Source organism: Channa argus, chromosome 22 (genome assembly GCF_033026475.1).
Source record: "Channa argus isolate prfri chromosome 22, Channa argus male v1.0, whole genome shotgun sequence".
Taxonomy (NCBI): domain Eukaryota; kingdom Metazoa; phylum Chordata; class Actinopteri; order Anabantiformes; family Channidae; genus Channa; species Channa argus.
The window spans coordinates 10,752,015-11,035,408 of record NC_090218.1 but is presented as its reverse complement, the minus strand read 5'-3'; the positions used below and the strand labels follow the sequence as shown (position 1 = coordinate 11,035,408).

At 40.9% G+C, this 283,394-nt stretch overlaps 25 protein-coding genes, 2 long non-coding RNA genes, 3 other non-coding genes and 2 pseudogenes across 49 annotated transcripts; 14 read left to right on the top strand and 18 right to left on the bottom strand.

Annotated features, from left to right (window-relative positions):
• Positions 1–15,152: 15,152 nt before the first annotated feature.
• LOC137107810 (tubulin alpha-1B chain-like) lies at positions 15,153–17,736 on the bottom strand. Its single transcript, XM_067491834.1, has 4 exons — positions 17,589–17,736; positions 16,589–16,811; positions 16,283–16,431; positions 15,153–16,181 (listed from the first exon to the last, which is right to left on the bottom strand). Exons 1-4 carry the CDS (start codon positions 17,589–17,591, stop codon positions 15,201–15,203), a joined length of 1,356 nt encoding a protein of 451 aa, XP_067347935.1. The 5' UTR covers positions 17,592–17,736; the 3' UTR covers positions 15,153–15,200.
• A 3,375-nt stretch (positions 17,737–21,111) lies between these two features.
• On the top strand, positions 21,112–29,853 carry LOC137107811 (histone deacetylase complex subunit SAP30L). The gene is made up of 4 exons (XM_067491835.1): positions 21,112–21,867; positions 23,444–23,566; positions 23,901–23,999; positions 26,578–29,853. Exons 1-4 carry the CDS (start codon positions 21,682–21,684, stop codon positions 26,704–26,706), a joined length of 537 nt encoding a protein of 178 aa, XP_067347936.1. The 5' UTR covers positions 21,112–21,681; the 3' UTR covers positions 26,707–29,853.
• A 2,369-nt stretch (positions 29,854–32,222) lies between these two features.
• Positions 32,223–35,166, bottom strand: LOC137108120 (heart- and neural crest derivatives-expressed protein 1-like). The gene is made up of 2 exons (XM_067492433.1): positions 34,326–35,166; positions 32,223–33,615 (listed from the first exon to the last, which is right to left on the bottom strand). The coding sequence occupies exons 1-2, from the start codon at positions 34,803–34,805 to the stop codon at positions 33,520–33,522; spliced, it is 576 nt and encodes a 191-aa protein (XP_067348534.1). The 5' UTR covers positions 34,806–35,166; the 3' UTR covers positions 32,223–33,519.
• Positions 35,167–39,202: 4,036 nt separating this feature from the next.
• On the top strand, positions 39,203–63,447 carry LOC137108121 (uncharacterized). The gene is made up of 3 exons (XR_010912152.1): positions 39,203–39,300; positions 39,415–39,541; positions 63,385–63,447. It is a non-coding gene; the product is annotated as an uncharacterized lncRNA (long non-coding RNA).
• Positions 63,448–83,950: 20,503 nt separating this feature from the next.
• On the bottom strand, positions 83,951–88,576 carry LOC137107770 (cornifelin homolog B-like). 2 transcript variants are annotated; one of them, XM_067491747.1, is made up of 4 exons: positions 88,331–88,576; positions 86,065–86,181; positions 85,537–85,694; positions 83,951–85,450 (listed from the first exon to the last, which is right to left on the bottom strand). In XM_067491747.1, exons 2-4 carry the CDS (start codon positions 86,171–86,173, stop codon positions 85,328–85,330), a joined length of 390 nt encoding a protein of 129 aa, XP_067347848.1. In that variant the 5' UTR covers positions 86,174–86,181; positions 88,331–88,576; the 3' UTR covers positions 83,951–85,327. The 2 variants fall into 2 exon arrangements, with proteins under 2 accessions (XP_067347848.1, XP_067347849.1); XM_067491748.1 differs by lacking the exon at positions 88,331–88,576 and adding an exon at positions 86,339–86,397.
• A 144-nt stretch (positions 88,577–88,720) lies between these two features.
• LOC137107766 (cornifelin homolog B-like) lies at positions 88,721–91,662 on the bottom strand. The gene is made up of 4 exons (XM_067491743.1): positions 91,506–91,662; positions 90,481–90,606; positions 90,123–90,286; positions 88,721–89,673 (listed from the first exon to the last, which is right to left on the bottom strand). The coding sequence occupies exons 1-4, from the start codon at positions 91,600–91,602 to the stop codon at positions 89,551–89,553; spliced, it is 510 nt and encodes a 169-aa protein (XP_067347844.1). The 5' UTR covers positions 91,603–91,662; the 3' UTR covers positions 88,721–89,550.
• Positions 91,663–91,801: 139 nt separating this feature from the next.
• On the bottom strand, positions 91,802–94,919 carry LOC137107771 (cornifelin homolog B-like). The gene is made up of 4 exons (XM_067491749.1): positions 94,806–94,919; positions 93,919–94,032; positions 93,412–93,569; positions 91,802–92,619 (listed from the first exon to the last, which is right to left on the bottom strand). Exons 2-4 carry the CDS (start codon positions 94,022–94,024, stop codon positions 92,497–92,499), a joined length of 387 nt encoding a protein of 128 aa, XP_067347850.1. The 5' UTR covers positions 94,025–94,032; positions 94,806–94,919; the 3' UTR covers positions 91,802–92,496.
• A 544-nt stretch (positions 94,920–95,463) lies between these two features.
• LOC137107767 (histone H3-like) lies at positions 95,464–97,218 on the bottom strand (annotated as a pseudogene).
• Positions 97,219–97,344: 126 nt separating this feature from the next.
• On the top strand, positions 97,345–112,553 carry LOC137107778 (histone H2AX-like). Its single transcript, XM_067491755.1, has 3 exons — positions 97,345–97,855; positions 103,583–103,591; positions 111,832–112,553. The coding sequence occupies exons 1-3, from the start codon at positions 97,476–97,478 to the stop codon at positions 112,226–112,228; spliced, it is 786 nt and encodes a 261-aa protein (XP_067347856.1). The 5' UTR covers positions 97,345–97,475; the 3' UTR covers positions 112,229–112,553.
• LOC137107764 (histone H1-like) lies at positions 99,048–102,009 on the bottom strand. The gene has a single exon (XM_067491742.1). It carries the CDS (start codon positions 101,816–101,818, stop codon positions 101,180–101,182), a length of 639 nt encoding a protein of 212 aa, XP_067347843.1. The 5' UTR covers positions 101,819–102,009; the 3' UTR covers positions 99,048–101,179.
• On the bottom strand, positions 102,859–104,896 carry LOC137107774 (histone H2B 1/2-like). The gene has a single exon (XM_067491752.1). It carries the CDS (start codon positions 104,878–104,880, stop codon positions 104,509–104,511), a length of 372 nt encoding a protein of 123 aa, XP_067347853.1. The 5' UTR covers positions 104,881–104,896; the 3' UTR covers positions 102,859–104,508.
• Positions 105,813–106,222, bottom strand: LOC137107776 (histone H4). The gene has a single exon (XM_067491753.1). The coding sequence runs from the start codon at positions 106,187–106,189 to the stop codon at positions 105,878–105,880; it is 312 nt and encodes a 103-aa protein (XP_067347854.1). The 5' UTR covers positions 106,190–106,222; the 3' UTR covers positions 105,813–105,877.
• On the bottom strand, positions 110,921–111,697 carry LOC137107768 (histone H3). The gene has a single exon (XM_067491744.1). The coding sequence runs from the start codon at positions 111,466–111,468 to the stop codon at positions 111,058–111,060; it is 411 nt and encodes a 136-aa protein (XP_067347845.1). The 5' UTR covers positions 111,469–111,697; the 3' UTR covers positions 110,921–111,057.
• A 2,309-nt stretch (positions 112,554–114,862) lies between the features above and the next one.
• Positions 114,863–116,125, top strand: LOC137107777 (histone H4). Its single transcript, XM_067491754.1, has one exon. The coding sequence runs from the start codon at positions 114,899–114,901 to the stop codon at positions 115,208–115,210; it is 312 nt and encodes a 103-aa protein (XP_067347855.1). The 5' UTR covers positions 114,863–114,898; the 3' UTR covers positions 115,211–116,125.
• A 61-nt stretch (positions 116,126–116,186) lies between these two features.
• On the top strand, positions 116,187–118,224 carry LOC137107773 (histone H2B 1/2-like). The gene has a single exon (XM_067491751.1). It carries the CDS (start codon positions 116,203–116,205, stop codon positions 116,572–116,574), a length of 372 nt encoding a protein of 123 aa, XP_067347852.1. The 5' UTR covers positions 116,187–116,202; the 3' UTR covers positions 116,575–118,224.
• Positions 118,225–119,073: 849 nt separating this feature from the next.
• LOC137107763 (histone H1-like) lies at positions 119,074–121,818 on the top strand. The gene has a single exon (XM_067491741.1). The coding sequence runs from the start codon at positions 119,265–119,267 to the stop codon at positions 119,901–119,903; it is 639 nt and encodes a 212-aa protein (XP_067347842.1). The 5' UTR covers positions 119,074–119,264; the 3' UTR covers positions 119,904–121,818.
• A 212-nt stretch (positions 121,819–122,030) lies between these two features.
• Positions 122,031–123,707, bottom strand: LOC137107772 (histone H2A-like). The gene has a single exon (XM_067491750.1). The coding sequence runs from the start codon at positions 123,607–123,609 to the stop codon at positions 123,226–123,228; it is 384 nt and encodes a 127-aa protein (XP_067347851.1). The 5' UTR covers positions 123,610–123,707; the 3' UTR covers positions 122,031–123,225.
• A 256-nt stretch (positions 123,708–123,963) lies between these two features.
• Positions 123,964–124,971, top strand: LOC137107769 (histone H3). Its single transcript, XM_067491746.1, has one exon. It carries the CDS (start codon positions 123,986–123,988, stop codon positions 124,394–124,396), a length of 411 nt encoding a protein of 136 aa, XP_067347847.1. The 5' UTR covers positions 123,964–123,985; the 3' UTR covers positions 124,397–124,971.
• Positions 124,972–127,077: 2,106 nt separating this feature from the next.
• Positions 127,078–127,718, top strand: LOC137107741 (histone H4). Its single transcript, XM_067491675.1, has one exon. It carries the CDS (start codon positions 127,117–127,119, stop codon positions 127,426–127,428), a length of 312 nt encoding a protein of 103 aa, XP_067347776.1. The 5' UTR covers positions 127,078–127,116; the 3' UTR covers positions 127,429–127,718.
• Positions 127,719–128,265: 547 nt separating this feature from the next.
• LOC137107740 (histone H2B 1/2-like) lies at positions 128,266–129,317 on the top strand. Its single transcript, XM_067491673.1, has one exon. The coding sequence runs from the start codon at positions 128,434–128,436 to the stop codon at positions 128,803–128,805; it is 372 nt and encodes a 123-aa protein (XP_067347774.1). The 5' UTR covers positions 128,266–128,433; the 3' UTR covers positions 128,806–129,317.
• A 1,085-nt stretch (positions 129,318–130,402) lies between these two features.
• On the top strand, positions 130,403–133,841 carry LOC137107739 (histone H1-like). Its single transcript, XM_067491672.1, has one exon. The coding sequence runs from the start codon at positions 131,147–131,149 to the stop codon at positions 131,783–131,785; it is 639 nt and encodes a 212-aa protein (XP_067347773.1). The 5' UTR covers positions 130,403–131,146; the 3' UTR covers positions 131,786–133,841.
• Positions 133,842–134,185: 344 nt separating this feature from the next.
• On the bottom strand, positions 134,186–161,246 carry st6gal1 (ST6 beta-galactosamide alpha-2,6-sialyltranferase 1). Of its 2 annotated transcripts, none has more exons than XM_067491671.1 (9): positions 160,779–161,246; positions 158,196–158,321; positions 151,262–151,468; positions 150,396–150,740; positions 148,323–148,581; positions 147,106–147,203; positions 142,943–143,044; positions 141,367–141,541; positions 134,186–140,783 (listed from the first exon to the last, which is right to left on the bottom strand). In XM_067491671.1, exons 2-9 carry the CDS (start codon positions 158,205–158,207, stop codon positions 140,533–140,535), a joined length of 1,449 nt encoding a protein of 482 aa, XP_067347772.1. In that variant the 5' UTR covers positions 158,208–158,321; positions 160,779–161,246; the 3' UTR covers positions 134,186–140,532. The 2 variants fall into 2 exon arrangements, with proteins under 2 accessions (XP_067347772.1, XP_067347770.1); XM_067491669.1 differs by having other exon boundaries at positions 158,196–158,282; positions 160,779–161,245.
• Positions 161,247–164,024: 2,778 nt separating this feature from the next.
• Positions 164,025–164,096, bottom strand: trnae-cuc (transfer RNA glutamic acid (anticodon CUC)). The gene has a single exon. It is a non-coding gene; the product is annotated as a tRNA-Glu (tRNA).
• A 654-nt stretch (positions 164,097–164,750) lies between these two features.
• On the top strand, positions 164,751–164,822 carry trnaw-cca (transfer RNA tryptophan (anticodon CCA)). The gene has a single exon. It is a non-coding gene; the product is annotated as a tRNA-Trp (tRNA).
• Positions 164,823–165,074: 252 nt separating this feature from the next.
• Positions 165,075–171,763, bottom strand: ncf1 (neutrophil cytosolic factor 1). The gene is made up of 11 exons (XM_067492286.1): positions 171,606–171,763; positions 171,403–171,483; positions 171,198–171,273; positions 169,743–169,908; positions 169,575–169,633; positions 169,176–169,298; positions 168,465–168,572; positions 168,253–168,370; positions 167,375–167,488; positions 166,351–166,529; positions 165,075–166,219 (listed from the first exon to the last, which is right to left on the bottom strand). Exons 1-11 carry the CDS (start codon positions 171,675–171,677, stop codon positions 166,056–166,058), a joined length of 1,260 nt encoding a protein of 419 aa, XP_067348387.1. The 5' UTR covers positions 171,678–171,763; the 3' UTR covers positions 165,075–166,055.
• A 1,877-nt stretch (positions 171,764–173,640) lies between these two features.
• trnad-guc (transfer RNA aspartic acid (anticodon GUC)) lies at positions 173,641–173,712 on the bottom strand. The gene has a single exon. It is a non-coding gene; the product is annotated as a tRNA-Asp (tRNA).
• Positions 173,713–178,564: 4,852 nt separating this feature from the next.
• Positions 178,565–182,293, bottom strand: LOC137107993 (15-hydroxyprostaglandin dehydrogenase [NAD(+)]-like; annotated as a pseudogene).
• Positions 182,254–185,902, top strand: LOC137107995 (uncharacterized). 2 transcript variants are annotated; one of them, XR_010912120.1, is made up of 3 exons: positions 182,254–182,393; positions 183,286–183,424; positions 185,816–185,902. It is a non-coding gene; the product is annotated as an uncharacterized lncRNA (long non-coding RNA). The 2 variants fall into 2 exon arrangements; XR_010912119.1 differs by lacking the exon at positions 182,254–182,393 and adding an exon at positions 182,882–183,008.
• Positions 183,103–188,165, bottom strand: zgc:56585 (uncharacterized protein LOC393297 homolog). The gene is made up of 8 exons (XM_067492227.1): positions 188,093–188,165; positions 187,807–187,945; positions 186,519–186,642; positions 186,213–186,319; positions 185,828–185,924; positions 185,295–185,371; positions 184,368–184,525; positions 183,103–184,209 (listed from the first exon to the last, which is right to left on the bottom strand). The coding sequence occupies exons 2-8, from the start codon at positions 187,897–187,899 to the stop codon at positions 184,095–184,097; spliced, it is 771 nt and encodes a 256-aa protein (XP_067348328.1). The 5' UTR covers positions 187,900–187,945; positions 188,093–188,165; the 3' UTR covers positions 183,103–184,094.
• An 8,917-nt stretch (positions 188,166–197,082) lies between these two features.
• Positions 197,083–237,694, top strand: larp1 (La ribonucleoprotein 1, translational regulator). Of its 6 annotated transcripts, none has more exons than XM_067492439.1 (21): positions 197,083–197,776; positions 214,645–214,709; positions 215,411–215,476; positions 219,666–219,737; positions 222,671–222,797; positions 224,265–224,399; positions 224,747–224,899; positions 225,757–225,919; positions 227,140–227,284; positions 227,854–228,028; positions 228,293–228,459; positions 229,214–229,312; positions 229,691–230,017; positions 231,232–231,355; positions 232,170–232,375; positions 232,515–232,621; positions 233,114–233,271; positions 233,400–233,544; positions 233,702–233,811; positions 233,979–234,106; positions 234,340–237,694. In XM_067492439.1, the coding sequence occupies exons 1-21, from the start codon at positions 197,359–197,361 to the stop codon at positions 234,565–234,567; spliced, it is 3,318 nt and encodes a 1,105-aa protein (XP_067348540.1). In that variant the 5' UTR covers positions 197,083–197,358; the 3' UTR covers positions 234,568–237,694. The 6 variants fall into 6 exon arrangements, with proteins under 6 accessions (XP_067348540.1, XP_067348539.1, XP_067348541.1 ...); XM_067492438.1 differs by having other exon boundaries at positions 224,262–224,399; XM_067492443.1 differs by lacking the exon at positions 197,083–197,776 and adding an exon at positions 207,547–207,911 and having other exon boundaries at positions 224,262–224,399.
• A 329-nt stretch (positions 237,695–238,023) lies between these two features.
• faxdc2 (fatty acid hydroxylase domain containing 2) lies at positions 238,024–250,347 on the bottom strand. Of its 2 annotated transcripts, none has more exons than XM_067492455.1 (9): positions 250,232–250,347; positions 249,219–249,262; positions 246,538–246,635; positions 245,083–245,186; positions 244,412–244,533; positions 241,322–241,527; positions 240,620–240,725; positions 240,168–240,334; positions 238,024–239,482 (listed from the first exon to the last, which is right to left on the bottom strand). In XM_067492455.1, exons 1-9 carry the CDS (start codon positions 250,254–250,256, stop codon positions 239,326–239,328), a joined length of 1,029 nt encoding a protein of 342 aa, XP_067348556.1. In that variant the 5' UTR covers positions 250,257–250,347; the 3' UTR covers positions 238,024–239,325. The 2 variants fall into 2 exon arrangements, with proteins under 2 accessions (XP_067348556.1, XP_067348555.1); XM_067492454.1 differs by having other exon boundaries at positions 250,154–250,271.
• Positions 250,348–250,399: 52 nt separating this feature from the next.
• Positions 250,400–276,676, top strand: macroh2a1 (macroH2A.1 histone). 11 transcript variants are annotated; one of them, XM_067492447.1, is made up of 10 exons: positions 250,400–250,536; positions 254,809–254,956; positions 257,908–258,108; positions 258,849–258,955; positions 259,093–259,284; positions 260,534–260,641; positions 265,277–265,376; positions 269,427–269,516; positions 273,368–273,542; positions 275,081–276,676. In XM_067492447.1, exons 3-10 carry the CDS (start codon positions 257,937–257,939, stop codon positions 275,244–275,246), a joined length of 1,110 nt encoding a protein of 369 aa, XP_067348548.1. In that variant the 5' UTR covers positions 250,400–250,536; positions 254,809–254,956; positions 257,908–257,936; the 3' UTR covers positions 275,247–276,676. The 11 variants fall into 11 exon arrangements, 9 of the variants coding, with proteins under 9 accessions (XP_067348548.1, XP_067348546.1, XP_067348551.1 ...); XM_067492445.1 differs by lacking the exons at positions 250,400–250,536; positions 254,809–254,956 and adding an exon at positions 255,395–255,413; XM_067492448.1 differs by lacking the exons at positions 250,400–250,536; positions 254,809–254,956; positions 265,277–265,376 and adding exons at positions 255,920–256,213; positions 267,107–267,197.
• Positions 276,677–283,394: the final 6,718 nt, after the last annotated feature.

Below are 283,394 nucleotides of genomic sequence, written 5' to 3'. Positions count from 1 at the left end.
ATACTCTGAAGAGACATTTTTGAATCTTGGATATAGATGTACTGCTTGTTTAATTTTGTCGAGTCATTAAAGACCAAACAGTATTGAGGATGCATATGGATGCAGCAAGTTTTCAAGGTAGAAGTTTCTGAATCTGTGTAGAAATCTTGTTTACAACACTTGGCCTCATTCATCAAATGTAAACATTCCCATAAGTGATATTTGTATAGTGGAATTTAGTAGCTAATGTAGCATAATCTGTGGCATTTTTTTCTCCTTTTGCTTGTTTGATAGCACATGGTGGCCACAGCAGATTGCTTTGTCCACATGTTTACGCCAGATGCCCTTCTTGACACAACCCTCTGCAGTTTTACTGGGTTTGGGAACGTCACAGGTGTTCATGTTCAAATCTGTGGGAATTTTTCTTTTTTCTCTAGCGCAGCACCACCAGTCAAATACCTTGATTGCAAATGGTTGCAGGAAAAATAAAACTAGCGTGACGAGGCTTGAGCAACGACGACATTTTAACAGGAAAATCCATTCTTTAGTGAAAATGTAAACTGCGCCACCATCTGAAGTCAGACTTTTCACATAAGCCTCTTTTACATATGAATTCTGGACAGTATTGGGTTTCACCCATGTAACACACAGTGGGAGATCATCCGAGTCAAAAGCGTCGTCATGGTAGTAAATCTAGCCTAATGTTGTTTTTGTTCATAGCACATCAGAGCTGTGCATTTAATAACAGTCAACACACCCATATCCAACAATAACTTGGCCCTGTGGGATCAGTAGGATAAATCAGTCCGAGAATTTTTGGGTTTGAGCGCATGTATGCTTTGCAAAGTTACAAGAACCTCACCTTGATCAAAATCTAAGAAAAACCTGTCATATCTGTCTCTGTGGTTTGCACTGTCCAACAGCTTTCTGTGGACATGGTCTAAACACAGTGTGCTGCATTAGTATAAATAGTTTTTTGCTAACAATGGAAGCCGATCGACTTGGGTCAACGTCATTTCGAGCTATAAATTCTTGGTAAATGGAGCAACAATACGGTATCATATTTGAATACAAAATTCAAGCGTGAATAAACACAAGTTGAAAAATTTAAAGCTGCAGGTTTCACACACCTAAATTTCCCAATCACGAGCGCGATGTGAAGCGAGCCACTATGAGCCTGTACGTGCGAACAAATCCAAACGAGCAAGATTAAACATGAAAATCTATGTTCTGAAGCACATGGCAGCTACATGTTAAGGCTAACTTATATAATACTGGCAAAGGCAGATTGGTGGGGAAAGACCAGCTGGGCACGGCAGTCTTGACTCTGACCAGTTTGGTAGATTTCGTCAGCATTGTGCAGAGGATTTATTCTGAATTCAAAGTAATAGTCTATCGTATAGACTTTAACTAGGTGCATCCTTCCAGTTTCCTGCCAATGGTTCTGCTGCTAACAGCAAAACTCTGAGCTAAATGAGCCAAACGGTTTCTCCTCCTGTTTGATTTGAATCAAACTTAGTCGTGGTGAATAAAATGTGTAGTATATCAATGTCAAATGAACTCCCTGCCTTTTATTGTAAAGCTCATTTTGGAATAAACAGCCATTGAACTTTGCTCATTCCATGTTGGTGTTTTTATGATGCATCATTCCAGTTACGAGGCAAATAAAACTTAATATGGACTAATGTGTTAACACTTAATTAAGTGTCTGTGATTAAATATTGAATGTCAGATTTTAGTATTTAATTCACCTTGCCACACTGATCCTAATCTGGTAGACGGAGGCTTCGTGCAATGAACAGTTTAGTCAATTTAATTACTGTAATTGTTTTATAAGTATATGGACATTGTTAAAATGGCACTTTACCATACTCATATTAAGCTTATACAGAAGCACTACATTATACATAAAAGGGTATTAAATTAAAGCAATAGTTATATTAACCCATTAAGTAACTTTACATATACGTTTATCACTCCATATAGCAACAGTACACATATGAAACCAGTGTAATTTTATTCCTTTTATTTTTTCCACCCCATTGATGTCAATAAAACTTAATAACAGAAATCCAAAAAAATCACTTAATCAACAACTCATCACCTTCATAAAGGAGGATTTATTGTAGTTGTGTTAGATAAAGTTACTGTAGCCGATACATTGACAACTGAGTATCTAAGAAATGTAGTGCAGTATTTCCCTCTGACGTCTACTGAAGTAGTACGAGCACAAGTATTCTAACATTTTACTCTTACCTATCATTAACAATTACTCAGTGAACACCTACTCTACAACACCATCATCACAACACTGAACTGGGGAAATGTTTTCTGTAATGTTCGTTTTAGTTCTTCAGAAGTGTAAAATCTGATGAGGACCACTGAGGTTGTCCTGGAGGGTACCGGTGGAACATCATCTCAAAATGACACAATGATTTGCCACTCGTGTGGATTTCAAGTATGTGAAAAGGAAATCATGTGAACAGACGAAAACAAAAGTAAGTAGACTTTAAATCTACATTTTTATATCATTTCTTGGTGAGTCTCCTGAGTCCTTAGAACCTGATGACTGCACTTAAAGCTGAACCTTGATTATTTTAAAAGCCCGTGGTTCATTAAGCATAGTAGAACAGGAGACTGGGAGACCCCAAGGCCCCAGCTGATCTTTCCCCACCAATCTGCCTTTGACAGCATTATATAAGTTAGCATTAGCATCAAGCAAATGAAACACTTTAAATTTAGGCATGAGAAATGTTAAAACCTGCAGGTTTATATTTTCCACGCTCGGGTTTTTGAATAAAATACGACGCCACAAGTAGTAAGGCTTAGGAAAGGATCATGGTTTGAGTCGGCATAACTTTTAAAGTTTGGAAATGTGCAAGTGGGGTGTGTCAGTAAGACATTGTAAACCAAGCAGTTAATTTTTTTGACCTATCTATCCATCTGAAAGCCTTCTGTCTGAAATGCTTTGTAACAACATGAGACTTCTTTTGACTTTACTCCCAGCCTCTAGCAGAGGTCTTTGTCTTGGTACTTGAATATAAATGTGGTTTTGGGGCATTTGCTGACTTGATGGATGCTGTCATTTTACTTGAGAGGACAGTTTCCTTGGAAAGAAGGGCTTTTCAAACCCATCTAACATCACATTTAAAAAGTTATTAAAATGTGAGGTTCAAGGCACAGAAATATGGCATTTAAGCTGAAGGTCGTCGCAAATATCAGCCCTGGGTTGACCTTTTTTTGCTGCTTTAGTCCAAGTAAAGCAGAAATTGAATAAATGTTTGTGGTCTATTTTTCAAATGTGGTACTTGTGCTTTAGTTTGAACATCAGCAATCATCATAATTCAATATACCATTGATGCATCAGCATTTAGAGTCAAAGAGAGTTTTTTTTTTTTTTTGCTGTATATTCAACCACATTACACTCTCCACACTTTCTAATCCGCAAACAAATCTTCACAGTGCTCTATGCTGTGGTGAACACATTCTACTGGCAGCACAAACAGCCTGATGTGATGCGGGGTTATTACATTTAGCCCAACAGACACTAACTGACAAGGCTTAACATGTCTCAAAGGTTGATGGGTTGTGGTGGATATTGGCCGTTAAAAATAAAACCAAAGTTCTGGACTTCAGATGTATTTGCCGGCAAATATCACAGCTGCAAACTGCTGAAAAGACGCAGCCAGAAGATGTCAAATCATCTTAAAAGTGTTTTTAGAATGTTTTCATGGGATTATCATACTGATCAGTGGCTTTTCCTAACCAATGCAAAAACTTAAGTACATTTGATTGGAGTTGAATTCCGTGACACTATTTTCATTACTTTGGCTTCATGCATCACAGTGAATTTGAACTGAAACAAAGTGTACTTAAAGTGTAGGGCTGCCAGCTTAAAATTAATGGTTTGGTTGAAAAAATTTGAATGGTGCTGAAATTGCAGCCATTTTAATTCATAGACCCCCAATTTTGGTACCTAATACATATTTGGACAGTTGGCTGCTCAGTTGTTCTGTGACAGATTTAGTTTTTATCCCTCCTTAGTTTATCTGGAGGTGAAGAAATAAAAGGCTTAGAGCTGATTTCAAATGATTTCAAAATTTGTTTTTAGAATCTGCTGTTGTTAACTATTAATATAAGTCGAAACATCTGTCACTGCCGGTGAAGTGAGTGACCGTTAGGCAGAAAACAAAATCTACCAATTAGAACATTAAATGTGTCCAAATCAACCATTTGTTAAATTCAAAATAAAGACCAGCAGGAGGCTACTGAGCAGAGTGAGGTTGCTTGTTCCACCATTGTGGACTAAGGAGCTTTAATTGGTATGTTTTGGTGTGTGGTGTAGAAACAGAGTGCACTTCAGGTAGGAAGGTGCTGTTCAGTTGACCACTCTGTCAGAGTAAGTCAGAGCACTAGACCTGACGTGGGCAGCTTAGCGCTGAAGGGAAAACATGCCTAAAGCAAACAGGAAGTGACAGAAGCTGTAGCACAGGCCTAGCAGAGCATCACCAGGCAAAAGCGCCAACATCTGGCGACGTCTGTGAGGCAGTCACTGACTGTAACGTATTAGCAACCAAACTGTAAGTCATTGCTTTAGCGGTTTGTCCAAATAGTTTTGAGCCTCCAAGTTTGTGGATGAATAAAAATGTAATTTATTTTACAGTTAATCCAGTATTTTTGAACTGTTAAAGCCACCGGTTTACCTTTAAGCAATTTGACTGTTTCAGTTCAAAGCCAACGTAAGAGAGAGTAGATTTTTCTCTATTAAGCAAAACCAAAGTATTTCTGTAACACTGAATGTTGTTCTGTATCATGAGAACAACATTAGCAATTTAAGAACATATTCTCATTATGTTAATGAAAAATGTATCCGGTTGCTTACTGTGTGTTTCCCATAAAAATGTGTTTGGGGTTGCAGTCGGAAACAGCCGTCGGTGAAACAGTTGAAAGCTCAATGCAAATCGTCACATTTGAGAAGCTGATGGAATCGGGTTCAAAAGTTGGTATCTCCTTATTTTGAACTGAGTAAAACAATGACATGATATTTAATGCAGATTGGGCTACAAATGTTCCTTCATCACAAATTAAAGTTAACAAATGAATTTATAAAGCGGGATGTAAACTTTTGCACTAATTCAATTTTCATTATTTGACTATAACTTTTTAGATACGCGTTCACCATTTTTGTTACTTCTGATGACGACGGAACATTTGTACAAGTTGAATGCGCATTGTCGGCATCAAAGGCTCAGGATTAAGTTTGCATCCACTTACAGTGAAATTGCATGTAGGGGGATGCAAACTATTGTGAGTGAGTCACATTAAGTTACTGTTACAGAAAACCATGTGCTGTATCGTAACTTAGTGATACACTTTCTTGGTAATGAGTTTTTATTTAAAAAATACTTTTTAAAACTTGATTGAGCTTAAAAGTTAAAAGTTTGTATTTGCCATTACAATTCATTGTTCTCTCACTTCAGTACAATTTACTGAATATCACACTTGGAAACACTTTTATCAAAAGTCTGTGTGTATAAAAAAAAGAGAATAACCTTGCTCACTAGTTGCTTAATAATCTAATTTTCTTCAAAGGTGAAGGTAAAATTATGCAAGTTATTCCACAACTATGTAAGTTTTTGAGAAACATGCACTTTTATACACGTTACCCATTTTGTTAAATTTGGAAACAACTGATCCATGGCTATAAATCGAGTCAAAGTGTTTGTACAATCCGTTAAAAGAGTCCAAACCGATGACGCAAACAGATCCAAAAAAGAAAAGAAAAACTGTTCTCCAATCTCTGTCCAACATTTCACCACAGCAGATCCCTGCTGGATCCACTTCTGCACACATTCAGTCCGAGCTGCAGCCGGTGTTAGGAACCCAAACAAAGTCTGAATGTTTCCTCTTTCCTCTCTCGTGAGGAGTTTTATCCCTGCATCGCCTTCTCTCCAGTGATGAAATGCAGTATTTGGCCTTTTTATAAATGACAGACTGAGCTTCTCATTGTAACTGACTTTCACACTTTCCTCACTAAACCTCCACAAACCTAATCTAATTTAGCATTCTGCAGCCATACACACCCACGGCCTTCTTTTGAATTTCTATTTATCAAGGTGCTCGACTAAGCGCGAAAAAGCACGAGCCTATCAGAAGTGTCCTCTGTTGAGTGTTTTTTGTTGCAAATTGGTATCATTTAGGACATTTGTTCTGTAGCTGTGAGGTACCGAACATCTGGGGGAAAATTGCTTTCTTGCTTTCTGTTGAGAAACACATTCTGAACTCCATTGATGTAACCACTGATTGTGTTGTGTGGTTTTGTGTGTTTATTGATTTGTTTTGTTTATGTGCAGCCTTAACTTCAACTATTGCTCCAATTTTCACTATATTGTGAGCACATTGGCAGTTATGCACAACACAAATAGTTCACGGTGTGATTATTATGAGTGAAATGGAACATTGTTCAATGCTGTGAGCCCCACAAATGAACTCCTGTTCACCTCCTTTAAAATGGGGTGAACACAGACATCTTTTAGAGTTGTTAAGCCTGTAGTTTGTTAGCAAACCTAGAAAGCTCGAGTTCATGAGGCGGACAATTTCAAGACTACTAGTTTCCTTTATGAAAAGGGTTATGGTTAGAGCTGGCTCAGGTGACTCTGAACCTTGCCTTGGTATTTTGCTATACTGTGGGATGACGTCCCCTGATGGACGGAGCTCCTCTTCCCTCCACTTCTCTTGATCATTTATAGGCCACCATTGCATGTCATTAACTTTTTGTCTTCTTTCTCCTGCTTCAGAGCTGTTCTGTTCCATGGAGCAGTTACTGGTTCCACCAACCCGCCAAGTGTTTCTGTCGTTTTGTTTCTTGTTGTTCTTAATTTCTCTACCCTCTACATTCACACCATGTATACCCCTTATACTGGGACTAAACCATGCGTAAAAGATCGAAGTGTAAAAAAGCATCTACACAAGTAAACTTATATCAGACAGTTGTCTTCTTTTGCCTCTTACGCTGATGACAACCACCTATTCGTCAAAGGCAGCTTCACTACCCAAAGATCTCCCAGTGGAAATCAAGCCGCTACTTTAAAGTGTGAACATGGCTGAGCTGGCCTCAGGAGAGAGGTTGCCCATGTCAAAACCTGTTAATTGATGATGGCAGGAGCTCGACTTTTTCTGAACTATTAGGCGTGTAATGATATGCAGTTTGGGTGCACCACGCCTGCACAGTAATCTCCAAATTACCTGTTCTAGATGGAACTTGAACCTCTTTTCCACAATGTTTATTGGAACTGCAGTGTTTGAATATCTGATAATTGTAAAGGACATTTAGAATGTCTTCTGTTTGGGACTAGACTGGTATCCATTAAATGGAGCCATTGTGTTTCCCCTTCTTCTTCTCAAAGGGTTTAGTTGCATCTGCCCTGAAAATTAGCACCACCAGCACTTTAACTCCATGCAGTGAACTTCTTACATATTTCCAGTTTCCTTCTCCCGTTTCTTGAAAATTCTAATTAATGTAATTCACAAGTGTTTGTGAATGTTGTTGTTTTAATTGTTTGTGCATGTTGTTTTCTACACGTTCAAACCCCAACTTGATATTGTCTACATCCTAAAGAAAAGTCAGAGAAGAAAAATTTAAGCAGGGACTGACTTGACTGGTCCATCAGTCTGAGTTTTCTCAATATTTACCCCCCAACTTACTGACATGACTTTACTATTTCTCCTCTTTCACATAAATGTCAGCCGGGCAAAATGAGATTTTCTCAGACCAGAGGATGAACTCCTATTCAACCTTCCTGTTCATTTAAATATCGAGACAGAGAAAGCAGAGAGAAGAAACGGGGGCTGATGTTTATAGGAAATGTTGGCGATGAAAACTGTTGACTGGTCAAATGTCTGTTATTATTTGTTACCATTAAGAAATGATGACACCTGAAATGGAAGTGTTGGTTATGCGTGAACGGATTTTAAGGACAGACAGTTGTAAGGCAAAATGTGTAATCTAGTATTGACTTCTGTAGTCCTGCTTCGGTTTTTGGTCACTTTTCAACAGTTTGTAGTCATGTGACTATTTAAATCATTCTTATCAACTGTTTTTCTTTTCATTTGTTTTTTGATTTTTCATCATTCTTGACTATTTTTGTCTCTTTACAGTTTGCATTCATTTTGTTATATTTTGGTCAATGTTCAGCTGTTTCTTCGATTTTGCATATTTGACCTAAGCTCTGTGATCTTCAAACGAGAATATAACCTTTAAGTGTTCTTGTACAATTAAAATACGTGGAGGTCAGAGGTCAGATAGGGTAAAACCAGCATTCCTTTGGCGTTTTAGTTCAGTAATTTATCATCTGATATTAGCTGCAGAACCAACTCAAATGACAATAAGTTCAGAATTCAACTGTTTTTTTTATATGTCTTTGGCTTTTTATTTATTTAATGATGTTTTACTTCAATTCTGCTTCAATTTGAGACACTTGTACAGTGAATCAAGCAAAACAGTGAAGTCTATATTGTTGTGACACCATAAAAATTATGCCATAACTCAAATATCAGTGCTACTTCTGGCATTTTATAGGTGCTGACTGAGTTATTAGAATAACTGATACAGCCCACTGCTGTATCACATAACATTATCAATTTGCATATGTGTATGCACCATCTGTCTGCAGAGTTGCCCTTTGCAAATGCCACGAAAGGTCAGAAAGCAATAAGTCAAAGTGCCGTTGTGCTTGGTGAGGGTAGCTGCTTTCTGCACACTTTCTTATGCATCATTGGTGCATGTAGCATAAATCAGTAAAAAGCAGAACAATAACTGATTAAACATTAAATTATTTGAAAAAAAAGTTTGGAATTTTTTTGTTTTGATTGAAACACATATGCAAATCAATAGAGGGGCAGTGTTCCTGTTAGGGTATGTCCACGTCCTCAACTCAAGCTACTAATGGCTGCTGGAAAGCAACAGGCGTTAAGATGCCGAAATCCAGTATGTTTTTGCCTCCGAATAACTTGAAGTTGCAAAATTAACTTTTATCTATGTTATGTTGCCTGTGAATTGCATCATTTTAATGAGTTTGAGTGGACCCGTCCTATTTAGGCATATTGGACCACATATCTTACACAGATGTAATCTTTGATGTTTGCTTTTGTATTTACTGCTAAAGCTCAACATCTCAGGCGTGGAATAAAGTTTTATTAGTGATGTTGAGGTTTCAGTAATGATGCAGACGTGATGATCAACATCACCAACGTGGTTGCAGTGATATCATGAAGAATTCCTTTCTGATGCGTCTTTAACTCCAAATGCTATAGTTTAAATAGGTTTCAATAGATTTTAGTAATTGCCGATATCAAGTACTGATGTCAACGTTAGCTGTGATTAACTTGTTCGTCTGTCTTTGTCCAAAACAAAGTCAAAACACAGACAGACACGCTGTTCCACTCAACATTTTTCTTTATCCCATTGTCCAAATTGCTCTAACACTGATCGGACTACACGCACTGTTTTTAAACAACAATGGACGTCCAAAGCACAGAGGAACGAGCTAACTCAACAAAAAGCTGACTGGCAATTTATTGTTGCTTGTTGTATGGAATATATACAAAAATCTAATAATTATAGTAAAATGACATAACCTACAGCTCTTTTCTGCTCCTCACTTGTACACTTTGGATCCTACATACCGCATTATGACACGCTAATTACTACTGCAAAATATATAACCACTGTACAACTCACATAGCTGGGCTTTGTTCAGAAATGTCAAGTTTTTGATACAAAATTATTATATTTTTATTGATTTCTCTGCAGTTTTCCCCCCCAACTCTATTTGAATTATGGGAATTTCCTGTAGAAAAGTAAAACCTTTTCTAATAAATATTTAGTAGGAAAAAAGCCTGTATCTACTGACAACAGTGAACGCACCTTTAAACATGACAGTGGGTTGTTGACAGACTTTTGCTTCAGGTGATTGTTCCATTGTTTCATATTTATTAATGTGGCTCTTCAGGACTGACGCTGTCGGATGCAGCAGACCTGCGGTCACAACTACAGCACACTCAGCTTGTGTTCCAGTCTTTTTATGAAGACCGTGTCATGGTGTTGAGACAGTTTATCAGATCCCCACCTAGAATTAATCTCCACACAGAGCAGACCTGTTTGTCCTTTCACGTTCCGCAGACTGTCAGAAAATGAGACAGTGGTGGAAATTTTCCATTCCTTTCTGTGACAGGCGCTATAATTGGCTTTCAGTCACAATCGCTCCAGTGGAGAAGCAGGTGCTTTTTAAGGGGCCGTGGTTTTCATAAAGTGCTGTGTCACATCTGCTGAAGAGAGCACAAAATTACAGGAACAAAATTGCGTGTGTGTGTAAGACAGTGCGACCGGATGGATTTTTGTGCTTTTAAGTCAGAGCGTTTCTTTTTTTTTCTTAAGTTCATAATAGATTTCGTGGTGGTTCTGTGTGTTTAACAGTTAGGTCGAGCAAGTTCCGGGTTCACAGTTTCTCTGCACTATTGCTGGACACAAGCTGGGGCTTGATCAACCCCGGCTGGGTCGCCTGAGGGAGGGTGTCTGATGTTGTGAGACCTAAAACACCTGAGGATACATGGAAGTATCTTTGCGCGTATATGCACTCCACATGATCCAAAGTATATTGTTGCTAATGCTAAGCTAACGATTTCTGATTCATGATTCTAGTTTTCTGAAACATTAGACTGAAGCAAATGTGCGGCTGCAGGTTTTGCCTTTATATTCAGGATCAAACTTCTGTCCACTCAGCGATATACTGTTACCACAGTGTTTACCCTATAGGTCTCCAGCTGCAGACATCTATACAGGTAAAGATGCAGCAAGGTGGTCAAGTCATGGCAAGCGGAGGCCACTGGACGGCGTAGTCCCCGTGTGTCCATCTGATCTATGCCAAATGAGATTTCCATGACCACTGGAAGTGTGAGTAATGTTTCACACAGCTCTGTTCTGTAGGCTGCACTCAGTGATGATAACAAACTCAGAAATTGTATTTAAGTAAACGTACAAATACACAAACAAAAATATACTCTAACTAATAAAGAAGTAGCACACTAATGTTTCTATTTAAGTAAAAGTGTGTAACTTTTTCTTCTTCCTGTACCTTTCTGTGGATCAACATTGCTACATATGAATTATTATTTTTATAATTATTTCACATCATTCTACTAAAATCTTATCTCATATAATCAAATGCCATTGCAGTATATGCCCTGCATACTTTTTGAGCCTAATTTTTAAAAAAATTATTATCTCTGTCCTCTCCCGTTAGGTATTTTTTATTTTAAAAACTCATCAAATCATTGTGCTTAATGGCAGAAAAATAAAAAAGTTTAAGTCATTAAACATGTCACCGCATGTTGGGACAGAAAAGTTGAAGGGTTTGTTTCTAAACTGGAAGCATTTTTTTTACCTTGAAAACCAGGTACTTCCAACCACTGGCTCTGCTGCTTGTTAGTGGTGGACTGTGTTTTCTCCTGTACATTCTGGCCATAAAAAATTCGAAGTTAATAAGTTTGTGATTTTCAAATCTTCTGAGGAGTTGAAGGGATAAAATATGATGTTCACAAAGGGCCATAATACCAGCTCTACGAAGAACTGCTAAGACGGCCTGGCAGCTCAATGGGTAGAGCGGTAGGATGGGATGCGGCAGTTGTCAGGGGCCAGATGTGACCCTGATCGAGATATTCAGTGCAAGCTTCAGTTTTTATTGAATGATAACTGAAGCTCTTCAGTTATTAGTGAATGATAACTGAAGCTCTTCAGTTATTAGTGAATGATAACTGAAGAGCTGTGCAGAGTGCCTGCTTAAATTGCACATTGTAGCTTTAATTGTATGAAATATTTGTTCCAATTCGGTAAATTCTGGACCATCCTAATTATCTTCCCTTTAACTGAACATTTCTGCTTTGGCCACTTAGTATACGTAGACCAGCACATAGCGTAAACTGTCCAAGTTCTGCAGACAGCCGCAGCCACCTCCTTTCTGCTCTGCATCTGAAAACTCTACCCACCACCTGAACAGACTGGTCGATCACTTTTTAAAATAATGCACAGTTTGTCTTTCTTTATGTCGCCACTCAAGAAGCTGCTCATCCAAACTATAATTATCTCTTCTCTAAATGAATTCCTTGGAAATAGTCCCTGCTAAGACCACTCAGGTTTGCCTCTCCTGTCAACTCCTGTTGTTTTTTTTCTTTTCTTTTCTTTTTTTTTTTTTAGTCTTCAATCATCTCTGTGACTGATGGCGCTAAAACACACTTTTAGTAAATGTTAATCTCATAATCATTTCATCTGACAACACACAAGCTTGGATAGCTTTTAGCCAGCAGTGATTTATTCATTGCTGAAGTAATATTGCTCTTGAGCATGGCCCATTTCCACGAGCCTCGTGGGATATCACACAGTAAAATGCTCAACTTGTCACACTGTGTCTGTGAGAGAAAGACCGAGAGAGACAGAGGGACTAGGACAACTTTGAATACCTTGAGAAATCACTTTCCATGTTATTACCTCTTGGAGGCTTTTCTCTGATGATACTAACCTCTAAATTGCAAAGTGAAAACCCAGTTAATGTCTCTGCGCTCCATCATCGGCCACTTTTAAAGTCAATCAGTCAGCACACAATTAATATTCTCTTCTACCCATGAGCTGCAGGTGGGTGAGGAGACATCAGGCTATTACACTCCCTAAGTGTCCTTTCTCCCTTTAAAGCTCTTTCCTGGACTGCGTTGTCTTAACTTATTTAAATTTTTTTTAAATATCTCCTCTCTTCATCTCCTCCTTCCTTCTGTGTAGGCTACACAATGCTGTGAACATCTAACACAAGTCAAGCACGGGCAAACTCCACGCAACAAAGCCACGGCTGCTGATTGAAACCCATGACCTGCCAGCTATGAACATGAGGACCAACCTTGGCAGGACATCAGAGGACATCAGTCAGATGTTGATAAGGGTGAGGCCACTGGTCAGAGCCACCGACACATTAAAAAGGCTTCTGATTGAGTCATCCATCTTGTCACCAGTTTGATCTTTGTAGCCAGATTGCGCTGGTTGTGAAGCAAAAGACACAAAATGACATGAAAGTTTTATACTAAAACCCGATGTTGGCTGGGACTCTTTTGGTGATGATGGAGCGTGTGTCCGAATGAAGCAAAGTTGACCCGGCAGCTTAGTGAGCTTCCAATTATGTTCAATCACGGAGGGCCCTTAAGGAAACGAGATCCCTGACTTGAAACCCGTCCAAACACCTTTGGCATGAACTTCGCTGCCTTATCAGCCCACATCAGTGTTGGGCTTCACTAAAGCTCTTGTGGCTGAGCGGAAGCAAATGCAGACAGACTCCAAATCTTGAGCTAAGCCTGAAACCAGAAAGCTGTAAGAGCAGACCGGACTGACCTCGTTATGAGCTGTTCTAGTTAGTTGGCGACGCAGCTAGTGTGCAGATCCAGAGACCAAAGACGTAAGCACCACTTATGTGGGTTTATTAATGATGCTTCATTCGTCGCCATTTATCTAATGTGTTATTTTTAACACAATAACAATGGATGATGAGGATGTACAGCGCTGTGAAAAGCTACATCTGAACTGTTTCCATTGCCCGAGGCCAGATCAGCCTGATATAATTCACAGCCTATTTAGAAAAGAAGAAAATGCATTTGAGGAGGTTCACACAAAAAAAGGCCAGTTTACTTGTTGTGGAGCCTCCTATCTGTGAACACAGTTATGTGTTCTGTGGCATCTTGAGTTGAGGCCAGAGGCTGGAGACTTGAGGTGACTGCGACACAGGAAGGCAGAGCGGTTGCCCACCACTCCCACAGTTGTTGGTTTGATCCCAGATCCTCTGGTCACATGTTGAAGCGACCTCGAGCAAGACACTGAACCCCAATTTGGTCGCTCCAGTGGGTGTTGGCCAGCTGCATAGCGGCTCCTCATCGCGTCAGTGCAAATAAGTGAATAATAATTTGTGTAAAGCACTTTGAGTGGCAATAGGTAGAATTAGCTATAGAAGTGCAGAGCATTTATTTGAAGCAAATCTGCATTTAAAAGGGGGTGTGTGTTGTTTTAAACATGGTCTTTTATAATGAAATACTGTTGTAAAGCATTGTTTAGAGTCCACAGATTTTGATCCTTCCTGTGTCCTTGGAAAAACCTTCAGCTTCGAGTTTAGTACTAAATATTTGGAAAAGTCCTTTAAAGCTACAATGATGTAATATATTAAACAGAGCATTTTAATGGTACAGTAGATCACAAAGCACAGCATCCTCCCGTTTCACATTCATTAGTGAGCATTTGTCGCCCCCATGTGGTTTAAGGTGGAATTGCACAGTGATGACATCCTACTGTCCATTAATATTTAATGTTGACAGGACAAATAATGCATTAGTGACATTGGGAGGTTAAATGGTAGGTTTAACCTCAAATAGGGACAATTTTTCCAGATGATTTAAGAATATAAAACTCTATGCACAGACGAGCCTGATTATGTAAACCATGTGAACATGCATTTACTGGTTAAACACCTTTTGAAGAACCAATTTAGTCTAATTTTAAATGGTTTTAAGTTTCAGAGTTAAGACGTTTGTTGCAGATGTAGTTAGAATACAACTAACATTTTATTTTCAGAGCTACAGCATTACATTTGACTTTTAATATTTTTTTGAAAAGCAATTATATAAAAGAGCCAAACATCTCAGTTAAAATAGTTTGTGATTACTGTCAAACAGGGCCGTGCTCAGGCACAGACCAAACGCAGCCATCTTGACCAGTGCTGTGAGATCACAACTACATCTGAATGTGAAAGTAATCTGTGCTGGAAGAAGCAATGTATTCTAGCACCGTGAAATACTGTTAGGTCCAAGCCCTTTAGTTTACTACATTAGCTCAAATTATAACCAAAAAAATTTAAATATAACAATCCCCGCACAAAATACAGTTAGACTAAAATAGAAATTCTGAACTGGCTTTCTGTATAAGTGATGATCACTTGAATGTCGCACCCAATTTTAGCGTCCATAACCACAGCTGTTAGGGCTACACCGAGTAATCTACATATTCAGTTTACTCTACAAAGTAAAAACACTATGAACCAAACACCTGTTTGATTCAAAATGTTTGAGCTCATTAAAAAAAAAAAAGCCAACAATGCAGTTGAACACTTTATTTTATCATCAATAGAAGGGAAACATGCCATTTAATACTCCTCTCCTTCATCCTCTCCCTCACCTTCAGCAGAGTCAATTCCAACCTCCTCATAATCCTTCTCCAGAGCTGCCATATCCTCTCTGGCCTCTGAGAACTCCCCCTCCTCCATCCCCTCCCCAACATACCAGTGAACAAACGCACGCTTCGCGTACATCAGATCAAACTTGTGGTCGAGCCGAGCCCAGGCTTCAGCGATAGCAGTGGTGTTGCTAAGCATACACACAGCCCTCTGCACCTTGGCCAGGTCCCCACCAGGAACGACTGTGGGTGGCTGGTAGTTTATGCCGACCTTGAAGCCAGTGGGGCACCAGTCCACAAACTGGATGGTACGTTTGGTTTTAATAGTGGCAATGGCAGCATTGACATCTTTGGGAACTACGTCGCCACGATACAAGAGGCAGCAGGCCATGTACTTGCCATGGCGAGGGTCACATTTGACCATCTGATTTGCTGGCTCAAAGCAGGCATTTGTGATTTCTGCCACTGTCAGCTGTTCGTGGTAAGCCTTCTCAGCAGAGATGACGGGGGCATAGGTAGCCAGAGGGAAGTGGATACGAGGATATGGCACCAAGTTTGTCTGAAACTCTGTCAAATCAACATTAAGGGCACCATCAAAACGAAGGGAGGCGGTGATTGAGGACACAATCTGACTGATCAACCGGTTCAGGTTAGTGTATGTTGGACGCTCGATGTCGAGGTTCCTGCGGCAGATATCGTAGATGGCCTCATTGTCCACCATAAAGGCGCAGTCGGAGTGCTCTAGGGTGGTGTGCGTGGTCAGGATGGAGTTGTAGGGCTCAACCACAGCAGTGGACACCTGAGGAGCTGGGTAGATGGAGAACTCCAGCTTGGACTTCTTTCCATAGTCGACAGACAGACGTTCCATTAGCAGGGATGTGAAGCCAGAGCCAGTACCACCGCCAAAGCTGTGGAAAACCAAGAAGCCTTGAAGACCAGTGCACTGGTCAGCCTGATGACAGGGGGACAGATACAGTGAGAAAATAAAACAGCTTTTTAGTGTGACGTTCAGTCAAAGTTAGGGCTTTATGCCTCCTGACACAATTCACCCACCAGTTTCCGCAACCTGTCCAGTACCAGATCAATGATCTCTTTGCCTATGGTGTAGTGTCCCCGAGCGTAGTTGTTGGCTGCATCTTCCTTGCCGGTGATCAGCTGCTCAGGGTGGAAAAGCTGGCGGTAAGTTCCACTGCGAACCTCATCTGAGCAAAATAAGCATAAATGACAAGATGTTTCAGATGGGCAAAAAATATAAAAACTAACTACAAATTTAGGTTTGTTTAAAGCATGTTGATGGCTGAGTTGTTTAGGTGTCGGCAGAAATGCCCCACCAAAACACTAAGTTTGTGTAAAGTTTACCAATGACAGAGGGCTCTAGGTCCACAAAAACAGCTCTGGGAACGTGCTTCCCAGCTCCAGTTTCACTGAAGAATGTGTTAAAGGAATCGTCGCCGCCTCCAATAGTCTTGTCACTGGGCATCTGTCCATCAGGCTGGATTCCATGTTCAAGGCAGTACAGTTCCCAGCAGGCATTGCCAATCTGGACACCAGCCTGACCTACGTGCACTGAAATACACTCGCGCTGTGGAAGAGAAGGAAGTACCCATTTTGTTACACGGTAGGGATGTAGAAAAACGCACGGCAGGCTGTAAACCTGTTGCATGTGTAACTTCTATATAGATGTTAAATGGTGCTCATTAAGAAGAGGCTGGAGGAAGAGTGATGTGGGAAATACAGCTAATGGGATCAGACAGTACATATTAGTAATGAAACTTTGGAGTTTACACTGTTGGACAAATGTTAGTTCAGTTTATAACAGCAACTGACTTTAGCAACATAAACAGCAACTTAAAGTGACATTCAGTGCGAGTGAAGTCACATAGAATTTGATGATGTCAATAAAAAACCCAGTGAGAGAATGAGTTTATTTTACCATGTGAAGCTTTTGTTCCCCTTGTTACAAACGTGAAAGCCTCATAAAGCTTTTAGTAAAAAAGGTTTCTGTTTAAAAATAAATAAAAAAAAAAAAAAACCCTGTGTTTGCAGACACGCTCCAATACTGAATGACTCAGCCTGGATGAGCGAACCGGTTCATGCGCAGACTACCGTGACTAAACTCGAGTCATGTGCAGTTTTCTGTTGAGTCACACTACATTTGGAAAAACTGCCCTAAAAAGTAAACTACTGGCTGAAAATGGAGATTGGTAATGTGTCCGACATTTGATATTTGCTATTGATACATTTTATTTGAATAGATTAAACTTCATTGAAGCTGCTATGCGAGGAATTCATTCGTGAGATTTCAACACATTAGAAAAAAAACGAAGCATTTTTTTTAAATTTATTTTTTATTACTCACCATGTTTCTTAAGACAAGCTGAGTGGGGAAACACAGCAAGCAAATAAATGTCTTCTCACAAAAAAGGACTAAGGCTCCTGTCGAAAAGTAACCGAACCTTTGCTGGGTGTGGCTTTTTATACTCTCTGGCACGGCGGAAGCGAGCTTCTGGATCCAATTGGTTGTGTGGATCACGTGAGCCGTCTTCCTATTGGTTAAAAAAATGAAACGTTCACATTCATCGAAACGCTAACCGCCAAAATGTAAAGTTAGGTTGAATATAGTTGTATATGGTGGCCCAAGAGGGACACACAAATTCACAACATAATTTCTTTATGTGGCATTAAAAAAAAAATGGGAAAATGTATAGATATGTATGACTGCTTCCCCCAGGGGGATGGGTTAATCCAGAGAAAGAATATAATTGTAACACGTATGTGCATTATGTATATGTGCTCAATGACAATAAGATTCAAGATTCAAACAACTTTATTGATCCCATAGGAATTTGTGCTGTCATGTTGCAGCTGCTTTTCACTTGAAAAGTAGAAAAGGAAGGAAAAAAACTGCTACCAAACCAAGACAATTGACAAGTACAAACTCCTGATCAATTAAAAAAAAAAAAAAAAACAGATATAGGAGTTATAGTACTATTTGTCCATTTTGACCATTTAGTCCCCCTCCTTTTTACAGAAGGGGGATGAGTTGAACAGTTTATTGGCCACTGGGAGAAAGAATCTCCTGTGTTGTTCTGTGGATCATTTGACTGTGATCAGTCTTTGGCTCAAAGTCCTCCTCTGTGCAGCCAGCACACAGTGGAGTGGGTGGTAGGGATTGTCCAGGATGGAGAGGAGTTTGGACGACATTCTCCTCTCAGCCACAACATGCAGAGGGTCCAGCTTCTCCCCCAGAACAGAACTAGCCCCCCTTATTAGTTTGTCCAGTCTGTTACTGTCTGCCACCTTCATATTGCTGCTCCAGCAAACCACAGACTCATAAAACAACTGCAGCACTTTAGTCTCCTTAGAAAATACAACCTGTATATTGATGCTGCATTAACTGACCAGTGCAGTTTATTGTCCAGGTATTTCTACTCTGAACATACTTCCACCCCCTGTCCCCATATGGAGAGAGAACTGACAGGAGTCCCGGACTTCCTGAAGTCCCCCACCAGTTCCTTTGTTTTACTGATGTTGAGCTGGAGATGATTGTGCTCACACCAGTTAACAAAACTGTCCACCACTGATCGATACTCTGTGATATCTCCAACCTGGATACATCCAACAACTGCAGAGTTGTTAAAAAAGGTTGTTCTTTTTAAAATCAACATATTTACAAATATATAGTTATGGGACAAAATGCAGAAATAAGTGTGAATACAAATACATGTAATATATTTATTTTTAAAAAGTGAAATGTTTTTGACCATTTTTTTGTTATTGAATTCATTTTTCTGTGTCCCCTTTAAACACTGTCATTTTGCTGTTGTGTTACGTGTTGATATACAGTACTGCAACTTGTACCAACATTTGGTCAAGATGTGGTCATTCTGCTTTTATTCAGGCAGAAAAACTGCCTTTTACCACATGGGGATGCGGTTAGAGCCTTTGTGGCTTAGCCTATATTTATTTTTTATTTACTAGGTTATTTATGGATGTTGTGAGGCAGGACATGAAGTTAGCTGGTGTGAGAGAAGAGGATGCAGAGGACAGGGTTAGACAGAGGCACATGATTCACTGTGGCGACCCCTGAAAGCGAACGGCTGAAAGGAAAAGAAGAAGGTTATATTGTTTGTGCCACCACAGATCCTTAATGTGAAATATTTGGTCTTTAGAGAGAAAATGGTTCTATTGTCACATCATGTCCCCATGACTCAGCTGTGTTAATCACTTCAGTGCCCCCTGGAAACACAGTTGCCGTCTCTGCTATTTGCAGAATTCCCCTAACAGGCTGTGTTTTCTATATTTGGTTGTCTCACTTTGCACCATGCTAGGAGAAGATGTCCTCTTTAATTAACTGCACTTTTGTTTGATCTCAAATGAACTCACACCACAGGACAGACTGATACACTGTACATCAATCTGTGCAGAAACTTTGTAAGTGGGAACAGTTACACTCAGATTACTCTATAAATTTGTTAAATGTTTTACACAATATTTCTCATTTCACACATCACAATATGCTTTGACCATGGAGGATTTCCTGCTGCTTCTCTCTGTTTAGTCACTTGTTGACAGTCAATAGATATTTTGACACCTCACAGTTCTGAGAAAGCAAACTTGTTAAAGGTAAACTTTTGTTGTAACAATTTAAATAGCGTTAGTACATAAATTGGAGAGCTCACATCTATAAAATTAAAGTAGAAGTTCTGCATTCTGTAAAGTCCCTGCCTGGGACCAAGGCCTGTGAGTTACACACTGTGGTATTCAAAGGATAGTCTCATGCTAAAAGGTCCACAAAATACTTCTCCTGTTCCCAGACTGGTTTACCTTTATGTCCTACCTTTATGACATAACCACTAACAACACTGAACATTACGCCTTAAATTTCCAGCTTTAGACTCATCATCCTGTCTGATTCTCTTTTCACCTCCAGAACATTCCTCACCAACTCCTCTTTCAGGATGACTCCTAGTCCATTTCTCTTCTTATCTGACCCATGGTAAAACAACTTGAACCCTGCTCCTAAGCTTCTAGCCTTGCTACCTTTCCACCTGGTCTCCTGGACACACAGTATATCAGCATTCCTTCTCTGCATCATGTCAATCAACTCTCTAGCCTTCCCTGTCATAGTCACAACATTCAAAGTCCCTACTGTCAGTCCTACGCTCTTGGATTTCCTCCTCTCTCCCGCGACCAATCCAGTATGCAAGTCAGATTTGGTGTGAAGGTCATGGTTCACGTTTAATTTGGCATGTGTTTTATGTCGGAGACCCTGCCTGACACAACCCTCTGCATTTATCCAGACTTTGGACTTACATGACCTGGTGGAACATGTATAAAGAAATGATAAGAACAGTGTTAACCAGGATCTCCATATGGATCATTAGGGTGCCTGGGCATTTCAAAATGAAAGCACCTACATGGTGGAAGCACAGTTAATGAGCAATGTTTGAATTAAAATAAACTTAAATGGATTTCGATGAATTACTGGACAATCATCTGTGTTTCTCTTGATTTTTAATGCCTGTCCAAAGCCCAAAGAGCCATAGCTCACAGTTCACTGTAATCAATGTAGATTACCGGCTCGTAAATGCAGATTAATAAATTGAACGTGTATTTAAAATTTTGTAATCCATTATAATTTAAAGAGGCAGGTGCAAGCCACGACTTTATAATCACCAAGAGTCTGCTGTGTGGTCAAAACCCCTTCATCGCGCGACCTTTAACTCCTTACTCATGGTAGAAAACATATGACACTGAGCAATAGAGGAAAAAGCCGCTATGAGATTGGCGTTTGTCGTGGCCAATTGGAGTGCAAGGTTTGCACGTTAGGTCCGCCTTCATTCAAAATTGACCAATCGCAGTGGAGGATGGGAACTTCCGCCACAGAAACGGAGCACGTCTCTTTGTACAAGCTTTCCTCACCGAGTGCCGCGATCGTTGAGGTGCAGTCTGGTAAATAAGTGACTTCTTCAGAGTTGTTCGATCTGTCGTAGCCGGTTGAAACATTCTAGCTCGGGATCCAGTTAGACAGTTGTCCCACGTGAGTCTTACCGATAACTAGTGGGGTGTTACAGAGGCTAACAGTGGCGGTGTCTCTATAGGAATTTGTACGTTAGCGGCAGCTCAGTCACCGTGCGGTCCTGCTAGTACCACAACTAGCTAACGCTAAGCAGCAACAGTAGCAGTTTTGCAGATAAATCTGACAGAGACCTGTAAGAATATGTGTTTAACCAACAACTGTTGCATTTCGAAATAAGTTGCCGGATTAAGGCTAAAATACCAAGGACTGTTAGTTCGATAAAGAGGCACTTAGCCGAGCTAGCTTGCTAACGCTACCGGATTGTCTTTCACAAAAGGACAACAGTAACATTTAGTTTGGTAACGTTAGTAAACCTGACGCAGACATTAACTGGTTTAGTTGGGCATAAAGGCCGTCACAGCCGTACAGAATGAATGGATTCAGCACAGAGGAAGACAGCCACGACGGACCGCCTGCTCCACCGTTTTACGGACAGAGCTGCTGTCTGATCGAGGACGGGGAACGCTGCGGTCGGTCAGCTGGAAACGCCTCCTTCAGCAAGAGGATCCAGAAGAGCATATCCCAGAAGAAGCTGAAACTGGACATCGACAAAAGTGTAAGTGAAACGGTAGCAATCGTTTCTTCTGTTGTGACGTCTCAATCAGTGCTTGTGGGTTTAAGATGTTAGCTCAAAGTTAGCTAGCTGTTAGGAAGGGGAGGGGGCTGTTTAGTCTAGCTGTCAGCTAACGCTAGGTAGCTAGCGTGAGTCCACATGAAAAGCTCGGATTCAGAGCTTTCCCTGCTGCTGGTGTTAGTGTAGCAATGTTCCCTCTAACTCGGCTTTAATGTCGGGGTAATGACCGTGCGAGCTACCGGGACGATATGCAGGCGACCCGAGTCCTGCCCACATCAACTTCCAGCTTTCTGTCTTTCATTGCAACAGTTTCCCCTAACACGCCTCCGCCTCGTCATAAAATGGCTGTTGCCAAGGAACGTTGTTGCTTAACTTCAGTCCTGCTACAGAAACCGGACTCATTTACAAAGTGGTTGCACTTCTTGTGGCCTTACGCTTTGTTGTGTCTTTAGTTAAGCAGCAGTGTCTTTACGTCAGGCACTTTGAAACACATTATTCGTATTGTACAGCAGCTAGATATAACAGTATAACCAAAGCTGGCTCAAACCCAACGAGTGCATAGCACTGAAGCTTAAGAATATATGCATGACCAATGCTTATCTTGCTGATAATTGTCTGGATAAATTATGTTGTCAGTAACTGTCAGTTAGTGTCCACAGTGGTGCAAGACCCGGCAGATCAATGAGTCGTGGCATCAAACATGAGCGGCAGCACATTTTTTACAAATGTGGCAAGAATATGTAATCGCTTAAAGAGGCTTTTTACTACATACCAGAAATTTCAAGGCGTGGTGGTCGATCTGGTCAAAAGATGAAGTCTTTTGCAATACTGCTTCCTATTTTGAACTGTTGAGTACAACAAAAGCTGAATGTATGTGGTAGGTACAGGTTAAATGCTGTATAAACAGAAACCATGTGTATGCGTTGTAAATAGAGGCATCTCATTCTGATTGGTGGACACAGTGCAGATTAATGTTATTAAGGGTCTTCCCTTAATAAAGTCTTCCAAGTGGACATGTGACATCGTATACAGTTTAATACAAAACAGTGAACAGTGATCCCAGTCACGTGTGAAATCCAAGTTTGAGGCTTTATGTCCATAATATAGACTTAGTATGTTTATTTATCCTCACATTTTGCATTTTGCATCTCAAACACACAGAAATCTTGTGGTACCTTGTAGTGTGTGAATGGACACATTTGTTGTTGGTGCACTAAGGCAATCCGTCCTATTTTCATGGAAAAATCAGCATTTAAATCTTCTCCATTTTGAGTGGGCGAAGCTGTGCAGCCTGAGGGATGGCGTATTCCTTAATGTGAGTTCTGCCTTGTGTCTGCAAGTGTTTCCAGGCCTATTTGGCCTCATAATGAGTCATATGTTGTGAGTGCGGCCCCCAGTCATTACTCAAGTTCATCCGAGGACAGAGTGGATGTTGTATTGCAGCTGAGGCAGTGAACCCAAAGCAACAACAAGCTTCAGTCGCTCAAATATTGAAATGATAAAGAAGCATTCAATCATGTGTGTTCAAGTAGTTTAATACTTGTTAACCTGTGTCTAGGTGCGACACCTCTACATCTGTGACTTTCATAAGAACTTCATCCAGAGTGTTCGCAACAAGAGAAAGAGGAAGACCAGTGATGATGGAGGGGAATCCCCTGATCATGATGTCGAGGTGCCCGAGGTAATGTGGACTTGAATGTTGCCCACAATGTTGAACACAGTTGGCTCATGTAAGGAAGAGCAGGACTTTTTCGCTGAGTAAAAATACGATTTTTAAATCCTAAAAACATCCATTTGTTTAACGAATCCATACTTTTTTACCAAATGATTTAACAATCATCCTGTATCCAGTTTCCTTCGTGATTTCTGTGTTCACTGTTATAAAGTCTCAATTCAAATCATTCAAATTCCATCCTCTTTAAAAGTTGATAAAGAGGCAGACATCCTGAGGAGATTTTGAGTAAATCTGTAAAATGTGTGACACAGTTGCCTCCTTTCTCGTGTTGTGTCTTCAGGTCGACCTTTTCCAGCTGCAGGTGAACACGCTGAGACGCTACAAGCGACACTATAAGCTGCAGACCAGACCAGGCCTCAACAAGGCCCAGCTGGCAGAGGTAAGAGCTCACTGATGGCTGTCTGTCTGTCTGGCTGCATTTGAAGGACTCACATCCATTATGAACACTATTAACGGCTTTTCCGAAAGTCACTGATTGGTAAAAGACAGCAAAAAAACAGTTTGAGAGGAGATTTGTGTAGAACAAAGCAGAGGAAGTTAGTACGGAATCAAATAGAAATTGAAGTTGTTTGTTTCTAACTCTGAAATAAACATCTATAAATCAGTGAGATGATTGTTCCATCTCTGCATGTTTCCCACACTTGCAGTACACTTGGGTGGAGCCGCCCAAGTATATTTGTCCACCTTTTCATTATTATTTTGTTTTCATCTGTTTACATCTGTAATCAACTAGAGAACAGTTTCTCTTATCTCTGCTGCACCTGTAAACTGCTTATTAGAGGCTTAAATTTTCAAACAGTACCTGTCTTTAAGGTTAATTCCATGATCTACATTGATGACAGGACAAAGGTGTTGTCCGTGTGGACGCTGTCTGCACTGTTCTCCATCTGTCTGCACCTTTTAACTACAAGTACAACGGCCAAAACGTTGTTTATTAGAAGACATGTTGAACAGTTGACAGCAGCTCAGTCTGCTAAACTCACGCCTCCCTCTCCCAGGAGCAGGCCAGTCCATGTTGTTGTTGCTGCATGCTGCAGAAATGAATGAACCGTCACTCATTTGTCAGTTGGTTTGGGTGACCGGAGGAGCCGGGTATTGAACCAACAACTGCGAGATTGGTGGACAACCGCTGCACCTACAGTCGCAGAAATTGTTCGGTGTATATTATGAATAATTTAACAATTGTTAAAGCCCTTTGTCAGGCAAATATTGTAGCTTTTTGCAGTTTCTTTTTAAGACACATTGCTTTTTATTTATATATTTTTTTAAACTTTGACTTTGGGATGTTTGGTGAATTGGACAAAACAACTTGTTTGTTCACACAGTTTTTAAAAACGGTGAAAGAATTATTTTTTTCTCACCTTTTATACGATAAAATACACTTAATTGTCTGCCCTCATTGGTGACAGAAATTCCTCTTTGACAAGGCTCCACACGTCACATGTACTACACACAATACAAATACAATTAGCACAGTTAAAACAACAACCAGATAAAATGTCTATTGTTTGCTATTCAGAATAGCAAACAATAGACAAGTTATTATTCCTATTTTCTTTTTGTAGATGTTTTTGTGGGCTAGTGGGACCGGGAGGGGTCCTCAGTAATCCGGGGTCTTAGATATATATGCATTGAAAGTTCTTTTCAGTTATTTTTTAACAATAATGAGATGTAAGGTTTTTATTTGACTCAAGTGTGTATGAATGTATGAAAACAGTGCAACTTGATTGTTTTTTACAAACATATTACTTTAGATATTATCTGTTAGCTCTCTTGGCTTCAGTTCGTCTACTCTACACCTCAACAACTGTTCTTTAGTTATAGAAATATAGCTTTTAAACAGCTTCGTTGGAGGAATCTTGTGCTTCATTGTGTGTAACTCTGAAGGCCTCATTATGTGTCACAGCCTCTTTCTTCTCAGCCCCTCTGTGATATACATAGTGTGATGTTCTCCTCTACAGTAACCGGTTTTGGGGCCGTAGTTGGGCCTAATTTGCCAAATCAACAGGTGGACTTGAGGCGGCTGGCTCGGCCCTCCTCCTTATAAAAACCTCCTGTACACGCTCGGATGTGACGGGGTCACTGAACAAACAGGCAGAACGACTAATACAAAACCGGGCTGTTAGTTGAATGTTTCCCCAGGCTTTCAGTCAAGTTCAGCCTCTCCCATTAATGAGCCTCCCACATCATTAATAAAGCCCCAGTCAGCAGCCCCACAACCAGTTACAGCTGTTCCCGTGTTCAGGAGAAGCAGCGGCTGCTGAGGCAGAGCAGCGACGCGGCTCCAACTGGAAAGTCTTTAGTTGTTTTTTGAGGAATTGTAAGTTGTTTGGTTGTGTTTTTTGAAAAATGATTCTTTGGGTTAAAGGAGAATTCCACCATAAAACTACTGGAAACTTGTGGCGTTTTATATGGAGGCTGCTGTTGTGTAGATTTTACGATAAGATCAGCTGGACATAATGTTGAGAGACAGGTGGAGCTGTTCAGAACAAAAGTTTCGTGAGTTGTGAGTCAGAGGAAAGTTTGTTTTGTAGAGACTCATTGGGCAGAAAAATAGAAACCCGCAGTTTACTTTGCTCGAACAGAGCACAAACCAAATGTTAGTATTATTTTGGTTTTTATGTCACGATCGTGGTTATCATAATACATTTAGGTGTTAAGATGTTGCAGGGCTTCACAGTTTGACATTTTCAAATGACTGTGCATCTTTGAATCACTGTTTTACTGTGTTTTTAATTTCACCTGCGGCTTCATTAGTTTCCGTTTAGATTCCGTTTAGATGTTTTTTTTTTGTCTGCATCTCTGTGCTTCCTTCAGCGGAAACTTTGAAAAGGAACGTTCCCACATAAAAAGCCCCATATTTTTAACCAGGACATATTGATCGTTGTAAGTGAGCTACGGAGTTAAACATGGAAGGTGTTTGTACGCTGATTTGTAACCTGCTGTTGTCCCTGCAGACGGTGAGTCGTCACTTCAGGAACATCCCGGTGAACGAGAAGGAGACGCTGACCTACTTCATTTACATGGTGAAGAGCAGCAAGAGCCGCTTGGACCAGAAAGGGGACGGTGGCAAACCGCTGGACTAAACCTCCCAAATAACCAGCGACACAGCAGCAGTAGCTACAACAAAAATCCACAGTTACTTCATAATCTCAGTGACAAATATCGACAGGCATCATAGCAGGCAGCAGCCACTGTTCAATAAGGATGGACGCCACTAACAACAGGACCCACATCCAGCTCCTCCTGCAGTCCTGGTCTCAGTCCTCTGTAAGACCAGAACATGAACTTTAGTAGTCCTCAGTGGACAGAAATTGAGAATTCAAAGTGGGACGAATCCAGATTTCTTGACATGAATATAGTCTCTGCACATGATCTTTCTTTTGCAAAAAGCCAAGTCCCTAAAGACTGTTTGGGATCAGGACTCATGCTGCGATGTAACTGGTTCATACTTACAGAACAGCAGAGTCCAATCTCAAGTACCTTGGTCAAATGCAAATGTACAATATAGCTGCCTTAAGAGTAAGGAACACAACACATTTTGGGTATCTGTTTTTTTCCTTTGCTGATTTGACTGTTAGCACGCTAACCGTGTTGGACACTTGTGCCAAACAGGAAGGAGTGTTACAACTGAATGATGCGTTTTGTTTGTTTGCTTTAATTGTGGATGAGCGAACTGTTGGAAAGTAGCTCGGATCAGTTCAATTCTCTCATAGGAAAAACAAAATTATTATTATTATTATTTTTTAAGTCTTTAAGTCGCCTTTTCCCATCTGGACGTGATGCGTTTAAAGACAGATAGTGATGAATGACATGCAGCTGAGACCCCCTCTTGTACTTGTTGCTAGTTGTAAACACATTTCTATGTGCTTAGCAGGTGTTTGTAGCTACTTAATGTTGTTTTTTTTTTTTTTACTTTTCCCCCTTTTTCTCTTTAGTTATGTAAAGTTGTCTTTGCATATGTTTAGATTTTTTTTTTGTTTAAAGTGTGACTGAGTGATAGAGGTGTAAGAGTAATTATTAGTATCTTTTTTTAATATTTAAGAGTTTATCGTAGACGGTATCTCAACTGATCTGATTGATACTGATCATATGTGGATGTATTTCAAGAAGCTGGGTTCAGAAGTTGGCCAGATGACTGTAAAGCAGATTTATTCCCCTCACCTGAATAATTTAAAATGTATATGGCTTATGGCTCCGTCAGCAGAAATGTTAATGAAGTCTTTGAAGTTTTCAGTTAATATTGGCAGTTCAAAAATCCCCAGAATGTGACTGCTACATTCACCTTTAAGGCCTTAAAATATACATTTGATATATATATATATCATATTTTTAACAATCCCCATACAGATACTAAAAACAACAATGAATTGTCTTTACTCACTTTTTGTGTCAATCAGTTTACAACCAATTAGTTTATTCATCTGTGTCATGTTGTTGTCCACAAAGTATCAAAAGCACACAGCTCTGCATTATTATTATCATTAAAAGAGCTATAACTGATCAAATTTGGGTGTGAATGTTCGTGTAAAAATTTTTTGTTTAGGGCTTGTTTAGTTCCTGTGTCTGCACAGTGGACTGGTTCACTTCTGAGCACTACACAAAGTTAGGGCGATTTAAGAATTTGTTATTCGAATTGTACAGTGAAGAAACATGCCACCCAGTGGACTGACGTCTGGCTTGGGTCTGAGGGCTGATGCAGATTTTATTGGTTTTTGTAGGACGTCCAGCACAGATGAATGAACTAAGCCAGCTTGCAGACTGCATGACATTAAACGTGAGTAGAGACAAAACACTGATGTAAGGGGATTGTTGAAAATAACCTTCCATTTCATTTTCGATTTAGAAAATGACAAATTATTTTATGCACAATTCTAATCCTAATCAAATCGGACATTTTTTTTTTTTTTTTTTAATGTCGATTTGTTCACATTGTGTTAGGGACTTGTATCCAGCTCCAGTGTGGAAGTCGTTGTGGTTCCAAACTGCCACACGTGCACATTTCACTGACAGGTGACAGACAATAGCTGTGTCTCACTTCAGGGGCTATGTCCTTCAAGACTGCTGAGGCGGAACTGAAATAAGACGATCCGGTCTACAGAGGATTCCCTCCTCCTGTCACTAGCTGTTCCCAGTAGAATTTTTTTTAGAAAAACACGGGCTTTTAAGGCCTATGAGTTTACTTTTATCACTGGCACGCAAAGAATCATGGGATTGTCAAGGATCCACCTCGTTGGAGCCTTCGTACTTTGGGGAAAGTCAGCCACAATTCTCAGCTGCATTTGGAGCCTTGTAAATGGGACACTGTTGTTGTGATGCTGCGATGTCTTTGACAGATTTGGTCCCTGAATTGAGACACAGATCACATGCACACAGAAGTTTGATATTTAAAATGAATAACCCCATAAATTCTGATTGGAGCGTTCATAGTAGACATAGGTCTGATATAAGACGGAGGGGAAGTCAATTTTTTTTCCCCGAACAGATCCGCGAAGTGACTCAAATCTGAATCTTAAAGATGGGATTGGGGTCCACTTCAGGTGTAATGTGAACGAAGCCTTAAAGATCCAACATGAATCGAAGTATCACCGACGAGTCTGGACACTAGCGTGGAAACACTGAAGCACGGTGACTCTGCATTTCGACCCCAAATTTTCTTTATCATTATCTGCCAGTTAGTGAAGTAAGTGTTTAGTTTGTGGATGTATGAACAATCTGCAGAGACCAAACGCAGCACGTTTCAGTTTGAAAGTGATTTGTTGGATTGTGTCTTTATATTTCACTAAGCTGTGGTGACTAAGTGCAGAAGCCACCAGTCATCTGTTAACATCTAAAACATACGATGGATCCAACACTGGCTATTTAAATTCTTAATGCACTGCTGAAGCCTCCTCCAACTTTCTGCTTCTCAAAATCCCGATCTTCAACTCCGACAGTTTTTTTTGTTTGGTTTGGTTTAAACAGTGGTGACTAACTTTGTGCACACAGTTTTATTCTCTGGTTTATTTGGCATCTTCTCTCCCACGTGCTATTTAAAGTTTGTCTTCTTTTGACAGGGTTATTTGTTTTTAGTGTCTTGTTATATTTTCAGTTTTGCTCGTAGGTTTGTTAGTGTCATGACTTTAACATATAGGCCTCATTAACCTAACTGTTGTAATAGAAGAAAACATATTTAAATATGATTGCTTATTGCTCTAATAAATAATATTAATAAACACATTGTACAGATACAGGCAACAGTCTTGTCTTTGTTCAGTCACAGATCCATTACACTGTATCTAACCACATATACTGTACGTCACAAATGCAAAGTACTCGAGTGCTATTTGCTAGTTACTTGTACTTGAATATTTCCAATATGTTACTACTATTTAATATATCTGAAGCTTTAGTTACTTTGCAGATGCAGCGTCTTAAAACTAAATCTTGTCTGATGTGTTCTCCTGAAGCAGCTGTCAGTAACTTGAGATCAAGGCTTTCGGCTTGTAAGTGAATCGCATCTCTAATGAACAGAAGGGGAAGAAAAAGATTCACAGTAAATCAGTGTTTTTAAGTGAATCGGACTTTGAATCTATACATGAATCAAACTGAACAAGACCTGAACACTTTTTGTACAGAAACAAGGCACACGTGGAACGAATATGGACAAGAGTTCATGTTCCACAACATCAAGTTTAATAGTGTTTGAATACTGTGTTTTATCAGTAACTAAATAAAATCGCTTTCTTACTGCAGTACTGCTACTTTTAGACTGAAGTACATGCTCTAAACTACCTTATTACTTCAACTTTTAGAGGTGTGTGTGTGTGTGTGTGTGTGTGTTTTCAGTACCTGCACTTTTACTTAAGTAATAATACTTTTTTATCACCTTACATCACCATTGCCCCCAGTGGTGGAAAGTAACAATATACAAGTACTTTGTTACTGTGCTAAAGTACTTTTTTCATGTATCTGTACTTAAGTAGATGTAATGATGGCTTTGACTTTTACTCCACTTCATCTAAGAGCAAATATCTATACTTTTACTCAACTACATTTCTAATCAAAGTTGCTTTACAATCACAACACTTTAAACATTTCATAAAAAAAATAATTTTTCATCCATATTCTTATAAAAAGAAAATCACTAGAGAAACAGGCATAGTGTCGGTTTCTCCTTCCATGGCCTTATTCAAAAGACTTATAGTATATTTGCTCTACTAAAAGTGAGCTGGTATGCGATAATTTTACTCTTTGGCTTCCTGAACTTTAACTTGGCATCGCCTACCTTTTCTTCTCATTCGACATAAGTAGTTTAGAAATAAAACTGAAAAAAGCATCAGCTCATATAGTTAATGAGCTTCAACCCATTATGCAAGTCTATTACCATTAATGAGTTCATGTCCCCCCAAACATGAAGCAGCACTGGCCCACAGAAAAGGACAGAGAAAAACGTAGTCAAGTACTTTTATATTTTACTTAAGCATATTAAAAGTCAATCATGTACTTACTTTCTTCTACTTAAGTAGAAATTTCAGCTGGTACTTATACTTTTACTAGAGTACATTATTGTTTTTCTTTGTACTTTTAGTTAAGTACAGTCTTTGAGTATACTTCATCTACCGTCTTGCCTCTGTGGCCACGATCAAACGTTTACCATTAAATAACCTTTTATTTTGTTTCACTAACAGCCACCGGCCGCTTGGTGTCACTGTTCATCCTCCATCCAGCTTCTTTACAGAGTGTGGGACTGCGATCCACCCGGAGACTGAAAAGGAAACAGAGTAATCCTACACTTATTCTGGTTTAAGAAAAAAAAAAGATATATATATATATATATATATATATATATATATATATATATATATATATATATATATATATATATATATATTTTTTTTTTAAACTTGGAGCCAAATATATTTTAATGATTTCTTCCCAACTTAAGAAATGTAGAGTTAAAACAGAGTTTTACCGCAGTCTCAAAGTTCTTCATTTTTTTAATGAAAAGTTTGTGAAAAGGTTAAATTTTTTTTTTTACTTTTTCAAATACTTGCAAAGACTATTTTTAATTATGTATTATTACTTATTTTTACTTCTGCCAGTTATGGATAGGCTATTCTTATAAGTAATGAGGATTTGTAATACAAAATAGTAGCGTTTTCTAATCTAACATTAAAATCTATTTTGTGCGAGCAAATTATCTTAGAAATTGTTATCAAATAAAATATAGTACTTAGAAATTTTTAATTATTTTTAGAAAATGTAGTGAAAATCCAAAAGTGAGAAGCCTGAGATTAAATTCATAAAAACAATAAAAAAAATGGAAACTGTTAAACTAAACTGAAGTTACATCATTGCATAATTCGTTTTTAAGTTGCTTCTGAAACGCGCAGAAAAACAAACAATAAAATCAAGAACAATGAAGTAATAACGAACAAAAATGTCCTGATGTGTTAATAATAATAATAATTAATGCTAATAACAACAACAATTATAATTATAATAATAGTTATTATTATAGTAGTAGTAGTTGTAGTAGCAGTAGTATTACGGTTGAACAGTTCGTCGTTAAATCTCCGCTGAGAGCAAACCAAAAATAAAACAAAAAAAACACATTGGCTTAAAATAATTCATTTATTTACGGAACTATATATAACTTCACATCTAATATACATTTCCATCAACACTTCGCACAGTAATAAACGTATTATTCCTTTTTTGTTTGTTTGCTGAACATCCGGTGTCTCAGTCTAAATGTCTCCCTCTTCTCAAAACGGACAGTGACATTAAATTTTGAGGTAGTTTCAGTTCAGTATATTCTACAATTTTCTACAACAAACATCAACAACAGCCTGAAGACTTTCCCCGTCAGGGTTTTGAATATTGTGACTGCGCCAAATTCAGTGACAAAAAAGAAACCGTTCCCCCTCAAAATGTGTCGCCTCTGGACTCTGAGTCTTTTTTACTTTTATTGGTTTAATTAAGTTTTTAGTTATTAGACCAAAAGCGTGACGTCAGCGAGAAAACATCAAAATATCGTCACGGAAATTAAGTTGTCTTCAGCTAATTATTAACTACATGTTTTGGAAATTTTAAAGATACGTTTTTTTGTATTATACAGCGATGGAGTTGGATGTTGTGTAAAGTGGATAAAAATTAATTAAAAAAATAAAACGGTTTTTCCTTCACGTCTTTACCAAATGTACAAGCTACGGGTCAGTGGCAACACTTGGATTTAAATTTAGACCCAAACTGTTTCCATGGTAACGTTTATGAAACACAATTAAGACTTAATAGAATTTAGCGCCGTAACAGAGTTTCTGATGTGACACACACTTACACACACAGACCCACAAAATGCATTTCTATACATGCGGAGACGGGTTGAGTTTGACATTACTTCGGACACAAGTTGAGTTAAAAAGCTAAAAAATAATAATAACGATAATAATTTAATTTGCACACCTTACTCTACATTTACTCCACTGTTGTTGGTCATCGTCTATTAATTCTCCGTTTCAGCGCCAGGTCGACACATTTTTCTCTCTTTCAGGGGAGCCAGATGTTTTTTGACACTATGGCCACATCTGGTCTACAGTACTGCAGGGGTGGAGACATCAAAAAGCAGAAATACCACAAATATCAAAGACCTAAAGTCGGATTTGTGTGTCCACTCCGAAACCACTCCAGGAGAAGAGATGAGGAACAAGAAGGCCGCAGGGGAGCCGCTTTCTGCGCCACCTTTACGCGTCCTCCTTTAGGTCTGTTTGCGCATCATTGCACGTGCACAGCGGTGTATTCAGCTTCAGTCAAGTCAGTGGTTTTCTTTTAATTTTTTTCTTTGCCTGATCTGAGTCCAGAGTCTTTGATGAGGTTTTTAGGGGAACTGATAATGATGCTGAGGAGGAGAGGGAGGGTCACGGATTGAGCTCCAAAGCCCAGACTTGCTGCGGCCACCCGGTCCGGCCTTTAACCTTCTTCTCGGCTCCTAATGAGTCCTGCAGGCCGTCGGTCTGCGGGAGAAGGGGGACCACAACAGCACTACGTCACTATCACCACTTTACGCATTTTATGTTAGTTACTGACAATGAAGTATAATATAGGGATCTTGCTACATTTCCTGTGAAGCCACGATGTCGCAGGCAAACGTTAAACTGGACCAACATAACGTACAAATATGTGGCAGGATGCAGCTTCTGATATCATATAATGCAGTATTTGCTTTACGCGCGTTAAAATTACTTGGAGCAACACAAATATACGACGCGCTGTGAAATATTTTAGGTAGAAATGTATCCTGAACCAGACTATTGAAAACTCGGCATAGGCTAATATAATATTAAGGGGTTTCCTGCTACTTTACAGTAAAATGTGACTGATCTCAGTGTGATTAAAAATCTAAAGCTCTAAATAACAACACGAGCATAAAGCCCAAAAAGTTTGTGTGGCGGTTCAGTGTGGATTTAATAAAAAAAAAACCCGTGAAACTGTCCTGTTTTAGTTCCGCTGCTTAAACCAATAGAGAAACGTATAATACAACTTGGCTCTGTTTAAATTCAACAAATATGATTTCTAATTATTTGAAATACAAAACGAACCCAAACGGATTAAACACATTTTTCACGTCTTTTCCAAAAGCTGCCAGTATTTTTTGGCATCGAGCTACAAATGTAAAACCCTGAAATATTTGCGTTTGCACTTAGTTTGTCTCCTACAAACTCACCAGCTCCCGTTTCCTTTTCAGATCCCGGTTTTCGTATTTCTTAATCTCGGCCTTAAAACCCTCCGTCTCTCCGGAGTCTTTGGCCAGGACGTCCATCAGGTAGGCGATGTAACTGGTCGCCAGGCGTAACGTTTTAATTTTAGAAAGTTTAGTGTCCGCTGGGACGTTGGGGATACACTCCCTCAGCTCGGCGAAAGCCGTGTTGATGCTCTCCGTCCGCCTTCGTTCCTTCTTCGGCCCCGATGCTCTCCTCTTCCCCATCCCGCCCTGGAGCCCCTCCAGCCTCGCGTCGTGCGTCGCTCCGGGTACCCCGAGCTCCGCGGCCGGATACGGCGCCTGGATCTGGAAGTCTGAGGGCACCTCGCCGTGGTTCACCACCCAGCTCTGGAAATACGGCGCCTCCTGGTGACACCGCTGGACGAACGGGAAGGGTTCGTGCATCAGGTGGTGGTGATGCTGGTAGCCGCCGATGAGGTTCATGTTGAGCGGGTTTGCAAATACGGTCGTTTCCGTGTTGTCGGTCGGCCCCGGTTTCTCTCCGCTGCTGCCCCAAAACGGTGTCTGCTCGGGGATCTACAGCCAACAGGATTCATTCAAGACCTGACATGTATTCCCTGGAATTCGTTAACGAGCCAGCCCAAACGCAGCCACCGACTTCGGCACCGTCGTCATTCTGAAAGCGACAAGAGCCGAGGTGAAACAGGCCGCAAAAAGTTTATAAATCCCGAGACCAAATGTCGACGATGTGCGGGGCTGCACTTCTTGAGGTGGTTTTCCGAAGAGGCTGCTATGATTTGCCCACGAAATTTGACCTGGGTTAAGGTGTGAGGCCCTCGGGTTTATATGATTTGGATGTCAGCGTGGAAAGGAGGCAGCCAATGGAGGAAAGCGCCCAGGGTGGGAGGAGAATCTGGAGAGGCTGCAGTAACATGCGCCATGGTGCCATATTCTTGAGGAGAAACACAAGCAGCAAATATCTGCGTGTTGCACTCAGTTTGCGGCGGCACAGACGCGCACATATGACAGAATAAAGTTTGGTTTAAGTGTCTTGCAACTGTGCAAAAGTTCAGGTTGTTGTCGGTGCGAATGTTCTACAGTTCTCAACAGGTTTTACGCAAGGAATGAACCCAGTATCTGTTAGGATGTGAGAGTTTAATTGAAGGCTGCTGTAATTCACAAATGGAAATCATTTCTTTACTTGTTAGGTTATAATCGACTGAGAGGGATTTGCACCTGAACGCAACCTGCCTTTAAATGTATTCACGTGGGAACAGGATTTTGAAAGTCCGCCTAAATTTCAAAGAGTGAAATGTTTGATCACTCGAGCATCCCTGACATTGACAAACGCAGCTTGAAGGCTCGTACTGCTTGTAGACTTAAAAACGGACCTGTTTTTTTTTTCTGATCAGCTCTGATTCTTAAAAAAAAAAAAAAAAAAAAGAAAAGAAAAGAAATTCCACCAAAACTGAGACTTTAATCCAGTTCGCCTCGCCTCGGCGTGTTGTTGATCGCCATTAACGTGCTCAGGAAAATGTAAATCATTTTTCAGTTCTCAAACTATTATCCACAGATCTTTCGACCTAATGCTTGTTTAAAGAGTTTCCATATTTCACTGAACGCGTAATGGTCGCGCGCCGCACGGCTCAATTTAGACAATATAATCAGAACGAATACAGCAGATATCCACCTTCCCCTCTCCAGTAATAACAGTCCGGCGCGCTCTGATACGTGTCAATGAAAAGTTTGATGGATTATTTGGTGCTTTTGGGACAGACACAGTCCGCGGCCTCTTGACATCAGACCTCAGCGGTCTAAGGAAAAAGGCCTGCAAGCGCCTTTATCTCCACATTATTTCCCCACAGCTCCTCGCACACCAAACACATCATCTTATCTCCATCGCCTAAAAACATTATCCCATTACATCGCATGACCTTGACGCTATTTAGAAACCATTTACAGCCGCGTCTTATCTAAATACAGCCATAAATCAGGAGGTGTCACCTTCCAGCAGGGTTCCATGTATTCCATAAAAGCTCTCCTGGCCTGCACACTGTTTACAGGACGGCAGGCCTCGGCATATTTCACTGTCCACCCGCCTCACAATAAATAACCATAAGTCTCAACCTTTATGTCCCTTATTTCGCACGGATGCGCGCGGGTTTGCGCGGAAACATTCCAGAGATGTCCCTGCACATCCAGCGCGTCATAACTAATAACTCTAAAATCAGTTTAATCATAAACCTACATGTTTTCCTTCCTACAATATTTGCAATAAGTCGACGCAGTTCTAATAATGATCCGATAAGTAAAACAATAATAACAATACGTGTTTGTTTCAGCAAAACCCGCCGCAGGCCTCACTTTGTTCACTGCCTGTGGAAATGACTACAATCTAAACACGAAGTGCACGTTCATACCCAGTGTTTGCACTTTTGCCAACTGCACTACAACTGATAAAAACACACACGATGGGCTGAAAAAAGCGTGTTTGCACGTTATTGCTTCGTTAATTTGAACACTGACGTGGTTTAATGAATGATCCTTCAGCACGCTGCGGGTTTGATTAACGCACGCGCACACATACAATAAAGACAAACGAGCCCACGCTCACCAAAAGCTCACATTTATGTAAACACAGAACACACAGAACAGTTGTGAGAATCTTCCACGTTTATTAGTTTCAGAACACTGTACTCTTTAGTTTTACTTCTTACATGTAGTACTTATGTGTATTTTCTCCTCCGTAATGCATGTAGATGTATTTTGGCGTGACCGCGTGATCCAAAACGGTGCCATCAAGTTAAAAAAAACAAAATGTAACAATATTATTTCGCAAATTTGGTCCTCAGCCTGAATTTAATTTTGTTAGGGACCAAATTCATCCGCAGCACAAAGTGATGGGAATCCCGCTGCTCCTCCTCAGAATCAAAGTGCTGCACAATGTGACTGACATGGTCCTAAAAAACATACGAGAGCTTTTTCGTTTAGTTTTTTTTTTTTTACACATCCGTGCGTGAGCTGGCGCAGCCTGTGACCGGAATATGGACACATGCTCGTCTCCGTCCTGCTCGCCACTCACTCCTTCCCTCTGCTGTCAGCATGAAAAACACCATGCAGCCTCCAGAAAGAAACCCTGACACTGTTGATTAAGACGTCCACTACACAGAGATGAAATGCAATACTAGTCATGCTCCCCCCCCCCCCCCCCCCCCACCACCACCATCTGACTCTTACTCTCAATCAATTTCTCCTCCTCCTCCTCTTCCTCTTCTTCTTCCTCTCTCTGGGTGCATCGCTTTCCCTTAAACCTCTAACCAGAACCTTCCCTCTTTTTGATCTTTTTTCCCCCCTTTCTTCTCTTTGCTATCGCTCGAGGTGCTGAAAGACCTCAGCAGAGGTAATAGTCTCTTCATATTTTGCTTTCAACCCGCTCCAGTCTTCCCTTTCTCCCCTCCCCACCACCCCACCCCCTGCTTTGCCAGAGGAAACATCCAAAATAGGTCATGAGGAGCCATCTTGGCCATGTTATGAATTCTCCTCATAACCGTTTGTGTCATCATGTAGATTTTTCAATAGACACTGCTTCCCTCCTCTTCAGAGTGCTTACCCTCAACTCTACTTTTCCAAACAAATAGTCCCCCTTGATTCAAAGCCGGGGGCACGCTCCACATGGAAAACGCTGCAGAGCTCGCTCAGCCTCAAGTGTTTATCATACAAAAGCTCTTACAGTATATATCCACCTCTGGCGAGTATCAACGTCGTCACGCAAAGCTAATTAAACACACTGGGTACAATTAGACATGGCAGCTCGTCCTCGTTCTGGGAAATGTAGGCAAGCTGGTCGACGCCAAGGTGCTCGACGAGTCCCTCAGAGGCCTGGACAGAGTTGGACTTCAGGTCAAATACAGTAGAGTTTCTCTGCAAGTAATAATGTGGAGTATTAAATGCATTAACAACATGCACTGTGTGATGTGTTTACGCCTTTGTTTACACTTTTTCTGGGCTCCAAAAGTTGTGTATGTGTAAAAAAAGTCGCATTACTCTGTGTCCTCGTGTGTAATTTAAAACAGCAAAGTACAAAACTGCAGGAATATGAACACAAACAAGTGAGCTCCTGTAACTTCTATTACACTGTTTGCAGTCATTCCAGCAAATGACGTGAAATTATTTTAATTAGTTTATATAAAACCTTTGTTTGTTTAGTTGAAATCTTTTCTAACTTCCGCTGTATTTTAGTGAGCTACCAAACAAAATTTCATCGAAGTGCAATGACAGTGAAAAAAAATCTAAAAACAAAGTCAGATAACACGATCACTTCCACGGAAAATCACCCACTGCTCATTTTAATGAGCTTCTCAGGTCAAAACCTTTAAATCACAAATTTCACAACTGTTACTTCGTTGTTAGTACAATAGAAATTCTCATCATTAAAGTCTGGTAACATCTACAGTGTTTAACGATTGCAGCTTTTCAGCCTTCTGCCGTTGTGTGTGTGTGTGTGTGTGTGTGTGTGTGTGTGTGTGTGTGTGAGAGTGAAAGCATCTAAAAACGATTAACGTAAAATTAACTTGTATCTGGATTGATAATCCACTGAAGCACGTGTCACAGTTTCCCTGTTGACAGACTGAAGTATTTAGAGGACCAGGAAATAGATGTTACTGCAGAATCCTGTCCGTCGCTGGTCATGTGTCCCCCTGTAAATACAAGTTCCTGGATCCTCCTGCAGAATCCTTCTCATCCTAGACTCTGAGATGCAGCCGCTGAAACTGCTGTTCATGTTACGGGAAATGGGCACCAGCTTTTTGGTGCTTTGCACTTTGGGTTGCAGTGGTTTTCCATTGTTTAGCAGAATTAGATCCACAGGTGTAACACGACCTTCTCTGTGACATTTTTTGCTTAGGTAGCTCAGTGTGCGTCACTTTGACTTTGGTTTAATGATGGCGCCCAGACAGGACGACCCTGTAGCCTCCCACAGGTGAGTTGGCTTTAAAGAACAGAGGCTCTTGCTGTGGCTCTGCAGACAGCTAGTTTGTCACCAACGTCGAGGCTTCGATTATTGTGCGCCTCCCTGGTTTTTGTGGTTTCTCAGGAATGGTTGGCACTAGTTCAACCCCCATCAATGGCTTTGGGACCAGAGACTGCAGAGACCGAAGCCCGGCCAGAGAGGGTACTCACCACTAGAAGAGACCACGGAATCAACCACAGCAGCACAATCTGTGAGTTCTTCTTCACAGCCTTGACTAGGAGTAGTTACAGTTCGGAGCAAAAGATTACGTTTTGAAATGGCAAAAAAAAAAAAAAAGACGTCATTTTTAATGCACATCTAATGGACTTCATCAGAAATTAATTAAAGCTTATTTGAAATTAAATACAGCTTTCGCACTGAGATAATTTTCATTAATTTACCATAGCGTTTTCTTTTTTTTTTTCACCACTTAACCCTTTTTGTTACTTCTGATGATAAAGGAACATTTGCACTGGCTGAATCTTCATTAAATACAAATTGTTTTTGCCACTTCAAAATAAAGGGATGTAAATTTTTGCACCCAAAGGTATAAACCAGCTGTGGTGAGTGACAATGGTGTAAAAAGACTAACTCCAGCTAACTTGTTAGAGGTGTATGCTACCAACCAGGCTGAGCACATTTCTCACAAGATGGCGTTAATGCAGTGTGACCTATAGCCACATTCTCTATAAAAACATTTAATCAAGGACATATCAGACAAGCTGCATGTTTGTAAATTGGTAAAAATGAGGATTCCCAGGTGAGATTTCATGGTTCTTATTGCACCGTGACTCTAGTTTAGGTTGTTGTCAGTTATTTAGCTTTAAGCTTTAGCAAAGTTTAGTGTTTTCTCGTGCATGTATGTTTCATGCATAACAAAAGCTTCTTTTTTATGAATGACTCTTCTCCTGTTACAACTCGAGCTGTATCAGACCGTTTACTACGGCAAACATCCACATGAACACTTTCCAGCTTTGTGTCATTTTCTAGTTTCCTTTATTATCTGGGCCCAGGAAACTGTCCACCACATCAGAAGCTTCTGTTATATATACTGTCCTTTCTTCTGCCATCCATCCATTGATAAGTGACTGTCGTCTCCGTGGACGTCTGCTCTCCGCTCATCTGAATCTCAGAGCTCCACAAACTGTCTCCTGGCTGCTGTAATTCTGCCCGTCCTCAGCCCATAAAGATAAGAGCGGGATGGCTGGAATGTGCAGTGGAGAGGTGACGGTGACGAGCTGAAGGGACGTAAACTGACATCAGGCCCAACACCTCTCACCTTTTTGTTTAACACTTGCTGCTCAGCTTTTGTCCTTGAAAGAAAATTAGCTTTGCTGTGCAAGAAAGTCTTTGTCCAGCAGCAGGAGACGTTTCAGAATCAAAAGTTTATCCGTCATCAGCAGGAATAATCGGGACGACCACTGTTGGACAGTCAGTAGCAAAAAAAGTAGCAAAATAATTACATTCAGACAGTGTATTTTACAAGTATAAAATTGTGTATAATGTCTAAAGTTCAGTAATATAACACTTTATGCATTTCATCATATCTATGATTATTAATAGTTTATGTTTCCACATCTGTGAGCTGATTTGCATCAGTACGTCGTCCAACCTTTACACCCATAGACTGTCTTTTTTTGTTGGTGGTGTGAAGGCAGTCGTCCACGATCCACAGGGTTAGTGGTTCGATTCTCGGGTCCCTTCTTGCTACGCGTTGAAGTGTCTGCGTCTGTTAAAACGGCATTTTGGTGCCAGGCAGGCAACATGGGGGATACTGTCTTGTACAAGGGCCCTGAAGAGCAGCTGGTTTCGCCCTGTTTGTGGTTACGAACACTGGATTACAACTTTGCAAACAGGGAGAACGGCGTCAGGGTGAGGAACTAAATAAACACAAAAGTTGTTGAGCTTCAGTTCAATGAATCATCACGTCACTTGACTTGTTACGATAACTTAACAGTTGTTTCATAATGGACTCAAATTCCAGTTCTCTGCCTTGTTGAGCCATTCGTCCACTCCAACCACCTCCGGACAAATGTTTCTGTGTCTGCATCCTCGATGACTGTGTTATGTTTGCATCAGCAATGACCGATCGTATTTTAAAGGACAGGTGTTCGTACACTAGCTAATGTGTAGCCAATAAGATGCAACATACTTATTACTTATGATACACAACGTGCAGTTCATCTTTATATTGTGACTAAGGAAGAAGCGACTACAAAGACGCACAGCAGAAAAGTTGCGATGAAAAATAGGATCAGTGAAATGATCAGTTGGTGCCAATGATTTTTCTCACCAACTAATAATTGTTTAAGTGCCACAATAGCGACATTGGTAATCTGTGAGTGCGATACACTGTCACTAAACATTTTGTTAGTCAACTAATCATTAAAATCTTAAAAGTGAAAGTCTTCTTGATAGTTTGACATTTTCTCAGCACCTCTAGGCTCATTTGGAAGAAAATAAGCCATTAAGATGGAGACGTGCTCCACCAGAACATGCAGCTCAGTGTCAAATGTGGTTAAAAAGTTCCACTTATTCGTGTTGATCCTCACTTTATACCCAACACTGGTCAGAAGCAGCAATCCAAACCTCCCACCTCCACACACACACACACACACACACTTGGGGCCTGTGCTCTAGGCTGCTGGACCACCGGCAGGTCGAGCTCTAATGATTTCACAGCAGCAGATTTAACACAGGGTGGCTGCTCAGTGTCAGACGACCCCAGAGGCTGTGGAGGGGCTGACAGTCAAAACACGGGCGTAAAGGTTTGACCCTGAGAAATCTGGAGGTGGAGACAGTTCAGAGTGGACGTCTCTAAAAGTGTTTTAACACTGAAGAGGCTGCAACACATTGAGACGGCATCCATTCATACGTCAGACCTTTTAGAGCCTCGTTGTAGCAGTTTCCCCTTCGAGTGTAATTTTAATGTTATTATTTTTTCGACTTTATTCCGTTCTTCAGTAAATCGTGAGCATCTTAGCGCTCAGATTTTTCACAGTTGCAGGAGACTGTGGTTAAAGTTGTCCATCAGATGACCTCTATGTAATAAACTGCCAAAGGCTTATTTTTAATATTTTAACACAATGGGACGTTTCATTTGTTTAACTAACCAACGGGAGCAGTGAATGTTACAGTCCCATTAAATGGCCCTTATCAGATGTTATGTGTCCATGTTTATGCTTTAGAAAGGATCCAGGATCAGCGCTGAGCTGTCTAAACCACTTTCCAATTGTATTTTTTTTTTATTTTTTTTCGGAACTAGATGCACCATTCATGCCGTGATTGGATGTTTATTTTAACATCCTTAACCCTCGTTAGGCCAAAAACCTAAAGTTCTTCTCGTCACTCGCTTTCCAAGTTCACCTGTTTTCCAGTTCACATGTATAGAACAATTCTACTTGAGGTCAAGCAGAAACCATGATGTGAGCTAAAGTTGAAGTAGGGAGTGTTTTTAACCAATAGTCTGTGCTGCTACTTTATGAAGATCTCATTATAGCCCAAATCCTGCTCTTTCCATAAAACTAACTATAGTTTGGTCCATGAAAGTGGCCTACTGAGCTAATTAGGAGGAGGAGTAGGGCCCTACTGACCCATATCTATGCTGATAACAACTGATAAGATCCATTAAACAGGGTCATAACATTTACTGTTACACAAAAAACAAACTTTGCTTGTAGCAATGACCTCACACAGAATTTGAGGCTAATTTGTTTAAAAATGACAAATGTAGCTGGAGCCATGAAAACATTTTAGCTAATCTCCCATCGTATAAATATGACATAGTTTCATAGGAATCGAAGGTAAAGAACTACAAGTCTTTCTCTTCTGCTGTAATAAAAGCAGCGGGTCTAAAATAAGACAAATGAAAATAAACTTACATTTGCCTCCAGGTTTATTTATGTCTTTGTAAAGAAAGCCATCAGATGGAGCCGTGTGGAGGCTGTGTGTGGATAGGAACAGTGTGTAGTGCTGCTGAGGTCATTGTGCTTTCTAACATAATTGCCCCTCGGGCTCTTAATGACAGAGGCAGCTAGTTAAAGTCCCTGCTTGTCCATTCATACTCTGCTCTCTCCAACTAGCTCTAGCACTCATTAAAACAGCGAATGGACCACAGATGTGGAGTCGCCCATTAGTTTTACCTGCATGGAGCTTTGGGTGAGGTGAATTTAGGAAGCGATGTTAAACACCAGGGTAAGGGCTTCATTTCCCCATTGGGGCCACCCAGACTAGAAACGTCGTGGGGCTGTAAGGAGACGTGTTTGTCCACTCGCAGGGTGCAGCCTCTCCAGTCCTAATCTTGTGCAGAGTTCATGTTTTGTTTTGACAGATTTGTTGAGATAAAAATCACAAATCCTTAAAAAAAAACTCAGTTGTTAGAATTTGGGAAGGGGGAAATGCATTATACAGTCAGAGGTAGGTGACCCCCCCCTTGTATTCATATCTCATTTGGTTCTGGGGTTTTCATGGTCTAACATGAGGGGACAGAATACAAAATGTTCCCTTCAAATCTGTGGCGGCAGTTTGGGGAAGGCCTTTTGCCGCTTCAACTCGACCAAGACATCATTTTCCCAGTTTGGTCTGCACAAAGCCCTGACCTCAACCCTATCCAACAACTTTGGAATGAACTGGAAAGCAGACCGTGAGCCAGACCTTATCACCTGCTAAATGACCTGACATCAGTACTAGACCTTGCTAATGCGCTTGCGATGTTGTGGGAGCAAATCCCAGCAGCCAGGGTTTCAAAGACTGTTGCAATGACATCACCTATTGGTTTCATAATCTGCTGTCTGCATAATTTTGGCCATGTGGATACTAAAGTTGCTTTCTGTATGAGATGAAGTGGAAGGTTTAGCTGAAAGTCCACGTATTGTATTTTTTGAAACATGTCATTCCAACTTATCAAAAGCCCCCTTTCAGACACGAATCCTGACATTGTCTGGACTTCATACCATCGAGGTCAAGTCTTTTCTCTGCGATGAGAAATCCTTTATGCTGATCAGATATTTGGTTCAGAAGATGGTGGGGAACAAACCTGAGCTAAAACACCAACTGGACTTATGTTCCTCAGGTGGACAAGAGCATGTTTTTTTTTTTGTTGGGTGCACGTGTAGCTGATTGTTAACTCGTTAACTTTGGTTCACAATCCTACCAGTTTTCACACCTGAAACTCTGAACCACAGTTTTTGGTAAGTTGTGTTGTTCTGGTCAGTTTTAGGTTCACATTGCAATTTTGCAGGCACACAAAAAACAGCCCCAGGGGCCTGTGTGAAAGACCTACGTCCTGTTGTCATCGCCTATGTGGGGTTTTTGTGTTTTCTCACACTTTGATGTTCTACTGCTGTAGTTCTTAAGGTGGCATTGGTCTTTTCTCCTCACGTTGTTTCAAGGTTTTCTACCTTGAACCAAATAGAAATGAAATATCTAGTCTCATCCTCTCCTGATGTGCTCCAGCAGCTCAATTCTGTTCCACTTCTGTTTCTTCTTTTGTTTGCGTATAACCTGCCTCAACTCTAAATGTTCTGAAGGGCTGAACTGCCCAGACAGTCCTTTCACACCAAATACGAGCTGAACCAGGGTTCAGTGTGATATGGGAGGAGACCGCGTCTTTTGGTTGGGACAAACTCTGGGTCTTTGGTCTGGAGTGTGGTCTGAGGCACCTTTCACAGCTGCTAGTTTGATCCAAACCAAGTTGAAAAGTTTAGGGGTCCAGACCAAACACGGTAGATGGGAAGATTTGCACATTAGCTGCACAGGTTGGAACTTAAATTAACGCCGAAATATGGTGTGAAAGGGTAAAAGAACGAAATAGACAACGTCTGCACTTTTGCTGGAGTTTTTGTTTGCTCTGGAAGTTTTCTAAAAAAAAAAAACAATTAAACGCTTAAACGACGCATTAGTGAACGTTCAACACTGTTAAATCTGTCCATTTATTTATGGCGCATAAATCCTTGGTGTCTCCCGTTGAAGAATAAAACAGGTCGGATACAAAAGGGTTAATGTAACATATCCTCGTTTCGAGTGGAGCTCGGGTGAATTTCTTTCCGTTTGTCTCAGTCGTGTTGAAACGCTTTCCTATCTGCGCAGACCCTAAAATAGCCTCAGACAGCTCAGTGTCCCGGCCAGCATCAGCCCTCATGACGGTGTCAGATCAGCCTGTGGAATGCAGAGACAAGCTCTCAGCCTCTGATTGGATGCTTATCATAACCATATCCTGTTGTCGGCTGATGGATTGACCTTTACAGTGGCAGTCACAGGATGCCATCGCAGGGCGAGGCGACTGCGACCAGGCTGTGGCTGATATTTTTATTCACACCTTGATGTCCGTCCTTCTTTTATCTGAGACATGTTAGTCTCATTCTGAGGTTTGACTCGGTATCTTGACACTGCACGTGGTCATCACGGCTACAGGTGTTCTTTTGTGGGAAAGGCGACACTGTTCACGTCCTGCTACCGTTTTGTTCATATTGGGACTTCACTGCAAAGCCGACTCAAAAGAGTTTGCTCAAATATTTGTATATTTTCGCCCTAAAACTGTGGAAATAATTGCAAATTGCAATGCAAAGGTACTTTTTTATTAATAGTAATGAACCATGTTGAACAGATAAATCAGTGAGATCTTTTGGCTGAGAGGGGAAATGTACTAATTACTAGTTGGTGATCCCACACATGCTGCGGACTTTGGCATTAACTTGCAAATTATTTACTTAATGTCCATTTGTTTCACGTCCTCGTCATATTTTTATCTGTTAATATTGAATTTACAGGGGTAAAGGGCTGCTCACAGACACAGGTCCAACGTTTCAGCATGAATCAAAGAGACAAAGAGGAACAACAAACCGGGTACAAGTACACAAAGGCAATAGTCACAAAGTACTCAGCAGTATATAGAGCTTGATTATTTGTGTGTGACATTAACACAATTTTTAAAGTACTGCAAAAATGATGACTGCTTAATATTACAACACAGTCGTAGTTTGCTGCACAATTGTACAGAGTACTTCTGCGGCTGGGACATAAATCTGACCATGAGTGTTTAGTGGCTGCTCAGGTCAGTCCTCCTGTGGGAAAAGGGAGATGAGAGACTCGGGGTCAATCTGGGCTAAGCCCTGCTGGTGCCAGTGGACCCCCTGGTTCCCCCGACAGACCCTGAAACAGCGCTGACATCAAGACCCAGGTCAAACGCTGTGGAGGTAAATGAGTGTTTGTCTGTGTGTGTCGGCCTGCTCAGGGGTAACAGAAGTGGTAATGACATCAGGTACATTTTCAAACCATGCAGCCACTTATCAGATTGACTTTCAAATAGTTTTTTTTTGTAAACATCATTTGGTGCGGGGTAAGCTAAACCCATGCAGATCCCCACACAAGACTGGAACAATTTTACCGTCATGAGTAGAAAAAATGTGCAGCAAATCTTCTCAGAACCCGAGAAGAATAATGCAGCATTAACACATAATGCATCATGATATGATTAAAGTAAAACCCACCACAACACTAGTAAACAGAACATGTAACGTGTATTTCTCCGGTGCCTTTACTTCAGATGGTGGTTTATGTGTTTTGTACATGTAACATAAAGATATGTTACTGTCTTGTTACCTCACATGCCTGCATGCATGAAAAGTCCCGTTTTTAAAAGCAAACTTTCTGCTCACAACCATGTTTGTGCAGAGTTTGAATATGTGTAAGCGTGAGCACAGTTTGTGGAAGCTGATCCCTGTGTAATAAACGTGTTATAAAGTGTGATGTGCAGGTTTCAAATGTCCAGATCACAAACATCACTGTGAAGTAGAGACATCTGGTTGTGAGCAGCAAAAAAAAACCATCAACATCACGTTTTATTGAGTTGTTGCTGAAAGGCCGTATGTGACTTGACTATTGATTTGGAAAATGTCAATGTTTGAATGTATGGGAAGTTTAAAGTTGTGGTATCAGTCTTTGGTTAACAATAGTGGGGGTGTAATTTCTGAGCGGCCATTTTATACGAGTCGTCAAAACAGACGAAACACAGAACCAGTAAACTGGAATAAATACGTAAGCAATTAACACAGAAACATGTGTTAATTGAGACATTTCTTCTCTTTAAACTAGAACCAGTGTCTCAGCAGGGAGATTTTTTTGTGATGTGATGTACTGAATTTTTGAAGTAAAAATACAGCTTTAAAACTATTTTAAAAAATGTCTCCTTTTTAAAATGTCAAAATTTAGATCAATTCATTAACCGCTTGTTCAGTTTGGATAATTAACAAACATTAGTGCTGGGCTCTTGTACGGTGGCCCGTAGGTGCAAAGCACAGCATTTTACAACATTTAGTCGCTGGACAGATGTTTTATTGAAGAACACGCACAAAGGAGCAATGTGTGATTCTGCTGCTCCAACAAAGTGCAACATGTTATAAAACACGCTTTCATTGTCTTTTGCCGACAGACTTCCGACAGGCTCTTTGATTCTAATCAGCTGCACGTTAAACTCCCATTTGTGATTTGCTACGTTTTCCAGATTTACTGATGCTTTACCTCAGTAGACCAAGATCCATGCAGGAACTTATGAACTTACAATCTGTGACTGTGCCCGCTCAGGCGTTTTACATTATTAATATTTACATTTTCAAGGTGATGAAAGAAGAAGACCCCTAAAAACGGAGCGGTGAGCGCGTCACACTGTGCCCACAGGTTGTAGAGTTTATGACGGAGCAGAGGAAGTCGACATGAACACAACCTAACGGAGCTGAGACGCGATCCCGCCGCTCTCGGCACCATTTTCCCATTCCCCGGCTTTTCCATGTCGACTTCGCTCTGCAGCCTCACTCCTGAGGAAAAACAGACGCCTCCTCTTCCACCGCCCTCCCCCTCCTCGGCCAGCTTTCTCTCCCCCCCCCCTCTTGCCCCTTGGGCTTTTTTTATGGCAGGGCTTCTAACACATGACCTCTGCCATGCATTAGACTACGTGTACAGGTCCACACAACAGTAAGAAACAAGAACAACATGTGATAAAGTATGAGCTGAGTTTTCCACTGTGCCTATTGTTATTCAGGTCCACATCCTCCAAACTCCAGCAGCGATAACAGCTTTTTGATTTATCCTCTGCAAAGCACATTTGTACTGTAATCCAATCAAACAGCAGCCTCAGAGAGCAAGAAATCATCGTTGCCTAGTGGAGGTTTTTTCATTCGGCTGCTCTCTTATTCCACTCGTGCTGCCTCGACTGGACGGTCACCCCTGCGGATCATCCGGTTCGCCGCCGCCTTATGCAGAGTGACAAGCTGTAATTTGGTGTACACATTTACCTCATTTGCATGAGAAGCGTTTGTGCTGCCTGCCACCGAGCTGAACGAATTATATCGGCGGTTCTTCTGAATCTAAATAATGGAGGCAAAATTATGAGCGATGCTGGGAAGTGAGGGCGTAGCTCGTTACAGGACAGCAGCTTTTTGTTAACGTTGACCATCTCTCTGTGAACAACTTGCACGTGAGTGACGTCAGTGTTTTACTGGTGCTGCCATTTTGACTCATGAAGATCAAAACCACCGACCACGAGACGGGAATAAACGTACTGGGAGAGAAGGAAAGAAACTTCCTGGTTTGTCATTTCATGGGAAACATCTTAAAATGCACTTCACCCAAAACTCCAATCGAGATCGTCTTTTATAATTATCTCCATTTGATTCAGACGTGAAGATGAGCTCTTTCATTTGCTCCAGTCTTCTACTTTCTATTTACCTAAAACTCGTCTGAACGTTTGAGTAACAAGTTACTGACGCAATATGATGTTTCAGATCACTGAAAGTCAAGTTCTGCATTCAGTGTTTTTCAAGAGTACAAACGTCTTACCTCACAAAATACACGATGTACCAAAATAAAAGTACTCCTTATGCAAAAATGTCTAAATCACGTCAGTGAATATGATATTACTAAACTATAATTATTGAGAAATTAATCTGTACATCATTTTAATGTAATTAACGACCTCGTGCACAGTTTCGATGATCATACGTTTGAACCTAATTATTAGAAACTGAGCTACTTTGCATACTGCTCCGTAGCTGCTGAATTTCACAATAAAAGTCAATAAATATAGAGCATTTTGTGCTTTTTCTCAAAAAAAAAAAAATTACTACTGTAGTAATTATATAAATATAGTGGAGTAAAAGTAACGTCTTTACTCCTGAAATGCAGTGAAGTTGAAGTTGCCTGCATAACTGCACAGCACGTTCCACCACCGGTCAAAAGAACTCAAATCAACTTTATTGGCACAAAATTACCTCAACGAATTTCAGAATCTGTCCAACATATGAGACTCTGTCGTCAAATCCGATGCAGAAACACTCAAAATAACCTTCAGTGATGAAAAAACGGAAACACTAACAGATGTAATGAGCTGTGACAATTAAATGCTTTGCACACAAGTGTAATTAAAACTAGACTTACATTCATCAGTGAACTCTGTGGATGCTGAAGAAACGTTTGATCACGTCGAATTGATTGGTTTGTTTTTTTCTGCAGGGAATTATTTCTGAGAAGGATACAAATTATTCCTCGAATCCTCTTTGCAACAGAAACACTTAGCCAGGTCCAAAAGTCACATGTGTGATTATAACTGCGTATCAGTAGCAATATGTTTGCAAATAATCTTATATTATAATAATTCTTCTTCTTCTAAACCACCAACCTTGAATTATACCATATTCAGCATGAAAGAAGATCAACAGATGACAGATCCTTCAGTTCGAGCATGAGCCAGCACCAAGTAAGTGTAACTGTGAGTATTCAGAGTATATGAAATTTGCAGTAATAAGACTAAAGCTAAAAAATCTACACATGAAACTAAAAGAACGATAAAACAAGCGTATATATTTTTACCAGCATAGTCCAGCTCTCTTAATTGTGTTTTATTGTGTTGCAGCCAATCCCGAAAATCTTTCCTGCAGGAGAGTTTCATTGTTTTATTTAACGGTCTGCCGGCGTGTCTGGACCATTTCTAACCAAAAGTTTGCACTTGAATTTTTCCAGACCTCCATACTCGCAACACGAAAGACAACTGGACATGCAAGACTAGAAATCCTTCCTCCATCCTGACATGATTATTAAAACCAGCCACACAACATTTGACAGGTAGTTTATTTGGCGATCACAGACTATAGCAACAGGATGCCACCCTGGCCGCCTCTGCACCGCTTTTATTGTCCTTAATGACCAGGAAAGTTGGAACAATGACCACACAACATGAATCCTGAAGTCTGCTTGGACCGAGAAAACACACGTTTGTAGGTTCGAGCTTGGGACCTCCCATGGCGTTGTGAAGACCTGGACATCTACACACACACACAAAGCAGCAATCTGATCAACTCTGGAATCTTGACATGTATAAGCCTGAAACGTGCACGTGCCTGGTACAGTTTCAAATCTAAGCTAAACTTTCCCCCCGTTAGTTTGTCCACTTCTACCCATTTGTCAAGCAGGCAGCAAAATAAAGCCAACTGCAGGACACTGATGCGACCACGATGATGTTGTTACGTTTTGCACTGAAATTCCAAGAGTAGAGGAAAATCGCATAAATCAACATTGTCTCGTTTGAATATTTACCATAAAAGCAAGTAAATAACACATAGATATTTTTGACCACACGCAGCCTGTATCCACCTGCAGAATATTGAAGAGTTAGGAGCATCGTTTTTCACAGTGATGCTGAAAAACCTATAAACATCTATTATGCTATAAATGACTATAACTGTCTCTTAGGACGTCCTAGATGTCCCTGTCTCCGATGACTCTGAAGCCTCTCTTAGTGCACTGAGCCCTACCTATCCTGCTCACTTAATACATTTATAAATCACCACAGCATTATACGTTTCCTCTTTCTCTGTATCTTTCTGCAAGATCATGTGCTTCCAGTTTTCAACCAATCTGCCCAGTGTCTGTTCAATGCGTCTCGTTGGTCTTCAGACTCTTGAGGTCGAGGCAGATAGAATTGTCAAAGTAGAATGAAATTGAATAGAATCTACAGATAGGATGGAACAGCTTGTGTCTCCAGGTGTGAGAGTGGCAGCACAAAAGTCTCACTGACAGTCACTGAATTACATTCGTGTTTCATGACACAGAGCTGTTGCTTTCTTATCAGAGAATTGCCTGACACGGTCTTTAGCAGTAAAGCTTGTAGCCATCCAGACTTTCCTGGAAGTTCTTCGACTGTGACTCCCCGCTGTCCATAAATTACACACGCTACGATATCCTGGATATCAGATCTTTCTTTTCTTCTCATTGTCGATGGACCTGTCATTTGCCTTTGTGCGAAACTTTAAGAAGGTGAAATCCCGCAGTGTTGGCAAGCTCTGATCTGCAGCTCTGGTTTGAGGCATTCAGGGACAGTCCAGCCTGTGACTGCTAATAATTACAAGGCTGTTCATGGATATTTGTCCAATTTGCATTAAATGTTGTGATCATTAATTTATAATAGGATTATTAAATAGGTGGGATGTTAAAAGATCGTATCGTCTCTGTACAGTAGTTTCCTAAAACTGCAGCCACACAGCTACAACAGCAATTTTTATTCCTAAATGAGTCAGAGACTTTATCTGAACCCACTCAAAATGATCCTACAAATAACCACTGTCAGACCATAAATGGACTTTCCTTTTTGGCTCCTTGTGCCCACCATTCACCCCCTGTGCCCGGCCTAGCAAGAGAATTTCACAAGCTGGTAAATGAGGAGTTTGTTAATCTCCATTGTAAAAGAAATAAAAGAAAAAGGTGTTTTTGGAAATGTCCAAACATCCTCAGCAATAAAATTATAAAGGGACCTGGGATTATGTGTAATGTGGCCTCTTCCAAAATTGTTGGTGTGGTAGAAAAAAACAAAAACTACATGATCTCAACCAGAATTCCATACGTCACAGTGTGGCAAAGATTTTATATCATAATAAAGAGCGACTTTCACTATTTCCAACTTGCCCTCTATGGCTTTAGTTTACGGTGTAAATGGACATTAATGCTTTTAAACTTCCCTCTGACTTCACTATATTAAAACATGTCTGTGCTTCTAAACTCCTCCAGATGACACCACCCGGGGGAGTTTTTCATCTATAGGAGTTCCGATGATTTCATCTGGGGGCTCAGGTTCACCGCGATTAAAAATTCCATAGTGTGAGAAACAAGATGACATCATCCGAACTAAAGGTTCCTCCAAGTGATGTCACCGGGAGGCACTTCTCAGCTGGACGGAGAGAAATATTTGGATGTAGGGAAGTCAGAGGGAACTTTAGTGGTATTTATGTACATGTGCCACCCAAACTAGAACCAAAGAAGCAAGTTCAGAATCGGTGAAGGCTTCTTTTAGCCCAGGGAGATGTTTGCGTAAAGTTCAACAGTTAAATTAATGAGACATCAAACCGGGACATTTGAATAGCATGTCCTAGTTTGACTGATTAGTCAACGAATGTCTTCAGTGGGTGGGTTTTGATTTAAACTCATGCCCTCAGTATTTCTAAACAAATCACACATAAGGTGTAAAAAATAATCAAACGTGTGCACATGAACCAAACTCTTAAACTCATCGCACTTTGTTGCATCAAATATTCACACACAGGCCGTTTACCAGAGGCAGGTTTAGGTGCAACTGAACAGGAGGATCATTTTATATCTGTGTGTGTGTGTGTGGCTCAAAATCTGCATCCATGTCTCCGTCTGCTCCTAAACAAACCCCAACATCATTTTTTGGTTTGTTTTTCAAACTTAGCAGCAGACTTCTGCACCAGCTCTGACGTTTAATCAGTTAACATGTTGAGGAACACTATTAGAAACCGAAGACGCCCGGCTTGTTTGGTTTAGGATTAAGGTTAATTCATTGTTTCTTAAACATCCTTGCACAGACATAACTGTGGACCGTGCACAGTGTCTGCTCGTGTATCCCTCTGTCACCGATCAGCTGGCTCGTATTTTGAAATATTTCTCAGATCTGTGAGTTGAAATTCGTTAATTTCCACCTTGTTTCCGTGGTGGCTGACGATGGGAAAATGAAACCGGGACGGATCATCAGCCAAGTCTCTGTTCCTCTGCAGTAATGGACCAGATCCACACGCACGACTTTCCCAGGTCTCGTGTGCTTTTAAACGCGATTAAGTGTGATCTCACAAAGCTGATGGATGTGCGCGTGGTAAGCCGCGCTGCTACATCGCATCACGCTGTCAATATTTCTCCTCTCCCCGAAATTTGATTTGGTCTTTACTGGCCCAGGCTTTAGTGCAGGGAGCTCATCTCCCTATCAGCCGCCTCCCGAGAGTCATACGTTATGTATCGTTTATTTGTGAGGAGGATTACAGTGTTCTGGAGCCTATAATCCATTCTCAGGTTTAAATACGCCCCCCTTTCCTCCTCCTCTCCTCCTCCTCTTCACATCTAAACTCCCGTGCTTGGGAGCACAAACCGACGAGCCACCATCCCCCCTCACAGCAGCTCGACCGCCCCCGCCAGGCTGCAGTGGAGATGGGGAGCTTTGTTTTACAGCGTGATCTGTCTTGTATGTCTCAGGCCGATTCCTGCTTTTACGGCTTGCTTATACATTCCTGCTGCAAATGGTTTACATACCGGGGCAGGGAGCCCTCCTAAATCAGCTGGCAGCTCCGTGCAGCTGGGACAAGGTGGAAACCTTGTCATCGAGCCGCTCTACCGGCGATTAATGAAGCCCAAATTAAGATAATAACATTTTGGCTCTGACCCGAGCCAGCAGATTACATCACTTCCGTGGAAATTCAATTTCTGCTCTTGTCGCCCTGGGATCAGCAGTATTTTACCACCTAGGTTTTTAGGCCTCGTGTGTTTTGAGAGAGGGGGGGGGGGGGGGGGGGGGGCAGTTATGAAACCGCTGCTTTCTCATTCTCGTCTGAGCGAAGGTGGAGAGGTGGACTATAATGAGCAGAGGAGTTAGAGGGTGATGACTCTGCCATTCAGGGTCCGAGCACAAGCTGCCCCAGTGTTTCAGGCTGAGACCCTCGAGTACAGCCACACAAATCCTCCTGTTACCTGTTACTCTGTTTTAAAACCTTGTTTCATTCATGTTAGCAGCTCATAAATGGCCGCCCACCGCCTCGGCAAAAACAAGCTGAGGCCCGGTCAGGTTTATACCCAGCAATCTGCAGCACTGCCCCCCCCCCCCCCCCCCCCCCCCACCCTTTGCCCCTCTTGATTGATTTTAATTAGTGAGGTTTGGATTTGATAAGAAGTGATACTGAGGCCAGAGATTTGTCTGGGGAAAAGCTGGATGCTCAATTTTAAAGTTTTTACGAATTGTATGTTTTTGTTTTTGAAGCATGTGGTAAAACCAACCTCTTTTTTTCGGGGGGGGGGGGGGGGGGTTATACAAAATAAGTTCGCACGAATCAGCACTTAAATGGGGTCTAGTGATGCAGGCCCAGAGGTCCATGGGGGAAAGTTCATAACCACAATGTGAATTTGGCTGATTGAAAATTCTTGTCTAAAAAGACATCAAGAATTCTTTTTGAAGGCTCATTACAATTTACTTCTTAATTTTTGAGTTTTTAGATATTTTTGGATAAGAACTACTGAAAAATGATTTAATTAATTAATTAATTAAATAGTAATTTGTCCAGAAAACCTACTGTAAAGTATTCATTTATATTCAGTATGAAAAAAAATCAGTGTTTTTATTAATTGTAAAGCGTAAACAAATTGTGGCCCCAGAGAATCTGTTGAATGTTATGGTAGTTTTAAATTCATACATTTTTTTTAGGCATAATCAAGATAACCATTGTTTGTTTTCCCCACACCTGCAAACCGAGATTGAAACTGGTGGAACTCCTGAACAACAATTCTGACGTTTCAGAAACGTCTGGAAGAAATATTAGAGGTGGCACAATGACAGAATCTACCTAATTTAGTCTGACTTGCAAAGGACAATAATGGGCTTAAAGCAAAATACCATGAATAACTGCTCCATATTTGATGAAGAGCTAACAATGCTGCAGTGCTTTTTTAATGAAGTCGTCCAAACAACTGTCCAAACGTGAGACAAAGATGACTTTTGTCCTTGACCGGACGTTGTCAGCGCTGAGCCTTTTTTAGTCTCACTGCCTTGACCAAAGCCTTTCATTCACCCGACCGGACATCGTCAAGGTCCATGTTAAATGTCACTTCCTGCTGAGTTTAGTAGTCCACCCTGTAATGCTCCTGCCAAAAAGGACATTTGGTTTGTCCAGATGGACACATGGTAACCATATGACATTCGGAGGCTATAAAATGGTTAAATGGACTTTTGACATGGCCGATTTAAGCGTCTCTTGGTCAAACTGTATTTGAAACGTCTTAAAAAGGGGCTGAGTCCTGGGATGTGCGTGACTCCCCGTGTGTTCTGATACCAAATGTCCCTGTATTGTTTGAAGAACCGTGTCGCAGGTGAGGCGAGAAACGGACAGAGAGCCAATAAGAGCAGGAAGTCATGCGAAGGGTAAATAGAAAAAACATGCACTGAAACATAAACTAAAGCCTTGTTTGTGTCCACAGCTTTCTCTGCTTCTAGTTCATTCTGAGTCTGGTGTAAATGAGAAATTCTTGGTCACATTTTGACCGAGCTGTGCAATTAGCAGTTCACTTTAAATCGAAACGATCATGTGATCATGACCCAGACGTTTAAGCCTTGATGGGGGCAGGTAGCACTTTGCCAAGATTTTTGTCCTTTTCCCACGAAGGGCAAAGATAAAAAAACTGCAAATCACTTCAGAATACGAGGAATTGTAGATCACGTTGCAGTGTTTATGTTGCTGCTGCAGTATTATCTGTCTTTACATCCTCCCTCTCACTCTCAAAACTCCCCTGTGCACAGGCTGGATCCCTGACGTCAGAAGGGGAAAAGCATTTTATATCACATTTACGTCTTTTTTTTGTGAACCCTCTTCCTTTCTGCATCCTCGCCTCACTTCCCAAAGAATCACTTTTTCTTGTATGTGGGAGGAAAAAAAAAAAAAAGTTCTTAAAAGTCTTATGAGTGAAAAGGATGTTACCTCATTAAAGAAGAGGCCATAAATCTGTCTCTGTCTTCAGCAGCACTGCTCCACATCTGGCTGCTCGCTCTGACCACTCACTGTTGCTCATTCTCACTGGGCCCCGGATGGGATTTATGCTTCGTTCTGCTCATGTCACATGTTGTTTGGTCCAGCATCCCCAAACTGGTGCCATCCCTACAGATGCTGGGGAGGTGAAACGCTACTGGCTGTATCCAGACGGTGGATTATGAAATGTAGCTGAGGTTTATTGCTGCTGTTCTTAATGATTTCCCCCTGAAATATCCAACGGGGATGAGCACTGCAAACATAAGACTCCACTATTTATACTTTCCATCAAACTGCTTTTGTTGTCACATTTCTAGTTTGGGCATAGGGAAATAAATATATTAAAAAAAAACTATTATTATATTTGCAGAACAGAAATAAAAAAAAAATATGTTTGAATTTAGCCAGTTTTCAACTTGCTTTCTATGGCTTTAGTTTAGAGTGTAAATGGACATTATTGCATTTAAACTTCCCTTTGACTTCTCAATATTAAAATTGTTCTCTGCTTCTAGCTGGAAAACTCTTCCATGTTAAGTCACCTGGAGGAGTTTTTTATCATTAGGACTTCACATGACGTCATCCGGGGGAGCTGTGGAAAAGCAGCTTGACCAGGATTACAAACTCCATACTAAGAGTAACAAGATAACGTGATCTGAACTGAAGGTTTCACCAATTGATGCCATCTGGAGTCAATTTTCAGCTAGAAATACAGAGATATTTTCATGTAGGGAAGTCAAAGGGAAGAGTAGCGGCATTTGTGCACATGTGCTACTCAAACTAAAAGCAAAAGAAGCAGAATCTAAATCAGTAAAGACGTCTTTTAGCTCGAGTACCAAAACGTGCTCCAGCCTAATCACCTGCAGAAGTCTCTACGCTCTGAAACGACCCGTAGGAGCATCTCATCATGGCGACTGGTGGCATCTTCTCATCAAGGACACAACAAAAACACCAGTTTACGATCGTGAAGCGATGACACTTTGGTGATGAGGCACAACAACAACTTTGTCTGTATACAACGTGTTTAATGTGGATTAAAGCTTGGGCGTCTGTCTCTGCTACAAAGTCCAGTATTCTGTGAACTGTGTTGCCAACTGTTTTCAATGGCAGGTAGCTGGAATCTGCAGGAAAAGCTTGTTGACGCTGCTGGATGAGGCCACATGCTAATTCGCATTTTACTGATGTCATGACAAGAATTACATAAACATTTATCCATTTCACCTGCTGTCAGCTGAATAGAGTGGACGCAAATTACTACTTTACTACTACTAATACTACTAAACTGTGTTAGTTTTGAGAAAATAACACAGATCAAAATGGTCAAAAAGCATTTTGCTGTGACAAACAATGGGGATGGATGATTGGCTATTATCTCATTCACGCTTCTCTGTGACAATTTTTTTTTTAATTGCAAAAAAAAAAAATGTAAAAAAAGTGGTTAAAGTTCATTTGTTGCCAGTTGGTTTAAAAAAGTCTTGAAACAGAATTGTTCCTTTGTTGCTGTATGAACTTCATATGTACATAATGTAACTGATGGTGGTGATGAGAACGTATGGACTCGTCCGTGTGCTACATTTGCACCAGCACATACACACAGTCATCAGTTATAACCAGTTATAGGTTTTTTTCTCTAAGCTCTGAGACCTGCAAGTTGTGGCTCACATGCGTTGCAAAAACAAAGTTTGTCGAATCCAAACTGACTCCGGCTCCAGTTACTTCCACCACGTTTTGTTTGGCTTCAGTATTTGTGTTTGTCTTTTCTCCCTCTCTGTTTTACTGCTTCATATCCCAACTGTGGATGAGCCCTCTGGACAGACGGGCATCCACTCCCCTCTCCCACGGTCTCTCACAGCCAATACATCAGTGTAAAAGCACACCTGTGACGTCGGCTCGTGATATACTGTGACTGGACCTTAAGTGTGTGTACGGGTCGGAATCTCTCAGTACGTGTAGACAGAAGCACTGAGGCCGGGGGCTGACACGCAACGCCAGACGCTTCCAATTACATCTGTGTATCTGTCAGGGGGCCCTCCCAGCTCTGCCCTTTATGAAAAAAAAGAGGGTGACATGAGAGGACACAAAGGGCCGCTCTGGTCTGGATGGCACCGATCCACTTCGGCGTCTTCAGCGTCCCGCTGGTCTCAGTCACGCCTTCACTCCTTCACATGCAGTACTACTACGAGGGCATGCTGCAAATGTCAAGGGGGTGATTTTCATCTTCCATTAACTTTCATGCCCGTAGTTTGTGTGTGTTTTTAAAAGCTCCAATCGCACACTGCTCAGATAGTTAATTCACACCCCCGTCGTTTTGGTGCTGTGGGTTAAAAATGCCACTGAGGACACGGAGGTCGAACTCTCCGAAATGACTCTGGGCCTGTGGGAGTTTAATGGCCTGGGGAGGAATTTCTCTCTCTTCTCTCTTTCAGGGCAGAAGCTACTTCATTAATTGACCACAGTTACATTCTGACGTAATATGAAACAGCCTTTATGTGATGAGAGTAATTTACTCTAGTACTGTGTTATAATCTAATTGTTATGGATTAACCACCTCTCAGTAGATAACTTGGTTCAAATCTGCCTAAACTTAACCTGTGCTCCTGTTTTTACATTTGTTCCTCACCAAGTTACTCTACAACTTATCCCACATTTTCTACTAATTACTGTTTCATTTGCTGGGCATAATTCTCACCTTTTGAGGGTTTCCGGCATTAATCTAGACACTTTTCAATACGATACGATATTCAATGCAATTCATAACACATTGTTTTCTTACTGGAGTACTTGAACTGTTTAAAGCATGTACTTTTGTTCCTTTAATTTGAAGAAAGAATCTGAAGTGGTACTTGTGTAGTGTATTTCAGAGTGCTTACACTTAGACTTAAGTATTGAGCTTGTGTACTTCTACCACCTTCTGTGCAGTGGTGGGAAGTAATTAAGTACGGTTTTGACGTACTTCAGTTAAATATTTCCATTTTCTGCTGCTCAAACCTTCTGCTCAACAATAGTTCTGAAGCCAGTATTTGTTTTAAAAAAGTTCAAAATGTGCTTCTACTGCTATTTATAGAATGAACATTTTCTTCAAACTAGTCGCCGTTGTGTTAAATAGCAGAGCATTAATATAGTTTAAGGGTAAACAAAGTATTTGACTGTAGGCTATAAGATAAAGTAAATGTTTAGAAAAGGATTTTGGAAAATTGTCCGGAGGACATTAAACATGGATAATGTCTTTGTCTGTGCTGTGGACCTCAACAAGAACAAAGTAATAAGAACAGTGTTTGTTTACTGGTGTCGGTTTGTATTGAGATTGAGATTACATGGAAATACACATGAGGAGGCTGTGGCCCCGTGGCCGACGTCCCATTTCACTGGACGGCGCACAAAAATAGATTTAAATTACAAGTAAAATTATTTTGTACGTTTGTGAAACTGTTCTCCAGAATCAGAATTGAGCTGATGGTTCCGGGGTTTTCAGATGCTGCAAAATCAGTTTGTTTGTTTTTTTTTTCACCTGTGATGTGTGTGTTGCAGAATTCTATCGTTTTCATCCAAGAAAGAACCTGCCAGTGTTCTAACATTGTTTTAATCCTGATTCGGAGCATCATGCCAACTGTTTCCCACGCTGCCCAGAGATGTAAATCACTGATAACTCTGCAGAATTTACAGGCAGCTATAGTTTCTATAGTTTAATTAAGAAGTTGAATTTCCTGCCTCTACCAAGCAGTTACGTTGCAGTTGACATGCATGTTTTTCCAAACGCATATCAGACTCACTTCTAATCAGTTGATCCTCTGGTCCAAGTTTGCTCATTTTTAAGTCCTGCAAAGGTTTCCTGGGATTTGAACTTCATGAGGATGGAACTTATGAATATATGAACAACACGAATACATAACGCCCCTAACCACAGCCGTCACTGGCTTGATATAACAACTTTACAATGAATTCAGAAAAATGTCCTGTCTGCATGACATTATCATGAAACAGAACAAACATTTATTTATTTTAATCAGTAACATTTGTAACTCATTTGAATGTACCAACCTCACGCAATCCATGAAGACATCATCCAAGTTTTTCCTAGTGGGAAATGATTGGATCCAGTGGTTTCACTGAACAATGTGCTCTTTTTTTTTTAGTTTGATATAGAATTTATCAAAATCACCGTGGTTTAGTTGGTAGAGTAGTCATCTATAACCCCAGGTTCGGTGGTTCGATTCCTGGTTCCTCCTGGCCACCAAACATGTGCAGCTGTTTAGCAACAATTTCCAAAAGTGAGAAATAAAGCATGTTTGTGAAATAAAAAAATACCCTAACCCAGAAAAACCTTTCACAGAAATCTCACAGAAAAAAAATATACGATAGCCGGAATTCATTAATACATTGATTCTAAAGTATAATGTTTACATGATTTTAAATTGACATTAACAATTTGAGCAGTGATCACTGGTCAGAAAATACAACTGAAGTAAACATAAGTCCACTGTGAAACAAAAGATGATTCAAATGTTATCTGCTAAAGTACGTGTGCTGACTGACCTGAGGACCCAGCTGACATGACACAGTCTAATCAGCCGGTTTCCTCATGCTTGGCCACGACTGAGTCTCTTCACAGTAAACCTAACACCCATAAATGACCTGTGGCTGAGCCTCTGTGCTTGTCGTTAGCATGTAGCGAGGACGCAGCTTTGATGACATCACGCAGCGAGCAGCACCTCCAGTCCGACGGGCCCACGCTAAGACCTGTCAGCTGCGCCGCTCTGCGACATCAGCTGAGCCCCGGCCGCTGTGACGCTCTGCAGCTTCAAAGCTGCTGCTTGTCTGGCTCACGCCAAAACCAGTTACAGTGGTGCATAGCAGACCACCGCCACACAAAGGAAGCTTTGCTTTAATGTTATCAGAGACTGATCCACGTCTGTACAGCGCTGTAATTATGCTGTGTTAGCCTGCCTGCCTGACACTGGCCTTATGGCTTTTATAAACGGGCACTAATACAACTATACACCATTAGAGAGCCACTTTTATTACGTTTCCAGCCCTGGAGAAGCCCATTCATCTCCAATGAGATGGATTACTCTTGGTTTTTTTTTTGTGATCATCAAGATGGATGACTTTATGTTTCCTTCAGGCGCTGGTGAGAGGGTAGATGGTGCCTGCATGGCAGTATCTCTGTGCACAATCAGGAGGAAACGCTGATTATATTTTAGTTATTAGTTAAAAAATAATGCTGAAATTCACTTAAACCCAGCCAGGGAGCTTTTTGTGTTTGTGTGCTTTCAGATGCTGGGGTCACTTTGCAGGTTTTAAAGCTGCAGTTGTACAATTGAGGGGCTTATTTAAGTTCCTGTGCTGTGTTGTTGTTGGATGAATCTTTAATATAAAGCAACAAAAATCAAAACAGTTGTGACAAACCTGTTCTGTACGTGACTTTACTGGTAGTGAGACTATTATGCTCTAATTCAACATGTCATATAAGCTCGACTTAATAAAATACAATTATGTTATGTCACTGTAAAAACAGGGTGAGTTATAAAAAACAATATTTTGACTTTTCAGTAAAGACGATTCAAACTTATAAAAAGAAAACTTTGTACCAACAGTGACGTTTGCTTGTACAGTAAAATTTTATATTTTAAAATACACAAATACTACTCGAGCCTCAGGGGCCATTTTGGGTCAAGTTAAACTAAAACTGTCTATTCGCACACATAAACGATTACAATAATGTTAGATCCATACATTAATTATTTTACCAGACGCTACTTCAAATGCAACATTAGGTAAAAACTATGTAAGAATTTAATGTTCTTACTCAGTCACTTCACAGTGGTAAAGTTTGGGTCAATGAAGTAGTTCAAACTGCTTGATACATACAAACATGATGGTTAATATATTTAAGATTTTGCAAATTTAGATTTAAAACATTTAGAAAATATTTTTCCCAGGAGAGCTGACCTGAAGTAGGAAAACGTTTCTATTGTATTTTATAGTTTTTAAATGCACAAAAAGTAAATTTTTATTTAGTTTAATTTTTAGTTAATTACTGCAAAATGAAGCTTTTGTTATTCTGTATCTCTTATTTACACCATTTAACTTTGCAATATTAATTTTTAATTTAGAATTATTTTATGATCCTGTCCAGCTTCTGTTTTACACTCTATTCAAATTCATTTTTTTCTTATTCACATTTATTCCTGCATTTTAACACATATATTCACACATATCCAATATAACCCTGTTATGTTTATGTCTGTGCTCTTTTTTGTTTTTGTTGTTTTTTGGTTCATTAATGTTTATGCTGTGATTTCTCTTGACTTTGAATTCACTTTTAGAATAAATCTGCTTCTGATTTCAAGGGAATGGATCCAAATTGTGCCTGGCGTGTATTTGTTTAACACATTTTGGATTATTACTGTGCTCTGTTTTCACTGGGATGAGTATTAAACCCACATCTTCCTGCCTGAGCTTTGATAGTGAAAGCGTTTCCAGTCTGTTTAACGCTGCCTCAGACATCTGAGGACACGCTGACAGTTATGGCGTTTTGCTCTTTATCCACAGCACCGTCAACTCTGACTGTAAACTCTTTATCAGCAGTGAAGCAGCCGGTTTGGACATTCCTGCTCTTTAGTTTTGTTTATTTGAAGCGCGGCCGTAAAAGATGTTCCAAACTGTCCTGGTGCAGGGTCAGACTGCTACCGAGGCTTTGATGAGCGACTGTAACTGCAGAGCACCACCACCATTCCCATCCATACACCCCCTCAACCAGCCAGAATCTAAAAGGGGGCTTTGATGTGGCTGGATGTTGTTATTGTTTGTATCAGGGCTTATCACTGCCCAACCCCCATCCTGCACCACTATACCCCTACACACACTTGTTCATGGTGCATCTGGACATCATGGCATGTTTTGCACCTTTGTGTCACTTGATTTAACAAAACTACAGGTTTCTCCTTTAATTCTGCAGCCGATCTTCACCTTTTCTTCTTCTCCTCTCTCCTCGCTGCAGCCAGACTCTCCCCGATAAGGATGATGGATGGGGCAGAACTCTGGCTCCAGCCAAGCCCGGCAGCTTCCTGGGAGCTGAGAGATACCAAGAGGGGGGGTTGGGTTGGGGAGGGTGAGGTGGTGGTGGAGGAGGAGGAGGAGGAGGAGGAGGAGGCGGAGAAGGTTGCTTATGCTACTCATACAGTAGAACTGCCAAATAAAATAATACCAGGAAGGCTGTGTCACTCCACTTGTTTCCACATCATCACTGTGGGAGTAAAAGACTTAAGTAGAAGTAGCAATAGTACAGTGAAACAGTACTTTATTACAAGTACAAGTGCTTCAGTTAAATCTGACTTGTGTAAAAGTACAAAAAAGTATCATGAGGACAAGAGCACAAGTATTTGTTCTCCAGTAGTATGTCTCCCGTGACTTCATTTAGTGCAACATAATGTAGTAGTTCCCAACTCTGCGGTCAGGCCCCACAAAGGGTCCTAAAACAAGATGTGGTGAAGATGGAAGAAGAAGAAATAAAGGTTTGATTCACACGTTTCTATTCACTGTCTGCATTTTTCTCTCATTTGTGCAAATAATTGAATATACAGACAATTGAAAGATGACAGCGAGTCTCAGCTGCTTTGTGTGTGTGTTTTGTGAGTAGAATTACAAGTAGGTGAAGCTGTCAGATACATGTAGTGCTGTACAGTAGCTGGTATTTAGTGAAGTAGAAGTATGAAGTAGCATTAACTACCAGTGAAGTACAGGTGTTCTCCACCTCCGACTTTTCACATTTCTCCAGGTGAGTTTTAACACACCTCGTCTAAAGCAGGAGGTGAACTCAGAGAGTAATGGACACACTTCAACATTCAGTCCGATGACAAAATCTGTCCAAATCGCCTGTAAAACCTATAAAACCACCTGCAGTGGACGGTCATTGGAATCCATTGACTTCACAGAACAATTCATTGGATTAAAGTTTTGGTTGTAAGATTTACAAAGGCCACTCACAAGCTTTATTAATATGATTAGTAATAATTGGATTTGTTAGCATATTTTCCTCCTTCAGGAACATCGAGTAGAGTAAGTCCTCAAAGTTTGAAAAGGAAAAATCAAAGATCAAAACTTGTCAACACACTAGAATTTACATTATTAACTTAACACACTGCTGTTGCTCAGAAAAAAGTTCATGTAAATATGAACATAATCAGATAAAATCTTAGGTCAAGGGTTATTCATGGATGGATTACTGGACTGAATTTCATTGTAACGTGAATGTGAAATTATATATGTGCTCAATGATGACAATACAATAATACAATACAAATTCAAATTCAAATGACCAGAAAAAGATGAAACACAACCACAGACACATGGGTCTTTTCCTGGCTGTGTCTCAGGGCCCATTTTCTTATAATCTGTTAGCAAACAATATAGATTTCCAGCGATGTGAATTGATTGATTTGGTTTGAATATTCTGGAATCTGTTAAATGAAGCTGCGTGTTGGTGAAGTCGTTACCTTCAGCTCGTCCATACTTCTTTTTTTTTCCTTAAAACAACTAAAACAATCCAAAGGAGTCTGTAATATAGTGGAGTGTTGCTGTCGCTGTTTTCATGGTTATGTGATGTAATGTAGGAGCTTTTTAATACAGTTTGCTGAATTGTTACCAAAGAAAATGTGAGGTTATTGTCGCCATCTGTTCCGAATGTGTTGACCCTGTCTAATGAAAATCCCATTTCCTTAAAACAAAACACAAATGCAAATACGTTTAAAATAAAAAAACAACAGTTTGTTTTCTGTTAACATCATGAGGATTTGTTGACAAATAAGAAATTTCAAATAAAGTATGTGGATACATATTAAAACGTCTTTTTTTTCTGCCAAAGTTTCTGATGTCACATCAGTGTATGGGTGCAGCTATGGCTCAGGGTTGGTGGTTTGATTCCTGGCAAGACACAGAAGCTGTCCTCAATGTTGGATTAATGAATTACATTTTGAAAAAGTCGAGTTCTGTGACCACCGTGTTTCTTAAATTCTTTTATGGTTTTTGTCAGATAAAGACTTTGGTCTGGATTAGTAGAGAGAAACGTAGCCTGCTTTTTAGTCTCTAAACAAAAGTCTACGATGGCGCCTGTTGGGTGGCAGCCAGCTCCAGCAGCTTCTCTTGTTGTGTGTCGTTTTTGATGACTATTTTTCACCAACAGTTCGTGGGATTTCTTTTTTTTGAGGTGACGGGAAGACGTGGCATCTTTAAATTTGCTGCATTTGCGTTACCATGGAGACAGCATTATTTACACACGGCAACAGCGAGCCGTGCAAAGCCCTGCACAAAGCACGGCCGCTCCCAGGAGAGACCTGGACCCCTCAGGGAAACCTGAAATCCACCAGGAGGCAGTGGTTCCGATTCTCTGTGACTGGATGGTTTCCAGCTGGCGAGGATGGACAGGCTAACGAGGCTGCTCCACCCTCAGCGTGGAGGGATGCTGCCCCTGTTTCTGCTGCCACTGGACTTTGAACTCAAGCGTCCTGGGTTTGATTGCTCCGGCTTAAGGCATTACTGTGTAGCTGCTGCCTTTCAAGGACTTACACACATCTTACCTCTGTTTTTACCCATTAGCCTAGTGTTATATTCTCCACTTTGTTCTGGTGATTTAAAATTTTGATATAACTCTGCTCCGCTGCTGTGGTACCTGAGTTTCCCCCTCGAGGATCAATAAAGTTTAACCTTTGACCTTTCCTTATTGAACCTTGACCTACATCCACCATCTTTCTCTGACCTTAACCAAAGAGCTTTTGTTGCCTTAACTTGCATCCTGCTCATCGTGTAGCTTCATTCATTCCAAAATGTTGCATCCGAGCATAATTTATATAGCGATCACGTTCTGCACAAACAATTAATCGTGACTGCAGTTTAGTTTGGACGGGTTCGCCTCCATTAAAGCCTTTCTGATCCAGACGTTGTGAGGAATAAAAAGGATTTTGAAGTTTTTCTTCCAAGACAATAAACAGCAAAGGTTGTAGCTCTGTCTGTCTTTGTTCAAAGCACTGCTCCTCATTAAAGCAACATTTTAATACTTTAGATTTGCAACAGCTGCACAGTTATCGGAACACACACACACACACACTTGCTTAAACGTGAATGTAAAATGCACAATAGTTTAATGTAATGGTGTCAACAAAGAAGACGTCTGTTGGGCTCTGCTGTAATTGTAACCTCGTGGCCGCACAGTGCCGTCCTGACTGAAAAACTGTGATTAAATTAATGATTTGTTTGGTTTCAGGAAGACAGAGGGGGCAAAGTCAAGCAAATATATTGTTAAATAAAACCACTAATCTGTGTTTACAGTGGGAGTAAAGACAGGAATTTGTTTTCATTATGCATCAGACAAGATAACGTTTCCCAGAGACGTGTTTTTAAAAATAAATTGCCACCAATTTTCCACAGCTCTGTCTCTGCCACTAGTATTTAGGGTGCGCAGTCTGACCTGCCGTCCTATCTTGGCACCATCAGAAACATGGACCAGGATGCTGGTAACCTTAAAGACAATCTGTTTTTACAGAGTGTGTCTTCACATCTTTGTCCGTTTGTGGCTTAAATTATGTGCACGCTCCCTTCACCTCTGTCATGCTTCTGAGACACCTAAAGACACAGCCAAAGGACAACTTCTGTTTCCCAGAATTCCTTTGTTTCTCCATAAGGTGAGCGCGCACGGCCGACGGCGATGATTTAAGGCTGTTTATCGCAGCTCGCTTAAACATTTACTTTTCAGCACAAGGTGGAGCTGGGAAGAAAAATGTCTTTCTTTGGGGTTCAACCTCTGGAGGATTTAACGCTATCTCTGCACTGCTGACGTTTACAAGACGAGCGACCGGCCAAGGCTTGCAAAGAACCATGGGATACATATTTAGAGTTTGGCTGACTGTGGGAGCGTGTGTATTTAGTAAGGCCGCTCGCGGAAGTACACTGTGCTTCGATTTGATTGCTGCATCGCGTCTGTGAGGCTTCCACATTTTTCATCGCGGCACTTTGTTTTGATCCGGTTCCTCTTTTTAATGACCCATAATCCTTTACTGTAAAACGGCTGGACGGAGATCCAAAGACCCCTGCTGGGTGACTTATTTCAGTTTATGCGCCAGGACTGAGAGTAAACAAGCAGCATTTCTCCACAGGCCCCAAACCTCCACCTTTAAATGCACGTCGTCTGAGAACCTTCACTTCTTCATGCCCATTTTATTTTATTTACTCCAGCAGCCAGGGTGAAGTTCTTACTGCAACAAAGGTGCATTGGGTGGTTATGGGCACACAAAACTTTTTGCTCCTTTTTTTCTGATGATGAACACAGTAATATATCACAGTAATGTCTCTGTCTGCAGCCTGAGAGGAGAGAGGAGGAGCAGCTAATGTCTGACAAGGTCAGTGCCATGGGAGCAGTGCATTTGTTCATAAACATGGGAAATATTTGAAAGTACATGGATTATTTTACTCGTAAACTATTAAAAGTTTCGTTCTAAGTAGCACATAGTTTGTGTAAAATGAATCAACTAAACTGAAAGGTCCAAGCATCAATCACAGATCCAAATGTCTAACTTCAGAGTCAGCATGTAACGCAGAAGATCTTGACAAAGCGACGCTTATTAATGCCTCTGGAATGAGGACAGGCTGAAAAATACACTGAACCTATAGTCTTGCAGAAGTTAGTTACAAAATGCCAACGGGGAAAGACATGACCAAGGATCCTAGAGAGGCAATTGTTGCTGCACATCGATCTGGAGAGAGTTTTAAAACATCTACAGTGAGAGAGATTATTCACAAGTGGAAAACATTCCTGGCAAGACAAGTCCATGACAGTGCAATTAAAAGATGACTGAACACGTATGGTTTGTCTAGAAAGGTTTCCAAGAGATGACGCTTCTCTCTAAAAAGAACAGGAAAGCATGATTGAGGTGCATCTGAACAAACCAAAAGACTTCTGGAACAATGTTCTCTGCACAGAAGAGTCCAAAGTGGACTTTTTTGGCCTTAATGCCCAGAGCTGTGCTTAATGCACCGCATTTCAGGAGAAACCCCTCACACCCACTCTCAGGCCTGGTGGTTGAGGGCTGCGGATTTGCCTCAGGACCTGAGACCTTGCATTCATTGAGTCGACCATGAACTCCTCTCTTTACCAGAGGATTCTAGAAGCAACTGTGACGCCATCTGTCCAGCAGCTAAAGCTTGGTCCAAATTGGGTAATGGACAATGGACAATGATCCAAAGCAGACCAGTAAATCTACGTTACAACGGGTGAAAAATAAAGGAATCCAAGATTTGAGAAAACCTAATGAATATCCAAATATTAAGAACTGCTACAACTGGATGATTTTATTAGGCTTTTACACCATAAAACTCTAAGATTAAAAGTGGGGGAGGGACCAACACTTGAATTTGACTGTACGTAAAACCTCCACTGACAGCACAAACTCTTATGGTTATGTTTTAGCACTCAGGTCTTCAGTTTAAAGAGTGAAATGTTGCATATGCAGCTTAAACATTACATGACCATGAGTTTTGGAATGAAGAAACATGTCGCCGATAGAGTTTAGATTTTATTTAGAAAATTACAATTAGTCATTTAGCAGACAACTTTTATCCAAAGCAACTTAAGGCCGGCACACACTTAACAACTATGTGGTGGATTGTGATTATGTTTCAGTCGTGACGACTGGTCAGGCCTACATGGTCCTGGTCAGTGCCAGTTCATTAAGTGCGCTCTGTGAATATTCTTGTCTTTAGTCTTTAGTCCCAGTTTCTGCCAGTCGTTCTCACAACGATTATTTTAAACATGTTTAATATTTACAACTGCTGCTTTTGGGGGTTTTTCCTGTCTCCAGAATGCCCTGTCATTCCCAGCCAGTTGTTAAAGTTGTTGCCCACAGCATATTTAGTCGTCAGTTGTGTGCTACTTCCAGAATGTTAGGGACTAGATAGCTGTGATAGCTGGCGGAAGCAGTCTTTATGTGTGAACTGCCCAGTCTTTGACAGTCCTTAGGTGTGTCTACAGCTTTACAAGTGAGTAGCAGACAGCAGGGATAACTTAGGTAGGTTCGACTTGTGGACAAACCACTGACCCTGTGCTTCTCTAAAAGCGGAGCTACAGCCTCCCCAGAAAAATGTCAGGTCAAGTTTAGGTCAGAAAATGACCACAAGCTTCCACCTGTAGAGTAATGGAGGCAACATTTCGTTTGCAAACACAAACTGCTAGTGCAGTGTAGGACACATAAATGTGCAGAAAATGGACAGAGAAGATGTCTTTTTAAGGCCTTTCCAGCCGCAGTGGTTGGAGTTATCTCATGGTCCCATCCAGACTGACTCATAATAATCTGACTGTTGTTCTTCGCCTGACATAGACGTGGCGTCCACTGACAGCCCAGCTCGGTCTTATCTTCACTGCCGGAGTGACGTTAGAGAATCAGAAGGGTGGAGAACGAGACAGAGAGGAGTTGGTGTGTTTTTCTCTTTTCAACACACACTCTTCACGAGGCTTTTCACTTTTATTTCTCGTCTTCAGCTGCCCGGCCACTTTCTGACTTCATGAGGTTTCTAACCTCAAACTGTGCAATGTCGGTGATGTCAAAGCTGAAAAATGCTCATGTTATAACCCCCGAAACTGGTCTGCTTCACAGTAAGTCAGAAAACAACACGAAAGTGCCGTTGATGACGGGGAACAACAGTTGGTAAGGCAAGAAGTATCTAGGCCGTATCACCGACAAGAATCACCTGACGTCAGGTTTAAAAAAACATGTCTCCTGTCGTGTTCCCGGTCCAAATCTCCCCCCCCCCAGTTACCGTAGCTACCATGCAGTGCATGTAACATGCATCTGAGTCAGTCTGCTCAGCGTTTTCTCAGTGAAACAAACATGAGCAGACTCATGTGCAGTTGAACCCAATGTGAAAAACATCACTGGACGGCAGAGTCCTTGTGTTTTCCTCCTAATCTAGATGTGTTTGCACTGGACTTGGACTTGTGATTAACCCATAATTCCCTCTAATTTTGGTTAGTTTTTAGAAAAAGTAAAATAATCTTGGTACATAGTCTGACATTGTCCACCTATGTGACTAATTATTATTAATATTATTTCTCAGCAATCAGATGGAGCTCACATCCAGGTCAGTCCAGTCTCTTATCAACTCCACCCACAGAAATATTATCACACTGACAAATGAGTCCTGAAAATAAATTATAGACGCCGTAGCAACAGCTGCAACCTAAATTGTTAGTTTTTTTATATTTTTATAAATATATTTTTTATTTGATCTTCAAGCTTCTGTTTGACTGAAAACACTTGATGCAGCTATTCAGCAGTGAGTAGTTGAAAACAAGGACAGCATCAGGATTGAGAACCACTGCTCTCCCAGTCCGCCAGTGGTTCTTGGGTTGACAGAAGGGAATCTGAAAATATAATAATCTTCGATACAATGCTGCTATTTGCTGATGTACTCCAACTCTAAACTGCCTACTAATCCTGCCAGTGTACTGGTCATTATGGTTTTAGTTTTATTGATTGTTTTTATTATTATTATTCTATTGTGTGAGGTACTCGATCTGCATGGACTGTAGGTCTACAGAAAATACTATGGGAGTGATTTTTTAATGTTGTGCACACATTTTTCGTCAGCCCAACCCTGTCTCCTGAGAATGCTGCTATAAAACTAAACTGCAAATGCCATTATGTTTTGGAGGGAACGTAATTATCACGTTCTGAATCAACGTCTTTTTTGATTGAATGAAACAGGAAGTGGTAGGAAGTGGCAGGAAGTGGCAGGAGAGGGTGGGGCGTGTTCAATGCGCAGGATGGTTATAGGCTTAGGCAAGAAAACTGCTGAATTCAGGGTTAGAGCAAGATCGTACATGTGTTTAAAAGTGAAAAAACATGTGATGTGTAAAACGACCAGCCCTCGATCTTCCTCAGACCCTAATCCTGTACCTGCCTTATCACAACCATAAAATGCTTTAACAACGCTGCAGTCAAACAAACTGGACATTGTACTGCAGGATCATGTATTACAACAGAAAATGAAACGGGACAGAAATACGTTGTCTGGTAAAATATAATTCTTATGTTCACTATCAACTGACACATTTACGCTACAGGACAATGTATTGTCAGTACATTCAGAGGTGATTACGTTTTCCTGTGAACCTGGTTGAAATGATGTTTTCCAGGAAAGTGTAATCGCGTGTGCAGTTTAGTTGTAGCAAAACTGAATTTTTAGGAGACAGGATGTTCAGCACCACTATGTAAAACTAAAACCTCATCCTCACACATGCACTGTGAGCTGGGAGCATGATCTGACAATTAACAATCAGCATTTGGACGAATGTTTGTGTGATCGACCTGTGACAAATGCTAAAGGCTAAGCTAATCACCAACCGACCAAACGCTTAAAGTCTCATCAGCTCAAATGTTTTTCACATGAACACATTTTTTTTTAAAGAAGTTTGAGTCAACAGACTTATTTTAATATTGCTCTAAAAAGCACCTTACTTTCATTTTTATAAAAGACTATCACCTTTAAAAAAAGAACAGTTTCCCCCTGGTTGTGTTGAAAAAGGCAGAGAAGAGAGTGTGGTAGAGATGAATGGGAAGAGGGTTAGAGGAGGTGATGTGAGATGCAGAGATGACAGGAGGAGATGGGCACGGGGTGGGGGGGGGGGTAAAGAGAGTCGTGGGAAAGAGACAGTGAAGACGAGAAAGACGGTGAGAGGAACTCTGTGAGCCTCTACAGGTAACCGATGAAATAACATTAACAGTTCTTCAACCAGTGGCCGAGTTTAACTTAGGTTGCCATTATTTGATCTGTTGCAAAATAGTTTGAAATTTGCACCAGTCAAGATGGATTAAATTCAAGTCCAGTTTTGTCAAATTGTTTCAATCACCTTAAAATACCTTGTTGCCAACAAGGGACCTGGCAACAAACTCAAGCCCTGGGCCCTGTTGGTAAGCAGTCCGGCCATGTTTGTTGTTTGCGGGTTATTATTTGGTATCAGGTCTTCTCATCCAGTGTTTGAACCTAAACATCTAGTGCCAAATAACACTATTTCTGTTATATAGAGAAATAAACATCAGCGGGCAAAACTTTGATTAGCCAGTAAAGTAACTAGTAACTGGGCCAATACTTTGTACAGATATTTACATACAGATATTTCCTCCCCTGATTCGTCTCATAAGTCAGCCACGAGGGGGACATCTGTGGATTTATTAAAGTATCTCAGCAGCCTTCTGATGGCAATTAAATGTGGGACAAACATTCATACTTCCCAGAGAATGAACTGCAACGCATTATTATTATTATTATTATTATCATTATTATTATTATTATTATTGCTCCATTATCAGGTCAAAAACTGAACATCTACTGTTAATTAGCACAAGTTAGCATGCTAGAGGTCTAAACTATGACGGTAAACATGAATGCAGCTTTAGCACCACTTCGTAACCGAAAAACGTAGTCTTGTCCTATTCGTTTTTCCCACTACTGATATATTTTGCTGCTCCTAATTTCCCCACAATACGTCATTGTCATGGAGCGGAGCCATGACGATACCACGTACTTGTTTATAGGAAGCGATTAGAAATAAAGGAGTGAGATGTCAGAGAAGGGAAAGTTGTGAAAGAACAAGAAAAAAGACAAGACGGGGAAAAATTTGAGGGAGATTAGTCAGCAGTAAAACGCTGTTCTCACAGCTCCATTTCCACCCATAGTTGTATTAATCTTTCTGAGAAGGAGAGATGTCAGTTGGGCAATCGCAGATTATAAAAACTACAAACTTCCTTTAAAAGATTGTGAAATAAAGCACCACATGAACCACAGTAGCCAAATTAAGTCTGATTTACGTTTCAGTGCAGAGCAAAGCTTCTTGGAGCGAGTTGAGGAAGAGTTGAACTCAAGTGCAAACTGCTGCCACTTGTTTCTGTTTATTTCAGCTTCATAATGTTTGTCTGATGGGACAGACATCAAAGGCGAGACGGACATCTGAGACAGATTCCTGTTGCTTTTTGGTCCATTCTTTCATTTTTTTTTCTCCTCGCTTTCTATCTCCATATTTCAGGGGAACATGGAAGCCATGTGACCCTGGATGATTTATCAGGACCTTTTTTTTCTCTCTCTCTCTCTCCAGTTTAAGTAAATGACTGGTATGTGGTCCACAGCCCCCTTGTGAGCTATTAGGCCTCCCTCCGCCTCCCCCTGTGGAGAGAGGAAGATAAGGGAAAATTGAAAATGAAGAGGGAAGAGAGGGGGAGAGAGAGACATCACCATATCCACCAGCAGACCTCTTGTTCTCCTCCACTATCTCCCCTTCTTTCCCTCCTTTGAGCTTGATTAGCCGCCAAGCTTAAGAGGCTTGTTATCAACCTTGGAGACGATGGAAGTTCATTGGCCGCAGGACTTGACTGATGGAGACGGGGATGGAGGCTTTTTCTGAGTGTGTGTGTGTGTGTGTGTGTGTGAGTAGGAAGTGGCGTATATCTTTTTGACTGATGTGGAGTCACGGTAGAATGCGGTCAGCTCGTTCATATCCGGGGCCGTGGGGACTCCAACATGTCTGCTGGATGGTTCTCATTCAGTCAGTCCCATGAATCGTCCAAGTGCTGCACAGAAAACCCGTTGTTTAGCCAGGGTCAGCTCAACCCTGAAATCTTTATTTAAGGCAGATAAATGGGAAACCTTGGTGCCAGTTTCATGCGTGGTCCTGGCTCAGAACAAGGAAAGAAACGTTCCTCTCTAGTTTCGGATGGCCAAGAGCCCACTTACTGGGATTTCCCTTGGGGATCAAGTATTATTTTATGTTATCCAAATGATGGCCGTAGATTTATCCATTATGAAGCATGAAGTCTGTCCACCATGGTTCATTCTTGATGCTCTGAACTTGTCAAAATATTCTTGATTCAAATTCTACTGACTTTATCCAGGTTTTCGACATTGCATAGTCAGGACGCAGCAACAGTGTTTTTCTTCGAATGTCCCGGGACGTTCAAACAGCGAGACCGAGCCAGGTGTTAGGACGCCAAAACAGATTGTCAGCCAAAAGCTCACTGAACTGAGAAAAGGTTAAAAATCCTCAGTCAGGAGAAGAATAAAAAGATCCATGTCCAGAGATCATCTTTCATTTCTCATTGAAGCTGTTATTGTGAAGCATTTTCTGATGTAATTCCACTGTATGTTGTGTTGATTGGCTAAAAACTAGGACAGAAATCAACGACTGAGATTAGGACATTGCAAACAATTGACTGAGGTGGTAATACAACACTCTGATATGTCCCTACATGAGCCTGAATATCAAATAGTTATACAATACAATATTGTATGAACATGTAAAAACTTTTTTAAAAATACCAAAACACGTTACTGACGTGTTGCTATTAAACCTCATTAGTTGTGACATGATCCACATTTTTGTGGATTTGTTTTTTGTTATAGCACTATACAACATTTCCAATCGTTTGTTTAGAAATGTAGTTTATGTTGAGGCAAAGTTTCTGAGACTTGTTGCTGCTATCAAATTCAAAATGGGCAAATATTTGTTTTTGCAAAAATCAATTATTTTCTGTTTCAACGTACGAGTTGCAAATAGAACTAGAAAATAATTACATTCAACCTTTGTTTACACTTTTACACAGTGTCCCAACACAAATCTGCAGCAAAACTAATGGTTTTAAACATATATAATATTTATGTAGTCATTTATTTATTTTTAAATTGTAATATTTGAGTATTCATTATATAAAATAACCATATATTCCACATAAAACATGTTTTGGTGTCCTGCATAATGTTTGTTATTAAAATATGGCCATAGTGTTCATTCCTTTCTACGCAATTTAAAACATAACTTTGTACCAAGCAAGTTCATTTAAATACATTAGAATATCTTTAAAACCTTTTGAACACATAAATATATCTATATATATTTGTAACAGTGCTTCTAAAAACTATCTGGAAGTACCTCATGTACAACTTTACATTTTTGTAAAAGTTCTGCCTCCAGACATTTGGTTTGTGCATGAATTTGAATAAAACACCACAACTCACTGACATCGAGACTTTTTGCAGTGAATTCATTTTAATGTTTAAAAAAAAAAAAAAAAAAGACACACAAAATTCACAAGGTAGTTGGAAAGTGGACTTATGTAGCAGTTCTTCATATTAGTAGTTTTTGTCCAGGCTCGAGGCCTCTGACGGTGACAGGACCGTGTAAACATTCTCAGCCCTCCGATTCTGTTCGCCTGCTGAGGGGTGATGCATCTGTTCAGCCCGTTTGTTTACTGGTCGAAGAATGCTGAGAATATAGGCGTCTGTGTATGTGAATGTGTGTAATTGCATGCTTAAAATAGAGAGTGTGAGGAAGCTGGGGGGTGGTGGGGAGGGGGTCACCCATTTTCTTGTCTTGTTTTCTTGTAGAGTCTTAATGTTGCTAAAGCTCCAGTGAGCTGTGGATCTGGTGAGCATTGCTCGCTGTTTAGTCTACCAATCACCACGGTGACAATGAGTCTAGCTTTTCGGGGGGCTGGAGGTGGAGGTGGAGGTGAGGGTGTGGGTGGGGGCTGGTGGGGTTAGTGAGGGTAGTTAGTGGCTGTTGTGGGTCAGGGAGACCTGCACAGCAAAAAAAAAAAAAAAAAACTAAAAATACACCAGAAAGTGAGATGTCTCAATGTGACGTTGTAGGTTTTGGCCTGAATGTAATTTTAGAAGAGGACGACTTCTCTGTCCACAGGAAGTGAGAAATTTTCACATTAGGACGGAATTTTAGTATCTTAGTAGTACTTTAGTGCTGTACTCAAGTTAGGAGTATTTACCTTCTCATTTTCGTTATTCGAAGAAAGAGCTATTGTACTTTTTACGAGTGACAGCTGTAGTGAATTTGCAGTTATTCGTGATACAAAACATAACAGAACTATAATAATGTATTATTATAGATTAACTCCACCTTAAATCAGCTCCACCATTTCCAGCTGCAACATTACTCAAGTTTATACACTAATGCATCAATCACTATCATCCAATAACAAAATGTATATCCTTCTGAAAATATAATAATATAATGTAATAACAGGGACTTTCTGTTAGTATTTCACTGTGACAATGATACTTTTATTTAGAAGGTGTAAGTAGTTGTTCTTCTACTGGGGCTGGGGCTGCACAAGAAAACAGATTGTGGACATTATGCAGGAGTTTGTCATAATTACAACAGCAGATTAATACTTTCTAAAAATCATTTCTGGAAACAACAGCTCTGAGGTCTCTCTGTGTTTTAATTTAACAATGTGGGTTAAACTCCAACACTCCGTGAAAGTGGGATAAATACATATTTATACAGCAGTTTCAGGCAAAGATGTGGAGTCTGGTCACTTTACAGCTCACTGCCCCAAAGCAGGAGGAACGGTGTGTTTTTGAGCTGACGGATGATAAATGAGCCCAGATTATCACAAAGTGCAGCACTCAGCAACAGGCAGCAGCCTGCCAATTATTCAGCTCAGGAATCAAAACTTCGTGTAATCACGTCAAAGGAAAAACAGGCCCAGGCACAAATTGCACTAAATGTGGAGATGGTCACACAACACACAGTAAGTTTGTGAAATTAAGTGTAGATTTTTTTTTTTTTTCAAATCTGAAGACGTTTGTGGCACAATCTGCTCATGGCCATGTACAAAAAGAATGTTCCAGAGCTTCACGTGGCGACAAGTGAGGTCCAAATGAGACAAGTTTAGGAAACGTTCCTAAAATATTGTGTTCAAAGTTGTTTTTTTTTGTTTGTTTTATAGTTTTTGTTGTTGTGAGTGTTGCTAACACTGATGGCGCTGACCTCCCCCCCCCCCCCACCCACCCACCCACCCCCCGGTTGCTCTGGACAGTTTAAACTCCTGCAGACTGTGAAAGGTAATTCCAGCAAGGCCGCACTCTCTGCGTAACACACATTCGGGCTGTCTGCAGATGTTGGAGCAGCCGGGGGCTGCTCCTCCTGGGACGCCGAAAAAGCTCGCAGCCATCGGATTCCTTTGATTTGCATCACCTGAATTTGCAGCGAAAATGCAAAAGGTGCAGAGTAAAGATGAGAAGTCACTACATGCTTTTTACATTTTCTAAAACCGATTATACTTTCATATGAACAATATCAAAAAAACGGATTATTTCTGTACATATTCATTTGAGTTGATGATGTTTATTAGTCCTGAAAATTTGCAGCATTTACTTCATTCCATCTTCATAATAGTACAAAAATATAGATGATAAATTTGACCATTTATTCTGACTGACAGAAAAACAGTTTAGATCAAGGATCACAAGACTAAAGCATTATTGCTCTCAAATGGTCCACATTCCCAAACATCCCATTTTTGGACGTTCAGCAAGGACATTTTTATTGATCTAATCAACAAACATCAAAAACACAAAATACAGACATGCGTAAGAAACAGCTGCTGCTCCAACATCACTTGCAGCCAAATGGAAGACGTGTTTCTGCTGGTTGTAAGGCCTGAACACAGTCACTGATTTCTCTCCGGCGATGCAGCACAAGAGACGACAGCCACGTCAAAGAGTTATAGATCCTATTCACCCCTTCAATGAACCTTGAGATGCACTTAGAGGTTGTTTCAGCAGCCGTATATCAACACTAACAACAGTGGAGATCCACTGCACAAGACCCCTGTCTGAGCCTCAGTGCTGCCCCCCGATGGAAGGAAACAGAAAACCCTCCACCAACACTCCTGTGAATGCCACTGTTGTTCTCCTGTATAAATGCGACATGATTTCTTGTTTAGATTAGAACACACGTGCTGCAGTTTGTTGTAATAAAAATTAAACAAAATACATACATTTTTTATAGTGTCTATATAATATATCTATATAATGTCTGAATGTTACAGACAGTGCTTTCACTTATATTCCTTTATTATATTCTGTTACTATTGAGATGCATAAAATATCATTATTTGGTATTTTACTATGTGGTAAAACTACTATAAAAGAGTTCATATATACTGTAAATACCCATATACGTCATTCTGTATATGCACTGTACTCTGCACACACTTAATGACAATCACAACTTTACTTGGAAGTGGAATCTAATCTTAAAACTGTTAAAACTACCAAATTAATCCACAATGATATTTCAAGCTAAAACAGACCATTTGTGAAAGAAAGAATTAAATAAATTCACCACATAATAGTGAAGCAGCACACACATTTCTGCCATATCTACCAGTCTCACAAAATCACAAACGTCATTAAGATGAAACATTGCAAGCAAAATTAAAATATGAGCGATTCAAGGTGAAAAAAAACAAAAACAAAAATAGTTAATGTAGCAAAAGCTGGTAAATTATTCCAGGTTTAAACAAAACCTTTTATTCCAGTTTACAAAATGCCACAGCCCAAAGTCTGTTACTGGTTTTATGCGACAAACCAGTATCCAGTTCCATAAATGATTATCAACATCTCCAAACACAATAAGAATAATAAAAGAACACACAGAGCTTCTAACAAGACTGCAGTTAAGATGATTTATATAGAATCAAGGGTGGGTGGTGGGGGGGGCAACAGTGAGATAAGTAAGTGATTAAAAGTTGTGATTAGATCTCACTCCACCGTGGAAATGTGTCTGTGTTGCCCTTCGATGTGTTGGGGTTCTTCACTATCTGAATGACAAGCTTCAGTAATCAAAGAATTTGTTGACCCGCCCTCCCCCTCACTGAACTCTCCTCTGCTGCCCCCCCCACCCCACCACACACACACACACACACACACCTCCTCACTTTCCTCATTTGTCTCTGTGTCACAGGCAAATGCACTTACATAGACACACACACACACAAACACACAAACACACAAACACACAGGCCTCATCCATAAAGTTTGAAGGCAAATCAAATCCCGTCCACAGCTCATCAACAATAAATATTCCTGTGCTTTCAGCAAACATAAAATACTTTAAAAATTACATGTTCATGCAAGTTTAAACACAGGTCAAAGGTCAAATAAAGAACCAGAACCCTGAGTTTCTAGAGGCCAAGTGCCGTTTGCTGCAACACCTGAGGATCTAAAGCTTGATTAAAACAGCTACAGATGTGCGTGTGCAGCTCGGATATTTGCATCTGCAAAGTGGCCGAAAACTACATCCAACAAACTGACAGGTATTGGTGCTGTTCATTTGAAGCAGTTGGTTGCACACATTTTCCTTTTTCTGTATTAGATGGTCGTTCAAATACAAATGTGTGTGAGGCTGTAGCGTGAGTACGGGGGGGCGGGGGGTTAAACATAAAGTAGGACGGACATGGATGACATGAATTGTTCGATCTAAACCACAGGCCACGTGTGTCCCTTGATTGTCGCCTAAAATTCACCAAACTACCACTCGCACATGCACCCACAGCCTGACTGCCTCCTGATTTTAACAGACATGGGGGGGGGATCAGATAATTGCTGCCCTGCAAGCCCCTTTGCCCCCCCTGCTCTCTTCCTCCCCTGCACACACAAACACACACACACACACACTCGCTGCACCATCGCCAATCTCCACCTATCCGTCTCCCCCTATCAGCTGCTCCCTGCTGCCATTGCTTTCAGAGGTCAGAACTGTTTGTTTGCTTGGAGGCCCGGCGTCTGATAGCGTGTGTCGGACTACGCCTCCCCCTCCCGCCTCATCTTAACCTGAGCTGTTATCAACCGACTCCCCCCCCCCCAACCCACCCCTCCTGGCAACTCCAACCTTGTCTTTAAAAGGGAACACTTCCCCAGGAAATTATAGAGAGATTCTGTGTCTATCTGTCATGGTGGAAACCTTTGGACAGACAGGGACAATCAGGAAGATCCCCTGTTTAGTCCAGGTTCAAATCCATCTCCTGACCCCTGATTTCCACCTCAAGCCTCGTTCAGACTTTATTCATTTTAACCGGAAATAAATATTTATTTTGAACCTTTTTTTTTTACTATTTTTGATTATTTTGTGGCTCTTTGGGATAAATTCAGGTCATTTTTGAGTCGTTTTGTGGTCGTTTGATCTGATCCCTTTAAAAAAGGAAAGAACAGTAACTTAAAAGGCCCTGACTTCTAGGATCCTAGGTCCAGGTGGCATGTTCCGTAATCCATCTATGTTTCAGACATGTCTGTAATAACATTGTTGAGTTTTATAGACAGGGACCAAAACCACATTGTAATGACATAAGTACTGACTTTAACAGATTTCAGCTTCTTGGCAGATTGGTTTTAAAAAAAATGTAAAATCCTGAGGAATGAAGATAAAGTGAAAAAAAAATGAAATAACAGAGGAAGAGAGAGAGACAACTGCATATCCATCTGGAAAAAGAGCCAAGCAGGAGCAGGAAACGAGCCTGGAACGATGGATGTGCGAAGGCCCCGTCAGCGACGCTGGCAGCTGATTCTGTGTGAGTGTCGTCGGCCACTTCAACGCTCGGGCACAGATTGAATCATCCAGACAGTTGCATGACTGTACAACTGTGCCTAAATATTTAGGCTCCCCACAGGCTGGATCGTCATGACGTTCAGAGGTCAGAATACTGATTGGTGAAAGTGGTTTTGACCAAATACCTACAAATGCATAAACATGAACTGGTTTTACAGTTTTTTTAGATGAGAGAATGAATAAAACAGTGTGTTTTTTTTTTTTACTTTGTGGTCAGTTTGACTGGTTTTACAGGATTTTTACTCTTAAACATCAACCAGGGGCAACAGATATGCTAAACAATATGCTAAAGAATATTTTCTCTTTTGGGATTAAGACATTAACAAAGGCAATAACTGACTGAACTTAATTGGTCTTCATCCTCTTACAGTGTGTTTCCCGCTAATTAGCATATATTAGCATGCTAAAATTCGAAGCTGTGAACATGATAAAGGTATCTGCTTATTAAAGGACGCTTTCACTAATATTAAGTTTGCTTGTTTTGGTTCTAATTTGTCAGATGTCTCTCTAAGTCTAGCTAAAAAGTGACTCCAGATCACATCATTTGATCAGCTTGTAATCCTGGTTTTCCAGAGCTCCTCCAGATGAAATCACCTGAATTCCTAATGATGAAAAACTCCTCCGGGTGATGTCATCCCGAGGGTTTTTTTTTTTTTAGCTAGAAGCAGAGCAATATTTAACATAGTGAAGTCAGAGGGAAGTTTCAAAGCATGAATGTACATTTACACCCTAAACTAAAGCAACAGAGAGCAAACTCAAAATGGGTGAAGTCGCCCTTTAACATTGAGCATGTTTGCAGCATATTTGTTCTGCAAAATTAGCAGAAATTGCAGTTCATGTATTGAAATAAGAAAAAGCCACGGTAGATTCAAGTTAGACAGGACAATAAGATGTTAATCGATTTCACATTTAAAAACACCATTTAATCGTGTTATTATTGTTCTGAAACCTCCGTCAGTCTTCTGCCTGGACGTGCAGTCGTCTGTGTGGTCACAGGAAAAAAACTGTGACAAAATTACTCCCCCCAACACTGGATCAAACCCGGTGGGGGTGGCGAGTGCTGGCGAGGGGGGGGAGGGTACCAACCACCTGATTAAGCAACATGGAGGAAATGAGAGGAGGAAAAGAAAAAGCCAGAAGAAAAGAAAGGGTGTGGAGGGGATGGTGTGTGTGTGTGTGTGTGTGGGAGGGTTAAGTCACAGATTTTAAATGAGTTCTTTGGCCTTTAACGGGCACAACAGAAGCCCAGTATGAGCGAGCAGAACAAAGAGGGCAGCAGTGGCCTCGACCAATTAACATTCCTGCAGTCTTTATGAGCCGCCTGGACCCGCCCCTTCAATCACACCTCGTAAAAGTCACAAACATCAATTCTTGCAAACCATAACTGTCATTATAATCCCATTAAAAACAGCCCACTGAGCAGCTTACAGTGAATAGCAGGGCCAAGTTTGCCAGCAGACAGGAGGGATCGCCTCTGCTGGAACGAACGCTAATGGGAGTAATGTTCACTGGGAGTAATTTGACAAAATATGACATGATAGTGACTCCTTCAGTTCGCCGCCCAAACCGAGCGACACAAAACGAGGTCAAATGGCTTCCATCTCAGTCCTCGGCTATGTGTCTTGGCAAACATTAGGCTGCCCACACAGAAAAGATGTTATTAATCATGTGTTGGCCATAGGAGGAAAAACACAAAACCAGGGTCCACGTGATGAACACAGGTGTAATATCCAGTTCTGAGAAAAAAAAAATAAAAACAGATTTTGAAGAACTGGGCCCCTGGGACACACAGGCAAAAGACTACAGGTGAGGCATTATTGAAGGTCATGTTGTGTCTGATTACTCTTTTGAGTAATTGTGTGTTTATTTGTTGCTGCCATTTGTCTTTTCTGGCCTTTTTTTTTTTGTCTTTTTTTAGGTGTTTTGAGTGATTTGGATCATTTAACTGAGCTTGGTGACTTTCTAAAAGGAAGCAGGGTATAGTGTAAAGTAGGTTTTTACAACTTCTACAGCTAGAGGGAGCCGTGCACGAGGTGGTCAAACCCTCATCTTTTTGTCCTTTCGGTTTATACCGTGAGTTCAGGGTCGCCACAGCGGATCATTGTCCGCATGTTTATTTGGCAGTTTTTACAGCGGATGTCCTTCCTGACGCAACCCTCCCCAGTTCTACAGGGCTTGGACCGGCACTGCACAGCTGGGGAGGGGAATGGGCTGTTGGGGGTTCAGTGTCTTGCCCAGAGACACATCAAACCCTCATGCAGACGTTAAAAACAGACCAGGAAAATCAGGGCAGAGTGGTTTGGTTTGGTTTGGTTTGGCGTTTGCTTTTGCATTTACAGCTGCAGGGAGAAGTTTGAAAATAGTGAAACAAAGATTTATTTATTTTTTGAATCAACAAAATATTTTATGCACAATTTATAAACAAATTACACGTTTGCTTTCTTTAATTAATGTTTTTGCAATTTCAAAATAAGTGGACGCAAACTTTTGCATACATCTGTAAAGAAACACATTTTTGTATCACAGATGTGTAACAGAAATTAGACCATAAAACAACAATAAAACATGAAATTGTACTGAGTGAACTGGTTCATACGCTGAAATTTAAGAAATAAACTGAAGATTACATTCGTTAATTGTTTGTTCCTCGTCTTCACATTTTATGTTTTTTTTTTCTTCATCCTCCTCTTCTCATGTTCTCATCTTTTTCATTGCCCTGCAGAACTATGTACATCACTTTGCCTTATCGGCAGACAACCAGCACATTACAAAAAGAATAAGACACCTGCCTCAAATATTATATGATGTAGAGCAAACTCGGTTATTTGCAGTTGGTTGGTTTTAATAATCGTCCTCCAGATAAATCCATGCTCCTCATCCTGTGACCCTACATCAGCTCATTGTAAAGAGTGTGGCTCCCTCTAGTGGATTATTTTAGTCCAACTCCCGTCAATGTTGGACTTCACTGTGTCGTGGGTTTTCTCCTCAGAGAGACGTTGCGTGCATCATGGCAGGTGGAGGCATAAAAAAAATGATACATTTAAAATGTTCATTTAAAGATTCAGAATTTTCCAACGAGGAGAAAAAAAGTTTTAATTTAACGTTTAAAGAACGACACCATCAACACATTTGATTAACTTTTATTTGCAGCATCATTACAAATATTAAAGATGACATCACCAAGTACAATCAGACTAATAAGTTAAAAGGTAAATGCAGCTCTGTAATGACAGGGAGGTGGAGGTTAAAAAAAATAAATAAAAAGATTTGCTCCTTGAGAGGAGCTGAACCGCTGCACCTCACGGACTTTCACAGATTTAGTCTCTTATATCAAATGTTTAATACGTTTGTTCAAAACTGTCTCGTAAAAAATGTTACAGTACAACATGAGACGGTCATCAGAAAGTAGCCTACACTGATCTTTAGCCTCTAAATATTGATGCGCGCTACTTTATGGTCGTTTTCTAAACGAAAGTCTGATGGTTTTCGACACTATGATTTTTTTGGGATATTTACGATCCAGCACGACTGTGGACTCATGGCAGCTCATCTCTACAGCAACAACGATTATATTTGAGTTCATTTGGTTTTAATAAGATAAAAAAAAAAGATAAATCATGTACGAAGCAGGGTTTCTGGCTCAATGGACGGTTTTACATTAAATTTCGACGCTGAAACATTTAAAACTTGACTGAAATTGTTTCTCTGGTCCAAACTGGCGGGATGATTCTTCATGAATCACGTATTTTTCATACAGTATAATTTGGGCAGAGGTGGAAAGTAATTGATTACATTTATGCAAGTGCTGCATTTTAGAGCTACGTTCTATGTTACATAATCACACTGGTCTTTATGATATTTTAGATATTTATTATTCTACAGCACTTCATTTATTTGACAATTTTGAGAGATTTTTTTCAAATCACTTCTCTTACATGTTATTTTAGAGCATTTACTTCAGCGGGCACCTCTGGGTGAGGGATGCAGCGTAACGTGGAAACTAACACGACCAGCTTCACCTTTCTGACCCTGATGGAGGAAGCCTCACACTGGAATAATTGTTAATTTAAAAAAAAAAGGACTCTGGGAGAAGGTTGCAGCTTCTGTTTGAACACGGGAAACAATTACAAGAGTGTGAGAGTTTTGTTTTAAGGAAGTTGTCTATAAAAAAAAAAAACAGATTTATTATTATTAAAAGCAGTTAATACATGTTTCAGGATTAGAAAGTTGTTTTCTGAAAGTAAGTAAGTGTTTTTTTTTTAAAGAAACATGCAGAGTTTTGTCATAATATACATCAAATCTCGTTTTCATGCATTTCCTGTACGCTTTCATAATGCTGGACATTTTCATAGGCTACTGGTCTTAGCTAAGCTCAGTGGAGTTCATGGAGTTTGGGGAGTTTTTTCAGTCGGCTCTTCAGGCTTTACATCACTATGATTGTTCTCGGGGCTTCAGTCTACAGTGTTTAATGTTGGTGGAACGTTTCCCGGGGTGTGATAGGTCATGTGTATTTGGCTCCGACCAGAACGATCGGGATGTTCCTTCTCTTCATCTCCCTGGACATCTGACACCAGACGCAGGACGTGCAGAAGGTCGAGCACACGCAGTCGTTGCACATGGTGCCCTGCAGAGACAAACCAGCGGTGTTAGGTCCACAATCATTGTTCTATGGTGCTGTTGAAACAGCAAACAAACACATCTCGTCCTTACTTTGATGCCGTAACGCTGGCGCATGGAGACCCTCATGGACATGGTGATGGGGGAGATGAGGCCACCAAAGATGTCCAGCAGGGGGAGACAGAGACACTCCCCGTATTTCTTGGAGATCGTGCAGGCGAAGCAGGGACAGCACCAGAAGGCAAAACAGCCTGAAGCAAAATAAGTGTTACAGAGAAGGACACAGTTAATGACACCCAGAGACAAAGAGACACTGTTGTTTCACCGACACAAATATGAGGAAGAAACTGGATCAATTTTCCTTCTTTTCCAAATTATCATCATTTTCTCAGAAATGAAACAGCTTCACACCCACGTAGCTGGGATTATACCTTTTCCATTTTTTTGATGCATTTACAGCAAAAGAGAAGCACATTTTGATGTCACACTGAGGAAATTGTGTCTTTGTTTGAGGAAAGAGGTGCAGTCTAACAAAAAATAAAAACCCTAATATGAAAATAGTGTTGAAGCTGTAGGATAATTACATAAATGGTCAGAATAAAATGAAGCTCAGATGCTTACACTCAGGCACATCTTGACAGCAGTCACAAATCTTGGACCCCCACTCTTCTGAGTCCTGGGCCACCATCACTGGCTGAGGCTGCGTCACTATCATTGTTGAGGAGTTCATGATGGCGTCTGAAGGATGAACCATGAAGTTTATTAATGCAAAGTGCTTAAAACATAAAGTGCCTACAAGTAAAAGTCTTGAGCTCCAACATTAGGACAACAATAAAAAGGAAACTTCGATGTGACACAGTTTTCTGTTTCTGCCTGTGAAGTAGTGACACATCACCTCAGGGATTTCACTTTAACTTGTTGCGTTTCCTGCTGCTTCAATGGTTGTGAATCTCACAATAGTTGTTGCTTTGCCACTTTCCTTATGATGAGAAAAGAAAATGTCCGCAGTCGATCAGGTGAATTTTTAAAAACGTTTAAATAAAGACAGTTTTTTATCTAAATGATTATTTACTAATGAAAGGTCAGATCTTGTACAGGACCTGGATGTATTATTAACCGTGTGGAAAATTGAGTTTTGTTATTTAAAGTTACTGATTCTAAATGTTACTTAGTTTATTATTTCAGTTGTACTCTAACAAGCTTTTTTTTGAGAATTAGTTTGTGTTGTTGTGTCTCCGATGTGCCTATGAAGACATCAGATGTGTTATCGATAAATTATGCTCTTTGGTCCTGGGTGTCGTGCTGTATAAGTCAGTCGCACTTCCTGTGTCGTCTCCTTGAATTCAGTTTATTTCCATAACAAACAAGAGCTCTAATCCCTGCTAGAGGATGGAAGATCTGAAGGTCATGGACCTGGAGGTTTCAAACACGACATGATATGGTCTCATCCTCATTTATGTAACGGAGATGATTTATGTTAACATGAGTAAAAATGTTAAGCTAGTGTTGAAATTGGTGTGTGTGTGTGTGTGTGTGTGTGTGTGTGTGTGTGTGTGTGTGTGTGTGTGTGTGTGTGTACAGCCAGTACACAAGTTCACTGGCTGTTGTCAGTCTTGTTGAGCAACCACTTGAATAATAATACGTGAACATTGCTTATATTAGGTTAAGCAAACACAGCGGTGCCTTTGGCAAACATCAAGTGTCCTTTCAAGAAAAATGGTTATTTCAGCTCTTGTGCAATCATGAAAAAAAGCTTCTAGAGCAGGGGTGGGCAGCCCATGCACTTGGAGGGCTGCAGCCCTTCTTGTTGGACCAACTAGCGCTGCCCTAACCACAGATCCCCCAGTTTTTGATTGACTGAACACACCTGATCCCGGCAATGAGCAGTGGGAAAATCAGGGATAGTTGGAAAGCAAGCAGGCCTGTGGCCTTTGAGGAGCATGGGTTGCCCACCCCTGTTCTAGAGAATTCCTAGAAATCGGGACTCCACTTGTAGAAAAAGGGAAAATGCTGTCATGTTGTCATATAATTTGTCAGAGTGGCAAAGTCAGCAAAACCCCAGACTTTTATACATGAATGTGCTGTTTGCTTCGTCTTCTCCTACCAAAGATCACTTATTGAAATTATAGAAATAATGATTTTATAGCCTAAACTGTACTGGGAGCATACTGAAGGAAGGTGCCCTGACAATGCCACGGTAGAAATTATGACTCAAACCTTTTACCATCAGCCATGATCAGAAAACAACAATTTCACGAGCGGAGTTAAAAATATAATTTGAAAAACTTGAAGTAAAGAAATGTTCTTAGCCCAACGTCCTTGTTAGCCAACCCCTCACTTCTATTCAGAGAACATTCTTAGTTTGCTAAGCAAAACCAAAGGCTGTTTGACAGAACAATGATTATTTCCACAGATACGCAGGAGTTGGCTTCCTTTCAGTATCCAGCCTCACGAATTCAACGTAAGCTGATAGACATGATAGAATATTTGTCTTTAACCCTTTGTGCACACACTCCCTAAATCTTCTATTACGTAACATAAATAAAGAGAAAGCTCCAATTTTTCAAAAATTCTAAACTAAAGTCAGTTGATTCAACAAGTTGCTGTTATCTAATTTGAGTGACTATAATTTAATTTGTAACTTTTATCAAAAAAATCCCCGTTCTATACAGTACAAACCACTGGTAAAATATCTCTTAGAAATACACATTAGAAACTTTATGCGAGATACTGTAAAACTAGAAGTATAAATTCTTGTAAGTTGTTTTCCATTGCAGCAAAGTATTTCATAGAAAAAACATCACATCATTAGATGGAATGAATATGTACATAGTCCAATATACAATCTAAATCTAAGTTGTAAATCTAAAGAAAACAGTCGTCTCACCTGTGATTGAGTGATGAGCGAGCTCAGAGTCTGTCGGTGTGTCCCAGCTGACGTCTTCTCTAAGATGGTTTCATACTCAGTGACTTCACAAATACCTGCAGTCAACACACCTGTGGGAATCAACTGGACAAACCGGTTTGTCCTGCGCGCTTCGACCATCACCCAGCAGAGCATTGCAATGAAGGTTGGGCCAATGCATAATCACTGCCAAACCCACACGGTGCCCTGATCTATTCCAGCTTTTCTTAAAGTCGGAGTTAAATTTACATCAATCGCCTGCTGTGGCTCAGTTAGTAAGTGTTTCCTGTTGCTCCCCAGTGTCTGACCTCGGGGCAGTGGGTTTTCTAAGACATTGTCAAGAGCTGTCATACAGTAGAGATGACATGAAGCCTTGAATTACCAAACTTTATTGTATTTTAATACAGTTGAAAACAGTGATTCGCCAATGGAAATAGTCTTTGGATGCAGATTCCAATTGTAAGAACTTCAGTCACAGAAGTCTGTCTCATAGACCTGTTTTAGACCTTTAGCAACATTATTCAGGTAATAACATCCAATCAGTTAACTGTACACCTGGCACGGATGAGTGCTCGTAAACATGCTTGACATTTTTAAATTAGTTTTTTCTTTAAGGAAGGAAGCCTGGGTGCCCAACCTGACCTACTTTTACAAGTAAAGGCATGTTTATTTATTTAGCTTAGCACAGAGGCTATTCAACAGGCTTTACATGGGCAGAATTATTAAAGGGCAACTTCACCAATTTTCAACTTGCTCTCGTTGGCTTTAGTTTAGGATGTAAATCTACATTCGTGCTGTTAAACTTCCCTCTGGCTTCCCTGTAATAAAATATTAATTTGCTTCTAGCCGGAAACCTCCTTCAGATGACATCACCCGGAGGATTTATTTGACGGCGTCTTTCAGCAGTATATAGATATTTGGATGTGAGGAAGTCACGGGGACGTTTAATGGCATTCGTTTCCATGTATTACTCAAACTAGAACCAAAAAAACGCAAGTGGAATATCAGTGAAAGCATTCTTTAAGAAATGCTTAAAACAAGTACTAACCCCCTTAATACAAAAGAAAATGACGTCAAAAAGAAATAAAACGATGACAGTGATGTGAACTTTCCCAATGATGGTGGCTAATTCGAGCACTTTACAATTTTGCATCGTTTCCCCAAGAGCATCAGTGTCTAGAATGTTCGACATTAGTAACAAGTTATCTGTATTTGGCCCCGACCATAACGATCTGGATGTTTCGTCTCTTCATCTCTCTGGACATTTGACACCAGACGCAGCCTGTACAGAAGGTCGAACATACGCAGTCGTTACACATGGAGCCCTGCAGACAAAAAACAGTGATGTTACGTTAACAGGGGAATCATTTTCCTTCAACTCCCAGCCTATGTGTCCAAGTGTCCTGCCAAAGGACACTGGTCCTTGCATGGTAGCCACCATCATCAGTGTGTGAATGAGAAGCAACATGGTAAAGCGGTTTGCTAAACAGACCATTTACGGCTGCTTGATCTCCGGTCTTATGCTACGGCTTAGGGTCCAATAGTCCCCCACAAAATCTCTACTGTAACTGTAAATTTGTATTTGAACTCTTTGTCGCTACTGGCAGATGTCGTTTTCCCACCTTAATCTGAGCCTGACCTGTGTTTTATGATGTCCAGTATGTCCTCCGCTTGACCTTTAGCCCCTACCCCGACTAGTTAACTATACCTGCTGCCAAATCTTGGAAATTAATGTTAGCCATGAAAAAAGCAAAATAGAAAACTGTGTCCTTACTCTGATGCCATAACGCTGACGCATGGACACCCTCATGGACATGGTGATGGTCGGGATGCAGCCGCCAATGAAAATGTAGTCCAATAGGGGGAGACAGAGACATTCCCCATGTTTTTTGGCGGTTACACAAGTGAAGCACGGTAAGCACCAGAAGGCAAAACAGCCTAAAAACCCAGAACGTAAAAATAACAGCATTATCACAAAAGACACAAGATCTAATGAAACTCACATTAAAGTCGTTTTATGGTATTATTTGAGAAATAAAAGGAAACGAACGGCTCATTATTTCCAGGCCTCATCTCTCAAATTTGGATTTGATCTGAAAGTTTCACGTAACATGGTTTTCACAGACACTTACATTCGGGCACATCATCGCAGCAGTCACATATATCCGATCCCCACTCCTGAGAGTTCTGGGCCACCATTGTGGGCTGAGGCTGCCTGACGACCATTGTGGAAGACATGATGGCATCTAAAGAAGGAACTAGAAGAGAGACAGACTTGATTTGTGACAAAAAACAAAAAAAACTTATCGCCATGACATATTTTGAAAGAGCCAATGTGCAAGTTCATCTGTTGTCAGTTTCACAAACCACCCCCATGTTCACTTCGAGTACTTTTCCTATACTATATGCAGTCCTACTAATAAACAGAAGAAGACATTTCACAGACTGTGCAATAATGACATTTAGTCACGTTTATGGAAATGTACAAATTTTTATTTTTGTCTGATAATAAAGTGCAATACTGTTACATTTTCACGTCATTTTGGTGCCAAACCAAACTGCAGCTTTACCATAATCGTGACCGATCACAATATGGATTTGTTTTATTCTAATGAAAATGAATCTTTTCAGTTTTTTCAAACTGTTTGTGTGGACATAGTGCATTTTATAGAAGACAAATACAGTCCTGGTTCACTCAGAAAGCCTGCCCTTAAAGATTCTTTGTATGCTGATAAAAGCCCCAAGCACTTGATGGCTATCTGACTGCTCACATTCTCTAAAAGGTCAATTGATTGTTACTACTTGCAATCCAGAGGACATATTTGATGCATGCGACATCTAAAACACGACATTCTGGACATTGATCTGCAGCAGCAAGAATTACATGGCTTGTTCCATCAATCATGAGTCATAAAGTTGTTGTGACTCACTGCAATAAATGTTACAATTTTTATTTTACTTAAGATTTGCCTTGATAAAAACACATGTCCTACTAATCTCGCCTTTTAAAAATGTTCACACTAATTTATTTCCACTTTGCTAAAATTTCCCAATGTTTTAGAAAGAAAACATACAAGTAAATGTTTACTGTATGTATGTAGCTCATCATACAGGTATTTGAATTGAATGCTGATCCTAAACAAAACCGTTGTCTCACCTGTGTTTGAGTGATGAGGGAACTCAGCGCAGACATCAGCTGGGACAGGACAACTGACTGAGGAGCTTTTATTTCCCCAGTCAGTTCCCGAATACATGCAGAAAACACTTATTAAAACCGAAGTGGACAGACAGGTCTATCCCGTCCTCCTTGAACCTTACTCAACGATAATTTTTTGAAAGCAGCAGAGCATCACAAAGGTGGTGCCATGATACGATCGCTGCCAAACCCGTGTCACGGCCTGGAGAAAGACAACTATGACGTTATCCTGTTTTACTGAACCACAGGAAAACTGCTTCAGGCACAGAGCTTCCTAAAACAATTCTAAAACTCAACCTCAAAGGCCTTATCTAGTCAGACATTCGATTTATCAGACATTTGATTTATTTACACCTGGTGATAATTGGAATTTTTGTTGCTTCAGTTCTTTCTGCATCAGGGACCTGCAGAGAGCATCTCTGGTAGACGGACTAACATTGTTAAAAAGGGGCGTTTAGCAGTAACGAGCTAATTGGTAAATGCCCACTTATATAGCGCTCAGCAACCCCAAGGTGGTCACCTGACCCATCGTGAGCAACTTGGGGTTCAGTGTCTTGCCCAAAGACACAATTATAGACATAATAAGCTGACTTTATTTTGCAGCCAATTTAAAGTGAGAATTACTACATATACAATTTTCATCATGCAATTTTGTTGCATCGATGCAGGACTGGCATGTTTGCTTTCAAGTTTGTCTGTGAAAAAAAGTCATATTTATGTGGATAACTGCCTATTAAAAAACAAACAAACAAAAAAAAAATGCAAAATTTAATTTCTTGTGAGCTTCCAGTCATGGGGTTTATTACGTTAAGGAACAGGTGCAACTGGGGTTTGACAAGAAACTTATGTCACCAGTCCTTTTTCAAAAGGGCTTCAGTCTAAAGGGTAAAGTGTTACCGATGTCCTTCGCAGGTCACACTGCATTACGTTGGGGATTAAACGTGTGGAGAAGTCATGTTCGATTGGCACTGATGAGAACAATTGGGACGCTTCTTCTCCTTATTTCTCGGGACATTTGACACCACACGCAGCCTGTACAGAAGGTCGAACATACGCAGTCGTTACACATGGAGCCCTGCAGACAAAAAAATAAAATAAAACAGACTATTAATTTTTAACTTCAAGCCATAACTGGGTTAAAAACAGGCAGGAAGTAAAAGCAGTGGTATTTCCCCTCCAGGTTGTTTCTTGGTTTCTTTAAGTCATTACTTAAAACTGATAAAATCTGAGAGATACATAGGCAGGTGAAGTAGTGCAAGAGTTCTGGCTACTTAGAGCTAGAGACTGGGCAATGGATTCTGTGGCAAGCGATGTTTTTTTTTCCCTGTAGATGAAAGTTTCCCCTATTTTAATCCAAACCCACGCTTCACATCAAACGGTCTGCACATTTTTTCTACTTCGTCAGTACTCAAAGCACTTTACACTGCTTCTCATTCACAGACACCACCGGCAATTAAGTTGGAATCCAGTGTCTTGCTCACATGTTGGACGGCTTGGAGACAAAGTGAGAGAACGTGCAGAGGATGGAGGCAGAGAATTTCAGTAAAGCAATGTTGAGGATGGAGTTGTTGGACAGGAGGAGTAGACTTAGACCACGGAGGAGGTTCATAGACATGGTGAAAGTGGACACGTGAGGGGTTGGTGTGACAGAGGAAGACACAGAGGACACAGGGAGATAGAGGTTCCCACAGCATATCATCAGTTTCTGAGAGGAGCAATCAAAAGAAAAAGTGGAAGAAGATGACGTCATGTTTCAAGATGCCTAACCCCAGTCAGGTGACCTTATTCCTGCTTCCAAGCTTTGGGAACAAACAACAATTTAAATAATAAAATACAATAAATAACTAAATAAAAATATGGTCCTTACTCTGATGCCATAACGTTGCCGCATGGACACCCTCATGGACATAGTGATGGCCGGGACACAGACACCGAATAAGTACAAGAGGGGGAGACAGAGATGCTCCCCGTATTTCTTGGAGGTTTTGCAGGCGAAGCAGGGACAACACCAGAACGCAAAGCAGCCTGAACCCGTAACAGAAACACAAAAATGACACGATGAAGTGCACGAACCAGCTTTCCTTCACTGGTTTTAAGTTTTTCAATGTCTTTTTGAATCATATTACAATTTAGTTTAAAGCTGAATAAATGATTGTTGATTCCGTATATTTCACCATATATTTGAGCGTCACCTTATAACAAATAATGTGCAAACTACTCCTTCAATGTCAACTAGACATTTCCTGCTTATCTGGAGAGAAAAAAAAAAAAAACACAAATACATTTTTCACAATTCACATTACTGGTAAATGTGCAACTGCAAGCAACAGTGCAACTCTTGCAACGGCAAAAATACAAATGCACGAAGACTTACACTCAGGCACATCATCCCAGCAGTCACATATTCCAGATGTCCAGTGCTGCGTGTTTTGGGCCTCCGTCATCGGCTGAGGCTGAGAGATTATCACAGTGGAAGGCATGGTGTTGCCTAAAGGAGGAACCGCGATGTACAAGCTGTGTCAGACATGTTTGTGTAGCATTATTAAAGTGCTTACTATGCAGTGTGGCAGTTGATGGTACCGGGGTCTCAATGAAAAGACAAAATCTTTGCACAGAAACGCACTTGTAAAAATTAATCACTGCCTTTGGACAAGAGACGGTTTTTAACATTTGGTCAGAGCGCTGTAATGCTAAGGTACTGGACAAACTGGAGTTTTTGATGCCTCGGGATGAGAAGTAGAACAGGCTGAATGAATGAAACAACAAACAAACCACCCAAACAAACAAAAACACACAGAAGGACGGAATGTTTCTTCCCCAAACCACAAGGTTTCAGTATAAAAACAAACAAACAAAAAGGATTCAGCTGACCTAACATATGGCTTTACAAGCCAAAGGTCCCTGTCTGGCCTCTTATCTGGGCGCGGATCATGAATCAATAAACCTCTCCCATCCTTTCCTTTTTTTAAATTTGAAATAAAGCCACAAACCACAGTAAAGGGTGCAGACATACTGTGATCTCTGGCTGAACAATGCTGTGTTCTTGTCTTACCAGCCTGTAAATATGCAGGACTCCACATTTTGAGGAACACAAAACGTATACAATAAACAGAAACTCATCTGCTGGCTTGCTGAGCTGCCCTACCCTGAATTCCTGTTTAGCCAACAAAGAAGGCTGAATGCCTCAGTGACAGGCTGCTTTACATCATCATAAACACAGTGACACTTTAAGTCACCCACTGGAAAGTCTGATACAAATACCTGAACCCGACGGTGTGTTTGGTTAAGTCGAGCTTCCACGGATCAGCCATCGGATTTGTGGATCAGCGAGCAGCTCCGACCATAAAGACCCGGCTGCTGTCTCCTGATTGGACTCCATGAGTCCCAGCTGCAGCTTGTTGGGACAGACCACGCCTCAGGTTTCAGGCTGAGCTCGACTTGTCTTTGACCCTTATGGCTTTAGGTCTATATGTATGTTTTCACCGTGCATTTGGACAATTCAGTACTGTGTGTTGTGGTTTATATTTCCAACACATTTTCTCTGGTGCAGACATGGAAAACAGTGTCTGCTTTGAGTTGTGTGTCCTTCAACAAGGTCTCTGACTCCCCCTAGTGAAGACATGAGGTGTGTCTCAGCTGCTACTGTGCAGTTTTTAGCTCAGGCAGCAGCAAACAGTTCAGATAAACCCAGTCTTCACTACCAGCATGGTAAAAACATCAGACACACAAAGTTTCAACTCATGGACAATGAACACAAACACATGCACATTAATGCCTGCTGGACGTCCACTGTAAACTGTAATAATGTGTCAGTGTATTTGCATCTAATGCACGTGTTCATATTTTATTCATCCAGTTTTAACAATCTGCCATTTAATATTTAATTACAAATTATGAAAAATATTTGTTTAGAAAGTCCTGAGTCACAACTTTTGGCGCAGAATAACTTATTTCATATAATGTGAAGCTTTAAATTACAGTTCTTGGTGTGACACCTCAAACCTCTTGTCCGTGTTACAGAATAGGGGACATCAAGTTGATGGAGGGAGTAAACGGACAGCAAGAAGCCGTCCCTCCTGGTCTGGGTAAAGTGTCCGTCCTGTCTGAGCCTGTATTCTCGGTCCCCCTGGAGAAGCAGCACAGTCAGACGGACTCATTCCTCACCGCAGCTCGGCTCGTCCGCAGAGGATGGACGGAGGACGGGAAGAAGACAGGAAGGCAATTTCCCCCTTTCAACTCTTCAGGAGGTTCAGTCTCCAGGTCGGAGAAAACCGGGGTCCGAACAATGATGAGATTTGGAGCAAGCAGGTCTCTGTTGTGACCTGCAGGAAGACCACTGAGGACAGAGAGGGGACAAACGAAGACAAACAGGCAGCTGAGGATGTCTTCTCAGCGTTCAGACAGACGGGTGGGAGTGTGTGGACATCCGGCTGTCGCAGCACCAGCAGACAGTTGAGGAGATTTAAGGCCCCGTGTTTGCCGGTCATCACCGAAATGTAGCTTAGAAAAGTAAAACACACGATTGTGTTTAACACTGTTTTATGCTCAGTTAGTTGTTACGATGAGGACACTGGAAAGACAGGATGGACACTGATTAGGGTTCAGAATGAAGCATAAATGGTTTGTATTCAAAAATGTACAAAAACAAAAAAAAAAACTAAGTGAACTCAAATGTATTTACACTGATAACGCTGAGGTTTAAGTGATGTTAGTTTATGAATATTATGTGTTAGATTTATACACAACAGATTTTTTAGAAATGACTTCACTGTAAAGTTCATGGTCTGTGTGTTTGATTTCCATTATGTACTAAAATGAATTTAGTAATAAGCAAATACTTTGTACATTTAAATACATGTCAGTGAACAAACGCACATTTTCTTTAATGTAAACATTAAATTTAACTCTGTAAACAAGTAATGTGATTTATAAAGGTTTATGGGTGAAATAAGTAAAGAGTTATGATTTAATTTCATAGATATTAAATTTCAGTGTCATGATGTATTGTAATATTACAAACGTTACATTTTCCATGTTGAGCCTATGTAAAACAAAACTATCAAGGTCCAACAAAGAAACAGAGTCTTCAGTTTGTGTAGTGGCTCTGAAAAGAGCCGTTGTGGTGGGTTTTGGGTTGGACCCTCTTAAGCCCTCTCTCCGCGGATGCGGCGGGCCAGCTGGATGTCCTTGGGCATGATGGTGACCCTCTTGGCGTGGATGGCGCACAGGTTGGTGTCCTCGAACAGACCCACCAGATAAGCCTCGCTGGCCTCCTGCAGAGCCATGACGGCGGAGCTCTGGAAGCGCAGGTCTGTCTTGAAGTCCTGAGCGATTTCTCGGACCAGGCGCTGGAAGGGCAGCTTGCGGATCAGCAGCTCGGTGGACTTCTGGTAGCGACGGATCTCTCGGAGAGCCACGGTACCGGGCCTGTAACGGTGGGGCTTCTTGACTCCGCCGGTGGCCGGGGCGCTCTTCCGGGCGGCTTTGGTGGCCAACTGCTTCCTGGGAGCTTTGCCTCCGGTGGATTTACGGGCGGTTTGTTTAGTTCTTGCCATTTCTTTAGCTACTTCCTGTAGACTGGAGAAAAATGTGGAACAGATCTGCGAGCCGCTGCTCTTAAACCGTGGGACGCAGCAGTGAACCGGTGACGCAGCGTTCGAGCTCCGGCTCCTGATTGGTGAGAGGCTCCTCCTGGAGCTCAGCTCCGCCTGGAAGAAAGAGTCTCCGCCTCGGTCTCCGCTGCTTATTGGACACAAGCTTGTTCAAACTGTGCGCCCAAATCCACAGCGGGCCGCCCTCTGCTGCGCTGCTGGAAGCCTCTTTTCTGGTTGGTCTGGCAGGAAACGTCGCGCTCCGCGCGGATATAAAACAAGCTCTGCGCCGTAGAAGTGTCATTATTTTCTGAGTCTTAACTACAGAGATAAACTAACGATGTCTGGACGTGGAAAAACCGGTGGCAAAGCCCGAGCAAAGGCAAAGACCCGCTCCTCCCGTGCTGGGCTCCAGTTCCCAGTCGGTCGTGTCCACAGGCTGCTGCGTAAAGGCAACTATGCTGAGCGTGTTGGAGCCGGAGCTCCCGTCTACCTGGCGGCTGTTCTCGAGTACCTGACCGCCGAGATCCTGGAGCTGGCTGGAAACGCCGCCCGCGACAACAAGAAGACCAGGATCATCCCCCGTCACCTGCAGTTGGCTGTGCGCAACGACGAGGAGCTCAACAAGCTGCTGGGAGGAGTCACCATCGCTCAGGGCGGCGTGCTGCCCAACATCCAGGCGGTGCTGCTGCCCAAGAAGACCGAGAAACCCGCCAAGAAGTAAACGGGGACCCGCTTCAACCACCACAACGGCTCTTTTCAGAGCCACACACTTGAACACTGACGACAAATTTCCTTCATGTTACAATTGAGACAAAAGTCACTGAACATCCACATGAGCTGAAAAACACTGTTAGTTGGAGGTTTGTGTAGGACTGTGTTTAAGTCTAAATCTAACAAACCTTCACATCTGTATTAAACTGCACTAAACTCAGTCAACAATTACTAACTCACTGATCCGTTTCCTGAATTTGCCCTGAGACCTGAACTTGCTCCAGTTCTATAAAACAACAATGTTCATTATTTTACTACGAGTAAAATGGAGAAGAGTTTTCTCCCCAGTTCTTTGTACAGCAGTGTGTCACATTTACCAAAGGACAAACATGAAAATGTTCTGGTATTTGGATGTGATATGGATCTTAGAATTATGGCCTACGATCTGTATTTGTGGATCAAATAAAAACAAAACTCTTCCATTTCTCAATGGTGGAAGAAAACTGTGATTGAAAGAATATTTGGATTTTCACAATTTTCATGTGAATGTAATTTGTGATTTGTTTTTTCTGTTTCCAAAGCAATGTTTATTATTAACATGAGGACTTGTATTTCATTTTTAACCTGAGAGTCTGAGCTTATCCACTTGTTCTGTTTTGTCCTGCTGTAGTTCAGCTCCAAGGATTAGATTTAGTGTTTGTAAATAATTGACAGCATTCAAATCTAAATCTTAAGTGACAATGATAATGTTTCATAGTTACTTTATATTGTTGGTAATGGTCACATTAACATGGACATATGTTAATATGCTTATTTGTAAGTCATTAAAGCGTTTGTGTAATTTGTGCTTCACAACACAAATAGTTTTCACAATGTCACAGATCTTATGTCCAATAGAAGAAAATTTCATCCATCACCTGCACTGTTATAACAGAAATGATTACCTTTTTATTTAAAATGGCAAAATCCATCTTCTCCATGAATCCAATGGTATTAAAGTATTGAACAGAGTTAAACTGAGTTTTACAGTTAAATTACAAACAATGGATGAAAACAAATAATATTGTGAATATAATCACTTATTTGTATTTGTCAGGTGGAAACTGTGTAATTACTGTATTATTAATTATGTATTTTTTTCACAATCTATCAATGACAAATACAGATATTTTCCATTTCTAATTTGTTGAGTAAACTTAATTGTTTTTAAATACATGTTAAAATGCATTAATCCATAAATCACTTCTGATCACTTTCCTTAAAACCTCAACTCTTCCTCAGAACAAACGCTTCATTTCATTTTATACACAGTTGCATTAAGACTCATGAAACATCTGTAAGTTTGTTTTCGGCCTCTGTGACTTTACACTGTGTCTGACACGTAACGTCTCTATGAGAAAGTGAAGCTGAACACGTCCTAATATGAGAACAATGATTATTGAACTGCAAATAAAAAGGTCGTCGGTTCAGTCTCTTCATTGTGGCTTTAGTGTTTCTTATTCCATTTGAGCTGCTCTTTAGATGGTGTTGGTACTGGACCCACATAAGAAGAAGTGGATGATGACAATAAAAGCCCCCAGCTGTTTCGCTCGGGTAAAGCTTTTATTGTGAAGCAGCTACAGTTTGTATTAGCAGTAAGTTAACACAGCTCTTACTCTGCTGAAAGAAATCTAAAATATGACTGACGCCTCAACATACAAGCAGGCACACAGGAAGAAAATAGGATTAAGATAAAGATAGAGGCTACAAAAGTTAGACAATTAACTCTCAACTAAGAAATGCAAAAACTTAACATGACCCCTCTTGTTTTGTTTTTTAAATTCATTTACAGCTTGGAAGGCTTTTCCTTCAGAGACTACTGTTTAAGCCATACTGCACAATATGGTAAGTCTGCAAATGCACAAATATGGACATTTTTAATAAGAAATAGTATAACCAAAATTAATATACATTAATTTAGAGGACTGAACCTGATCATAAGCATATACTAATTAAGGTCAAATATTATTGTTGTTTATTTGACTTGATTGGATGGTGAACAAAACATCAGTTTTATTTAAAGTAAGAAATTAACAATATAATCCTTCAAAAGATGAATTGCTGAATTAAAATCATTTTTAGAAATGTCAGTAGTTGAAGAGCTGATAACATCAGAGGTTTGTGGGGTTCTGCTCCCAAAAACCAAATTACTGTTGTGTTGGTAACAATCTGTGGATGCAGGTATTACAATACAGAATTATCCTGAAAATAATGTGGCCGTTATTTTACTGGGGAAAATAATAATTTGTTGTAGCTTTATGTTTCACGCTCCTGGAACTGACTCGTGATAGAGGTCAACAGGGAAGTTTGGATTTTTGCTTCAATAAAAGTTCATGAAACCATGTTACTGCACATTGTTTGCAATCTCAAGGACATTCTGATGTCAATATATTGTGATATGGATCTTTTTATGGCCTATGATCTGTATTTGTGGCCCAAATAAGAACAAAACTGTTCAATTTCTCAATGTTTTTGGTGGAAGAGGAAAACTGTGATAAAAAGAATAATTTGGTTTTTCACCATTTTCATTCTAGTTTAGTAGTTTTGGTTTTTATGATTCCGTTCTCTAGTTTTTCTGTGATTCTAATTTCTGGATTTTCCAGTTTTATCAACGACTTACTCTCATTAACATGAGGACTTGTATTTCATCCTTAACCCCAGAGTCTGGTTCTGGTCTGAGCTGATCCACTTGTTCTGTTTTCTCCTGGTGTAGTTCAGCTCCAAAGAAGCAGATTTAGTGTTTGTAGATAATTAACAACATTCAAATATAAAATCCAAGAATGAAATCATCACTTAATGAATCTCTGCTGACAAAGTGTTAATCCTCAGTGTTTAACTTCCTCAACCTCCTTCCTGAGCCAATATTTTTACTGTGAAAGTTAAAATTTGAATGTTGAGATTCCTGATTGTGATTTTCCATGTTTTCACTTTTTGAATGTTGAAACTTCTGCACTGACACCTTCAGGTGTTTTAAGTGTGACACTGATGTTCGTTGTTCCAAATGCTGAGGAGGAAAAATAAACACTGGAACCTGTTGTCAATTTCAGGCCAGTAGGTCTTTTTACTTTACTTTATAATTGCAGTACATGAAGTATAGTTCTTGTATGTTGTCTTTGCTGGTGAGAATAATGTGATTATTCAGCAACACATCATGTTTCACTGTGACTTTGTATTGTTGTATATATTTCACAGAGATATTAAAGATGCTAATGAAATAAGGAAGAAGCTCTTTGTTGAACATGTGTTGGCTCTTAAAAGAGCCTTTGTTGAGAGAGTGAGGCCGAGCTCCGCTCACTTCTTCTTGGGAGCGGCTTTCTTGGCTTTGGGCTTGGCCGCCTTCTTAGCGGGGGCCTTCTTGGCGGCCGGGGCCTTCTTGGCCGCCGGGGCCTTCTTCAGCACCTTCTTGGGGCTCTTGGCGACCTTCTTGGGGCTCTTTGTTGCCTTCTTGGGGGCCGCTGCGGGCTTCTTGACCTTCTTGGGGGATTTCTTAGCGGCTGCTGCCGGCTTCTTAGCTGCCGCTGCTTTGGGCTTTTTAGCGGCGGCGGCGGCGGGTTTCTTGGCGGCGGCGGGCTTCTTGGCTTTAGGAGCCGCTTTCTTGACTGGCTTCTTGGCCTTGGCTTCGGAATTCTTGTTGATCTTGAAGGATCCGGAGGCTCCGGTGCCCTTGGTCTGGAGCAGGGTTCCCTTGGTGACCAGGTTCTTGATGGCGGTCTTGACGCGGGCCTTGTTCTTGTCCACATCGTAGCCTCCGGCAGCCAGAGACTTCTTGAGGGCGGCAGCGGACACACCGCTCCGCTCCTTGGACGCGGCCACGGCTTGAACGATGAGCTCGCCCACGCTGGGGCCGCTCTTCTTGGGCTTGGTGGCCTTCTTTTTGACGGCTTTGGCCGGAGCAGGGGCCGGAGCTGCAGCTGGAGCGACTTCTGCCATGTTGTCGTGTGACTAGTTTCCTCTGACGAGTTTAGGAAAACTCGGGGCGGGAGCTGCACTTAAACACAGCATGAGAACCGTGGAGACTCAAGCAGTCCGGGCTCCTCTGGGTGCTGTGAACACCGGGACACTTGTGTTTTCTCTGCACCGACAAAAGCGTTAAAAATCCCCGGAGGAGAAGCACTGAAGGCTGCAGGTGAAGGGAACCGAGAGCGGACATGTGTCTCTTCAGATCCGGATCATGTGGGGTTCGGATGCTCGCTGGCTTTTGTCTGTGGAGCCTCCAAACGTCACTTTTCCGTCGTTTTCAGCAGCGCTTCTCTGCTCATTTGTCTCGTAAACGGGTTAAAAATCCGTGTAAACGCCAGCAGCAGAGGTTTTCCCGGTGGCCCACATGTTTGTTCAGGGAGTCAAAGTAAAAGCTACAGTCTGCTGCTGATCAGTTTGTAAAAACTGGAGCTTCTCTGCTCGCAGCAAACACACTGATGGAGGCCTCACTTTATGGTGCAGTTCAGCTTCCACTGACATGAACATGAGTGAAACCTCCAGAAAAAATATGTCCCACATACAAACACTGTGTTTCCATTTATGGACACGGTCACACACATTTACATTTAGTCATTTGTCAGACGCTTTTATCCAAAGCGACTTACAAGTGAAGTACAAGGCAGCAAACATGAAGTCGAGGAGAAAACATCAAAGCAAAGTCCTGTCAGAACAGTGTTTACACTTTATGAGATGCAAGTGCAAGAAAGAGCAAAATATATTTATATTTATTTTAATAGATTCAAAAGGTCCGTTTTCAGCCGTGTTTTCTCATTTTGGTGAATGAGGTTGCTGTGCAGAGTTTAATGTGGAGACCAGCTGTAACCGCTTGTGTTGCTGGTCTCTGCTCATCCCACACACATCAACAGTGCTGAACAAAACCAGTTCCCATTGACTGCTGCCCTAAAAACCTACAGGCAACAAACAAACAGTGTCTTTATTGGACCTGGGGTGAGACAGAATTAATTCATTCAAGAATTGGGGTCAATTTCAAGTCCAGAAAGAAAAGAAAAGCTCTTTATTGTCATAGAGCAGATGTGAAATGTATCATTTTTAGCACCAGTTGATCTTAAACATGTAAGATTTAAAATATCTATTCTGAAAAAACACATTTCAACAGAAACATTAGTTCACTCTGTTGTAGACAAACTGGGTCAAATGGTCAACAAATGTCTCTTTAATGTGGACATGAGGACAAATCTTAATCTGTGTTGCTTCACAACACAAATGCAGTTTTCAAAATGTCCAGAGTCACAGATCTTATGTCCAATAGGAGAGAATTTCCTCCATCACCTTCACTGTTATAACAGAAATGATCAACTTTTTATATGTTGTTTGTTTGTTACACAATTAAATGGCAAAATCCATCTTCTCCATGAATCCGATGGTATTGAAGTGTTGAACAGAGTTTCACAGTTAAACTATAGAAACAATGGATGAAAACAAGTAATATTGTGAATATGATCAGTTATTTGTAGTTGTGAGGTGGAAACTGTCAATGATGTATAAACACATTTTGTATTTCTAATTTATTGAGTTACTTAATTGTTTTTAAACAAATGTAAAAATACTTTGATCTATAAAGCACTTTATGGAGAAAAGAAAAAACTGAAATATCAAGACAATATGTGTTTAAAGGTTTCACAAGTTCTTCTGACAAATAATCTCAGTGTATGAAGGTTTTATTTGTGGGAGTTAATTCATGAACCTTTATGTTAGAAGAGTGAAGTGGCTTTTTAAAAAAGCAGCTGTGGTGGACGATGGAGCAGACAGGTGAAATCTTCTCTCAGTGTCCAGTTGGACGGTGGTTTTCTACCACAAATATTTGTCAGATTCATCTACTTAAATTCATGCGGTTTTCTGTTCTGATAAATAGAAACAAATGATGAACAGAATGACTGAATATTACAATTAAAAATCTTATAGTATAAAATATTTTTGTCTTTAGATTCCATTTTCTGTCCTTGAAGTCAAGTCATCATGGAACACCAACTAATTTATATTTGAATACTTGTAATTGATGGTCGGCAGCTTATCAAGAGCTAAGTTGCCTCTATCTTTGACCATCTTCAACCCTTTTTTGATAACAAATTTATAAAACCATATGAAAAGAAGAGGATAAAATAATCTCCCACCCTCTGTCCCTGACAGACCCACACTGATGAAATATATATCTTTAAACTTTGCCCCCCAAAACATAACTATAAAGTCATGGAAATGAGCAATTCTGTAATTCACCAGTTTTGATATCAGCAATACTGACCCTGTATTTACTTGGTGTTGGATCAGTCTCAAATCATGATGTATTGTACAGATTTACTGTTTAGTACATGTGTTTTCTTTTTTACATCAACTAAAATATTTTTATAAATAAACTGTAGCAAACTGAAGACGTGTTTATCTTTAATGAGGCACTAGTCTGTAATCTGGACACATTCTAATGTTTCTGTACATTATCAGAGATACAAGCAGACGCTGATGTGAGTGAAGCTGAATGACCCTCAGCTTTTCACGAGCTACAAGTGACAGTTGCTCCATAGTTGCTAATAAACGCAGCATCAGAAACATGAAGGCTGTGCTCTCTGTCCGAGTGGGCGGCTCTGAAAAGAGCCTTTGGGTTTGAATGGAAGCAGCAGCGGAGCTGGTTACTTGGAGCTGGTGTACTTGGTGACGGCCTTGGTGCCCTCGGACACGGCGTGCTTGGCCAGCTCACCGGGCAGCAGCAGCCTGACGGCGGTCTGGATCTCCCTGGAGGTGATGGTGGAGCGCTTGTTGTAGTGAGCCAGACGGGAGGACTCGCCGGCGATGCGCTCGAAGATGTCGCTGACGAACGAGTTCATGATGCTCATGGCCTTGGAGGAGATGCCGGTGTCGGGGTGGACCTGCTTCAGGACCTTGTACACGTAGATGGCGTAGCTCTCCCTCCTGGTCTTCCTCTTCTTCTTGCCGGTTTTGGTGGCGCTCTTGGAGACGGCTTTCTTGGAGCCTTTCTTCGGGGCTTTCACTGGATCAGGCATGTTGTCGTTCCGTGAGAGTCTCTAACAGATGTGTGACAACTCAGTCGGCTGCTCTATTTATATCCGCTTATGCAAAGTCACACTGTGCTGTTGCTCCTACAAGATTGGCTGAGCTTTAAACGTGACCGAGCATGCGCAAAAGGAAAACGTCTTTTCCCTCCAAAATGGATTTTTTCTGCTGGTCCACATTTCTGAATGTACACAAGTCACTTGTATTTTTTATTTAATGATATCAGCTATTTAATAAGATAACATCCAAATCTCTCAGTGTCTCCATTTTCTGTCAGGTTCTGCTACCAGCCACTGACCTTGTGCTACCATTCACACATGTAATGAATATTATTTATTAGTGATGGTGCATTTGAAGCTGGAGCTGTGACTCATGTCAAACAAAAGAGAGAAAGATCTTTTTCCTAATTAAAAAGCAAATACAATAACTTAAAAAGGCTTTTCTATGTGTTATTACACAGTTCATCAGCAAAAGGAGTCAGGAAGCTCACAGCATAAACATACAAGTTATAAGATGCTGTTGTAGAAAATGTAAATTCCACTGTTCTGTGGCCTTTATACTCTGCAGCTTAAACACATGACATGAACTTCTATTATAACTGAGGAGCTGCACTTTTTAAACTTGTTTGGGAAAATGAATTGTTTAAAATTGACTAACAAATGGATGTGTGTTTGTCAACATCACTAAAGTGAATTGGAAAACAAAACTCCGGACCTAGTTCGTTGGTGCTTGTTGTTGTGGATTTGTATCAACTGAGGATGACAAATATATCAATTCATTTTGTCTTAATATGATTAACTCCTCTAATTTATCATGTAGTATTGTGATGAGACGTATCCACTAAACTGTTATTGATAATATCATTGACTCTACGTATTTAATCATGAGATCAGTTTAAAGTCACCACTGACAAACAGGACTCGCTCTTCAGAGTATGTGTGCGGCTCTTAAAAGAGCCTTTGGGTTTTAGTGGTTAGAGGATCAGGTTTAGCTGCCGAAGCCGTACAGGGTGCGACCCTGTCTCTTGAGGGCGTAGACCACGTCCATGGCGGTCACGGTCTTCCTCTTAGCGTGCTCGGTGTAGGTGACGGCATCACGGATCACGTTCTCCAGGAAAACCTTCAACACACCGCGAGTCTCCTCGTAGATCAGACCGGAGATTCGCTTGACTCCGCCACGACGAGCCAGACGGCGGATGGCGGGTTTGGTGATTCCCTGGATGTTGTCACGGAGAACTTTGCGGTGACGCTTGGCGCCTCCTTTTCCGAGTCCTTTGCCTCCTTTTCCTCTTCCGCTCATCTTGAGTCTGTTTGCTTCGTTTCAACAAAGACAAATGTGAAGCTGCAGCGGAGACAGTCGGTATTTCCATGTTCTCTGCGGACGTATTAGAGCACAGGGGCGGGAACATCAGCGGGTGGAGCCAAAGTCAGCAGCAGTCAGCACAAAGAGCAAATTCTTCACTTGGAAAAAAGGGTTGAAAACTTTGCTTCCAGGAATAATTCCCACGTACAACCAACAGAATCCTTGTTGTTAGAGGAAGTAGTGGCTCTGCTCTTTATTCTGGACTCTACAGCGTTTACACGGGTTATGGACCTGAGCTATACAATCAAAACATGCAGTACTACTGAAAGTAGGACACAAAGAAGTTACAATACTAAACACGTCACACACACAAAGTACAAGTACAGGAAGAAAAAGACAAAACACTTTAGATCAAACTGACTCAGTGTGACACATTAAAGCCAAATGAAACAACAACAGTTTACATTCAGTTCAGCTTTTGTTGATCAATTTCTTTGTTTATTGATCAAATATTTCTTTGTTAGAGGTGAGAACGTTTCCTCCAGTGCAGCAGCAGCAGCCTCTGCTGTTTGTGAAAAGAAGCACAATGATTCGTTTTGTCTGAAAGTGTTTTAGTAAAATCAAGAATTAAACACAAGAAATACTTCTGACCTCAGCTGAAGACGAGCAGGGTCACACTTGGTTCATACTTGGATTAGAGACCTGAGAACTGAGCTTTTTCATCCAGACCAGATCCATCATGGTCAAAAACAAAAAGCTCAGGCTCATCTTACATTCATGTGTCATGAATCAGGTGAAAGGGGAAATTGATCACAACTACAGTTATTAGTTATTAGTTAAAATATTAGTTATTAGTTAAAATAAAACTTTTTGTCTTTGGTTTTCCTGACTTAAAATCTGTTCTATCTCAATCTATATCCATGCAGAAGTTTGCATCCCTTTCTCTAAAATATTCTCAAATCCTTTGTAAGTCCTCTGTTTGCCTTTATAACCTCCTCTACCCTCTCTGTGTTCCCTCTGAGCAGCATTTATTTCATTTCAGGTGTACTTTTGTCCACTTTTCATAGCACATTTGGTCCAGGTCCAGATTGTTGGTTGTCTGCCACATACAGTATTGTTCAAAAAAAATAGCAGTACAATGTGAGTGACCAGAATAATCCAGGTTTTTAGTATATTTTTTATTGCTACATGGTAAACAAGTTACCAGTAGGTGCAGTAAATTCTCAGAAAACAAACAAGACCCAGCAATTATGATATTCACGCTCACAAGACTGTGCAATTGGGCAATTAGTTGAAAGGAGTGTTTTCAAAAAAATAACAATTCCTATGTTTGGAGGCTTTGCTTTGAAAACTTCTGACACTGATTTTTTTTTTACAAAGCTTCTTCTTCTTGTCCTTTGGGCTGTTCCCTTTCAGAGGTCACCATAGTGAATCATATGCCTCCATCTAACCCTGTCTGTAACTGCTGTTAGAAGCAGGTATAATGTTAGGATAGTTAGGATTACATATAATTTGTACGGAAAAAGAGGAATTTATATGATTAAGAATATATTGGTTTTTGTTCTTAAGTCATTTGTATAGTGTTTCCCAAGCGGAACCAATGTTCGCCGGTCCAGGTAAAGACAGGTTATTATTGAGTGCGACATCATCATGCTACACGTGTGATGCCGAGTTCTCGTGTTCAGCCGAAGATAATGTTTTAAGTTACGTTGCGGTAAAATGTTTCCAAGGTCTGAGACAGAGCAAGACTTGTAAAGCTGAAGTTATATTCTCCCCGTATGTTAATGCGGCCAATGAGGTACGTGAATTTTGTGATTGTTTATATTGTACCGACTGTTAACAACTTGGTTTAATTAGCGATATGACATGTAAATGAACGTAACAACTGTTATTCACCTATATTTTATTTAAGAATAATCCTTATAAAGTGATATTGTACAGTTTGAAATAAGTTTATTAAGCTATTTGTGTTGTATTTAATTTTCTGTTTGTGTCAAAGAAAAGATTGTAATTTATATTTGTGTTTTATTTATATTTGAACTTTATTTAGTTCTCACGGCATAATGAACATCTTTGGAAATAAATGCCTGTGACAAGAGATCACCCTGTGTCCGTGATTAACTGGATGGGACTAACACTGTGCTCTGCATCCTCTTCACTCACACCAACTAACTTCATGTCCAAACCACCTCAATCTGTCCTCTCTGACTTTATCTCCAACACATCTAACATGAGCTGTCCCTCTGATGTCCTCATTCCTGATCCTGTCCATCCTCGTACCTCCAGCTCTGCCTCCTGTCTTTTCTTCAGTGCCACTGTCTCTAAGCCGAACAACATCTCTGGTCTCACCACCGTCTTGAACATCTTTCCTTTCATTCTCGCTGATACTCTTTTATCACACAACACACCTGACACTTTTCTCCACCCGTTCCAACCTGCCTGCACTCGCCTCTTCACCTCTTTTCCACACTCACCGTTGCTCTGAACCGTTGACCCTAAGTAATTAAAGTCCTGCACCTTCTTCACCTCTGCTCCCTGTAACCTCACCATTCCACCTGGGTCCCTCTCATTGACACACATGTATTCTGTCTTGCTGCGGCTAAGCTTCATTCCTCTGTTTTCCAGAGCAGACCTCAACCTCTCTAGATTTTCCTCCACCTGCTCCCTGTTCTCTCTACAAATAACAATGTCATCTGCAAACATCATAGTCTGTAGTCTAAATCTACAAAGACAATGCAACTCCCTATGACCTTCTCTGTACTTCTCCATCAACATCCTCAAAGCAAATACTGCATCTGTTGTTCTCTTTCTAGGCATGAAACCATATTTCTGCTCACAAGTAATTTTTTTTACAAAGCATTATTATTATTAATTCTCCCCAAGTTTTCAGCTGAATTGAAGGAAAACAACTGGTTTGAAGTAGCATTTTAAAACTACGTCTACAAGTGTAGGTGTAAAAATTATTTTAAACTCAACTAAACTTGATCCTCCAGACCCACCAGATAAGCCTCGCTGGCCTCCTGCAGAGCCATGACGGCGGAGCTCTGGAAGCGCAGGTCGGTCTTGAAGTCCTGAGCGATTTCTCGGACCAGGCGCTGGAAGGGCAGTTTGCGAATCAGCAGCTCGGTGGACTTCTGGTAGCGACGGATCTCTCGGAGAGCCACGGTACCGGGCCTGTAACGGTGGGGCTTCTTGACTCCACCTGCTCCCTGCTCTCTCTACAAATAACAATGTCATCTGCAAACATCATAGTCCAGGGAGATTCTTGTCTAACCTCATCTGTCAGTCTGTCCATCACCAGAGCAAACAAGAAGGGGCTCAAAGCCGATCCTTGATGCAGACCCACCTCCACCTTGAACTCCTCTGTCACACCTACAGCACACCTCACCACGGTCTTACAGCTCTCATACATGTCCTGCACCACTAACATACTTCTCTGCCACTCCAGACGTCCTCATACAATACCACAGCTCCTCTCTCTGCACCCTGTCATACGCTTTCTCTAAATCTACAAAGACACAATGCAACTCCCTATGACCTTCTCTGTACTTCTCCATCAACATCCTCAAAGCAAATACTGCATCTGTTGTTCTCTTTCTAGGCATGAAACCATATTTCTGCTCACAAATAATTTTTTTTACAAAGCATTATTATTATTAATTCCCCCCAAGTTTTCAGCTGAATTGAAGGAAAACAACTGGTTTGAAGTAGCATTTTAAAACTACGTCTACAAGTGTAGGTGTAAAAATTATTTTAAACTCAACTAAACTTGATCCTGCTGATTACACAAAGGTACAAGTCCAGCCAATTCCCTAGGTACCTGATACAAATCTAAAATGTTCTTATTAAACTTAATATAAAAATTATAAACGAATACATTTATTTTATTATATTTATTCCAAATGAACTAAGTCAGATAAATGTAGTTGAGTAAAAACAATCAAATTAATCTGACATGTTGAGTAAAAGTGACCAGGAAGAACTTTCAGTACTAACCCTAACCCCACTTTATCGAAAAGAGTGTGATGGAATATTATCAGCGTAATATTTAATGTGCTAGTACAAATGTTCCAAAACAAAAATCATCAAGGTGTGAAAATTATATTTTATATAAATTTTTCAAATGTTTGCATCCCCCTTGATAAACCTTCTAGTTGACTTTAACATGTAAGATCAGGTGATTATTTATGCTAATGTTGCTAGTAGTTAAGTAGTTAAGAGCTGTTTATGGATAAGTAATGACTGCATCAGGCATAAAGTGGAAGAAGGAATTAATGAAAATAACATTTTTTCCATCAATCAACTAATCAGTTAACCATTGCAGCTCTGAAACAGTCATTAAAATATTTACTTTATTATCCTGTTGATTGGTATTTATTCACAAAAACAACCAAGAAGATTCCTGATTGAAGGAGAAGAAGCACAGACACTTTAACAGCAAATACTTTTTCATAAGCTGATGTTTCAGCTACGTTCCTGCGCCACTGTGGCCCATGTATTGCAATATATATTGCATTTACAATTCTCTATCAAATGTTGCCAAGGTGATGATTCAAATGTCTCAAACTTCTGACTCCAGAAACCTCAATTCTCTCATCACTACTGAAAACACCTGAGCTGAGTGAGACTCCTGCTGCCCACGTGTAGAACAGTGAAGGTCTCATCAACTGAGGAGAAAGTCAAACGTTACAAATTATTTGCGGAATGTGGAGAAAGATTCTCTGAAAACCATTTTGTTCTGGAATTATGATTTTGTGAGACGTTTATGCAAGATTTAGAAAAACGTGTAAAGTCAGGAAGTGTGTCTTTAGTAAAGGAAGTGGCTCTGAAAAGAGCCGTTGTGGTGGGTTTTGGGTTGGACCCTCTTAAGCCCTCTCTCCGCGGATGCGGCGGGCCAGCTGGATGTCCTTGGGCATGATGGTGACCCTCTTGGCGTGGATGGCGCACAGGTTGGTGTCCTCGAACAGACCCACCAGATAAGCCTCGCTGGCCTCCTGCAGAGCCATGACGGCGGAGCTCTGGAAGCGCAGGTCTGTCTTGAAGTCCTGAGCGATTTCTCGGACCAGGCGCTGGAAGGGCAGTTTGCGGATCAGCAGCTCGGTGGACTTCTGGTAGCGACGGATCTCTCGGAGAGCCACGGTACCGGGCCTGTAACGGTGGGGCTTCTTGACTCCGCCGGTGGCCGGGGCGCTCTTCCGGGCGGCTTTGGTGGCCAACTGCTTCCTGGGAGCTTTGCCTCCGGTGGATTTACGGGCGGTTTGCTTAGTTCTTGCCATTTCTTTAGCTACTTTTTCTAAACTGAAGAAAAATGTACAACAGATCTGCGAGCCGCTGCTCTTAAACCGTGGGACGCGGCTGTGAACCGGTGACGCAGCGTTCGAGCTCCGGCTCCTGATTGGTGAGAGGCTCCTCCTGGAGCTCAGCTCCGCCTGGAGGAGAGAGTCTCCGCCTCGGTCTCCGCTGCTTATTGGACACAAGCTTGTTCAAACTGTGCGCCCAAATCCACAGCGGGCCGCCCTCTGCTGCGCTGCTGGAAGCCTCTTTTCTGGTTGGTCTGGCAGGAACCGTCGCGCTCCCCGCGGATATAAAACAAGCTCTGCGCCGTAGAAGCGTCATTATTTTCTGAGTCTTAACTACAGAGATAAACTAACGATGTCTGGACGTGGAAAAACCGGTGGCAAAGCCCGAGCAAAGGCAAAGACCCGCTCCTCCCGTGCTGGGCTCCAGTTCCCAGTCGGTCGTGTCCACAGGCTGCTGCGTAAAGGCAACTATGCTGAGCGTGTTGGAGCCGGAGCTCCCGTCTACCTGGCGGCTGTTCTCGAGTACCTGACCGCCGAGATCCTGGAGCTGGCTGGAAACGCCGCCCGCGACAACAAGAAGACCAGGATCATCCCCCGTCACCTGCAGCTGGCTGTGCGCAACGACGAGGAGCTCAACAAGCTGCTGGGAGGAGTCACCATCGCTCAGGGCGGCGTGCTGCCCAACATCCAGGCGGTGCTGCTGCCCAAGAAGACCGAGAAACCCGCCAAGAAGTAAACGGGGACCCGCTTCAACCACCACAACGGCTCTTTTCAGAGCCACACACTTGAACACTGACGACAAATTTCCTTCATGTTACAATTGAGACAAAAGTCACTGAACATCCACATGAGCTGAAAAACACAATGTTAGTTGGAGGTTTGTGTAGGACTGTGTTTAAGTCTTGGTTTGTAAGATTTTCCCCAAAGACTATAACTAAACTCGGCTAACAAGTACTAACTCACTGATCAGTTTTCTGAATTTGCTCTGAGACCTGAACTTGCTCCACTTATATAAAACCAAAATGTTCATTATTTCACCACAAATAAAACGGAGAAAAATCTTCAACCTTGTCACCAACTTCACCACTGACTTCAAATCAAACACCAGTGAATTTTCTCCCCAGTTCTCTTTGTACAGCAGTGTCACATTCACCAAAGGACAAACGTGAAGATGTTCTAATAATTTGGATGTGATATGGATCTTAGAATTATGGCCTAAGATCTGTATTTGTGGCTCAAATAAGAATAAAACTCTTCCATTTCTCAATGGTGGAAGAAGAAAACTGTGATAAAAAGAAAAATTTGGATTTTCACAATTTTCATGTGAATTTAATTTGTGTTTTTGTTTTTCTGTTTCCATAATCTTTCTCATTAACATGAGGACTTGTATTTCATCCTTAATCTGAGAGTCTGGTTCTGGTCTGAGCTGATCCACTTGTTCTGTTTTGTCCTGGTGTAGTTCAGCTCCAAGAAGGTGATTTAGTGTTTGTAGATAATTGACAACATTCATATTTAAATCTTGAAAGTGACAATGATAATGTTTCATAGTCACTTTTTAATGTTGGTAATGGTGACATAAACATGAACATATGTTAATATGCTTATTTGTAAGTAATTTAAGCGTTTGTGTAATTTGTGCATCACAACACAAACACAGTTTTCAGAACGTCCAGAGTCACAGATCTTATGTCCAAGCTGTGTGTCTTCCAGCGTGAAGCTACTGGTCCTACCAACCTGCCTGATGTTTTGTTGTTGCTTTTTGTTGCTCTGTTCTTTTCTCTCTTCACTTTCCACTCACCCCAACCGGTTGAGGCAGATGGCCGTCCACCCTGAGCCTGGTTCTGCTGGAGGTTTCTTCCGTTAAAGGGAGTTTTTCCTCTCCACTGTTGCCTATGGCTTGCTCCAGGGGGAATTGTTGGGTTCTCTTTATATATCTTTACAATCTTGACTTTATTCTGTAAAGTGCCCTGAGATGACTTTGTTGTGAATTGGCGCTATATAAATAAAGTTGAATTGAATAACTCTCATTTTACTGGATTTGAGTTTTGTAGCCTGGCCGTGTTTGCGCCGAGCAGAGCTGTGAACCTCGGTCAGTCGAACGCAGCCGGAATGGTGCAATGCACAGCTCGGAAAAGCAGTTCGCCTGAATAGCTGACTTTGGGAAAATCAAACAAACCATCACACGTGTGTTAAGCTATACTGAACTCAGTAAAATATACTAACTCACTGATCCGTTTCATGAATTTCCCCTGAGACCTGAACCTGCTCCACTTCCACAACCATAGTTATGTGATATGGATCTTAATAATTATGGCCTATGATCTGTATTTGTGGCTCAAGTAAAATGACAGCTGCAATTTATTTTTATAGGATAGTGGATGAACATTAGTCCTTAATCTGAACTTCACCCTTTTTGTACAGTTTCAGTGATACTTGGTCGTTCTGCTTATGCTGAACCACATACTGACCTGAGTCTAAACCAGAATTTCCCAGCAACACTTCTGAATTACTGGGAACAATTACTTTTTAAAAGAGCAGCTGTGGTCTTCAGTGTCCAGTTGGATGGTGGTTTTCTACATCAGATTCATCTATTTAAATCAGGGGTCTCAAACTCACATTACCTGGGGGCCGCATCGGGTATTCCACAAAAAAAGCTTTGTTAAAAAAATTTAATTTTCTCAAACGTCATTACTAACAGTTCTTTAACTTCAATGGGTTCTTCTGGACTTGAACATGAACGGTTCTTCTGAACATGGTTTCTCTTGCCTACATCTTGTTGGCAGAGCTTCCTCTCACATAGCTGAGCCACATTTGGCTTGAGGGAGGAAGCAGTTGAGACCCTCAGTATGAGTTAAAGATGATAGTAAGTCTGGACCTTTAGTTGGAGGTCAGAAGTATTTCTATAACGAAGAAATTGATCAAAAAAAGCTGAACTGAATGTAAACTGTTGTTGTTTCATTTGGCTTTAATGTGTCACACTGAGTCAGTTTGATCTAAAGTGTTTTGTCTTTTTCTTCCTGTACTTGTACTTTGTGTGTGTGACGTGTTTAGTATTGTAACTTCTTTGTGTCCTACTTTCAGTAGTACTGCATGTTTTGATTGTATAGCTCAGGTCCATAACCCGTGTAAACGCTGTAGAGTCCAGAATAAAGAGCAGAGCCACTACTTCCTCTAACAACAAGGATTCTGTTGGTTGTACGTGGGAATTATTCCTGGAAGCAAAGTTTTCAACCCTTTTTTCCAAGTGAAGAATTTGCTCTTTGTGCTGACTGCTGCTGACTTTGGCTCCACACGCTGATGTTCCCGCCCCTGTGCTCTAATACGTCCGCAGAGAACATGCAAATACCGACTGTCTCCGCTGCAGCTTCACATTTGTCTTTGTTGAAACGAAGCAAACAGACTCAAGATGAGCGGAAGAGGAAAAGGAGGCAAAGGACTCGGAAAAGGAGGCGCCAAGCGTCACCGCAAAGTTCTCCGTGACAACATCCAGGGAATCACCAAACCCGCCATCCGCCGTCTGGCTCGTCGTGGCGGAGTCAAGCGAATCTCCGGTCTGATCTACGAGGAGACTCGCGGTGTGTTGAAGGTTTTCCTGGAGAACGTGATCCGTGATGCCGTCACCTACACCGAGCACGCTAAGAGGAAGACCGTGACCGCCATGGACGTGGTCTACGCTCTCAAGAGACAGGGTCGCACCCTGTACGGCTTCGGCAGCTAAACCTGATCCATAACCACTAAAACCCAAAGGCTCTTTTAAGAGCCGCACACATTCTCTGAAGAGCGAGTCCTGTTTGTCAGTCGGACTTTAAACTGATCTCATGAATAAATACGTAGAGTCAATGATATTATCAATAACAGTTTAGTGGATACGTCTCATCACAATACTACATGATAAATTAGAGGAGTTAATCATATTAAGACAAAATGAATTGATATATTTGTCATCCTCAGTTGATACAAATCCACAACAAGCACCAACGAACTAGGTCCGGAGTTTTGTTTTCCAATCCACTTCAGTGATGTTGACAAACACGCATCCATTTGTTAGTCAATTTTAAACAATTCATTTTCCCAAACAAGTTTAAAAAGTGCAGCTCCTCAGTTATAATATAAGTTCATGTCATGTGTTTAAGCTGCAGTGTATAAAGGCCACAGAACAGTGGAATTTACATTTTCTACAACAGCATCTTATAACTTGTATGTTTATGCTGTGAGCTTCCTGACTCCTTTTGCTGATGAACTGTGTAATAACACATAGAAAAGCCTTTTTAAGTTATTGTATTTGCTTTTTAATTAGGAAAAAGATCTTTCTCTCTTTTGTTTGACATGAGTCACAGCTCCAGCTTCAAATGCACCATCACTAATAAATAATATTCATTACATGTGTGAATGGTAGCACAAGGTCAGTGGCTGGTAGCAGAACCTGACAGAAAATGGAGACACTGAGAGATTTGGATGTTATCTTATTAAATAGCTGATATCATTAAATAAAAAATACAAGTGACTTGTGTACATTCAGAAATGTGGACCAGCAGAAAAAATCCATTTTGGAGGGAAAAGACGTTTTCCTTTTGCGCATGCTCGGTCACGTTTAAAGCTCAGCCAATCTTGTAGGAGCAACAGCACAGTGTGACTTTGCATAAGCGGATATAAATAGAGCAGCCGACTGAGTTGTCACACATCTGTTAGAGACTCTCACGGAACGACAACATGCCTGATCCAGTGAAAGCCCCGAAGAAAGGCTCCAAGAAAGCCGTCTCCAAGAGCGCCACCAAAACCGGCAAGAAGAAGAGGAAGACCAGGAGGGAGAGCTACGCCATCTACGTGTACAAGGTCCTGAAGCAGGTCCACCCCGACACCGGCATCTCCTCCAAGGCCATGAGCATCATGAACTCGTTCGTCAGCGACATCTTCGAGCGCATCGCCGGCGAGTCCTCCCGTCTGGCTCACTACAACAAGCGCTCCACCATCACCTCCAGGGAGATCCAGACCGCCGTCAGGCTGCTGCTGCCCGGTGAGCTGGCCAAGCACGCCGTGTCCGAGGGCACCAAGGCCGTCACCAAGTACACCAGCTCCAAGTAACCAGCTCCGCTGCTGCTTCCATTCAAACCCAAAGGCTCTTTTCAGAGCCGCCCACTCGGACAGAGAGCACAGCCTTCATGTTTCTGATGCTGCGTTTATTAGCAACTATGGAGCAACTGTCACTTGTAGCTCGTGAAAAGCTGAGGGTCATTCAGCTTCACTCACATCAGCGTCTGCTTGTATCTCTGATAATGTACAGAAACATTAGAATGTGTCCAGATTACAGACTAGTGCCTCATTAAAGATAAACACGTCTTCAGTTTGCTACAGTTTATTTATAAAAATATTTTAGTTGATGTAAAAAAGAAAACACATGTACTAAACAGTAAATCTGTACAATACATCATGATTTGAGACTGATCCAACACCAAGTAAATACAGGGTCAGTATTGCTGATATCAAAACTGGTGAATTACAGAATTGCTCATTTCCATGACTTTATAGTTATGTTTTGGGGGGCAAAGTTTAAAGATATATATTTCATCAGTGTGGGTCTGTCAGGGACAGAGGGTGGGAGATTATTTTATCCTCTTCTTTTCATATGGTTTTATAAATTTGTTATCAAAAAAGGGTTGAAGATGGTCAAAGATAGAGGCAACTTAGCTCTTGATAAGCTGCCGACCATCAATTACAAGTATTCAAATATAAATTAGTTGGTGTTCCATGATGACTTGACTTCAAGGACAGAAAATGGAATCTAAAGACAAAAATATTTTATACTATAAGATTTTTAATTGTAATATTCAGTCATTCTGTTCATCATTTGTTTCTATTTATCAGAACAGAAAACCGCATGAATTTAAGTAGATGAATCTGACAAATATTTGTGGTAGAAAACCACCGTCCAACTGGACACTGAGAGAAGATTTCACCTGTCTGCTCCATCGTCCACCACAGCTGCTTTTTTAAAAAGCCACTTCACTCTTCTAACATAAAGGTTCATGAATTAACTCCCACAAATAAAACCTTCATACACTGAGATTATTTGTCAGAAGAACTTGTGAAACCTTTAAACACATATTGTCTTGATATTTCAGTTTTTTCTTTTCTCCATAAAGTGCTTTATAGATCAAAGTATTTTTACATTTGTTTAAAAACAATTAAGTAACTCAATAAATTAGAAATACAAAATGTGTTTATACATCATTGACAGTTTCCACCTCACAACTACAAATAACTGATCATATTCACAATATTACTTGTTTTCATCCATTGTTTCTATAGTTTAACTGTGAAACTCTGTTCAACACTTCAATACCATCGGATTCATGGAGAAGATGGATTTTGCCATTTAATTGTGTAACAAACAAACAACATATAAAAAGTTGATCATTTCTGTTATAACAGTGAAGGTGATGGAGGAAATTCTCTCCTATTGGACATAAGATCTGTGACTCTGGACATTTTGAAAACTGCATTTGTGTTGTGAAGCAACACAGATTAAGATTTGTCCTCATGTCCACATTAAAGAGACATTTGTTGACCATTTGACCCAGTTTGTCTACAACAGAGTGAACTAATGTTTCTGTTGAAATGTGTTTTTTCAGAATAGATATTTTAAATCTTACATGTTTAAGATCAACTGGTGCTAAAAATGATACATTTCACATCTGCTCTATGACAATAAAGAGCTTTTCTTTTCTTTCTGGACTTGAAATTGACCCCAATTCTTGAATGAATTAATTCTGTCTCACCCCAGGTCCAATAAAGACACTGTTTGTTTGTTGCCTGTAGGTTTTTAGGGCAGCAGTCAATGGGAACTGGTTTTGTTCAGCACTGTTGATGTGTGTGGGATGAGCAGAGACCAGCAACACAAGCGGTTACAGCTGGTCTCCACATTAAACTCTGCACAGCAACCTCATTCACCAAAATGAGAAAACACGGCTGAAAACGGACCTTTTGAATCTATTAAAATAAATATAAATATATTTTGCTCTTTCTTGCACTTGCATCTCATAAAGTGTAAACACTGTTCTGACAGGACTTTGCTTTGATGTTTTCTCCTCGACTTCATGTTTGCTGCCTTGTACTTCACTTGTAAGTCGCTTTGGATAAAAGCGTCTGACAAATGACTAAATGTAAATGTGTGTGACCGTGTCCATAAATGGAAACACAGTGTTTGTATGTGGGACATATTTTTTCTGGAGGTTTCACTCATGTTCATGTCAGTGGAAGCTGAACTGCACCATAAAGTGAGGCCTCCATCAGTGTGTTTGCTGCGAGCAGAGAAGCTCCAGTTTTTACAAACTGATCAGCAGCAGACTGTAGCTTTTACTTTGACTCCCTGAACAAACATGTGGGCCACCGGGAAAACCTCTGCTGCTGGCGTTTACACGGATTTTTAACCCGTTTACGAGACAAATGAGCAGAGAAGCGCTGCTGAAAACGACGGAAAAGTGACGTTTGGAGGCTCCACAGACAAAAGCCAGCGAGCATCCGAACCCCACATGATCCGGATCTGAAGAGACACATGTCCGCTCTCGGTTCCCTTCACCTGCAGCCTTCAGTGCTTCTCCTCCGGGGATTTTTAACGCTTTTGTCGGTGCAGAGAAAACACAAGTGTCCCGGTGTTCACAGCACCCAGAGGAGCCCGGACTGCTTGAGTCTCCACGGTTCTCATGCTGTGTTTAAGTGCAGCTCCCGCCCCGAGTTTTCCTAAACTCGTCAGAGGAAACTAGTCACACGACAACATGGCAGAAGTCGCTCCAGCTGCAGCTCCGGCCCCTGCTCCGGCCAAAGCCGTCAAAAAGAAGGCCACCAAGCCCAAGAAGAGCGGCCCCAGCGTGGGCGAGCTCATCGTTCAAGCCGTGGCCGCGTCCAAGGAGCGGAGCGGTGTGTCCGCTGCCGCCCTCAAGAAGTCTCTGGCTGCCGGAGGCTACGATGTGGACAAGAACAAGGCCCGCGTCAAGACCGCCATCAAGAACCTGGTCACCAAGGGAACCCTGCTCCAGACCAAGGGCACCGGAGCCTCCGGATCCTTCAAGATCAACAAGAATTCCGAAGCCAAGGCCAAGAAGCCAGTCAAGAAAGCGGCTCCTAAAGCCAAGAAGCCCGCCGCCGCCAAGAAACCCGCCGCCGCCGCCGCTAAAAAGCCCAAAGCAGCGGCAGCTAAGAAGCCGGCAGCAGCCGCTAAGAAATCCCCCAAGAAGGTCAAGAAGCCCGCAGCGGCCCCCAAGAAGGCAACAAAGAGCCCCAAGAAGGTCGCCAAGAGCCCCAAGAAGGTGCTGAAGAAGGCCCCGGCGGCCAAGAAGGCCCCGGCCGCCAAGAAGGCCCCCGCTAAGAAGGCGGCCAAGCCCAAAGCCAAGAAAGCCGCTCCCAAGAAGAAGTGAGCGGAGCTCGGCCTCACTCTCTCAACAAAGGCTCTTTTAAGAGCCAACACATGTTCAACAAAGAGCTTCTTCCTTATTTCATTAGCATCTTTAATATCTCTGTGAAATATATACAACAATACAAAGTCACAGTGAAACATGATGTGTTGCTGAATAATCACATTATTCTCACCAGCAAAGACAACATACAAGAACTATACTTCATGTACTGCAATTATAAAGTAAAGTAAAAAGACCTACTGGCCTGAAATTGACAACAGGTTCCAGTGTTTATTTTTCCTCCTCAGCATTTGGAACAACGAACATCAGTGTCACACTTAAAACACCTGAAGGTGTCAGTGCAGAAGTTTCAACATTCAAAAAGTGAAAACATGGAAAATCACAATCAGGAATCTCAACATTCAAATTTTAACTTTCACAGTAAAAATATTGGCTCAGGAAGGAGGTTGAGGAAGTTAAACACTGAGGATTAACACTTTGTCAGCAGAGATTCATTAAGTGATGATTTCATTCTTGGATTTTATATTTGAATGTTGTTAATTATCTACAAACACTAAATCTGCTTCTTTGGAGCTGAACTACACCAGGAGAAAACAGAACAAGTGGATCAGCTCAGACCAGAACCAGACTCTGGGGTTAAGGATGAAATACAAGTCCTCATGTTAATGAGAGTAAGTCGTTGATAAAACTGGAAAATCCAGAAATTAGAATCACAGAAAAACTAGAGAACGGAATCATAAAAACCAAAACTACTAAACTAGAATGAAAATGGTGAAAAACCAAATTATTCTTTTTATCACAGTTTTCCTCTTCCACCAAAAACATTGAGAAATTGAACAGTTTTGTTCTTATTTGGGCCACAAATACAGATCATAGGCCATAAAAAGATCCATATCACAATATATTGACATCAGAATGTCCTTGAGATTGCAAACAATGTGCAGTAACATGGTTTCATGAACTTTTATTGAAGCAAAAATCCAAACTTCCCTGTTGACCTCTATCACGAGTCAGTTCCAGGAGCGTGAAACATAAAGCTACAACAAATTATTATTTTCCCCAGTAAAATAACGGCCACATTATTTTCAGGATAATTCTGTATTGTAATACCTGCATCCACAGATTGTTACCAACACAACAGTAATTTGGTTTTTGGGAGCAGAACCCCACAAACCTCTGATGTTATCAGCTCTTCAACTACTGACATTTCTAAAAATGATTTTAATTCAGCAATTCATCTTTTGAAGGATTATATTGTTAATTTCTTACTTTAAATAAAACTGATGTTTTGTTCACCATCCAATCAAGTCAAATAAACAACAATAATATTTGACCTTAATTAGTATATGCTTATGATCAGGTTCAGTCCTCTAAATTAATGTATATTAATTTTGGTTATACTATTTCTTATTAAAAATGTCCATATTTGTGCATTTGCAGACTTACCATATTGTGCAGTATGGCTTAAACAGTAGTCTCTGAAGGAAAAGCCTTCCAAGCTGTAAATGAATTTAAAAAACAAAACAAGAGGGGTCATGTTAAGTTTTTGCATTTCTTAGTTGAGAGTTAATTGTCTAACTTTTGTAGCCTCTATCTTTATCTTAATCCTATTTTCTTCCTGTGTGCCTGCTTGTATGTTGAGGCGTCAGTCATATTTTAGATTTCTTTCAGCAGAGTAAGAGCTGTGTTAACTTACTGCTAATACAAACTGTAGCTGCTTCACAATAAAAGCTTTACCCGAGCGAAACAGCTGGGGGCTTTTATTGTCATCATCCACTTCTTCTTATGTGGGTCCAGTACCAACACCATCTAAAGAGCAGCTCAAATGGAATAAGAAACACTAAAGCCACAATGAAGAGACTGAACCGACGACCTTTTTATTTGCAGTTCAATAATCATTGTTCTCATATTAGGACGTGTTCAGCTTCACTTTCTCATAGAGACGTTACGTGTCAGACACAGTGTAAAGTCACAGAGGCCGAAAACAAACTTACAGATGTTTCATGAGTCTTAATGCAACTGTGTATAAAATGAAATGAAGCGTTTGTTCTGAGGAAGAGTTGAGGTTTTAAGGAAAGTGATCAGAAGTGATTTATGGATTAATGCATTTTAACATGTATTTAAAAACAATTAAGTTTACTCAACAAATTAGAAATGGAAAATATCTGTATTTGTCATTGATAGATTGTGAAAAAAATACATAATTAATAATACAGTAATTACACAGTTTCCACCTGACAAATACAAATAAGTGATTATATTCACAATATTATTTGTTTTCATCCATTGTTTGTAATTTAACTGTAAAACTCAGTTTAACTCTGTTCAATACTTTAATACCATTGGATTCATGGAGAAGATGGATTTTGCCATTTTAAATAAAAAGGTAATCATTTCTGTTATAACAGTGCAGGTGATGGATGAAATTTTCTTCTATTGGACATAAGATCTGTGACATTGTGAAAACTATTTGTGTTGTGAAGCACAAATTACACAAACGCTTTAATGACTTACAAATAAGCATATTAACATATGTCCATGTTAATGTGACCATTACCAACAATATAAAGTAACTATGAAACATTATCATTGTCACTTAAGATTTAGATTTGAATGCTGTCAATTATTTACAAACACTAAATCTAATCCTTGGAGCTGAACTACAGCAGGACAAAACAGAACAAGTGGATAAGCTCAGACTCTCAGGTTAAAAATGAAATACAAGTCCTCATGTTAATAATAAACATTGCTTTGGAAACAGAAAAAACAAATCACAAATTACATTCACATGAAAATTGTGAAAATCCAAATATTCTTTCAATCACAGTTTTCTTCCACCATTGAGAAATGGAAGAGTTTTGTTTTTATTTGATCCACAAATACAGATCGTAGGCCATAATTCTAAGATCCATATCACATCCAAATACCAGAACATTTTCATGTTTGTCCTTTGGTGAATGTGACACACTGCTGTACAAAGAACTGGGGAGAAAACTCTTCTCCATTTTACTCGTAGTAAAATAATGAACATTGTTGTTTTATAGAACTGGAGCAAGTTCAGGTCTCAGGGCAAATTCAGGAAACGGATCAGTGAGTTAGTAATTGTTGACTGAGTTTAGTGCAGTTTAATACAGATGTGAAGGTTTGTTAGATTTAGACTTAAACACAGTCCTACACAAACCTCCAACTAACATTGTGTTTTTCAGCTCATGTGGATGTTCAGTGACTTTTGTCTCATTTGAACCATGAAGGAAATTTGTCGTCAGTGTTCAAGTGTGTGGCTCTGAAAAGAGCCGTTGTGGTGGTTGAAGCGGGTCCCCGTTTACTTCTTGGCGGGTTTCTCGGTCTTCTTGGGCAGCAGCACCGCCTGGATGTTGGGCAGCACGCCGCCCTGAGCGATGGTGACTCCTCCCAGCAGCTTGTTGAGCTCCTCGTCGTTGCGCACAGCCAGCTGCAGGTGACGGGGGATGATCCTGGTCTTCTTGTTGTCGCGGGCGGCGTTTCCAGCCAGCTCCAGGATCTCGGCGGTCAGGTACTCGAGAACAGCCGCCAGGTAGACGGGAGCTCCGGCTCCAACACGCTCAGCATAGTTGCCTTTACGCAGCAGCCTGTGGACACGACCGACTGGGAACTGGAGCCCAGCACGGGAGGAGCGGGTCTTTGCCTTTGCTCGGGCTTTGCCACCGGTTTTTCCACGTCCAGACATCGTTAGTTTATCTCTGTAGTTAAGACTCAGAAAATAATGACGCTTCTACGGCGCAGAGCTTGTTTTATATCCGCGGGGAGCGCGACGGTTCCTGCCAGACCAACCAGAAAAGAGGCTTCCAGCAGCGCAGCAGAGGGCGGCCCGCTGTGGATTTGGGCGCACAGTTTGAACAAGCTTGTGTCCAATAAGCAGCGGAGACCGAGGCGGAGACTCTTTCTTCCAGGCGGAGCTGAGCTCCAGGAGGAGCCTCTCACCAATCAGGAACAGGAGCTCGAACGCTGCGTCACCGGTTCACTGCCGCGTCCCACGGTTTAAGAGCAGCGGCTCGCAGATCTGTTCCACATTTTTCTCCAGTCTACAGAAAGTAGCCAAAGAAATGGCAAGAACTAAACAAACCGCCCGTAAATCCACCGGAGGCAAAGCTCCCAGGAAGCAGTTGGCCACCAAAGCCGCCCGGAAGAGCGCCCCGGCCACCGGCGGAGTCAAGAAGCCCCACCGTTACAGGCCCGGTACCGTGGCTCTCCGAGAGATCCGTCGCTACCAGAAGTCCACCGAGCTGCTGATCCGCAAGCTGCCCTTCCAGCGCCTGGTCCGAGAAATCGCTCAGGACTTCAAGACCGACCTGCGCTTCCAGAGCTCCGCCGTCATGGCTCTGCAGGAGGCCAGCGAGGCTTATCTGGTGGGTCTGTTCGAGGACACCAACCTGTGCGCCATCCACGCCAAGAGGGTCACCATCATGCCCAAGGACATCCAGCTGGCCCGCCGCATCCGCGGAGAGAGGGCTTAAAAGGGTCCAACCCACCACAACGGCTCTTTTCAGAGCCACTTCCTTTACTAAAGAAACTTCCTGACTTTACATGTTTTGTAAAATATTGCATGAACAATGTTTCCCAAAATCATAATTCATCATAATAGTACAAAGTGGTTTTCAGAGAATCTTTGTCCTTGTTGCTGAAAGTGATTTGTAGCGTTAGACTTTCAGGAGTCTTGCTCAGCTTGGGTGTTTTCAGTAGTGATGGGAGATACGCGGTTTCTGAGTCAGAAGTTTGAGACATTTGGATCATCGCTTTAGCAACATTTGATGGACAATAATAAAGGTTTTCTACATTATTTGTATTGCAGTACATGTTATTTTGATGCACATGCTATACCATGATTTGGAAATGAACTGAATTAACAAAGTAAAACTTACCATAGTGAGAAAGGAAACAAATAAAACAAAGAAGCTTTGTGAAGGCCCCAACATCAGTCTGACATCTGGTTTTCACCATCAATTGGATTTAGATCTTGCTAAGAAACAGCAGCGTTTGAAGAGCAGCTCTGCTTCACACACGTATCTGGACCAAAAACATCTCTGTTAAAATAAAATGAACTTTGATTCAGACATTGAATGTAACTGACGTAAATTTTGATTTTACTTAGAACTGTTGAATTGTGGAACAGAAGATTTAAATCATGGATGTAAAGTCCACAAGTCTTTCAATATGGACCAAAATCTGTGAACAAATGTTCCAAGCACCTTGTTGAAACTGCAATGAAGAATTTTAGCTGAAGGCAAACATGACTTTAGAGAAGCAACAGATCCAGGATCCTGTGTAATGACTGCAATCAATCCCATTCTCCCACTGCCCCTTTGAGGACTTTACACCAGAGTCACATGAATGTGTTTCCTTTATTTTCACTGCACTGGGAAAAGCTCTGACATTCAGTGACATAACGCTTCATGAATTTACCTAAAAATCCAACAAATAAACTAAAAAAAAAAGTGGAAAAGAAAATGGACACAGGCACAAAAGTGTCTTTAAAAGAGGAAGTGATAAAGACAAATATAAAAATAGTGAATGAATCCAGTGATTGAAATCACAGACACTGTAGGTAATGGTCGGAAACTTAAATTAATATTTTTTTTCTGATTAAATACCTCCAATAATTAAAGAGTAGTTTTAAAAACACATGTTCCTGAAGTTAAATTAAAAATTTATAAATATATATTTACATAAATTTATAAAACTATTATAGCAAAGACACTATACTGTGACATTTTACCAGGAGGGTCTCGGCTCGTCTCATAGTCAGTTTCTTGTAGCTGATATTTAGAGAAAATATCAGATGACAGGAATAATTACATAAATAATTCAATATAAGTGGCCGATGTTTCTTCCATTAATTCGAGCACAAAGGCCCAGAAAGAAGCATTTTTCCTCCTCTCTGGCTTTTTTCTCTCTCATAACTCCGTCCTCAGAAGACAGAGCTTCTATAGAATCCACAGATGTGCAGAGCTGTGGCAACTACAGAGGAATAAAGCTGATGAGCCACACAATGAAAATGTGGGAAACAGTAGTGGAAGCTCGGCTAAGAGCAGCAGTAAGATCTAACAGAACAACTATAGAGACTAGTCCAGTATCTGAGGCCAAGAGAAGATCGTTGGTGACTTTTACCAGTGCTGTTTCTGTACTATGATGAACTCTAAGTCCTGACTTCATACTAATTATTCCTGTACAGGTGGTCGCATTGTTGTTTTGCAACTACTTTTTCAAGGATTTTAGAAATAAAGGGGAGATTAGATGTTGTTCTGTAATTGGCTAAAACACCTGGTCCAAGACGTTTTTTCAAGTGGTGGTTTAATTACAGCTACTTTATAGGCCTGTGGTACATAGTCTGTTTCTAAAGAGAGATTGATGATATCTAATATGAATGTGTCTATTAAGGGCAAAGCTTCCTTGAGCAGTTTAGTTTGAATATGGTCTAGCAGACACTTGTTGGTTTCTATGAGATAATAATTTAAGTTAGTTCAGCGAGTCTGATCTTTAATCCAAGTATGAACCAAGTGTGACCCTGCTCGTCTTCAGCTGAGGTCATTAGTGTTTCTTGTGTTTAATTCTTGATTTTACTAAACACTTTCAGACAAAATGAATCATTGTGCTTCTCTTCACAAACAGCAGAGGCTGCTGCTGCTGCACTGGAGGAAACGTTCTCACCTCTAACAAAGAAATATTTGATCAATAAATGAAGAAATTGATCAACAAAAGCTGAACTGAATGTAAACTGTTGTTGTTTCATTTGGCTTTAATGTGTCACACTGAGTCAGTTTGATCTAAAGTGTTTTGTCTTTTTCTTCCTGTACTTGTACTTTGTGTGTGTGACGTGTTTAGTATTGTAACTTCTTTGTGTCCTACTTTCAGTAGTACTGCATGTTTTGATTGTATAGCTCAGGTCCATAACCCGTGTAAACGCTGTAGAGTCCAGAATAAAGAGCAGAGCCACTACTTCCTCTAACAACCAGGATTCTGTTGGTTGTACGTGGGAATTATTCCTGGAAGCAAAGTTTTCAACCCTTTTTTCCAAGTGAAGAATTTGCTCTTTGTGCTGACTGCTGCTGACTTTGGCTCCACCCGCTGATGTTCCCGCCCCTGTGCTCTAATACGTCCGCAGAGAACATGGAAATACCGACTGTCTCCGCTGCAGCTTCACATTTGTCTTTGTTGAAACGAAGCAAACAGACTCAAGATGAGCGGAAGAGGAAAAGGAGGCAAAGGACTCGGGAAAGGAGGCGCCAAGCGTCACCGCAAAGTTCTCCGTGACAACATCCAGGGAATCACCAAACCCGCCATCCGCCGTCTGGCTCGTCGTGGCGGAGTCAAGCGAATCTCCGGTCTGATCTACGAGGAGACTCGCGGTGTGTTGAAGGTTTTCCTGGAGAACGTGATCCGTGATGCCGTCACCTACACCGAGCACGCTAAGAGGAAGACCGTGACCGCCATGGACGTGGTCTACGCCCTCAAGAGACAGGGTCGCACCCTGTACGGCTTCGGCAGCTAAACCTGATCCTCTAACCACTAAAACCCAAAGGCTCTTTTAAGAGCCGCACACATCCTCTGAAGAGCGAGTCCTGTTTGTCAGTGTTAATAACATGGAATTGATCTTGTGACTAAATAGACAGGAAATAACGTTGATTAACAATTGCAGGCGTTATCAACCTGATAAGTTAAACTATTTAAGTGTTATTCAATATGTAAAGCGACAAACCAACAACTTGTGTTTACTACAGTGTAATAGCAGTTGAAAGTGTATTTGAATAATTTATTTTGATTAAACTTTCCTTGTTTAAACATGTCCCCATGTTCTTGACGTAAACACAATAGATACAAAAACAATATACAAATAATTTTAATAGCTAGAAAAATAACTTGGCAGCATGTTTGTGTTGTGAGGTCCCTGCCTCTATGTGCTTATGTAATTATTCAGCCACTGGACAGATACGTTTATATATAATATCATATTGTAACTTATATGTATGATGGTGTTTCTAATCTACTTCTTTGAGCCATGGCTAAAAGTGCTTATGAACTATTACATTAAACACAAAACGCATGTAAGGTTATTTTATTTCTCTCATTTAGGAAGAGGGTCTTTCTCATATTTTGAGCCATGCATCAGCTCCTGTGTAATTGTAATCCAACAAAACAGAACCTGACAGAACGAAGAGGCAGTGAAACATTTAGAGAAAATTATGATTCTAAAATAGTTATCATCAAATAAATTAACATCTCACATACAGTTTGAAAGAAACGTTGAAATCAAAATTTTAGAAAAAAAATGTGTATTAATACAAAATAAAATCTGCAGATTGTGAAATAAAAAACAGCAGAGTAGATGTGTATTGGAGGGAAAAGACGTTTTTCTTTCGCGCATGCTCAGTCACGTTTAAAGCTCAGCCAATCCTGTGCGAGCAACAGCACAGTATGAATTTCCATAACTCGATATAAATACACCATCGCAACACCTCTGAACTCATCTGTTAGATCGTTTCCAGAGAACGACAACATGCCTGATCCAGTGAAAGCCCCGAAGAAAGGCTCCAAGAAAGCCGTCTCCAAGAGCGCCACCAAAACCGGCAAGAAGAAGAGGAAGACCAGGAGGGAGAGCTACGCCATCTACGTGTACAAGGTCCTGAAGCAGGTCCACCCCGACACCGGCATCTCCTCCAAGGCCATGAGCATCATGAACTCGTTCGTCAGCGACATCTTCGAGCGCATCGCCGGCGAGTCCTCCCGTCTGGCTCACTACAACAAGCGCTCCACCATCACCTCCAGGGAGATCCAGACCGCCGTCAGGCTGCTGCTGCCCGGTGAGCTGGCCAAGCACGCCGTGTCCGAGGGCACCAAGGCCGTCACCAAGTACACCAGCTCCAAGTAACCAGCTCCGCTGCTGCTGCTTCCATCCAAACCCAAAGGCTCTTTTCAGAGCCGCCCACTCGGACAGAGAGCACAGCCTTCATGTTTCTGTTGCTGCGTTTATTAGCAGCTATGGAGCAACTAATGTGTCCGTTGAAACGTCTTTTTTTCAGAATAGATATTTTAAATCTTACATGTTTAAGATCAACTGGTGCTAAAAATGATACCTTTCACATCTGCTCTATGACAATAAAGAGCTTTTCTTTTCTTTCTGGACTTGAAATTGACCCCAATTCTTGAATGAATTTATTTCTGTCTCACCCCAGGTCCAATAAAGACACTGTTTGTTTGTTGCCTGTAGGTTTTTAGGGCAGCAGTCAATGGGAACTGGTTTTGTTCAGCACTGTTGATGTGTGTGGGATGAGCAGAGACCAGCAACACAAGCGGTTACAGCTGGTCTCCACATTAAACTCTGCACAGCAACCTCATTCACCAAAATGAAAAAACATGGCTGAAAACTGACCTTTTGAATCTATTAAAATACATCTAAATATATTCTGCTCTTTCTTGCATGTGTGAACAATGTTCTGACAGGACTTTGCTTTGGTGTTTTCTCCTCCTTGTTATGTTACAAAACCATGTGCACGAACAGTTGAATGTTGTTAATTAGATACAAACACTAAACACAGTGGATCTGCTCCTTTTTTGCTCCAGGTCTTTGTAGCTGAACTGATCCAGGAGTGAGGATCAGCACCAGAGACCAGAACCAGACATATTAAAATTCAGTCCACTAGCTATATTATCAAACTGGAATAAAAAAAGGAATTACAATCATAGATGAGGTAGAAAATGTAATCATAAAAAAAATAAAAAGCCAGAATGAATATAGTGAAAACCCAAATTGTTCCTAAATTCAAATGTTTGACCACTTTCACTTATCAACAAATGAGCTTTCAGAAAGGAAGCAGGTTTGTGCTATGTGGGGCACAAACACAAATCATAGATCATAATGACAATTATATATATGATATGATGAGAGCGCCAGTCATAATTATGACAAGGGCATCAGTTTGGTTTCTTTTTGTCTAATGGACTATCATAGATGATAAAACTGAGGAAACTTGTCCATTTTCCTAAATCAGTGCTGGAATTGGTTAAATGGTCTAAAAAAGGTGCAAATTCAATATACTTTTTATTAATTTTTCTATACTATTTCATGAGCAGTCAAATAATAAATGTCCCTGTGAAAAGCCCAAAGGAGATGTTTACCTGGGACCAGATCAGGTCTCAGGTCTGATGCAGGAAGTTGGATCCTCAGTTTAACAGTGAACATTATTTGACTTTAGTTGTTTGTTTTGAATCTTGACGAATAAAACAACATTTCCAATGAATATTAAATTGATTACTGATATTTCTAACAAATAACTGTGTCTTCCTGAACAAATCGGACATTCACGATGATTTGTTTCAGTTTATGGTCTGTGAACAACTAAAAACTTGTTAAGTATAAACTCAACTGTGGCTCGTTGTTCAGGCACATTTTTGTTAAATTATCTATTTGATATTTTGATCATTTGAACTAAATATATGAATAACTTTTTCCTCAGTTCCTTTAGTAACAAACTACTTTTGGTTCTTCCAGTTCGAAGTAGTTAGCAGCTTCCCAAACACTGCTGTTTATCTAATGTCTCTATTAGTCAACTATATATTGATCAATGTGACACTTGTTTGTTACATTTAGAACAATTCTCCTGTAAATATGATAAATATTTAAAAAAATATTTACTATTTACTGAAAAGCTGTTTATTCCAACTTGTCCACAGTCCTGAGGGGAATTGTGGCTCCACTGAGCCACAAGCCTGATCAGTGTGTTAGCTGAGTCCACAATAAGTTCACTTTGGTACAAAAGTCTCATCAACAGATGTTTGATTTTAATTGCAGTCCCACAATAAACATGTGGCCCAGTGGGAAAACGGCTTTTGGTGAAGTTTGAACCCATTTTAAATCATTTTTGGAGCGAAAAGAGTGAGAAAACCCTGTGACCAGCGCTGGTTTCAGCGGGGAAGCGGTGACGTTTGGAGGCTCCACAGACAAAAGCCAGCGAGCATCCGAACTCCACATGATCCGGATCTGAAGAGACACATGTCCGCTCTCGGTTCCCTTCACCTGCAGCCTTCAGCGCTTCTCCTCCGGGGATTTTTAACGCTTTTGTCGGTGCAGAGAAAACACAAGTGTCCCGGTGTTCACAGCACCCAGAGGAGCCCGGACTGCTTGAGTCTCCACGGTTCTCATGCTGTGTTTAAGTGCAGCTCCCGCCCCGAGTTTTCCTAAACTCGTCAGAGGAAACTAGTCACACGACAACATGGCAGAAGTCGCTCCAGCTGCAGCTCCGGCCCCTGCTCCGGCCAAAGCCGTCAAAAAGAAGGCCACCAAGCCCAAGAAAAGCGGCCCCACCGTGGGCGAGCTCATCGTTCAAGCCGTGGCCGCGTCCAAGGAGCGGAGCGGCGTGTCCGCTGCCGCCCTCAAGAAGTCTCTGGCTGCCGGAGGCTACGATGTGGACAAGAACAAGGCCCGCGTCAAGACCGCCATCAAGAACCTGGTCACCAAGGGAACCCTGCTCCAGACCAAGGGCACCGGAGCCTCCGGATCCTTCAAGATCAACAAGAATTCCGAAGACAAGGCCAAGAAGCCAGTCAAGAAAGCCGCTCCTAAAGCCAAGAAGCCCGCCGCCGCCAAGAAACCCGCCGCCGCCGCCGCTAAAAAGCCCAAAGCAGCGGCAGCTAAGAAGCCGGCAGCAGCCGCTAAGAAATCCCCCAAGAAGGTCAAGAAGCCCGCAGCGGCCCCCAAGAAGGCAACAAAGAGCCCCAAGAAGGCCGCCAAGAGCCCCAAGAAGGTGCTGAAGAAGGCCCCGGCGGCCAAGAAGGCCCCGGCCGCCAAGAAGGCCCCCGCTAAGAAGGCGGCCAAGCCCAAAGCCAAGAAAGCCGCTCCCAAGAAGAAGTGAGCGGAGCTCGGCCTCACTCTCTCAACAAAGGCTCTTTTAAGAGCCAACACATGTTCAACAAAGAGCTTCTTCCTTATTTCATTAGCATCTTTAATATCTCTGTGAAATATATACAACAATACAAAGTCACAGTGAAACATGATGTGTTGCTGAATAATCACATTATTCTCACCAGCAAAGACAACATACAAGAACTATACTTCATGTACTGCAATTATAAAGTAAAGTAAAAAGACCTACTGGCCTGAAATTGACAACAGGTTCCAGTTGTCCTATAATCTGTGAAACACTAATTGAGCCTCTTTTTATCTCTGGGGACAGACAGGAGCTCGGTCTGATAGTTCTGGAGGAGCACCATTAATCCCTGATCCTCCAGGACCGCGTTTTTAAACTACCACTGCCCCAAACACGCTGGATTAACCGACGTTTAATGAATCAGAGGTTGGAAGATAACAATTCACGTTGTCTCTCCCTATTTCACCCTCAACTACAAAGTATTGTCGCAGCTTGTGACTGACCAGAAACTTCGGATGCAGGTAATCAGCAGCGGGTGGTTGGAGAACAAGTACATCCGGTTTCCTTCAGGAGCAGGACTGGCCTGCACTCCCCAACCAGTCCAGACAAACTGCACTGAGTCTGGTCCTTTCTGTTACTTGGTAAAGTGTGTTGTTTATCCGTAAAGGCCAAGTACCTCAAAACTGATATTACTGACTTTATCCACGGTGTGAGATTAGATAATCAGGCCAATGGCTGCTCATCGGTCACTTTTCAACTTTATTGTTTCTTCTCCGTCAGACAGAAACATGCTCAGTACATTTCTCTTCACAGACACCAGAGGACGCTGCTGCTTCACCGGAGACAGGTGGGTAATGTGATCCCAACGTAACTGAAGATCATAGAAAGAACTAATAAGAAATGAAAGGAAAACGTGAATTGACGCTTAATGGGGCTCAAACGTGTAGTTCAACATGTCGTCTTTTACTTTCTGTGGGATGGAGATGGTGCCACAGCAAGTATCAACACAGATTAACGCAGATGTCTGGGTGAGAAAGGACAGAACGTTGCCTATCAGTTCTTTGTACTGCAGTATTTCACATTTTGCATAAACTATTCCCAGATGTTTTTGTGCCGTAAAAAGATTTCTGTGTTTATTTACACAGAAATGATCCACCTGAACCCTCTCTGATGGTTCCACTGTTGTTAGGCATGAACCCACTGGACACACTAGGAGGTCGGTTACATACTGCACCATTAATTATGGGCTAACTGAAGCTGATAACTACTCACTGAATGATTCCAAAAATATCATCATCACCATTTTGATTCAACAAAAAAAAAAAAAAATGTGATTGAAAGTGTCTTTTTGTCAAAAGAACCAGCAAGTCTGTGGGATTTTGCCATTGGCATTTGGATTACTGCAGAAAAAAAAGCATAGTGATGAAGTGAGGTTTATGATACTTAAACGTCTTTGTTCGGAGAGATTATCTTCCCAGATGAACACTGGTTCTATTTCTCGAAGCGAAACGCAATCGCCAGGAGTAAAAAAGCTACTGGGCTCATTCAAGATGAGCAAATTCTAAAAGGATCAGACCCGTTTATTTCAGATTAGATCATCGTGACTGCAGGTTTCTGCAGCCCAAAATTAAAGAAGGAAATGGAATTGGAGGTTCTGCCTGAGCACAAAATGCAGATTAACAATGGATAGAAGTACAACAGAAAAAAATCAAAATCCAGTGACAGTATGATTCGGGTTCCGTTCACTTCTATAATATAATCCAATTGCAAACTGATCCACTGCATTGATTTCTTGATTTGCTAAATGGCCACTTGTATAGTGCTTTTATCCAAAGCGCTTTACAATGTTGATTCCCATTCACACACACTCACAAAATAGGTAGGACAAAATCACAAACATTGTTCTGTGAATGAGACATCAGTCCCACCTTTTCTCTCAGACCAGCGGGACATTTGAACTCTTCGGTGTCTGTTTGTGACTCGCTGTAATTCCCGTGAACACGAGTGGGGAAACTCACTTTGATGCGACTGCTGCTTTTTAAAGGAGGGTAAACATTGTCAGACGGAAACAACTGATTCCGAGGCACCAATATTATGTCCATTTCTCTTATAATAATAATAATAATAATAATAATAATAAGAGAAATACGAGGAATAATTTCCTGAGCCTTTTCTGTTGTCAGTCCTTTATTGTTTTAAAATCGACGTTAAAGTTTTTAATCTTCTTCCTCCTAACATTCAGGCGTTTCACCTGAATGCCTCAAAAAATGCCTGAAACAAAGTCGCTAACCAAACCATGTAAGCAGTTCACTGACAGAAAACAATAGCTTATAGTAACAGTTAGAATTCATGCTGGTTTGATGCTGTTAGATCCTTAGTTTGGACATTTACAGCCTTAGTCTTGAAGTCATGCAGGTGAAAAATGTCTAAAACCAAACAAGCAGGTCGTGACCCACAGTTGAAGCGAACGTAGGCTCCTCTTCATTTAGACGTTCTGTATATTTGGCATCCAGACCTGTTCCCTGTCACATTTAATTAAATGAAAGTCAAGCATCACAAGAAGTCAGTGCTGGGAATTTATATTCTCCAGCTTCAACAGAAAGACACATCGAAATGAAAAGGCCAATCAAGAAGCATCGGCATGTGTCTCAGCTGGATTAAAAGATCAGTTTGCATTTTTGTTTTCACATCAAATGTCAAAAATCTAGAACCACAAACAAAAACAGAAAGAATGCCTGGCACAGATTAGAAATCAAGAGGGAAAACATGCATTTTTAAGCTAAACACTCAAGTCAACGCTAAACACAATTTACAGTGAAGGCTTAAAACACAGGAGGAGGACTTGTCAGGGTGAAGGAGAATTCCTTAGCAAAAAAACACGTCCTTCCAATGACATCAACGTGTTTTTCCCCAGAAAAAAAAAAACAAAACAATAAAATTCCAGTAAATGCAACAAAATAAAAAATATAAAACATATTAATCAATTATTAAGAACCCAAAAACAAACTAACTGTAGACATGAGATAATCTGGTGGATTTCACATGTGAGCTGTCCCCATCTCTGCTCTCAGAAGATCCAACTGGCTAATACTAGAATGGTGTTTGACATTTTATCTTTAAGAAAAGTCTCCTGTTGTCTCTCTGTCTCACAAGGGAAAGAACATTCACCTGATTGTATGCAATTTGTTTCCATTTAGCCCTATGAAAACAAAATATAGGCAAATTTTATTTATAAACCTTTTATTTCCAAATAAAGGTTGGAAATGGGAGCTTGTATTTTGATAATAACAAAACGTGAACCTCCCTCACATGAAGCAAGATCTTGTATCTTCTGTAAAGTTGAGCCCTCGTTGAAGTTATTTCAGAGCAGTCGCACAACTGCATTTCTACTTTTTGTCACAAATACTTGTATTTACATTCAGACTGACATTAATACAGCGTCTGCACAGCTTCAAACAACACAGGACCCACCTCAGTAAATGCTGCAAATTCCTTAACAAATCTGCAATTAATCGAACTTATTAAGAACAGAAGTTGTCCTTCAAGCAGCATCACACTCCCACTGCATTAGTTTACATGCATATAACTTGTCTCACATGTGACAATAGCAGTAACGCTGTGCATGAATACGAGTAGAACCGAAAAGCTGCACACGTGTGATGCAGAACATTTGTTTCTGCCGTTGCTACATTACTGCGGAGTCGTGTTCCAGCTGGTACACATGCGTCAGCAGCAAGAAGTAGAAGTAATAAAGACCTTGAGGCCGTTATCTACTTTGATAATAATGAAGATGGAATGAAACAGTGATGCACGTTTGTGGGCCGACTGGGGTTTCCGTTCCTAAAGAAGAAGAAAACACTAACTTCTTTAAATACTACAAAATTATTAACGAGTTTATGGCCGAAAGCTACGCTTTTATATACCTACGTCAGCTAGAAAAAAAAAAAACAAAGGTTTAATTAAAAAGGTTTAAATCGGCCAAAGAAATGTGCTTCATCAATGCTACTTAGCCTGATGCTAACAAATATAAAAGTTCAGTTTCTAAATATGTATTTTGACAACATGACAATCTTGTCCACCATTCGAAACCTTTCTAAGACATTTGTCATCGGCAGTCATTTAAATTAAGCTACGCTAACAAAGTTTCAAAATGCGACAACATAATCTTTAATGTTCTGATATATTGGTATGACATCAAATTCAGATTTTCACTCTACTTTGTTATTTCACAAAATTCTCTTATCAAGATTATTATTATTATTATTATTATATCTCATTATTTAGTGAATATCTCTGTACTTGGTTACTACTGCTAGTGCTGTTCACAGAGTCAGGATCACTGCATCAGCATCAACAAGCACCTGTCTACAGTAAAATTTCTGAAGCATTAAATGTAAAATTTTTATCTTGTTGAAACCAGTTTGTCGGTTGAACATCAATGGATTGTGCAGATCTGTTAGTGAGCACCTGCAGTACGTAACCATGACACAACACGGGGTGAGTGAAAACATGTTAAACTACACAAGCAGCAGATATTTGTCGGAGAGAACATTCACACAGTCTCTGCTGGGAGCAGCGGAGCCACAGAATCACCCTAAACACCGTCCCTCTGCGTATTACTGCTATAATAAACACACGATATAAGAATTATAGATACATTACTGGGGGTTAGTTGTTACAGGGTTGACAATGTTAGTACAACACTCTTTTTGTTCTCCACAGTCCGATGAGATGAGGAATATCAGTTTCCTCTCTGTGTGTCCTGCACAGAGACCGATCCAGGCTGCACTTGGCCTACATTTGCACAAATAGTGAAAAGAGGCAGAAAGTGCTGGTTTAACTTCACCACATGTTTATTCAAAAGCTTCCTGATGCTGTTATCTTACTATCTTCTGCAGCATCTAAATCTTAAGGTTCTCTCGCACTGCAAAAACTTTCCAACACGTAACCTTCACTTTCCCATGACCTGAGCCTTCAGGAACCTGTGCGGCTTTGGTTTTCTATTCTGCTTTGTGTTTCCAAAATTCCTCATTTAGTTTCGAAGGCAACGCAGCTTCAGAATACAAACAGAAGGCTTCTGTCTATTGAAGGAGATTTTTACACTTAAGGTCAATGACAAAAAAAAAATAAGAAAACCGTCTTTATGTCCTTCCTGTGTCCCGATTGCCCTTTGTGTGCGACCTGATCAGTTTTCTCTGTGGAAGCTCCAAATGCAGGCACAACCCTCTTCACATCAAACTTGTACTGGTCTCCCTTTACTGGTTACAAGTCAAATGTAGATTTGAATCTAAGATTCCCTTAATGGTTTTGAAAGGACTGCATGGTTTGGCTCCAGCCTACACCGACCATATTCCTACTGGCTTAACTGTTGTAGAGGGATTTTCGTCTTTTGTGGGAAGCTAAAATAAGTTCTGCTATTTAAAGAAAATGGCTTATTAACGTGAAATCTCGCCTGACTTTTTTAAAACTCCCATCCTAAATAGATAGATACCACCTCGCAGAGCTTCTGTAAGAACGAGCTGCACAATCAATCACAGGTTTTCTCCAGTGAGCAGGTCTCTGAACTGGGAACTGGGAATTGCATATTTTTGCATATTTTAGTTTGCATAACAAGTTTTTAATGTGCTAGTGCATAAGAAAACACTGCACACAGGGCAAGTGGCAGAGTGTTGAGATGAAAACCGAGATCATTGTGTAGAGCCATGCATAAGTGGGTTTCCCCCATGTTTTCAGCTCTGTTCTTTCAGTGTGCTCCCACACACAGAGTTAAATATACCGAATGCTGCGTCGCCTCTCTGCACAAGCTACGCAATGTCAGTGGACTATAGTGGAAACAAAAGCAGAACCTGTGAAAACACAAACACTGATTCCTTTTCCACAAAGGGAACTTCCACTCTTGTTTATAGCATCCATATCCAACACCCACTTTGAAGACAAGTTCAGAGCCCCCCCCCCCCAAGGAGAGAGTCACGTCAGGTTCCAGGTACTCGCACGTAAGACGCACGTAAAAAGCTGGTGGTTGCTCTCAGGGTTTGTGACTGATCAACCACAACAACAGATCAGACAATTTCCATATCTATTTATTTCCAAGTCACTTGCGGGGCAAAGGACTTTTTTTTTCTTTTCTTTTTTTTTTTTTTTTTTTTTACAACGAAAACAAGTGAGCAGTCTGTCTTGCTGCCACATAGTTAATAATGTACCGTGGCTCTTTCACAATGACGTGTATCCGATCATTCCCAGTGTGTAAGAAAGCAGCGGAAAAGCCAAGAAGAGCCAACCATTGATCAGGTAGGAGGAAGGTCACAGAGGCTGGTAGGACATTTCAAGTTGGGAAGTGATATTGAGGATGTGCTTCTCAGGCCAATCTGCTAATTTATTCATTAATGTTTTTCCATATAATAGGGTGTTAACTTCCATTCTGAAAATATTTAGTTTCTTTTTGGCTACTTTGTGTGGTGTGGATGCTACTTAATAAAACCGGTCACAGTAAGTAAACTGGTATTTTCGCATAATTTGATAACATGCAAAAGTCAAACTCTACTTTCAACACACAACGTTATGCTGAAGGGAAGAAGGGTTCATCAGGCCCCTAAATGAAGTAAAAAAAAAAAAAAAGTCCCAAAACTAAAAATCAGACTGTGCTTATTTAACTGGTGCTGTAACTCTGTCTACACGAACGTCCAAGTCGAAGTTCAAACTGAATCCCAGTGGTCCATGGGATGTTACCCAAGCAGCAGTGAGACCCACTTTGTACCTGCTGCGTTACTTGCAATGTCCTGCTTGTTGCTACCATGAAAAAAAGACAAAGAATAACAATAAAATACTCCACCGATGCCTTGGAGACAGCTGGACATTGTGGAATAGAAGTGTACAGTGAGACAGTTTTGATTAAAACAAAAAGAAAAAAGTCAAAAACTAATGTGAACAGTGGACTAATGTTACAGCATATGCACAGATTTAACAGCATTTAAGGCCTTTTATTAAAGGTCTTATTGGTTTAAATGTGACGATTATTGAGGTCCATTCGGCTGATTCTCAATTCTCCAGGGTTCAGACTACGACTGAGGATAAGGATTAGCATAAGGTCCACACTGTTGACTTTGAATGTTTTAATCCTAAACCACAAATTCAAATGTGCAGTAAGTCAGTTCATCGGGGGTGTAATGGTTTGGAAACGGAGACAGAAACTGCAAAACGCATGTTCACTGTTTCGAGACGAAAGACTCCGCCCCTCAAACTGCTGCAGATGCACCACCACCTCTCCTGCGAGCTCTGTGAATTTGATATTTCCTTCGTTTTTTGAGTTTGCATTGTTGTCCTCCTAAGGCTCTGCCATCTTTTGCCTACAGGATGATCACCGCAACAGCTCCCGCCTACCTCAACTCCCTCATTCAGGTCTGCAATCCCTCCCATCCGCTTGCGCTCTGCCTACGAAAGATGGGTGGTCCCAGCACCGCACAGAAGACGCCGAGCAAAAGTCTTCAGCTCAATGATCCCACGATGGTGGAACGAGCTACCAAACTCTACACGCTCAGCAAACTTACTCCTAATATTCAAGAAGCTGCTGAAAACAGAACTCTTCTGCACCTTCCTCCGCACTTACGTCTACCAAAAATCATGAAACCATCTCATGAAACGTAAACACTTCCTCTGATCGCACGTTACGTCAATGTTTTCACCTTGACTTAGATTTTTGCTCATTTAGCGTCTGCTAAATGACTATCACAGCGTTTATGGTTTCAAATGATTGGTGCTTTCAAAACGAAAACTATGGACTGAACTTTGCCTAAACATTCAAGATCTGAACCAGCCGTTCAATGATGCTGAGATACACTGTGTTGCCAAAAGTATTGGCTCACCTGCCTTTAGACCCATATGAACTTTAGTGATATCACATTCTTAATCCATAGGGTTTAATATGACGTCGGCCCAAACTTTGCAGCTCTGACAGCTTCAACTCTTCTGGGAAGGCTTTCCACGAGGTGTAGGAGTGTGTTTATGAAATACAGAATACACAGTGCTCGGATTCTTCGCTCTAATTCATCCCAAAGGTTTTCTATCGCGTTCAAGTCAGGACTCTGTGCAGGCCAGTCAAGTCCATGTCTTTATGGACCTGGCTTCGTGCACCTGAATTCATTCATTCGGATTGGTGAGCGAATACTTTTGGCAATATAGTGTATGTGAGATTACTACAAAAAAGATAAATCGAGATGAATCTACTGCTGAAAATAGTCCCTAACAATCGCACTACTTCCTTTTGTCTCTTAAGGTAACCAGCTGTTTTATGATGGTATTGACCTTTTTTATATGTCTACGTGTGAGTTGTCTGGTCGTAACTGAGACACAGACATATCCAACCCGCTTTAGGAAAATGTCTGTCAGAGATTATACATGATTTTTCTTCAGTTGGTGAAAACTTTCAAAGACAATGGTGTGGTCCTTTTTATGGGACGAGCTTGTGGTTGGTTTGGAGTTAAAGGATGAATGTTATCACTGAATGTACCCACAAGGATTAGTGTGTGTACACCAGGCCGCTCTATGAGCTGACTGGACTTTGTGTGCGTTAAACAACATGTAATATTTATAGTGAGTGGGACAGAGATCCTTTTGGTTTGGCAGTGGGTATGAAGTTTTCATGCAGTCCCTCCTCACCATTACTCGTACTTCATGCAGGGCTCAGCTTTGCAATTTCGCTTCACTGCTTTTCTCAGTCAGTGGTCGTGTAAACTTCCCTAACCATGCGTGCAGTTCAGCTGGCTGAAACCAGGCAGCGTTACTCGTCCGTGGGTGTAGATGTCCTGGTTGGAGCCCTGGTTCATCCGCTTGACCAGGTTCTTCTCGTACAGGAGGGGGTGGTAGGCGCCGAGCGTGCAGGCGGCATCGTGGAAACGCTGGTAGTAATGGCAGAGCTCGGTCTTCCTCTGGGATGGCAGGAACTCGTAAACGTGCACCACGTCACACAGTGACATCATCAGGACGGTGCCTGGGCAAGATATGAGAACAGGTGTTTAAAGATATAATCAGAATAACTCTTGACAGTACAGCTATACTTTATCTTCTTCTTTTCCTTTGGGCTGTTCCCTTTCACGTGTTGCCACAGCCAATCATGTGCCTCCATCTAACCCTGTCCTCTACATCCTCTTCTCTCACACCGACTAACTTCATGTCCTCTCTCACTACATCCATAAATCTCCTCTTTGCTCTTCCTCTAGACCTCCTGCCTGGCAGCTCCAACTTCAGCATCCTTCTACCGATATATTCACAGTTTCTCCTCTGAACATGTCCAAACCACCTCAATCTGTCCTCTCTGACTTTATCTCCAAAACATCTAACATGACCTGTCCCTCTGATGTCCTCATTCCTGATCCTGTCAGGATAAAACTTTAACATGAAAACATAAAACTTTATGTTCATATGTAAATTATGTGAATCCTGAGCTTGTTTCTTGCCCTTTCTTTAAGGGCTTCGTGGTTTTCCTTTAGCCTCATGAAGCACATGCTTCACCACCATCATCCTGTGCACCTGAGGCAGAGTAGACATGATAAACAGGAGCACTGTTCGCATACCGAGAAAGCCAGAGGAGGGTGGGTTCTTCTGAATGGCTTCAGCCATGTTTTCTTGTATTCGCAGCCAGACCTGCCACTCAAAGCGAGGATGGAGGATGTAAAACGGCTGCAGAGGGTGAAGCCTCCTGTATCTCTGGTACTGGGTGAAGATTGGATAGTCTGTCTTGTTGTACCACTGTAGATAAGACACATTACGGTTAAACATGTTACTGTACTGTAGGTTTCCGCTCTGGTGTGTGTGCACATCTGAAAGAGTGACTGACGATCATACTGTGGGAAGGTTGTAGGACAGAGAGGCAAAGCTGCTGCGCTAACTCGGTCAAATCTCAACAAAATTCCAATATCAAACTACAAAAACCTATTTAGAAATTACAGGGAAAAAAAAAAAACCTTCCTGAAAAGTTTTATGTTTTTAAGTTTTCATCAGTATCAGAGCAACCGTGTGATAGCTGTATACAAAACCGATGAATCAGCAGACTTTAAACGGTGCCAAAGATCAACAGCTTTCGGTCCCTTCGCCGGTTCCCACAGCAGAACGTGTCCCCTATGTTGATTTGGCGTGAGTTTCTTCCCGATGCCCTTCCCCTTACATCAACCCTTGCATCAGTTTTATCTGGGCTCGGGACCAGCACCATTGTTGTCCTTGCCAACTTGCCAAAATATAACTAAGAACAGGGGGCTCAAGTTGTAGCAGTGAATTTATGGCAAGTGCAAAAGTTTGCATCCCCCATGAAAGATCAATTTATTTTTGTGAGCTTCCTATAAAAGGTAAAAGTTTGTTTTACACATTGTGGCCATTTCAAAATAAGAGGATGCAAACTGTATATTTAGTGTAATTATCATAGTTTATATAATTCCAGCATCCACTGAGCTGGAATGAAACAAAAATCAAGACTATGGATGAATATTATTAGAAGACAATGGGAATTAGCTTTTGTGTGTGTGTGTGTGTGTGTGTGTCTGTGTGTGTGTATTTTCACTCTATGATAAACTCAGCATTTTTTTTTACTCATCAACAAGCCAACTGAATATGTTTACTGGGGCTGCAGGAAATAATGACAAACATTTCTAAATATTTTCTGATGATTTAGCGTTTTAAGGAGTCAGTCCAGACCCCAAATCAACTCCTATTTAGTCACTAGAATCACTGAACTCCTTCCATACACAGAGCAACACAGGAAAATTAGCAGCATGGCAAAGCAGTAATGGAAACACAAAACTTGTGAACTGTGAGACGCAGGATGTAAATGCAGCCATGTGTCGCATGTTTTGCATTCAGCTAACACTAATGTAGCCATGACGCAGGCTCTTATAGGGTTTAAAGTTAGTTATCATTGATCAATACACAGCTCCAAAAGCTTGGAAAGCACTCGTGTTAAACAATCATTGACCTTTGGCTGGGTCCTGCAGTGGGTCCCATAGCAGACAACATCATTTTTATTTCACCTGATCTGCCTTTATTAACACTGCCTGTGTTAAGTTTGTACTGTTAGTGATGAGTAACATGGTTCAGTGATGATCACTAACAGGTACAAAAAGTTCCAGCTTGTTTTCAGGAAGCACAGAATGTAATCACCTGAAGGAGGTCAGCAGAGAAGGGGGCGGGGTCCCAGGCCACCAGAACACCTGAGCTGTACAGAGAGCTGGACAGGAAACGATGTTCTTCAGATGCCATCACCTGTAAGACAGGTAACCATTAACTTAGAAACAAAAGCACCATTTGTATGATCTCTCCCAGACATTTAGTCTGCAGAAAAATGCCATGAAACACAACTGACTGAAGAAAATGAAAGCATGTAAATCAAATATAAAGAAGGAAATGGGTGAGATTAATTTGGAAATAAGAGTGAGTTGAAATGCTTTCACCAAACGTTGATCTTCTGCTGTTAAAGCCTGGGTGATAGAGAAGAGAAGTCATTATCTCACTTGTTCCAAGTTTGTCAGTGTCCTCAAATCCCTAATATTGTAACGAGAACAAAGTGACAAAGCTGAGTGTGGGGTAAACCAAAGCCGACACATGCTGCTACCTATAGAGATAAATTCCCAAACTAGTGCCTGACTTTTGTTGTTCAGTAATGGAGATGGTGGTTCAAACTGTCATGGAACGTTTTAGGTCAGAGCTCTTGTAATGAGCTGCTCTCACTGCCAAGTTTTACAACTGAGATAAAACGGGAAACTAACGCCCACAATTAGCTCTTCTCTGCTGCCGCAGCTGAAGTGTTCGACTCCTGCAGCCCTGAAGCACAGTTCAAAGATCAGCCTCTTCAGCTCCACTGCACTTTTACGAACTCGCGCTGTGTAGCCAATGTTTTTCAAATCCACTGATTATTACTTCAGAATGTGGCTGAGAACACACAGTTTCCAAAGGTGTTAATGTGTCAGGGAGCGGAGCAGACAATTCTGCAAACACTGGTGATGTTGTGTAAATTTGTGCGCTGCAAACTAGGGATGTATTGATACCACTTTGTTCTCGATTGTTACATTAGAGTATTTGCCAACGTCGAGCAGAGAAACAAGTACTTTGCCCTTTAAAGTCTGGCTTTGTTTTGGTTAATTTTAAACTTTTCTCTGCATTAATCTTCGTCTAATCGTTCTTCCTCCACCTGGAGGGTTTTATGAATAAAAACAAACACCTCTAATGTGATAATCACTGGTTTATTACAATATTTTACAGAACAGCTCAAAGTTATAAAAACAACATGTTGTTTCCCATGTGATTCAATAAAAATGTATAACATATAGTTTTATTTATAATTATATATAAATATATTTTCAATCCAATTGTTTTTTTTGTTTTCAGGTTTGTATGTTACTGGAAATTGAAATCACTTTTAATAACAATTAAAAACATTGTTTCATGTTGTCTGCAGACAATGAAGATATTGTTTAAAAACTTCTACATCAGCATTTTCAGCAGGTTTTCTCCTTATTGTCTGTAAATGATTTATGAATAAAGTTATGGTAACATACAGTACACGCATGATGTGTCACAATCTGGCCCCCAGTTACACATCCTCCCTTTGGACTTTTATTTTTGTAGCCCCTTTTCCCCACTTCCTGTTCCTAGTCCTGTTCTTTAGCTTGACCCTTCGTTATCCCTCTTTATTGTTTGCACCTGTTCCTCTCAGTATTTAGGTCCAGCCGAGCCCCCCCAGTTTCCTGCCACATCCTCATCGTCTTTCCCCTTGTCAACACACTGGACTCTTGGTTTACCTGAGCCGAGTAATCCTGGCTCTCCTGAATCGGACTCTAGTCTCAAGCAGCTTTTGGTGTGAGGTTTGCTGTGTTCCTGCTGGTTAGTTTCCTTGGTAGTTTCCAGTGTGTGCCTTTTGGTTTAGCAGTTTATGTTTCACATCCGTGTTTTATTTTATTTCTCAGCCGTGTTATTTAGGTTAACTATTTTTCTGTCTGGTTTTCTTTAAGTTAGTTTCCATAGTGTTTTTTGATATTTTGAGTTTAGCCTTTTGTTCACGTTCACTACCTGCCATTTGCCTTTTTCTTGTTCCCTCCTGTTAGCAGCAATTTCTGATAATCACTGAATTTTTACCAATAAATTAGTTTGGTTTAGTCAATCCCTCACTTGGGTTTGCCTTTGCCATAATTGTGATGTGATATTCTGTGATAACTGAGCAGATGGCTAATAAAGTCATAAAAAGTTTAAAGACCATTAAAATGCAATGACTGTGGAGATGTTTTTTTCATTTTTAATTTCCTGCTTAGAACAGACTGTGCTGGACAACTTTTTTTTTTTTTTTCTGAATAACCATTAACTTAGAAACAAAAGCACCATTTGTATGATCTCTCCCAGACATTTAGTCTGCAGAAAAATGCCATGAAACACAACTGACTGAAGAAAATGAAAGCATGTAAATCAAATATAAAGAAGGAAATGGGTGAGATTAATTTGGAAATAAGAGTGAGTTGAAATGCTTTCACCAAACGTTGATCTTCTGCTGTTAAAGCCTGGGTGATACAGAAGAGAAGTCATTATCTCACTTGTTCCAAGTTTGTCAGTGTCCTCAAATCCCTAATATTGTAACGGGAACAAAGTGACAAAGCTGAGTGTGGGGTAAACCAAAGCCGACACGGCTTTTCTGAAATTTTAACAGTTGTCCTCAATGTCTCATGTCTCCAAAATCTGCTATTTCTCCTTGTAGTTTTCGCATGTGGGCAGAAGATAACATAATGTTGCTGTAAAGAGGAATCGACGCATTTGCATCAGATACCTTTCAGTATCGTTACTCACTGCAGTGCTTGATGTAATACTGGTATCGATACTGCATGAGAATGTAGTAATTACCGTATCTTCATTTGTTAAACAAAAGTGCAAAAGTGTTGCTATTAACTTATCCTCACTCCATGTAATGTTGTGTTGCCTTGCTGTGCGCATATGTGAGAATAAAAATAGCTCCAAACCAGCATGAGCATTGAACTGTTACTACAGCAATGAGCCTGGTTTCAGAATTGTGAAGAAAATTACCCTCTAGTTTCAGACTTCCTGTGGTGTGTGGTAACAGACATTTTCATACAGAAACACATAACCAACACAACACCACTGCCTCGCTGGTCTTATCCAATGTGTGTCATGAAAACTGTAAAATCTCACTAGCAGGGGACAGATGTCACAGTATCAAGTCGTCATGTCAAAACTGCTAGAATCCAATATCTCAATATTTAGTGGTTCTTCACTTTGTGGCAGTGCACATCAGCAAATCCAGTGGGTTTTCAAAATTTGTTTTCACAGCTTAAATAGCTCATTTTTATGAGTCTGATTTATCATTTGGCCAAAGGAAAACAATCCCGTCCTTCTCCCACTACGTTCCCTTGTTATTACCGCGAAAAGAAGCAAAAAGGAAATGTGCCATACTAAAGTGTTAGGAGCCCTGGAAAGCAAAACAAGAAACAGTGAAGAGCTTAGTTAACAGCATCGAGCCTGATGCTGCTTTAAGGACCAAGAGCTTTTCTATAAAGGTGTCAATTAAGGGGTGTGTTTATAATGAAAATGACCAAATGTTGGCTGCTTATTTAGCAAGAAAGGTCCAAAACTGACTTTCACTTCAAACTTTCACATTGTTCTTTGCCTATTTTTGTGTTACCACACTGCAGGAAGTGAGAATGGTCAGACTGCTTAGAGCGCAGTTTTGAGGGACTACTTCAGGATAGACACATATCCAGAAAAACAGAAGAGGAAACTGGAAACCACGATTAAAAAGAAAAATTTTTTTTAAAAATAACACAAAATGACGGAAGACCCAAAAGGGTGACAGGGTGACAACCTCCTCGGAGGCTCCTTACAAACACTTCAGGACACTACAGTTAATTTACTTTGCTATTCTGAGTTTGTCAAATACTTGAGCCAAAGATGTTCAGTAGAAATAAATAGAAATCTCTACAAATAACAGCCATCCAACAGTTGGTGCAGGACTAAAAGTTGATCTTGATTAGTTGACATGATACAAACATTTGAGCTTAGAGATTCTGAAACCACCATTGCTGTTTAAAGACTATTAACACATCAATGAGCCACACGTTCTCCTATAAATTACACAAATACATGGTTTATTTTTTGCCTAATGTCGGAGCTTTGTGATGAAATGTGCTCAGTGGCCATGCATCACGTTAAATATTAGTTTTTATTTGTTTAAAAGTTCTTCATCTAATTTTGACAGTTTGCATTTGATCTAAAAGTAGGACATGTAGTGTATTCAAATGCTCCCTGTCCTCAGGTTTGCAATTTACCTGTGAGTTGATGAGCCGGATCGTGGTCTTAGAACCGACGTCCTTTTCGTAGCCAATGGTTGGTGCCGCATTAAACCGCAGCACAGCTTCATGAGAATCTGTAATTTAGCAGGAGACAATATTTTTAGAAGAAGTGAAACCTTGTGAGTTACCGGTAATACATTGTTGATTTCTGCATCTTTGAATAACAGACATTATCAGAAATGTCAGGTGTTTCCTTTTTAGTGCTTCCTTAAAGTTTGTGGTTTCGCTCAGAAATGTCAGACATAAGCAAAAATGTATGTGGTTTTATGGCTATTTTAAGTAAAAAAAGAGCAGAACCACACAGTCCTGTTTTAGTAGATAGACAAAAAACATTCTGAACTCACATTGAAATGACCCCTATGCTGTGATTTCTGGTGTAAAATTTGGCTCATGTTGATGTTGACGAGCAGAACGTAAAGACAAATGTGTTACTAAATAATGAATCAGCATCTTCTTCGTGCTTTTTACTGTCTCACAAAAAAGCCGGAATTGTTTGGAAATATTTCTGTCAAAGTGACAAAACGGTGGGACGTTACCAGATTTAACTTTTGCAAAAGGCAACACACTGATAACAAACTGTAACAAAATCATGAAACTTCAAGATCCGGTTGAGTTACAGACGTTTTTAGTTGTCCATGCAATAAAAAGATTGAAATGCCAGAAAATGTGAAAATCTGACAATGATGATACTTGATGAACACTTTATGGTGTTTTTTAGTGTGTGGCAAACATTAACTCAAAGAGTAGTTCAAGCATTTTCAGTAAAAAAAAAAAAAAAAAAACATAAAGAAAGGTTATATAGTAGATATGAAGGTGACAAATCCATTAATAATCAATTATAGTAAATAGATTTGCTTTAGATTTGGTTTTCTTGCATAGTATGTCTATAGTATACCTGCCCATTACTGTGCAGCCAAAACACGATTTTCAACAAGTTTTTAAAAAGCTCCATCACAGGTTTTAAAGTGCTGTGATTGAAAGCTGCAGCTGGGGAAACCTGCAGAGCATTTTGGACTAAATTTTAATCTATGAGGACATTTTTCAATACAGAAGTTTGTAATTTGTATGCTCACAAGGAGACTTTCCTCTTGTGGGGCGATAAAGATCTGTTCTTTTGCTACTTAGTCATAAAAAACACCGCCCATATCTTCCTTATACAATTGATATTCAATTATCCATATAAAGTGTCTCACCTATCTCTTTGCCGAGTCCAGAGCGATGCAGCGACCCTGCAGACGATACAACAGCGCAGCTCTTGTATGGACCAAGATCAGCGGACAGCTGTTTGGGTGGCAGCTGGGTAGCCCAGGACATCGATGAGAAGGGCTGGAGGTCGGGAGTCAAAGTCGTGACCTCTACTTTTTTTTTGAGTTGGCAAAGAAGCTTGGGACCATTCAACTTCGTCTTGCTGGAGCTATAGTTCGAGACCTCGACGCCATATTTATTCATTGCCTGACGGAAACATAAGAATTTTGACAGATATAGCTAAACGTTCTCGGTGCTGAGGAACAACTTCACCGATTTTTAGTCAACACTGGTTGGGATGCCTGTACCTGTTATTAAAAATAAAAAAATCTGTGGCTGAGAAGTTAGGATATGCTGTTTAAATCAAGGAATGATTTAGGAGACAGATGGTAGGACTGTAGACAGCTTTTGCATAGGTCCCTCCAATATTATTCAACTACAAGATGCCATCTGCACTCCACTGCCTTTTCATCCGATGTCATATGCATTTCTATCAAAACAACCCCCCTGGGTCTCTCAGGACCCCTCTGATGGTGACCATTGAGTGACAGTTTCCTGCCAGTTTCCAGTCCTTCAATCTCGATCTGCCCTTCTTTTAAGGCTTTGCCCACAAAGGAGTTCACCTCATGACCTCTACTTGTGGCAAGCAGTCATAAATGGCTTACTACTTGGATCCAGGTTGGCAGATTCTGTCCTCTTGAAGCCACCAAATTACTTCTCTAGAGCGGCACTGGTTTCACCTGCTCTACTCCGTGGACACTGTATTTTAACCTTAGATGCAATGACACATTTCTTTGAACTACAAAGTTGCAGAACCTTTATCCTCACAATCTGCCAGTCTCACTTCTTCAGCCATTCTTGGGGAACAGCTAGGCTTTGGTGAGTCTCCCCAAACATCTCGCTTTGGCTGCTTGAATGATTTGCTGTTGCTGAAGGTGATTTATCCTGGAAGAACAGTTTTGTTGTTAAGAAAAACGTAATTTCATAGTCTAATGCTGCAGTTTTTATAGATTGGTTTAGTCAGATCTTCCAAATGTTCAGGGTGGAATATGTACAGTTTTTGTTGCATCAATTAGTTTTTTTTAACTGTCTATGAGTCAGACATCATAAAAGTATTATTAGAAATTATTTCATGTAAAGATATGGAAAACCTGTTAGCAAACACTTGCTTATTTACTGGCAGAGGGAGGACAGTCACTTAGGGTGGTGCTTGTGCCTTGGTGATAAACGTAGGTCCAATATTTTTTTTTTCCTTTTAGTTCTGTTTTGGTCTTTACTAACTTCTGTGGGAAACATATGGCTCCTTAGCTACTACATGCTCCTCCAGTGTTCAGGAGCTATTCTCAAACGGAGGCTGATGGTGCTGAGCAAGTAATCTATAATAACCTTTGAAGAGCAATTAAGCTAAAAAATAGCAGCTGAAAATGAGGCTAGAGAAGCAGTGAGAATGAACCTAAACAGTAAATATGGGATCCGGACACTTAACAGTGCACGAAAAACTCACATAAAGCCCCATGAAGCTGAAGGGAGCGACAGTTTTCCTTCACAATGAGTCACGTTTACGGTGAATGCACTTAAGTAAACAGGTCACAGTTGGTTTTCTCGAGTAAGCTGATTTCCTAACTGCAGCGTAAACGAGAAGCCTTGTTTCTTTAACTGGGGTAGAGAACAGTGAAAAATTCCTTAGGTAGATTTCTCCCGGAGAATCCTGATTTCTCTGCCACGTTCTGCACCTGCAGCTGGGTTTCTACGTCTCAAAGTGCAGATGTAAAGTAGAAAGTAGCAGATTATAGCAGACTGTATCGAAAAGAGAGATATCGTTACAGGAAGTGACACCTCATCATAGTTAAAACTGGTCTAACTAAGTGTGTAGAGGCCTGTAGAGGTTTAAAAATAGCTTGGTTCCTGTCGCTGTCTGTTAAATTCAGACAGTGACAGACTGTAACAGTTGATAAGATTCTCATCTTCTCACTGTTTCACCTTCAGTGTCAGAAATGACTCGACCTCATATTAACTCTCACCTGATAATTTGCCACCGCCCTCCTCAGTCTGCTTCCCAGCATTTTACTAGACATCTTATCATCCCACACCTTTCCCAAAAGCTCCGTGTCCCCCTTTCTGCCACTCAGCTCTCCCTTCCGCCTGCCTCCAAAAAGGGTCTCCAGAGCACGTGTGAAGGGGCGTGGAAGCAGACTGAAAAAACCAAGGGATTCCCGCTGTTTCGACTTCTGCTTGGACAACGAGTCCCCAGCTTGGGTTTGGTTTGGAGAGGAGAGGACAGGTATTGGATGGTGGGGGTCACCTGGGATGACACCTGGGAGCTTCTGAGGGTCAGTGTACATGGGCTTGGGTCCACCTCGCAGCACCTGTGATAGTCAGAGGGATAAGTCCAGTCAGGCATCGGTCAAAGAAAGAGGAACCTACAGTAACTAGCCAAAACTTTGCTTCAACACATGGCCGCTCACATGGAAGGTGCCCCCTGACCCATCAGGTGCAAGTTAGGGTTTAGTGTCAACAGCAAACGCTGACCCTGTGGTTTATGGACGCCAGCTCTACCAACTAAGCTAAAGCTGCCTCATTTAGAACCTATTTGTGACTATAGAACTTTCCTAACTTGTAGTAATTACTCCCATCTGTGGTGATCTTTAAGTAAATAAGTGAAATTTAAATTACACAGCTCATCTGAAGGTGCTTTAAAAGAATTATGGTCAGGAAACAAAGAACCATTAAAGCGCAATTGAGAAAAAAATATATTTTAAGTAAAATATAACTTGCAGTAAACTGACTGAAGGGTAGAAACATTAATTTTCTGTCAATCAGCATCTGGTAAAAAGTTAGTCACTTCAAGTACCCAGTAACACATTTTTGCCCTGAGCCTCATACATACTTTTGTGACGGAGTGTGCACGAGGCTGAGCCCGGGTCCGCGCCCGGACCCCGAAGATGGCGTCGGTGACGGGCACGCTGTTTTCGGCGCACAGGGCATAGAGCAGAGCCATCAAAATGCAAAATAAAGCCATGCAGAGCACTCCGCGACGAGCCCGACGCCTCAGACGCCACAGCAGGCTGACTCTGTCCATTGCCGCACCGGGGATCTGCAGGGAAAACACACAATTTTCCAAATACAGTGTGTGAAAAGTATCCGACAAATACAATGAGAACAGGTTCAATCAAGTCATTATTCAACTTTGAGTGTTGAATTGTTTTAGTGCTACAGGTTAATCAGAGAATAGGATCAAAGCATATCTTATTTAGCTACATATTTATTTGAATAAAACTGGAAACTGCAAACTGACAGCGTTTCATAAAAGAGGAAGAAATGAAGTGCTTCTCTGCATTTGGCGAAATCTAACACTTCTTATCATGATTAAAGATCATGAGTGATGTGAAAAATTATTTTGCTTTGCTATATTATTTAGCCTTTCGTCAAAGACTGCTTCATTCAACCCAAAATGAAACGAACCAAAAAAAAAAAAAAAAAAGACACAATCCGCCTTTTGCAGTTGATTGAGTTTCTCACTGGATCTCTGCTTGTTATGCTGGGAGAGACTGAGTGAACTTACTAAGAAGAATAAAACCAAGTGAGCATGCCATCACAGCCTGGGGTAAAAGCAGGGGGGAGGGGGGAGGGGGAGGAGGAGGAGGAGGAGGAAGGCGCAATTCATTAGAGGCCACAGGCCAGATGGAAAAAGAGGAGGGAAAGTAGGAAACATGCCTAAAGAAAATGGGGAAAAAGAGAGATAACAGGAAGAATAAAAGAGAGGCATATGGAGGAGGGACATTACGGGAGCAGAGGCGAGGAAGACATCAGGGACTGTCCTTTATTCACAACCACGAGCCTTCAGTGCAAGTGTAGCAAGATGGACGTGTCCACTCTAAAGACCAGTTTAAAACCTGACTGGGGTCACATACTACGGTTAGAAATATGAACACGGACACGTTCTGCACAAGTGCAGCACAAAAACCTGATGGCAACAGTAAAAAGGAAAAGAAGAAAAGAAGAAGAGGAGCAGCTCCTTTGTCTGTTGTATTTCACTGAACAGCATTAAAAAGTGAGAATAAAACACTGAGCGAGCAGCTTCGGGGACGTTTAAATAGTTCAAACCTTTAAATAGTCAAACATTTTTTGGCTTATGCACAGTCAGGACAGGACAATTTGGATGGATGTAGAGATAGAAGGACTGGAAAGAACATTAATAACTGAGCAGTTTTAGGGGAAACGCCACAGTTTGATCGTTGCACACATTTGTTATTAATGAAAACACGTTGCTCACATCAACTAACGTCAGACTGCTTGTCAGTTTAGACCTCAGTGGGATTTGTAGGGGAACTGAATGCAGGTCACTTAGGTTTAAGTCTAACTTTAATCTTGGTAATGTTGGAGGACATGGTCTGTAGGACAATGGAACCGATTTTTGCAGGACGACAAAGTGGACGAGTCGTATATATGTAGAATTTCTCTAATTAAGCAGCAAACAGTTCCTGTAATCTTCTTCTTCTATTGTGTACATTTATGTAAATAAGTTAAAAATGTTTCTAAATGACTCAATTTGACTAATTAACTAAACACAACTGAACACTGTAATTTAATGTAAGTCCGCCATTTAAAACCACGTAAATTATTTAAGTACAATTAGTTTTTTGTGTGTTTTTCCTTTGTCCCGCAACTAAAAATCACAACAAAGCTTTCTCAGTTTGAAATAAATCACAGATTTAGACATTTTCTTGCAGCATGAAACAAGCTTGATTTGGTGGCATATTTTGAATTTTCAGTTTTGTGTTAATATAAAGGGCCTGAACAGTCTTTGCAAACTCTTTGGTTTTAATGTGCTTGCACCCACTTTTTTCTATCTGTAGACAAGGGGGCTTGAGAGGAGGACAGTTGCAGGACTGCTCAGCATACTGATAGACCACTCCCCCCCCCCCCCCAAACCCCCCTTTGCTGCACGGCTGAATGCTTTTGAACTTAGAAACCTTGTTTTGTGCGTTTGAGTACATGTTACAGACAGTTTAACTGAGAGAGGATCTTCCTCTTTAGATGTAGATGTAGCCCCAGGGTAGTTTTTAACCTGGTAAAATCTTATGTTTCACAATTGATGATGTCCTATAAGATTATTTTACTGTTCATTCTGGAGGAAACTGTTGTGGCAAAATGTGACTTTAGCGGTTTCCAGGTCAGGAAAAATCAAGATGTGGAGGAAGAGTTGTTTAGCCAGGCGTTAAGACAATAGCGGGCGTGTATAGACAGTATCATTATTAATAAATCAACAGGAAACACAAGTCTTGTGCACTCACAAGGTGCATACCGAGGTGTCCTTGTACATGTAGGGTAATATTATAGTACCAATAACAGTTGCCACACAAAACAATAGTCTGTGATAAAATAGAAACTGATGCCACGGTGAGGAAAACTCTCCTCCTGCGGATCTGTGGTCCACCTTGGTCCATGACGCTCAGACGTCTGAACAACGTCCTTATCCAGATCTACACCCACAGCAGCCTGCTGTGAGGACACTGGGCACCTTAGAGAAGCAGAACATCAGCAGCACGGAACCCTACAAGCCAAACATTTGTTTCTCATAACTGATCTATGAGGCATTGGGAAATGATTCATGTCAAACATGAATAAACTCGTGCAGAGTAATTTCCTCTACCTCTTCTCAGTCGCGTACTCACTAATCTGTAACTGTCCTACATATTAATGAATTACAAACTCAGGCCTTCATATTCCACGAGACACTCTGAACGGTCCAGTAATCAGGTTACATTTAAATTCAGACATGGAGGCTTCTGAATTCCTATGTACAGCTGTTCATTATTTGTCACCTTCTTTTAGTTATTTTCTTCCTTTTTTAGTAGTTTATTTAAATTTAATGCAATTTTGTTGCTCCGTTCTCATTTTGAGATGTAAGAGAGGTCTTTGTATAAAGCTTTAGGTTAATATTCTGAGCATTGGTCCAGTTAATTATGTGCGTATAAAACATGATAACTACATTTTATAGCCTAATAACTGTCTTTCTATTTACTTTTAGTTCAGTGCGTTAGATAAAAGTGCGACCATGCTGCGAACAGTGATATGTTGAATATATGAGGAGGTGGTTGAGGACTACATAGACACCTAGAGCAACCTTAATGCCAAACAAGACTGTTGAGCTGGAGCTTGTTCAGCTCACATCGCTCCTTAAAACTACCCAAACGACTCAGTGATACAGTGATATCTAAATCACCGGGTGATATCACCGGGGCTCTTGCTGGGCCTCACTGGGCCAGATATTTGCCGTTGCTCCAAATGATTATTCTGTCATTTAAGATAAGAACTGTTAGAGTAATAAACAGTCCTTCCATGTTTTCATTAGTTTTTGGTGATTGTTGCTGCCAAACAAAATGTTGAAATTTCCCAACAGCTTATATCACCATCTTGATCTTCAAGTACAATAAATGTATCGTGAACTGTACTCTATTGTATGCTGTGTTATGTTTCTCTGTGGGACTTCGGACAGATTTAAGACGTCACCCTGAATCCCCAGGCCACAGGCAAACAGGTGTGTCTGATTGTGTGAGTGTTAATCGGGCCGTGCAGAATGAGAGGGAGTTAGATGATTATGGATGTGTCAGCAGCAGCAAAGCTCTGCATCAAAGCACGGAGATTTTGGTCGCCGTCGGCCGCAGCGGTGGCATCGATGCCTCGAGCACTCGGAGGACACATTCTGGCTGCGTCAACTGAGAGACAGTTAACGCGTAATAAGACATGCAGTGAGCATTCTGCAAAGATATAGATGAAGCAATCAGACGTAAAATTACAGTAATAAAGATGCCAGTGTAGAGCACAATGATGCAAAAAGCAAAAAGATGTACAAATAGAAAACTTTCCTGATGTTGGTTTTATTGTGTTTAAGTTATTTGGCTTTATTTCCTGTTTTGACTTTTATTATATTGATCCTCTTGTGTCTCTTCCTGTGAGTCTGTTTGCTGTCTTTATCTTCCTCGTTCTGTCCTGATTTGTTTCACCTGTTCCCCTGTTCTTTTATACCCTGCGCTCCCCAGTGTTCTCTGCTGGTTTGTGTTATGTGTAAGTGTGTGTTAGTACACAGTTTGCCTTAGTCACAAGTTTGTATCCTGCCTGATCCCTGTCTGGACTTTCAAGGTTTTTATCTATGGTTTGGTCTTTCTTTATGTGGTTTTGTTATTCCTAGTTATTGTGGTCTGGTTCTCCTCTGTTAGGTTTTTATTAGTTTATTTATTTACTTTCCCCTGTTCCCTGTATTAGTCGTCGTCTTATTCTTCTTCCTCTTTTCCTTCAACTGTTCCCATTCAGGAGTCGCCACAGCGAATCATGTGCCTCCATCTAACTCTGTCCTCTGCATCCTCTTCACTCACATGTTCCCTGTATTAGTGACCCCTGTTAATTTCCCATTGCCTCTAGTTTAGTTTGTTTAGGTTTTATTCCGTTCTGTCTATTCTTGTTTAGTTCATTTGTCCCTGTTAATTTACCCTCTTACCTGTGTATTAGAATTAGTTAAGGTCTAGTCTGGTCCCTGAGTGCATCCTACCTTGTGTTAGTATTTTGTGTGCACGCCGTTGTTTGAGTACCTGTCGATTACCCTGTATGTGTTTAGTTCTTGTTTTGTTACCTTTTAGTTCAGTAAGTTTTTTTTTTTTTTACCCTCCTCCTTTGGAGTGATTTTTAGTTGTCAAACCCTCCGGTTTCTTTATAAATACCCTTTTTCTTTATGCCTCCTCTTGCCGTCTCCTTACTTGGGTCCTTGCTAAAGTACTTATTCTAACCGTAACAATTAGATTCATGGGCATGCAGTGGAAGCCAGACAAAGCAGAAATTTCTAATGTGATCCATTTGGAGTGACGGACATACGGACTGTGACTCAGATAAAAAGAAATGGAAGGACAGTCGATTGCAAAAAATGTATAATGAAAAGAAACAGAAGGAAACAGATGCTGGACAAAGACCAACTGACCTGTCACCCTAAGATCAGAGTATAATTTAGTATAATTCGGAGCCTTGTATTGTAGCCTAATTTTCCAATTATGAAGGGTTTTTGGTGTTGGTGAGCAATTTCTATGTTACAAAAAAAAAATTCAATTGCAATAGTTTAACATGTTAATAAAGACTTTGGATGAATAACTGAACACAGAATCACACCAAACAAGTCAAATAAATAAAGGATTGGCTGCATGGTGTGTCCATCGAAATAAAGTCCCTTTCTGAATGAATTCTCTGCAGAGCCTCTTCTCTTCCACTACAGAGACTCGGCTCTCAGAGCCGAGCGCTCGTTCACGAATGACACATCACTATTTCCAGCAGAGGCAGCTGATTTCATAATGGGCTCTGAGGTTTTGTAGATTAATAGTTAAATGGATACAATAACAGATGAAGACAAAGTGGCATCAATGTCCTGGTTATTTAATACATTTAGCTGATGCATTAGTAAATAATCAGTTTCAGATATTGTCTATTAAAGCCTTAATTGAATATCCCCATTCAAATAGTTTTATTATCGCATTTTAATAATATGCATTTAGTTAGAGGTTTTGTGTTTACAAAGTCATCATTTGTTCATACAGTTTGCACGTTTAGAGGCATTTATACATTTGTTCACAGAGTACAAGTAAGTCCAGGTCCTAATGATAAATCCTGGATTCATGTCAAAATTCTTCATATGCTCGGTGTGATTTGTCATCGTCAAAGGTGAAAAACCATTTGTCAAAAGATATTTTCCATCATAGCCACCGACGTTAATACCCCCGCACTGAGTCTCATAATTATCTTCTCCACTTGCAGAGTCACCATTTTATTCCTCATGCTGACTGAAACTGAGCCACGCGTGAGCAACATGACATGAAGGCAACACACATCAGTGCCTACAATGAAGTTAAACTGCACCGGATTACAGGTCAGGGTGTTTACTGCCACAGTAGGACTGCAGGGAACCATGATTTCCTCACATCCACCAGTTCTGTTTCTTGTCGCAATAGAAATACTGTGCAATGTGCAACGGTTGGGAATGAGCAGTAGTATTAGATTCAGAATCAATCTACCACACAGCCTCTCAGGTATTTGTCTTCTCAAATTACATGAGGTAAGAAGCTACTAAATGCACCAGAGACAAATAATTTGAGCTCTCTGATTGATTAGATTTGTGAACCTCCCTGAAAATCCTTCAGACGTGAACATCTCTGCACTGCTGCAAGTGCTGTCTCCATCACATCAGGCAGCACATCTCAGCATTGACTCAATATTTGGGTGAAAATTTCTAAAACATTGCAAAGTGTGGTTAAACGAACGACATAGGCTTTGATGCTAAACATGAAAAACAACTGTGTTCAGGCTTAAAATCAGCTTTGCAATTTGCATCACACGTTGACTGTGTGTGTTGTGCTGCAAAGTCGAACAAATCTGACAAAAAACTAACTCATGTCTCAGGTTCCAAATGATTAACGGGTCTCGAAACAAACGTCAGGAGATCATACGAACACTGAAACTGTTTTTCCTTGCTGTGATCAGTCCTGTTTATATATCCCAGTGCACTTTCAGTGTAATAGATGCAAGAGACAATTCACAGTCCCTGTTTTGGCTTCGGCAGTTTAAATTAGACATTAAACGCAATAGAATATATTTGAAAAATACATTATTTTTAGGGTGACTGACGTTCACTCTAAATTGCAGCGTTTACTAACTATATTTGCTTTACCCATAACTTGGAACGTGAGTTTTCCTTTTTGTGGCCCCTAAACGTCCTTGCGACTGATCACCGCTGTGTGTTTTGCTACTGCTGTGTTCGGTGTGGCGAGCAGTGATGATGGTACCTTGTAGCCCATTGTGTGGTACCACGCACTGCGTTGCTGCTGTTGCTTAGAGACGAGCTGCTCCCTTCAGGTTTCTCCTCATCCCGTCTGTGGTCAGAGAGATAAATATACACACTGTCAAGCCTCCTGCACGACAACGTACACACACACACACACACACACACACAGATATAAACTTGTTCAGAAAAGTGGCAGAAGTAAAACTCGGCACTTTTTTTCACTAGGACTCCCACGTACAAACTGTCCTGTCTTTTAGTGTTTGTGCACAGTCAGACTTTTTAAAATGAACATTCACCAAGATGTTTTTAAGTGACTTGAGCATATTTATGTTTAAAAAAATATGAGCAGCAGCAACATTTCTTTGTTTTCTTTTTAGAAATGCTTTTTAAGACCTGCACATTTAGGGCCCAGATATACTCACTGTTTTACCCGAGCATTCTCTTTGTCATCGTTCACTATTTTACGTAGTTTGTGTATTTCTGGAGGATTTAAAATGTCAGCCACAGACTGGGGCCTAATCATCCCAGACTGCCATTATTCATCATCAAACTATAAATACAGTAAATATTTTAGTATTTATAAATCTAATTGTAGCACAATTGTTACCATTTCTCTTTGAAAAACTGACTGAGACAGCAATTTTAACATAGTTTATAGCTAAAATCATCATACTGATTATTGCATCAAATGATGAGCTATTTAGCAGAAACTAATCTGAAACCAGTTTCATTTTGAAATTCTATTTTACTGGTCTAGACTCTGAAATTAGTGAAATCTCCAGATTTGATTTCTTACATTTAATAGTAAACTGGATGTTTGTGGATTGTGAGTAGGGCTTGAACTAACAATTACTTTCATGATTATTTTCTAATTTAATTATCAGAAAGTAGTGAAAAATTTCCCTTGTGCCCAATGTGACATGTTTTTGACGTATTATGATAGTATTTAGCTGAATAACTGAGACTAAAAGCACATGTTACTTGAGGAAAGAAGGGAATAAGCAAGTAAAAATGTACTTGGAGGACAAAATTGGCGAAGTTTGGGTGGAAGGTAAACAAAAATGTAAATGCAGAAATGAAGAAAGGATAGAAATATACTACTATAGATGCAACAGTGCAATAAATGACACCTACAGTAACTGTTACAATTGTTGATGCTGTGACTCATCTGAGATCTTCACTCACCAACAAACGATTCTGAGGAGAAAAACCTCGCAAGCTTTCAGACACGCTGGTCACAAGGTGCAGTTATTATCCACCTTCAGACCGGGCACTAAAAAAATGCTCTCATTGTCTTGAATTATACAACAGCCTTGCACTGGCATAAGGAGGAACTGATAACAATAGAAGACAAGAAGTTGTTTATGCTGTTGCTGTAACTGCAAAATGTGACTTTCGAATTGTTATTCAGTGCAATAATAGTTTTAATTTCACGCAACTTTCAACTTCCTATCTATAAAAAACTCCTCAAATAAACAGCAGCAGTCTAAAGAGCTCTTTCCTAGTTTATAATAGGTCAACAGTGAATTGAACAGGCTTCCCTAAAAAACAAAGAGCTAAATAGATTAGCAAAGTGTGGATCTAAAGGAGGATTTTCAACGGCCGAACATTTGATTCTCATAACTGATCCCTGAGGTTTTAGTAAATGATTCATTTTAAACATGAATAAACTCAAACACTCACACCACTGTGTAGATTAACTTCTTTTCTCCTGAGTCACATACTTATTAATCTGTGGCTGTCCTAAATATGAATAAATTACAAACTCAGGCTGCCCTTCATATTCTACTAGACTCTCTGAACGTCTTCGTCCTCCATTACGGTCCAGTAATCAGGTTACATTTCCATCCAGACACAGAGGCCGTGCTCTGAATTTAAATGTGCTGCTGTTTATTATTAGTTGCTGTCTTTACATTATTGTTGCTGCTTTTTTTCTTCCTTTTTTAGTAGTTTGTTTTAATTTGATGCGTTTTGGTTGTTGTTGTGTTTTCATTTTGAGATAAGCGAGGCCTTTGTGAGCTTAACTCGCCTGCGCAAGCTTTTATTGTTTCTAAATGTGTATGAGTATATGTGTAACACTTTTTTTTTGTGTTCTAAATCAAATATGTGTCAGTGTGTGTGTACAATTGCATTGCTACCTTTTTGAGCATAGTAACTGTCTTTATAATTTAATTTTAGTTCAGTCCAGTAGGTAAAAGTGCTACTGTACTATATATGTGTCTGCGATTTTACAGTGGCTGCATGTGCTGCATTTACATCTTTACAATCCTTCATCAGTACGTGTTAGGAATAGATTTGTATTACACAGAATACACCTTGCACGTACGTGTTACTTAATTACTGTCATAAAGAATAAGCAAATAGTAAATACACAGATAATACAGAAGCTACTACTATACCTACAGTACATGTATATTATAAATAGGCCATAATAAAAAACATACAAGAAGCCACTTGATCATTGGACTACACATGCCTACATAGATACATACATACATAAATAAATATATAGATAGATAGATGGATGGATATATATGTAGATGGATGGAGAGATCGAGTATTACGCTGACTTCGTTGCGCTGACCTGTGTTAAGTGATGCTCCTGCGTTACTAACAGCGCCGCTGCCCCTGATTTACTCCGTCGTCTCTACGATACCGAGCAGCTTGTTGTTCCCGCCGCCATGTTCCCGGTGAGCCCCGTGCGTCGCGGTCCCGCTGTCCGTGTGTGTGTCCGCTCCGAGGCCGCCGCCAGTGTCGGCATTTTACAAAAGTAGCTGCGGGCCCTGGTCCCGGAGAAGATTCAGCCTTGCTGCAGGACCGAGCGTCAAGACGGAGGAGAAAAGAGGAACGCGTTTCCGTTGCGGCTTTCAAAATAAGAGCAGTGGTTCGTTGCAGGTGCTGAAACAAAAACACGTCGCTATATTTACTCAAACGGTGCAAGTAACGAAATCTCGCTAAAATGGGGAAGATTATAAGACCACTTCACACATCCACCAAGAGGGCCACGCCTAACGGATTTAGGGGGTGCGGTTCGTAATTACATCTTTATAACTCCACTCTGGTCCCACCTTAACGAGCTTATCAGTGGAACACAGGCTGCCCCGGAGCAGAGAACTGGGTTCCCCAGCTACTTTATTTGGACTGAAGAAGCTGCTTGGATAAGTAGCGAAACGTTTCTGACCAGGAAGAAATAAGCCCATTTTTATTTCATAGGGAGGACGTCAACATTTCCACTGATGTAATTTTATTATTTAAGTCGAGGCAAAGTTCACTATAGTCTCTACGATACTTCATTACATCATGAGTCCACATTAACACCCATAAAAATATGAAGGATTTTAGCTTCTTCATAAATTAGTATCTGTTCAAAATTTCTAATAAATATATGAATGTAATTTCCAAAAAAAAAAAAAACTCCTTTGTGGTTACATATAAGACGATAAGAAGCTTTAATTTGACTGTATCCAATAAATAATGCTTTACCACATAACACACATTGTATCGTTGTGTTTTATGGAGTTTTCAATTGTAGATTTTGGTTTAATCGTCTGCACAAACATTGTTTTACTTTGAACAGATTACATAATCACCTGATAGCCTGTTTTTTACATCTTAGAAATTGACTGGTCTCTCTGCAGCAGCCAAGACACAATCTCTCTGCAGAGAACCAGGGGAGACGAAAAACCACAACAGAAACAGAAAGAAAAGCGCGTAACCTGTGTACTTCCTGAAAACAGTCTGTGCTACATTTTAAATGTCCTCAGCACTGTAAATGTTGCTCAGATTTAAGACATGATGATGCTGTGAATGTGGTTGTCAGCGCTGCGGCCTGACTTTTTGTTGTTGCTGCTGCTGTTCGGAAACCAACAATTTGATAAGACGCAGTATTCAGATCACAGTATTGTACGAATAGCTGTGCTCATTATAACTGAGATCAACGTGATTACTGTGGAGCACTAAAACAAAAAAAAGAAAAAAAAATTCTACCACAGTTGTCTGAAAATATTTTGCGAAAGCCACAGTTAAGAACATATCATATCATATTTTACAATGTTTTTTTTTATGGGGAACCAAACGTTCTGTAGGTCCACATTTGAGCTGGAATCATTCCTCTTGTCGTCAAGGTTGGTCAGTTCACTAGATTTAAGCGGGAAATTGACAAGTGTGCAATTATTGAAAGTGAAATCAATTTCTTCAACGGTTTACAAATTAAGGCTAATTTGAAATGTTTTAAGCCCTGAAATATTCAGTTGTACAGATAATCTAAACTCTGCTGGTGTTTTTGCATGTTAGTCGTTACTAGATATTTATATCATCATTTATATCATTGAAATCTGATTGAAAATGGTCACATTGTGCTCAGTTTTTGTGCTATTTATTTTCAAGACATGTGAGAGAAATTAAATATAAGTGAAACTGAAGAATGACAACAAATCAAATGTAAGACATGAAAATATTGTTCATGCATTGGATTATAGTTGAGCATTTGTTTATATCTTCTTTTCCTTTGGGCTGTTTCCTTTCACGTGTCTCCACAGTGAATCATGTGCCTCCATCTAACTCTGTCGTCTGCATCCTCTTCTCTCACGCCAACTAACTTGATGTCCTCTCTCACTACATCCATAAATCTCCTCTTTGGTTAACATGAACTGTCCCTCTGATGTCCTCATTCCTGATCCTGTCCATCCTCGTCACTACCAAAGAAAACCTCAACATCTTAAGCTCTGCTACCTCCGGCTCTGCCTCTTACATTTACATTTAGTCATTTAGCAGACGCTTTTATCCAAAGCGACTTACAAGTGAGGTACAAGGCAGCAAAAATCTAAATCAAGGAGAAAACATCAAAGCAAAGTCCTATCAGAAAAAAGTGTTTATATTTTATGAGATGCAAGTGCGAGAAAGAGCAGGAATGATTTTTTTTTTTTTTTTTTTTTTTTTTAAAGATGTAAGTGCAGAGGAAGGTGCAGAAGAGTTTTTTGAATATTGGGAGAGAGTCTGCTGAGCGTGCAGAGATTGGTAGCTCGTTCAACCATCGTGGGATCATTGCGCTAAAAGGTTTTGCTTGGTGTCTTCTGTGCGGTGCTGGGACACCAGACGTCGTTCGTTAGCAGACCGCAGCGGGCAGGAAGGACTGTAGACTTGAATTGAGGTAAGTGGGAGCTGTCGTGTTAACCACCCTGTGAGCAAGAGACACAGCTTTGAACTTCATGCCAGCAGCTACAGGAAGCCATTGTAGAGATCTGAAGGGTGGGGTGACATGGGTCTTTTTTGGCTGATTAAAAATGAGGCCCTTGTCTTTTCTTCAGTGCCAATGTCTCTAAGCTGAACAAAATCTCTGGTCTCACCGACGTCTTGAACAACTTTCATTTCACTGATGCTGATACCATTTAACACACACATTGTTCCAACCTGCCTGCACTCGCCTCTTCACCTCTTTTCCACACTCCGTTGCTCTGAACCGTTGCACCTTCTTCACCTCTGCTCCCTGTAACCTCACTGTTCCACCTGGGTCCCTCTCATTCACACACATGTATTCTGTCTGCAACTAAGCTTCATTCCTCTGTTTTCCACAGCAGACCTCCACCTCTCTAGATTTTCCTCCACCTGCTCCCTGCTCTCACTACAGACACTCATCTCATCTGTCAGCCTGTCCATCACCAGAGTAAACAGGAAGGGGCTCAGAGCTGATCCTTGATGCAGACCCACCTCCACGTTGAACTCCTCTGTCACACCTACATCACACCTCACCATGGTCTTACAGCTCTCAGCATTTTTTTATATAATAATGCAAAATGGATAATTTACCTGATCAATAAGAAAAAAACAGTAGTTCCCTGACCGGGAATCGAACCCGGGCCGCGGCGGTGAGAGCGCCGAATCCTAACCACTAGACCACCAGGGACTGTTCCGAGCAGTATATGCTTCAGATTATATATAATAGCAATAGTAGTAGTAGCAGTTGTGGTGGTCTCAAGTGTGCAGGTTTGATTGAGTCATTATCGACGTTTGCTTGATAATAAGTTTAATAAGTAATTTTTCTCAATTCAGTAATCTTCTATCGAGATGTTCACGCATGTTAGCTGTTTAACGTTCTAGCTAATGCTAACATAGCTAACTTAACATACGGGTAACGTCAACTGTTGCCATCATCTTCAAGCTAGTTAATAAACTAATGTTATTTAGGTCACTCGTGCCTCGTTAATTTCACCACCAAGGTACGTGAATAATATTTTATTATTGATTTCTCACAGAATAATAAATAAATAATAAAGGTTAAAGAAACTTTCTGGGCTTTCTTGCCTCATCCCCTTTGCTAATGTTAGCCGCCTAACCTAGCTCACGTTAGCCAAGATTAACGTTAGCGTTAGCTATGCTTCACATTAGACAGGACTGCTGTTTTACCATGTAATTCTACGGTTGCTGGTTGTAAATATTTAAGCGCGTCGCATTAGAAACCGCGACATAAAACGACCCAGCAAATAAACTTCAAAATATGGAGCCACACGCTTCCGACTTGGACCTATTCATAACTGACTGTGATGCCCGTGGATTATCAGACCTCGTGGCGCAACGGTAGCGCGTCTGACTCCAGATCAGAAGGTTGCGTGTTCAAATCACGTCGGGGTCAGTGAGTTTCCCTTTTTAATTCCCTTATTGTTTTTAAAAGACATTGAAGTTACTGTGGAATGTTGTGAATTCATTTTATGAAATAGCACCATTACTGATATTATTATTATTTAAAAAAATCTGTGTGAAAAGAACTATGTGTATGATGGACTGATGGATGACCTATTCAGCAATAATAAGTACATATGCAGTATGAATCATGTAATATGTAAATTCACAAGCATATGTAAATACACAAATAACGCAAGCAACATTTTGTTTTAATATTGTAAACATTTATTGAGCAAATAAATAAAGTCAAAGGCTGCATGCTCAGAAACTTTTCTACAATCTATGCATCCACACAGAAGTTACAAAACATTTATTTACCCAACTAACAGAGTTGTGTGCAGAGGCCCAAAGCAACTCTGACTGGCTGTAGTTCAAAAAGGTAAAGGGTGTCATCCTCTCGAGAAAATGCTCGAAGAAATGCTATGAAGAAAGGAGGCCTGAACATAAAGCTACCTTAGACAAACGATGTCCAAAATGCAAGATGGTGTTGAAAGTGTTGCTGTATGACAGTTATAATATGAAGATTTAACTCAAGTCTCTGTAAAAAATGCATATAACAATTTCACTAAGGTTAGAAAATAAAAACTGTGATTATGGGCTTAGTGAAAAGAAGTAGGAATATGAGATGTGACAACACTGAACTGACGCTTGGGTTTTTAGGGCTTAAAATCTAAATCTGTACAATTAGAGTTCGCTTTTGTTGTAGAGAGAATTAAGTGTGGCCTGTAGCATGTGTTGTTATCTGCCACGGTGTTGTTTCCAAAATGACAATCAGATGGCACCAAAAACAGTTTCAAACTGTTTTTCAAATGTGTTCCATGGAGCTGTGTTAGCCCCTATTTGAAAAAGTTCTTTGAAATTAGCAATTTGTGGGCTAAATACTGTTAGAACCACAGACAGATTTGGAGGTTCGCAAAGTTTTGATAGCTTGACTTTTGATGACCATAAAAATCTATAATATCTACGGCCTTATTCTTCCAAGTCCCCATTAAAACATCGTGTTTTGGCTATTATCCATAACATATGTGGTTATGAACTTAAGAAAAAGAAAATCCCCTTCTACCTCCAACTGATTCACACTGTGTTGAGTCTTATGTTTGAAAAGTCTGCAGTTAATTAAGATTAAAAAAAAAACGGTCCAAAGGACACTTCAGTGTGACTTTTAGAAAGATGAATCCGCGCATTAGCTGCTGGAGCTGCTGCGTGACTTGTGGATGCTGACTTTCTTGCGGGTGTTGTCAGTACAGCGCTCAAGGATGAGCTCTGGACTAGGCCGGGGGGGGATGACTGGAGCCTCCTTCTTCATTTCACTTTCTGAACTGGAGCCAGACATCTCGGGGGTGTTTTCTGTTAGAAATAACACAAACCATCCAATTATGCCTTGAGCCGTTTTATGGTTACATTTAGAGTATTTTTCAAAAAAAGAAATTCCCATTTAATTCCCATGAGCTGGGTAGAATACAGTGTGTTTCTGTCACCCTCATTTTTCCTCTCTCTCAGCGGGGACTTTGCAGAGGTCTTGAGTGAGCTCCTGTGTGGCTCTGCGAGGCGGCCGCCCTTCTGCTGCAGATACCGACGGCTGTTCCTGCGGTAGGCATCCTGGGTGAGCCTCTGGCGAGACTTGTTGTGGATGCTCTTGGCGTTTCGAATGGTGGATCTGAGAACAAAAAAGCAGTTGCACAAGTAAGTAGAAGTTGGTGTCGATCTTCAAATTGAGCAAACGTTGCCTTCATTGAGTTTGTTCATAAGCTCCTCCCACTCTCACAGGTGTTTTTTTGTTTTTTAATCTGGAGGACATTTGGTAAAATGTAAGTTTTACCTGCTCATTTTTACACACTTTTACACGTCACTGCCATCTGCTGTTACATTCACGTATTACAATCAGTGGCTCATACACCAACTGTTTGGCCACCGAAATCCCCAGCAAACCTACACTGAGACTAATAATATTCTGTGGTATGAAGATTTATTGCTAATGTTGTTATTGTGTTAATTTCTACGAATGGTCAGTTGCTTTGCCTGATTACAATCTGGTCTTTTTATTGATTGAGGTTAAAGTCCCAGTGATGAATGACACAGGTAGTTGTGTGTCATTTTACCACAATAATGTTGTTGTGTCTTCTGTTTTATTTGATTGTGGCAGCACCTTCTGATATTAATTTGTAAAAGATGCTTTATAAATAAAGATATTGTGATTGTGACTATTGATGTCCGAATGAAAAGTGTTAGATTAAACTAGATTTAATTGCAGTCAGCAGCAAAAAGAAATGAAATCGTAAACTGTGGTGCAGCAGAGTTGGACCCGGAAGTGACACAATCCAAAGTGGCGACAGAGGAAACCTTCACAACAGGTTGTTACAGTGGAAGAGTTTTACTTTTAAAGGTGGTATTTCTTAAACAGTAGTAACTGGATTATTTGGTTTTTTCTGGGTCAAATCATATATTTTGCGTAATGATGTTTATTAACTTTTTTAGTAGCTGTTCTGTGTAATTGTAACTTACCTGCGAGGTGGTGGTTTCTGTCCCTGCAGCTTTGCCCTCTCTGCCTCATACTTCTCTCTCTTGCCACCCTTCTGTAGGAACATGGCAGGGAAATAACCGGTCTCCTCTCCATTCCTGTCCAAAACAGCATTTACAAATCAATATTATAACTAGAATATTCATGGGAACCACTGAATGCTGAAGCGGAATACGTTAGTAAAGTTCATTTGGATGAATGTGGACTTTGGTTCAGAGTGAAATAATGGGAAGAACATTGGATTCCATGAAATGTAAAAGTAACCACTGTCTTGAGCGAATGTGTCTTAAAGTCTGGGGTGATCTTTCCCTCACAGGCTGCAGCAAGTCAAGCTTTTCGGCGTCTTAACAAAGAATTACGCAAGTCAACATTTGTTTAAAAGTCTGCCGCTTCCTGACCCCAAGAAGCTTATTGGATGCTGTAGCTAAGCAATTTGGATTGTTGTGCTGCTGAATCCATTAAATTCGGATGGACTCAGGTGAATCCTCCACAATCATTCTGTCGCTTCTGTCTCCACTGGAACAATCAATAAATGACTGTGTGACAGTTCCACTGATACCCACACAGCTCATTATGGTAAAGTCACAGCAGAACCAGCCCGATGTTCGACAGACGAGAAGGTGCTTTGGGCCTTGATATGTTCCTTTCTTTCTCCACACTTTCCTCCTTTCCATCATTTGGTAGAGGGTTGACTTTTGGTTTCACCTGTATTTCATCTTGACTTGCTGTGAAGCCATGAATGCCTATTTATTCACCATGCAAATAATTTCCGGATCATCCTCAAGACTCTTGCTCATCATTTTCCCAGATCCTTTTTTTGTGGAATATATCAATAAATTAATATGACGGGTGTAGATCGTACCTGACAACCCACCAGCCGTCCAGGAGCTTGTGAATGACCTCGGCGGTTTCACCCATGTCCAGAGAGATCTCGTCCTCCTGCTCTGCCTTGTAGGCATTAATGGTGACATACAGCTCTCCTGCAGCGAAACACCACACTATTAAAAAGACTTTTCCAAAACATAAAAAACACGTCAAACAAGCCTCCCAACATTAATTAAGACTGTAACGTGCCTTCATAATTTGGCTCAGCATCCTCTGCCTCCTCTGGACCGTCCAGAGGCTCCAAGTACGACGCAGGAACCCAGCCATGTTTGGACTCAAACTCGCAGAACCACCAACCTAAATACAACACAAATGGACGCAGGGCTTTTTCGAATTATTTTTTTTTCCCACTGGGCTGATAATCTGCATCCAAAACACACTTTGTAGCAGCAAAAGTAGATTTCAAATGAACCAAATGCATAGTGCTGTTAGCCAAAGTGCCGGCTTAGCAAGTGTATTTGCCAGTGGTAGAAAAAGTACTCATACAGTGTACTTTGTGCAGATATTATCAGCAAAATAGTCTAATTATAATTTAAACTTTTTATTTATTTATCATTTTTTGTTAAACCATGCGAGAACTTTAAGAAAGTTTTCTTTGGTGATTGACATCTTTTGGGGGGAATTTGTCACAAGTTAAGTTTTTGGAAACCACTTCTTTAATCTTTAACCATGTTTTGCATGGATAATTAATGGTATTTGTACTTGTAGAAATCTGACTGATCAGTTGCATTTCACACCCAAATGGACACAAAAGTCTTTCTTCCTTTTATTTGCTTAAAGATTCATAAAATCATTTTGTCTGGCACCTTTGGTGTTTTTAACTTTACAATAAAGTTCGGTCTCCTGGGTTTAAAATACATTTAGACGAAGAGCACGAGTTTGTCGTGATGGTCAACTCACCATTCTGACTTTTCTCCACAATTTCCACCAGGTCACCAGTTTGCAGATTGAGCTCATGTTTCGACGTCTTGATGAAGTCTGCAATCACTCTGTAGGTATCCAATATGATGGGGCCAGAGATCTCTGAGAGGTGAAACACAGTAATCTCTATTGATAACAGCAAACACCTGCAGGAAACTGACGCGACAGTTTCATTCTCAGCTTTGATTTGTCTTCAGGTACATTTTTATATTTGGGACCTAGTCAGAAATTATTAATTAATTATTTTTAAAAATGACTTGACAAAAATGACAAAAAATTTAACTAAATTATTTTATTTTATTGACATTTCTATTCTTGCACTAAAATCTAAGTCTCCTTTGGCTGTAGATCTATTGGGTTTGATAAAATGACTCTTACCTGATGCATTGTCTCTTATCAACTCCCTGGATGCAACAAATGTGTCATTTCTTTTCAGTCTGCAGAAGAAAAAAATATATATATATATAAATATCTAAGCATAGCTCCATCTTATCCAAGCTAACACATCTGTGCTAGTGGAAGTAGAAGTGTGTCGGAGGTACTGACGTGTTTGGGGCAGGTGGGTTTTCATCCTCAGACCGAACCTTGAAGAACTCAGTTAGGTTTTTGCAGCGTGAAATATGAGACGGCAGGTTGATAAGAGATTGGCAGTATTCAGCCAGGGTGGTCTTTCCGCTCTCTATTGACTTCTGCGTGTCCACCCATCTGGGTGCTGAGGACACAAAACACAGAAGGCCATCAGCAGCAAAGCCTGGGAGTATATCTCTAAAATTAAAGTTGGTACCAGCCCAAAGAAACATAGCATAGTTAAAGTTAAACTGGAGGATGACGTTAAGTTACAACTGGTCAATTTAGAGATTTATCATTCGCTTATTTAAAAAAAATGTGTTCAAAACCTGGAAATTGCAAAGTGGATGTTCAGAAAACGTCCAGTATCTATTTTCTAGTACACAACTGAATGCATTCACTAATTTGTAAGTTATGTGCTGCAAACATCTAGTAACACAGTTACACATAAAAACACAAACAAACATTAAAACATTAGACGTTAGTGGACGGATTAGTAGGAGGTCAGTAGGGCTCAGCGGTTACTCTGCCATGTGCTTTGAGATTTCTTGCTATTTCACATCTCCTTTCTCTCCGGCAGAAGCTCCACTCACGCTGCCTACGTGACTTTAGACAGGAAGACATTTCCACACCTGTGCAGGTGGACTGCTGTTGCTTCAGCTCAGCTTCTCCACATCGCAACAGCTGTGTGGTAATTAAGGTTTCACAAGGAGAATGTGTAAAGACCAAGTTCTGTTTTCATGTAAATGGGCCATGAACGTCTGAACAGGAACAGAAAATTATCTGGTAAAAACACAGACTTGGAAAAGTTTTTTTTTTTCCAATGCGTAGATATATTTTTGGCCTCTAATTTACATAATTTATTATTAAACATAAAACAGCCTCTAGAAAGAATGAAAGTGTTTAATCCACTGCCAGATGATAGTGGCATATTTACTCAATCCCTGTACTTATTTTGTAGATACAGAATATAAATACAAAATATAAACGTTGTTATTCAAATTAGCTCCACTTTCACCTCCTGCAACATTAGTGATGTTTACACATTTGTACTGATTCTTATCGTGTTTTTTTTTTTTTTCAACTTCTGTACTTTTATTTTCACTAGATAATCTCAGTACACGTTGTTTGACTTTGCTGTGGGTTTAGCTTCTAGTGGGCCAGTACCCAGTGACAGATTTTTTATTTAGATAATAATTGTTATTTTAATACACATACTAGTTTCTAGTTCTTCTTTTCTAGTTGTAAACTCAGCTTGCAGCTGCCAAAAGCCTTGTTTTGACACACTGGTTGCACCCTTTTGGTGATCAGTTGCTTCAACAAGTAAAAAACGAGAAGTGGCTTAAATACATGTGTCTGATAACCGCGGGTGCTTCCTGAAACACTACAGCATACAGACGGCGTGAATACAGTACAAATTGTTACCTTATTTACCTGGTAGTGAAGGAATAATTCTGTCCTTTTTCTCTATTTGTCCAGCCTCAATGGGAAACATCTCTTTCAGCAATTTCTGTGACAGAAACATAAATACAAAGCTGCATCTTATTCTTCGGGTTTATTTGAACACGTTTATTTGTAGGTGACGATGATGAAGCAGGTGAAGCCGAGCTGCACAAGTCCACAGGGCTGAGGAACTCACGTGGAAAGTGTGGATTTCGGGATACGTTCTGTAGATCAGCTTCTCTGAGAGGTCGCTCCATTTCACCATCATCATGTAGACCTGCAAGAAGAGAGGTTTCCATCAGGTACACTGCGACGCTTTTCTGTTAGAATTCTCAGCCATGAGTCAGTGCTTCTCGTTAAATAAATGATCAAAATTAGAGTTATTGCTTTGAGCCTTACATAGTGCTTACTCGGGAAGTCCCGTTTCTCGTAGCCCAGCAGCTCGACATGCCTGACATAAATCCCATCCATGTTGAGATACAGCAGACGCACAGAGTCCAAATGAGGTTAAAGCTGCAGAGAAGAGGCTTATATCCTGCATGGGTGTGTGTGCAGCCTATCATTACTGTGCCACAAGGGTTAGTTCCTCTTTACAAAGCCTTGAAAGTCCTGTAAGTTCATCACAGAGGAACAAAACAGGAAATACTGTCTTTTTCAACTGTAATAAATCTGAACACAGTTAATGTCATTGCATGTTTCTATACTATAACAAAAAAAAATGCTTCTTTATCTCTGTAACTGTGATAAATAAATAGGTCAAAAATAGCATTTACAAGTTGGAAAATGAGAAGAGTGTGAACAACTCGTACTCACTGTAACTGCAGGTATATAGCAATAAATATTTTGCAAAGTTAAGTTGGGGCAAAACGTCCTGTAACATCTTCCAGAAGGAAGGTGCCCCACTAACTACAACCACCACACAGCTGTTAACACCTTTTTCATACTTCAGTAAGCAGCAGAGTTTCACTAGGAAGTCTAATATTATTATTATTATCATATACAGCTAGAAAGAACTAACAACAATGCAACATAAATACTGAAAGCTTTTTATTGTCCACACTGTCCATATTTGTTTTTGTAAGTCTTTGTCCACTGCTGTGAAACACATGTCAGATTGCTTTTGTGCACTTTTCAATGTGTTACATTTACATTTCATTTAATAAAGAATGCAACAATTTGCAATTCTTCGGAACCTATTTTGGATGGTAAATAGTTCAGACAACACATCAGATGCTGGAACTGTTGCACCCTCACTCCATGCGCCAGTAATAAGTCAGACGGTCGGCTCCTTTTTTTAGCATGGAGGAGTCAACGTCGAAGGTGGATAGAAGTTTTCTCTGACCTTAAAAGCAGGACAATTTGTAGAGGTTTTGCAAGTTCGGAATTCCCCTGGGAAATGTTTTTTAATTGTCCAAAAAGTGAATCACCGTGTTGGTTTTATTCCACATGGAAACACAGACCCGAACGTTTCACCTACGAGACTTTTTTAATATTGCTGTTGCAACGTTTTTTTCATGTAATTTGTGTGGGCTTTCAGACGGGGCTTTCAGCTAAACTTCCAAAACTTTTGCAACAAGCAAAGAGGAACAAAAACATAGTTAAAACACACACACAAACACACACACTAAAGCTGTGAAATACCTACTTTTAGTTTGCATTTGGAATTTGTTTTTTTCAAATTAAGACAACAAATGATGAATCACTTACACGAATAAGTGATCATATGAATTGTTCAAATTATTTCCTATGTGTTTCGTGTTTTTAGGTGAAGCAGATGACTTCCTTTCGCTGCTCATGAGTCGCCCAGAGTCACATTATTGTCACTGAGAAGGGAGCTATGACTCATAAAACGTACTTACTATTTATTTATACACATCCGCCCTCAGTGTTTGGGTTCATCAGCATCCTTAATATTTTCGTGTGAAATATTGAATAGCAAATCATTTCTTTCTTTGAAAGAGCTTCTGTATCTAATTTGTCCTTGGGACAGACAAAAATTTTGTTTTTTGGGGAGTTTTTTTAAAATGTACCATTCTTGAATATGTCTTACATTTTGGTGAGTTCATATGTCATAAAAATCGAAATATGTCCTAAACTGGTTAAAAGACGAAATAGGGCCTGTATTTTCACGGGCAGAAATAAGATTGCTACAACTATTCACAGGGCGAAACAAGCCTGATGTTGGCATCTGATGTCTAACGTCCAATTCAGCAGTTAACGGGAAACTTAGAGGAAACTCACAGAGTGAAACAATCGCAACACTAAATTGATCACTAAACTAAACTGAGCTTTTACTTTTGCTGTTGTCACATAACCATAGTAAAATGTTAAATAAGTAGTAACAAGTGTTTTGCAAAACATGAAAAAAATGAATAAATAATAATAAATTTAAATAAATTGCATGTTAAATGTTTACAAAATGAAAAAAATGAACCTCCCCGTCGGGGAATCGAACCCCGGTCTTCCGCGTGACAGGCGGAGATACTGTCCACTATACTAACGAGGATTGGCACAAAGGCGTTTGTCAAACTACACAATTTAAACCATGTCCCACTGATTCTGATACAGTGGTGGTCTGTGGACTGCGGATCTACGTAAATTGCGTTTTGACCGCTTGTTTGCGCTCTGCGGGCGTCTGGGATCTAGCGGCATCTCTCTGCTTTAAGTGTCTGAAGTGTAGCATCAATACACGGATACTGATCGGAGCTGCACACCGTGAACACCAAGTTATTTTTAAGGAGTGAAACTAGGAACGAGCAAATGTGCTTTTATAAGCGTTGCCGCTGTGAAGGGAGTTTTTTTATATCTATTTCATTGTGTCAAAAGGCACAAAAAAAGGCCCTTCAGTAGGGAAACTACAGGCTAACGTTTTTTTTTTTGTTTGTTTGTTTGTTTTTTTGCATTTCAATGAACCTGCTTTATTTTCATCACGTGATTCCCCCACTTCTTCTTTGCTAACCTCTTTCTCTGTATACACTCCTGAACTTCCTCGTTCCACCACCAAGTCTCCTTGTCCACTTTCCTCTTTCCTGATGACACACCGAGTACCCTGCTACCTGTCTCCCTGATCAAATTAGCTACAGCGATCTCTGATCTCTTTCTGATTACAACGTCTACACAAGATGTCGTCCACCTGAGTGCTTCTCCCTCTGCTCTTATACGTCACCCTATGTTCCTGCCTCTTCTGGAAGAAAGTGTTCACTACATCCGTTTCCATCCTTTTTGCAAAGTCTACCACCATCTGTCCTTCTGTGTCCTTGTCCTGAAGACCAAACTCCTCTCATCACCTCTGTTCCCTTCACTTACGTGTCCATTGAAATCTGCACCAATCACCACTCTCTCACCTATGGGGATGTTCTGCATCACTTCATCTAACTCACTCGAGAACTTCTCCTTTTTCTAACTCACATCCTACCTGTGGGGCATAACCACTAACAACAATGAACATCACGCCTTCAATTTCCAGCTTCAGACTCATCAACCTGTCTGATACTGTAAATCACCTCTAGAACATTCCTCACCAACTCCTCTTTCAGGATAACTCCTACTCCATTTCTCTTCCTATCTGACCCATGGTAGAACAACTTGAACTCTGCTCCTAAGCTTGTAGTCTTGCTACCTTTCCACCTGGTCTCCTGGACACACAGTATGTCCACCTTCCTTCTCTGCATCATATAAACCAACTCTCTAGCCTTCTCTGTCATAGTCCCTACTGTCAGTCTACACTCTTGGCTTTCCTCTTCTCTCTCTGCCTATGTAAACACCATTTTCCTCTCCTTCGAATAACAGTAGCTCAATTTCCACCGGCACCCTGTAGGTCAACAGATCCCATATGGAAGTCAGATTCGGTGTGTTTAATTTGGCATGTGTTTAACGTCGGAGGCCCTTCCTGACACAACCCTCCGCATTTATCCAGACTTTGGACTGGCACAAGAAGACACTGGCTTGTGCCCCGTTGTGCTTTGATTTCCAAATTCTGTTTAAATGACAGTGTAAACTAATACTGCTCTGCTTGCCTGCTGGTTTTGGCACGGTGGTGGTGACTCTTTATGTCTGTGTAACAGCACACTAATGTGTCTCGGTTCAGCCATTCCATAGCAAGGATCCTGCAGCTGACCCCCTCTTCTCTCCACACTGAGCTGAAATGGCTTTAAATGGTAAAATTGCAGTGGTGACTGGAGCAGCAATGGGAATAGTAAAAAGCAATGACTATGATTCTCCTGCAAAACGGTGCCACGGTAAAGCTTGTCCTCACTCATGCAACATTGGCCAATGTACTATGTGTGTGTTCTTTGTGACTCTTTGCAGCATTACAGATACCAGTTGAACGTTTTCTCACTACCTGAGTACATTTAGATATACTAGGTACCTTTCAGATTTTAACGTTAGCATTTTTTTGTGGCAGTAAAAGTCAGTAAATAGAGACCAATTGAGTGTTATACTTTGGTCTGACTCTCTGGAATCAGTCCAGGTAGTCGAGATGAGCAGATACCTATCAACTGTTGATCTGTAAGAATCAGTTTAATCATCAGCTTTTATAACCTATTAAACTGATTTCCCTTACCAATTAAAAACAATTAGCCGGATAAGAACAATCACAACTTCAGCCCATGTTCACTAGTTTGTGTTTAACTGCTACGCTGACCCACACTATTTTTAATCCCCACATTAAGTCGCAGCCCAACAGAAATCCAAATTTAGTCACAATAAAAGGCAGAATGGGGCAAGAAATCGTGTTTTTAGTGTTGGAAACACAACGTTACCACAACCAATAAATCCACAAAGTTGTCACTTTGTTTTATTGTGTTGACACATGTTGGTTCACTACCATTATTGTGTGGACATTAGCTGGTCTGCACAACTTCAAAGGGCTTTTGAGGGTTAGGACGCGGTTTTAGGGTTAGGGTTAGAGTCGTGGTGGTTTTAGTGAGGGGCTAAGGAAAGCATTAAGATCTCTTTGTTGTCTCCCTAAGGAGAATTTGCTGTGGATCATGAACAAAAAAAAAACATAAAGAAAACATTAAAAACCTGCCAATCTTGATGGCATCATGCTAATTATACCCATTCACAGTGTCTATACAGACCCACATCTTTTAGGGCAACTTACAACACACTATTCTTAACATCCTCGATGAGCTGCTTGTTAATCACTTTGACTGATAGAGGAACAAAGGAGTGTTTATTACCATTGTGCTCACACAAGGGAACCTTATATCTCCTTCCACAATTCATCACCATACACTCAGCCTTCAACACGAGACAGATCAGATAGAATCCCGTTCGCCCGTCAAATGATTCAATGAATTCGATCAAAGTTATCCGAGGGAGGGGCGAGAGGTAAAGGTCCCCCAATAGTTTTCCTTTGTGTAGTAACCGGACTAAACTTAAAATCATAATACTACAGAACGGTCTAAGTCTCTGAACAATAGAGTCCCTGAGGGATTCAATCAAAGACACTTAAGTTTTTGAGTGTTCCAGCTAATATCCCTGTCATCGTGCATCCCAAATATTTATACGAGGTGACGTTACTGATATAATTGCAATTAATTCTGAGAGAATATAGTAACCGACTGATCTGAGATCTATCAGCATTTCTTCAGTTTTACATATGAATGCAGAACTAAAATCATAAATCAATCTGACGTAGGCGGCAGAACTTTCGAGATGCTTCAAAATCAGATGCAGTACAGTCGGCATAGCATCGGCCGTGCTACCGTTTCTCGTGTGAACAATGTGGTATCGAACCAAAAGGCTCCAGCTCACTGTGCAGCAATATTCTCCAAACCCTTCATAATATTGGAAATTATTCTTAAGACTTTTTAGAAAAAGAAATTGTATTAGACTTTTTCCAGAGTTTTGCCACCATATGCAAATCTATAGAGAGCTGTGAAAGTCTGTTGAAGGTTGCTATGAGTATATCAGCAAAGGTTCTGTCCAACCCAGTCACTACGGATTTGCATAGTTTAAACAACCTGAACAACAACACCTGGTCCAATTATAATTTTGTCATCCCCGACACTACTATTTGCATCATTTAAAAGGCTGTATTTTCCTCAGTCTTAAAATGCAAATAACAATCAATGCATGAGCCTCTGCAAACTCACTGTCTGCAAACAAGGATTTAAATTAGTCTTTTTCCTGATTGAGTCACACAGTTGTTTTAGTGCAAGATGCCAATACAGTCTTTACTTCTGAGGAATTGTTAAATCATGTCAATATCTACATCCTGGACGAAGGCAGAAAACATCCTCCAAGTGTTTCAATGTTTTCCTTAGACTATACATTGAAAATCTGGTTAACTGATAGGTAGGTGGGAAGCAACTGGACCATGTTATGACCAGAGTTCCCAAGAAGGAGGCCCAGCTCTAGGTGAGTAGACTGCATCCTTAGTGTTATCGTAACACTGATCGAGGTTGTTATACTCAACGTATGGGTAAAAAACCAGGCCGCAGTTTATCCAAAGAAAAATGGTGAATATCACCCTGAATAAAAACAGGTGCCTCCTGCTTGTTTTAAAAATGCAGGTGGACATAGTTTGTAATTGGATTTGCCGTTCTGGTGCCATTTCCACTTGGTGGAACATACATGGCGCATTAAAGTATGTTATTACATTTCCTTAGTACTGTGGTCTCAGAGTAATTCACACTAGTTCCACATCAGGCTTCAAGTATTGTTACAGTGGAAGTTTTGTAGTTCTTTGAACATTCATCTCTAGTGCCTGGTGAGCAGCTGGTCTACGTTGCTGTAGCAGGGCTTCTGGTAGGAGAGCTGGTCCTTTTCACAGGTCTGGTGATTGTAATGTCTATGTCAAATACATCCTACAATTCAAAGTCAAACAACAAAGAGAGGTGAACAAACATTGTGCAGCAATGAGCCCTTTTTCATTTCACCAGCAGAGCAGGTCCCTGTTCCGGTTGAAAATGATGAGGATGCTCTTTATGTAGGTGAGTGTCATCACAATGTGATGGAAAATCAAATCTTATGTTTGGTCTAGTACGGTGGTAAACTGTGCTTATTGTGCTTGTGAAGGATGCTTTGAGGGGGATAGTGAAACTCGGTTTCACGTCATGTTTTGTCGTGATAAGTGTTTGCAGAAGTGCTCGACGTCAGCTCCACAGTAACCTGCCCACACAGCAAAGTTATGCCAGATTCCTATGTGCTTAACGTGCACCGGAAAAGGGACCATAAAAGGAGAAAAACTGGAAGCAGCAGCTTAGAGGCTGAAGAGTGTTTTCTGCCCAGCAACAGAAGGATATAAATTTATGTGTGACAGGTGAAGCCTTTAAAACTGCACTGAGTGGAGGCTTGAGAAGCTGTTGGTGTATTTCTCTCTTGCAAGAAAATAAAACCCCTTAATCCTGGATGTTGACGTTTTTTTATTGATACACTGGAGGTGTTTTCGATATTGACACACAAGTACAATCAGACGTCACTGTGTGTGTGTGTGTGTGTGTGTGTGTGTGTGTGTGTGTGGGTGGGCACGTGCGCACCATTGGTTGAACAGGACGTTTTTCACTTTTACATTTTAAGTGAAAATAATTTGAATGTAACATTTTGCCCATTGAAGAACTGACACAATCTGCCTCTGTAACTCCAGCAATGGTTTCCCACTAGCAAGAGCTACTGCATCGAAGGGAAATTCATATATAGTTTTCCTTGTTTATGGATCACGAGGGCCTCTCCATTCTTTGTCTCATCCATCACCAGCTCAAGGACGGACTTGGCCACATCAGACACGCTGAAACCAAAAGGTACGGCGTCATCACAATGTTCTTCAGCACGTATAAAATGATGGTGCAGAACAAATAGTGGAAATGATTTCACAGAACTAAACGGACTCACGTTAACAGGCCGGTGTTTTTCCTCTTCTGGTTGGTTTCATCATCCAGATGGGAGAACTGTCCCAGTTTGGATTTGAAGTTACATAGAAGGTTAGTTTGTACAAAATCTGGGCAAATGGCATTGCACCGAACACCGTATCCTGATGCAGCAGAAGCAGCCTGGTTAAAGACACACACAGGCTTTCAGCCCTTCGTATACAACAAGCATGAAAAGGAAAAGGCCTTAATATTATGTTCACACATTAAAGCTGCATCAGCTGAATCTTTGTTTTTCTTTCAGGCAGGTGAAGCCATGCTACGTTATCTAACTTTAGAATTAGTACTAGTGTGGCTAAGAAAGCTCAACACGCAGCGATGCAAACAAATACATGCAGATGGGCAACATTTAGAAAAACACTGTAACAAGAGAAACTGGAAACTGAAAGTGAGAACTTCTTTTTTTTTTTTTTAGAATAACTTGTTTACCGCCATGGCTCGAGTGAAGCCGACCACACCATGCTTGGTGGCTGTGTAGACAGGACAGCTTGTAAAGGGCGTGAGACCTGAAGAATGTGTATAATATTAATCAATATTAGCCTTAAAATATGTGCCAACAGTTACCTAACATGCTAAATACTTTCCTTCGTCATCTCTTGTTGATGCAGCAATTTGCTTAATTATATGATCATGTTGAGACAGGGCAGCATTTGTATCCTTCTCTGAGCTGAGATTATGTTCTAATGGTTTATAAAAACAGAATTTAGTTATTTCTGAATCATTCTGTCTGATTCCTTTGTGTGGCAGAAGTCAGTGTGTATATAGCACTGTCAACCTTTGGCAACCTGAGCCCACACTCTAATTGAGTTTCCGGTTTCAAACCCGGAGCCAGTGGAAATGGTTTTAAAGTTTTGGACCTTCTCTGATCAGGGGCACATCCAGAGGAGCGGCCAGGTTGTCCTTTGCCAATGGTGGGGACAGGAAAGAGGAATATTTTGAACCATGCATAATGATTCATGTTATCAGCTCTGTGCAAACCTGATGCTCATCTGCTATTTTTCTACCAATTTGTAGAAATTACATTTTCTAGAGTGCAAATTGTGTAAACAACAGAAATGTTTAAATGCTGTAGTATTTTAATTGCTGATTCCAGGCTTTACCTGCCATGGATGCTGTGTTGACGATGACCCCTCCCCATCCTCCAGCCAACTTGTTCATGTGCTCCACGGCCAGGTAAGTCCCCCTGATAACACCCAGCTACAACAACAAAGAAGGAATATCATTTATTTTTGCTGAGGCAATTTAAAGCTACGACCTGCAACTTCCCTGCTCTTCAACACTTTGTAGAATTACAATAGATGAGAATGAAGCAGAATGTGTTAAAAAAAATATCTCTTTTTTAAATTTAGAGGCAAATATCTGTGCACCGACAGTGCTGTTCTTTAAGTCTGAAATCAAAAGTACCACAGTGTAGCTTCACAATACACCAGCACAGGACGACTTGTTTGCTCAAAAAAAAAGTGTTTGGAGCATCTGGCCAGTTAGACGCCTACTTTCTGGGTCACATTTGGTAACATAATCTAGCTAAGTTAAGGTTATTGAGGATGTTTGACTGGTTGAATTCAGTGATGCTCAGGGTAGGTTTTTTTTTTTTTTTTAAATAAAGGCAGCAAAAGAAATTACTTGAAATGTTCAGTGGCTCAGGCAACATGCTGCTAACGAATGGCTAACAGTTGATATGACAGATACTAATTGGTGTTCTGGTAGGTGTGTGGGTTGCAGAAAAGGGGATGTGGTTTTGTGGCACTGATCAGTTATTGCTAAGTCTCACCAGGTTTATGGAGACGGTTTTCTCCCAGTCGCTCTCGTTCACGATGCCGGCGTTGTTGCACAGGATGTGATTCTTCCAAAGGTTTCCACAGTTTTCTGAAAGGCAGCTGGACAGCGGGGAAACATGTTACCTTTTCATTTGGTGTCGTAAAATCAATTACATGCTAAATTAATCTGCAAGTGCGTGGTCCACCAGCTGACAGGTTCAACACAAAATGTCCCCATGTCTGTGGGCTTCCTGGTATCAGTACAGACATACAGTGACAACAACAGGAAAACAGCAGGGAAACACAATTTAACTTCTCATTTCACAACCACGTTGCTCTCTCCCTCACATATGTTCAGCCCAGCTGCAGAATTTGCAAATGTGGCACCATAAAAACTACCAGTTTCAAACTCCAGTCGGTCATAAACAAAGTAATGAGCAGATAAGCAGACGTTTATACTGTGACAAATATCAACTGACAAAAACTTGACAAGCAATTGGTTTGTTGTTATTACATTACGGCCTCAAGGTGTTTTTCCATCTTTCTGCACAATTTGAATGTAATAAGCGTAACTGTACACTTGTAACTAATCGGGGAGTGTCGGGGTCACGGGTAATGTGAGGAGCAAGCATGTCAATGAGGGCACTTCATGTACAAACTTGTTACCTTTGATCTGCTCCTCTGACTCAACATTGCAGACCAGGAACAGAGTCTTTTCTTTTCCGTACTGTTCCCTGAGGTCATCCATCAGAGACTTTGCTGCAGTTTCGTTCACATCCAAGAGGACCACCTGCACAGGTGAAAGACCCCCAATTATGCACTGCATCAGTTTATCAGATGGCAGGTGTAATGCGTGTTCAGTTGGGTTAAGGGCTGGTGATTGACTTGAATATTATTATATGTACAGTGTTATTGCCCGCAGGGGGGTTTTACCATCTCACTGTTGTTGACGCGAGTATTTTGAATCTAAGTTTTCTCCACAGTTTAACTTTAATAAGTGTAACTGTACATCTCAAACTAATCCGGGGATGTGGTCCAACATTTATGCATTGGCAGACATTTTTGGTCAAATAACAGACCTCAGCTTTATGTTTTGCGCTCAGGAAAATACAGTCCAGCAGCTGCAAGTACCTTCAACACACAGTATGTTTAGTGAGCAGCCTGTCTAACTGGTGAACGTTGAAAAATGACACATCCCATTATTCGGCTGTGACTTGTTTATGTCCATACACTGACTTCCCCTTAAATGCATGTGTGTAATGTTTGCAAAAATGTCCTGTAAGCTGTAACGTGTAGTCACAATAACAGACAAAACTTTACCTTGGCACCGTTCTCTAAAAAAGTCCTCGCTATTGCTGCACCTATTCCCATTGCTGCTCCGGTCACTACCGCGATTTTCCCACTTAAAGCCATCTGAGCAGCTCGGTACGAGGAGAGGAGGGTGTCAGCTGGAGGATCCCTGCAGACGAAGTAAGAAAATGTACCATTTAGTTGGTAGTGCGTTCTTGAAGTAATTCTCCGCCCACAGCAAAATACCCATCATGTCAGAACAGGTAGGTGAAGAAGTGGCATACTTCACTTTATAGGTTAAAATAGCCAAATCACACCTCACATTTCAGAATGAAGGACAGGCAGAAAGACAGTGAAACGGCGTTTTGACATTTTAGCAACCTGTGTGTTGAAAAAGTCCATAGTCTGTTTATACAGTCACAGACTTTACATTCTTCAGGCGTTGTGCTCCGGCCATGAATGAATTACAGACGAGACGTGACTTGGCAAAGGCTTAGTGAGAAGGCAGAGATGGGGGGGGGCTCTGAACCATATCTATGAAGTGATTCATGGTGATCTCAAACATAGCTTGTGTTTACATGCACTTAAGAAACCTGGTAAGTGAAAGTCCATGAATACGTGCAGCAGCAACAGAGTAACGTGATTTCTGCTCCACCTCAAACTATTTTGAGTCTGGTTCACAGATTTGAACTGTATAGTGACAGAAAATGATGCTTTCTGACTTTTATTTCTTTTGTGTGCGTTAATGTCGCAGTGCCGTGACCTTGCAGAGGGAGAGAAAGGGCAAAAGGGGCAGACGCACACAGCTGATCCCGGAACTGTCTGAAGTAAAAAAGAATCCGTGGGTGTAGTGACCTGCTTATTTAGACGTCTACAGGGTAATTTATGTTAGTTCCATTTGCCAATAAAACCCACACACTTTCAGGCAATCGCACCTAATGTAGCGTAGAAATAAACACCTGAAGCAAGAGCTGCACACCATGAGTATTTTATTAACTACAAACCAGAATTGCATAAAGCAATAATCATTTTTAAAAAAGACCAGATATTTACTGCACACGTTCACCAGTTAAAAAGCATAAAAAACTCAGTGATAGTAATCTAATCTTCTAATCCATGTTTAAAACTGGTGACATTCTGGTTCATATTTTCCAGAGCAGCAAAAACAATGGGGCCGTAACGCAGTCTTCCGCGGACCACAGGGTCAGGAGTTCAATTCTGGGCCCCTCCTGGCTTTGTGTCGATGTGTCCTTGGGCAAAGACGCTGAACCCCAAGTTTTTCCCAGTTACTCAGGTGAGCACCCAATGAGAAGCAACTTTTTAAAGCGTTATGTAAGTGGCCATTTACAATATACCAAAAGCATTGATGATAAATAAGCATTTAATCATTTCTAACTAATAAGCATTATACTGTATACTAAATGAATGAAGACCAAGAGAACATGCAAATTATTATTAGTGCTCCAAATACCGTGGACAAAGCCGACAGCTTAGACCTTACATCATATTTTAGCTGAAACTCATTGTGCAGAAAGAACTAAAGATCTGTGACAGCCTGTGGAAACAGTGCTTAGTTGTGAACTGTCCAGTCTTTGAAAGTCTTAGTCTTCACTAGTGTCCCCAGTACTATTCGGACCAGCAGTGTCTGCCAAAGTCTCTCATCACCTTAACGGTGCAATGGATGGACAAAGATTTTACTGTTCAGCAAACTTTAGCACTACTATTGCTACTGGGTATTAGCAATTACTCAAATAGAATTTTCTGTTCAAATACTTTTTGGTCTTATCTCAAATTCATCATTTGATGTAAAACCCAAATGTTTTCAGTCTACAGCAAAAATAAAGGAATTGGCCGCAGTGTTCCAATACTTTTGGAAGGGAGTGTTTACTCAGTTTGGAAAAAAAAAGTGGTATCAGGACATCGTTAGTTGGTACAGGACAATGACTTTTCAGTGGCAGAAGCATCTACATTGATGGAAAAGTTATGTATTGCTTTCCTTTGGAGAAAATCATGAGAGCCGCTCCATTCTTCGTTTCGTCCGTCACCATCTCCAGGACAGAGTCGGCTACTTCAGTCGCGCTGAGACAAATGGATACAGAGACATCCATGAACACGCATGCAGACGGTATCATTTACCATGTTTTCTATGACATGTCGCTAAACACTGGAAATGAACCAAATGTAGACTTTTGTGAGGCTTAGTTCACTTTAACAACAGGACACAAGCGCAGACTCACTTTAATGTCCCATCTTTGATCATCATTTGTTCGATTACATCAACAAGGTGGGAGAATTGTCCCATTTTTGAGTTGGGATCAGAGAGGAGCTCAGTTTGCACAAAACCTGGGCAAATGACGTTGAATCGAACACCGTATCCCAATGCAGTGGAGGCGCCCTAGTAAAAGACACACATAGTTAGTCTTGAGCAGTTCGTGGAAAAACCCCAGGAAAAAGTCCCAACATGATTTCTCGTCTCTGTTACATTCACACAGTCACAGACCATTGTCAAAACTATGTGAACTGAATGTTTGTGTCCTCTATCAGGTGGAAAAATCAAAGCGTGGAGAAGCTACGTTACGAGATTATCTAAAAAAATCAAAATAAAACGAATGCAAATGGACCAAACAGCAATTAGGAAAACAACTGATTTGACAACACAGGAGCAACAAAACAAGAAAAAAAAACTGGATATATCTTTAATATCAACAGCAGGCATTTGTAATGTTTCTTGGGGGGGGGGCACAGAAAAGTGACGGACACAACTGGGACATGCATGTTGTTATGCTACAGTACGTTGCCACTGACGTTGACACACACAATACAAATCTCTATAACAGCATTTATTTTACCTCTAGAGGAACTAAAGGTTCCTCTACAACATGTCCACGTGAGACCTCGACATGTGGACGTTAATGAAGGCGACACACAGCGTTTGAATCTCCCGAGAACAGAAGTCACGGCGAAATACCAACTAGAACTGTTGGCTTGAGTTTCACTGAACTGATGACAGGTCGCCGACTATTAACAAGTCGGATTAGGTCTTGTTTGTGTGCAGTGATTTCCAGACTTGCATGCATACGCAACTGGCAAAACAATTTAGTTCCGTCTTATTTTCTTATGTAATATTATCTTGGTGGCTTCTGTCATAAGAGAAGCGTCCTCACCGACATGGCTCGGGTGAAGCCCACCACTCCGTGCTTGGTGGCCGTGTAGACAGGACAGCTTATTAGAGGGCCGAGACCTGCAGAAAGTGCCTCATATTAGCCAACATTAGGGTTAAAATACGAACTGACACAACAAATTCCTTTTTACATGATGCATTGCATTCTAGTAACAGTTTTCAACCCTGTTGAGACATGTTGGCATTTGTTACACTTTTATTTCTGTGTGCTGACACAGGCCAAAACCGTAATCAACTGCAGTACAGTGAATTATTAAACATCTTGAAATCTTTTTATAAAACGTGTTAATAGCTGAAGATCCTTTATAAACAGCTATTTCTGGTTTGTAAGCATATGTATGTAAAAAAAAAAGAAGATAGAAATACTTTACTAATCTATAAACACGAGGAATGTTGGAAGTCATAGATGAGAAAGATTTGTGCTCCTGAAAAACAATCTGATAACTGAGCCAAACAGTGATTCTGAACATATTTCATAAGAAGGATATAAACGTGTCTCAACAGCGTTGCCTTTACCTGCCATGGATGCTGTGTTGACGATGACCCCTCCCCGACCTCCAGACGTCTTGTTCATGTGTTTCAGGGCCAGGTAAGTCCCCCTGATAACACCCAGCTACAGCACGGAATGAAAACGGTTTATTTTGGCTGAAGTGACATAAAGCTGTGAGAATATTAGCAGGACAGTGAAGAGAAGGTAGAAAACAACTTAGCTTGATGTTTTTTTTTTAAGCCATCATTACATTTTGTAACTATACTTATAGATAATTATCTGGAACCAAAAAATGAAAATGTGACCGCTTCACTTTACTTTAGCACAAACTGCAAATTTGATTATTGCAAATTAAATTATTATATTAATTATTATAAGATACAGCTTTGTGTTGTTCTTTTTAGGTCTCACCAGGTTTATGGAGACGGTTTTCTCCCAGTCGCTCTCGTTCAAGATGCCGGCGTTGTTGCACAGGATGTCGATTCCTCCAAAGGTTTCCACAGTTTTCTGAAAGGCAGCTGGACAGCGGGGAAACATGTTACCTTTTCATTTGGTGTCGTAAAAACAATTACATGCTAAATTAATCTGTAAGTGCGTGGTCCACCAGCTGACAGGTTCAAGACAAAATGTCCCCATGTCTGTGGGCTTCCTGGTATCAGTACAGACATACAGTGACAACAATTAGACAACGATGTTCACATTTCTATGTGTATGTACCTTTGATCTGCTCCTCTGACTCGACATTACAGCTGAGGAACAAAGTCCTGTCTTGTCCGTACTGTTTACTGAGGTCTTCCATTAAAGTCTTTGCTGCAGTTTCATTCACATCCAAGAGGACCACCTGCACAGGTGAAAGGAAATCAGGTTTTTTTTTAGAGTATAACTTCAGATCATAAAATGTTACAAACATCTGGCATTTGTTTTTTATTTTTCTGCTGTAGCTTGTGGTGCTGTGGAATTATATCGCATTGCATAGAGGTGTAAGTGGGGGCCTGGTGGTTCAGTGGACCAGGTGCAGCCCCACCCAGCCCCTAAGGCCCACCCCGGTGCCAGTCCAGAACCCGGACAAAATGGGAGAGTTGAAGAAGGAAGGGCATCCGGCATTAAAAAAAAAAAAAAAAACTTGTCCGGAACCCAATCTGCTGTGCCGACCCTTGATGGGACAAGCAGAGAGCCGCTGATCTTTGACATAGAGTTTAACTAACATTACCTCTAAAGCTAAAGAGGATATTAAACTACTAACTGACTAAGGAATTCAAAGGACTGTGGAAGTGTCATATGTGTTTTAACTAAAACTTGCAGTACATTTTGCCCAAAACCAGGGCTGTGCATAGTCCCCCACTTCTTACAGCAGTGAGTTCAAAAGAAATGTGTAGCAACCAAGTCTTACTCTCATGTACGTATAAATATCTCTTATTATCCAGAGTTACCATCTTTGTTGCAGTACTTTCCTAAACCTGGGCTGATATTCAGATGTAAGAGCTAATAGCCTAAGGAAATACAGGTGATTTCAAAGTACTTCAATTAGCCAAGATGTTCCAGGAGTTTAGTGAGCACAGATAATAGGTCCACAGTCAATTTAAAAGCAGACAAAATAAGAACATACAGACACAAAATGACCAAAATACAAAGCAAATGTCCAAAAATAAACACAAAACAAGAATAAACAACACAGAATGAGCGAACACAGGCATCAAATGGCCGCAGACACAAAAACTGACAGAGTTTCTAAAGCAAGTCGAGGAAAACAGACACAAAATGACACAAATAGAATAAAAAATGTAAATGTCTACAATACTAGGAAAAAGAAGATGGATGGGTGGGGAGGGGGGCCCGTTCTCTCACGATCCGCCCAATCAATTTTAATGCCATTGTACTGACTTTGCGGCCTTCTACCACCTTTAAGTGTGCGCGCGCGTGTTTACATCTCCGAGTTTTAACGCCAGCTTGTTAATACGTAGGAACTTCCTCGTGCTTCCCCGTAATCTGTAAATGGAACATTTACCGTGGCACCGTTTTGCAGAAGTTTCTCCGTTATGGCTTTTCCTATTCCCATCGCTGCTCCGGTCACCACGGCGATTTTCCCACTTAAATCCATGTCAGCAGCTCGGTACGAGGAGAGGAGGGTGTCAGCTGGAGGATCCCTGCAGACGGGAGGGAAGCGTCCAGTGAAGACAGATGTTCGTGTTTCCAACCAACACCGCCCACAGGGACATACTCAGCCTGTCCCAACAGGATGCAGATGTGTGTGTGTGTGTGTGTGTGTGCGCGCGTGTGGGACACCACTTTACCTGTAGGAAGATAAACTGCCTTTAAATGCAGGGTTTATGTCCGGAAACAAGGTGGAAATTGCGTTAATTAATCATATGAACAAGTAGGGAGGGGGGGGGGGGGGTATTGTGAAATAATCCTTGGCCAAGCGGAAACCTTTTTTTTTTTTTTCATTGTTCTTTTATATTACAGAAACATGAGCCTTTAAGCGCAGAAACCAAATCCCCGCATGACAACACACAAAGTTTGTACATTGGTTGAAAGACATCACGTGTCTTTGCACAACAAAGTAAAATCCACTTGTGTCGTTATTGTTATGATTGTTGTTGAATTGTTATTTAAGTCGGCAAAGATGCACTTAACCAAATGTCGGGTACTTTAGTAACATTTGTTAGAAACCCACGCCAGTCATATGTGCAGTGGGGAGCAGGGTGGACCAATTAGAAAGTGGACTGATTAATGAATTGGAGTTTACATTGGTGAATGAAATATATGCCGAAATTACGAGTCGTCCTTGCAGTTATGACGACTTTCTTATGTGGAGTGTGAATTGTTTCTATATCTGTCTAATACAAGAAAATTTCAGAACTGCCATTTTGTTGTAATGGCGTTTGGAGCGACGATACCAAGAAAAACGTGGCCTGGGCTCGCGTTCGTACGCACACGTGGCCACTAGATGGAGGCACGCGGCTGTTTCATCTGATACGTTCGACTCATTGAAATAGGTCAGTTTCTTCAGCGCACATCAAATTTAACTGTCACTCTATAGAAATTGATTTGAGGACTTAAAAATTAAAAAAAATATATATAACAAACTTAAAATTTACTCCAGTAAATCCAGTGTCACGTTCTCAGTATTTAGCTGTATGCTGCCCTGTGCGTCCAGCTGCTGATTACAAACTGGTTTCTCTCCTCTATCAGGGTCAGTGTCTCCTGCAGCCCTATCAGCTGGTCTCAGGTTTGGCACACCCCACCCTGATACTCCAGCCCGCTCTGAGTGCGAGAGACCGGCTGCGTACTGGTGAGTGGAGGGAGCTAAATGAAATACTAAAGACAAGACTGAGCGTGAGGCCGTCTGGTCCCAACCACGAGAAACGTGCCCAAAACCTTCACAACAGATCTGACACGTGATGGTGCCGCCAAACACTTTTAATATTGTCTCGTTTTGTTCCAGATCAGAGGTCAGTGGATGGCGGTTCTGTCAGGTTACGTGACTTTTGTTTAATATAACAAGAACCACAGCTGGGAATGTTTTTTTTTTGTTTGTTTGTTTTTGTTTGTTTGTTTTTTGAGCCCACAATAAATGAATAAATACTTTTAATATGTTCTACAGTTCCATTCATTCTGGTCGATAATTTTTTTTCAGTTGCGCTGCAAAGAGATGCCGCGTGCTGCCACTAGGTGGAAGGTAAAGTTGCCACATGGTGACTTTTTGTCTGTTTTACGTCACAGTTTCTCAGATTCAGCAAGTTTGAACACGTGGACTTTTTACCTTGATAACATTGGCGGCTACATGTTTAACCGTGTACATTTTAATCACTTTTGTATTTTTATTTCCTTTTGGATACTTTGTCATGTTTGTGACGTCACAGATTATGTGAACAGATTGTTTCCAGTCTATAAAAAGTTTTTTTTTTCATTAATAAATTTGAACAAATAATCTCTTGCATGAAGAATTAATTTTAAAACACTTTTAATCTTGTCTCCTTTTGTTCGAGGTCAGAGGTCTGCGGGTGGTGGTTCTGTCAGGTTACATGACTTTTGTACATTCGTACATTTAGTTTGAAACCAATAATCTTTTTCATTTTTAAAAAATTCCTGACATTAAAATCTGTTATATGAATACCTCTTATTATCTACACATGTGGTTTCATTTTGAATTTTTTTTTTTTTTTTTTTTTTTTTTTTCTTGTCAGCATGGCAGCTTGTAACTGAACGAGAAACAGAAATGAGTTGTACCAGCGGTGAAGGGCTTAGCACGGCTAGAAGGCCATCTGTTTGAACCCATTGACATTTGTCCCCTGTGTCTGCATTGGCTTCCTCCAGCAGATCAGGTTGATTGGTGAATGTGAACACGAACTGTGCTTTTGTTTTGTCCTTGGTTATTCCAACTGCTGCCCAGTGACAGAACCAGTCCAGTCTCGCAGCGACCTCCACCTGGATAAGCTGTCTAGATAAGGGTGGATAAAAATCCAAATGTGCTGTATTTAGTTTGGCACATATTTGGCTCGTGTTCAGTCATTTTAACTGAGATCTGCTTCGAAAAGTGTCATTTGTCTGATTACAATTGTACCCAACTGAAATGTGAGGTCTGACTACATGTGTCTAAGATTTATTGCACCTTTTGAGGGTTTGTTTAGTAAATTCCAGTTCATCCACCCTCCCGATGAGACATATGGTGTAAATAGATCAGAAGTGGTAGAAGCACAAAAACTAAAAAAAACTAAAAAGTACTTTAAAAAGTACTCCAATACAAGTGGTAGACATTATCCTTCACAGTGGAGCCTCAGAAATGGCTCTGTAACCTTCACACACACACACACTCATGTATTTCAGTTTGGTAGTGGGTCAGACGTAGTAAGTAAAGGAGTGAACACCTTCTCCACACAGCCTACACTTGTTCATCTATAAGTTCTGAATTTTGTATAAGATCTGAACCAAAAGAGAACAAGTCAGGAGGAAGTGGATATTTTTTCACAATACATCAGTGTAGTGGAGTAAAAGTATTTGACTTTATCTGATTAAATGCATTTAATTTAACGTAGTCAAAGTTCTAGTAAATTAATAAAGGTGATAGTAATGGTTATGAAATAAGTCTCCATCCAACTCTGTGCTCTCAGGCTTTGGGTCCATAAACCCCCCCCACACACACAAAGAGCGTGTCTTGCTTACAGGGCAAATCCACCATTTAGCGGCTTTCAGCTGTGATTTGCTGACCAGCTGCTGACTTGTGTTTTCATCCTGGTGGCCCATTGCCATTTCACTGCTGATTACACTGCTAAAGAGCTCCAGAAAAGTGAACAATGCCAGAGAGCTTTACATGTCACCAGTGTCATCGGCCGCAAAGAATGGGCCGCTGCCGCTGAATGAAATATCAGCCTGTTTACAGTGAGGGGCCACTGTGGGCAGGCAGGGGAGGGTGTGTGTCTACATGTCAGTTCCTACTGGAGACTGTGGCTGCAGAGGCTTTGGTGTGTGTACGAGATAATGGGGTCTGTGTGACAGACAGAGGGTGGTGTGACGATGACACACCTCACCGCTCGCACATTCAAACGTGTTTGTGTCTCCCTGACGAAGACAGAGGGGGTCTTACTGTTACACAAAAACAATCCCGGTGTGTTTGCAATGAAAAGATCAGACGCGCCACAGACACACCCCACTGTGCTATTTACCAGCCTCTGCTGCGGACACACACAGGTGATAACAGAGGTCAAATGTGTTGCTTAAGTCTGTGCACAGAAGATCGACTGTAACAGCAAAAAACACACACAACTGTGACAAAGGTTCAATACACAACCAGCTGTTTAAAGCACATTTGTAACATTCCAGGAAATTAGAGGAGAAACATGTTTCACCAAATCGCCGAGGTCCTGCAGCTTAATGTTAACGAACGCGGTCAGCTTCTTTCGGATGTGTTTACCTGTAATTGAGTTTGCATTTTCAACCTTGTTCTACATTTTTACGCGTTTTTCTGCTAGAGACAGACCTCGTCTCTGAAATCTGCACCGCGGATGCCTCAGAGTTCCAAATTTAAAGGGGCAGTTAGGAGTTTTTTTGGAAACACATTGATATGACTAGTATGTGTTAGTGGGAAATAGGCAAAAAATCCACAAGCTGACATCAGTTTCATTTGTTTAATATGTATAAAACCCGAAGAGTGAAAATGAAACTGTGGGTTCTATGAAGAGTTTCAATTAAATACACATACAAAACACAGAGACGGAGAGAGAACAGAGAGAAGGATGCAGAACAGGGGGATTAGAAGGTATTGTCACTATGAGTCGGACACTGATGTGTCATGATTTGTTTTTCACGTGCGACCATAAACACAATTTCCTGACAAAACCCATCACAGAGATTGTCTGTTCAGATGGGACATAACATTGGAAAATAATAAAAAATGATTGCAGAGAAATCTAATCCAATAACAAACAAGTTGGAGAAGCATTACACAGTTTGTGTATCTCCCATTTGGACTGTGTTCACTTTTAACACACAAAACAAAACCATGACATCATAAATGTGTAAGTGCTCTGTACTGATGCTTCCTACCTAAGAAAACTAAGAAAAAACCCACCTCTTTCATCATAGCATCATCACACCAAACCTCTTTGTAATTCATATGTTATCGGAAATTGTTTGTATTCTTTCAACAACTTAACTCTTTAAATACATAAATTAATTAATAACAAATACAAAAATCGGCTCTAACAAAGGGTAATGCCCGGCCCCCTTTTCTGAACCCATCTTCTTCAGTTTGAGTCCAACTTGACAGGAAGCTTGTTCAAAAACACACAGTATTACAAGGGTCTATGCTTATGTCCTCTTCATTATCTTCTAAATGTTCGTTCAATTCACAACAAGGTCATCTCAAGGCACTTAAAGTCAAACCTCTCCTCATACAGATGATCTGACCCCAGTCGTTTCTCACTGCACTGTTATGCTAATGCCACGTAGCACTGATGCTACGGAATGGAATGGCCCATCAGAATGCTAATACAGCCCTAAAACACGCTGAATACATTAGCAAGCTAGAAAAATGCTAGTACCTAAAATATAATAAACTCTAAATCACTTTATATATTTTAATGTTGGTTATTTGTGAATTGGACATTAAGGTCAGTAATGTGAATGCAGCCTTACAAAGTCTGTGGCGATGGACCTTTAAAGAGGGGGTGTCATTTGTCTTGACATGACATTTGACAGTTTGCTCTTCTCAGATGTCTGGCGGTCATGTGACTAAAGTGTGAGTAACAGCCAGAAGCTTTGCAGCAGCCAAAGGAGGGCGGCCAATTTAGTCTTGTCCACCACACCCCATTCAGGGGGGGGGATTATGGTCATTATCTGTGGGGTACGGGGGACTTTGCTGCTGCCACAGGATTAAACAGCACTGCAACGAGAAGTAACCAGCAGATTAACGCAATATTCACGTCTAAACGCGCACTTATGAAGCATTTAGTTATTTTTGAAACGTGAACATCCAAATGTGCAGGTGGAAACTGAGTACAAGCGTGTGCCACTAACAGCACGTCATATTTATAGATTTGCATGTACAATAATATCTGCTGTGCAGGCAGAGTGCCAGCAGTATCGAGTGCCGACCTTTTTCCCCTGGTCTTCTCATGACTCAGCAACACTTGTTAGAGCAGCTCGGGCGTGAGGAAGATTTGCAGGTGTGTGAAAATAAAAAAAATTTAAAAAAAGAATTTGTGGGTCTAATATAAAACGCTCCGACAGCTTCTCCTCTTGCGACACCCCGGACATGCCTGTCACTCAAGCCCAGAGGAGCAGCAGCCACTGTTACGCCCCTTCATGATAATAACGTTGACATTTGCAGAGCGCTGTGAGAAAGTACGTGCAGGTCACAATTTGCATTTTTCAGACATTAGTCATAGACACATGAGGAATCCAGCAATTAATGCTTTAACACTGGGTCTTTCTAATGTCTGTCCTCAGATCAGATCTTGTGAGTGACAGAATGATGTACTTGCACAGTACTGTCTCCTTGGCCTTGTTTCTTTTGCTCTGTCTGGTCAAGCTGCTCATTTTCCAACTCGGTTTCCGCAAAGTGTGCACTGCCCTAGGTCCGACATCTTGGTGTGGCTTGATGTCCATTGAGTCGATACTTTCTAGGTGGGTGGACTACTGTCCCAGTCTCTGGATTACACCTCCTAATGCGACCATTATCCAGCTGCAGCTCATTCAGAGTGAACAGAGCATGTTACCCCAATTCCCAAATCTTTACATTGGTTTCGAGGTCCACAAAACATGTAGAGCGGAAATATAGAAACATGTTTCTATGATTAAGTTACAATATTTCTGTTTATGCTTTTGTGCTGGAAGTTGTGGCCACATAGGCTTTTTTTAATTGTGGTATTTACAGGGCAACTTCAGCAAATTCAAACTTGCTCTCTATGGCTTTAGTATCAATGTTTCCTCTGACTCCCCTATATTAAAATATGTCTTTGCTTCTAGCTGAAAAACTCCTCCAGTCGACATCACCCAGAGGAGTTTTTCATCATTAGGGCTTCAGATGATGTCATCTGGGGGAGCTTTGCAAAAGCCGGTTGACCATGATTACAAACTCTATAGTCTGAGCAACAACATGACATAATGTGAACTGAAGTTTCCTCTAGGTGATTTCATCTGGAGGAATTTTTCAGGCAGAAGTAGAGAGATATTTTAATATGGGGTCATGGGAAGTTTACTGGCATTTATGTACATGTACAACCCAAACTAGAACAACAGAAGCAAGTCCCAAATCACTGAACGTGGCCTTTATAATGTCGTTGTTGTACCGTATGAATTTCCTAATGTCCCTAAACTTTTTGAAAGATTTTTTTCACTATTGTGCCCATGTTTTTGTTTCCAGTGTTCTAAATCAGCTTTTCCTTCAGTCTGGCGTCGACAAAGCTCCACATTGAGAAATTGACTCTTTGCTTAGAATAACATTTGTGCTACTTTCACTTGTATTCACCTGCTTAAACAAGCATCTGACGACTGGAGCAAATCCACCTCAGTGTCACCTGAATGTGAATGTGAAGCAGATCTGATAATTCCCACATTTCATGGTCTTGCACCAGCAAACTTGTCTGACATGCTTCCAGTGTGTGAACCGGTCCCTGCTCTCAGATCCTCTGACTCGAATCTTTTTGTTGTTCCCAAGTGTCGGAGAAGAAACTTTTAGTGTTTATGCTCCGAGCGGTTGGAACATCAGAAACCCAACTTTTTTCGCCTGGTCTTTGGATTCAAATATCTGATGTGTGCTATTCACTAACTGGATTTATCTATGTACATATCATTTATTTGATCTTTTACTTTCTTATTCTCTTTGTCATATTAACGTTTTATCATCATTTCTAATTGAGTTAATTTTACTGTGTTTTTTTAATCGTTTTATTTGTTTGCATTGGTCTCACTGACCCAAAGTCTCATGCTCTTATGTGTTATTGCCCTCGTTTCATGTGCCTTGTTGTCAACTTCTCTATTAATATTATGATTTTATTTTAAATACTTTTGTTTAGTCGACAAGTCTTTGCTTGATAAGCCTTTCTACCAATTTTGAATCATCTGTTAAGCAGTTTGAAATGCATTCATCTGTAGGAAAGGTGCTATATAAATAGGGTTTTGAGTAAATTTGGTTTCTGATGCAAGAGACGTACAGTTTTGTTTTATGCCTCATTCTTCAAACTTCTAAATTTGGGTTTGGCGCTTAGAAAACACCGTTTGTATCTACTTGCTGTACAGTTGAGTCATGAAGCTTCATTATTCTCCCTTTGGCTCTCAGACGTACCCCCACCCCCGAAACACACACACTTGAACTTCTATTATATAATCAACCACACACTCTGAAACAGACGCTGTAACGTTGAACCACGTGGGTTGTGACAACAGACACGACGCGGACAAAAAAAAAACTCTTACTCTCGATGTGATAAGCTGAAATTATAATGCTTGGGGGGGAAAAAAAGGAAAAAAGAAGAAAACGCAAATAGAGCAGTGGAAAACTGCACTCAGAGCAAGAAACCACACGCGCAGTTTTCGTATGGACACGTGTGTTGTGCGTAAAGGGCGGTGGAGACGGGTTTAGGTGCATTTTCCCACCTTCTTTCTGAGTTTGTGTAAAACAAAACAACAACACAAACATGGGTCTGGTACAAGAAAAGGTCCAATCGTATCCGTGAGGGGGTTAATTGACTGTACACTCCAACAAACTGTGTGTTTTGTGGATCTGCCTAATGACTTCACGGTGACTTGCTTCCCAACGACTCGAACAAGCGTACGCCTTAGCGCTGCGATGCGTTCATGGTTGTCGGGAAAAAATACGAGTATAAAGAAACAACCAACTTTAAGACTTGGAACAGAACTGGTGCTATTATGTCGAAAGCAGAGTGAGTATAGTTGTCGAATAAATGTTGTACAGTACAAATACAACCTCCATGTATAAAATGTGGTGAGGTCAAAATATAAAGTAGCCTTAGAGAAAAGGAAGCTATACTAGGCAATGCAGTATTTAACGCAGGTTAAATAAGGTTAAATGTCTTCAAGCACCAGTGCAGGGGACCAATAAATTACATATTTGCAGCAGAATATCTTTTTGTTTCTAAAAATGTACAGTTAAACATGCATCACAAGCATTTTATTTCTTAGTTTACTTCTTCAGGATTAGCAAAAAAACAAAAACAAAAAAACGTTTTCAAACACGTAAACTGAAGTAGATTAAACAGAACTTCATCTATAAAAATGTATAGTTTAACCACGATTCGTATATTGTTTGGTAAAAAACGCAGTTTATCGAGTCTGTATTAAAATAAGTCAGGTGCCTATATGGACCCTGAAAGAGATTATTTTGTTGTAATCATTTATCCTGGTAATGCAGGTCCTGTGCAAAAAAGTGTTGGTGGAAATGGTGGAAGGCTTTCATTTTCCAGAATTAGTTAATCTTAGTCAAGTTAAGATGATATATCCAGGAGCTGTGTCGCTTTTTAGAATCCAATTACCAACTGGCTCTAGCTGGGTTGTTTTTGCCACATTCCCTCTCGTAACAACTCTCTCAGACTGCTAAAGCTTCCTATTTGCCTTAGACACACATTGAAAGGCCAAAGACGAAATATATTTAAGGCCATAACGAACAGTAGGAATTGTTTTGCCTTGACAAAGTGTGCAGACATCCTGAGAGGTTTCAGTAAGTGGAGGCACCTGAAAGCATCTTGTCGCCCTGACCCAGAAGCGCGCTCTCTGCCTTACGTGCCTACGCCCCCTCTATGCTGTACGTGCGCGCACTCCTGTATCGCGTGGTGGGGATCATCCATATTGCTGCTAGTGGAGGAGATAAGGTTGTAATCCTGAGAGGTCGTCGGCTACGTTTCTTAGTTTTATACATAGTTTTAATCTAGCGCGGAGTATTCTGCGTCTTGGACCGAAGCTCGTAAGGTCTGGGGGCGACAGAGGAGCGGCACACTCCGCGGAACAACTTCGGGTTTCCTTGAAATTAAAGGCGAACTCGGACCGGGGGAGGGAGGAGCACTGGTAATCCTGAGGGGGGAAGAAAGACGGCGGTGGGGAAATGGCCACTCAGGTTGAGCCTCTCCTGCCCGGCAACCCGCTTGCTAAAGCGGAGGAGCACGGCAAAGTGATCCGCGGTGAGCCGGAGTTAGAAGAGGGCCGCCGGGGCGACGGGGCCAAGCGGCAGACGGGTGTCGCCGAGCACGGGAACAGCAGCAGCAGCAGCAGCAGTAGCAGTAGCGGCGGCAGCAGCCCCGGGCAGGGAGGGACCCCCAGTAGGGAGGAGCAGACCTCCAAACCGGCCACCGAGGAGAGCAAACCCATCAGTGACAGTGAGGACAAGCAAACCGAGGAGGGTGTTGAAAGCAGCAGTGGCAGTAGAAAGGAGTTTACTGAAGCTCCCCCGCCCAAGGTGAACCCGTGGACCAGGAAAATGAACGCAGTGACCGTGGTCAGCGTGAACGGACAGGCACACCACGGTTTGTAACCTCCTTGTGTTGATTTGTGATGTTGTCACGGTTGTGTGTGTGTGTGTGTGTGTGTGTGTGCGGCCACGCCAGCAGCTGTCACAGGGGTCAGGCATCAGGCATTTATGGAGCTGAAACAGAGCAACCATCCATGGCTGTGGTCGCCCTCTTGTTGCTCCCTGAAAGCTGGTTATATTTGGAGTCACAGCCCCTCCACCCTCCGTTAGTCGGAGGCTATTCCTGGAGATCCGGGTGGCGGAGTGGACCCACGGGGGGCTGATGGCACAATGGCTCACACCCAGACAAAGCTAACAGACTCCTCGTAGCATTTTTGCCTACTTGTTGTGTGCATGATTCAGGGTTTAATTGTGGCCGAGCTGCTTTAAACACACGCTTCTTTTAAGGTGAAAGCACGTCTCCCCTAATCACACGCGGAACAATTAAGGGCTCCAGTTCCCCCTGAACGCATGAAAAGCATGCATTGCTTGCTTGTTCTGCACCTTTTATGGGCAGGTTGTGTTGCAGTGCAGCGGTTGTGAAACAAATCACACCAGACAAACTGCTTTTCTATGAGTGTATTTGTCTGTCTCTTTGGAGGTGAAGAACATCTAAATTGCAGCTGGTGTTGCAGCCGCATAAAGTTGGAAGACATCGAATTTAACTAGAACGTCCCCTTTTTTTTTTACTTAATCACTCCTGTGTGTCCAATCCCATGCCAACCAGTCAGCCAAACCTTAGCTGACACCCTGCGCTTGCCAAATATTTGAACCGGTGTTTACTACTGTTTACGCGTTTGTTCGGGAGCCAAGTTTCGCCACACATCCCCGCCAGACATTAATGAGACATCCGCCCATGTCTCCCCTTGCATTAGTGTGCAGAAAAAGCCCGGTGGTTCAGCTTAGCCGGCTAACAATAGCAGCACACGGTCCTGCCTCGGCCTAGCTCGTCGGTGAGCCCTTCCCCTTCAGATGCTAGCTTAGCGCCCAGGTTGCTATTATTCCACAGTCACCGTGTGTTTAATGTGTCAGCTTTATGGCGTTTCTATTATCGGTTGTACACTCAGAAGCACCACCAAACTTGAAACACCTGCTCATTTTAATCCCTAAACGGAGCAGGTTTGTTATGAGACATCACGTGTTCACTCCACGTGTTCCCCGAGAGAAAGGCATGGGCGCTAGCTAGCTAGGCTGCTAGCTCGCAATCCTTAATAGCAGGATTCGCCAGCTCTGTGCAAACTCAAGAAAGCAGATGCGAATTGAGTTTGTGGGGCAGTGTATGGTCGTTGCGTAGTCGATAACCCGGTTGTCATGTCGTGTGAATGTGTTGTCAGTGCTAACCCGGCTCGTGGCTGCTTGTCCGCCCAGCTGGCTGTAATCAGCATTTAAGCTAGCAGGCAGAGTCATCATGGCTTCTGCGCTAACGGAAATGTATCTGGGCTAAAACTCGCGACTAAATGTGCTTTATCGTTCAAATAATAATCGGGACGGTCTTAAATCAAGATCCTTAATGTGTTATTTGGGGTGTTTGTTGGGGGGGCTGCCAGGTTCTCTCCATAAAGCCAACTGTGGTTCCATGTCGCTCAGCCATGTGTGTTTTTAGCTGGACACTTGTTTTGCAGTCAGTCAGGTCACCGTGATTGTGGCTGCAGCCTGTCAGCCATTTGTGTTGTCTTTTTGTTTGTTGTGCTGACGCATGCGATGTGGATTTCAATGTAAATGCTGTCCCCTGACTCTGGATCAGTCTGGGTGAAGAGGTTGACATGAGCAGTCAGCACTGTCTGTCGGCCCACTATGCTGCATGTTCCCTGTTTTACCCTTATCAGATGTGTGAATTGAATAATTTAGAGAAGCAAGAAAAAGTCAAATTGTGGTTTTTCGTGTATTTGAAGCTCCTTTGGTCTTTATGATCCACTAAACTCTGCAGCTCCATACACAGATCTTATTGCAACCTGGCTGCAGTGTATGTATGCAAGAGCAGACTGTACTTGAGAATCTTAAAGTTGAGTCTTATTGACTGTTAATCATGTCTTTCCATATAGGTTCTCATGTCCCAGTGGTGTTTAGATTTATTTTCATATCGATGAACATCCGTCCTACTTCGAAAGTCGCTTTGTGCACTTAAATCACTTCCTCTGCGTTGTAGTAGACAGTGGGGACCCCCCTCTGATTTTAAATTTTGTGACCTCTCATCAAAAGAAAAGATCGGAGCATTGCAATGTGAAAATTGCTTTCTGTTAAATGGTTCTTTTCTATGTGAGAAACATTTCCTGTTCAGCCTTATTTAGGACTTTAAAAAAATAGATGAAATTTTGAGTGTCCTGTGAGTCTGCTATAAAACAGTCTTTGTCCTTTGTCCAAACACAGGAGTAAACACACAAAGCCCACGTTTTTTGATACGTGTAAAGTAAATGATGCCGGGCAAATAAGACCCCCCCAGTGGGGGGTGTATCTACTGGTGATTTTTGTACAGCAATGACCAAAATGTCAAAACTTTACATTTTCCCACTGCTGTTCCCTACAACCCAACTTGTCTCTGATCTCTGAATGTGATGTCTCTGACTTTGTCTCTAGCTTGTGTTGAGCATATTTGTTCATAATGTACGCCCCATTTATGATTTCCTATCTGTCAATTATAATAATTACATTAGTGTTGCACGATAGTGGAGCTGGAGTGGTAACTAAAGGGTAGCAACACACACGTTTTACCATTTTAAATGATCTAAAAATTGGGAAGTTTTCTTTTTAGTTTGCCAACCAAAAAGTTAACAATCAAGCCCTTTTGACAGGTAGAACACACTCTAATCAGTCATGTGTACCCTGTGTGTCCTTGAACATGATCCAGGACTCATGTCCTGATAAGAACACCAGCTGAAAGACTGAAAATGTATTTCCATGGCGCAGACAGATTTGTTTTAGGATCACAGTGGGAAGATGTTATAGTGTGTGGCTTTAATTTGTGGCAAGCGAAGGGCGGATCTGGTTCCACAGCAGGCAGCACATTTTCACAATCGCCTCAGACGTGTCGCTACAGGCTGGTGTTACTGTTAATTATCTGGGGAGATCACCATTTTAGCCACAAGGATACAGTGACAAGGTCCATTCTAGCTTGCTTTTGTTGTCTCTGAAGAACTGGCTTTGCACACTGCTTAACTGTTACTTTGAACTTTATTTTACCCCCTATAGGAATCCAGCCTGCTGCGTCACTGTATCTTCCGTATTTAAATAAAATACATCAGTTCGCATTTTTCTTTAAGCAGATTGGACTTAAAATGTGATCGACGTCGCGAACAGCCTGTGTGAAGGTTTTGTTTTTTTTTTAAGTTTTTTTTCTCGCAAAGTGCAGAGGACTGTGATTTGAATATTTCAACATGTTAAGATGACTGACTTTTTCTTTGCACATGTCTGTCACTGTTAAGGAAGTGTGGGTGTGTGTGGTCACTTTACTTTCTGGTTTGTACGGCAGAGTGCTAGCAGGTCAAATTTTTTATTTTGTGAACATATTAGTTAGCTTTAGTTTTTGTATGTCTTACACTTACACACAATGTATCGTAGTAGGTTGAGTTTCAAAATTGTCACTGATCTGTGCATTTTATTTGATAAGCAGATGCACGACGCCATTAGTTGTTGTATGTGTAAACGTGCACGCGTGCACACACAGTGATGAAGTAATGGTACAGCCTTATTTAAAGACTATATTCTTGTTGCTGGTGTGAATAGGGCAGACAGACACATTTGTCTGATTTGCTGTCCTGCAGCAAATCAGGAGCAAATGGCAGATCTGCCAGTGTCCTGCATCTAAAAAGTTTTTCACGCTTTAGCACTTTGTTCATATGGAGGAAGCTCAGTTAACAACATAACACATAGAGCCGCACGCTCTATGTGAAACCTTAGGTAGAAAGGAACTGTTAAATAAAAGACCCCCCCCCATCCCCCATCCGCCGGTTACTGGCCATTACTCGTAAACTTCATAGGAAAACTTTATTGTGTGTGTGTATACACATACTGTGTAATGTGACATCGTGTAAGACAAAAGCGTTACGTTGTGTGAATGGCTTTCTGACTCTAAACAAACTTGTGACCACGAAGGACTTTAACTCGTGTCTTGCGTAAGGACACTTTGACGCGTAGCCAGGGGTGCTGGGAATAGAACCACTGACCCTTAATTGTCATGGAAACAACAAATCGGGTTTCTGAATTTGGTCTCTGACACCCAAAGTTACCACTTTAACATTTGCAGGTGGACGGTGGCGGAAAAATGACTGACGACAACAAGAGTAGAATGCTAGCACTGCTATGCTAAAGTCTTAAGATCTAGTTATTACTCGTTTAAGCAAGTTTACCTACAGTCCGTCTTCTTTGCCCATCTCCATCGAGGATCTCACCTCAAAACTGTGCTTTATTTGTTTTGCGGGTTTTGCCTGACTGCAGTGGGTTGATGAGGATTTTACTTTCCAGGAACTCGTACGACATGAAAAACTGTTTTGTACTTGTATCAGTCCTCTTGTCAGCAAGTACTCTCACTCTTTGTGCTCATCACTTTGCGCTCCATTCTGTAGTGACATGAACACAACAAAAAAACAAAACTAGAGACTGTTTGCAGTTAACGATACAGTTAAAATGTGTGGGCCAGGCTTCCAAAAAATGTCAGAGGTGGTGGATCACTGGTCTGCTGCATGTATAGGCAGATTTCCATTAACCCGAAGTTCGTGTAAACACTGTTTTTTGTGGCTGTTGAGAGGGAACCCCCACCCCCCACCCTCACCTGCTGTCATCAGGTGACATGAGGATTGTTAGTAGTCGGCGAGTTTTACGAGGTCACAGGACACAACAAAAGTCACAAAGCTAGGAAGCATGCTGATGCGTGAAGGAGTAAGGTGGAGCTGAGTAGATATTTTCTGTGTTGACGTGACCTCTGATTGCTCTTCCTGTAGAAGTTGTGAGGTGAACCTTAATTTCTTTACTGGCACAGACTTTTACTTTGATGCTGTTTCTCCTACTAAAATCATGCTTTAAATTCTATCACCTCACCCCTCTGATAAAATATAACATTGCCACATGATGCCAAGAACAATAGAATTGTCCATGTAGGGGTTCGTTCTATGAAACAGGAAACGAACCACGATTGAAACTCCTTTTGTGCAGTCAGTTATCAATCCTACTTTCAAAAAGTCACTCCCTTGATTTCATATAACTTTGAAATCAAAGGTGCCAAATGATTATAATTAATTGCATGTAATTTCTGTCTGACAGTCTGTCAGTATTGGGTTTCAGACATAAGGACATTTTAAATGCGTCCTCTTAGGCTCTGAAAAACTCTCCACCATTTTCTGACATGGATGTAATAATTATGTAAAATCTGCTTATTGACATAACGGAACCATGTTGTATTATCGAGTACTGTATTAAGGTCTTATAAAAACTGAATAATAGCACTTACTGCTTAAATTAAGGGATATCAAAGGGCTCAACCTCGGAGCAGATTAACCCCGAGTGGAAATGCTAAACTAGATGCCAATCTACTCCACCTCACACACCCATTCATTGCACACACTCTCTCAGCCGTTTCAGATGAGCTCTCGTCTTGCATCGTCCAAGCTTGAGATGCTTTATCAGCTCAGGGTTGTGTCTGCGCTCGGTGATAGTGGTACATCTCGCAGCGGAGACTTTGCATTACTGGCTTTTGCTCAGGGTGTGGACAGTTTATATCAAGGATGTGTCCAGTTTGTGCAGTAGAAAAATGTTACCAGTAATTGGCCTCTGCTTGTGAGTCTGGAAAGAAGTTTGTGACAAAGTGTCTTATTTGGAATTGTTTGGTTCTGTAGCGGCAAGTCAGAGTCAACCAGCCAAAACAATAAGGTGTAGTTCTTTTTTTAACAGAGGACATCTGGGAGTGGAATGGGTTTTTAACTTTCTAGGAAATGTTAAACATGTCTCCTGAGGTTAAAAAAAAAAAGCAAGAGAAGAAAAGATCACTTTTATTTTTAAATGCCAAAACCAATCTCTGTTTGATTTGATGTTCTGCCTCCAGGCGGGACACACACTTGCATGCATTTGCTCCAGACAAACTCTTCCTGCCGAAATGAGATGTTTGTTTAATCGGTGAGAGCAGCAAGAAGCTGCAGCATCAACTTTTGCCATTTCTTTTTTTTTCTAGGAGTACGTTTAGCTCGTCAAGCTGTGTGGCTTCTGCACGGCGGAGGATGAAGCTGCCATGATTCCTCCCCCCACACAGACATTTGCGGTGTGTGTGTGTGTGTGTGTGGGACACTTTTTGTATCTTTTCAAAATCGTTAATCCAGCATTCACACCAATTTCTCATCACAACTGTGCAGCAGCACAGAAGTGAAAAGGAAACTCTCACCTTTTTCTTTAAATCTGTATATTCTTTTTTTTTTTTTTTAGTCAAACACTCAAGGACTGTAAGTCACTGTGATTTGCGAGAGACTGTTAATAGTTTGCACCACTATCCCTTCATATAACAACTAATGCATCTCTTCTTTTATGGTTTTACTTCAGCTTTAAAGTGTGTCTATTTAGAACAAGTGGAAACAGATTTGATTACGGACGAGGTTGGACCCAACACTGCACACGACGGTGCTTGTAGAGCCAAACCTGAACCTAACGGTACACGCTCGTGTGTGCTGGGCCTAAGTCATGCCTCTCACGTATGACTGCTCTCTGGGTACCACACAAAGCAGTACAGGGTGACAGTTCTTGCATCATTAGTTGTTTTGAGAACTAACCCAAATTATGATGGTATTTACCAAATCCCAAGACTCCTAGGGATTCATGTTCAAAAATATTGCTGTCCATTCCTAAATATTGTTTTTTTTCAATTTTTATAATTGTAGTCATTTTCTTGGCTATGACATCCTTTTTAAGGGTGACATGTCATTTCCTGTCACCATCTTTGTTTTGTGGGTCTTGGTTTCACATAATAAAATCCTTCTACACACGCACACGCTACTGTCAGGGTGTGGGCCTGCAGATCCTTCCAACAAGAAGAGCTCTTTTGATTCATGCGTTTAAACAACATAAAAAGTGACACTGCTTAAAAGGTTTAGACCAGGGATGTAAAACTAGCATTGCAGACATATGAAGCACCAATTCAAATATCCAGCTCACTTGTGTTGAGCTTGTGCAGACTCAGATTTTGGGATGCACACAGACGTTCTTGCTGGGTCCACATCCTTAATGTCAAATAGATACGGAAAGCATGAATTGGCTTGAAGTGTGTTGACCTGCGTTGTTGTGCTTCTCCTTTGTGGTCAGGCTCTGTTTGTTTACTAGAGTGAATATGCCCCTAAAAGCCTCTCAGCAGTTTAGTAGATTATAACTGCGTCTCTGTGGTTATGCTTTTATTGTGGAGCAGCTACAGGAAATGCAGTGTAGTTTTGTGTCTAAGACTTTCTTAGTGATGCTGTTCTTCAGTATAACATGGTCGAATTAAAAACCTTACACCAGTCTGAATGTCTTATAGTGTTATAAATCAAAGAAGGCACAAATGATATTAATAGGTTGATAACGAAAGATTAAACGTAAGATTAAAAATGTAGTTATTGAGCTGACTACAGTGTCCTGTGTATACTTGATGCAAGTTTCCTCATATCTACTGGAAAAGGTTGATCTTGATAATAAATAAATTGTGATCCAAACCCTACAGATCTTTTTTCTTCTTCCTGCTGTTATATCAGTTATGTTAAAGTGCTGAGCTATTAACATGAGATGGATTCTTTAACACGTCTGGCTCACAGCGAGACTAGAAGCAGTGCTTTAAGTCAGAACTTACAGAAAACATGCCCGTTAGATTTAAGGGTTTAAATTCAGGGTTACAGGTAAGCTCAGGTGAGCTTGGTAAAGCTCAGTTACCCTGCTGCTAAGTTACCTTGGCTTAAAGTGTGTGAATGTTTGTGTGTGCACACAGGGAGACGCCTCGTGGCCCTCTGCTGTCTGAGCTTTCTACTGTGTAAGAGGTGACCTCACTGGTCATGTGACACTAGTGAGAGTATTAGACATTTGTGTGTGTGTGTCACACTCTGACTGTTTCCTCCATATTTGGTTCTTGCAGGAGGGCTTCCCCTCTTCTGTCATCATTCTGCTCTGCTGTGCATCTTGTGAGATCATCAGAGTGCAAGCAGCTCATAGCAACAACTGCAGAGTTTGTTTCACGGTGGTTAAATGTTACTTGAGATTTTTTTCTGAGAGAATTGACAATTGTTAGCACTTGCAGCTCCTAACTTCTTAAAGCTTTGAACTCAGTTCCTTCAACATTTAATTTTTTAAGGTCTGGAAAATTCTGCCTATAATTATTACTACTGGTTGATGTTTGCTAAAAAGCTCACTGGCTCTTTCAGCACAAGTTAAATCAACAAGTGTATTTACTTTGTATTTTATTAGTTAAATTCATCAGTTTCCTATCTCTTCCTACCAAGCTTCAAATGCATTTGCCTTACCTGGTTGCTTAAAGAAACCAGGTTAGCAGGGTAAACAGTGGAGACTTTCACACGCACTATAGTAACCTGGTTACTGTATACAAGGAACAGATCGGCACACATTTTTTAAATAGAAGGTGTGATCTCTCTTTCATCCGCCACTGTCTGGGGTCTTTTGTTAAGCACATGCAAAGTTCTGAAAAGCTGATTACAGACCTGGTTTCAGGTGCACGTGGCAGAGAGTTCTGCATTCTTCAGGATAAATCGAGTTTCCCTAACCCCCCCCCCCCATTACGTTAAACAAGTTTCTCATTCACATGACTTCAAGAAATCATCTTACTCAGGAAAGCTAATTGTGATTGTAAATGGATTAGTTTAGTGCATGTAAATGCTGTTACAGTCTCTGTCCCAGGGCCTCATGTGGTCGGGGGGGGGGGGATGGGGGTTTACATGCTTAGAAGGCCTTTGTTGTAGGATACTTAAGCGTCCACCCCCATCAGTGGAGTCATTATAATAATGGGTATCATTGTCATATTTATCTGAAAAGTGCTATTGACAATGTGAAATGCAATAAAAGTCAATAAATTCAAAAAATAATGAATAGGAACTGTAGTGTGTAAAGTATTAAACTTGTATTAATGAGTAACATGACCTTAAGTTTAATGTGGCAAACCAGGAAGAAACCCAAAATGAGACATCACAACTGGTTTGAGTACTTTTTCAAAAGGTTCTGACAGCATTTCAAAAATCTTTGATTCAGAAAGAAACTGAAATCCATTTAAATAAGTGTTTTCTCTGTCAGACCTGTGTTTGCTTTGCTGAAATTGTCCCGTAAGGAAGTTGTCAGGGTGCTGCTCCTTAGTATCTTAAGCTGCCTTAGTATCTGGGGAAATCCCAGAAGAAACATTCAAATATCATTCAGTCTCAGAATGATGTTACAAACCAAAAAGTCCCATCATCTTGCTGAACGCGGCCAGTTTCCCAGGACTACCAGTGTGTTTATCTAAGACTGCAGCCTACGTGGCACAAAGTTTATTTATAGTTTTTTGCCAGCTCTACCCAGGGGCTTTGGAGCAGGTATTGTCACTTGTGTGTGTGTGTGTGTGTGTGTGTGCTGGGGCACCCATGGGAGTTTTGTCTTTGGACTCCACCTGAGCCGAGCTGTGCGCTCGGTTGTGAGTCTGAGAATAAGAGCGGAATCTGCAGATGCTCTTTAGTTTTAATCTAGAGGTCAGCAAGTAGTAAAATGATCAGAGAATAGAGCCCGTAAAGCTGAGGAAACTCAACAAACTGCACAGGGAAGGCAAAGGGAGACTTGATGGTTAATGTGAACTGGCGGGGGTTGGTGGGGGCTAATGTTAATGGTAGCCTCTGGCAATCTGACGAGCGCAGCAACAACTGCCTCTGAGTGCAGTGAAAGAAAAACCAAGGGAGTAAACACCAAGGGGGAGAAGGAAGACTGAGAAATGAGAGTGGATTGTGAGAAGAGGGGAGGAACTGACAGATTGCAGAGGCTGTGTTGGATAAACTGATGATTAGGGTAAAGCAGTTGAAGGATGAATGCAAGGTTTGGCTTCATAAAGACAGACATTGTCAGCTTGTTTAAAGCTCGGTAGACGCTGGAACACAGCGCGGTGGCGCAGCCAGGATTCTGCAACTCTGCAAAGTAAATCCATCTGTGGCAACAGTTTGATTTCAGGTCGGGGCATTCCTAAGGTAAGCAGCATAAATCCGTTCGCTTTACAGAGGGGCTTCACTGGCCGGACGTCCCCTTGCTGGATAACGTCAAATAAGAGTTAAACCATATCCAATTGTTTTTCTGTGCACCTTCTTTTGTGCCCTCAAAAAAATCACTCCATGGGTGAAATTAATGATAAGTGTTTCTTCCACACCTGATCTCTAAATGCAACCTAAGCTGAAGACCCGTTTAGACATTACAGTGTAAAGCTTGGGCTCATCTGGAGGCTACTTTTTTACTTTGCGTTTGCATTATTTACTGTGCAAAAACCAAAAGTTATCATTTATTTATCGATATTTATAATAACAAGTTGTTTCAGCCACAGATTCAGTTCTCCTTATGCTTAAGAGTCTTCCTTTGTAATTAAAGTAAACTTTAAAATGTATTTATATTGATTACAACTCATTACATATATCAGTGATATTGTCAAGTCGTGTAGTTTGTACAAAATGAGCAATATTACTATGCAACAACAAGCAAGAGTGAGATCTATACACAAGCTCTGTTATACGCAGGTAACTCCTGCCATAAACTAATTTTAATGAGGCCTGTTCCCGAACCCCCCCCCCCCCCCCCCCAGACCTTTCCGTAGACTTCACCGAAATGTTGCGTGACCGTTTAGCTTTTTCTGGAATGTGACGTCATCCAGCAGGTCGCTGTGTTTTGTCATAGACATCCACAGTGGTGGTGGTTTACCTTGTTTGACATAACACGTCTAAATCCTTAATAGTTTGGTTTTGTTTTAGTTTAGCTACAGTTATTTGGGAAGTAATTTGTAAAATATCTTTATAGATTTATCAACACTTAAATCCAAAAATATTGGACTAGAACACCAGGTTTGTGTGTGTGTGTGTGTGTGTTATAAGAGTAGAAAAATAAAAAGTGTTTGCCACAAACTGGAGCTGTTTACTAACCATCACCAACTTTGCCTGGTAAAAACATAATGCACGCTTATGGAAAATTAAATGAGTAATAATATCCTAATCTTTATTATTATTCTGACATTCCTCTTTCATACGCTACTTGGCACCTACTTTAAGCTAGAAACACCGTTCAAACTTCAAAACATTCAGATTATAATGGACATTGTTGCTTGTATGTGGCTTTTTAATATGTTTTATTATTTTTGTACTTTAAAAAGTGATGACGTCATTGATGACATCTGTGACATCACATCGTTTCCTTTGAAGTTTTTCACAGCCATTTTCAGCAAAAACCTTTTGAAAAAGCTTTGAAAATCCTTTCAGTGCATTTTATTTTCTCGAAATGCTTTTGTATAGTTGTTGGATATTTTGCATGTTGGTTAAGTAGAGTTTACATTAGTTTTGTGTGGATGTATTAAACTGAACACAGATGAAACCAATATATCTTCTCACGTTACCACTCTAAGTGACAGTTTAATAAGTTTACACCTATTTACATTAGAAAGACGTGTTACAAAGTGATGGCTCCCTTAAATTCTTCTAATTCAGTTTGAAGTTCGGGCATGAAACTGGTTTAATGTGTCTGTTGTGACCTAACAGGAACTACATTGCTCTTATGTGTCAGGTCAGATTTCAGGTACAGCTGATGCATCTCAATCTTCCCGTTTTGTTTATTCAGAATTGCACCAGAATGATAGTAACGGGTCAAAAGAAAGTGTGTTCTGCGTGTGTGGGCAGAGGTCATGAGGTTTCATTTAGCACTGTGTCATTTTTAAAAATGAGGATTAAAATCTTGTCTGAGTTGATGCAGGGTTTGTCAGCTCGTTGAGGAGCAAGCATACTAGTTGTTGTTTTTGTTTTTTTTCCTGAGTTTCCCTGCAGAGCTGCAAATATAGAATATAATTTAACCCTTTTTTGTTTACGTCTAATTGACTGGATTAGTGCGTTTCATTTTTCTCCATGATTCTCACGGGATAAGCCGAAAGGACACACACAAAAAATCTGTGTTTGATGAAATGTAAATGCTAAAACGTGATCGTCTTGAGCCTTCACCTTTTCATGTCTGCGCTGGTTCTTTCTCTGTCTGTCAAAATAGTGAGACTCTGCTATATCGTGTTTAAGTAGAATAGAAACATAATTAAAGTCACATTCAACTCAAGTTTACAGACTTTGAGGATAAAATTGGGGAACATTTGTTTTTTCAATGTAGCTTTTTAATTGTAGGTGGGAGGTCAGCTACTTTTCAAACATGTATGAATTCCTCATTTATGTGATCTGTTTTCATTAAAAAACACATACTGAAGTGCTAAAGAATATAGAAAGTTCATGGGATAATGTTTTGACCAGCATGGAAATTTTTGTGATGTGGCTCCTTGAGGAGAAGTCCTGGTCCTGGTGGGGGGGGAGGGTGGGAGGGTGTCTCTCCTCTGACCTTAAACTATCATCTGATATCCCCTGAACACTGAGCAGCCCTGTGAGTGATGCCTACATTCCTGTAGTGAGGAATCATTGCGACTCAGCTGATCAGGACGATGTGGTGTAGTTGGACAGGCTTTGGGTTCATCACTGAACAACCACTGATTGTGCACCGGTTGCCATAGTTGAATCCAGCAATTCAATGCACAGTTTTAGGAAGCAGGAAGAGGCCAGGTTTGATAACCTTTCTGTTTTGGGGGAATCTAACGGCACACTTTACTGGAAGTAACCGGGCTGTGGCCTTTTTTGGATGTTCTCTCAATTTTTACCTCATTACCATGAATGTGCGCAACAAATTATGTGTTGGACAAGAAACACGAAACATTGATGTTTAAATACATGCAGTGAATGCAAGGAAGGTTACTTTGAGAACACTGTGAAATAGAAGTAAACGCAATTTTCTGTTCTGTTTTTCCTGTTGTCACGCGTCTCGAAAGGTAAATTATACGTCCGTGTGTAAGCGTATTGATGACATCATCAATGACATCACTGTCTTTGAAGTTTGTCTCACCAGCTGTCAAGGAGACAATGTTTTGTTTGGCTATATGAGCAAATGGACAGGCAAGTGCAGCAAGGGAGTAGTGGAAAGTTCTGTGTGTAGAGTGGAGGTACAGTTTCTTAACGTGTTCTTTGGAATTATTTTGTTATCAGCTCAGTTGTGGAATTTGGAATTCAATAAACGTTCAGTGTTTCATCACAACGGCATCTGGAGTGGATAACTGCTGGACCACCGGACATGAGTAAGCCTGCCTCTACACACAACTTTCTCTGTATTATGTAAAGTTACTTAGATCCTGTCCTCTGTCATGATGACAACGCTAAAACACTAAATTAAATTTGACTGTTCCATGGAAAAAAAAAAAGTTTCAGAGGGAACTAGCGCTTTGGTTCCTGATCTGATCAGGAGTCACATTGTAATCTGCCTGCGTGTGTGTGTGTGTGTGTTTCTCTAATTAACATGCTCTGTCATGCACTGTAAGCAGCTATAAAATCCACATTACCGCTGCTCATGCTTTGTGGTGAAACTAATTAAATAAAACGGATGGATAATAAGTAGCTGAAGAATTCATGGCGATTTTTACGTCACTTAATTTAGCACAAAGTTGAGCTGTTGCTCCTTCGTCAGGCTGCTGACCAGGTTAGCTGCTGGTTCAGTCAAAATCCAGACGTGGCTTAACAAAAAATTAAGAAGGGGGGGAAAGAAAAGCCAATGAGATTTTAACATTTGATTTTTAATAAAAATACTATGTTTTACTGACTCAACGTAGGTTTTCACCACAGAAACTTCAAAGTGAGCTGTAACTGAACTGGCCTGCTCTGCTGTGCTCTTCACAGCGTTATGAAATGAAAATTAATGAGACATTTTGGTGCATATTTCTGCTAAAATCATTTTACTAATGGTAGCTTCAAGTGATCATCATACAGGGTTTCTTGTTGGGTTTTATCTCTTCTCTTTAATCCTTTCTCATGCTTTATACTTATGAGAAAAACTTTGTTTCTTGGGAACAGAAATTCCCACAAAGCTTCTGCAGAAAATCACTGGAAGACACATGACGGTGACGCAGCACACAGCGAAATGAATCAATGGTCAAAACTGTACTAGTCTCCAGGTTTGAGCTTTACCTTGTTCACTGTTTCATAGCCTAAAATTAACAAGAGTTTGAAAGAAATCGTGCAATGTGACGTCCATGTTTGGGATGCAAAAATACACAAAACAACTTATAGTATAAAGTTAAGCTGTGTAAATTATTCTGCTCACTGCTTCATGAAAGCATAGTCTGGACATGCTGTGCTCTGTCTGTGTTGCTGGCCATGCATAGTTTTTATGATTTAAAAAAACATCATAGATAAAATAATTGGATGCAGCAAGGTAACAAAGGGCACTTCCTGTGTCATAGTTAACAAATTCCTTGTGTCCTCAATTGAAGTCATTGTCTCTAAACAAAATTACATGTTGGTTATTTATTTTTTTAGATGATTTACAACCTAATTCTTTTTTTAAAATGTATTAATTGTTTTGCTGTCTACATGAATTCAAGACAAAACACAATTAAAAATAGATTTATTCAAAGGACCTGTGCAGCAATAACAAAGCGTACGTCAGACAGCACCGTCACACAATTGCAAAAAAGCAGCTATATGCCACAGCTTCTATAGGGAAAGTGTTTTACAGTCTTTTTTTAAATTATTTTTTTAACAATTTCTAAATGTTTTTTTTTATGTAAGCCTGCACACAAAGTCGAGGGAAAGAGTAAGGAGTTACCATGTCGGTAATTTCCATATCGCTGAGGTAACATAACTACTATTCTTCGCTTTTATTTTGTTGTCCTCACAGGCACCATTACTGCTGCGTCTTGACTAGCAAAGTCAACATGCGCTGGCGTCTCTAGGAAAATGGAGACGGCTTACGTTACTGTTGTAGCCCCAGAGCCCTGCTGGCGCTACCGTTTTTGAGTCACAGCAGAGATAGATATGGAGAACCATTCCTTCCACCTTTAGAGAATCACCTTTCCGTGGATTCTCTGTCCTACGCAGTGTGTTTGTGCAGCCATGCTCTACGCAGACATGACCTCTGGACTGTAAAGACACAGTGTCAGAGTTCATGTGTTTCACACATGTTGGAGCACAGTGGGGGGTTTAGTCAGAGTCGTATGTTCTCACATGCCGAGAAACTGCTTGATTTTAGTGAGTGGTGGTACCTGCTCAGATTATCCTGCAGAGATCAGTGTTTTCTTTAGAGCACATCCAAGAAAAAAAAGTGGATGCTTTGCCAGTTAAAAAGATAGATGATAATTCACTGCTCTGTCCACACACAGGCTCACTCAGACATTACCTGGACTTTGTACTGGGCGCTCACACGTGTGTGTGTGTGTGTGTGTGTGTGTGTGTTTCAATGCTTCCATCTCATCTCCTTCAGCTTTTGTTAGTCAGTAGTCATCCTCAAAGCCTGTCAAAGTTACTCTGTTTGTCATATTCTCCTCATCAATTTTAGCATCTGTCCTGAGCCTGACGTGTTGGTATTTATGATGATGCGTTTCACATGATTCATGGGTAAAAACCTTTTGATTTACTTGATGTGTGTTGTTTTGCTTAGTGTTTGGCCCGTTAAACGTTTATCAAGCGATTTGCTTCAGGGATGCAAATAAAAGATCATCCTGGTTTTCTGTGCTGATCTCATACATATAAACTTAACCCTATATTAAGTTGCTTGCAGTGAAATTCTGGTTTACTGCTGCTCTTTGTGTTGTTAGTGATGTTGTCTGTCAAAGGATTTCATTCCCCTCTCGCTGGCTCGGTCTCTCGACACAATCTTCCTTAAGGGGTTTACTGGGATTTTGCTCTTCGTGCGAGTAGCTCGGTGACGTCCCTGTGAGACGCGCTCACGCCACGCGCTACAGGAGGTAGCCACTCCCCCTTTAGGACACACACAACGTTTGAAATTGGTGTGATTTTGTCAGTCTTACAGATTGTTGTTCACAAAAATGCACATGCTTTGACATCTTCTAGGGTGATTTTTATTTTATTTATTTGGGTTTAGCTTCCGTTTTCATTAATGCAGGAATCCCAAAAGATTATGGGTATGTTTCAGCTTACTTCCTCATTTTAATGCAAAAATAATTCATCAATTTATCACATCACAAATTAATTGTCTGCGAATTTGATAATTGTCATATTTTGAACTAGAATCTGAAACAAGGTGGAATATCTTTGTAATTTTTTTTCTTCTCCAGGTTAAATAAAGCATTTTGAAGACCTCACCTTTGAGTCTTTAATAATCTTATGTTCTTTTTACACTTCAGCTCATTGTCTTCAAGTGTTCCCAACGCACTTCACTCCATCTTTCCCCACAGTGTGCTCTGGTTGTGAACATGCAGACAAACCCTTAGAATACATTTTTATTTTGCACTTGCTGTTGCAATATGTGGTTACATCAATGGCAGGGCAGAAAAAGCCTGTTTGCTTTTTGCTTCAGTCTATCTGGAAATGATGGCACAGCTGCGTATTAAGCATCGGAGGCCTTGGGGATAAAGGCAGACGATTTACTGAGAATCTACCTGCCACAGGTAGATAAGAAAAGTAATGGAGACGTTCATTAAAACATACAATACAGGCCCAAAAAAATAATTGAGCACATGTGGGGAAAAATGAGAGAAAAAAAAATTTAGTTTTTCGTGTTGACGTCACTTTTGGAAGTGTGATGTTTCCCTGCTTCATTCTCAACATATTGCAGCTGCCTGATGGTTCTTAAATGATTTGTGTTGATATCTGCAGAGCTGGATGTAACGTCGACCATCTTCATTTGTTTCCACAGAGTCGACTGGCCCCGCCAAGGTAGTGAGAGCAGGAAACCCACCCAAAGCCAGGCGTGGGGGAAAGGTAATCATCGGTTCATTTTTAAAGACATCATCATAACACTGACTACACCGACCTGGCTCCTACATGTGTACAACAGTTGCAGTGAGAATTGTGTCAAATCCTCAGTTTTAACCGTCTGTTGTTCCATATTACAGCATGTATGTAGTTTTAGACATTAAAACTTGCACAGATCACTTTCATTAGTCAGTTCAGGGCAGGTGAGTGAAATCAGCGAGCCTGCGTTTCTGTTTTGCCTTAGGCAATGTGTGAAAACCTCCCCTCACACTTTTGGAATGCAAATTTTAGTTCCTGGCGAGCCAATGGTTCCGCAGATAAAGCAGACAACCTCCGCTCGAAGTGTTTCATTCACAACTTGATGGCAGGCGTTCGTTCTGCCGGAGTACTCCTGGGTTGTAAACCACACCTTGACCATAAACTGGTGTGACACTATTACACAAGCAGAATAGTAATAAGAAAACAAAGACAAAAACCGCGATGAAAACGTGTTTTTTAAGACTTATGCACATGCACGTTACAGGCGAGACTATGATGGGATCAAAGGAGTGGAGTGGTGCTACCTGTGCAGACATGCCCGGATATTGTCTGTCAAATTAAAGCTTTTATAGTAGAGTAGAGACGTGTAAATAGTGCAATAACATAATACTAACATGTGAAGCTCCTTCTCACTCAGCTTTGTTTTTTTCCCCTTAATTGCTGCTCAGGTTGGAGATTTTGGTGACGCCAACAGTTGGCCAACTCCTGGGGAGATCGCAACTAAAGACATGCAGGTAGGTGTTATTGTTTGTTTGAGGAGAGCGCACGAGTTATTGGTTTATGGGTGTATAGAGAAGTCGAGATAAGAGGAGGGAATCAACCTGATGTCCACACATTCCCCAGTGGCTGTATGATACATATTTCATTCAACATGTACTTCTCTATAAGAACTTTATACTTTTGATAGTTGATTTATTTATTCATATTCTTACATTATAAGCTCAAGTTCAACTAAAAAGTCACAGTGAGGAAACACACAAGTGAAGCAGACATCCAAACGTCTGACCCGTTACTATGCTGCTGTAACTGAAATAATTTAAATCACATTGTATCGTGTAGCTACCTTCAATTCACTATTTCTTTTAACACAAAGTAAAACACAAAAAATGGCATTTTACACTATTTGCCATATAATTGAGGATGACAGGAGACATTGTTTTAATTCACTGTGTATTTAAGTGAGAAGAAAAGTGGAATCGTGCCTCTATCTGCAGGAGGCAGAGGCCAAAGTGCATCACAACAACCTCCACGTTCGTCACATGACGCACACTCGCACTGGTGTAAAATGGTGAATACAATTTTCTGCCACAAACCCTGTGAAAAAGCTCTCTCTAAGATGAACAAATGTAAACATGAGGAAATCTTCTTCAGTAAGTCGTAGGCAGAGGAGGATGTTCTAAAACGCTTTTAAAATGCCGACTGGTTTCGGCGTGACTGGGTCCTCACCTGGAGGCAAAAACAGTAAAACACATCGTTTACGCCTGGTACTTTTCATTGATGACACACTGGAAGTTACAATAGGGCAACACAACCTATAAAACCATCACAATTGCATCCAGACATGAACACAATTAAAGTTGAAACAATTGCAGGTTCACATCTGTTTTTTGCCTCTTTGTTTTTCAGTTTGGAGAGTCTAAAAAAGCCATAAGAGAATTTTAATTGTACCATTCATGTGTGCGTGATCTCCGGCACCCAAATTTTATTTCTTTATTTTAAAAGGCAAGAAGCTGGCACCATCTCGTAACTTGATAGGCTCTTCTCTAGAAGATTCCTGTTCTGGGGCACGTTGTGGGACTGGGTGTCGTAATAAAGTCAACTTTTTACTTTTACTTTCTACGTGTTTTTCGGGGTTTAATTGACATTTGATATCAGGAAAATGCAGGAGGAGGCAGACAACAATGCTACACAGAGTTAAAAACATGCATTGTTTTTTTGTTTGTTTTTTTTTATATAAAAAAACATCTCACTAACTTCAGGTCACATGTTGCATTCCAGTCCGAGCAGCTCAGGTTTCCTGCTCTAGTTTCTGTAGTGAGTGTGTCCCTTTCTACAATAGATATTTTAGTGGTTGTGGCTGTAATTACACAGCAACTAAACACTGTGCAGACAGCGCAGTCTGTTTCTCCCGGTCTGACTCTGTGTCCCCTGGACTGCGTCTTTCTTTTTTATTGTTAGGGTTAGTCCAGGCTCACCGCTACAGCCTGACCTCTTGGACACTGCCTCAAACCTAGTTTCTCTTTTGGAAATCAGTCCTATTTTGTACTAGACTTGGAAATGGAAGGGGAAAAAAACAAACTCAATATTTAGAAAAACCCAGTCTCAGATCAAGGAGATTGTAACATCCTTGACCCTTATCACCAGTTCATTGGGTTCACCCAGTTAAAATAAAGAGTCCGGGAGTAAATGGCCCTTCACAAAGGGGTTAATCCTCATGAGGTGCTGATTACACTGACTGCTCATTTTGGAAGCTATAGTTTGTACTGCTTTTGGACTGTACTGCGTTTTATTACTTTCTAGTATTTAACCTAGTTTCACTTTACAATTTATCTATTTACATTCAGTGGAACACAGATGATTTCAGTTGTTGAATGAAAATCCTACAAACACACACACACACACACACACCTAGGGGATAATTTTTTGAAATGTTTTACAGAGTTTGTGTGTGGATTAAGAATCCTTTAGAAGCCAGACTGCAGTGGTGGGAATGGGAATCAAGAAGCAATTCCAAATCGTTTAACTCTGTTCCAATTCAATTAACTCTATTTAAATAGTACTCAAGTTACATTTAGCTTTAACAAAAACAAAGAAGCAGTTCACCAGGACAAACAATGGGCAAGTGATCGGTTGTCTAGGCACAGTGACGGCTCATTTATTCTTCTCCAGGCTTCTTATTGGTCGCCCGGTGGGGCTGCTGGCCTCCCCTCCACATGAGAAAATGTGGGTACATCTAGTGAGTCAATAAATTGGCAACATGGTAGAAGATGTAAGCATGATGAGAACAGCAATTTGTTGTTTCACTGGAGCTCAGTGCTGAATCATTTTTGTTTGGTCGTCTTGTCTGGAATTTGGCATGAAAGCAAATGATCCGATCAAAAACAGAAGAAAACCATCTCATCTCTGATCACAGCCGACGTACAGACCCCCGTCTCCTCTGTGCTCTCAATCCCTACAGCTGTTTCTCCAATGGGGGATGTTTAATTTGTGTCTTCTTACAGCACTGACAGTAACCGGGTGCCCCTCACACCCATTTTCTATTTCGGATCCCTGGATGGTAGTGTGTCACCGTGAGAGCGAGCCCACTAACCCCCTATTTTAGGCAGCACGAAGGGGAGCGTGCACGCCCCCCGAGCAGGAAGATGTGGGTCACGTCACCAGTGCTAGGAATAAATGCTGGATCCAGTCCAGTGTCAGGAGGGTGAGAGGGGTGGAGTTAAAAGATGATGGCTTAGGCCTAGGAAGGGATGTCCTTTGAGGGTCCTCCATCCTTATTTTTATTTATTATTATTTATTTCTTCTCAAATTCTCTGCTTTAGAGTTTTGGGCTGAAACGATTAATCAAAGTGAAAGAAAATGGTTTTGAAAATGGATTGTCGGTCTCATTATTTGCTTTTTCTACGAAATACATGTCTTTAGGAATTTTGGTGCACATGAGATTTCGGGAATTTCTTCTAAATTGGGACCAATATCTACTGGGACACTGGTCAACTGATTAGATTTAGGTGGTCAAAGGTCACTGTGATGAATGGAGGAAATGTTTAGAATGGGAGTCTGGACAGATGCATGTAAACAGCAACTTGATTTATGGATATGATGACAAAGCAGTAAAAGTTGATGCTTACTTTTATGCAACACAGAGTCTGAAATATAAATGACAGGAAACCAACTTCTCTGTACTTTATTACTTCCTTAATTAACTGTTTAGTCAATTAAAGTTTCAGCTTCTTAGCACAGTTCTTGCGCACTGATGCACTTGAAGAGATATTAGGCTACAGTGATAGACTCTATTCCCCTAAAAATCTCCTGAGAAATGTATTTTTTTTATTTATTTAGGGTGCACGTGTTTTTTTTGTTTTTTTTTTGTAGAAAGGACTGTAAGAAAGTTAAATACTGCCCCATTTGGATCTGCTTTTCATTTCTCGTGGTCTTTTTTTAGCGGTCGATATTGTAACTGCAGCAATTTTTCATTGTAAAGGTGACTGAAACATAAGCTACATCAGTTCCTTCCCGCACTGGAAGAAGAATGACTGAATCAGCATCCTTATGATCGCGACATGATTGTCTCATTATTGCGTTATTTCACATCCTTATTGATTCAGGAAACCTGGTTTACCCATCAAACCTGAGCTTTAAACAAAGTTTAACTGTTCATTTTCATCATGCCACTCTCCTCGCTGAAAATCATCGCAGATCTCTGCACAGGGCTATAAAGAACACAAAGAAGGCCTGTGTTTATGGTAATGATGCAGCATTTGCCTTTCAGCCATTGCAATGTTTTTTTTTTTTTTTTTTTTTATATATAAAAATAATAAAACCAAAGGGGAGCTCCGTAAGCTGTAGAGGCAGCAGATGCTTCTTGTTATCCACAGCCAGTTGATAATTTCAGTGTGTCTGATGGCAACAATAGACGTAACGCCTTCATGTTGTTTGGGCTGAGCAGCACAACACAGAAGAGCTTTTAAAACGAATCCTTTTTATCTATACAACTGCTGGGCCCTGGTGGGACCCACTGAAGACCTGGTCCCAGAATCTTCTCTCATGAAGTCCCCAAACACTGACATTTTAACTCATGTTCATTTTCTGTTTAGCTATAGATCATGCTGTACGTTCTCTACATACTGTGTGTGTGTGTGTGTGTGTGTGCAAATCATGGTCCGCCTCATTGTCTTCTCTAAACTGCTCTTCCCTCCCTCTGTTCAGATCGAGGCAGTGGCACGGACCGTGTCCTGCCCGCCGACTGTCAGGCAGGTCAGAGACTCATGGAGATCCACTGTAAGTTCAACCTGCAGCCCATGAAACCTGCGACCTGCCTACCTGCTAACATTCACTGTATCTGATTATGATACCACTAATAAGTTATGAATGCAGTGAAGATGACTGCACACTTCTCAGCCACACTGGGTCTTTCTCTAGACACTTTGAAATATGTATTTATTTATTTTTTTACCCTTTGAGGTCAAAACATTAGTTAATTATTACATGATAAAAAAGTTAATCTTCCTTTTGTTACAAATTTTATGCATATTGTAGCCATGAGATTTTGGTGTGCATTCATCAGATAACTTAATGATTCTATTAGTAATCATTTAAACATCTGGACAAATTTAAATTTAATTCTCCCGTGTGTGAGGAAGATTTTACAAACATTGATTTCATGGTAACTATTTTAAAAGAAAATATTATTTGTCTTTAGATATTTGTGCAAACTGTTGAATGTCATGCTTTATCGACCCCTATTTATTTTCTCCACTTCCTGTTTTACATCTTTCTTAGCTTTCAGCTGCAACAAGCAAAATGTTGCAGTGGTGATAAACAACCTACTCCACATTTCTCAAGTTAGAGAATGTGTTTTGTCATTTTTCTTATGCTGGTCACATGGCCTGACAACGCCACAACAATCTGTAATATCCAGTTAAAAAGACAACCCACAACTGCATGGTGGCGCAAAATGTTAGCGTGATGCTTTTATGATGAAAAGTATCATAAAAGTTGAAAAAGATGATGCAGATTAATGTATTAATTGGACGACTTAAACGACAAACCGTTTATAAGGGCTGTGACTTTGACCAGTGTGCTGCCAATGAAGTTACACAGCGTTGAGGCCATAGAATAGCAAACCGTTATCTCTGATTTTATTCTTTGCACCTTTTTAAAGAAGACCACTAAAAAAAAATTGTGGCTCTTTCTGTAACAGCAGTGTCCAGCCAGAATAAAGCCATAAGTTAACAAGACTTATTCCTATTTCTGATAATGATGATAAAAAGCTGTAACAGGTAGATGAGCCCAGTAATATCAATGGTCATCTGCAGAATTGAAAATGACACAAAATACAGAGGTGATCTGATGTTCTGCCTGCGGGGGATGAAAACTGATGCTTTTCCTTAAGTTTGAAATGTTTTTCTTCTGCATTCTAAATGAATCTCTAATTTAATCAAAATCCTTTTGAGTTTTTTCGGCTTTATAAAAGTTATTAAATGAGCGTTATTTTAGGGAGGTTCTCCTTTTGAAGTTTGATCTTTGGTGACGCACGTTAACGTCGGTAAAGGGCCAAAGTGCACGTTTGGTGTGTGGGAACTCGATTGTTTGGTGCATGAAGTGCATCTCGCATCTAGTTTGTTGCAGTAAGACAGACTCTTTGCAGGAGTGTCACACGGTGCAGACGTGTGTGTAGTTGATAGCCGAGCTGGCGCAGCACAGCGCAGCAGCTGTTTGATTTGACTAAACTCCGATATCAGCTCTGTTCACAAAGATAGCTAGAAAAGGCCACTGGATGTATGTTGGACTACCCTGTGTCCGTTACAGCTTGGCGTCATCAGAAGGACAGCGGTAGTAGTCGTGTTGCTCTGCTGCAATCCCACATTTAAATGGAACTGAATGAACGATAGGACAATGGAAATTCTAAACCCACATGCAAACTCGCTTTGTCCTGGTCACTTTTATTGATACAATGTACTATTTCACCGTGAAGGAATTAAAAAAAAAAAAAAAGAAAAGAAAAAATGTATTTACCTATTTCAAGCTGATGTCAATCAGCTAATGTCAATGTAAGATTTGTTGTTTTAAGTGCAAATTTTATTTTAAAAAGTTTTAAAACATTTTCTTATTTAGTTTTACTTAGTACATCAATTTCACCATCGTCCTTATGTTTCCTATTTGGGGATATACAGATTAAAAAATAATAAACTTCCCCCTGCATTCAATATATTAATCTCTCTCTGCACAAATAACCTACACTCTGTACTGTCCCTGAAGACATCGCAGTCGGCGTGCAGAGCTGCTTTTCACGTTAAACGTGTACGCAGGCGAATACTAAGTCCGCTTACTGCAACAAGAACAGGAAATTTACCTCCCAACAACCATCGAGAGTTGACAGGACTGAGAAATGTTAGCGGTTTAATTAGCTTGCCAGTTAGCTTCTGTTTTATAGAAACGTTATCGCTGTTTTATACAGATCTTAATGTTCTCTGCAAAAACACATTTTTCCCGTGCTAGGCAGTGCTTTTTAAGCAGAGAGCTGTTTTTTTTTTAAAAAAAAAAGAGAAAAGGGAACTTGGGAACCATCTGTATACATACAGAAACACAAACTAGAACCACTGGACACAAGTTTAAAAATCAGTTGTTTACAGACTCGAACCTTAAAACGGGCTGTAAAATACCCCACACGTCCCACCCAGCCCCTTGTTACTGTGTCAGGCTTTTTGTTATTGCACATCACATGCAGTTTGCAATAACAATATTGGTTTTCAATTTCACTCAACTGAAAGATAGAAGCCTGTAAAGTGTCCTCTATGTGTGTTTGCTGGCTGTATCCATGATGTCAAGATAAAATCATGAGAGAATTCTGTCACATGCAAAAACACTGCAAGGCCTTGAGTTTTTTAAAAGTTAAAATTTAGGATGATATCCTTTATACTTTTCATTGGGGGGGGGGGGTCCCAGCAGCAGCAGCAGCAGCAGCAGCAGCCCCTTATCTGATATCTGTTCTTGGCTATTAGCCTGTGCATGTATAATCAAAATACATGTTTTGGAGCATGTTTGGAGCTCAGATTCAAGTTTGCAGAATTAGAAAATGTTGTATTTGCAAACTTATTTTCCCATTTAAATGACTTTAACAGTGCAGAATTGTGAGCTAGGTAAATAACCTGATGTTTCTTGAATGCTTCACTGTTTTCCCGCTCTCTTCATATCATAATATTCTTCTCCAGGCTCCAAAGACAACGACCGTCAAGAAGGAGTCAAAGGAGAAGAGAGAGAGCAATGAGGAGAGCAAGGAGAACCTGAAGGCCAAGTCGGACGACTCCGGAGAGGAGAAGAACGGCCCGAAGAAGAAAGGTGAATATGATCAGAGCGTGGCATTAAGCAAACGTTTCCTTTTGTTTACAAAGCATATATTTTGTCATATCCATTATTTAGGAACAAATGCAACTACAAAACATAAACTTCTGATTGATTAAATGCACCTCAACTGGGTAATCATCAGTGGGTAGTGCAGGGGTAGTGGGAAAACATGCAGAACAGGGGTCTGGTCTAAACAGTTTTTGCGTTGTGTGGACATCAGTTAGTCACATAACCAGGGCTTGAGATGCTGTTTGTCAGCACAAGGATTGTGTAGACCTGGATGTTCAGGCGGGAAGGTGCTGGCTACTGGAAGCCAGAGATATGAAGAGTACTTTCCCAGTTCCTTTCGTGAGAGATGCTGCTCTGAAGAGGTTTGGTTGTGCTGCTGGTTGCCCTGTTAGTAACAGTATGTAGCAGTTGTGATGAGATATGGCTGGTGCCCACATGAGTTTGGTCACGATTAGGAAGGTTGGGTCTGATCTTTGTTTCATTGTAGATCACATTAATATGAACATCACCCATTTAAACCTTAATGATTCTAAATAGTTTAAGTCTTTTATTTTATTTTTTATAACAATCCCAAACCTTTCTTCTGTTGACCGGTGACGTATCGTTCAGATCCAATCTGCCGACATGCTGTAGAAGTGATGAGCTCTTCATGTCTCTTCTCTGACTCAACATCTGTGGAGAGAACTTTCACAACTCTGATCTCAGCGTCGAAGCGAAGAGCCCTAACAAAAAACACTTGGGCCCTAAATTTGAGACCCTAAATTTGACGACCCCCAAATTTCTAGGCGTGTGTGGTGTCACGTGTGCCAGCTGCAATGAGCTTCATTTGATGACGATCGAGCAGTCATCACTACAGTGACATCAGTGTCACCTGCAGCTCCACATTGTTATTTATTCCCCCCCCGCTGTCATTCCCTATTCCACTCAGCCAGCACTTAGACACAGGGCCACGTCACTGAAGAGCGGTTGTCGTTGGTTCTCATCTTTCACACACTGACCCCAAATGTCCACACAGCTTACTCACAAGCAGATGTTGTAGAGAGCAGGTGAGTGATTCCCCCTGATGGGCCGGCAGAGGTACTGCAGCTCTTTTTTTTTTTGTTTGTTTTTGGAAAGACACTGCAGCAATTAAAAAAAAAAAATTCTCAGATCTGGAAACACTGAGTTTGGTACACACTGAAACTACACAGCAAGTGTGTGCGTCTGTGCCATGCACCTCTGCTGTCGAAAAACCACTAACCAAATAGTAGTAGAGAGGAGGTTAGTGCAGGCTTTAACATCTGAATGGGGATTGGGGACAATACAGTTAATTTTAAAAAAGGATTTTCCATAGTAGGGGCATTGTGCAAAGTTTTTACAAAAATGTAAATGAAATAATTAGTAAAGAAAAACACTGACTCATTTGTGCATTTCAGCTAACTCTGTTTCCTACTTCCATATTATTACAAGCAGGAAACAAGCAGAAGTGGGTTCCCCTGATGATTGAGGTAAAGAGTGAGGGTCCCAGGGAGCGCTCTGCCTCCAGGAACAACAGCCGGCAGAATGAAAACCCCCGTCTGCCCCCCAACGCCAGGAACGACCTCAGAGGTCAGTCTGTGAACCAGCATATGTTCAGGTTACTTAATGGAAGTGTCAGGATGTTCTAAAAGCCAGAGGTTCCTACTGTACCTGTTCCACTTCATCTGCAGCTGATTCAACCAGCGAAAAGTCGTAATGTGCGACAGTGTTCATGACTCAGCTGCAGGATGTGTGAAAATGTATCTGCTAATATTAGTGATACTGCTACTTCTGCTTTGACTTGGAACTAAATATGTTGTGCACTTCATTACAAGTTCTTTAACTTTAAATAAAAAAAAAACAAACTCAAAGTTCCGTTTTGTTCCACTGATGCACTTTGGTGAAGCGTTTGTGCTGATGTGTTGATTCCTTCGCAGACTGGCACAGTCAAAAGTACGAGCGCGAGTGGCGCGACGACCACGACGAAGTGTCGAGTGTGAAAAGCGAGGGGGCGCCGTTCCGCGGAGGGTTCAGAGGTCGTGGCCGTGGCAGAGGAAGAGGCCGTGGACGAGGCAGAGGTAGTGGGAGAGGTATGTTCTTAGAGATGTACACACCCACACACCAAAACTTTTTAATCTAGTTTGTTTACTTTTCAATGCAACAAATGTGCAGATGGACCAATAAATGAGATTAAGGCTGTAGACGTGCTGCAGAAGTTTTGAGCTCCTGACTGTTTGTTAGCGTGCACACCATCCTACCATCCTCACTGCTTCTCCGAGCATGGAACAGTTTGACTTTACCTGACAAGATCAAACGAGTTTTACCGGGGGGGGGAACAAAGCATGTCTCGGCGATGTTCTGGCTGCCTCTGCCATCCAGCTGGGTGTTCGGTGACCCTGATCAGGCCCCACCGAAGCTGCAAAACAAAAACATGCAATATCCACCAGAAAGTGTGAAAATGAGGAAAAGCCTTGGCTCCAGCAGGAGAAGCAGGTTTCCCTGTCCTGTTGGTTTTGGCAGGATTCTCCCACTCGTGTTCCCAGTTTTCCTACACATTGTCTTTCCGTCCTCACTTCCCCTTCACGCTTATTTATGTCACTCTCCTTGTTTGTTTTTCACTCATTCGTTCTCAGCCCACTGTCTGAGGTACAGCAAGTGGTAGTTTAACTTTGTATGAGGTGCAGCAAACACAGGAGAGAACACCAGAACATTCTGGAGGGAGGAAAAGAAGCAATCACCAGGTTTTGTGTCCCTGTTTCCTTGAGGACACGCTGGCTTTGAGCAGCAGCAAGGAGATGTTCAGAGCTACAGCTGGGCAGCTGAGCTTTATGTGTGCTCCTACTTTAATCAACAATAGAGTCCTGTGTAAACTAATGAATAATTAAATTGGTCTAAATCTCTCAAATATACCTGTCTGTCCATTGAACTGACAATTTTTGTCCTCAAGGTCACTATGAATACCACTATGGCTACAAGTCCTACGATATGAAAGACGGACCCTACGGCCAGAAGTTCGGCAACACGGTGACCTACTACTACGACAACATGAGCAGCAACGACCTTTACTCCGTCGACCAGGACCTGCTGAAGGACTACATCAAGAGGCAGATGTGAGTTTAGATTGTTAATCGTCGACTCTTAAGTCGTACACGGTGGGAAAAAATGAAATCAGTTCCAACCTGCGGACATGCTGTAGAAGTGATGAGCCTTTCATGTCTCTTCTCTGACAAATTATCATTGGAGAGAACGTGCACAACTCTGATCTCAGCACTGATGTGTAAAGAGGACAAAAATAAAGCCTCTGTACTCTGGCTTCCGTTTGTTCACCATTTTCTCCACCGTATGATGAGTTCTCTCATTAAACGCTTATTTCAGTTTCTAGAATTTTAAAAACTTTTAGGTTTTAAATTAAGGTGGACTTTGTCAGTTGTTTCAGTTCTTTAACAAGGTCTTTGTCCATTTCTTGGATGCCTTAAATAATACATTTGGCTTGGAGTTCTTTGAACGTGATTTTAATAAAGTCTGTAATCAATTGCCAGAATGTTTAAAAAAAAAAAAACATATCAGTCATTTTCAAAATGACATGCAGTTATTAAAACCAAAACCGAATTTCTTCCCTCACAGTAATGTATGTAGTAATTTGCCTGTCATAGACCTCCAGTCTCCTGAGGTGATTAAAAACACATCATCCAGGCTCTCTGCTCCACTGGGTGACGTTTCAGTCGAGAACTTTTTTTAAAGTTGCATCAAGGGCTGGAAATCACCCTAACGTGCAAGTGGAATTATTGCAGTGCACCGTAAAAATCGTTCTTACAGCACATCAGACAGACAGATGGAGAAAACTCACTAATTATTTTATCGAAAAGCGACGTTTTAAGCCAGCTGCTAAAAACTACAGAGTTTTACCTCCTTCAGTTTGTGGAAAGCCATTTAAAAAAACACGTCTCCCCCGAATTCTGCTCCTTATCCAAGCCGAAAAACTTGGATGTAGTTTTTGCCTCCAAACTGAGGCAGCGTAACAGTTGGCTTGTGTGCACTCGTCGCTCTCTCCATTTCAGATCAGCATTAAGGTGCTCAGAGATGTTGAAATCCATTGCAGTCTGTTTTTGATTAGTGGTTCCTGTGAAATTCTTTGGTTGCAGCTGACACAGTGGAACCAGTGTCTGTTTCCACAGTTTTTTTTCCCTTCTCAGTTGTGTGCACTCTTTTGTAGTCCACCCAGTGTTTGCTTCTTGTTTCTCTTCGTTTGTCTCCCCTGTTAGTTGCTAGGAAAAGCTGATTTGTTAGTATGCACAGGATGCTGTTGACCTCATTTCTCTGCTCGCTCTAGTGAGTACTACTTCAGCTTGGACAACCTGGAGCGCGACTTCTTCCTGCGGAGAAAGATGGACCAGGAGGGCTTCTTGCCCATCGGACTCATCGCCAGTTTCCACAGGGTCCAGGCCCTCACCACTGACATCAACCTCATACTGGAAGTAAGAACTTTTTTTCTTCTCCCAGCAACACAGATTCTCCTCATCCAGTGAGACTATTGAAAGTGGAGAACAACAATTGGAGATTATGTGGGTGATGATGTTTGTGTTGGTTAGAGCTACATCACTACAGAATGCAGATGAATAATAAGTCTACAGCATGTGTGTGTGCAGATTTCTGTAACCGGGTTTCAGATCTTTATGACCTGATTTCTCTTGAGTAACCTGGTTAGCTAATTAAGTGCTTGATCCCCAGGTAATGTTCCAACTTGGTGGTCAGTGCTCATGGCAAATGGATGAAGTGTAGTGTGTATGACAACATATTCACTCATTTTTGTTTGAAAAAAGTTAAACATGAAAAATAAACTAAAGGCAAGAAAGTGACCAAAGTTTGCTCGTTTTACTCATGTGAGAGAATAAAAATGTGAGGCTTCTTCAAATGTGAGAAGTGTCATATAAAGATCATCTTCTTAAGTAGAAGACCTATGAAATAATCGGGGACCTTTAATGCAGGGGATGCGCTGTATTTCTGTTATGGCACAGACTAACAGACCCCTCGTCTCTCCCGTCAGGCTCTAAAGGACAGCAAAGAAGTGGAGCTGATAAACATGAAGATCCGCCGAAAGGTGGACCCGGAGAAGTGGCCGCTGCCGGGCCTGAACGTGCCTAACCACACCCACACCGACTTCTCCCAGCTCATCAACTGCCCCGAGTTTGTCCCACGGCAACTGACAGAGGAGCCCACAGGTGAGCGTGCTGATCTGCTGTTGATGAATTTAAGCTAAGGAGTAAATCAAAGAATGACGAGGCTTAAAGCATCGACTGGTCGGCTTCATCCAGAAAACAAATATTTTTATTGGAAATATTTTAATGCACTGGAGGAACCGAAACCTTTTGTGGCTAAGTAACAGACCAATATTACCTTATAGGAGTGTTGCAGCAGTCTTGCATTATAATTTTCTACAGAAGGAACTAAAGAAACTGTTCTGTGACCCTCTGTGTCTCCTGCAGGGTCTCCTAGGGCGTCCACACCGGTGCAGCAACAGGCCAAGACTGAGTCGGACATTTCCAACCTCAAGACCATGCCCAAGGGCCTCTCCGCTAGCCTCCCTGACCTGGACTCGGAGTCCTGGATTGAGGTCAAGAAAAGGCCCAGACCCTCTCCAGCCAGACCAAAGGTCAGTGCCCAGATGGTGAAGTCCAGCGAGGAACATTCGCAGCTTGTGTTTAGTAGATGAGAGAGGGACTGAATGTCGACATACATGACACATATCATTGACTTTTCATCATCTTTATATATCGTCCAGCTCTCGTATGATCACTTAAGTCCTACATGGACCACGGTGCCTCGTGGCCACTGGCCAGCAGAAGGGTTAATACCTGTGTTAGATATGAACAAATTTAATGATATTTAAATTTTGAAATGTGAACTTAGTAGATTCTCCACTAAAAATAGTCATTTTAATTAGTTGTCAAGCAAACATGCTCCACAATCTTTAAATCTCTTACCAGTTTAAAATGAAAACTTATGTTTTGAACTGTCAATTATACACAAAAGGCTGTTTTAATACATCAGGCTGGACTTTATCTACAGAAATATGTCTTTTTTTTTTCAGACATGATACAAAAAATAATTACTTGCAGATTAATTGTAGTTGATTAATTGATTAATTGAAAAAGCAGAACTGGAAATGATTCAGTCACAATGGCAAGTAGACATCAAACCTCATTCATGTTGGACCAATACATTTCATCTTCAAAGCCACATTTAGCTTTTTATTTATATATTTTTTTTTACAACGGATTCGGTTTTCACTCTCATCCTCACTCTGACTCTGCTCACCATTGCTCCATTCATTTATTTCTTCCCATGTCCTCCACCACCTCCTCCTCCCCCTCTCCTCTGTACTCGGTGTTGGTTGACTGATGCAGGCCCCCTCGTTGCAGCAGCAGAAGGAAAAGGACGACTTGATTCGCTCCCCTTTGCCTCAGCCTGGCTCTTCACCTTCAGCTGCTACCTCAGGAAATAAGGTCGGTTTGGATTTAATGTTGGTTGTTTTTTTTTCCTATAAGAGGAAAAGTTTGCAGATGTGTTTTTTTTTGTTCGTTTGTTTTTTGGATATGTAAGTTAGGACTTTTGTTCCTCTCTAATTAAATCATTGAGGCTATCAAACTTCCCCTTGGATGTGTATTGGACCTATCCTACATTTTTAAACTATCTTCTAATACTTCTTCTTCTTAGTTTTTTCTAATGCAAATCAATCCGACTTTATTTATATAGCACCAATTTAAAAAAACAATTTCCTGAAGAAATTGTTTGCTCCTTTTAGTGTCACTTTGTAATTCAGAAAGGGACCAAATGTTTTTTGAAGCCATGTTATAATTAGTTTTGACTTGGACTCTGATCAGGACGGAGCAGAGCAGGATGAACCGGAGGAGCTGGACTTTATGTTCGACGAGGAGATGGAGCAGATGGACGGACGGCGCAACACCTTCACCGACTGGTCGGATGAGGACTCGGACGGTGAGATCGCCGACCAGGACCTCAACAAGATCCTGATCGTGACGCAGACGCCGCCCTACCTGAGGAAGCACCCGGGAGGCGACCGCACGGGACACCACGTGTCGCGCGCCAAGCTGACCAGCGAGCTGGCCAAGGTCATCAACGACGGGCTCTTCTACTACGAGCAGGACCTGTGGGACGACACGTACGAGCCAGAGTACGCAACCATCAAGGTGAGGCCATTCTACTGGTCCACGGTGAGGCTGTTTGAACGCATGTGAAAAGCTGTGGTTGATCCCACATTGTTTATGATGATAGATGGATAGTGAACATTTATAAAAGTCAATGTTTTTCCTATTTACAGATACATTTGTTTTAGATTCATCTCACATATAGACACACACATACACACACACACTCACAAGTAACTAGGTTACAGTTTGGGATTTCTGACCTGTCATGTAAACAGGAAAACCGGTTTCCCTAAAATGGGTCACAGCTTAGAGAAACGTGGTTTTCCTCAGGTCCATTTCTCCTGGGGAATGTTGATTTCTCTGCCGTGTGTGTGTGTTCTAAATCCGTCACTTTTCAGAGATGTGTCAACCTGCTGAGACACACACACAGCCGAAACAAAAAGTAAGAAAGCAGCATTTTCTGTCACTAATTAAAATTTGTGAGCACTGCTTCCAAACGTAACCCAGACGTGGACGAGAAATCGGCCTTCCAGAAACCACTGAGACGGCTGGTTTCTCTAGGTAACCCGGTTACTCACGTGCACGTACACACAGGTACCTTGGAGTCGACCAGAATGAGTTTCAGTGGTCTGGACTTTGAAAACCTACCTGAGGGAAACATGCCACTATGACATGTGACTCACATCTTCTGCCAGCTTCCAGATGACGTGTTGTCCTTTAGAAGGTGTTTCTGCCCAAAGCCGGATCACAAGCACATTCATTCTTGTTCAGTTAGAGCTGTTTCTGGACATGGAAACCTGACACACAACAGCCAGGTTTTGTTGTCATTGCTGCCCCATTGTAGCACTGTTGTCTCTGTTCCGTTCTTTGTCAGAGCTTCACGTGCTCTCCAGCACACACCCAGCAGTGTGTGGAACCGAGCGGGCTTGTTTATAAATAAAACCCCCCCCGGACAAGGCCCCGGGCCGAGGGGGAGGCAAAGATGGACTCTCAAAGATCTGGGGAGACTTGGTGGAGTGAAGGGACGAGTGTGAGTCACACGTTGTGATCTGTGTGAAGCTGCAGGATTGGTCAATAACAGTTGTGACTTTGTTTGTCGGGTGAATTTTTAAAATGGGTTCTAGCAGAAGCTCTTCGCTACAGGAAAGTTGAGAGTTTGCGTTGATGTGACGCAGCTTGTTGCTCTACTCTGCTGATATTTGTAAGTAAAGACGTTGTCATCACATTAACATTCAGTCGCCTTCTTTTCACAGCAAGAGGTGGAGAACTTCAAGAAGGTCCACCTGATCAGCCGCGAGCAGTTCGACTGCCTGACGCCCGAACCCCCCGTCGACCCCAACCAGGAAGTCCCCCCAGGCCCACCACGACCCCAGCAGAGTAAGAACACTTTAAACATATCATGCACTTACCAAATGAACTTTAATGGAGAAAACTCACTGTCACTGAGTAAGATGTAAGAAGCTGATTCACATTTGACCAGACGATGGAGACAGTGCTCGATTCTAAGAGGCCATTAAGGGTTTCATCTGCTTTTTCCCTTCCCGATTTTCTCCGTCAAAAAGGCAGCGTTTCGTGTCACGATGCAGTTAAAAACCTGAGAGCCAGGCTTCCTAAATAAGCCCGAGGTGGAGGAGAAAGATTACTGCTGCATGTACACGAAGATTTCGAGTAACTAGGCGTTTTTTTTTTTGTTGTTGTTTTTTTTTTTTATTAAGTGTGTGTAGTCACATTCCCCTGATTCCCTAAAAAAGCTGATTTCTCTGAGTAACCTTAAGTCCATGTAAACACACTGATGGCAGATATGTCAGAAAACAACCATCCTGTCAGAGCATGAAAGAAACAAGAATCGTCCCTAGAACTACAGCTTTAGCAGAGCTGAGAGATCTGTTGTTGGTTGTGTGAACGTAGAGCTACATTATTCTAACTAACAGGATGAGTAGCTCCCATTTACCTCCGTTATTAAACCGATGTAATGAAACCTTTAAATGGATGTTGATTTAGCTTGACATCAACCCCGACACCTAGAGTTTCCCCGCTGAGACACATCAGTGTCTTACGGTGTGATGTTCGAGGCGTTTTAGTTCAGGATTGCTGAGACTAAAGTGAAGCTGTCATTTTGTTAGAAGTTGCTTCTGTCTTTCATTCGTTTAACTTTTCCCCATCTGACGAATCTCCCACCTTGTGCTCACAGTCCCCACAGATGCTTTGGCGAACAAACTCTTCGGCGCCCCCGAGCCCTCCTCAACAGCTCGCTCACTCCCGACTACTGTGCCTGACTCGCCCAACTACCGCAGTGCCCGCACGCCACGCACGCCGCGCACCCCTCACCGGAAGGACCCGACCATGACGCCGCGCTTCTACCCAGTGGTGAAGGAAAGTCGGCCTGTCGATGCCAAGGTGAGAGACCCGAAATGTTTTGGACGTCTGGCACTTTTGGGGCTGGGAGATGAAGAAAAAAAAACAAAAAAAACGAAACATTTCGGTTCTGTCACTCTCAAACCCCATTTATCACAAAACATACTTTGTAATATTTCAGACGCCACGCAAGAGGAAGACCCGGCACAGCTCCAACCCGCCCCTGGAGTGCCATGTCGGTTGGGTGATGGACTCCAGAGAACATCGCTCCCGTACGGCCTCCGTCAGGTGAGATTCTCTGCCCCCAACTGTAAAGAAAATCCCTGTGGGGAGAAGCAAGACTCGACTTTTAAAGTTCACCTCATTGGTTTATGAATCTCCGATTAATTGTTGGGGAAAAAATCTTTTTCAATAGATTTACTCTTTGAAGCATAAATGAACATATTTGTTTTGCTTTTTTGGAGAAGTCACAGTGAAATGTGTGATTCTTTACAGTTAAACGAATAGAAAAGAAGTTGGCCGTTGGTCACGATTTAGTAATTTTAAAAAATGGCTTTGATTATTTTTTTTTCTCTCTCGACTGGGTGACATGTTTCTTCACTGCAAATCACTCGTCGAGATATTTGTAAGAGATTATTTCCACATTTTCCCTGAATCGACTGGCTAATTTAGAGCATTTGGGAAACATTTCTCCCCCGTGTGTTGTCATGGTCTCAGCGTGTTGTTGGTGTCACCGTGGTGATGTACCCGTCTCACTATCTCTCACTGTCGCTCTCTCAGCTCTAACGCCAGCCCATCAGAGGCCACCCCTGCCCTGGGCAACATCGGCTGCACGCCCCAGTCCCTCCCCAAGTTCCAGCACCCGTCACACGAGCTGCTTAAGGAGAACGGCTTCACGCAACACGTTTACCACAAGTACCGCCGGCGCTGCCTAAATGGTACACGTGTTTTCTTTTGTTGTTGTTTTTCATTTTTCCACCTGTTTTCAGAGACAGAAAACCCCTTGTGTGTTTGAAATGACCCCACCCCCCCCCTTTTTTTTCTCGCCCCTCTCTACCAATCGCAGAGCGAAAGCGGCTGGGAATCGGCCAATCGCAGGAGATGAACACACTCTTCCGTTTCTGGTCATTTTTCCTGCGGGATCACTTTAACAGGAAGATGTACGAGGAGTTCAGACAGCTCGGGGTTGAAGACGGCAAAGAAGGATACAGGTAAGAAACCCGACTTTACAAGTGTAAAGGCCGAGTCAGCTGAGTCATTTATAAGGAATTACGGTTCCGGCCGAACATTTGTTTTGTTTTTGTTGACGCCATTAGCAGTATCCAATCCATGTCCAAATCAGTCAGTGTGTCCTTGTCCATGGTGCAGGTACGGTTTGGAGTGCCTGTTCAGGTACTACAGCTACGGTCTGGAGAAGAAATTCAGGCCGGACATCTTTAAAGACTTCCAGGAGGAGACCGTCAGAGACTACGAGGCTGGTGAGTAGAGGAGGGGAAAAAAAATGGATTCACACAAATCCTGTCTCGGCTCAGAGGCACCAGTGCAGTGTTTGTGATGTTTGGATTTGGAAGGGGGTGGGGGGGAATGGAGGGGGATGGAGAAAATTACTTTCAGACCTAACTGCTTTTCGGGCTCCTCTCTACAGGCCAGCTGTATGGACTGGAGAAGTTCTGGGCCTTCCTCAAATACTCCAAAGTCAAACTGTTGGAGATCGACCCCAAGCTGCAGGAGTATCTGAGCAAGTTTAAACGCTTGGAAGATTTCAGAATTGATGTAAGTAGTAGTAAGAAATAGCAATGGCCACTTTGTACTTCACGCTCTCCACAGTGTCTGTTGTGGTCAAATTTAAACTTTCTACCTTTGTATCGCTGTGATGATCTTGTGTTTCACGGCAGGAAACACTGTCTTGTTTGCTTTTAAAGAAACTCGGGTTGTCTTTTCATTCAGTTTTTGTTGATATGGACACATTTAGGATTTAGTGTTTTTTTTGTCATTTCTGGTTCCAGCCACCTATGGAGGAAGGAGGCCGTAGAAGACACTCGTCCAGCGGGGACGGTCGCCGACGACACCCCTCCCAGAACTCCGGCCGGCACCACAGCCAGGCCGTCTCAGGCCCCAGCCCCACCCCTGCCGCCCAGGGCCCCGCCACCAAGGATGATGCCAAACAACCGACCAACCAGAGACCCGGCGCCCCCACTGCTGACCCCAAACCAGATGCCAAAACACTGAAGTAACTCCACAGATACACCAGCCCGCATGGATCCACTTAACCACATCTGCAAGTCGCCAGTTCTCTCTACACCACGGGGGGGGGGCGTCACCCAGCTCGTTATTGAAGCATGAGAATATTTTTTTTTTTTCCTAGGACAACGTTTGAGAAATACGGACGAAAATAGTTATTATGGCTCAGTTTATTGATTAGGTTTTTGTCTTAAGGAGGCAAGAACAGATGAGGCTTCGCACATTTCTTTAAACACTATTGTCAGTCGACATGCTGGTTTGTTTTAAGTGATTCACTACCCTGGAATTTTTTTAATGTTAAACCCCCCCCCCCCTTTTTTTTGTTTTTTTTTGTGTCACCGGGACCCCTCTTTGATTGTCACTGTGCTGCTGGATGAAAGAGATTTGATTCCTTGCCCCGATCTTAGTTGAATAATTCTTTTTTCCTTCAGCATGTGGTTGGACCGTAACCTAGACTGAGCATCTGAAAACTCCCGTTAGCTGCTTACTGGGGGCCGCGCTGCCCTAAACATCCAACCGGACCAAAGTGGCTTGAACCAAGCGACTGACCTTTCCATCCGCAGAGCCCCGGCTGCTCTCAGCTGAGCAACTAGACCTTAGAAATATCCGATTTAATTTATGGAGGGACACTGAGGGGAAAACGACACAAAGAACCAAATGACAAAAAGAGGAAAGTAGATACTTGCACCCCCCCCCTCAGCATGGACGCGATCATTGAAAGTTGCCTTATTTTAATGGTTTTACTGCTTCTAACTCGTGCCCGCCACCTTATTGTTGATTGTACAGCATTGAGATCACTCATATGTCCCGTCACCATGTCCCGCAAAGGCCAGAAGGTGAACGCTGTCTGCCAGACTGTTTCTCTCCCCCCCCCCCCCCCCCCCCCCCCCCCCCACTCCCTTCCATTGTCTTTACTGAGCTGTCTTCCAAGTGTTATTCAGTCTGTTACAAGTCCAGTAATTCATCCCTGTGTTTGCAAGTCGTAGATTTGTGTGCTGAAACAACCCGGTGGAGGTTTGTCACCTATTTCCCCCTCCCAGAGGAAAAAAAAAACAAACAAACAAAACAAACAAAAAAAAAAAGACCCTTGCGTGGACGGGACAACTGAGGTGGGAGAATCCCTGCTGGTTGCTTTCTGGCTTTCTGTGCCCCTACATCTTCCGTCAGACGAGCTGCATCCATCCATTCATCCATCCCGTTTCACATCCGACCATCAGTGACGCTACAGGAACTGGAATCATCAATCTGGATTACTTGAAGAAGCGATGTTAATGAGGAGGAGCTGTTGTGCTCTGTCGCAGGTGCTCTGGGAGGAGGTGCCAGCGAGGCTCAGACGTTTGGTCTCCGACTTTCCTCTAGAACTTGGAAGTTTGAGGCCGATGGGGCCTCGGGGCGCCTGCTGCCTCTTCCTGTTTTCACACACACTTACAGACACACACACACACACACACACACCTACCTACACCAGTTCCAGGCATGAACACTGACACAGGTACAGATGTAGCAGCGCAAGCAAACCTGAAAAACACCGCTTGATATCTTGCTTCGTTGTGGACTGGATAGTCCTGTTCAGCCATCACTCTTCCTTCAGTCAGTGTGGATATTTAAGTCTTTATCCAACTCGAGTACCGACTTTATCAAACAGAAGGGTGATTCTGTTGTTTTTCCTCCACTAATGTAAATGTGAATTTGACAGATGAAGAGAAAGGATCAAGGCTCCCTGCTACTTATTTTATCGTTTGTAGAACAGATAACATTTGCCTTACAATTGTATGTACTCTAACTTTTTTTTTTTTTATGTTCACATGATTTTCCTTAATGCTTTTTAATTTCAATTTGCAGTGTTTCTAGCGTTGACGTTATGATGGAAGAGGGGTTAGTGTCGGGCTGTTTAAACATCTGGATTTCAGAAACAGGAACATAACGAAAGGGAAAGTTGACATCAGGGCATCAACAGAAAATCAGCGCAAGAACAAGAACTCTAAGTTTCCAGTGTTTCATGTTGAAATCAGTTAATTTGCTCAGAGCAGCATTTTACATCTACAAACTATTGATACAAGGCAAACTGAAACTGATCAGTTGGTTTGAATTAAGTGAGAACTTGAGTCTTAACACACGTGAACGTCCAGATGTTCATGAAACGACCCATTTTCCGTTAAATTGCAGTGAAAATCTTCAAATGTGTTGGAGGGGAAAAAAAAAAAAACCTGACATTTTAGATGAAACTGTATTGGTGGACACCTGTGCCTGTTTTTGTGTTTTTCTTTTTTTTTTTTTAAGTTTAGGTCCTTTTTAGTGTCAAATTGTTTTTCTTTTAAAGTCTAATGGGAGATTTGGATCCATTTCAGGCTTACAGCTGATGCATCAGTGCGTTTACTGGAGGTTTAACATAAGTTAATTAAACTAGAGCTATACATATTTTGAAAAGAAGCTCCATTCAATTTCTCAAACCAGTGAAAGCTTTTGAGTCGATATGTGGCTGCAGATATGATTGATTGCCAGCAGGGGGTGCGTCTCCCGGAACAGTCCCTTCCTCTAACGTGATCATCACCCGGCACAGGACATTTGGGGATTTCAGTTGTTGTGGGAGTTTTCCGCCATCTATCAGCTAACACCTGCTGCTGGCTGTTCAAATAGACTGTAGGAGGCACCGCACCCTCAGCCTCTCAGCTTTAAAGATTTGGCTGAATACTGGACAATGATGGATGTGGGGAGGAAGCGGAAAGGACCCAGCTGGATTTTGGGATGTTGGTCAAAGGATTATTGGCTGGCTTAAAATGTCTGGTGACTGGAAAAAAGAGAGGACACAATTCCATAAAGCCATATGAATAGGAAATAACTGTATATGAACCATTTAAACCGTTCATTACATTACAATACCCAAGGCTTGTCATGAGGAAAAAAAGATGAAAACAAGGAAAAAACAAAAAAATATATATAAAACGGAAAAATGTAAAATACTTGAATGAGATCTTGTATTATAACATTTAATATTCATAATATCTGCTTTGTAGGCTGATGTGATTCGCTGTTAGTGTTATTTGTAATTTGTAGTAATTACGCTTTCCTTTAATAAAGAAAAAAACCACAAAACGGACAAAAAAACCTCAAACACACCGACTGCCGAGTGATTATTTCTGTGACGAGGTTAAAGTGTGGAACTCAAAGGTGGCGGCGGCCCGGAGAACCCAACACTCTGCAACTGCAAGGAAACGCAAGCGTGTTAAGAACCTTTAACAAAAGGTGCAAATGTTCAGAAAAATCCCTGCAGTGTAATAATGTATTGGCAGCGTGTTTCTGTATTCTGAGAAATTGTTCTAAATATTGCACTTTTGTTAATTTGCTTATGTTTTGTCCATTTGTATTTTAAGTGTGAGCTGTCAGGGCCACCGTACAAAACGTTGGTCCGGACAGCACTGCAAAATTCAGGAAATGAGAAGGAATTAATGCAATTTTTAAAATGTTTTATTACCACTAAATGTATAAATTACAGTAAGATAATTATTTAGCATCTCTTCACATACTTTGCATTTTATATAAACGGAGGCTTTCTGTAATACTAGATGAGATGTTTTAGCAGAGGATTAACTTTCAGTTCTATTTACCAGAAGGTTCCTGCAAATGTTCAGTGTAGAGACGCCATGACCCAGACTCAGAGTCTCATGGTAGCTTGAGCATAAGTTGCTTATCTTTACCATTTGACATATTAAATTTACACTCTACCCAGCTTTTCCTCTGTGGAAATGCAAACCGTTCCCTCCAAAAGAACGTGAGCCCCAAAGAAGGTCCACAAAAAAAAAAAAAAAAGTGCCAGGAACTTTCCAGTGGAAATTGACTAATGAACATTTCTGGTAAAAAAACAAAAACAAAATGTTACATAGTGTTGGTTTTAAGTGCAGAGTGAATAAAAAGTGCAAATGTCTGAGCATCAAGTGAACTCAGAGGTGACTAGTGTTAATACAAAATGTATTGCTATAATTTTAACTTGTAGCGAAGATTCATGAAATGAACAAGTTAGTGGAATGTGGGAGCTAATCTGACCTGTTAACTTATTTTCGGTTCCTACAGATTTGTTTTGCATTTTGAAATCAATTATTTGTATCTCATTATCATTTAGGAATGTTGAGAGCTCATATTAAGGCACTTTTCCTCTCACATACTCACTACACTGCAGGTGCTTTGGTCCAAGTATTACTGCAGTATCATTCAGTTTACCAGCACTGTGCCAAAGTGGACGAAACTGGTAAGTAGAATACTACAGCCCTTTAAGTTTTATTGTCTCTAATTCTGAATTTAAAAAAATATCAAAGCCCTGAAAATGTTAAAGCAAATCTAATTTCACCACAAAAAAAAAAAAAAAAAATACTGAGTTCAATTTACTCATAATTGACTGACTTACTATATTTTCATCATGCATCATTTGGCTCATAAATACATTTACCGGAAAATGGACCCAAGCTCTTGGCTGTTGTGCTACTTTACCATGACGACCCACAACAACAACCTTCCCAGCTCTAAGAGATAAACCGGGCCAGATTTTCAACATGGCCTGAAACCTGCTTATCATTAACAAGCTTAACAACAGAGTATGTGAAAGTGTCCATAGTTTTAAACTGAACATGTTTTGCCTCTAGGGAAATTACAAAAATCTAACAGCTATTTAAGACCGATTGGAAATTTACTTTCCATATTTCATGGACACAGTCTCAAACTTGGAAAGGCTGGAGTCTGACGTGAGAGGTCAGGTGCCATCACTGGCCCTTCTTGGGTGAGTCGGGGATGCTCTCCGTGAGTGGGGTGAAACTGGTGAGCAGGACGTGGCGTTCATACTGCTTCGTCTGCCGGAATTTGGTGTCGGTGCCGTGGAGCCGGTCCAGAAAACCAAAGACCCCATAACACTGGTTGAACCTGGAAACGTGAATGAAGACGTGAGCACAACCACCAAATTTTTACCAACAAGAATGGCCCCAATTTACAAGTCACATTAAAAGAATATTGTACATTTCTCCCGTTATTAAACTCATGACCACCAGTCTTTTGCTTCACCACTATCCAAGTCCCAACAAATACATCACAGCTCAGTTTTTATACAAAATGATTTAAAGAGATCATTGCACTTCAACATGAATCTATAGAAAGTCCTTTGAGAAAAAGGACAGTTCAGAATATCATCCCAAAGAAAGTTAAGATTTTATAGAAAAATCTACATGCACCGTTGAGTCAGTGCCTCAATGAATTGGCAATGTTGCAGTTGTAGCAACTGACACAAACGGACCTGTGTTTTTTTTTACGAAACACCTGGATTACGGCTGAAATGTGTGTGGACAACAGACAAGACTCAGCCGTGTGACAGAGGCTGTTTTACTTGAGTGAACATGCATTGTTTTTTTTGGTTTTTCGGAAATTGCAGGATGAAACAAATCCTTCCTAAATCTGCAAAATCCTGGAGGTAAGTTAATTAAATAAAATGGAATAAATGTTAGTTTATCCTGTCTGCACCAAGTTTGCTGACACTGTCCCGTATTTTAATTTTTAATAAAATCAGATTATGTTTAAAAGGTAAAATCTCATTAAGAGCACTGAGCAGACTCACTTGAGGTGGTGGAAATCATGGAACTCGGGGGAGGGCAGGAAGGGGAGGTGGTATCCACAGTGGGAGATGTTGGTGCTGACAAGAGCCAGGCAGTACCAGAAGCTGGTGGTGGCCAGGTGGGAGCTCAGGAGCACCGGCCCGATTATCACTGGCAGCGTGTTGGATATCTAACGAAACCGAACGAAAAACAATCGCGTTTACAGGCTGAGAAAACAGACTGAGCATCGACACCTTTGGGTTCTGACTTTGACTAAGGTTTACAAAGAGCTGAAGTTCAGAGACGGGTTCATGTGAAGACCTCGCCTCAGTGTTTTTACACTGCAGACTCTCCAAATCCGAGCTCTAACTTCTAGAAAGATCTCACACTGACTGGAGGGTAAATGCTGTAATACTCAAACCTTCTAAAGGTCAAAAACACGTCAAGAACACAGAAAATGAAGAGGATGATTTACCACATGCTCCAGAGGGTGAGCGTAGATGGAGACGACTCCAATGGGAGCCGTCCACTCATGGTGCTGTTTGTGGAAATGCTTATAAAGGTTGGGATGGTGGAACAGCCTGAGAGCAAGTCAAACAGAACACACAGTCAGTAAATACTGTACAATGCTTCACATTTACGAAGTCAGTTTAGCTTTAGAGGAAGCATGGACAACTACCTAAAGTATAATCTTTACAATATTACTACTATATACTACTTTATACTACTTTAAACCAACCACATATTTCTATGGGATTGATATCTGACTTTTTGTATGTTATCAGTTTTCATATCCTCAATAATTTGAATAATGAGGCTGATGGAATAGCTTTTAACTGTATACGTAAAATGGCCAAAAGTACGAAAACTAAATTCGGAGGTTTACTATCTAGCTCTAAAGTTGGAACTAAAAAGGTTTTAGGATTCTCGGTTCCTGTTGTGCAGACACAAAACGGTTCCTCTGCTCTGAAAGCGCCCGAGGATGCCGGAGAGCAAGTGTTTGCATTGGTAAACACGGAGAACACCTCACCACTATGTGAGACTTTAGTGATCCTGGTGACAAAAATCTAAACTGAGGGAGGCTTGTTCACGTCTACCAATAAAAAAAACAACACATTTAAATCCATTTTGCACCGACTAGAAAAGCATTTATCAAGGACAAATTAATGATCCTCACCTGTGTGTGTAATAAAACAGAATTTCCTCCAATATGGCGAAAACAGCCAGCTCAGTCAGTGCCCAGTGGAAGGTGGGCAGCTCGGGGCCAGTGGGGTCCCCTCTCCAGTTCATTATGTAGTAAGCTGCCACCACCATGGGCCCGGAGATGAACACCTGGTTGAAGAGAGCACACCTCACCGCCTGGCGAAGCTTCACTGGATCCACCTGCAGCACCACGGAACAGTCAGACAGACGTGATTAACTCCGGGATCTTACTGCGTTTTACTTTTTCCACCCACTGTGCTGCTATGGCCCAACCCGAGTTTCCTCGGTTTTTGTTTTTGTGAATATTGTGAGGTTAGTTAGAAGCTTATGTGTAAGCGTACCGATGATGTCATTAATGACGTCATAACTTGCCTTTGAGGTTTGCCTTTGAAGTTCATCCTTTTAACGTTGAGAAACGTGGAATTCAATAAATGTTCAATGTTCGTCATGCAACAGTCTCTGGAGTGGAACTGAATTGTTGGCCCTGCAGTGCTTTATTAGCTTAATTGTGTGTTCATACTGCATATTTTACTGCCTGGTTGAAATTGTACATGCAAAGAAATAGTAGAATATTACTTTTAATATTAATATTACTATTACAGGTGCTGTTTGGTCACTTTCTTTTTATACAAGTTATCCGTGTGTCATGTTCTGCACAGAGTAACGTGTGTGTTAGGATCAATATCTGGAACTCGAGGTGCAAGTTTCTAAATCATCTTCTTGACTAAAAGCAAAGAGATAAAAAGATTCTTATGAGACTTGAAGGCTCCAGTTAATCTGTGAACAGACAACGTGATCCTGAATACATGGATATATCTTGACATTTGGGTAAGAAAATGTATGTGTGCACGGAGGAACTGCACACTTACAGTACAGGTTTGGAGCTATGTGCATGTTTAAAGTACAAACACAAAACCACTTTCAGCAGATATGTTGACTGATCACAATAAAAACACGACTTTCCTATATAAATGTCTCAGGAAAATACAACGATGAGCAACCTAAATTAGATTTTTATAACTTACGGTATACACTTAAAAATATTCCATTCGCTCACACAAATGTGAAGTGAAACTGTCAGGTGAAAAGTATGTCCCTACAATTTAGCACCTGCACATGAAGTTTCTGCAGAAATCTCAAATGTTCAGGTCTTCTTCACTTTGATTCATGTACAGATTTAAGGTGATTATTAATATACTTTATTATAATTAGGAAGTAGATCCCTTCAATTGTTAGCAATTGAAAAGGTTAATGTTGATACCCACAAATGAAAGTCAATGTTTTAAAAGAAAAAATAATAATTATTATTATTATTAATTAATTATTACTGTGAACACACTTAACATTTGTGCTGTAAAATGCAAAGATTCAAAGGTGTATAGATAGAGATATAAAGAGAAATATGACAACAACATGACAAATAAATGACAAACACATATCTAGTAATTACAAAAAAAATTAAAAAAAAAAAAGAATATACAGATGGTACAGGAAGAGTTCAACACTGTGCTAACAGCCACTTTATAATACTCCATTTATGGTTTGATTATACTTTTGTATTGGGAAATACTATTATTGATATATGCAACTAAAGCTGTGAAATAAATGTAGTGGAGTAAAAAGTAACAAAAACATTGTAGTACTACAGTAAATTACAAGTACCTCTAAAATGTACTTATGAACAATACTTGAAGAAATGTACTTAATTCCTTCTTTTCTCTAATTTTGACACAAAGGTCACATATCAAATCTCTCCTTGTTAAATTCTTTACCCCAGTAGGAAAAACCAACAGCGGCAATTGGATACAAAAAAGGGAGAGAAAATCAATCAATCAATCAAAAAATGGAATAACAATACGAAACAAGAATTTGACTAGTGCACCAGCTAAAGAATGATGGACGACGCCAATCGCTGACTTAAGGATATAAACAGGTTGACCTCTCAACCAAACAACCGGTGTTGTGCAACTTTAATTATTGCAGGACAACAGCACATCCTGTCTCTGTTTATGATTAATATAGCTAAAGTTCAGACGGTCACTCTCAGTCATTGCACTGAAGTGTCTCTGCTTAGAGCAATGAACTCTCCAAAGCCTCAGACATGTTAGTCTGTGTCCAACACCTGTTAGCCAAACACAGTCAGAGGACTTTGGTCAGATCGGTAACACTGGACATCACGAGTGTTCATATACAGGACACGTCCACTCAAAAACACAAGAAAGGATGTTTGAATCATGTGTAGTCGGGATAATATTTCTATAACTATTTGATTGTTTTAATTTGTATGAGGCCAAAAGTGAGTTTTTTAAAACTCCTCTTTAACTTTTTATATATCCATTTTTCTCATTATGAGTTAATGAAGAAATGAAAATGTACACTAATAAGACAAATGTGAAAACATCAAGACGATGATATAACGACGAAATAACGAGGAAACGCAAAGAAATCAGCAGATCCAAAATAAGACAATGTTAACAGCCATTTTATTAATGTCAAATTTAGATGCATTTTTGGTCCTTAGTGCTTATTTGACTCATTTATTCATTGAGACGTGTTGATTCTGATTTTTCAATAATGACAAATGAGGATGTCCATTGAAAAAACAATTTAACAAACAATAAACACGTTCGCAGCCCAAGACTCCAAACAACTGACGAAGCCAAATGAAGTGGTTTTAAATAAAGGATAAACTTTGTCTTCATTAGTTCACATGCAGAAAGGTCCAGTCCCTCCATGCGATACAAAGGTGAGGTGATAGTATGGATTTATTATCCTTCACCGTATATAAAATGCCATAAAATTGTATTTAATCTGTTTGCTCAGCGACGGCCGCAAATGATAACAGTTGGGCTTTCAAGGTTATTTAAACTTGGGTCTGTTGGTTGTAGGAGTAGAGGTTGTCAACAATTACAGAGCAAGTAGTATTAAAGCAGAGACAGTAGGCGCAGTGTGGCTAAAGGTGATCATAGTGTCAAAGATAAAAATCAGATACTAGCTACAAAAGAAAGAAGGGAAATCAGTGGGGTAACCAAAAAAATAAATGCGTTCCAATCCCAAAGCCTACCGGGTTATTCTTGTCCACTTGGATGCGGTAACGAGTGATGAAGGAGGGTTTACCAGTCGTGTCAACCAATAGCAGCAGACCGTTTGTCACCCAGAACACTAGAGTGGGGATCAACATTGTCCCTGTTGAGAGAAAACAAGGCCGCGATCATCAAGCGACAGCGCGATGACCTGACCTGTACCTGAGGATTTCACAACAACAGAAAAAGCAGCAGCAGCAGCAGCGTTTTGAGAGGCAAACAATTTGCTTAACATTATGAGAAATGTGTGTTTTAAAGCAAAACCTGGTCAGTCCATAAAGTCAATAGGTCATACAAAATACAAATACATATTTTGATTACATCCTTAAACCTTAAGATCGATAATTCTCTATATTTTCCGATTATCGCTGCAAGAATCAATAAAGCGAGTTTTTATTACATTGTGTGGGACTTGATTACTTCTGCATGATCCACGTATGCTTGGATAGTCATTTCTTCTAATGTGCAAAAACAGCCGCAACACTTGTTCTTATTGCTGCACAAACATTGCATTTACCCAGCGGCTGGAACCACACAAGGCCTCCTTTTGTGTAGCCCCATAGATCTGAGGCTACTCTTTATGTAGTTGTATCCAATTCCTCTAAGGCTCAACGTTGTGGACAACAAACCAAAATAACCAATTGTTTCTTACCTAAGTAGAACAGCGTCGCGTCGTGACCTTCGAATGCCAAGTACAGCTTGGTCCACAACTTCTGCCAGAAATCTCCTGAAGCTCCCCAGAATTTCTGAAGATGCCTGTAGGAGCAGTAATTTTACTAAGTTTACATATTTTACATGCATATGTTTTTGCATGTTTATGTCCATGCATCATCTTCTCTGCTTAACCCGGGCGTCCATCTAGCTGGGAGCCAGGAGTACTAACCCCTGTGCCACCATTTTGCTGACTTTTTCTTTACCACCAACTTATGGAAATATTTAAATCTAGTCACCATCATAATGTCAGATCTCAAAGATCCCCAGCCTTTCAAATCTGATTTTGGATAAGTTTGCCAAAGGTCAAAAGGCATTTGAACAACTACCAGAACCTAGAAAGAACCTTGAAATGCACTACCACCTATGGGGAACACTTAATAAATACCCAGTCATATCTAAACAAAGAAATAAACCAGATCCCCAAAGAAAACCTCCAGCAAAAACCTTGTGACACCCCAACAATATGTTTGAACATAGTACATCTCACCCCATCACGCAATATTCCATTTCACATCAAGTTGTGCCTTCTCCTAAAATGTCCCTGTATCATCTCGGTCAACCTTCCTCTCATGGATTTTGTGCTGCCACATCTGGTGCCTGCTGATCTCCATCCTAACCAACAGCCACAGTAGCAACCACCAACTGACTCCTCAACTTCCCAGAAAACACTGTCCTGTCAAGTTTAGTGCTGTCACTTTGTTTCATGTGTGGTTCTGTTGTGTCTAATCCTATAACATGTAGGCTTCTCTCGACATCATTTTTAGTTCTGTCCCAGATCTGTCTCGTCACATCCTATCTCCTGACCTCCCACCATGTCTAGTCTCGTCACATCTCTCCTCCCGCTCCTCAGCAAAACACACCTATATTATGGACAACGGTCATGTTCAAATTGATAGCAGATTTAAGCCTTCTGTCACTTCACAATATCCCCCTCGCATTCCCCCAGTACATTATAGTCTCATCGTCTAGAACGTATAATGTACACGTCCACAGTCCAAAGACATGCATGCTAGGTTATTTGGGGACCCTAAATTGTCAGTAGGTTTAAATTGTGAGCACGAATGGATGTCTGTCTGTGTAACCGACCAGGAAAGAGGAATGACTTCTGCTTGATTAGTACGTTTATTAGCATTCTTATTTATTGTAATTTGGTTAATACGACTACCTTAAGGGCTGTGCAGAGAGCGGCGGAGTGTAATAAGCGAGACAAAGCTGTTTCAGGGCTGAGGGAGGGAGGACTGGGCAGAGCAGTGAGGACTTGGAGTTTCACATTAGGACTTCAGTACCTTAAGTTGCACACTGTAGCATTCACATACTAACTTGTGGTTCATCTCGGGTTCACTTCAGGACAAAACACTGCTTGGTTGTACGGTAACACGTAAGGAGATCTTACCATGTCAGAGAGTTGCCGAATGCAGCCAATAATAAGATTCCAGATCCGATGACAACCGTAGCTCTCTTCACAGAGTCCCACACTCCTCCTGAGCTCTCCTGGGGAGAGAAAAAGCAAAAATTCCACACGAAGCCCTGTGTTACTCTGGATACTGCACAATCTCATGATGTTAAGCCACATAAGCATTTCCCACAGAAACTTCTTAAGTTGTAGGAAAAGTCTCTAAGACAACACTGAAGAGTGTTGTTCCAACACAGCATCGAGGCTTCTAAGGTCTATTCAGTTATAGGTGAAACAATGATCTAGTCAAAAAGAAAACACTTTGAAGGGCTTATGTTTCCATGAGGGTGACGCATTAAGCACCGTGGAACTACTAATAATACACCATAATCGAGAACGGAAGAGTGAAAAGCAGAATAAATCAAGAGAAAGAGAGAAACAGAACTGTGCATCTTCAGATAACCACAGTCAAAATACCATAGGGAGCTTGATTTTATATTCTTTTAATATTATATTTGTACTGATTAGCTAGATAATAAATGTTGGGAGTAAAGTATACATACACCATGAAGAATAAATACAGTAGAAAGACTTCATGTTTCCGCCCCCCTTCAACACTAAATGTACTAATGTATCCAGCAACTACACAGTGCCTTTGAGTAAAAGCTAAATTTGAGCCAGCCATGCAAATTGGATCAGTTCACCGAGTCCAGGGATTGATGTCACGTTCACCAGAGCTTTGAAAATGCCAGATTTTCCCCCCAGCTGCCCTTGACTGAGCCGTGGCAACAATGTGTTTAAAATGTCAGGCTGATCTCAGGACTTCATGGCTTGTTTACTCTACTAGAGCCAAAAAGACATGAATGCAATTTGAAGATCCCGTCTTACAATAATATACACAGAGCCACTCTTACGAGGAAGTTTTATTTACTACATGTATTGCCCAAAAGAAACTCGGTGAGCAAGCATTAATTCTCAAATGGGCAAACAAGCACATTGTTGTTTTAAAATGAATGTGAATAATAATAGCTTCATTTATAAAGCACTTATCAAAGTACAAAGTGCTGTACAGTAACAAGGAAAAGAAAATATATAAATAAAAATACATGAATAAATAAAATGAGGTTAAATATCAAATCAAAGAAAAGCACAATGTAAAAATACAGTGATATAGACAGAATATATTATTTCTACTAAAACACAGAACGCGCATCTCAGGGAAGGTTTTCCATAAAAACGCGTTTTCAGACGAGAATTAAAAGTGCCACTGAGTCAGACAGGCTGATTTTCTCAGTCAGGTCATTCCAGTTTTGGAGCCATGATGGAAAATGTTCTATCCCCCTTGGTTCTTAACCACGAAGGTGGAATAGACGACAATTCCCTGTCTGGTGAGCTTAAGTTTCGTAATGGCACGTATGTTATTAAACATATAGGACGGAGCAAAACCATGCAGAGCTTTATAAGTAATCAATAAAATCTTAAAATTCATCCCAAGATGAACAAGGAGCCAATGTAGAGATGCAAGAGAAGGAGTAACGTGGCTGAACTTTGTTTTGATTCCTCTTGATGACGTGAGGAAAATAGGCTATTGCAATGATCAAGATGAGAGGAGATAAAAGCATCATTAAAATTTAACATACGTCTGATTTTTGCAATGTTCCTAAGATGATAAAAGCAGGACTGAACTGGTTTAGTGATGTGATGCTCAAAACTCAAGTTCCAGTCAAATAAAACAACAGGATTTCTGACGACTGGCTTAAAAGGTTTTAATAAAAAGGGCCTAACGATGAGAGTATATTACTGGAAATATTTTGAGGTCTAATTCTGAGAATTTCTGATTTATTTGAATTGAACTGAAGAAAATTTAAGGTCAGTTTCTAATATCAGACTCACAATCTTGTAGAGGACTCAGCTGTATCTCCTATAGACCACAGTAGGCCGAGTGTCATCGGCATGACAGCGAAATGAAATATTATGTCTGCGTATAACATCACCCAGTGGAAGCATGTAGATTGGGCCAAGTATCGATCCTTGGGGAACACCATACTCCGAGGGGGAGGGGGAGGACATATAATTGTCAATGGAGACACAAGATTTCCTATGGGACAAATAGGAAGCAAACCAGTTTAACGCTGTGCCCCACACACACCCACCCAGTGCCTCAGTCTATTCAACAGAATATTATGATGTACTGGGTCAAATGCAGCACTTAAGTCAAACAGCGTTAGGACCGAGCACAAGCCAGAGTCAGCATTAATAGAAAAAGGATTAGAGACACATAGAAGAGCTGTGTTTGTGCTGTGATTTTTGTGAAGACCGAATGCTTGATTCCCAAATAAAGAAAACTTCACTATGAAGAAACACAACTATAAAAATGTATTCATTTGTGATTGATTAGTATCTCAGTACACTAAGAGCTAATAACATTAACTACTCCATTTATGCTCTTTTTAAAAAGAACAACCTCCAGCTAAAGAAAGAACGTCAGTAATTCAACAATAAAACCAGTGAGCCAAGAGAAGAAAAAGAAAAAAAACAAACAAACGCAGATATTAAATCATCTAAAAGCGTTGAGCTCATGTCGTGTGAGACTCATTTGCATTTTTGTTGCAATGAAAACCGTCTGTTTTAGATCATCTACAGCATCACTGTGTTTAGCTGTAAGGGTGCTGTGTTATTACCCGTCGGCTGCTGCTGCTGCTCGCTGTGTCTGCTCCCCCCATTTCTGTAAAAACAACAAAAACAAAGCTTCAACTTCATTTTCTTTTATTTATTAATATGTTAAACACTGCCCACAAACATGTACTAATATTTTTCCATTTTCATGGTTTAATAATCCTGAATTCAGTGTAGCCTGATGCCAGCATAATCCCATTATACTTAAAACCTACATCTGTTTGGTTCCTTGTTTTTAAAGTGCAGAAATTTTAGAGACTATAAAAGGACAAAGCTCTGGGAAATTTTGACGGCTAATACCAGTACTATTTTAGCAATCCATGATCTACACATTATTATTTTTGGTTCAATCCAAAATGTCCGTTACAAGTTTCCAGCGTCCAAGATGACTTTGTGTTGCCTTTTGTTCAACTCTTGAAATGACTCCATCTTCATTTTCTGTTGGTTAATTCAATTTTTTTAATTCTACATGTTATTTTTATTCAGACTGGCACCAAGTTCGCCTTTGATGTCTTGGCGGGGACGCACCTGGGGTGGGATTTGATCTCACGGCATTCTGCACCCATACCCACTGCTCTACCCATTGATCCACCAGGTCCCCTAAGTGAAATTCATGCTGATTTAAATAATTTTAATATTTTATTAACTTTTACCATGCTACAGCTTCATAAATGCAGAAAATTGTATTTATTAATTTGACATCTAATCATTATAATCTGGAAACTTAAGTTTGGGCTTTTTGCATTGTGTGAACTATTTATTTATCAATAAAGTGAAGTGGAACGCGCGGTTGTTAGCAGGCAATTATGGCTTTAAGTCTGAAAAACAGGCGTCCTATGCAGCGTATTCGATTATTATAAATAATTTCTAAACTGTTTGAAGAGAACAGCGTTAAAAACAGGACAACAGCAGATTCAATGCAGAATATGAACTCACTCACCCGCTGATTTACTGTTTCCTAAGTAAAAGCGCCACAAAAACCGGCTCCACCGGCATTTTAACGGGCAGACGGACTCACCTCTGGCTCGTTTGTCCACAGCCATGTCTCTGTCCGGGTGTCTCCTGCTCGCCGGTTCTGCGGGATTTTCGCACGAGCTCAGACCAACAGTTTATTTACAACGCTGAGCGGCCCGTGATTGGCTGATTCTCGGTCAGCTGACTCAACTCTGACCCAGAAGTAGAGGCCACTGTGTCTCGCGCATCAAGGATGTGTTTTTCTCCCCCTGTAGCTCGCAGGAATCCAGGCGAGGGGTGAAACGCAGCACGGAAGGAGGTGACATGTAACAAGTACACTTCAATACTGCGCCGGAGTACAAATTATAGGTACTACTTATACTGCACACACGTCTAATGCACTGCCTCGTTACGGCACTTAAATTAAGATTTAACGTAAATCTCAGAGCACATAAAATGTCATGCCCTCATATGCAATAATTATAACATTTTAAAAACTGTATAGAATAATTGTACTTATAGTTGTGTTAAATTCTAACCCATTACTTTGCGCTTCATATACTACATTTACATTTAGCAGATGCTAAATGTAAATGTAGTATATGGACGGGGTACAATTACACACTAAACCAAAGCAAGTTGAAAATTTGTGAAGTTGCCCTTTAATATATACATTTCTTTCTCAGTTTTGTGTACTTTCGCTTACCAAAGCAGTACACAAGTATTAAAATATATTTAGTCTATTTTTGCAAATGTGCACAATGTACGTTATTACAAACTGGTAAAAGTTTCATCTACAACCATTTTTATGAAACCAACATAAATCGAATTAGGTGAAACCTTTTAAGTTTATTTATTGAGTTGTTGATAGGAAGAAAACCAGAGGTTAAACTTGGATAAACACTGAACAACAGCATTTTATGTTCCCATAGCCCCCCCTCCCCCCTTTAATTCTGCTTTAAATTTTAATAAAAAATAATTAATGCGTTTGCCACTGCGGGGAAACTAAACACAAAACTAAAACGGATCAGCTTTTACTTTGATAATCATCAGCTTGTTAGCAAAATGCTTATTCATACATGTGGTTTACCTAAACGGTTTTATTTCCACACGGAGACTAGTCTCATAAGGGCATTTTTCTATCCTTTCCATTGAAGAAACACAAAGTTAGCTGGACCACTGAGATTTTGCTCAATCGTCCCCAGACATTTACACAACCTTACAGGCCCGTCTGCTGCCACTGCAACACGTCCCTCCACTGTCCATCAATATTATTGTACCCTCATAAAGTTAATTAGTTAATTACTTAAATAAACCTTGAGAGAAATTTTAATATGTTTTAATTCACTCAGGACCTTTTCCTATCAACACTTATGTACATTGCTGCCATAACTGGTGTAGTATTTTTTATGACCTGCCTAAAGTAATGGAGTCATTTTGGTGTTTACTACAAAGTATCTATGGTTCATTATTTTAAACACTGACAGTGTTATGTCAAAGCAGCTAGATATCACTTATGTTGTGCCTGTAAACACTGTAGTCTGCTGTTTTATGAACGTGTGACTCATTTTAATTCTGATAACTCAGTGTGCGTGCGTGCAGATGTTACACATCCAATTTGATCCACGGTCATAAGATTTATTGTTATACAGTCGGCATAACTGTAGTTTATCAAGAAATGAGACTAGCAGTTTATTTTAATAAGCCGTAATATTATAATATACAATGTTTTGTTATTTAATATTTATTTTCTAACAAACTTTAATACAACTTTAACTATTCATGGGTGGTCGTGAGCAAGAACAGTAAACCGGGGGTTTTGTTTAGTCCTGCATGAGTACATTGAAAAATACTGCAAAAATGAGACATAGTACAAGGAAAATCCCAATACACACCTGAGATCAGCCATAACATTATGACCACCTGTGCAATTTATTGCAATCCAATTCTGTGGCTCTAATGTTTTGGTCACATCAATCATTGACTCCATCATGACTCCACTATCGACTTAGAAGTTTCACCTACCACATGATTAGATGTACTTTTCATGCAATATTACTCAAAGTTTTAGTGCAATCCAGTACACTGGCTCTGTCATGAATTCTACTTTGACAAGGTTAGAATTTCTCAGTTTTTAGGTTGAAACTTTCATAAAAGGTGTTTATTGTTAAGGTCAGTTTGCTAAGTACATGTTGTTTAATGCTTCTTGCCCAATGATTAATGCGTTTTTTCTGCTGAAGTATATGTAATTTACAATTGTTTTGTATTTTATTCTACATCACACAAGACATGATTAGATATACAAGGTTCCAAGATACAAGTGCCAATAAAGAGAATAAACAATAAACAGAAGAGAGATCATGCAAAATTGTGCTTTTTTTTTTTTGTTGTTGCTTTTGCACAGCTCATGTCTGACCTCTGGTGTGAAGCTGCTTTCACTGCATCAATGTGCTGCTGACTTTTGGGAAACATGTGTCACATGTGGTTTGTAACTAGAGGGGTCTTCAGATTTAATTAAACCATGACCTGTTTTGTAAATGGGATGTTTGTGTTTGTAATGTAACTCTTCTTCTTCTTCTTTTCCTTTGGGCTGCTCCCTTTCAGGAGTCGCCACAGCGAATGATGTGTCTCCATCTAACTCTGTCCTCTGCATCCTCTTCTCTCACACCAACTAACTTCATGTCCTCTCTCACTACATCCATAAATCTCCTCTTTGGTCTTCGTCTAGACCTCCTGCCTAGCAGCTCCAACCTCAGCATCCTTCTACCGATATATTCACAGTTTGTCCTCTGAACATGTCCAAACCACCTCAATCTGGCCTCTCTGACTTTATCTCCAACACATCTAACATGAGCTGTCCCTCTGATGTCCTCATTCCTGATACTGTCCATCCTCGTCTCTCCCAAAGAGAACCTCAACATCTTAAGCTCTGCTACCTCCAGCTCTGCCTCCTGTCTTTTCTTCAGTGCCACTGTTTCTAAGCCGAACAACATCTCTGGTCTCACCACCGTCTTGAACATCTTTCCTTTCATTCTTGCTGATACTCTTTTATCACACAACACACCTGACACTTTTCTCCACCTGTTCCAACCTGCCTGCACTCGCCTCTTCACCTCTTCTCCACAATCACCATTGCTCTGAACCGTTGACCCTAAGTGTTTGTAATGTAACTCACCTTCACTTTTACTGTAACAATTTGATATCTTGCCTTTTTTTTTTTATTAATTTAGTCATTTGATGAGATACATGAACTTCGCCTTCATTTCTCTGTGATCATGAAATATAGTTTAGAATAAAATATGGTTTGTTTACAATTTACACAAGCTGTTTAGCCCGTATATAGCATTGTGTTGTTAATTGACACGTGTTATATTTAGTATATCTTTTTAAAATCACGTTCTTCACCTGGACATCCATTAAAGTTAAAGGTTGACTTTAAATGTGAGCGTACAAAGTTTAAAAATAAAAACATTTTACTGGCCAGCAGGGTGGTCCAGTGGTTAGTGCTGCTGCCCGTGGCCTTTCTGTGTGGAGTTTGTTAGTTTTCTACATACTTGCGTGGGTTTCCTCCCACACTCCAAAGACCTGCATGTCAGGTTAATTGGTGAAAAATTGCCAGTAGGTGTGAATGTGATTCTGAATGGAGGTTGCTATGCTGCCCTTAGGCAGCCATGAGAACTGTCCAGGGTGTTCACTGCCTCTCACCCACTGACCGCTAGGATAGGCCCAAGCCCCCCCATGACCCTAAACAGGATAAGTGATTAAGATAATGGATGGGGAAAACAATTTCCTTTAAGAAAAACAGGCTTCCTGTCTACTAAGCTCTGATTACAAGCTGGCATCAGTACTGCTTTACAAAGCCCTTTGACCTCTCACCTTTCCAGCATATTTGTCGGATTTGTTTTCCTCTTTATATTATGTAGTTGTAACGTCAGGGCAAAACTGTTTTTAGCAATGAGTAACTGCTTTACAAGAACAGGCTCAAGGATGTTGATATACACGTTAAATACACTGCGATACATGAAATTGGCGTTTAGTTGACTTTTTTGGCACATGTGCGGTCAGTCTGGCACTGCAGACGGTCCTCGTGGGCACACATTCTTGGCCTGTACAGAAATGGCCCTGACCTTTAGCAACTTCTCTGACACAACTCCCATCATGGAAACCAATACCAGTACACAAAATCATGCACAGCGCAACGCATCAACTTGGCCACACGGATTTTGGTGGGACTGCACATTTACAGGAATAGTAGTTAGTGTATTGCAGATGTAATTAAAAGAATGCAATTCACACCTCAACCTTTTGAATTTCAGGCATGGTGCAAATTCTGGTTCACATAATATTTTTCATGGTTTCTATTGCATTTTGCTTACATACCAACTTTTCTCCGTGGCCATGAGTAAAACCTTTTTGCACAATTACAAGGTGATTTTACAATTACACTGCTTCCAACGACCTACTGACCTTACCAGGGATTGCTTGTGTCCTATTAAAACTGACTAGAATTAAAGCTTTGAGCAACGCACAGTTCAGCTGAAACTTTGCAATAACGTAGTCACATTATGGTTTTTAAAGTTTTAAGTTGTAACTTAGCAGTTGTGATTATGTTTTCTGTGCGTCTGTGTCTATGATCTACAGTAAATCATCATCTCCCCAGTCCATTATGGTCCGGACTGACTCTCTGCCGACGACTGCGTGCAGCCCAAAAGTTTGTGTTCACAGCTGTAGTTCTCCAATTGTGCATGGACCAGAGAAGTAACCCAGCTACTCATTTCCTACATCAAAGGTATGCGGCTTTCATTTCAATGTACCTCGACGCTGTTTATATGAAGCTTTTACACTTAATGTTTGTTTCTTTAAATTTCTGGCCAGGTTCAAACACAACCACCAAAGAAGCTTCGCCTCTTGCTGTTGGTATTATCCAAAGTTGCCATCCTGTTTTGTAGTGAGCATGTATTGTCCATATCCATCTCTGGTGGACATGGACCTTGGAAGTATGATCAGGCCCTTAAGCAACACCTTTTTTTTTTTGTCCTTTCAGTTTATCCCGTGAGTTCAGGGTCGTCACAGCGGATCATTGTCCGCATGTTGATTTGTCGCAGTTTTTACGCCGGATGCCCTTCCTGACGCAACCCTCCCCAATTTCTACCAGGCTTGGACCTGCACTGCACAGCTGGGGACGGGGATGGGCTGTTAGGGGTTCGGTGTCTTAGGGCCCTGAAGCAACACCAAAGTGCCTAAATGTGAGCTGAACGTACTGTATGTAGAAGACTTCCGTTCTGGGTCTGCACACCCACAAAGTACACAGTTGCACCCATGCACTCTCATAATGGCATATACCCGTGGCTCAGGGTAGCTCCGCTCGGCCCACCGCCAAGCTTCTGCAAACTAGGCAGTCAGCTCAGACTGAGCTCAGGATGTGTGTGGCCTAGGTAGAAACTACAAGTAGCAGGTGCACGAAGATATGATTAACAAATACCATTGTGACATATAAATTGTAGTTGTAAATTGTCCAAAATAATTGGAGTAGAATCCCATGATAAAAATATAAGCCTGAAAATGTCTGCATATCGTGGCCTATTTAACTGTTAATACGAAATCTGCCTGGATTTTTTTTTTATGTTATATATAATTTATGCATAATTGATCACTTTCGCTCTAAAATGAATGTATGTAGACTTAGGTGGTAGATCTGAGGGAGGTGGGGCCAGGGGAATATTTTTCCACGGTGCCCCGATTTTGTAGCAACACCCCTGGCTTCAGCACAGGCAGTAATAAGCCTATAATGAGGCAGACGGGGAAGCTCACATGTGAGCACTGGCACCCATCTGCTCGGGAAACAGTCCGCCTTTCAGCTAAAACCACGTGTTTGTCGGACAAAGGTGTAAAGGGTTAAAGATCATCGGAGCAGCACATTCGGCAGGTCGGCTCTCTGCTCTCCGTCGCTGCATCGCTCCGCGGGCACTGGCTCGCTGTGGATTGTGGGAGTCGAGGACACTGCCCAGGCTCGTTACCGGAGACATTTTCCGCTGTGCCCTGTTTTGTAAGTAATCCACCGGCTTTACGCACCGCCGTGTCGGCTCGAGTGTGCTCGCCGCTTGTTTACCGGGCCGCCGTCCGTGGGCAGAACCGAGCGGCGAACGCTGCCATGTCGTGTTTTTTCTGCCATGGAGGCCGAGAGCGGAGACCGAGCTGCTGGAGCTGTCGGCCAGGGAGGGGAAGGGAAGGGGAGGGGAGGAGGCGCGGGCAGCTGCCGCCGCTTTGCCGGGGTTGTTTCCACCGGAAAGCTCGCTGACTTAGACCGGGTTGGGTTAAAAAATCGCTCTTATTGTCCGACAGCTCGTTTTCAGCCATTACTTTAGCTTCTGAGTGTGCGGACAAAACAAACGTACCTGGGAGCGACCCCCGGCGCGCTGTTGACATGCGGAAACCGTTGTCTTCCCAGTGGCCAACGGGAATCAACGCCCAGCGTGGCGGACAAATCCACCTCCACCTGGTCCGGAGTGGAGAAATGCTGCAGATGTTGCGGAGGAGAATGGTCACTAGCGCTGTAATTGCCACGGGGAACGTTGCACGGGGTGTTTTTGTGCGTGGAAAAACGCTTGGTTTGGGAGATCGCCTGGCCTGTGGTGGGGGGCTAATTGATGATCACACAGCTAATTGGTGTCTGCAGCTGGCACAATGCAGAAGTATTTCAATTACAGGAATATGTACATGCTATGAAATTAGGTGGAATATGTGGAGTTTGTAACGCACAAATCATATTTGCATATTTAGATGGAACAATCATTCCCAAGATATCAAGTTGCTTATGGAATATTTTATTAATATCTGCAGCAGTGCTGACAGACAGCAGATGGATCCCTACAGTTAGTGTGACATTTGGCTGCACTTTGGCTTGAGGGGGATCTGAATAAAATGTGGATCATAATAAATGAATAGAATTATTTGGCCATGCATCCCCCATCAACAGCAATAAAAATACTTTGTGTTTGGTATTCTTTGTTTTCCACGATGCCCCGTGGCTCATTTCTATTTAGTATTTATGGCCGTTGTCAGTGGCGTCCGTCAATATTTATGTGTTTGCTCACAGGGAAATATCACATTATAAAATCAAGATTGAATCCAAAGGGGACCCATCCACCAGCACATGAATATAATTTATTGAGAGATGTAAATTGATCATCCACGTGAAGCTTTAGTTACCTCCAGCTCCACTAAAGCACGGCCCCATACTAAACCACAGGATGTGCAAAAACATACCGAAGCCTGCTCAAAGTAAATAATGAAACAGACACGTTTATGGTTGCATCAAGGGAATGAAATTAGAATTAACTGTTGAAGGTCTTGAAAGAGGACCGTTTATTAGATGTGCTGTGTGACCAAAGGCCTGGCCATGAATGCATAATGACAATGATAATTTTTATTGCTACGTGTAATATGCCAGGACTGTATCAGCCGTGGTTTACAGCAGATTTAATGGGTCAAAATCTAATGAAAGCACCACAAATGAAATAATATATAGTTTTAGTTTTGGCATCTGGTTCAGGAATCACATTAAATGTGTTATAAACTCTGTTAAAAAAAAAAAAAGGGAAGTTTTTGTCCATGTCACACTGGTAAGGATGGAACCTCATAAGTGTATTATCTGTATTGTATATTTGCAAGTATTTGTTTGCACTCTTTATGTTTCAGTGTGTAATTTGTTAATGTGCTGTGGTTGGTGTGTCTCTGCAGAGCTTGATACTGGTAGCGCTCTTAGCACCATGTCCAGTCGAGGGGGAAAGAAGAAGTCGACCAAGACGTCCCGGTCCACCAAGGCTGGGGTCATCTTCCCTGTGGGGCGCATGCTGCGTTACATTAAGAGGGGCCTTCCCAAATATCGCATCGGGGTGGGAGCACCCGTCTACCTGGCTGCTGTGCTCGAGTATCTTACTGGTGAGTTATATTTTTGCAGAGACGAACAATACTAAAATACATATTCTGAAGTTATAGGGCAGATTTATAGAGTTATTAGAGGTGTTTCTTTTTGAAATCATGAAATACTAAATCCGTGATCTTGTTCTGCTGCAGCTTTTTCCTTAATTACAGCTCTGTGACAGTGGATTTAAGTTGATCTGAGAGCATTGGAAACTTTGTCTCTGTAAATATTATCCAAATAGAAGATGATAAAACATTAGCAAACTGATGGAGAAGTACAGAGAAGGTCAGAGGGAGTTGCATTGTGTCTTCGTAGATTTAGAGAAAGCGTATGACAGGGTGCAGAGAGAGGAGCTGTGGTATTGTATGAGGACGTCTGTAGCAGCAGAGAAGTATGTTAGTGTGATGCAGGACATGTATGAAAGCTGTAAGACCGTGGTGAGGTGCTGTAGGTGGAACAGAGGAGTTCAAGGTGGAGGTGGGTCTGCATCAAGGATCAGCTCTGAGCTCCTTCTTGTTTGCTCTGGTGATGGACAGACTGACAGATGAGGTTAGACAGGAATCTCCGTGGACTATGATGTTTGCAGATGACATTGTGATTTGTAGTGAGAGCAGATGGAGGAAAGTCTAGAGAGGTGGAGGTCTGCACAATGTACAATACTATGTTAACTCGCTAGTAATTAGAAAATGTTGCGACAGCATGAAAGTATTTTCACCATTGATGAAATCTTCCTGTTGCTTTGTTTGTGCCCATGCAGCAGAGATCCTGGAGTTGGCAGGTAATGCCGCCAGAGACAACAAGAAAGGTCGTGTCACACCTCGACACATTCTTCTCGCCATCGCCAATGATGAGGAATTAAATCAGGTCAGCTCCTGCACATGTGGAAAAATCTTCCTAGACATTTATGAAAACTTGATATTACGTCTAATTGTTCTAGTTCTCATTCTCAGCTCTGCAGGAGCATGTCACCTAAAGCTGTTTACTTTCTCCACCTGTCTCAGTTGCTGAAAGGTGTGACCATTGCAGCAGGTGGAGTCCTGCCCAACATCCACCCAGAGCTGCTGGCCAAGAAGAGAGGAGCTAAGGGCAAACTTGAGACACCCGTGTCACCCGCCCCCGAGAAGAAACCCAAGTCGCCCAAGAAAACGGCGGCAAAGAAGCTGAGCGGGAAAAAAGGAGGAGGGAGGGCTAAGGTATGGCGACACGTCAACATCGTTATTACACAGAGTGTGTTTGATGGCAGTTGAGGAAGTTGAAAGTGGGTCATGTATCATTACTGAACACCTGTGAACAAGTGTTACTTTAACTGCTTAAGAGCCTCAGAAACATTAAATTATGTATTGAAACATTTATGTTAGTGTTGGTCTGCTTAACTTTTATGCACAGAATTATATATTTTTTTTTAAATTCTACAAAATATAGGTTTTGTTGAAAGAAAAAGTGTTAATTGTTGAAAATACAACCTGAGCAGATCACATGATGCCAAAATGTGTTATGTATTTGTGTTGTGTCCTCTGAGAAAAAAGTCATTTAATAGTAGAGAAACAGGAAATATCTATTTTTTATTTTTTATTTTTTCAACCAAACTGTGGCCAAACACAAATTTAGCTATTTCCTGATGTCACCACTTTATATTTTCTGGTGTTAAAATCACAAGATACACAAGTCTAAAATCTGAAATCAGATTTTTGTCACTTGTAATGTGGCTTCAGAAGGTCCTTGCACCTTTTGCACGTCTTGTGATGTTTAGAGTATATTATGGATAAAATAAAACTTTTTTTTTTTTCCAGTGTGTAATGTGTTCAGATCCTTTGCTGTGACTAGGTGCATCCCATTTGCTTTAATTATGCCAGTTACAAAATGCTGAAATGAGGGTCTGAATACTTGACCGAAACATGGCAAATGAGAACCAGTTTAAAAATTGTCCGCTCAGTTGAAATTGTTCTATTGATGCCAATATATTTTTCTGACAGTTGACAGAAGTCACGCATGATGGCGTGAATTTCTTCATCTCGCTGCTGTAAACTTGCAACGAGAAGGAAAGAAAAAGTGTTTGGACTCCGAAATAATTAAACCGCTGCAATGATGTTAAAATCTGTGTAGGCTTGCTTTTCTCTTTTGCCCACACAAAAACCCGATCAGACATCAGTGAGGGCATCGATAAAGACTGATGATCAGAATTGATAATGACAATATCAATAAACTTTGTCAGTTCCCAGCCCTCGTTTGACTTTGTCATTATGGGTTAATTATTGTGGATTGGATAGAAAAAATAAATTTCAATTTAAAAATTAAATCTACAAGTGTACAAGATGGGCATTTTAGAAAATATGGAGAAGTGGCCAAAACATTTGAACCACCTCAATAAGAGACAGTAGAATATTTACGGATTGGATTGCATTAAATTGCACGGGTGTTGTATGTATCCTTCATCCTCAACAGAAGCAGGGTGAGGTGAGCAAGGCGGCGTCGGCAGACAGCACCACAGAGGGATCGCCAGCCGACAGCTTCACGGTGCTGTCCACCAAGAGCCTGTTCCTGGGTCAAAAGGTCAGTCAACACAGAAACGCACAAACCCCAGGCAGGTGTTAAGTTCAATGCATTAGATATCAGGACTGACGTGTACTTTGAGCTTTGTTGTCCTAAAATTCCGTGTCTTTGCTGATGTTTGATAGTTCAGAAATCCCCCAAAAACATGTCTTTTTCAGCCGTGTGTGATCGTATCTGCTTTCGAGAAACACTGACATCTCACACCAGAACTAAACTATTCATCTAAACCTGGAATAAGCAGATTGGCCCGGAGGATAAACAGTTGTTTGTCACTAACGTTGTGCTTCTAATCTTACTGGTACAAATCCTAAAGACACAAAGTCCTTTAGGAGGCAAAATGAATCAAAGATGGTGTGATTATGTATTATTTATTAGTCAACCAGTCTTTCCCCGAAATAATAAGTGTTTAAATTGAAGCTATGTTCAGTATGAATGTAGGTTAAGTAAGTTTTCCACCCTCTGTATTTGCTAAAAGGTTTGCTGTAATTCCTCAGACTTCATTAGGATTGTTAGTGCTTCGCTGGAACTTGAACCATGAGTGTCGTTTTATCCGTTTGTCTCAGATCAGATTCTTTCCCTTTTGTACCTGTTTTAATGAGGTGACATGTGGAAGTAAATTTGCCCTGTCAAGTGTTTTTATTTTGTTTTTTAATGTTTAAAATCAAGAATGGGGGGAAAAAAAACATGAAAGGCAGAGCATCAACGGGATGTGTAACAGAATGAGATGTGAATGATGCAAGAATATCATTGAGACACATTATTTTTTTTCCCTTTTTTAAATTGTAATAGTCTGTAAATTGTTATTTTTTTGTTTTAGTTAAAAAATTATAAATGATCTCAATGTGTGCTAAAACTCAGACATGTGTTTTAGAAGGTCAAATTTCTATGGTTTGGTAAAAATTGATCTCACTTTATTAATTGAAAAAGTGGAGATGACTAACAACTTCCATGTGATGTAGTTTGTACTTGTTACTGGTCTTTATTACATGGTTCAAATGCAAAAAGTCACTTGTGGGAAATTTACTTCCAGAGCTTAACAACTGCTGATGACACTGCATGCTTTTACTTTGATGCGTATTTATTATTTGGTATTAATGAACCTGCTCTAATGTAGAAGGAAACACATTTTTATTAGTAGTAGATCAGACATGATGTTCATATCAATTGGCTGGATCCTTTACTGTAGACGTTTATTGTTTGGGATTCTTTTCTTAACCTATAACTATGAACAACTGAGCCTCACATGCTGAATATAGTGTCTAAAAATCAAAAAATGAAAAGCCTTTTTGTTCATTCCTGCATCACATGGCTGAATTGATTTGAAATGCTAAACTAAAAACACGCCGTATTTGAAATTGAGCATAAAAATGAATGTGCCACAGTATTTGTCGTTATGCTGTGTTCATTAGTAAAATGTCTCGGCACTCGATTGTGTAGCTGACCACAGATTCCTGCAGCTGCTGATGATCATTAATCAAATGAATGCAGTTAACCTCCTACTGATTAAGATAATGAACCCATGAACAGAAAAGTGTGTTTCTGCTTTATAGACCTAATTATTGTAACTGCACTTTTTTCTGCTTGAGTATTTCCCTTTGTGATTTAAGTCTCAGTTTCTGTTCTGTTATCTTGCATTTCAATCCTTGTTGGTCAAGTGTGGACTTTGTATATCTGATGACAAATGAATCTGAGAGGTGCTAATAGCATGTTTATTTGAAATTCTTAACATTCACGGGGATACCTTGACATTTTAGACTTTTTAGTTTTAGAGTAATTACAGCTTTTTTTTGTTTGTTTGTTTGTTTTCCAGAAAGCTTTAAAGCTAAGCTTTGATCAAACATTCTTGTAAAATAAGTATAGAGGTGTGTTTTTTTTTTTTTTTGTATTGTCACCCTGCAAAGCAGCCGGACAGAATGCAAAACTCAAAGTACTGTATAGAAAATAATACATAAGAAAAAGATAATCATAGCGTCAGGATGTCGAGTCTTGAGTCTGGCTGCGACCGAGTGTACGACAACACATGAGCCATCTGCGGAGGCGGAGTGAGAAATACCGATGCAGATCAATATGGCATGTGAGAACTCTCTGGGCATATAGTAAGGACGGAGGCCACCTCGTTCTGCGGAGACCCCACGTTGCCCATAACCAGAGATAGGAGAAGCGGGTTGAATCGGGTCGTTGGGGGGGGGATCTTCCTGGGGATGGATGAAAGGGCAGCATGAAAAATGGGAGACAGGTTGTGGCTGAGGCCTCCATGTGAACGTAACTGTCTTCATGTAGTCCTCTCATTACCGAAGCTAAATGTTTCTAACCAAGAAGAAAGAAGTCCAGGTGACATGATTCAATCTTTGGATAACCAAACCTGGATGACTGAGAATCTTCACAGAAATATATTGCTACACTGTAAGCAATGCAATACACTGCTTTTCTTTGAAATGTCTAACTTTAAGAAAACTGTAATGGTATAAAGAACACTGCAGCTTATGCATACAAACTAATCTGAAGGCTGTGTGCAGCCTCGGCAGTGGGACGGTGTTGTTGGCTCCCAGAACATATTGATGGTTGTGCAATGCAATTAGCATGAACTTGGGTATCAGGCGTGTATGTTGCTGAAGCTAGACCCATTTTAAACACTTTTTATGGTGTAAGGTGAATCATAGAATCGTATACTGTATCCGTTGTAAGTTAGCATTTTCTGTCATGGAGAAGATATTTTTAGAAATTGGGATTCATTAGTAACGTATATATTTCTTTCCCATTTTTGTGATGGTACGGATGGTGTTTACTTTCTTGGTGAATGGGGTGATGGTATTATTTTCAAAGATGTGTTAATGCTGTTTTCTGCCCAACTTGATTGTTCCAGATAGGCTTTATTGAAGAAGAAGAAATTTTAGATTTTACAGAATTTGCACTGGGCTGTCAGAGCGGCGAAGACGGGCAATGAGTTGAAACACGGGTGATGTTTGACAGACTGGCTGATGAATGGATAATCTGCTCTAGGTTTAACTTTGTGTTATCTGAGGGATTGAGTCGTATCCATTTTAACTTTGTAGAAAACTTACCACTTTAGTCTGCCACTAAATTGTGCATGTAAACTAAAAATCTGCAGTGTTTTTGAGAATTTATGCATTGCAAAAAAATAGTACCACAAAAATTCAAGCATATTGATTATTTTTTCTCCACATCCCTAGTAGGGATGAAATTCTTGTAGACCAGCCTTGAAGTATAATACTGTACTTAAATGATTTGTTCCGTGAGATGATCTTCAAATAAACACCACTTTCATGGTTCTCGACATAAAAATATAACCACTAAAAGTAGAAAGCTGTTGTGAGGCTATAAATGAACTTAACCATCACCTTAAACTTGTAATTTTGTAATTTGATTTAGCTAAGTGACCTTCTACAAACATCTTAACCTGACCGGCTCTACAGTAGCTAGTTAGTGTGAGTGGAAACACAACAAGGCTGTAAAAGTGGACTACAGAGTAGATGAGTGTATGTCTTTGTTGTGATAATCCTGTAGGTTCCCGACAACCTCTGCAGGCTCATTTAGACAATGATTTTACACGGATAATTTGATGACATAGACTAAAATGTGAAAATCTCTCTGTGTTGTGTTTATCAAAAAACCCATATAAGATGCCAACCAATATCCAGGTTTTCGGACTCATTCTTGTGGCACACAGAATTCAAATATTGCGAACCTATCCTTTATACTCATAATGAGAAAAAAAATCACAACACTAAACATAATCTTCACGAGTAGAGAGATTTATTTAAGGGCTGCTGAATTATTATAAAACGTGTACCTAATAAATGGGGAAGTACCGACCTGTGTTTAGTGACACTTTGTTTTATGGCAGCTTTATTATTGCTCATTTTCTCCTTCAGAGGAGCGAAAAGGAGCCATTAGATGTCTCATAGATGACTACAATCTACCTCCTTTAGTGAATTATAGGCGAAACAAACGAGCCAAAACAAAGCAGGAGGTGAGCGGTAAAACGTTCCTGTGGGACGACACCGACTGGTTAAAACGGTGCATCCATCATATCGGTGCGTTACTTTAGCCATTTGTCTGAGCTTCACAAATATGGCCAGAATTTTCAGGGTTTTCCTTTCATATATTGACTCACTTATCGTTTCTTATTCAGTGAGACCTGCTGCTGCCTTTTTTTTTGGATAACGTTACGAACGTGCATACGAAACAGCTGATCGAATTCTCGCATTTAAAGCTTGTGAATGCTGCCGATTAGCTTGTAGCAGTGTTGCCTGTACTTGTGTGTCAGAATTATCGCTTTTCACACACGTGCGTATAGAGAATTTGAGTGTGGCTCCTCATGTACCACGGAACAACAAAAAGCAGACTTTGCGGGACAGAAAAATCTAAACAACTTTTGACTAAAGCTATTAACAGTGACACAAAGGGCAAACAGCCTTAATGAAAAGAGCAAACATTTTTACACCAGCAGCAATAACTTGTATTTAGGGTTTTCATTAAAAAGTCATGGTATCCCTTAAAGGTATGGTGTGAATCTGGTTTTAATGGCTTTGCTTCCTCCCCTCTTCCTCCTTTGCTCTCCCTCCTGCATGCCTCATCCCCACGCTCCCTCCCTCCCTCACTTTCCCTCTGCAGCTCAACCTTATCCACAGCGAGGTCAGTAACTTGGCTGGCTTTGACGTGGAGGGGGTCATCAACCCCACCAATGCTGAACTTGAACTTAAAGATGATCTAGGTGAGATCTTGTTCCAGTGGAGGGTTTAAAATTTTTAAAAGAATAAAATCCTTGAATGTTGAACAGTTTGGCAACTTCTCCTAAATGAAATCCTGTGTGAATTCAGAGCTAAAAGAGTAAAGTTTCAGGCTGCTTAAACGGCCTCTTTTCCACCAAGCTTCAGTTCATTCTCTGGGAAAACGTCTTCCCCAGATTGATTCTGCAATTTGTTCGTTTTTACATTTAAAAAACTTAATTACAGCTCATTATTCTCACAACACAAACGCGATGTTTTAACCATTCAAATTATATTCAATGTAATCTGAACGTTGTGCTTGTTATTGCTTATAGGTCTTTAGCACATACCGTTATGAGCAGGTGTTTTCTTCGCCAAATCAAGAACACACATGCAAATAGACAACACACAAACAACCTCAACCACAAATCTAAATGTCCGTCGCTGTGTTGGTTGTTTTTTTTTTGTTTGTTTGTTTTTTAGATCTGCATGCGTTTTGTCTGTTTGCGTGGGTTTTCTCAATTTGCAGTGCCGCGCGCTCTCAGGTCTCAATACTTTCTTTACCTAAATATACAGTCATATATTGCATTTGACACAAAAATGTAATTTGTAAACAAAGACGCTTAGATTTAGTGCAGCTTCCTTTAATACACTAATCAAATGTTTGCTTATTTGAAATGGAACATCTTAATGGGCCATAATAGTATTTATTTGAAATCAATTTTATAGTACTTTAAGAAAAGCAGCAGAAATCACTTTAACAGGCTCTATATTAATTCTTTAAATCAAACATATTCCCGGACATCTCTTACGGATGTGTCTGAACGGTTTTCTGCCTCCAGTCTATTTAATAGTTTGTACGTAATTGGCCCAGGCCGATCTAGCTCACGTATGTGTTTCCCCTTTCAGGAAAACTTGTGAAACGGTTACATGTCTGTAACCAACCTCTTGTGATTTGTTTTGTGGAGCATTCGTGAGAAGTTGCAACTAACGGCTCGTAGTTAAAATAAAGCTCAGAGAATTAGCGGACAATTAGAAAAATCCTGAAATAAAACAGTTTCTTGGGGAAGTTTCTGTGAAGTCATTCAAGGATTTTTAATCAAAGCTCCTACGCTGCTGCTTGCTCTTCCCATTGTGCACATGTGTTGATGCTCACTCCAGGCTGTGCTCCTTTCACTTGGTTGTCAGGCCTTATTCACAACGCTAACAATCACTTTGGTTTCAGGGACAATATTGGGCTGAGTTCAAACACCTGTAGACAGAGGGAAAACCGACATTGAACCTCTGTTAGTTCCTCACTGCAGCCTGACTGTGAGGTCGTTTGCCTGGAGTGTGATCATAAAAGTCTTTGCTCAGTTTAATGAGCCGAGAATATCAGGACGACACAATTAGTCAGAAACTAAAACGCACACTTTCATTTAATCTTGTGTACTATACGTATGTGTGAACTAAACATTTTGGATAATTGCCTGCATATTTATGCTGTTTTGTTTTTAATAATTCTGCCTAAATGTGTAGTCCTGGTTCCTACTAACATAATGTGACCCACCGTTTCCTCTGTGGTCCCTAACAAATAAGAATCGTGCTCACTTTTTGTCTTTTTTTTTTTTTTTTTCTTCTTCTTTGTCCTTTTCATTTCTTTTGTACTTTACTCTTTTTCCCATTATGTTGCACCGGATCACTCACTGTGTTTTTACCACCATGTTGTTTGCCTGTTATTTGTTGTTGTCTGTAGTTGCAAGTTGTCCAGGCTGACATTTCCATCGTGGAGAGCGATGCTGTCGTTCACCCGACCAACTCCTCCCTCTATACAGGTGGTGAAGTAGGTAAAGGAACCATTGACACCACCGAGACCATGACTGCCTGTCTGTTCTCTCTTTGTGCATATTCCAGATAGCCTGCACTGCAGTCTGCGGACACACAGCTGAGCAGCACAGTTCTTTTTCTGCCTTGTATTTTGCCAGTGCCCTGCATTGAAAAGCACCTTTTAATGCACAGTTACTCCCTGTTGGTGCACTGTAAATGCATTGCACTCATGCACTGTGTCATAAGTGAGTATTAACATGCAGAGGTTTGAAATGTGCCAGCAGGGACTGTTTTTAATCTATAGTGACTACATTTAGGTAGCACAATAAACCTTCAATAAAATGGACCCAGAAGACCTACTGAGTGTGAATATTGAGAAAAGGATCACTTGCATTTGGCAGTTTGATAAAAAAAAAGCTGTTGGTTTGCAGCAGACTCTCAGATGTCAGACATTCCTGCAGTTCACTACGCGGAACAGTCCTCACAACCAAGTCCTGTTATTTAAAGCAGGATGATTGATAAATTTGGACAAGACATCAACTTTAATGGATGTAGACTGTGCAGTGCCAGTGAATCGTAGGCTAAGATGCACACGAATTCAGTGTCTTGATCCATATGGACAATCCGCGCTTCACTACGGTTGTAAAACTGAAGCAAATATTGAGCCCTTGGTACAGTGGCATTTATGTGTATGGAGCAAATTCCGAAGATGAAGAGAAGGAAAAGGTCGTTAACTTGAGATTCGTCTGATGGTCTATCATCTACTGACACATGCTACATGTACACGTAGCTGTTTTAGGGCCAGCACCTGAGATACTGGTCATGTTTCTGTGGTCATGACTGAACTCCACCTCAGTATTACTGTCACCAGTGATCAGTTATCCAAGTACGGTAAATTCTCCAAGAGGTTGGGTGTTGACAGGAGTTTGGTCTACAGCACAGAGCAGTTGAGTGTCGCGCATGCACAGATCCATACGTCTGTCGGTGGAATCCTCTAACTGTGCTGCTGCTCGCTGTTGCTTTGTTCCTCCTGACTGAAATGTGGATGATCTGGGACTCCCTTTACTTCCTGTAGCCTTCCTTCCCTCGACTTTGCTGTCAGTTTTGCCAGTTTAAAGGTTAAGTCTAATTGAGACATTAATTAAAGGACACCTTCACTGATTGTTTTGAACTTGCTTCATATGGTTTTAGTGTGCTAGTACATGAACATAAGTGCCATTACAATTTCCCATTGACTTCCCCATTTCAAAATATCTCTATTTGAGCTGGAAAATGTCTCCCGATGACATCACTTGGAGGAACCTTCAGTTCAGATTATGTCATCGTATTGGTCATAGTATGGAGTTTGTAATTATGGTAAACCTGCTTTTTTTTTCTGCTCCCTCAGATGACATCATCTAAACGCCTAATGATGAAAATCTCTTCTGGGTGATGTCACCAGGAGGAGTTTTTCAGCTAGAACTGGAGAAATATTTAAATAAAGGGAAGTCAGAGGGAGGTTTAAAAGCATGTACAATGTACATTTACACCCTCAACTAAAGCCACAGAGAGCAAGTTGAAATTTGGTGAAGTCGCCCTTTAACTGAAGTCTCAAATTAAAACTAGTGAGGATGTTTAACTGTTCAATTAGACTCAATTAAGAACTTTAACAGGCTGTTTAACTAGAGCTTTTGTTTAAAATACTTAAAATAATCTTGTTTTTTCTCCTTTTTTCCTTTTTGTTTTTGTTTTGATGATACCGCAGCTAAAACATTTATATCTCCAGCTCCTGAATCGCTTGAATCACCTCTCTCCTCTCTTTCGTTGTGGCTTTAGCTCTGTTAAATGAAGCCATTTCAGATGTACTCAATCAATACCAGCAGGGAAAGAGAGAGTTGAATTTGTGTTCCCAGTGGTCTCATAACTTCTAGAAGCATCTCCAGAGTTGAGCTTCTGTTGCTCCCTGGGCTTAAGTTATACGTTTACCTCAGAACAGCTTTGAATCTTTTCACTTAATTTATGTCACTTTCTTCCAGTTTAGCAAATAAACTAAACAGAAATTGTGCAGCCTGAGAGACTCTGGGTCTCATAGATGGGTGAAATGATTGACAGCATTGTCTGCCTGCTCACCCGTCTGTCTGTCTGTCTGTCTGTCGTTGTGTCTGCCTGTTTGTGTGCATGACACCACCCGCTCCTCTTTCCTGCTCTGCACCCGCCCGTCCACCAGCAGTATGTGAGGATGTATTCACCTCAGTCCTCTTCACTCACAGGCTCTGCTCTGGAAAAGAAGGGAGGGAAGGAGTTTACCGAAGCGCTCCAGGAGCTGAAGAAGAAGAACGGCCCCCTGGAGGTGGCTGGTGGTAAGTGCACATACAACTGGATTCATCTCATAAATTGTATCTTGTTTTTATCTGCAGAGTTTGTCTCTTCTGCTTAAAGACCATGAAAGGTAGATTTGATATAGGATTCTGCAAGGCTGCAACTAGCAGTTATTTAATCACATTAACCAGCTTTTTAATTGATTAAATGAGTTTTGATTAGCTTTGTTCACAAAATGTGCTGTTCTGCCGACAAACGCCACAGGTCCCTTTTGTAGCGTCTGTACCTCAGGCCTGTTACAGCAGCACTCAAATAGGTCAAACGGTCTTACTGTTTTTCAGTTTGCTGCAACCTGTAAAATTAAATAAACTAAACTAAATTTACATAATTTAAGCCTTGACACTCTTTGTTCAATATAATGCAGGACACCAGTGAGCACGAAGTTCACCACAGGAAACGACAGGACCCACACAATGGATCCACGTTTTCCGCACATTAAATGTTAATGACAAATGCTGGATACCACGGCGACAGCGTGTTAAATTGAGTGTGACTTGACGTTCCGCAAATGATGTCGGCGATCAGCCGTCTGGACAGTAACACAAAGATTTCACAGCTAATTCTGGCTTTTCCTAAATGTTGCCAGAGATTTTTATTTATTTTTTTTTAGCTTCCACTGAACCAAGAGCCAGTGGCTTCGTTTAATGTGCCACAAATTAAATTAAGTGTAGAAACAGTCAGTGATGTTTTTGTCATGAACATGATGAAAGGCTTTTAGCACATAATATCTGTTCTTGGCCATTTTATTCTAATAAGTCCTCAGAGGGCCATATTGTTTGAGTCCTCATAGACCATTTTATCTTTCAGCTCATGTCTCCACTTCTTCTCTCTGTCCGTCTCTTATTCTTCCTCCATCTGTCTCCCTCATTATTCATCGCTCGCACTCACTTTTTCAAACTCTTCCGCACCCTCACCACCACCCTCTCTCACATACAGCCAAGCCAGCTCAGCATCCTAATCCCGATCTCTGCGTGGAGCTCGTAAATAGATTACCATGTGACTGAACACCGAGCCAGCAGAGCCTGTCCAGGATTCTGGAGATCTGGATCAGCCAAGTGGTCAAATATTTATTTTGTCCATCTGGATTTTTGCGATCAAACTTCTCAAGGCCTGTTTTTCACTAAGTTAAATACATATTGTTTAATAAATAAGAAAACAATGTGAATTTAGGTTTGATTTGTAAAGCACTGTCATTTGTGAGGGTAATCAGTAAAATAATAAGTAAAGGTTTTGAATGAAACACGAGAGCTGAATAAGTCAAGAAGCTCTGTCTAAAGTGCTTCATTCACATTGGATGTAATTGCTGGGATTTGTGCCACTTTCTAATCAGTGTCACGTGCCTGGTTAAAAAAACTCAAGTGCTTGTGTTGTGATACAAGCATGGTAATTAGGATGTGTTCATATTTCGAAAGCTGGAATAATTACTACTTTGGCTTTTTTTTGTTATGCTCCGTTACACTAAAGTTTAAAATGTGGAGTCATACCGAAGTGCATTATTAAGACGAGGTGGTTCTAATGTTTTGGCCACCTTATTAAAAATGAATGAATGAATCTTCTTACAATGCTAAAGCTAAGCTAACAGACTCTGGCTATGTTAGAAAAATGACTCTTAGGAAAATTAGACACGATCCTACTGTTCTGAAACATCTCGGTGTATTGTAACTTGTGCGACAGCAGGTTCTTCAGTCAGGATCAGACTCCAGTTTATAGATCGCTGTATAACAGTGGCCGGACAGGAAGGACACACGTCCAACCGATTGCAGTAGAGGCTCAGAAATAAAGATAGATTCATTTATTTGTTTGTTTGTTTATGTATGTTAATAGCTTCTTTATGTCTTTTTGTAAAGATGAGTTTAGAGAAATTTACATGTTTAATAAACACTCAATATTTATTAAATGTAGGCCATAAGAGCAGATACTGAAAACTACAAGTATCACCCTGCGGTTTAATGTCTGTGTGAACAGTTTACGTGCAGGTTTGTCCGGGTTCATATTCGAATAAGTTCACTCTTAAGTTCAAGTGTTAGTTACAGATGCGATGAAATTTCCCAAGTGAAATATTCCGTTAATGGAATAAAGAACTGATGCGAGAGTCCGAATAATCCATTGTAGCTATTGCTTTGAGACCTAGAACCACGAATCTTCTGCAGGTGAAAGAAATCCTGCTGCACACGGGATGAGATGGAGTTCGTATCTTTAGTAACTGCATGGCCTTGTTTTGCTTCATTTTCGGTTTCAGTGAGCCGTCGCAGACACGAGTTGTAATTAACATAGAGCATCACAGAAGCTACGAGCCCATCAGAAATATTGCAGTATAGTTTGAATTGTTTGTCAGGTTTATGCCCAGATGAACTCCACCACACTCAACACGTTTAAAACAAGTTGAACTTTGCAGGCAGTCGTGAAAGCCATAATCTTCATCTTCAGACCCTTTGCCCCTCACATGCAGTGTTGCTGGCTTTCGCTCTGCTGTGTGAAGTCTCTCCATTCTCTCTGCTGCCATCTGGAAATCAGCTCTTCCTCAGCTTTGACTCCAGTTCATTAACATGTTCACTGTGGGACAATAATCTCTGACTGAAGACTTTCTCGCTTCGTGTCAGGAGCTCGACTGAGCCGATTTGAAGACTAAAGCTAAATGTTTCACTCCAGAGAACAGAACTCTTGTCCTCTGATCCCCTTTTTTTTTTTTCTCCCTTTCTTTCTTGGTCTTCCTCTCCCTCGTTTCTTCTCCCCATCTGTCTGGGATTTCTTCAACTCACGTCAGTCAAACCTTTTGAAGCTCTTTAAGGTTTTCACTTCTGAAAAAACTTGATAATGAAGCAGATTTTTACTGAGACATGCAGAAATCCAGCAGGGTGCCACAGGTGAACGAGTTCATGTGCTGTCAAAATTAGCACAGTTGTGGCAGAGTATGATTCTCCAGCGTGATACCAAATCGTTTAAGAAGTAGCAGCAATAAGTGGCAGCTGTGATTACACACATTTTTTCTGTCTCTCTGTTGTCATTGTTGTGCAATCCATAATCCATTTGTTCAACAGTTTTTGGCTGAAAGCATCAAGTTTATTCTCCCCCTCAGCTATTGACTCTGCAGATAAATGTTCTATCAAAGATGTTTAGAATAATTAAAATGTTAAACTGGTGCTTTGTCGTAAAACTGCATGTCGTAATTTAATTTGCTAGTGACGCAAATCTCCAGAAAAGTGTTTTGCCTTTAAAAAAAATAAAAATAAAAATAAAATAAACACTTTCTCAAGCCTGAATTAGTGCTTTTCTCATTTTTATATCAGGCTGTGAACATCTTCAAAGTTTTGACTGCTTTGTATTCAAAGCAAACTATTCTAAGATGTTACTTTGGAATTGGGGATGTCAACATGTCTCTGTGGCTTTTAGCAGTTTTAAGATAACTGACAACAAAAATAAAGCTGAATCCAGCTGTCTTTTGCTAAAGTCATAAGATCTAGTTGCTTACATGCTCATGTTTCTCAAAAATATTTTAATTTTAATGTTTTTTTTTTCCCTCCTCACTGAAAGTTGCTGGGTTTAAAAAAAAATATATATATATATACAATTTGTTTTATCACCGGTCACCACCATATTTGTTTTGGCATTAAAACATCTGAGAATTTCTGTTTTCAATTTAATTGCAGTGGATTGATGAGAATTTTACTGTTCAGCAACTCCTACTAGAAGCAAAACACTTTAGTACTTGTGGTATCAGTACTCTAAGGCTGGGGGAAGTGTTTTTGATGCTGCTCTGTCTTAATCTGCCTTTACGCTGTCATCTTGCCACCTTACATATCACCGTTCTTCCTCCCTTCTCGCCATCCCTCAGCTGTGTTGACTGCCGGCTTTGGTCTGCCTGCTAAGTACGTCATCCACTGCAACAGTCCGGGCTGGGGCTCCGACAAGTGTGAGGAGATGTTGGACAAGACGGTGAAAAACTGCCTGGCTCTGGCCGACGAGAAGAAGCTGAAGTCTGTCGCTTTTCCCTCGATTGGTAGTGGAAGGTAAGAACACTAATGAAATGCTTGACGTACTTAGTCCTCCAAATGTAAGCTATGCATAATACTGTCCATCAAATACTTGGATGTACAAATCACATTTTAGAACAGTCAGAATGCCGTGCGTTTTACAAATCATTTGTAACATATTTGTCATTCGAACATAAACCTATCAAATGTTCTGCTAGAACAGCTTTTTTAACTATTTGAAATCCCTTAAAATGACACCATTACTTAACTTTAAAAACAAGTTTACCACTGTGTTGCGTCTTCTTTTGACAACAACAAGCATTTGGGAACTGAGGAGGCAAATCGCTTTAATTTGAAAAGCTAAAAGAGCTCATTCCTGCTTGATATAGAATTTCAGCTGTTTAAAATTTTGTCATATCTGCTCACTTTAGCACCTGGACTTTTTTTTTTTTTTTTTTTTTTTTTTTACTACCGAGCCATATATAAATATGTGCAGAAAGTGGTTTGGTTTGGCAGCATACTCTCACCATCCACTTTATTAGGTACATCTGTTCAGCTGCTTAATGCAAACATTCAGTCAGTCAATCAAATAGCAGCAACTCAGAGCATTTTGGCGCAAAGACAAAGTCAAGACAATGTGCTAGTTTAAGCTAAACATCAGAATGGGAAAGAGTTTTAATTGACTACAATTGTCGCATGGTTGTTGGTGCCAAACAGGCTGATCTGAGTATTTCACAAACTGCTGATCTAACACACACACACACAGCCAACTCTAGGATTTACAAAAGAAAATATCGAGGGTTGTTTTCTGGGCAACTCTGAGCCTCTTAAAAGCAATTGAGCAGTAGTACCAACAACAACCTAATAAAGTGGCCATAGAGTGTAGGTTCTTAAAGCCGTCACAGATGTGTTACACATTATTGCATCCCGACAGTCACTGGTGCCGGCGAATTTCAGATTTTGACTTTTCAGATGCCAGGAAAACTTTGTACTTCTTAGTAATAGGGTTACAGTGTTTACATAGCTATATATGGTTGTTTCTTTGCATGTTAGAGTTTTAACTTATTCAAGGTGTTACAGAGCCCACGAATTGGAGAATGAAGGTTGTTTTTCAAGGAACCTGGCTTAAATTGTGTGTTCCTAACAGTGTTTATATGGGATGGAGTTTTTGTGAAACGTTATACATATTTGACTGTAACACATGTTTTTATTTTCTATATGAATTTCCATTGTGGATTATGAAAGGTACAGATGTTTGAAGCCTAAACAATCGCAGTGGTTTTCAGAGGTGTTCCTGAGCCCACGCAGTAATTTCGGCTACAGAATCATGTGTTATTTGTTTTAATGCAGCGCTGCCTGTTGGACTGAAGTTCACAACCATTCAGTATTGTCCAATTATTTTAGAGACGTTCCACCACGTATCATTGCATTTTTTTCTCTTTTTATTTACATTCTGTTATAGCTTTTCTGGAAATAGGGTTTGCACGCTGACCTCCAACATGATGATGCCAGGTTCATAGGAAATGACAAAGTCTTGTCAACATTTTCCCAATTGTGTGTGTCTTCTCTGTCAGGAATGGTTTCCCAAAGCAGACGGCAGCCCAGCTGATTCTCAAAGCCATCTCCAGCTACTTCGTGGCCACCATGTCTTCCACCATCAAGACCGTCTACTTTGTGCTGTTTGATAGCGAGAGCATCGGGATCTACGTACAGGAAATGGCCAAGCTGGAGACGAGCTAAAAGAGTTTGCCGCATTTGCCTCCTTGCCCCCTCCTCCCCTCCCCCTCCCCCCCGTTTTTTTCTGCAAGGAAATGGGAAGGTTCACTGGCGATTTGCCAGTAAGTGCGAAGAGAAGAAGAAAAAAAGAAGAATCTTTTTAAAGGCCGGGAACTTGTTTTTTGCATTATGGTTGTATTTTTCCTATATTGTTTTTAATGTCTTACTTACTTGCCAGCGCTGTTGTTTAAGTGTTAGAGTGCACTGTTTATTATGCGGTCTTTCAATTCAGGCAGTGCCAAACAAAGCAGACTCACCTCAAGAGTTAATTTTCATTATATAAAAAAAAATATATATCACAAGAGATGGCTACACCTCAAGTACAAGGCTTCCAGAGAAGTCCGATAAATACGGGTTAATGCATGTAATGGCAGTAAAGATGATAAAGACAGCTATTCTTTCTTTTCAGCTCAAACACACATTTAATTCAGTGTATTTTTTTTGGTAGGAATTCAGCATTTTGGAACATCTGTTGTTAATAGTACTGTAGAATGAAAAGGTGAGGCCTAAAGAAAAGTTCAGTTCGCCCTGCGTTGGTCTTCAAGAGACTCTTTTGAGAGAATTATAGAATGAGTTTTTCTGTTTCTGTGTTGTGTGTTGCAAATTCCCTCTTTTGCCTGTGATTACACAGACATAAAAAGTTTTCTTAGTGTGCTGCAGAGACCTTAAAAAATGGAATTGTAATGTAAATGCCCATATATTATATACTCTTGGTACTGGCTTCTTGACTTTATGCTGTAAACGGATCAACTTTTGGATGTTGTTTACAGTAAAAACAAAACTTTATGACACAAGATAGAATTGGAGAGTGAAGGTTTTTGCAGGGCACCTGGTTTATATCGTGTGTTCCTCCGTGTTTATATAGATGGGGTATTTGTGAAATGTTATAGTAACATAGATTTTTATTTACTATTTTAGTTTCCATGTGAATTCTAAAAGGCACAGGTGATTTAAAAGGAAAATGTTTGAGACGTGGGGGTTTTGTGTGTGTGTGTGTGTGTGTGTGTGTGTTTTGTCTTAAAGTCATTAAACACGCGTCCAGATTCTTTCTGGAAACGGAGGCTCCTCCACCATTGCTTTCGGTTTTCCTCTTTCATTCAGCTGCCACTAGATGGCTCCCTGTAACCACGGATTGAATTTTTCAGCCATCTCAGCCATTTTCTGTGCAGCAGCAGGCCACTTTACAGGGACGCTGGTCGATTTGAGTTGGATTTGAATTGGGACTGGACATATAAAGAACAAGGAACCTGACTGCTCTGCTGCATTTGGACTTTTCAACAGCCTAACTTTCTTATGGAAAAGAAATATGTAAAATGCTTTCTAAAGAGTTGCTACAATTGATGATTCTACAGTAGGTCTGTACACACTCCGATAATAAAATATCTTCAAAAATGCATCTTTCTCTTGTAAAATGACTCGATGGCTTCTTTTATTCTGAGCATCGTAAAAGAAAATGCCATTGTCCCCCATGGATGTAAAAATAAGTCCCAACTCCACTGAATAATAATTTAAGGTTTTGTAGAACAAATGGTGGATGGACGACATGCTACATGTGTGTGTGATGACTCTCTGAGGGGCTGTATCAGATGAGCCCTAATGTACAGTTTAAACTTATTTAAAATGATAATGATTATGTTCAACTGTTGACCTCATTGACCTCACTTTGTCGTGTCTTCATTAGAGCCTCTGAGCTGCCTGTTGAAACCAGAATTTTAAAATACCGAATATTCTGCTGAGTCCTATAAATCAGCAAAATGAAAGTTATGTTTTTGGGGAAGTTATAGGTGACCGATTGTGTTGTTTGGGGGGGCGAGGAGTCCTGGAACGACTAAAATTAGTGAAGTTTAATTTTACATCCTTCCTTTGATTGGTCGGGGGGTGTGGCTTCCACGTTCACCTCAGCCATTAGGAACACTAATAAATAAATAAATCTAATCAATAACACATATTCTTACCTGTTTGTGCTGTTGCTTTCCGACAATGTAGTCGACGCTGTGGATGAGGACGAAGAAGAAAGCAAATGTCAGAACTGTTTACATTGATCGGAATGAAAGAGCCTCTGTAACAGGATGTTTTAGAACTGTAGGAAACCGTGCGAGTTTCCTTACGAAGTCACTGTCATTGCTCAAACATAGTTGGAGGCAGCTAGCTTAGCTTTAGCACAGACGCCATCTTGTATTTGTTCAACCGAGTAACAGAAACTTAGTGTTTATAGTGCAACTCCAACCTCGTCATCGCGCTGATGCGTACTCCATGTACTGCCTCTGTAGACCCTCGACATAGCTCTGGACACGGGGGGCAGGGCTTGTCCCGATCTCACAATCTGTTGTGATGTCACAGTGGGACCAGTTTTAACACTGCTGTTCTCCAGGCAGGAGATTCATACTTTAAGAAGAAGAAGAAAACCCTTTATTGTCATTGAGCACTTATTTCACATAAATGTTACAGTGAAGTTCTTTCTAAGCGTTTAGTCCGTGCACCTGGTGGGTAGGCTGCATCCCATTCTGCTGCTCCTCCCACTGAGCTACCAGGCCACCTTTTAACTTAGACACATTTTGAAGTTCAGGAACTTGACCGCACAGCAGGTCCCACCTCAATGCTCTTATTCAGAGTTTTCCATTATACCAGTTTTTACTTTCTTTCTAAAGGAAGACAACACGATACAGCAAAGTCAGATGGTCAGTGGAGAAGCCATCAAGTGTCTTTATTCATGGTCTGTGATGGCTTTTTTCACATGCAGGCAGCCTGGCTAATGAGCAGAGTCCAGGCCTTAGTCCTGGCCCAGGGCTACATGCTGGCAGGCTACAGGGGAGAACACGGAGTCAGATGGGGGTCAGTTTCCCAGCCATACAGGGAGGCTGGGACCTGAGACCTCCTCTGAGGGCGCCCATCTAATGTCTAATCCCCAGGAAATACAGGCAGGTTTCACCCCCCCCTCCCCCTCCCCCTCCCCCCACGTTCTACCCCTCCCCTCATTTTCCCCTCCATCCCATCATCCTACCATCCATTCCTCATCTCGCAGGCGGAAAAGCCCCGTAAATTCAAAGCATCTGTACGGGCAAGGGCCAATCCGAGGGCTGCCTTTCCCAGAGCCCGCGCAGATTTTATTCTTTGCACGAAAAAACACAGGGGGAGAAGGGGGGCGGGGGGAGGAAAAATAAAAATGAAAGTAAAGCAAACAGCGGGGGAAGATCAAGGAGGAGACGAGATGAGGGGTAAGGAGCTGGTCATCAGAGATCTGCCTCGCTCTCCACTGTGTTCATATGAAGAAAGTAATTTCTTCATGTTCTTCATGGTCGTGAGTCGTGACTGGAGGCTGATAACAAACAGGCTGCTTCCAACTGCTACTGGTTTCGGACTTTTACTCTGCCGCTGTAGGTGCTGGCGGAAAACAAGACAAGGCCAACAAACCTTTTACCAGCTTATCACGCTCATTATTTCAGAAAACTGCCACCAAAAAAGTGATTGACAGGAAATTGCTATTGCAACAGTCACTAAAAGGTCTTTAAATAGCAAAATGTATTTCTATTGTCAAACGAATATGAGTTCAGTGTTTTGCGTTTCTGATCATTTCTCCTGTATCAACACATTACATCCTGTAATGAACTGGATACGTCTCCCTGTGGGAAACCTGTGCACCCGGCTACTCTTTATGTTCCAGTAAGTTAATGAAAACGTCCCAAACCCTCTGCGGTGACGCTGGTTTTCTGGCGGAGCAGGAAATAAAGCTTCTGTGAAGTATATTTGTGAGCTGGTGCGCAGTTTTGTGCTTCTCAGCAACAGTTTAAACAGTAGCTTTTGGTCATGTTCGGTCAGAGCAGGGTTTCATGTGGTCCGGGGCAAAGTCGTAACGTGAAATTCGATAATGTCCAGGAACTCAAGAGGTGGATTTACACATGAGCCAGAAATAAAAAGTGGATCCAACCTCATGTGATCCAAATTGGTTATTTTGAGAACCTGTGGAATCTGGGCTGAATGGGTAAGTTTGAAGTAAGTTTCTTTAGAGAACCAGATGAGCCGCTTTGGTTGTGACAGAAAAGCTGCACACTCCTCGTGTTCATACTTCACTGTCCTCATGTCCACAGCTGGCTGCCAACATGGCATCATTCCTGAATCGCGTCTCAATCCAAATTAAACCTACAGCACTTTTCACAAGGAACCACCCACAACACTAAATGTTGATTTTGGCTGAAGTTTCAGTGTGAGACCCCAAAAAAACAGGTTCTTAAGTAATGAGGTTCCACATGAACAAACGAGTCTCTGACCACAGTTGGACATAGGGATTTCTGCATGAATCTAAATCTGATGACCTTTCCCTAAAGTGAGGTCAGATCAAGAACCAGAGTATTCCCAGTTCGGATGAAACCAAGTTTCTCTTATTAAAAAAAAAACGATTAGTCATTTATTTAAACTAAGCGTTCAGCTCTAAAGTCTGCTGTTTTTTTACTTTTCCTATTTATGCAACTCATTTAAAATATTTATAAAAGTGTTATGGGGGCCTGGTGGCTCAGTGGTAGAGGCTCACTGGGTTGGGATGCAGAAGGCCACAGGATCGAATTCCACCCCGCCAGGCGTGGCCCCGCCCATCCACCGAGGACCACCCTGGTGCCTTTCCTGAGCCCGGACAACACGGGACGGTTGCGGCAGGAAAGGCCTCCGACATAGAAACTCAACGTGCGGAACGCGTTCCGCCGTGGCAGCCCCCTGGAGGGACAAGATGCAGCAACTTTGCCGTTTTCACTCGCTCTTTTTAATTGACAAGACCAAAGGCCTTAGGACCAAACAGCAGACAGACGCGATTACACTCAGAACTAGGAACATGATAGGAGTCAGTTTCTATTCGCCAAGGTACAATCTACTCTATTGTTTATGGCTAATTATTGGAGCCGCTGCTAATAATCTTCAGTGGTGATAATATTTCAAGTTGTGTCTCACAGGAGACAAAAAAACCCATGTTAGGTGTTTTAACTGAAGAGGTTATGGTTATATATTAAATTACGGTAAAAATAGATATCCAACATAAATCCACATTACGGACCACCCCAACTGCCTTATGTTTCCCTCACTACATCGCGGACACGCTGCTTCATGCTCCAGCACTGATGTAAATGGTGAGGTGTAGATACGCGAGGCTGCTTTTTATACCAATCCACCACCGTGACCCCGGTGTCCTTTACTGCATAGGGAGCAGACTACAAAGAGCAGGGATGTGAAGTAATGCTGAATAATCCAGTGTGTGGACAGGTCACTAAAAACGAAGCTAGTCTATGCTCCTGTGGCCTACCGTGAGCTAGTGTCCCTTAATCCCATGATCCACAACCATTAAACAAGGCTCAAGAAAGGATATCAAACATCTACCAAACAGTGAGAGCGAGTGCCACCCGTCCCTACAATGTCCCCTTCAGTCCACAAGTCCTTACCGAGCTATAGTGGCTGCAGCTGCAGAGCGTCAGGAGATTAATAAGTCTGGGTGAAGAAGCCTGCTGCCTGGGACACTCGCATGCCACCTCGAAAGGGTTAAGTCGGATCCAAGCCTGGCCACATCACGCTGTTGGGCCATTTAGTGCAGGAAACCTGATAGTGTGGTTCCTTTTGATGGCCTGATTCCCAGGCTTAGGAGAATAAATTAAATGCAATCCCCGCTAAGGCCTCAGCTGGATCGGCAGAGCATACTGATTTAGGCTTTTCATCTGGGGAGCTATTCCCTGCCTCCCCGCTCTCCTTTTCCACACAGACCCCCCTCTCCATCCACCAGCCATCACCTCTGCCCCACTGGGGAAAATGGTGAATATGGTTTAAAATATGGCTTTTTTTTTTTTTTGTGGCAATAATGAAGCCTGAATGTAGCTGTCAGTCACAGAGAGAGTCAGAAGAAAGTGACAGGACGTGTTGATGCCGCTGCCAGGGGAATGGAAATCAGAAGACAAGGATGGAGATGTATCATCCGCCGGCTCAAGAGTCTGAGGTTCAGAATATTTAGTCCTAATCCATCAGCGCTTTGTGAAGGGTTTTAAGTATCGCTCGGAAGTAGCTGGTGGCAAGGATGGAATATGTGATCAGACTGTTCTGTGTCTTCATCTCAAGGTGTCAAAAAGTTCCTCGTTTGCATGATCACTGTAAGGAAGTATGTGCGTGATGTCACTGTCGAGGAACAAGTGCACGTTGTAAACATGCACAATGCTGCAGGCCTGCAAAGTTCGACTGACACAAGCTGAAAAATAAAAGCAGCTCTGGGGACATGTGATACAGCTGTGTTTAGTTTTCAGAGGATCACATGATGCTAAGGTGCAAGAAGATTTATCACTAGACTCCACTTTTGTTTGAGAAGAAGGAATTCCAGGGCACAAATAGAGCCACACAATGCAGTTTAAAGAATAACCTTAAAAGACAAAATACAGACAGAAGTAAGAAAAAGAAATTAATACAAATCAATACTGAAAAGGAGCAAGAAATTCAAATTGTGAAAAATGTGAAAATCTGTCACAAAATGTAGTACGAACTCCATAACACAGGGGCATAGAGCTATATTTATCTGTATTTACAGATTGTTTTACACATTCAATTATAATTTATCATGAGTTTCATTTGCTGGATAGCTTTCACCAGGTTACAATTCTTAACTGCTTTAATCATTCAGCACCAATACTTTAATAACACGTTAAAGTTTATGACTAAAATATGCATCTGTTTCGTAAAAGTGGAACCGACACAGCGTGTCTACTGTGTTTGGAGACACTTCACAGACTGTCACTGAAAAATGTCGATGCTTGTCAGAGCACATCTGTGCTGATGATCAAGCCAACAACAGAAAATAAATGTAAAAGGGAAAAAAAAAAAAAAAAAACTTGCAGATTGAGCTTAAACGTGCAAAAAACGTGCAAGAATCATTGACCGTGCATAAACAGCATATCAGATGTTCATATGATAAGTTGTTTATGTTCTATTGAGAATAAGTGAGTGTTGATGAGATTTGAAAATCATTGCATTCTATTTTTGTTTACGTTTTCACATGGAACTGTGGTTGCAAAATAAAAAAAAATTGACATGAAACACTTTTGCATGAAAATAATACGTGAGAAAAAGTTTGTGGCACAGACCACATCCCGAATGACCATTTCTTCTCCAGGGTGTTTCTCTTTTTTTGGCACACGCGAGGACACAGAGTATCAAGAGTCTTGCATAACCTGGCTTTCCATGGAGGAATTTGCATTGTTGTCCAAAGCAGACACGTCCAGTTATGAATTTAAATGAGTCATCTGTCCGTGTAATATCAGTCTAGGGACGGAGATACAGGGCTTTTTTTTCTGCTTTCTGCCCTTTTGTCTTCCCCTCGCACTCCATCTGTCAGCGGCAGACAAACACGGCCTGTGTGCTGTTCCTGTATGATACATGAGCAGCAGTGGGTGGTCGCTGCGATGACTCCGTCCACAGTTTGGTGAGCAGTCAAACCGGAACAGGATTTCATCATGGTGGAATAAAGGAAAACCACTGAGGACAGCGAGTCTCGGGCGCTAAATGCCAAAAATGCTAATGTTGTGTATAAAGAGTTTGCATGGTGACGGCCCACCCTCCATTTATGTGTGCGTGGACTTCAACACTGGAGGAAATATTAATACGCAGCTAAGACAAACGTGGTGCCTTTAATGACCTTTGTCACGGAAAATCAGCCCAACTTTTATAGTTTTAACACTTGATGGAGCAGAAGATTTATCATCCATTGTGAAACAAGTGATGAACCAGTGAATTAAAGCAAAATCATAAATATCTACCAACATCTCGTCATGTTTATTTCGTGCCCAACCCTGAACAAACTGCTACGATCGCTCAGTCTTGATCCGTGTTTTGGGGTTAAAAAAACCAAAACATAACCATTTGGCACCACTGTCGGCGATATCGGCCATTTTTACATTTACATTTACATTTTACATTACATTTACATTTACATTTACATTTTAGTTCCTGGCACCAAAAGGAAAATGTGCATAATGTAACAGACACCTGCCTCCCAGAAAAGACCTACAGCTTTTCACCATAGGAGAGTCTGCACTCTCAGGTCACATGAAAGGTGTGTTGTAATGTAGAAGTTTCCAGTAGCGTTAGACCAACTTTACT

Excerpts from the sequence above, each read along its gene's own strand:
- LOC137107739 (XM_067491672.1), top strand. The coding sequence starts at position 131,147 with ATGGCAGAAGTCGCTCCAGCTGCAGCTCCGGCCCCTGCTCCGGCCAAA.
- LOC137107811 (XM_067491835.1), top strand. The coding sequence starts at position 21,682 with ATGAATGGATTCAGCACAGAGGAAGACAGCCACGACGGACCGCCTGCT. Across the intron at positions 23,567-23,900 it reads ATGATGTCGAGGTGCCCGAG|GTCGACCTTTTCCAGCTGCA; the intron begins GTAATGTGGACT and ends TTGTGTCTTCAG. Across the intron at positions 24,000-26,577 it reads ACAAGGCCCAGCTGGCAGAG|ACGGTGAGTCGTCACTTCAG; the intron begins GTAAGAGCTCAC and ends TTGTCCCTGCAG.
- zgc:56585 (XM_067492227.1), bottom strand. The coding sequence starts at position 187,899 with ATGGATTTAAGTGGGAAAATCGCCGTGGTGACCGGAGCAGCGATGGGA. Across the intron at positions 185,925-186,212 it reads AAACCGTCTCCATAAACCTG|CTGGGTGTTATCAGGGGGAC; the intron begins GTGAGACCTAAA and ends TCCGTGCTGTAG. Across the intron at positions 184,210-184,367 it reads ATCAAAGATGGGACATTAAA|CGCGACTGAAGTAGCCGACT; the intron begins GTGAGTCTGCGC and ends CATTTGTCTCAG.
- LOC137107773 (XM_067491751.1), top strand. The coding sequence starts at position 116,203 with ATGCCTGATCCAGTGAAAGCCCCGAAGAAAGGCTCCAAGAAAGCCGTC.
- LOC137107768 (XM_067491744.1), bottom strand. The coding sequence starts at position 111,468 with ATGGCAAGAACTAAGCAAACCGCCCGTAAATCCACCGGAGGCAAAGCT.
- LOC137107770 (XM_067491747.1), bottom strand. The coding sequence starts at position 86,173 with ATGAACTCCTCAACAATGATAGTGACGCAGCCTCAGCCAGTGATGGTG. Across the intron at positions 85,695-86,064 it reads CTGTCAAGATGTGCCTGAGT|GCTGTTTTGCCTTCTGGTGC; the intron begins GTAAGCATCTGA and ends ATTTTGCTTCAG. Across the intron at positions 85,451-85,536 it reads GCCAGCGTTACGGCATCAAA|GGCACCATGTGCAACGACTG; the intron begins GTAAGGACGAGA and ends TTGTCTCTGCAG.
- LOC137107771 (XM_067491749.1), bottom strand. The coding sequence starts at position 94,024 with ATGCCTTCCACTGTGATAATCTCTCAGCCTCAGCCGATGACGGAGGCC. Across the intron at positions 93,570-93,918 it reads CTGGGATGATGTGCCTGAGT|GCTGCTTTGCGTTCTGGTGT; the intron begins GTAAGTCTTCGT and ends TTACGGGTTCAG. Across the intron at positions 92,620-93,411 it reads GGCAACGTTATGGCATCAGA|GGCTCCATGTGTAACGACTG; the intron begins GTAAGGACCATA and ends TTTTGTCTGCAG.
- macroh2a1 (XM_067492447.1), top strand. The coding sequence starts at position 257,937 with ATGTCCAGTCGAGGGGGAAAGAAGAAGTCGACCAAGACGTCCCGGTCC. Across the intron at positions 265,377-269,426 it reads TGAACTTAAAGATGATCTAG|GCTCTGCTCTGGAAAAGAAG; the intron begins GTGAGATCTTGT and ends CTTCACTCACAG. Across the intron at positions 273,543-275,080 it reads CCCTCGATTGGTAGTGGAAG|GAATGGTTTCCCAAAGCAGA; the intron begins GTAAGAACACTA and ends CTTCTCTGTCAG.
- LOC137107769 (XM_067491746.1), top strand. The coding sequence starts at position 123,986 with ATGGCAAGAACTAAACAAACCGCCCGTAAATCCACCGGAGGCAAAGCT.
- LOC137107810 (XM_067491834.1), bottom strand. Across the intron at positions 16,432-16,588 it reads CCTAGAGCCCTCTGTCATTG|ATGAGGTTCGCAGTGGAACT; the intron begins GTAAACTTTACA and ends TATTTTGCTCAG. Across the intron at positions 16,182-16,282 it reads TGGACAGGTTGCGGAAACTG|GCTGACCAGTGCACTGGTCT; the intron begins GTGGGTGAATTG and ends CCCTGTCATCAG.
- st6gal1 (XM_067491671.1), bottom strand. Across the intron at positions 150,741-151,261 it reads GTGCACACTCCGTCACAAAA|GTGCTGCGAGGTGGACCCAA; the intron begins GTATGTATGAGG and ends TGACTATCACAG. Across the intron at positions 147,204-148,322 it reads TGGACTCGGCAAAGAGATAG|ATTCTCATGAAGCTGTGCTG; the intron begins GTGAGACACTTT and ends GCTAAATTACAG.
- LOC137107777 (XM_067491754.1), top strand. The coding sequence starts at position 114,899 with ATGAGCGGAAGAGGAAAAGGAGGCAAAGGACTCGGAAAAGGAGGCGCC.
- LOC137107772 (XM_067491750.1), bottom strand. The coding sequence starts at position 123,609 with ATGTCTGGACGTGGAAAAACCGGTGGCAAAGCCCGAGCAAAGGCAAAG.
- LOC137107764 (XM_067491742.1), bottom strand. The coding sequence starts at position 101,818 with ATGGCAGAAGTCGCTCCAGCTGCAGCTCCGGCCCCTGCTCCGGCCAAA.
- LOC137107741 (XM_067491675.1), top strand. The coding sequence starts at position 127,117 with ATGAGCGGAAGAGGAAAAGGAGGCAAAGGACTCGGGAAAGGAGGCGCC.
- LOC137107774 (XM_067491752.1), bottom strand. The coding sequence starts at position 104,880 with ATGCCTGATCCAGTGAAAGCCCCGAAGAAAGGCTCCAAGAAAGCCGTC.
- larp1 (XM_067492438.1), top strand. The coding sequence starts at position 197,359 with ATGGCCACTCAGGTTGAGCCTCTCCTGCCCGGCAACCCGCTTGCTAAA. Across the intron at positions 224,900-225,756 it reads AGGCAGAGGTAGTGGGAGAG|GTCACTATGAATACCACTAT; the intron begins GTATGTTCTTAG and ends TTTGTCCTCAAG. Across the intron at positions 225,920-227,139 it reads GACTACATCAAGAGGCAGAT|TGAGTACTACTTCAGCTTGG; the intron begins GTGAGTTTAGAT and ends TGCTCGCTCTAG.
- LOC137107776 (XM_067491753.1), bottom strand. The coding sequence starts at position 106,189 with ATGAGCGGAAGAGGAAAAGGAGGCAAAGGACTCGGAAAAGGAGGCGCC.
- LOC137108120 (XM_067492433.1), bottom strand. The coding sequence starts at position 34,805 with ATGAACCTCATCGGCGGCTACCAGCATCACCACCACCTGATGCACGAA. Across the intron at positions 33,616-34,325 it reads TGAAAAGGAAACGGGAGCTG|ACCGACGGCCTGCAGGACTC; the intron begins GTGAGTTTGTAG and ends CTTCTCCCGCAG.
- ncf1 (XM_067492286.1), bottom strand. The coding sequence starts at position 171,677 with ATGGATGGGATTTATGTCAGGCATGTCGAGCTGCTGGGCTACGAGAAA. Across the intron at positions 168,371-168,464 it reads TGCTGAGCCAAATTATGAAG|GAGAGCTGTATGTCACCATT; the intron begins GCACGTTACAGT and ends GTTTCGCTGCAG. Across the intron at positions 166,530-167,374 it reads CAGAAACCACCACCTCGCAG|ATCCACCATTCGAAACGCCA; the intron begins GTAAGTTACAAT and ends TTTTGTTCTCAG.
- faxdc2 (XM_067492454.1), bottom strand. The coding sequence starts at position 250,256 with ATGGCTGTGGACAAACGAGCCAGAGGTGAGTCCGTCTGCCCGTTAAAA. Across the intron at positions 249,263-250,153 it reads AGGAAACAGTAAATCAGCGG|AAATGGGGGGAGCAGACACA; the intron begins GTGAGTGAGTTC and ends TTGTTTTTACAG. Across the intron at positions 240,726-241,321 it reads CTGTTTTATTACACACACAG|GCTGTTCCACCATCCCAACC; the intron begins GTGAGGATCATT and ends ACTTGCTCTCAG.
- LOC137107766 (XM_067491743.1), bottom strand. The coding sequence starts at position 91,602 with ATGTATTCGGGAACTGACTGGGGAAATAAAAGCTCCTCAGTCAGTTGT. Across the intron at positions 90,607-91,505 it reads CCCTCATCACTCAAACACAG|TTCCTTCTTTAGATGCCATC; the intron begins GTGAGACAACGG and ends TCTCTCTTCTAG. Across the intron at positions 89,674-90,122 it reads GTCAGCGTTATGGCATCAGA|GGCTCCATGTGTAACGACTG; the intron begins GTAAGGACACAG and ends TTTTGTCTGCAG.
- LOC137107763 (XM_067491741.1), top strand. The coding sequence starts at position 119,265 with ATGGCAGAAGTCGCTCCAGCTGCAGCTCCGGCCCCTGCTCCGGCCAAA.
- LOC137107740 (XM_067491673.1), top strand. The coding sequence starts at position 128,434 with ATGCCTGATCCAGTGAAAGCCCCGAAGAAAGGCTCCAAGAAAGCCGTC.
- LOC137107778 (XM_067491755.1), top strand. The coding sequence starts at position 97,476 with ATGTCTGGACGTGGAAAAACCGGTGGCAAAGCCCGAGCAAAGGCAAAG.